Genomic DNA, 288,358 nt, shown 5'->3' on the forward strand with positions numbered 1-288,358 from the left:
GTGGACTTGGTGGCACCGACCTTAGACACAAGTTGCAATTCTTTGTTTTTGTCGTACAGGTTCTGTGGCCGACTGTGCTTATCACCAGCACGGAAACACATGCTTCATAGGAAGGCGGTTTACCCTCGGTGGCGGCAAAGCGGCTGTTTTTCCAGGGAATACATGCCCCTGCACTAAAATGAAGCAAGCCCAGTGAACCATTATAGACGAGCTACAGCTGTGACCTCACCGAAACCAAGCCTACACGAGCATACAACCAGCATCCTATTCCCCGGATAATTCAGTGGACTTGGTGGCACCGGCCATAGACACATGTTACAATTCTTAGTTTTTGTTGTACAGGTTCTGTGGCCGACTGGGCTCATAACCAGCACGGACGCACATGCTCCATAGTAAGGCGGTTTATCGGTGGTGGCGGCAAAGCAGCTGCGTTTTCCAGGGAATGAATGCCCCTGCACTAAGATGAAGCAAACCGAGTAAACCGTTATATAAGAGCTACAGCTGTGACCTCAGCGAACTCATGCCTACACGAGCATACAACCAGCATCCCATTTCCCGGATAATTCAATGGACTTGGTGGCACCGACCATAGACATATGTTGCAATTCTTCGTTTTTGTAGCACAGTTTCTGTTGCCGACTGGGCTCATCACCAGCACGGACGCACATGCTCCATAGTAATGCGGCTTATCAGCGGTGGCGGCAAACCAACTGCTTTTTCCAGAGAATAAATGCCCCAGCACTAAGATGAAGCAAGCCCAGTGAACCCTTATAGACGAGCTACTGCTGTGACCTCAGCAAAATATGCCTACACGAGCATACAACCAGCATCCCATTCCCCGGATAATTCAGTGGACTTGGTGGCACCGACCACAGACACGTGTTGCAAATCTTAGTTTTTGTAGCACAGGTTCTGTGGCCGACTGGGCTCATCACCAGAACGGAAGCACATGCTCCATACTAAGGCGGTTAATCGGCGGTGGCGGCAAAGCGGCTTGGTTTTACAGGGAATACATGCCCCTGCACTAAGATGAAGCAAGCCCACTGAACCCTTATAGACGAGATACAGCTGTGACCTCAGCGAAATCATGCCTACACGAACATACAACCAGCATCCCATTCCCCGGATAATTCAGTGTACTTGGAGGCACCGACCATAGACACATTTTGCAATTATCCGTTTTTGTCGTGGAGGTTCTGTGGCCGACTGGACTCATCACCAGCACGGAAGCACATGCTCCATAGGAAGGCGGTTTATCGGCGGTGGCGGCAAAGCGACTGCTTTTTCCAGGGAATACATGCCCCTGCACAAAGATGAAGCAAGCCCATTGAACCGTTATAGACGATATACAGCTGTCAACTCAGTGAAATCATGCCTACACGGGCACACAACCACCATCCCATTCCCCTAATAATTCAGTGGACTTGGTGGCACCGACCATAGAGACATGTTGCAATTCTTCGTTTTTGTAGCACAGGTTCTGTGGCCGACTGGCCTCATCACCAGCGCGGAAGCACATGCTACATAGGAAGGCGGTTTAGCGGCGGTGGCGGCAAAGGGACTTCTTTTGAAGAAACCATGTTGCGCATAAAAAGACAACCACAGGAAAGGCCAAAGGAACAGAAAGAGCGCAAACTACCAACTTGGTTTATTTGTGCGAAACTGCCTTATATATGCAAAATCACATCAAAAGAACAAGGAGGTTGAGAGAGGGGGTATATGCAAGCAACTCCTGATCAACAACAGGTGCGCAGAAAATACTTTTCCTTAATGTAAATTTTGACGGAAGTGTCGCTAATACATTTATCACCTTTATCTTTTATGTGATAGGCCTCCAAAAGCTCACGCGCTGTTTTGTTATTACTTTTGCCTAGTATTTTAATCAGCTTAAGCAAAGGCTCGCATCCACTGCAATCAAAGCAATGAGCAGGCAAGTTAGCTCCTTCCTTATTCCGAATGGATCGGGCATGTTCCCCTGCGCGTTCATTCACGCAACTGCCTGTTTGGCCTACGTAGGCACTTCCACACTTGCGTGGGATTTCATGCACCACACCAGTGGCACATTTAACGAACGTCTCAGCATGTTTGATGCCGCATCCACTGCCTCTAGTTCCTTGGGTGCCGGTTCTCGGGCACAAGGCTGCGAGTTTCCGTGGTTCAGAAAAAACGACAGAGACGCCATGCCTCTTGGCCACTTTTTTTACATTGTGCGCCACTTTGTGTATGTATGGCATCACCACGATCTTCTTTTTTCGCGGCGGCTCATCCACACTACCTCGATTTCTTCTTTTTATCTTCCTAAGAAGATTCTCGGCCACGGCTGATATGACATCGCAGGGGAAGCCGGCTGAAAGCAACCTTTCAATTTGATTATTGAAACTAATATGCATTGCATGCGGGCATGACTTGGTGATGGCAGATTCCAGGCACGAACTTGCAATTGCTCTTTTGACTACCTTAGAATGCGCTTTTTCCAGGGAATATATGCCCCTGCATAAAGATGAAGCAAGCCCAGTGAACCGTTATAGAAGAGCTACTGCTGCGACCTCGCCGAAATCTTGCCTACACGAGCACACAACCAGCATCCAGTTCACCGATAATTCAGTGGACTTGGTGGCACCGACCATAAGCACATGTTGCAACTATTTGTTTTTGTCGTAAAGGTACTGTGGCCGACTGAGCTCATAATCAGCACGGACGCACATGCTCCATAGTAAGGCGGTTTATCGGGGGTGGCGGCAAACCAACTGCTTTTTCCAGAGAATAAATGCCCCAGCACTAAGATGAAGCAAGCCCAGTGAACCCTTATAGACGAGCTACTGCTGTGACCTCAGCAAAATATGCCTACACGAGCATACAACCAGCATCCCATTCCCCGGATAATTCAGTGGACTTGGTGGCACCGACCACAGACACGTGTTGCAAATCTTAGTTTTTGTAGCACAGGTTCTGTGGCCGACTGGGCTCATCACCAGAACGGAAGCACATGCTCCATACTAAGGCGGTTAATCGGCGGTGGCGGCAAAGCGGCTTGGTTTTACAGGGAATACATGCCCCTGCACTAAGATGAAGCAAGCCCACTGAACCCTTATAGACGAGATACAGCTGTGACCTCAGCGAAATCATGCCTACACGAACATACAACCAGCATCCCATTCCCCGGATAATTCAGTGTACTTGGAGGCACCGACCATAGACACATTTTGCAATTATCCGTTTTTGTCGTGGAGGTTCTGTGGCCGACTGGACTCATCACCAGCACGGAAGCACATGCTCCATAGGAAGGCGGTTTATCGGCGGTGGCGGCAAAGCGACTGCTTTTTCCAGGGAATACATGCCCCTGCACAAAGATGAAGCAAGCCCATTGAACCGTTATAGACGATATACAGCTGTCAACTCAGTGAAATCATGCCTACACGGGCACACAACCACCATCCCATTCCCCTAATAATTCAGTGGACTTGGTGGCACCGACCATAGAGACATGTTGCAATTCTTCGTTTTTGTAGCACAGGTTCTGTGGCCGACTGGCCTCATCACCAGCGCGGAAGCACATGCTACATAGGAAGGCGGTTTAGCGGCGGTGGCGGCAAAGGGACTTCTTTTGAAGAAACCATGTTGCGCATAAAAAGACAACCACAGGAAAGGCCAAAGGAACAGAAAGAGCGCAAACTACCAACTTGGTTTATTTGTGCGAAACTGCCTTATATATGCAAAATCACATCAAAAGAACAAGGAGGTTGAGAGAGGGGGTATATGCAAGCAACTCCTGATCAACAACAGGTGCGCAGAAAATACTTTTCCTTAATGTAAATTTTGACGGAAGTGTCGCTAATACATTTATCACCTTTATCTTTTATGTGATAGGCCTCCAAAAGCTCACGCGCTGTTTTGTTATTACTTTTGCCTAGTATTTTAATCAGCTTAAGCAAAGGCTCGCATCCACTGCAATCAAAGCAATGAGCAGGCAAGTTAGCTCCTTCCTTATTCCGAATGGATCGGGCATGTTCCCCTGCGCGTTCATTCACGCAACTGCCTGTTTGGCCTACGTAGGCACTTCCACACTTGCGTGGGATTTCATGCACCACACCAGTGGCACATTTAACGAACGTCTCAGCATGTTTGATGCCGCATCCACTGCCTCTAGTTCCTTGGGTGCCGGTTCTCGGGCACAAGGCTGCGAGTTTCCGTGGTTCAGAAAAAACGACAGAGACGCCATGCCTCTTGGCCACTTTTTTTACATTGTGCGCCACTTTGTGTATGTATGGCATCACCACGATCTTCTTTTTTCGCGGCGGCTCATCCACACTACCTCGATTTCTTCTTTTTATCTTCCTAAGAAGATTCTCGGCCACGGCTGATATGACATCGCAGGGGAAGCCGGCTGAAAGCAACCTTTCAATTTGATTATTGAAACTAATATGCATTGCATGCGGGCATGACTTGGTGATGGCAGATTCCAGGCACGAACTTGCAATTGCTCTTTTGACTACCTTAGAATGCGCTTTTTCCAGGGAATATATGCCCCTGCATAAAGATGAAGCAAGCCCAGTGAACCGTTATAGAAGAGCTACTGCTGCGACCTCGCCGAAATCTTGCCTACACGAGCACACAACCAGCATCCAGTTCACCGATAATTCAGTGGACTTGGTGGCACCGACCATAAGCACATGTTGCAACTATTTGTTTTTGTCGTAAAGGTACTGTGGCCGACTGAGCTCATAATCAGCACGGACGCACATGCTCCATAGTAAGGCGGTTTATCGGGGGTGGCGGCAAAGCAGCTGCGTTTTCCAGGGAATGAATGCCCCTGCACTAAGATGAAGCAAACCTAGTGAACCGTTATATAAGAGCTACAGCTCTGACCTCAGCGAACTCATGCCTACGCAGGCATACAACCAGCATCCCATTCCGCTGATAATTCAGTGTACTTGGTGGCACCAACCATAGACACATGTTTCAAATCTTCGTTTTTCTAGCACAGGTTCTGTGGCCGATTGGGCTCATCACACGCAGGAAAGCGCATGCTCTTTAGGAAGACGGTTTATCGGCGGTGGCGGCAAAGCGGCTGGTTAATCCAGAGAAAACGTGCCCCTGCACTAAGATGAAGCAAGCCCAGTGAACCCTTATAGACGAGCTACAGCTGTTACCTGAGCGAAATCATGCCTACACGAGCATACAACCAGCTTCCCATTCCCCGGATAATTCAGTGGACATGGTGGCACCGACCATAGATATATGTTGTAATTCTTCGTTTTTTTCGTACAGGTTTTGTGGCCGACTGGGCTCATCACCAGCACGGAAGCACATGCTCCACAGGAAGGCGGTTTATCAGCGGTGGCAGCAGAGCAACTGTTTTTCCTGGGAATACATGCTATGGTGAAGCAAGCCCAGTTAACTCTTATAGACGAGCTACAGCTGTGACCTCAGAGAAATCATGCCTACACGAGCACACAACAAGCATCCCATTCCCCGGATAACTCAGTGGACATGGTGGCACCGACCATAGACACATGTTGCAACTCTTCGTTTTTGTCGTACAGGTACTGTGGCCGACTGGGCTCATCACCAGCACGGACGCACATGCTCCATAGTAAGGCGGTTTATCGGTGGTGGCGGCAAAGCAGCTGCGTTGTCCATGGAATGAATGCCCCTGAACTAAGAGGAAGCAAGCCCAGTGAACCGTTATATAAGAGCTACAGCTGTGACCGCAGCGAAATCATGCCTACACGAGCATACAACCAGCATCCCATTTCCCGGGTAATTCAATGGACTTGGTGGCACCGACCATAGACATATGTTGCAATTCCTCGTTTTTGTAGCACAGTTTCTGTTGCCGACTGGGCTCATCACCAGCACGGACGCACATGCTCCATAGTAATGCGGTTTATCAGCAGTGGCGGCAAACCAACTGCTTTTTCCAGGGAATACATGCCCCTCTACAAAGATGAAGCAAGCCCATTGAACCGTTATAAACGAGATACGGATGTGACCTCAGCAAAACCACGTCTACACGAACATACAACCAGCATCCCATTCCCCGGATAATTCAGTGGACTTGGTGGCACCGACCATAGACACAAGTTGCAATTCTTCGGTTTTGTCGTACAGGTTCTGTGGCCGACTGTGCTTATCACCAGCACGGAAACACATGCTTCATAGGAAGGCGGTTTACCATCGGTGGCAGCAAGCAGCTGTTTTTCCAGGGAATACCTGCCCCTGCACTAAGATGAAGCAAGCCCAGTGAACCGTTATAGAGGAGCTACTGCTGTCAACTCAGTGAAATCATGCCTACACGGGCATGCAACCATCATCCCATTCCCCTAATATTTCAGTGGACTTGGTGGCACCGACCATAGACACATGTTGCAATTCTTCGTTTTGTAGCACAGGTTCTGTGGCCGACTGGCCTCATCACCAGCACGGAAGCACATGCTCCATAGGAAGGCGGTGTATCGGCGGTGGCGGCAAAGCGACTGCTTTTTCCGGGGAATATATGCCCCTGCACAAAGATGAAGCAAGCCCAGAGAACCGTTATAGACGAGCTGAAGCTGTGACCTCACCGAAATCATGCCTACACGAGCACACAGTCAGCATCTCATTCCCCGGATAATTCAGTGGACTTGGTGGCATCGACCATAGACACATGTTGCAACTCTTCGTTTTTGTCGTACAGGTACTGTGGCCGACTGGGGTCATCACCATCACGGACGCACATGCTCCATAGTAAGGGGGTTTATCAGCAGTGGCGGCAAAGCAACTTCTTTTTCCAGGGAATACATGCCCCTGCACTAAGATGGATGAAGCAAGCCCAGTGAACCGTTATAGACGAGCTACAGCTGTGACCTCACCGAAACCAAGCCTACACGAGCACACAACCAGCATCCCATTTCCCGGATAATTCAGTGGACTTGGTGGCACCGACCATAGACATATGTTGCAATTCTTCGTTTTTGTAGCAGTTTCTGTGGCCGACTGGGCTCATAACCCGCACGGACGCACATGCTCCATAGTAAGGCGGTTTATCAGCGGAGGCGGCAAAGCAACTGCTTTTTCCAAGGAATACATGCCCCTGCACTGAGATGAAGCAAGCCCAGTGAACCCTTATAGACGAGCTACAGCTGTGACCTCAGCAAAATTATGCCTACTCGTGCATAAAACCAGCATCACATTCCCCGGATAATTCAGTGGACTTGGTGGCACCGACCATAGACACATGTTGCAAATCTTCGTTTTTGTAGCACAGGTTCTGTGGCCGATTTTGCTCATCACCAGCAGGAAAGCACATGCTCCATATAAATGCGGTTTATCAGTGGTGGCGGCAAAGCAACTGTTTTTTCCAGTAAATACATGCCCCTGCACTACGATGAAGCAGGCCCAGTGAACCGTTTTAGACGAGTTACACCTGTGACCTCAGCGAAATCATGCCTACACGAGCCTACAACCAGCATCTCATTCCCCGGATACTTCAGTGGACTTGATGGCACCGACCATAAACAGATGTTGCTATTCTTCGTTTTTGTCGTACAGGTTCTGTGGCCGACTGGGCTCATCACCAGCACTGTATCACATGCTCCATATAAAGGCGGTTTATCAGCGGTGGCGTCAAAGCAACTGCTTTTGCAAGGGAATACATGCCCCTGCACTACGATGAAGCAAGCCCCGTGAACCGTTATAGACGAGCTACAGCTGTGAGCTCAGTGAAATATTGCCTACTCGAGCATACAACTAGAATCCCATTCCCTGGATAATTCAGTGGACTTGGTGGCACCGACCATAAACACAGGTTGCAACTCTTCGTTTTTGTCGTACAGGTACTGTGGCTGACTGAGCTCATAACCAGCACGGACGCACATGCTCTATAGTCAGGCGTATTATCGGTGGTTGCGGCAAAGCGGCTGCGTTTTCAAAGGAATACATACCCCTGCACAAAGACGAAGCAAACAGAGTGAACCGTTATAGACGAACTACAGCTGTGACATTCGCGAAATCATGCCTTCACGGGCATACAACCAGCTTCCCATTCTCCTGATAATTCAGTGGATTTCGCGGCACCGACCATAGACACATGTTGCAATTCTTCTTTTTTGTAGCACAGGTTCTGTGGCCGACTGTGCTTATCACCAGCAAGGAAACACATGCTCCATATAAATGCGGTTTATCAGCGGTAACGGCAAAACAACTGCTTTTTCCAGTAAATACATGCCCCTGCACTACGATGATGCAAGATCAGTGAACCGTTATAGACGAGCTACAGCTGTGATTTCAGAGAAATCCTGCCTACACGAGCATACAACCAGAATCCCATTCCCCGTTTAATTCGTTGGGCTTGGAGGCACCGACCATAGACACATGTTGCAATTATGTTTTTGTCGTGCAGGTTCTGTTACTACTGGACTCATCACCAGCATGGAAGCACATGCTCCATAGGAAGGCCGGTTTATCGGCGGTGGCGGCAAAGCAACTGCTTTTTCCAGGGAATACATGCCCCTGCACTACGATGAAGCAGGCCCAGTGAACCGTTTTAGACGAGCTACACCTTTGACCTCAGCGAAATCATGCCTACACGAGCCTACAACCAGCATCTCATTCCCCGGATACTTCAGTGGACTTGGTGGCACCGATCATAGACACATGTGGCAATTGTTCGCTTTTGTCGAACAGGTTCTGTGGCTGACTGGGCTCATCACCAGCACGGACGCACATGCTCCATAGTAAGGCGATTAATAAGCGGTGGCGGCAAGGGAACTGCTCTTTCCAGGGAATACATGCCCCTGCACTAAGATGAAGCAAGCCCATTGAACCGTTATAGATGACCTACAGCTGTGACGTCAGCGAAATCATGCCTACACGAGCATAAAACCAGAATCTCATTCCCCGGATAATTCAGTGGACTTGGTGGCACCGACCACAGACACATGTTGCAAATCTTCATTTTTGTAGCACAGGTTCTGTGGCCGACTGGGCTCATCACCAGAACGGAAGCACATGCTCCATACTAAGGCGGTTAATCGGCGGTGGCGGCAAAGCGGCTTGGTTTTACAGGGAATACATGCCCCTGCACTAAGATGAAGCAAGCCCACTGAACCCTTATAGACGAGATACAGCTGTGACCTCAGCGAAATCATGCCTACACGAACATACAACCAGCATCCCATTCCCCGGATAATTCAGTGTACTTGGAGGCACCGACCATAGACACATTTTGCAATTATCCGTTTTTGTCGTGGAGGTTCTGTGGCCGACTGGACTCATCACCAGCACGGAAGCACATGCTCCATAGGAAGGCGGTTTATCGGCGGTGGCGGCAAAGCGACTGCTTTTTCCAGGGAATACATGCCCCTGCACAAAGATGAAGCAAGCCCATTGAACCGTTATAGACGATATACAGCTGTCAACTCAGTGAAATCATGCCTACACGGGCACACAACCACCATCCCATTCCCCTAATAATTCAGTGGACTTGGTGGCACCGACCATAGAGACATGTTGCAATTCTTCGTTTTTGTAGCACAGGTTCTGTGGCCGACTGGCCTCATCACCAGCGCGGAAGCACATGCTACATAGGAAGGCGGTTTAGCGGCGGTGGCGGCAAAGGGACTTCTTTTGAAAAAACCATGTTGCGCATAAAAAGACAACCACAGGAAAGGCCAAAGGAACAGAAAGAGCGCAAACTACCAACTTGGTTTATTTGTGCGAAACTGCCTTATATATGCAAAATCACATCAAAAGAACAAGGAGGTTGAGAGAGGGGGTATATGCAAGCAACTCCTGATCAACAACAGGTGCGCAGAAAATACTTTTCCTTAATGTAAATTTTGACGGAAGTGTCGCTAATACATTTATCACCTTTATCTTTTATGTGATAGGCCTCCAAAAGCTCACGCGCTGTTTTGTTATTACTTTTGCCTAGTATTTTAATCAGCTTAAGCAAAGGCTCGCATCCACTGCAATCAAAGCAATGAGCAGGCAAGTTAGCTCCTTCCTTATTCCGAATGGATCGGGCATGTTCCCCTGCGCGTTCATTCACGCAACTGCCTGTTTGGCCTACGTAGGCACTTCCACACTTGCGTGGGATTTCATGCACCACACCAGTGGCCCATTTAACGAACGTCTCAGCATGTTTGATGCCGCATCCACTGCCTCTAGTTCCTTGGGTGCCGGTTCTCGGGCACAAGGCTGCGAGTTTCCGTGGTTCAGAAAAAACGACAGAGACGCCATGCCTCTTGGCCACTTTTTTTACATTGTGCGCCACTTTGTGTATGTATGGCATCACCACGATCTTCTTTTTTCGCGGCGGCTCATCCACACTACCTCGATTTCTTCTTTTTATCTTCCTAAGAAGATTCTCGGCCACGGCTGATATGACATCGCAGGGGAAGCCGGCTGAAAGCAACCTTTCAATTTGATTATTGAAACTAATATGCATTGCATGCGGGCATGACTTGGTGATGGCAGATTCCAGGCACGAACTTGCAATTGCTCTTTTGACTACCTTAGAATGCGCTTTTTCCAGGGAATATATGCCCCTGCATAAAGATGAAGCAAGCCCAGTGAACCGTTATAGAAGAGCTACTGCTGCGACCTCGCCGAAATCTTGCCTACACGAGCACACAACCAGCATCCAGTTCACCGATAATTCAGTGGACTTGGTGGCACCGACCATAAGCACATGTTGCAACTATTTGTTTTTGTCGTAAAGGTACTGTGGCCGACTGAGCTCATAATCAGCACGGACGCACATGCTCCATAGTAAGGCGGTTTATCGGGGGTGGCGGCAAAGCAGCTGCGTTTTCCAGGGAATGAATGCCCCTGCACTAAGATGAAGCAAACCTAGTGAACCGTTATATAAGAGCTACAGCTCTGACCTCAGCGAACTCATGCCTACGCAGGCATACAACCAGCATCCCATTCCGCTGATAATTCAGTGTACTTGGTGGCACCAACCATAGACACATGTTTCAAATCTTCGTTTTTCTAGCACAGGTTCTGTGGCCGATTGGGCTCATCACACGCAGGAAAGCACATGCTCTTTAGGAAGACGGTTTATCGGCGGTGGCGGCAAAGCGGCTGGTTAATCCAGAGAAAACGTGCCCCTGCACTTAGATGAGGCAAGCCCAGTGAACCGTTATAGACGAGCTACAGCTGCTACCTCAGCGAAAGCATGCCTACACGAGCATACAACCAGCATCCCATTTCCCGGATCATTCAGTGAACATGGTGGCACCGACCATAGACACATGTTGTAATTCTTCGTTTTTGTCGTTCAGGTTATGTGGCCGGCTGGGCTCATCACCAGCACGGACGCATATGCTCCATATTAAGGGGGTTTATCAGCGGTGGCGGCAAAGCAACTTCTATTTCCAGGGAATACATGCCCCTGCACTAAGATGAAGCAAGCCCAGTGAACCGTTATAGAACAGCTACAGCTGTGACCTCACCGAAATCAAGCCTACACGAGCATACAACCAGCATCCCATTCCCCGGATAATTCAGTGGACTCGGTGGCACCGACCATAGACACATGTTTCAAATCTTCTTTTTTCTAGTACAGGTTCTGTGGACAATTGGGCTCATCACCAGCAGGAAAGCACATGATGCTCTTTAGGAAGACGGTTCATCGGCGGTGGCGGCAAAGCGGCTGCTTTTTCCAGGGAAAACGTGCCCCTGCACTTAGATGAAGCAAGCCCAGTGAACCGTTATAGACGAGCTACAGCTGTTACCTGAGCGAAATCATGCCTACACGAGCATACAACCAGCTTCCCATTCCCCGGATGATTCAGTGGACATGGTGGCACCGACCATAGATAGATGTTGTAATTCTTCGTTTTTTTCGTACAGGTTCTGTGGCCGACTGGGCTCATCACCAGCACGGAAGCACATGCTCCACAGGAAGGCGGTTTATCAGCGGTGGCAGCAAAGCAACTGTTTTTCCAGGGAATACATGCTATGGTGAAGCAAGCCCAGTTAACTCTTATAGACGAGCTACAGCTGTGACTTCAGAGAAATCATGCCTACACGAGCACACAACAAGCATCCCATTCCCCGGATAACTCAGTGGACATGGTGGCACCGACCATAGACACATGTTGCAACTCTTCGTTTTTGTCGTACAGGTACTGTGGCCGACTGGGCTCATCACCAGCACGGACGCACATGCTCCATAGTAAGGCGGTTTATCGGTGGTGGCGGCAAAGCAGCTGCGTTTTCCATGGAATGAATGCCCCTGAACTAAGAGGAAGCAAGCCCAGTGAACCGTTATATAAGAGCTACAGCTGTGACCGCAGCGAAATCATGCCTACACGAGCATACAACCAGCATCCCATTTCCCGGATAATTCAATGGACTTGGTGGCACCGACCATAGACATATGTTGCAATTCCTCGTTTTTGTAGCACAGTTTCTGTTGCCGACTGGGCTCATCACCAGCACGGACGCACATGCTCCATAGTAATGCGGTTTATCAGCAGTGGCGGCAAACCAACTGCTTTTTCCAGGGAATACATGCCCCTCTACAAAGATGAAGCAAGCCCATTGAACCGTTATAGACGAGATACGGATGTGACCTCAGCAAAACCACGTCTACACGAACATACAACCAGCATCCCATTCCCCGGATAATTCAGTGGACTTGGTGGCACCGACCATAGACACAAGTTGCAATTCTTCGGTTTTGTCGTACAGGTTCTGTGGCCGACTGTGCTTATCACCAGCACGGAAACACATGCTTCATAGGAAGGCGGTTTACCATCGGTGGCAGCAAAGCAGCTGTTTTTCCAGGGAATACATGCCCCTGCACTAAGATGAAGCAAGCCCAGTGAACCGTTATAGAGGAGCTACTGCTGTCAACTCAGTGAAATCATGCCTACACGGGCATGCAACCATCATCCCATTCCCCTAATATTTCAGTGGACTTGGTGGCACCGACCATAGACACATGTTGCAATTCTTCGTTTTGTAGCACAGGTTCTGTGGCCGACTGGCCTCATCACCAGCACGGAAGCACATGCTCCATAGGAAGGCGGTGTATCGGCGGTGGCGGCAAAGCGACTGCTTTTTCCGGGGAATATATGCCCCTGCACAAAGATGAAGCAAGCCCAGTGAACCGTTATAGACGAGCTGAAGCTGTGACCTCACCGAAATCATGCCTACACGAGCACACAGTCAGCATCTCATTCCCCGGATAATTCAGTGGACTTGGTGGCATCGACCATAGACACATGTTGCAACTCTTCGTTTTTGTCGTACAGGTACTGTGGCCGACTGGGGTCATCACCATCACGGACGCACATGCTCCATAGTAAGGGGGTTTATCAGCAGTGGCGGCAAAGCAACTTCTTTTTCCAGGGAATACATGCCCCTGCACTAAGATGGATGAAGCAAGCCCAGTGAACCGTTATAGACGAGCTACAGCTGTGACCTCACCGAAACCAAGCCTACACGAGCACACAACCAGCATCCCATTTCCCGGATAATTCAGTGGACTTGGTGGCACCGACCATAGACATATGTTGCAATTCTTCGTTTTTGTAGCAGTTTCTGTGGCCGACTGGGCTCATAACCCGCACGGACGCACATGCTCCATAGTAAGGCGGTTTATCAGCGGAGGCGGCAAAGCAACTGCTTTTTCCAAGGAATACATGCCCCTGCACTGAGATGAAGCAAGCCCAGTGAACCCTTATAGACGAGCTACAGCTGTGACCTCAGCAAAATTATGCCTACTCGTGCATAAAACCAGCATCACATTCCCCGGATAATTCAGTGGACTTGGTGGCACCGACCATAGACACATGTTGCAAATCTTCGTTTTTGTAGCACAGGTTCTGTGGCCGATTTTGCTCATCACCAGCAGGAAAGCACATGCTCCATATAAATGCGGTTTATCAGTGGTGGCGGCAAAGCAACTGTTTTTTCCAGTAAATACATGCCCCTGTACTACGATGAAGCAGGCCCAGTGAACCGTTTTAGACGAGTTACACCTGTGACCTCAGCGAAATCATGCCTACACGAGCCTACAACCAGCATCTCATTCCCCGGATACTTCAGTGGACTTGATGGCACCGACCATAAACAGATGTTGCTATTCTTCGTTTTTGTCGTACAGGTTCTGTGGCCGACTGGGCTCATCACCAGCACTGTATCACATGCTCCATATAAAGGCGGTTTATCAGCGGTGGCGGCAAAGCAACTGCTTTTGCAAGGGAATACATGCCCCTGCACTACGATGAAGCAAGCCCCGTGAACCGTTATAGACGAGCTACAGCTGTGAGCTCAGTGAAATCATGCCTACTCGAGCATACAACTAGAATCCCATTCCCTGGATAATTCAGTGGACTTGGTGGCACCGACCATAAACACAGGTTGCAACTCTTCGTTTTTGTCGTACAGGTACTGTGGCTGACTGAGCTCATAACCAGCACGGACGCACATGCTCTATAGTCAGGCGTATTATCGGTGGTTGCGGCAAAGCGGCTGCGTTTTCAAAGGAATACATACCCCTGCACAAAGACGAAGCAAACAGAGTGAACCGTTATAGACGAACTACAGCTGTGACATTCGCGAAATCATGCATTCACGGGCATACAACCAGCTTCCCATTCTCCTGATAATTCAGTGGATTTCGCGGCACCGGCAATAGACACATGTTGCAATTCTTCTTTTTTGTAGCACAGGTTCTGTGGCCGACTGTGCTTATCACCAGCAAGGAAACACATGCTCCATATAAATGCGGTTTATCAGCGGTAACGGCAAAACAACTGCTTTTTCCAGTAAATACATGCCCCTGCACTACGATGATGCAAGATCAGTGAACCGTTATAGACGAGCTACAGCTGTGATTTCAGAGAAATCCTGCCTACACGAGCATACAACCAGAATCCCATTCCCCGTTTAATTCGTTGGGCTTGGAGGCACCGACCATAGACACATGTTGCAATTATCTGTTTTTGTCGTGCAGGTTCTGTTACTACTGGACTCATCACCAGCATGGAAGCACATGCTCCATAGGAAGGCCGGTTTATCGGCGGTGGCGGCAAAGCAACTGCTTTTTCCAGGGAATACATGCCCCTGCACTACGATGAAGCAGGCCCAGTGAACCGTTTTAGACGAGCTACACCTTTGACCTCAGCGAAATCATGCCTACACGAGCCTACAACCAGCATCTCATTCCCCGGATACTTCAGTGGACTTGGTGGCACCGATCATAGACACATGTGGCAATTGTTCGCTTTTGTCGAACAGGTTCTGTGGCTGACTGGGCTCATCACCAGCACGGACGCACATGCTCCATAGTAAGGCGATTAATAAGCGGTGGCGGCAAGGGAACTGCTCTTTCCAGGGAATACATGCCCCTGCACTAAGATGAAGCAAGCCCATTGAACCGTTATAGATGACCTACAGCTGTGACGTCAGCGAAATCATGCCTACACGAGCATAAAACCAGAATCTCATTCCCCGGATAATTCATTTTTCTTGGTGACACCGACCATAGACACATGTTGCAATTCTGTGTTTTTGTCGCACAGGTTCTGTGGCCGACTGGGCTCATCACCAGCACGGAAGCACATGCTCCACAGGAAGGCGGTTTATCAGCGGTGGCGGCAAAGCAACTGTTTTTCCACGGAATACATGCTACGATGAAGCAAGCCCAGTAAACCGTTATAGATGAGCTACAGCTGTGACCTCAGCAAACTCATGCCTACACGAGCACACAACAAGCATCCCATTCCCCGGATAACTCAGTGGATTTGGTGGCACCGACCATAGACACATGTTGCAACTCTTCGTTTTTGTCGTACAGGTACTGTGGCCGACTGGGCTCATCACCAGCACGGACGCACATGCTCCCCAGGAAGGCGGTTTATCAGCGGTGGCGGCAAAGCCACTGTTTTTCCAGGGAATACATGCTACGATGAAGCAATCCCAGTGAACCGTTATAGACGAGCTACTGCTGTGACCTCAGCGAAATCATGCCTACACGAGCACACAACAAGCATCCCATTTCCCGGATAACTCAGTGGACTTGGTGGCACCGACCATAGACACATGTTGCAACTTTTCGTTTTTGTCGTACAGGTACTCTGGCCGACTGGGCTCATCACCAGCAAGGACGCACATGCTCCACAGGAAGGCGGTTTATCAGCGGTGGCGGCAAAGCAACTGTTTTTGCAGGGAATACATGCTACGATGAAGCAAGCCCATGTGAACGGTTATAGACGAGCTACAGCTGTGACCTCAGCAAAATCTCGCCTACACGAGCACACAACAAGCATCCCATTCCTCGGATAACTCAGTGGACTTGGTGGCACCGACAATAGACACATGTTGCAACTCTTCGTTTTTGTCGTACAGGTACTGTGGCCGACTGGGCTCATCACCAGCAGGAAAGCACATGCTCCATAGGAAGACAGTTTATTGGCGGTGGCGGCAAAGCGGCTTCTTTTTCTAGGGAAAACATGCCCCTGCACTAAGATAAAGCAAGCCCAGTGAACCGTTATAGATGAGCTACAGCTGATACCTCAGCGAAATCTTGCCTATACGAGCATACAAACAGCATCCCATTCCCCTGATAATTCAGTGGACTTGGTGGCACCAATCATCATCATCATCATCATTTATTTACCCTTAAAGGCCCTTGGTTTAGGGCATTACATAAGAGGGGGGGGGGTAGTCGTTACATATACAATGGTACAACAAAAATCAATACAAAGTGCAGGGTTCTTGTTAAACATTAACATCATTACAAGCACCAAAACTAATAAAGACACAGCTGCTCAAGAACAACTTAGAAAAAAAAAACAGACGCATACACATTCAAAAACACGGCAAAATATCTCAGCCCTTAAAATGTGCTATTAATAAGTGCCTGAATTTATTAGGTTTTACTTCAGTAACTATGGAATCGGGTAAGTCATTCCACAATGTAATGGAGCTAGGTAAAAAGGATTTATTAAATGAGTTTGTGAAGCCATGTATGCGCTGCAAACTTAAAGAATTTAAAAGTCGGCGTGATGTGCGAAGCGGCAGGTGTAATACAGAATTTCTTAGCTGTGGGAAGGTATGGTACAATTTGTGAAATAGGCAAAGCTGTGAAATTTTACGCCGAAGTGCCAGGGGTTGAAGATCAAGGGATGCCTTGATAAGAGTTATACTGTGTCGTCGGTCTTACTGCGATGTGATAAAATGGGCTGCGCGATTTAGGATGGCTTCAAGCTGATCGATTAGATATTTCTGATGGGGGGGATTCCAGATCGCCGAGGCATATTCGAGTTTCGAACGGATGAATGTTACGTAGGCGAGTTGACGGATAGAACGGGGTGAAAAAGCGAGGGATCGTCTGATAAACCCAAGCAACTTGGAAGCATCTGTACAAAGTTTTGCAATGTGCTCAGACCATGTTAGTTTGTTGTTCACGATGATTCCAAGATACCTGTATGATTCTGTTTTAGAGAGTGGTGTAGACACATGCTGCAATTCTTCGGTTTTGTCGTACAGGTTCTGTGGCCGACTGGGCTGATCTCCAGCAAGGAAGCACATGCTCCATAGGAAGGCGGTTTATCAGCGGTGGCGGCAAAGCAAGTGTTTTTCCAGGGAATATATGCCCCTGCACTATAATGAAACAAGCCCAGTGAACCGTTATAGACGAGCTACAGCTGTCACCTCAGCGAAATCATGCCTAAACGAGCATACAACCTGCATCCGATTCCCCGGATATTTCAGTAGTCTTGATGGCACCGACCATAAACACATGTTGCTATTCTTCGTTTTTGTCGTACAGGTTCTGTGGCCGACTGGGCTCATCACCAGCACTGTATCACATGCTCCATATAAAGGCGGTTTATCAGCGGTGGCGGCAAAGCAACTGCTTTTTCAAGGGAATACATGCCCCTGCACTACGATGAAGCAAGCCCCGTGAACCGTTATAGACGAGCTACAGCTGTGATTTCAGAGAAATCCTGCCTACACGAGCATACAACCAGAATCCCATTCCCCGTTTAATTCGTTGGGCTTGGAGGCACCGACCATAGACACATGTTGCAATTATCTGTTTTTGTCGTGCAGGTTCTGTTTATACTGGACTCATCACCAGCATGGAAGCACATGCTCCATAGGAAGGCCGGTTTATCGGCGGTGGCGGCAAAGCGACTGCTTTTTCCAGGGAATACATGCACCTGCACTAAGATGAAGCAAGCCCAGTGAATGGTTATAGACGAGATACAGATGTGACATCAGCGAAATCATGCCTACACGAACATACAACCAGCATCCCATTCCCCGGATAATTCAGTGGACTTGGTGGCACCGACCATACACTCGTGTTGCAATTCTTCGTTTTTGTAGCGCAGGTTCTGTGGCCGACTGGGCTCATCACCAGCACGCGAGCACATGCTCCACAGGAAGGCGGTTTATCAGCGGTGGCGGCAAAGCAACTGCTTCTTCCAGTAAATACATGCCCCAGCACTACGAGGAAGCAAGCCCAGTGAACCGTTATACACGAGCTACAGCTGTGACCTAACCGAAATCATGCTTACACGAGCATACAACCAGCATCCCATTCCGCTGATAGTTCAGTGTACTTGGTGGCACCGACCATAGACACATGTTGCAATTATCCGTCTTTGTCGTGCAGGTTCTGTGGCCGACTGGACTCATCACCAGCACGGAAGCACATGCTCCATACGAAGGCGGTTTATCGGCGGTGGCGGCAAAGCGACTGCTTTTGCAGGGAATACATGCCCCTGCACTAAGATGAAGCAAGCCCAGTGAACAGATATAGACGAGCTGAAGCTGTGACCTCACCGAAATCATGCCTACTCGAGCATACAAAAAGCATCCCATTCCCCGGATAATTCAGTGGTCTTGGTGGCACCGACCATAGACACATGTTTCAAATCTTCGTTTTTCTAGCACAGGTTCTGTGGCCGATTGGGCTCATCACCAGCAGGAAAGCACACGCTCTTTAGGAGGACGGTTTATCGGCGGTGGCGGTCAAGCGGCTGCTTTTTCCAGGGAAAACGTGCCCCTGCACTTAGATGAAGCAAGCCCAGTGAACCGTTATAGACGAGATACAGCTGTGACCTCACCGAAACCAAGCCTACACGAGCATACAACCAGCATCCCATTCCCCGGATAATTCAGTGACTTGGTGGCACCGGCCATAGACACATGTTACAATTCTTAGTTTTTATCGTACAGGTTCTGTGGCCGACTGGGCTCATCACCAGCACCGACGCACATGCCCCATTGTAAGGCGGTTTATCGGTGGTGGCGGCAAAGCAGCTGCGTTTTCCAGGGAATGAATGCCCCTGCACTAAGAGGAAGCAAGCCCAGTGAACCGTTATATAAGAGCTACAGCTGTGACCGCAGCGAAATCATGCCTACACGAGCATACAAGCAGCAACCCATTGCCCGGATAATTCAATGGACTTGGTGGCACCGACCATAGACATATGTTGCAATTCTTCGTTTTTGTAGCACAGTTTCTGTTGCCGACTGGGCTCATCACCAGCACGGACGCACATGCTTCATAGTAATGCGGTTTATCAGCGGTGGCGGCAAACCAACTGCTTTTTCCAGGAAATAAATGCCCCAGCACTAAGATGAAGCAAGCCCAGTGAACCCTTATAGACGAGCTACAGCTGTGACCTCATCAAAATCATGCCTACACGAGCATACAACCAGCATCCCATTCCCCGGATAATTCAGTGGACTTGGTGGCACCGACCACAGACACATGTTGCAAATCTTCGTTTTTGTAGCACGGGTTCTGTGGCCGACTGGGCTCACCACCAGCAGGAAAGCACATGCTCCATAGGAAGACGGTTTATCGGCGGTGGCGGCAAAGCGACTGCTTTTTCCAGGGAATACATGCCCCTGCACAAAGATGAAGCAAGCCCATTGAACCGTTATAGACGAGATACAGATGTGACCTCAGCAAAACCACGTCTACACGAACATACAACCAGATTCCCATTCCTCGGATAATTCAGTGGACTTGGTGGCACCGACCTTAGACACAAGTTGCAATTCTTCGTTTTTGTCGTACAGGTTCTGTGGCCGACTGTGCTTATCACCAGCACGGAAACACATGCTTCATAGGAAGGCGGTTTACCCTCGGTGGCGGCAAAGCGGCTGTTTTTCCAGGGAATACATGCCCCTGCACTAAAATGAAGCAAGCGCAGTGAACCATTATAGACGAGCTACAGCTGTGACCTCACCGAAACCAAGCCTACACGAGCATACAACCAGCATCCCATTCCCCGGATAATTCAGTGGACTTGGTGGCACCGGCCATAGACACATGTTACAATTCTTAGTTTTTGTTGTACAGGTTCTGTGGCCGACTGGGCTCATAACCAGCACGGACGCACATGCTCCATAGTAAGGCGGTTTATCGGTAGTGGCGGCAAAGCAGCTGCGTTTTCCAGGGAATGAATGCCCCTGCACTAAGATGAACCAAACCGAGTAAACCGTTATATAAGAGCTACAGATGTGACCTCAGCGAACTCATGCCTACACGAGCATACAACCAGCATCCCATTTCCCGGATTATTCAATGGACTTGGTGGCACCGACCATAGACATATGTTGCAATTCTTCGTTTTTGTAGCACAGTTTCTGTTGCCGACTGGGCTCATCACCAGCACGGACGCACATGCTCCATAGTAATGCGGCTTATCAGCGGTGGCGGCAAACCAACTGCTTTTTCCAGAGAATAAATGCCCCAGCACTAAGATGAAGCAAGCCCAGTGAACCCTTATAGACGAGCTACAGCTGTGACCTCAGCAAAATCATGCCTACACGAGCATACAACCAGCATCCCATTCCCCGGATAATTCAGTGGACTTGGTGGCACCGACCACAGACACGTGTTGCAAATCTTAGTTTTTGTAGCACAGGTTCTGTGGCCGACTGGGCTCATCACCAGAACGGAAGCACATGCTCCATACTAAGGCGGTTAATCGGCGGTGGCGGCAAAGCGGCTTCGTTTTACAGGGAATACATGCCCCTGCACTAAGATGAAGCAAGCCCACTGAACCCTTATAGACGAGATACAGCTGTGACCTCAGCGAAATCATGCCTACACGAACATACAACCAGCATCCCATTCCCCGGATAATTCAGTGTACTTGGAGGCACCGACCATGGACACATGTTGCAATTATCCGTTTTTGTCGTGGAGGTTCTGTGGCCGACTGGACTCATCACCAGCATGGAAGCACATGCTCCATAGGAAGGCGGTTTATCAGCGGTGGCGGCAAAGCGACTGCTTTTTCCAGGGAATACATGCCCCTGCACAAAGATGAAGCAAGCCCAATGAACCGTTATAGACGATATACAGCTGTCAACTCAGTGAAATCATGCCTACACGGGCATACAACCACCATCCCATTCCCCTAATAATTCAGTGGACTTGGTGGCACCGACCATAGAGACATGTTGCAATTCTTCGTTTTTGTAGCACAGGTTCTTTGGCCGACTGGCCTCATCACCAGCGCGGAAGCACATGCTACATAGGAAGGCGGTTTATCGGCGGTGGCGGCAAAGGGACTTCTTTTGAAGAAACCATGTTGCGCATAAAAAGACAACCACAGGAAAGGCCAAAGGAACAGAAAGAGCGCAAACTACCAACTGGGTTTATTTGTGCGAAACTGCCTTATATATGCAAAATCACATCAAAAGAACAAGGAGGTTGAGAGAGGGGGTATATGCAAGCAACTCCTGATCAACAACAGGTGCGCAGAAAATACTTTTCCTTAATGTAAAGTTTGACGGAAGTGTCGCTAATACATTTATCACCTTTATCTTTTATGTGATAGGCCTCCAAAAGCTCACGCGCTGTTTTTTTATTACTTTTGCCTAGTATTTTAATCAGCTTAAGCAAAGGCTCGCATCCACTGCAATCAAAGCAATGAGCAGGCAAGTTAGCTCCTTCCTTATTCCGAATGGATCGGGCATGTTCCCCTGCGCGTTCATTCACGCAACTGCCTGTTTGGCCTACGTAGGCACTTCCACACTTGCGTGGGATTTCATGCACCACACCAGTGGCACATTTAACGATTGTCTCAGCATGTTTGATGCCGCATCCAATGCCTCTAGTTCCTTGGGTGCCGGTTCTCGGGCACAAGGCTGCGAGTTTCCGTGGGGCAGAAAAAACGACAGAGACGCCATGCCTCTTGGCCACTTTTTTTACATTGTGCGCCACTTTGTGTATGTATGGCATCACCACGATCTTCTTTTTTCGCGGCGGCTCATCCACACTACCTCGATTTCTTCTTTTTATCTTCCTAAGAAGATTCTCGGCCACGGCTGATATGACATCGCAGGGGAAGCCGGCTGAAAGCAACCTTTCAATTTGATTATTGAAACTAATATGCATTGCATGCGGGCATGACTTGGTGATGGCAGATTCCAGGCACGAACTTGCAATTGCTCTTTTGACTACCTTAGAATGCGCTTTTTCAAGGGAATATATGCCCCTGCATAAAGATGAAGCAAGCCCAGTGAACCGTTATAGAAGAGCTACTGCTGCGACCTCGCCGAAATCTTGCCTACACGAGCACACAACCAGCATCCAGTTCCCCGATAATTCAGTGGACTTGGTGGCACCGACCACAGACACATTTTGCAAATCTTCGTTTTTGTAGCACGGGTTCTGTGGCCGACTGGGCTCACCACCAGCAGGAAAGCACATGCTCCATAGGAAGACGGTTTATCGGCGGTGGCGGCAAAGCGACTGCTTTTTCCAGGGAATACATGCCCCTGCACAAAGATGAAGCAAGCCCATTGAACCGTTATAGACGAGATACAGATGTGACCTCAGCAAAACCACGTCTACACGAACATACAACCAGATTCCCATTCCTCGGATAATTCAGTGGACTTGGTGGCACCGACCTTAGACACAAGTTGCAATTCTTCGTTTTTGTCGTACAGGTTCTGTGGCCGACTGTGCTTATCACCAGCACGGAAACACATGCTTCATAGGAAGGCGGTTTACCCTCGGTGGCGGCAAAGCGGCTGTTTTTCCAGGGAATACATGCCCCTGCACTAAAATGAAGCAAGCCCAGTGAACCATTATAGACGAGCTACAGCTGTGACCTCACCGAAACCAAGCCTACACGAGCATACAACCAGCATCCCATTCCCCGGATAATTCAGTGGACTTGGTGGCACCGGCCATAGACACATGTTACAATTCTTAGTTTTTGTTGTACAGGTTCTGTGGCCGACTGGGCTCATAACCAGCACGGACGCACATGCTCCATAGAAAGGCGGTTTATCGGTGGTGGCGGCAAAGCAGCTGCGTTTTCCAGGGAATGAATGCCCCTGCACTAAGATGAAGCAAACCGAGTAAACCGTTATATAAGAGCTACAGCTGTGACCTCAGCGAACTCATGCCTACACGAGCATACAACCAGCATCCCATTTCCCGGATAATTCAATGGACTTGGTGGCACCGACCATAGACATATGTTGCAATTCTTCGTTTTTGTAGCACAGTTTCTGTTGCCGACTGGGCTCATCACCAGCACGGACGCACATGCTCCATAGTAATGCGGCTTATCAGCGGTGGCGGCAAACCAACTGCTTTTTCCAGAGAATAAATGCCCCAGCACTAAGATGAAGCAAGCCCAGTGAACACTTATAGACGAGCTACAGCTGTGACCTCAGCAAAATCATGCCTACACGAGCATACAACCAGCATCCCATTCCCCGAATAATTCAGTGGACTTGGTGGCACCGACCACAGACATGTGTTGCAAATCTTCGTTTTTGTAGCACAGGTTCTATGGCCGACTGGGCTCATCACCAGAACGGAAGCACATGCTCCATACTAAGGCGGTTAATCGGCTGTGGCGGCAAAGCGGCTTTGTTTTACAGGGAATACATGCCCCTGCACTAAGATGAAGCAAGCCCACAGAACCCTTATAGACGAGCTACAGCTGTGACCTCAGCGAAATCATGCCTACACGAACATACAACCAGCATCCCATTCCCTGGATAATTCAGTGTACTTGGAGGCGCCGACCTTTGACACATGTTGCAATTATCCGTTTTGGTCGTGCAGGTTCTGTGGCCGACTTTACTCATCACCAGCACGGAAGCACATGCTCCATATAAGGGGGTTTATCAGCGGTGGCGGCAAAGCAACTTCTTTTTCCAAGGAATACATGCCCCTGCACTAAGATGAAGCAAGCCCAGTGAACCGTTATAGAGCAGCTACAGCTGTGACCTCACCGAAACCAAGCCTACAGGAGCATACAACCAGCTTCCCATTCCCCGGATAATTCAGTGGACTTGGTGGCACCGGCCATAGACACATGTTACAATTCTTAGTTTTTGTCGAACAGGTTCTGTGGCTGACTGGGCTCATCACCAGCACGGACGCACATGCTCCATAGTAAGGCGATTAATAAGCGGTGGCGGCAAGGGAACTGCTCTTTCCAGGGAATACATGCCCCTGCACTAAGATGAAGCAAGCCCATTGAACCGTTATAGATGACCTACAGCTGTGACGTCAGCGAAATCATGCCTACACGAGCATAAAACCAGAATCTCATTCCCCGGATAATTCATTTTTCTTGGTGACACCGACCATAGACACATGTTGCAACTCTTTGTTTTTGTCGTACAGGTTCTGTGGCCGACTGGGCTCATCTCCAGCACGGAAGCACATGCTCCACAGGAAGGCGGTTTATCAGCGGTGGCGGCAAAGCAACTGTTTTTCCACGGAATACATGCTACGATGAAGCAAGCCCAGTAAACCGTTATAGATGAGCTACAGCTGTGACCTCAGCAAACTCATGCCTACACGAGCACACAACAAGCATCCCATTCCCCGGATAACTCAGTGGATTTGGTGGCACTGACCATAGACACATGTTGCAACTCTTCGTTTTTGTCGTACAGGTACTGTGGCCGACTGGGCTCATCACCAGCACGGACGCACATGCTCCCCAGGAAGGCGGTTTATCAGCGGTGGCGGCAAAGCCACTGTTTTTCCAGGGAATACATGCTACGATGAAGCAATCCCAGTGAACCGTTATAGACGAGCTACTGCTGTGACCTCAGCGAAATCATGCCTACACGAGCACACAACAAGCATCCCATTTCCCGGATAACTCAGTGGACTTGGTGGCACCGAGCATAGACACATGTTGCAACTTTTCGTTTTTGTCGTACAGGTACTGTGGCCGACTGGGCTCCTCACCAGCAAGGACGCACATGCTCCACAGGAAGGCGTTTTATCAGCGGTGGCGGCAAAGCAACTGTTTTTGCAGGGAATACATGCTACGATGAAGCAAGCCCATGTGAACGGTTATAGACGAGCTACAGCTGTGACCACAGCAAAATCTCGCCTACACGAGCACACAACAAGCATCCCATTCCTCGGATAACTCAGTGGACTTGGTGGCACCGACAATAGACACATGTTGCAACTCTTCGTTTTTGTCGTACAGGTACTGTGGCCGACTGGGCTCATCACCAGCAGGAAAGCACATGCTCCATAGGAAGACAGTTTATTGGCGGTGGCGGCAAAGCGGCTTCTTTTTCTAGGGAAAACATGCCCCTGCACTAAGATAAAGCAAGCCCAGTGAACCGTTATAGATGAGCTACAGCTGATACCTCAGCGAAATCTTGCCTACACGAGCATACAAACAGCATCCCATTCCCCTGATAATTCAGTGGACTTGGTGGCACCAACCATCATCATCATCATCATTTATTTACCCTTAAAGGCCCTTGGTTTAGGGCATTACATAAGAGGGGGGGGGAGTAGTCGTTACATATACAATGGTACAACAAAAATCAATACAAAGTGCAGGGTTCTTTTAAACATTAACATCATTACAAGCACCAAAACTAATAAAGACACAGCTGCTCAAGAACAACTTAGAAAAAACAAAAAAAAACAAAAAACAGACGCATACACATTCAAAAACACGGCAAAATATCTCAGCCCTTAAAATGTGCTATTAATAAGTGCCTGAATTTATTAGGTTTTACTTCAGTAACTATGGAATCGGGTAAGTCATTCCACAATGTAATGGAGCTAGGTAAAAAGGATTTATTAAATGAGTTTGTGGAGCCATGTATGCGCTGCAAACTTAAAGAATTGAAAAGTCGGCGTGATGTGCGAAGCGGCAGGTGTAATACAGAATTTCTTGGCTGTGGGAAGGTATGGTACAATTTGTGAAATAGGCAAAGCTGTGAAATTTTACGCCGAAGTGCCAGGGGTTGAAGATCAAGGGATGCCTTGATAAGAGTTATACTGTGTCGTCTGTCTTACTGCGATGTGATAAAACGGGCTGCGCGATTTAGGATGGCTTCAAGCTGATCGATTAGATATTTCTGATGGGGGGGGGGGGATTCCAGATCGCCGAGGCATATTCGAGTTTCGAACGGATGAATGTTACGTAGGCGAGTTGACGGATAGAACGGGGTGAAAAAGCGAGGGATCGTCTGATAAACCCAAGCAACTTGGAAGCATCTGTACAAAGTTTTCCAATGTGCTCAGACCATGTTAGTTTGTTGTTCACGATGATTCCAAGATACCTGTATGATTCTGTTTTAGAGAGTGGTGTTACATTCCGTGTGTGCTACGAGGATCCACGTTCGACGGCGCGGCGTAGACGGAGACCCGTGACAGCGGCATCATCAATTACCCAGCCATGCTCTTTGAGTGACGACCAGAACAACCGGACCCGCCGCCGCCCCAGGGAAACAGGCTTTATCCTCCCCAATTTCCGGGCACATTCCAGGACAAGGGAGCTGTCAGCGGGCCAGAGCGCGCCGTACCACAGCCGACGCTATGCGCTACCGCGAAGACAACGTTCTTTCCCTCCTTCCCTTTCTTTGTGGGCTATCGCCGGGAAGGCACCCACAGCTTCCCGCCGTGCCTCGTGAACAAAAGCGCATTCCCAGAAGGGCCGTGACGGACACCTGTCATGGCGGACAGGCAGTACTCGCCAAGAATGTGGAAAGACAGGCGCTAGTGAATTAGCTCCGAAGAGAGAGCCTGTGTATAATCTCACTTGAGAGAGAGTGGTGGCGTTTTTGTTGTTTATTTAGTTTGTATTGTTAACAGACTCTGGGTTCGAGGCTAAGCCCAACCCAAGGGGTGGTCCCCATCTCGCATGTTATTTTGGATTGGAGAATTGATGCTTTGGGCGGGCCACTGGAAATGACCGCCCTTAGTCCTTTGTTCATCAAGTGCTTAAAAGCACATGTAAACGGATGCAGTCGAGTCTGAGCTGGGGCTCCATGCTTAGCATGTAATGTGATGCTACTTAGGCACTAACCTGCCCGGTCGATGAGTAAAGTAGTGCAAAGTTTGTTCTGTTGTAAAATTATGCTCTGCTGTCATCATCTACAAGCTCGCCTCCTGTTCATCTTCCAAGGCGAACGACACTAGAGGAAGGGTTTGTGAACCATCCTCGAAGAAACGGACGACTATTGAAATTCTACTGCATACACGCTCAGGACGACATCGTTCGCCAAGAGGGCCTTCAGCGCCGAAGCCCGACGGCGTGCAGCTTCTGCCAGCAACCGCTCGAGCCCAACTCCGGAGCCACTCCATCGCCCCCATGAAGTCATCGGCACGTAAGCTCGGACGCCCCAGCCTCTGATGTATAATCTTAATCATGTGTAATTATTGAATATACCTGTTTGTTTAAACTGAGCCATACGGTGTCTTTTTGCCTCTCCGTCCCGTGTGGACCTGCGCATTATGGGGGTCGTCACACTGGTGTCAGAAGTGGGGTCTCAAAAGCAAATGTCCTCTGAATGCTGTGACATTCATGACTTCAAAATTGTTATCAAAAGGGAATCACGGGACTGATTGTTGGACTTTTACCCCCATTTGAGAGGCTTGAGGCACTGGAGGGCTTGAGAAAAAAAAATGTCTGTATCTGAGGGAGCTCCCACTCCACAGCCGTCGCTAGGAGCAAGCATGCTGGCATTAGGAAGCGTCATTCCGACGTTTACGGGAGATAAGACAGGGGTTCCAATCTGCGATTTCTTTTCCATGCTAGAAGAGATTGGGAAAATGGGGGGATGGTCCGATGCTCAAATGCTGGGAATGGCGAGGTGTAAGATGGCAGGAGTTGCTCATGATTTTGCATGGCGAGACGAAAAAGTAAAATCCACAAAATCATTTGCGGAATTTAAGAAGCTTGCGTTCGAGCATTTCGACACTGAACCACGTCACGTGCGGGTACAGAGGTTCCGTGACGCCGGACAGATGGTAGGGGAGGACGTGCGAACATTTGCGTCGCGGCTTCAGCGCCTAGCACGCGATACGTTAAGCAGGGAGGAGGAAGGAGACCAGCTAAGGAAGAAATACGCGGAGGATCTACTTAAAGAGGAAATGACCGCTTTGTTCGTGGCTGGTCTGCAAGACCCCGTGCGCCGGTTCGTGCTCTCGCGCAAGCCGAGCAATTTCGACCAAGCCGTGGAGGCCGCATTGGATGAGGAACAAAATGAGGCGTTAACGACAGCCGCAGCGAGAGTACGCGTCATAGAGAGAGCGGTGCTCAACCCTGAGGTTGCTCTCTTGACAGAGCGGTTAGATCGCTTAGAACAGCTGCTATCTCAGCAGGTAGAATGCCAGGTTGAAGCGCGCGCTCAACAGCGCCCATTCACTGGAAACCGGAGACCGCCACAAAGCTACAGGCGCGGTATGGGAGATTTTGAAGAAATCGTATGCTTCGCTTGCCAGGGTCGCGGACACATCGCCAGGTTCTGCCGAAACGTGCGCCGTGGGGAGCCACAAAGAGAAGCAGGCGAGACACGCCCAAAGCAAGCCTACAGCGGGGCTCCAGATACCGAGTCAAAAAACTAGTTAGTCCTCCCCAGCCTGAGGAGCGTGGGGAGGGAGCAGTAGATGATGAGGTGGTGGTAGTTTGTGTGGCCGACGAGGCATGCCCTGTTGTGCGTTGCAAGGTAAATGGTTGTTGTATGGAATTGTTGATAGATACGGGGTCAAAGGTGACATTGCTTAAGGAGAGCAGTTTTAACACGCTTCGAAGGAAGGGGGACCGCGAGGTGTTGGAAGCATCTGGTGGTATGACAACCAAATTTGTAGGCATAACGGGGGATCCTCTTGGCATAAGTGGACTCTACCGGTTACACTTCTCTCTCGGCGGAATTGCATTGGAGCACCCCTGCTACGTATGCCCGGACACGGTGTCTCTGCCAAACGGAGTGTCAGGTATATTAGGGCAGGATTTTTTGAGAAAAGGGAAGGTAGTAGTCTCATTCTCTGAGGAAGAGGTTAATGCGGGCGGCTCAAAAGTTCCGTTTTTGAACAGGAGAGGGGCTGAGATTCGCATTACCGATATTGACACCCGTCAAACAGTGGGATCATTGGAGAAGGTATATTCGCGGGTTGCCATCCGGCTGGTCGAGGAGGCGGTCGTCCTTCCTTGGTCGGAGCACATTTTGTACGCGTTTGTGCCTTCAGATGTAGAGAGCGGCGCCGTGGGAGTGCTTGAGCCGGTCGACTCTCTCAGCAATGGCCTGAAGGCGGCCGCGTGCCTCGTGACAGTTAATGACGCCCACAGAGTGCCCCTACGGGTGGTTAACTGTAGCCAGCAGCCACTGAGCCTTCCCAAGAACAAAACATTGGCTTTCTTCACCTCTGCGATAGAGCAACGTGAGCCCACCGATACGGTACTCGCAACTGTAGAGCATGCTAGTCCTTCGGCTGCTCCAAAGGTGTCGTTCGATCTTTCTCACGTAAAATCCAGGGAGAGGGAGGCTCTGGCTGGTTTGCTGAACGACTACTCGAAGGTATTCGCCGCGTCCAACCTGGATTTGGGCTGCTGTGGCGTTATAAAGCACAGGATAGAAACCGGCACTTCATCGCCCGTTTACCAGCGTGCGTACAGGATTCCTTACTCCCAACGTGAGGAGATGGAGCGGCAGGTGCAGGACCTGATTGATCGCGGCATTGTCGAACACTCAAAGTCACCCTGGGGAGCACCAGCACTATTGGTGGAAAAGCCAGATGGCTCGTATCGATTGGTAGTGGACTACCGCAAACTAAATGCCGTAACTCGCATCGATCCATACCCCATCCCCAATATACAGGAGACGCTTTCTCAGCCGGGCTCTGCCAGGTACTTCACGGTAGTGGACATGGCGGCGGGATTCTGGCAGATAGCAATGGATCCGGCAGATGCCGAGAAAACGGCATTCAACACGCCCTCAGGGCACTATGAATGGAAAAGAATGCCGATGGGTCTGGCCAACAGCCCTGCTGTCTGGCAGAGAACCGCTGATGTTATCTTGGCAGGTCTTCTGGGGAGGCTGTGCTTCGTGTATATGGATGACATTATCATATACAGTGACAGTTTTGATAACCATTTGCGCGATATTGAGCAGGTATTGGTGCGACTAAGAGCAGCGGGTCTCAAGCTGAAGCCCTCTAAGTGCCAATTCCTCAAAAACGAGGTGAAATACCTCGGGCACGTTGTTTCAGCTGACGGCGTGCGACCGGACCCTGAGAAACTAAGGTGTGTCTCGGATTTTCCATCCCCGACTAGCGTCCGCCAGGTCCGGCAGTTTCTCGGCCTGATCGGTTACTACCGAAGGCACATAGAGGAGTTCGCCAAGCTCGCTAAGCCGCTCACCGCCTTAACAGCCAAAAATGTCGCCTTTCGCTGGGACGAAAACGCGGAGGATGCTTTTGGGGCCCTGAAAAGGAAGCTAATGAGTGCACCGCTGTTGCGCCACCCGGATTTTAATTTGCCCTTCGTTATGGCCACAGATGCGTCAAAGTTCGCAGTTGGTGCCGTGCTATCTCAGGTTATCGAGGGCAAAGAACATCCCGTTGCTTTTGCTAGCCGACAGCTGAGCCCCACAGAGCAAAAGTACGGAGCTACGGAAAGGGAGTGCCTCGCCGTTGTCTGGGCAGTAAAGCACTTCAGATGCTACCTTTACGGCCGCAAATTCAAGCTAGTCACAGACTGCCATCGTCTGAAATGGGTGATGAGTGTCAGGGACCCTAGCTCGCGACTCGCTAGATGGAATCTACACCTGCAGGAATACTGCTTTGAAGTTGAGCACAAGTCAGGAAAGACGCATCTGAATGCTGATGCACTCAGCCGCACAGCTGCCGTGGCAGCTATAGATGAGTTTGTCCCCGTAGTCGACCCCGCCGAATTACGCACAGAGCAGTGCAAAGATCCGGACCTGAAGCGAATAATCGAAAGCTTAGAGGACGCACCGTCTCACCCCGAACAGCTAGGTTATTTCATTGGCAAAGACAGCACCCTGTGTCGGCGCACGAGGCCAACCAGGAAAGGGAGACCAGAGAAAACCGCTTGGGAGAGAGTCGTCATACCTCGGTCGTGGACAGAAAGGGTTCTTCGCGCGTTTCACGATGCGCCATGCGCCGGTCATTTTGGCGTAGCGAAGACACGCAGGCGTGTGGAGCGTTTGTACTTTTGGAGTGGCATGCGACAGGATGTTAGAGACTACTGTGCGAAGTGTCATTCCTGTCTCGAAAGAAAAACACCCAAGGGACGAAGACCAGCTCCAATTCAGCCGTTCCCTGAGGTTTCGGCTCCCTTCGAGCGGACAGGTATGGACATAATGGGCCCATTGCCCACGACCACTTCCGGAAACAAGTACATTTTAGTATTTGTCGATCACCTTTCAAAATACGCGGAAGCGGTAGCACTCCCAGATCAGAAGGCAGACACGGTTGCAAGAGCATTTGTCGAACAGATCGTGCTCCGACATGGACCCCCGAGGCAACTCTTGACAGATCGGGGAACGAACTTCGCGTCGCAGCTAATGAGGAGAGTTTGCGAGCTGCTTAAGATCGCTAAGAAGCAGACAACACCGTACCATCCGGCTTGCAACGGCGCGGTGGAGCGACTGAACCAAACCGTGGCCGGGTTCCTGTCGCATTTTGTTTCGCGCGACCAGCGGGACTGGGACTTGTGGCTCCCGTATGCAATGTTTGCCTACAATTCCGCAGCACACGAGAGCACGGGCGAATCGCCATTCTTTCTTCTCTACGGCCGAGACCCGGACCAGCCTAGTGAAGTGCCAGAGGGCCCCCGTCGTGTCCCATACGCTTCACTGGACGACTATAAGGTTGAGCTAGAATCGCGCTCGCAAGTGGCGAGGGACATCGCAAAGGAGGCCTTAAAGAAAGCGGCGAAGCGCAGGAAGGAGGTGCACGATCGCAGTGCTAGAGGCGCGCCGTTTAATGTGGGGGACAGCGTCTACATTGAAAACTGCCAAAGGCAGATTGGGCTAGCTCGTAAGTTCCTGACGAAGTGGAGAGGACCGTGCGAGGTTGTCGAGAAGCTTTCTCCGGTAAACTTCAGAGTCCGAGACGTAAACCGGCGCTTGGTAAGGATACACGCAAATCGCCTCAAGTCGGCACCGGTTCAGTATTCACGAAATGAGGAAAGGGAAAGCGCGGATTTTGATGGGGACAGAACTGAAGCGGAGCGCGCAGATAGTTCGCAAGAAACGCCCTCTCCTGCATTTGTTCGGCAGGCGCCCGAGGTGACGGCCGGAATGCCACCGGATTTACTTCATGCATTGCTAGAAGAAGAAGCGCGCGAGGTTGCCGCGCAGATAACGCCAGGAGAGGCTCCTGCCACGAGCCCTCGCGAGTCCCAAAGCAGACAAAGGGGCACAGACTTACTTAGTATGACTCATGAAGGCCGATATCCGCTGCGAAATCGGAAAGCTAAGTCGGACTAATGGCGTAAACAGAGCGGAGTTGTGAACTGGTTAGAATTGTGTAATGCCGCAGCTCATAACATTGCTATGTGCTTATGTGTTAAGTTATCGGAGTTGGTAGTTAAACCTTTCTGTCATTAAGTAACACCTTCACAGGAGAGCATGCGGAGCGCATGCAGAACCTGCCCTACTTCCTTTCGTTATCTATATTTTTGTCTGTGCCGTGATCGTGCTAGAAGTGGGAGCTCCTTTGTAACTGTGGTAAATTTATTTCGTCCAGTTTGGACTAGAAAGGAGAGGCTTGGGTGCTGAGTTTCATGTTTATCTGTAAAAGAAGATCAGTGCTGCCCCTGGAGACGCCAGTATTGACAGCGGAGGCATATGGTGTTGTGCAGTGGTGTTGAGTGCAGCGAAAAGTGTTTTTGTCGGACGCACTGTGCGAGGCGATTCAGAAAGACAAGGGGAGCTGCGTGGACTCAAATGTTCGGAGAACATTCTTCTGGAGGGTGAGCGAGTGTGACATTCCGTGTGTGCTACGAGGATCCACGTTCGACGGCGCGGCGTAGACGGAGACCCGTGACAGCGGCATCATCAATTACCCAGCCATGCTCTTTGAGTGACGACCAGAACAACCGGACCCGCCGCCGCCCCGGGGAAACAGGCTTTATCCTCCCCAATTTCCGGGCACATTCCAGGACAAGGGAGCTGTCAGCGGGCCAGAGCGCGCCGTACCACAGCCGACGCTATGCGCTACCGCGAAGACAACGTTCTTTCCCTCCTTCCCTTTCTTTGTGGGCTATCGCCGGGAAGGCACCCACAGCTTCCCGCCGTGCCTCGTGAACAAAAGCGCATTCCCAGAAGGGCCGTGACGGACACCTGTCATGGCGGACAGGCAGTACTCGCCAAGAATGTGGAAAGACAGGCGCTAGTGAATTAGCTCCGAAGAGAGAGCCTGTGTATAATCTCACTTGAGAGAGAGTGGTGGCGTTTTTGTTGTTTATTTTGTTTGTATTGTTAACAGACTCTGGGTTCGAGGCTAAGCCCAACCCAAGGGGTGGTCCCCATCTCGCATGTTATTTTGGATTGGAGAATTGATGCTTTGGGCGGGCCACTGGAAATGACCGCCCTTAGTCCTTTGTTAATCAAGTGCTTAAAAGCACATGTAAACGGATGCAGTCGAGTCTGAGCTGGGGCTCCATGCTTAGCATGTAATGTGATGCTACTTAGGCACTAACCTGCCCGGTCGATGAGTAAAGTAGTGCAAAGTTTGTTCTTTTGTAAATTCAGTTCTGCTTTTTCCTGTTTAACTCTCTGTATATGTATGTTGTAAAATTATGCTCTGCTGTCATCATCTACAAGCTCGCCTCCTGTTCATCTTCCAAGCCGAACGACACTAGAGGAAGGGTTTGTGAACCATCCTCGAAGAAACGGACGACTATTGAAATTCTACTGCATACACGCTCAGGACGACATCGTTCGCCAAGAGGGCCTTCAGCGCCGAAGCCCGACGGCGTGCAGCTTCTGCCAGCAACCGCTCGAGCCCAACTCCGGAGCCACTCCATCGCCCCCATGAAGTCGTCGGCACGTAAGCTCGGACGCCCCAGCCTCTGATGTATAATCTTAATCATGTGTAATTATTGAATATACCTGTTTGTTTAAACTGAGCCATACGGTGTCTCTTTGCCTCTCCGTCCCGTGTGTACCTGCGCATTATGGGGGTCATCACAGTGGTGTAGACACATGCTGCAATTCTTCGGTTTTGTCGTACAGGTTCTGTGGCCGACTGGGCTGATCTCCAGCAAGGAAGCAGATGCTCCATAGGAAGGCGGTTTATCAGCGGTGGCGGCAAAGCAAGTGCTTTTTCCAGGGAATATATGCCCCTGCACTATAATGAAACAAGCCCAGTGAACCGTTATAGACGAGCTACACCTGTCACCTCAGCGAAATCATGCCTAAACGAGCATACAACCTGCATCCGATTCCCCGAATATTTCAGTAGACTTGATGGCACCGACCATAAACAGATGTTGCTATTCTTCGTTTTTGTCGTACAGGTTCTGTGGCCGACTGGGCTCATCACCAGCACTGTATCACATGCTCCATATAAAGGCGGTTTATCAGCGGTGGCGGCAAAGCAACTGCTTTTGCAAGGGAATACATGCCCCTGCACTACGATGAAGCAAGCCCCGTGAACCGTTATAGATGACCTACAGCTGTGAGCTCAGTGAAATCATGCCTACACGAGCATAAAACCAGAATCTCATTCCCCGGATAATTCATTTTTCTTGGTGACACCGACCATAGACACATGTTGCAATTCTTTGTTTTTGTCGTACAGGTTCTGTGGCCGACTGGGCTCATCACCAGCACGGAAGCACATGCTCCACAGGAAGGCGGTTTATCAGCGGTGGCGGCAAAGCAACTGTTTTTCCACGGAATACATGCTACGATGAAGCAAGCCCAGTAAACCGTTATAGATGAGCTACAGCTGTGACCTCAGCAAACTCATGCCTACACGAGCACACAACAAGCATCCCATTCCCCGGATAACTCAGTGGATTTGGTGGCACCGACCATAGACACATGTTGCAACTCTTCGTTTTTGTCATACAGGTACTGTGGCCGACTGGGCTCATCACCAGCACGGACGCACATGCTCCCCAGGAAGGCGGTTTATCAGCGGTGGCGGCAAAGCCACTGTTTTTCCAGGGAATACATGCTACGATGAAGCAATTCTAGTGAACCGTTATAGACGAGCTACTGCTGTGACCTCAGCGAAATCATGCCTACACGAGCACACAACAAGCATCCCATTTCCCGGATAACTCAGTGGACTTGGTGGCACCGACCATAGACACATGTTGCAACTTTTCGTTTTTGTCGTACAGGTACTGTGGCCGACTGGGCTCATCACCAGCAAGGACGCACATGCTCCACAGGAAGGCGGTTTATCAGCGGTGGCGGCAAAGCAACTGTTTTTGCAGGGAATACATGCTACGATGAAGCAAGCCCATGTGAACGGTTATAGACGAGCTACAGCTGTGACCTCAGCAAAATCTCGCCTACACGAGCACACAACAAGCATCCCATTCCTCGGATAACTCAGTGGACTTGGTGGCACCGACAATAGACACATGTTGCAACTCTTCGTTTTTGTCGTACAGGTACTGTGGCCGACTGGGCTCATCACCAGCAGGAAAGCACATGCTCCATAGGAAGACAGTTTATTGGCGGTGGCGGCAAATCGGCTTCTTTTTCTAGGGAAAACATGCCCCTGCACTAAGATAAAGCAAGCCCAGTGAACCGTTATAGATGAGCTACAGCTGATACCTCAGCGAAATCTTGCCTACACGAGCATACAAACAGCATCCCATTCCCCTGATAATTCAGTGGACTTGGTGGCACCAATCATCATCATCATCATCATTTATTTACCCTTAAAGGCCCTTGGTTTAGGGCATTGCATAAGAGGGGGGGGTAGTCGTTACATATACAATGGTACAACAAAAATCAATACAAAGTGCAGGGTTCTTGTTAAACATTAACATCATTACAAGCACCAAAAGTAATAAAGACACAGCTGCTCAAGAACAACTTAGAAAAAACAAAAAAAAACAAAAACAGACGCATACACATTCAAAAACACGGCAAAATATCTCAGCCCTTAAAATGTGCTATTAATAAGTGCCTGAATTTATTAGGTTTTACTTCAGTAACTATGGAATCGGGTAAGTCATTCCACAATGTAATGGAGCTAGGTAAAAAGGATTTATTAAATGAGTTTGTGGAGCCATGTATGCGCTGCAAACTTAAAGAATTGAAAAGTCGGCGTGATGTGCGAAGCGGCAGGTGTAATACAGAATTTCTTAGCTGTGGGAAGGTATGGTACAATTTGTGAAATAGGCAAAGCTCTGAAATTTTACGCCGAAGTGCCAGGTGTTGAAGATCAATGGATGCCTTGATAAGAGTTATACTGTGTCGTCTGTCTTACTGCGATGTGATAAAATGGGCTGCGCGATTTAGGATGGCTTCAAGCTGATCGATTAGATATTTCTGATGGGGGGGATTCCAGATCGCCGAGGCATATTCGAGTTTCGAACGGATGAATGTTACGTAGGCGAGTTGACGGATAGAACGGGGTGAAAAAGCGAGGGATCGTCTGATAAACCCAAGCAACTTGGAAGCATCTGTACAAAGTTTTGCAATGTGCTCAGACCATGTTAGTTTGTTGTTCACGATGATTCCAAGATACCTGTATGATTCTGTTTTAGAGAGTGGTGTAGACACATGCTGCAATTCTTCGGTTTTGTCGTACAGGTTCTGTGGCCGACTGGGCTGATCTCCAGCAAGGAAGCACATGCTCCATAGGAAGGCGGTTTATCAGCGGTGGCGGCAAAGCAAGTGCTTTTTCCAGGGAATATATGCCCCGGCACTATAATGAAACAAGCCCAGTGAACCGTTATAGACGAGCTACACCTGTCACCTCAGCGAAATCATGCCTAAACGAGCATACAACCTGCATCCGATTCCCCGGATATTTCAGTAGACTTGATGGCACCGACCATAAACACATGTTGCTATTCTTCGTTTTTGTCGTACAGGTTCTGTGGCCGACTGGGCTCATCACCAGCACTGTATCACATGCTCCATATAAAGGCGGATTATCAGCGGTGGCGGCAAAGCAACTGCTTTTTCAAGGGAATACATGCCCCTGCACTACGATGAAGCAAGCCCCGTGAACCGTTATAGACGAGCTACAGCTGTGATTTCAGAGAAATCCTGCCTACACGAGCATACAACCAGAATCCCATTCCCCGTTTAATTCGTTGGGCTTGGAGGCACCGACCATAAACACATGTTGCAATTATCTGTTTTTGTCGTGCAGGTTCTGTTACTACTGGACTCATCACCAGCATGGAAGCACATGCTCCATAGGAAGGCCGGTTTATCGGCGGTGGCGGCAAAGCGACTGCTTTTTCCAGGGAATACATGCACCTGCACTAAGATGAAGCAAGCCCAGTGAATGGTTATAGACGAGATACAGATGTGACATCAGCGGAATCATGCCTACACGAACATACAACCAGCATCCCATTCCCCGGATAATTCAGTGGACTTGGTGGCACCGACCATACACTCGTGTTGCAATTCTTCGTTTTTGTAGCGCAGGTTCTGTGGCCGACTGGGCTCATCACCAGCACGCGAGCACATGCTCCATAGGAAGGCGGTTTATCGGTGGTGGCGGCAAAGCGACTGCTTTTTCCAGGGAATACGTGCCACTGCATAAAGATGAAGCAAGCCCAGTTAACTCTTATAGACGAGCTACTGCTGCGACCTCGCCAAAATTATGCCTACACGAGCTCACAACCACCATCCCATTCAACGATAATTCAGTGGACTTGGTGGCACCGAACATAAGCACATGTTGCAACTCTTCGTTTTAGTCGTAAAGGTACTGTGGCCGACTGAGCTCATAACCAGCACGGACGCACATGCTCCATAGTAAGGCGGTTTATCGGTGGTGGCGGCAAAGCAGCTGCGTTTTCCAGGGAATGAATGCCCCTGCACTAAGATGAATCAAACCGAGTAAACCGTTATATAAGAGCTACAGCTGTGACCTCAGCGAACTCATGCCTACGCGGGCATACAACCAGCATCCCATTCCGCTGATAATTCAGTTTTCTTGGTGGCACCGACCATACCCACATGTTGCAATTATCCGTCTTTGTCGTGCAGGTTCTGTGGCCGACTGGACTCATCACCAGCACGGAAGCACATGCTCCATACGAAGGCGGTTTATCGGCGGTGGCGGCAAAGCGACTGCTTTTGCAGGGAATACATGTCCCTGCACTAAGATGAAGCAAGCCCAGTGAACAGATATAGACGAGCTGAAGCTGTGACCTCACCGAAATCATGCCTACTCGAGCATACAAAAAGCATCCCATTCCCCGGATAATTCAGTGGACTTGGTGGCACCGACCATAGACACATGTTTCAAATCTTCGTTTTTCTAGCACAGGTTCTGTGGCCGATTGGGCTCATCACCAGCAGGAAAGCACATGCTCTTTAGGAGGACGATTTATCGGCGGTGGCGGCAAAGCGGCTGCTTTTTCCAGGGAAAACGTGCCCCTGCACTTAGATGAAGCAAGCCCAGTGAACCGTTATAGACGAGATACAGCTGTGACCTCACCGAAACCAAGCCTACACGAGCATACAACCAGCATCCCATTCCCCGGATAATTCAGTGACTTGGTGCCACCGGCCATAGACACATGTTACAATTCTTAGTTTTTGTCGTACAGGTTCTGTGGCCGACTGGGCTCATCACCAGCACCGACGCACATGCTCCATTGTAAGGCGGTTTATCGGTGGTGGCGGCAAAGCAGCTGCGTTTTCCAGGGAATGAATGCCCCTGCACTAAGAGGAAGCAAGCCCAGTGAACCGTTATATAAGAGCTACAGCTGTGACCGCAGCGAAATCATGCCTACACGAGCATACAAGCAGCAACCCATTGCCCGGATAATTCAATGGACTTGGTGGCACCGACCATAGACATATGTTGCAATTCTTCGTTTTTGTAGCACAGTTTCTGTTGCCGACTGGGCTCATCACCAGCACGGACGCACATGCTTCATAGTAATGCGGTTTATCAGCGGTGGCGGCAAACCAACTGATTTTTCCAGGAAATAAGTGCCCCAGCACTAAGATGAAGCAAGCGCAGTGAACCCTTATAGACGAGCTACAGCTGTGACCTCATCAAAATCATGCCTACACGAGCATACAACCAGCATCCCATTCCCCGGATAATTCAGTGGACTTGGTGGCACCGACCACAGACACATGTTGCAAATCTTCATTTTTGTAGCACGGGTTCTGTGGCCGACTGGGCTCACCACCAGCAGGAAAGCACATGCTCCATAGGAAGACGGTTTATCGGCGGTGGCGGCAAAGCGACTGCTTTTTCCAGGGAATACATGCCCCTGCACAAAGATGAAGCAAGCCCATTGAACCGTTATAGACGAGATACAGATGTGACCTCAGCAAAACCACGTCTACACGAAATTACAACCAGATTCCCATTCCTCGGATAATTCAGTGGACCTGGTGGCACCGACCTCAGACACAAGTTGCAATTCTTCGTTTTTGTCGTACAGGTTCTGTGGCCGACTGTGCTTATCACCAGCACGGAAACACATGCTTCATAGGAAGGCGGTTTACCCTCGGTGGCGGCAAAGCGGCTGTTTCTCCAGGGAATACATGCCCCTGCAGTAAAATGAAGCAAGCCCAGCGAACCATTATAGACGAGCTACAGCTATGACCTCACCGAAACCAAGCCTACACGAGCATACAACCAGCATCCCATTCCCCGGATAATTCAGTGGACTTGGTGGCACCGGCCATAGACACATGTTACAATTCTTAGTTTTTGTTGTACAGGTTCTGTGGCCGACTGGGCTCATAACCAGCACGGACGCACATGCTCCATAGTAAGGCGGTTTATCGGTGGTGGCGGCAAAGCAGCTGCGTTTTCCAGGGAATGAATGCCCCTGCACTAAGATGAAGCAAACCGAGTTAACCGTTATATAAGAGCTACAGCTGTGACCTCAGCGAACTCATGCCTACACGAGCATACAACCAGCATCCCATTTCCCGGATAATTCAATGGACTTGGTGGCACCGACCATAGACATATGTTGCAATTATCCGTTTTTGTCGTGGAGGTTCTGTGGCCGACTGGACTCATCACCGGCACGGAAGCACATGCTCCATAGGAAGGCGGTTTATCGGTGGTGGCGGCAAACCAACTGCTTTTTCCAGGGAATAAATGCCCCAGCACTAAGATGAAGCAAGCCCAGTGAACCCTTATAGACGAGCTACAGCTGTGACCTCAGCAAAATCATGCCTACACGAGCATACAACCAGCATCCCATTCCCCGGATAATTCAGTGGACTTGGTGGCACCGACCACAGACACGTGTTGCAAATCTTAGTTTCTGTAGCACAGGTTCTGTGGCCGACTGGGCTCATCACCAGAACGGAAGCACATGCTCCATACTAAGGCGGTTAATCGGCGGTGGCGGCAAAGCGGCTTCGTTTTACAGGGAATACATGCCCCTGCACTAAGATGAAGCAAGCCCACTGAACCCTTATAGACGAGATACAGCTGTGACCTCAGCGAAATCATGCCTACATGAACATACAACCAGCATCCCATTCCCCGGATAATTCAGTGTACTTGGAGGCACCGACCATAGACACATGTTGCAATTATCCGTTTTTGTCGTGGAGGTTCTGTGGCCGACTGGACTCATCACCGGCACGGAAGCACATGCTCCATAGGAAGGCGGTTTATCGGCGGTGGCGGCAAAGCGACTGCTTTTTCCAGGGAATACATGCCCCTGCACAAAGATGAAGCAAGCCCATTGAACCGTTATAGACGATATACAGCTGTCAACTCAGTGAAATCATGCCTACACGGGCATACAACCACCATCCCATTCCCCTAATAATTCAGTGGACTTGGTGGCACCGACCATAGAGACATGTTGCAATTCTTCGTTTTTGTAGCACAGGTTCTGTGGCCGACTGGCCTCATCACCAGCGCGGAAGCACATGCTACATAGGAAGGCGGTTTATCGGCGGTGGCGGCAAAGCGACTGCTTTTGAAGAAACCATGTTGCGCATAAAAAGACAACCACAGGAAAGGCCAAAAGAACAGAAAGAGCGCAAACTACCAACTGGGTTTATTTGTGCGAAATTGCCTTTTATATACAAAATCACATCAAAAGAACAAGGAGGTTGAGAGAGGGGGTATATGCAAGCAACTCCTGATCAACAACAGGTGCGCAGAAAATACTTTTCCTTAATGTAAAGTTTGACGCAAGTGTCGCTAATGCATTTATCACCTTTATCTTTTATGTGATAGGCCTCCAAAAGCTCACGCGCTGTTTTGTTATTACTTTTGCCTAGTATTTTAATCAGCTTAAGCAAAGGCTCGCATCCACTGCAATCAAAGCAATGAGCAGGCAAGTTAGCTCCTTCCTTATTCCGAATGGATCGGGCATGTTCCCCTGCGCGTTCATTCACGCAACTGCCTGTTTGGCCTACGTAGGCACTTCCACACTTGAGTGGGATTTCATGCACCACACCAGTGGCACATTTAACGAACGTCTCAGCATGTTTGATGCCGCATCCACTGCCTCTAGTTCCTTGGGTGCCGGTTCTCGGGCACAAGGCTGCGAGTTTCCGTGGGGCAGAAAAAACGACAGAGACGCCATGCCTCTTGGCCACTTTTTTTACATTGTGCGCCACTTTGTGTATGTATGGCATCACCACGATCTTCTTTTTTCGCGGCGGCTCATCCACACTACCTCGATTTCTTCTTTTTATCTTCCTAAGAAGATTCTCGGCCACGGCTGATATGACATCGCAGGGGAAGCCGGCTGAAAGCAACCTTTCAATTTGATTATTGAAACTAATATGCATTGCATAAGGGCATGACTTGGTGATGGCAGATTCCAGGCACGAACTTGCAATTGCTCTTTTGACTACCTTAGAATGCGCTTTTTCCAGGGAATATATGCCCCAGCATAAAGATGAAGCAAGCCCAGTGAACCGTTATAGAAGAGCTACTGCTGCGACCTCGCCGAAATCTTGCCTACACGAGCACACAACCAGCATCCAGTTCCCCGATAATTCAGTGGACTTGGTGGCACCGACCTTAAGCACATGTTGCAACTATTCGTTTTTGTCGTAAAGGTACTGTGGCCGACTGAGCTCATAACCAGCACGGACGCACATGCTCCATAGTAAGGCGCTTTATCGGGGGTGGCGGCAAAGCAGCTGCGTTTTCCAGGGAATGAATGCCCCTGCACTAAGATGAAGCAAACCTAGTGAACCGTTATATAAGAGCTACAGCTCTGACCTCAGCGAACTCATGCCTACGCAGGCATACAACCAGCATCCCATTCCGCTGATAATTCAGTGTACCTGGTGGCACCGACCATAGACACATGTTGCAATTATCCGTCTTTGTCGTGCAGGTTCTGTGGCCGACTGGACTCATCACCAGCACGGAAGCACATGCTCCATACGAAGGCGGTTTATCGGCGGTGGCGGCAAAGCGACTGCTTTTTCCAGGGAATACATGCCCCTGCACTAAGATGAAGCAAGCCCAGTGAACCGTTATAGACGAGCTGAAGCTGTGACCTCACCGAAATCATGCCTACACGAGCATACAACCAGCATCCCATTCCCCGGATAATTCAGTGAACATGGTGGCACCGACCATAGACACATGTTGTAATTCTTCGTTTTTGTCGTTCAGGTTATGTGGCCGGCTGGGCTCATCACCAGCACGGACGCATATGCTCCATATTAAGGGGGTTTATCAGCGGTGGCGGCAAAGCAACTTCTTTTTCCAGGGAATACATGCCCCTGCACTAAGATGAAGCAAGCCCAGTGAACCGTTATAGAACAGCTACAGCTGTGACCTCACCGAAATCAAGCCTACACGAGCATACAACCAGCATCCCATTCCCCGGATAATTCAGTGGACTTGGTGGCACCGGCCATAGACACATGTTACAATTCTTAGTTTTTGTCGTACAGGTTCTATGGCCGACTGGGCTCGTCACCAGCACGGAAGCACATGCTCCACAGGAAGGCGGTTTTTCAGCGGTGGCGGCAAAGCAACTGTTTTTCCAGGGAATAGATGCTACGATGAAGCAAGCCCAGTGAACCGTTATAGACGAGCTACAGCTGTGACCTCAGCGAAATCAGGCCTACGCGAGCATAAAACCAGCATCTTATTTCCCGGATAATTCAGTGGACTTGGTGGCACCGACCATAAACACATGTTGAAATTCTTCGTGTTTGTAGCACAGGTTCTGATGCCGACTGGTCTCATCACCAGCACGGACGCACATGCTCCATAGTAAGGTGAATAATCAGCGGTGGCGGCCAAGCAACTGCTTTTTCCAGGGAATACATGCCCCTGCACTAAGATGAAGCAAGCCCAGTGAACCGTTATAGATGCCCTACAGCTGTGACCTCAGCGAAATCATGCCTACACGAGCATACAACCAGAATCTCATTCCCCGGATAATTCATTGGACTTGGTGGCACCGACCATAGACATATGTTGCAATTCTTCGTTTTTGTAGCACAGTTTCTGTTGCCGACTGGGCTCATCTCCAGCACGGACGCACATGCTTCATAGTAATGCTGTTTATCAGCGGTGGCGGCAAACCAACATCTTTTTCCAGGGAATAAATGCCCCTGCACAAAGATGAAGCAAGCCCATTGAACCATTTTAGACGAGATACAGATGTGACCTCAGCAAAACCACGTCTACACGAACATACAACCAGCATCCCATTCCCCGGATAATTCAGTGGACTTGGTGGCACCGACCTTAGACACAAGTTGCAATTCTTCGTTTTTGTCGTACAGCTTCTGTGGCCGACTGTGCTTATCACCGCACGGAAACAGATGCTTCATAGGAAGGCGGTTTACCATCGGTGGCGGCAAAGCGGCTGTTTTTCCAGGGAATACATGCCCCTGCACTAAGATGAAGCAAGCCCAGTGAACCGTTATAGAGGAGCTACTGCTGTGACCTCGCCGACATCATGCCTACACGAGCACACAACCAGCATCCCATTTCCCTGGTAATTCAGTGGACTTGGTGGCACCGACCATAGACATATGTTGCAATTCTTCGTTTTTGTAGCACAGTTTCTGTTGCCGACTGGGCTCATCACCAGCACGGACGCACATGCTCCATAGTAATGCGGTTTATCAGCGGTGGCGGCAAACCAACTGCTTTTTCCAGAGAATAAATGCCCCAGCACTAAGATGAAGCAAGCCCAGTGAACACTTATAGACGAGCTACAGCTGTGACCTCAGCAAAATCATGCCTACACGAGCATACAACCAGCATCCCATTCCCCGGATAATTCAGTGGACTTGGTGGCACCGACCACAGACATGTGTTGCAAATCTTCGTTTTTGTAGCACAGGTTCTGTGGCCGACTGGGCTCATCACCAGAACGGAAGCACATGCTCCATACTAAGGCGGTTAATCGGCTGTGGCGGCAAAGCGGCTTCGTTTTACAGGGAATACATGCCGCTGCACTAAGATGAAGCAAGCCCACAGAACCCTTATAGACGAGCTACAGCTGTGACCTCAGCGAAATCATGCCTACACGAACATACAACCAGCATCCCATTCCCCGGATAATTCAGTGTACTTGGAGGCGCCGACCTTTGACACATGTTGCAATTATCCGTTTTGGTCGTGCAGGTTCTGTGGCCGACTTTACTCATCACCAGCACGGAAGCACATGCTCCATATTAAGGGGGTTTATCAGCGGTGGCGGCAAAGCAACTTCTTTTTCCAAGGAATACATGCCCCTGCACTAAGATGAAGCAAGCCCAGTGAACCGTTATAGAACAGCTACAGCTGTGACGTCACCGAAACCAAGCCTACAGGAGCATACAACCAGCATCCCATTCCCCGGATAATTCAGTGGACTTGGTGGCACCGGCCATAGACACATGTTACAATTCTTAGTTTTTGTCGTACAGGTTCTATGGCCGACTGGGGTCGTCACCAGCACGGAAGCACATGCTCCACAGTAAGGCGGTTTATCAGCGGTGGCGGCAAAGCAACTGTTTTTCCAGGGAATACATGCTACGATGAAGCAAGCCCAGTGAACCGTTATAGATGAGCTACAGCTGTGACCTCAGCGAAATCAGGCCTACGCGAGCATAAAACCAGCATCCCGTTTCCCGGATAATTCAGTGGACTTGGTGGCACCGACCATAGATATATGTTGCAATTCGTTTTTGTAGCACAGTTTCTGTTGCCGACTGGGCTCATCACAAGCACGGAAGCACATGCTCCATAGGAAGGTGGTTTATCAGCGGTGGCGGCAAATCAACTGCTTTTTCCATGGAGTACATGCCCCTGCACCAAGATGAAGCAAGCCCAGTGAACCATTATACATGAGCTACAGCTGTGACCTCAGCGAAATCATGCCTACACGGGCATAAAACCAGGATTCCATTCCCCGGATAATTCAGTGGACTTGGTGGCACCGACCATAAACACATGTTTAAATTCTTCGTGTTTGTAGCACAGGTTCTGATGCCGACTGGTCTCAACACCAGCACGGACGCACATGCTCCATAGTAAGGTGAATAATCAGCGGTGGCGGCAAAGCAACTGCTCTTTCCAGGGAGAACATGCCCCTGCACTAAGATGAAGCAAGCCCAGTAAACCATTATAGATGACCTACAGCTGTGACCTCAGCGAAATCATGCCTACACGAGCATACAACCAGACTCTCATTCCCCGGATAATTCATTGGACTTGGTGGCACCGACCATAGACATATGTTGCAATTCTTCGTTTTTGTAGCACAGTTTCTGTTGCCGACTGGGCTCATCACCAGCACGGACGCACAGGCTCCATAGTAATGCGGTTTATCAGCGGTGGCGGCAAACCAACATCTTTTTCCAGGAAATAAATGCCCCTGCACAAAGATGAAGCAAGCCCATTGAACCATTATAGACGAGATACAGATGTGACCTCAGCAAAACCACGTCTACACGAACATACAACCAGCATCCCATTCCCCGGATAATTCAGTGGAGTTGGTGGCACCGACCTTAGACACAAGTTGCAATTCTTCGTTTTTGTCGTACAGGTTCTGTGGCCGACTGTGCTTATCACCAGCACGGAAACAGATGCTTCATAGGAAGGCGGTTTACCATCGGTGGCGGCAAAGCGGCTGTTTTTCCAGGGAATACATGCCCCTGCACTAAGATGAAGCAAGCCCAGTGAACCGTTATAGAGGAGCTACTGCTGTGACCTCGCCGACATCATGCCTACACGAGCACACAACCAGCATCCCATTCCCCTGATAATTCAGTGGACTTGGTGGCACCGACCATAAGCACATGTTGCAACTCTTCGTTTTTGTCGTAAAGGTACTGTTGCCGACTGAGCTCATCACCAGCACCGACGCACATGCTCCATTGTAAGGCGGTTTATCGGTGGTGGCAGGAAGCAGCTGCGTTTTCCAGGGAATGAATGCCCCTGCACTAACAGGAAGCAAGCCCAGTGAACCGTTATATAAGAGCTACAGCTGTGACCGCAGCGAAATCATGCCTACACGGGCATACAACCACCATCCCATTCCCCTAATAATTCAGTGGACTTGGTGGCACCGACCATAGAGACATGTTGCAATTCTTCGTTTTTGTAGCACAGGTTCTGTGGCCGACTGGCCTCATCACCAGCGCGGAAGCACATGCTACATAGGAAGGCGGTTTATCGGCGGTGGCGGCAAAGGGACTTCTTTTGAAGAAACCATGTTGCGCATAAAAAGACAACCACAGGAAAGGCCAAAGGAACAGAAAGAGCGCAAACTACCAACTGGGTTTATTTGTGCGAAACTGCCTTATATATGCAAAATCACATCAAAAGAACAAGGAGGTTGAGAGAGGGGGTATATGCAAGCAACTCCTGATCAACAACAGGTGCGCAGAAAATACTTTTCCTTAATGTAAAGTTTGACGGATGTGTCGCTAATACATTTATCACCTTTATCTTTTATGTGATAGGCCTCCAAAAGCTCACGCGCTGTTTTGTTATTACTTTTGCCTAGTATTTTAATCAGCTTAAGCAAAGGCTCGCATCCACTGCAATCAAAGCAATGAGCAGGCAAGTTAGCTCCTTCCTTATTCCGAATGGATCGAGCATGTTCCCCTGCGCGTTCATTCACGCAACTGCCTGTTTGGCCTACGTAGGCACTTCCACACTTGAGTGGGATTTCATGCACCACACCAGTGGCACATTTAACGAACGTCTCAGCATGTCTGATGCCGCATCCACTGCCTCTAGTTCCTTGGGTGCCGGTTCTCGGGCACAAGGCTGCGAGTTTCCGTGGGGCAGAAAAAACGACAGAGACGCCATGCCTCTTGGCCACTTTTTTTACATTGTGCGCCACTTTGTGTATGTATGGCATCACCACGATCTTCTTTTTTCGCGGCGGCTCATCCACACTACCTCGATTTCTTCTTTTTATCTTCCTAAGAAGATTCTCGGCCACGGCTGATATGACATCGCAGGGGAAGCCGGCTGAAAGCAACCTTTCAATTTGATTATTGAAACTAATATGCATTGCATAGGGGCATGACTTGGTGATGGCAGATTCCAGGCAAGAACTTGCAATTGCTCTTTTGACTACCTTAGAATGCGCTTTTTCCAGGGAATATATGCCCCTGCATAAAGATGAAGCAAGCCCAGTGAACCGTTATAGAAGAGCTACTGCTGCGACCTCGCCGAAATCTTGCCTACACGAGCACACAACCAGCATCCAGTTCCCCGATAATTCAGTGGACTTGGTGGCACCGACCATAAGCACATGTTGCAACTATTCATTTTTGTCGTAAAGGTACTGTGGCCGACTGAGCTCATAACCAGCACGGACGCACATGCTCCATAGTAAGGCGGTTTATCGGGGGTGGCGGCAAAGCAGCTGCGTTTTCCAGGGAATGAATGCCCCTGCACTAAGATGAAGCAAACCTAGTGAACCGTTATATAAGAGCTACAGCTCTGACCTCAGCGAACTCATGCCTACGCAGGCATACAACCAGCATCCCATTCCGCTGATAATTCAGTGAACCTGGTGGCACCGACCATAGACACATGTTGCAATTATCCGTCTTTGTCGTGCAGGTTCTGTGGCCGACTGGACTCATCACCAGCACGGAAGCACATGCTCCATACGAAGGCGGTTTATCGGCGGTGGCGGCAAAGCGACTGCTTTTTCCAGGGAATACATGCCCCTGCACTAAGATGAAGCAAGCCCAGTGAACCGTTATAGACGAGCTGAAGCTGTGACCTCACCGAAATCATGCCTACACGAGCATACAACCAGCATCCCATTCCCCGGATAATTCAGTGGACTTGGTGGCACCAACCATAGACACATGTTTCAAATCTTCGTTTTTCTAGCACAGGTTCTGTGGCCGATTGGGCTCATCACCAGCAGGAAAGCACATGCTCTTTAGGAAGACGGTTTATCGGCGGTGGCGGCAAAGCGGCTGCTTTTTCCAGAGAAAACGTGCCCCTGCACTTAGATGAGGCAAGCCCAGTGAACCGTTATAGACGAGCTACAGCTGCTACCTCAGCGAAATCATGCCTACACGAGCATACAACCAGCATCCCATTTCCCGGATAATTCAGTGAACATGGTGGCACCGACCATAGACACATGTTGTAATTCTTCGTTTTTGTCGTTCAGGTTATGTGGCCGGCTGGGCTCATCACCAGCACGGACGCATATGCTCCATATTAAGGGGGTTTATCAGCGGTGGCGGCAAAGCAACTTCTTTTTCCAGGGAATACATGCCCCTGCACTAAGATGAAGCAAGACCAGTGAACCGTTATAGAACTGCTACAGCTGTGACCTCACCGAAATAAAGCCTACACGAGCATACAACCAGCATCCCATTCCCCGGATAATTCAGTGGACTTGGTGGCACCGGCCATAGACACATGTTACAATTCTTAGTTTTTGTCGTACAGGTTCTATGGCCGACTGGGCTCGTCACCAGCACGGAAGCACATGCTCCACAGGAAGGCGGTTTTTCAGCGGTGGCGGCAAAGCAACTGTTTTTCCAGGGAATACATGCTACGATGAAGCAAGCCCAGTGAACCGTTATAGACGAGCTACAGCTGTGACCTCAGCGAAATCAGGCCTACGCGAGCATAAAACCAGCATCTTATTTCCCGGATAATTCAGTGGACTTGGTGGCACCGACCATAAACACATGTTGAAATTCTTCGTGTTTGTAGCACAGGTTCTGATGCCGACTGGTCTCATCACCAGCACGGACGCACATGCTCCATAGTAAGGTGAATAATCAGCGGTGGCGGCCAAGCAACTGCTTTTTCCAGAGAATACATGCCCCTGCACTAAGATGAAGCAAGCCCAGTGAACCGTTATAGATGCCCTACAGCTGTGACCTCAGCGAAATCATGCCTACACGAGCATACAACCAGAATCTCATTCCCCGGATAATTCAGTGGACTTGGTGGCACCGACCATAGACATATGTTGCAATTCTTCGTTTTTGTAGCACAGTTTCTGTTGCCGACTGGGCTCATCACCAGCACGGACGCACATGCTCCATAGTAATGCGGTTTATCAGCGGTGGCGGCAAACCAACTGCTTTTTCCAGAGAATAAATGCCCCAGCACTAAGATGAAGCAAGCCCAGTGAACACTTATAGACGAGCTACAGCTGTGACCTCAGCAAAATCATGCCTACACGAGCATACAACCAGCATCCCATTCCCCGGATAATTCAGTGGACTTGGTGGCACCGACCACAGACATGTGTTGCAAATCTTCGTTTTTGTAGCACAGGTTCTGTGGCCGACTGGGCTCATCACCAGAACGGAAGCACATGCTCCATACTAAGGCGGTTAATCGGCTGTGGCGGCAAAGCGGCTTCGTTTTACAGGGAATACATGCCCCTGCACTAAGATGAAGCAAGCCCACAGAACCCTTATAGACGAGCTACAGCTGTGACCTCAGCGAAATCATGCCTACACGAACATACAACCAGCATCCCATTCCCCGGATAATTCAGTGTACTTGGAGGCGCCGACCTTTGACACATGTTACAATTCTTAGTTTTTGTCGTACAGGTTCTATGGCCGACTGGGCTCGTCACCAGCACGGAAGCACATGCTCCACAGGAAGGCGGTTTTTCAGCGGTGGCGGCAAAGCAACTGTTTTTCCAGGGAATACATGCTACGATGAAGCAAGCCCAGTGAACCGTTATAGACGAGCTACAGCTGTGACCTCAGCGAAATCAGGCCTACGCGAGCATAAAACCAGCATCTTATTTCCCGGATAATTCAGTGGACTTGGTGGCACCGACCATAAACACATGTTGAAATTCTTCGTGTTTGTAGCACAGGTTCTGATGCCGACTGGTCTCATCACCAGCACGGACGCACATGCTATATAGTAAGGTGAATAATCAGCGGTGGCGGCCAAGCAACTGCTTTTTCCAGGGAATACATGCCCCTGCACTAAGATGAAGCAAGCCCAGTGAACCGTTATAGATGCCCTACAGCTGTGACCTCAGCGAAATCATGCCTACACGAGCATACAACCAGAATCTCATTCCCCGGATAATTCATTGGACTTGGTGGCACCGACCATAGACATATGTTGCAATTCTTCGTTTTTGTAGCACAGTTTCTGTTGCCGACTGGGCTCATCTCCAGCACGGACGCACATGCTCCATAGTAATGCTGTTTATCAGCGGTGGCGGCAAACCAACATCTTTTTCCAGGGAATAAATGCCCCTGCACAAAGATCAAGCAAGCCCATTGAACCATTATAGACGAGATACAGATGTGACCTCAGCAAAACCACGTCTACACGAACATACAACCAGCATCCCATTCCCCGGATAATTCAGTGGACTTGGTGGCACCGACCTTAGACACAAGTTGCAATTCTTCGTTTTTGTCGTACAGGTTCTGTGGCCGACTGTGCTTATCACCAGCACGGAAACAGATGCTTCATAGGAAGGCGGTTTACCATCGGTGGCGGCAAAGCGGCTGTTTTTCCAGGGAATACATGCCCCTGCACTAAGATGAAGCAAGCCCAGTGAACCGTTATAGAGGAGCTACTGCTGTGACCTCGCCGACATCATGCCTACACGAGCACACAACCAGCATCCCATTTCCCTGGTAATTCAGTGGACTTGCTGGCACCGACCATAGACATATGTTGCAATTTTCGTTTTTGTAGCACAGTTTCTGTTGCCGACTGGGCTCATCACCAGCACGGACGCACATGCTCCATAGTAATGCGGTTTATCAGCGGTGGCGGCAAACCAACTGCTTTTTCCAGAGAATAAATGCCCCAGCACTAAGATGAAGCAAGCCCAGTGAACACTTATAGACGAGCTACAGCTGTGACCTCAGCAAAATCATGCCTACACGAGCATACAACCAGCATCCCATTCCCCGGATAATTCAGTGGACTTGGTGGCACCGACCACAGACATGTGTTGCAAATCTTCGTTTTTGTAGCACATGTTCTGTGGCCGACTGGGCTCATCACCAGAACGGAAGCACATGCTCCATACTAAGGCGGTTAATCGGCTGTGGCGGCAAAGCGGCTTCGTTTTACAGGGAATACATGCCCCTGCACTAAGATGAAGCAAGCCCACAGAACCCTTATAGACGAGCAACAGCTGTGACCTCAGCGAAATCATGCCTACACGAACATACAACCAGCATCCCATTCCCCGGATAATTCAGTGTACTTGGAGGCGCCGACCTTTGACACATGTTGCAATTATCCGTTTTGGTCGTGCAGGTTCTGTGGCCGACATTACTCATCACCAGCACGGAAGCACATGCTCCATATTAAGGGGGTTTATCAGCGGTGGCGGCAAAGCAACTTCTTTTTCCAAGGAATACATGCCCCTGCACTAAGATGAAGCAAGCCCAGTGAACCGTTATAGAACAGCTACAGCTGTGACCTCACCGAAACCAAGCCTACAGGAGCATACAACCAGCATCCCATTCCCCGGATAATTCAGTGGACTTGGTGGCACCGGCCATATACACATGTTGCAATTCTTTGTTTTTGTCGTACAGGTTCTATGGCCGACTGGGCTCGTCACCAGCACGGAAGCACATGCTCCACAGTAAGGCGGTTTATCAGCGGTGGCGGCAAAGCAACTGTTTTTCCAGGGAATACATGCTACGATGAAGCAAGCCCAGTGAACCGTTATAGATGAGCTACAGCTGTGACCTCAGCGAAATCAGGCCTACGCGAGCATAAAACCAGCATCCCATTTCCCGGATAATTCAGTGGACTTGGTGGCACCGACCATAGATATATGTTGCAATTCGTTTTTGTAGCACAGTTTCTGTTGCCGACTGGGCTCATCACAAGCACGGAAGCACATGCTCCATAGGAAGGTGGTTTATCAGCGGTGGCGGCAAATCAACTGCTTTTTCCATTAAAATACATGCCCCTGCACTAAGATGAAGCAAGCCCAGTGAACCATTATACACGAGCTACAGCTGTGACCTCAGCGAAATCATGCCTACACGGGCATAAAACCAGCATTCCATTCCCCGGATAATTCAGTGGACTTGGTGGCACCGACCATAAACACATGTTTAAATTCTTCGTGTTTGTAGCACAGGTTCTGATGCCGACTGGTCTCATCACCAGCACGGACGCACATGCTCCATAGTAAGGTGAATAATCAGCGGTGGCGGCAAAGCAACTGCTCTTTCCAGGGAATACATGCCCCTGCACTAAGATGAAGCAAGCCCAGTAAACCATTATAGATGACCTACAGCTGTGACCTCAGCGAAATCATGCCTACACGAGCATACAACCAGACTCTCATTCCCCGGATAATTCATTGGACTTGGTGGCACCGACCATAGACATATGTTGCAATTCTTCGTTTTTGTAGCACAGTTTCTGTTGCCAACTGGGCTCATCACCAGCACGGACGCACAGGCTAAATAGTAATGCGGTTTATCAGCGGTGGCGGCAAACCAACATCTGTTTCCAGGAAATAAATGCCCCTGCACAAAGATGAAGCAAGCCCATTGAACCATTATAGACGAGATACAGATGTGACCTCAGCAAAACCACGTCTACACGAACATACAACCAGCATCCCATTCCACGGATAATTCAGTGGACTTGGTGGCACCGACCTTAGACACAAGTTGCAATTCTTCGTTTTTGTCGTACAGGTTCTGTGGCCGACTGCGCTTATCACCAGCACGGAAACAGATGCTTCATAGGAAGGCGGTTTACCATCGGTGGCGGCAAAGCGGCTGTTTTTCCAGGGAATACATGCCCCTGCACTAAGATGAAGCAAGCCCAGTGAACCGTTATAGAGGAGCTACTGCTGTGACCTCGCCGACATCATGCCTACACGAGCACACAACCAGCATCCCATTCCACTGATAATTCAGTGGACTTGGTGGCACCGACCATAAGCACATGTTGCAACTCTTCGTTTTTGTCGTAAAGGTACTGTTGCCGACTGAGCTCATCACCAGCACCGACGCACATGCTCCATTGTAAGGCGGTTTATCGGTGGTGGCGGCAAAGCAGCTGCGTTTTCCAGGGAATGAACGCCCCTGCACTAACAGGAAGCAAGCCCAGTGAACCGTTATATAAGAGCTACAGCTGTGACCGCAGCGAAATCATGCCTACACGAGTATACAAGCAGCATCCCATTGCCCGGATAATTCAATGGACTTGGTGGCACCGACCATAGACATATGTTGCAATTCTTCGTTTTTGTAGCACAGTTTCTGTTGCCGACTGGGCTCATCACCAGCACGGACGCACATGCTTCATAGTAATGCGGTTTATCAGCGGTGGCGGCAAACCAACTGCTTTTTCCAGGAAATAAATGCCCCAGCACTAAGATGAAGCAAGCCCAGTGAACCCTTATAGACGAGCTACAGCTGTGACCTCATCAAAATCATGCCTACACGAGCATACAACCAGCATCCCATTCCCCGGATAATTCAGTGGACTTGGTGGCACCGACCACAGACACATGTTGCAAATCTTCGTTTTTGTAGCACGGGTTCTGTGGCCGACTGGGCTCACCACCAGCAGGAAAGCACATGCTCCATAGGAAGACGGTTTATCGGCGGTGGCAGCAAAGCGACTACTTTTTCCAGGGAATACATGCCCCTGCACAAAGATGAAGCAAGCCCATTGAACCGTTATAGACGAGATACAGATGTGACCTCAGCAAAACCACGTCTACACGAACATACAACCAGATTCCCATTCCTCGGATAATTCAGTGGACTTGGTGGCACCGACCTTAGACACAAGTTGCAATTCCTCGTTTTTGTCGTACAGGTTCTGTGGCCGACTGTGCTTATCACCAGCACGGAAACACATGCTTCATAGGAAGGCGGTTTACCCTCGGTGGCGGCAAAGCGGCTGTTTTTCCAGGGAATACATGCCCCTGCACTAAAATGAAGCAAGCCCAGTGAACCATTATAGACGAGCTACAGCTGTGACCTCACCGAAACCAAGCCTACACGAGCATACAACCAGCATCCCATTCCCCGGATAATTCAGTGGACTTGGTGGCACCGGCCATAGACACATGTTAGAATTCTTAGTTTTTGTTGTACAGGTTCTGTGGCCGACTGGGCTCATACCGAGCACGGACGCACATGCTCCATAGTAAGGCGGTTTATCGGTGGTGGCGGCAAAGCAGCTGCGTTTTCCAGGGAATGAATGCCCCTGCACTAAGATGAAGCAAACCGAGTAAACCGTTATATAAGAGCTACATCTGTGACCTCAGCGAACTCAGCCTACACGAGCATACAACCAGCATCCCATTTCCCGGATAATTCAATGGACTTGGCGGCACCGATATAGACATATGTTGCAATTCTTCGTTTTTGTAGCACAGTTTCTGTTGCCGACTGGGCTCATCACCAGCACGGACGCACATGCTCCATAGTAATGCGGTTTATCAGCGGTGGCGGCAAACCAACTGCTTTTTCCAGGGAATAAATGCCCCAGCACTAAGATGAAGCAAGCCCAGTGAACCCTTATAGACGAGCTACAGCTGTGACCTCAGCAAACTCATGCCTACACGAGCATACAACCAGCATCCCATTCCCCGGGTAATTCAGTGGACTTGGTGGCACCGACCACAGACACGTGTTGCAAATCTTAGTTTTTGTAGCACAGGTTCTGTGGCCGACTGGGCTCATCACCAGAACGGAAGCACATGCTCCATACTAAGGCGGTTAATCGGCGGTGGCGGCAAAGCGGCTTCGTTTTACAGGGAATACATGCCCCTGCACTAAGATGAAGCAAGCCCACTGAACCCTTATAGACGAGATACAGCTGTGACCTCAGCGAAATCATGCCTACACGAACATACAACCAGCATCCCATTCCCCGAATAATTCAGTGTACTTGGAGGCACCGACCATAGACACATGTTGCAATTATCCGTTTTTGTCGTGCAGGTTCTGTGGCCGACTGGACTCATCACCGGCACGGAAGCACATGCTCCATAGGAAAACGGTTTATCGGCGGTGGCGGCAAAGCGACTGCTTTTTCCAGTGATTACATGCCCCTGCACAAAGATGAAGCTAGCCCATTGAACCGTTATAGACGATATACAGCTGTCAACTCAGTGAAATCATGCCTACACGGGCATACAACCACCATCCCATTCCCCTAATAATTCAGTGGACTTGGTGGCACCGACCATAGAGACATGTTGCAATTCTTCGTTTTTGTAGCACAGGTTCTGTGGCCGACTGGCCTCATCACCAGCACGGAAGCACATGCTACATAGGAAGACGGTTTATCGGCGGTGGCGGCAAAGCGACTGCTTTTGAAGAAACCATGTTGCGCATAAAAAGACAACCACAGGAAAGGCCAAAGGAACAGAAAGAGCGCAAACTACCAACTGGGTTTATTTGTGCGAAACTGCCTTATATATGCAAAATCACATCAAAAGAACAAGGAGGTTGAGAGAGGGGGTATATCCAAGCAACTCCTGATCAACAACAGGTGCGCAGAAAATACTTTTCCTTAATGTAAAGTTTGACGGAAGTGTCGCTAATACATTTATCACCTTTATCTTTTATGTGATAGGCCTCCAAAAGCTCACGCGCTGTTTTGTTATTACTTTTGCCTAGTATTTTAATCAGCTTAAGCAAAGGCTCGCATCCACTGCAATCAAAGCAATGAGCAGGCAAGTTAGCTCCTTCCTTATTCCGAATGGATCGGGCATGTTCCCCTGCGCGTTCATTCACGCAACGGCCTGTTTGGCCTACGTAGGCACTTCCACACTTGAGTGGGATTTCATGCACCACACCAGTGGCACATTTCACGAACGTCTCAGCATGTTTGATGCCGCATCCACTGCCTCTAGTTCCTTGGGTGCCGGTTCTCGGGCACAAGGCTGCGAGTTTCCGTGGGGCAGAAAAAACGACAGAGAAGCCATGCCTCTTGGCCACTTTTTTTACATTGTGCGCCACTTTGTGTATGTATGGCATCACCACGATCTTCTTTTTTCGCGGCGGCTCATCCACACTACCTCGATTTCTTCTTTTTATCTTCCTAAGAAGATTCTCGGCCACGGCTGATATGACATCGCAGGGGAAGCCGGCTGAAAGCAACCTTTCAATTTGATTATTGAAACTAATATGCATTGCATGCGGGCATGACTTGGTGATGGCAGATTCCAGGCACGAACTTGCAATTGCTCTTTTGACTACCTTAGAATGCGCTTTTTCAAGGGAATATATGCCCCTGCATAAAGATGAAGCAAGCCCAGTGAACCGTTATAGAAGAGCTACTGCTGCGACCTCGCCGAAATCTTGCCTACACGAGCACACAACCAGCATCCAGTTCCCCGATAATTCAGTGGACTTGGTGGCACCGACCATAAGCACATGTTGCAACTATTCGTTTTTGTCGTAAAGGTACTGTGGCCGACTGAGCTCATAACCAGCACGGACGCACATGCTCCATAGTAAGGCGGTTTATCGGGGGTGGCGGCAAAGCAGCTGCGTTTTCCAGGGAATGAATGCCCCTGCACTAAGATGAAGCAAAACCTAGTAAACCGTTATATAAGAGCTACAGCTCTGACCTCAGCGAACTCATGCCTACACGAGCATACACACGAGCGTGGTGTGACAAATGGCACATGCCTCTTAATCTAAATAAATGCCACTCCATATCATTCTCTCGCAAAAACACAGTTATTGATAGCACTTACAACATAAAATCGGTCGCCGTCACGAGAACATCATCTTATAAATACCTAGGAGTACACATCACATCATCGCTGTCATGGACAACACACATTCAGACCATCTGTTCCAAAGCATCACGCACACTTGGTTTTCTCCGGCGCAATCTAAAATCTGCATCACCTGAAGTAAAAAAGTTGGCATACATAACATTCGTACGTCCTAAATTGGAGTACGCGTCATCTGTCTGGCATCCATCACAATCGTATCTCATCTCAGACCTTGAAGCCATTCAAAATCGCGCCGCCCGTTTTATTACTTCGCAGTACTCAAGAAATACCAGCGTAACATTACTAAAACGATCCCTCGGCCTTCAAACACTAGCAACTCGCCGTGTTATTTCCCGTCTATGCCTCTTTCACTCTTTCTTTTATCGCTCACCAAGACATTTGTTGCTGCAGCCACCCCCACGTACTTCATCCCGCCTAAACCACAGTAACCCAATCGCACGCATTAAAACCCGCACCTCCGCAATGAGCAGTTCATTTTTTCCCGACGCCATAGTGCTCTGGAATGGCCTTCCCGACAACGTAATAACATGCTCCGATCGCCGCCTTTTCCGCGAGAAACTGGCTAATCACTTCTCATAAACATATTCATACTGCGACACCGAAGTGCCCATTGTTCCTTGTTTTCTTTTTGTATGTTTATTTCTTGCTTTTAGTTTGTATATTATTGTACACTTTTTTGGTACCCCGTGTATTTTTCCCCCTTTCTTTCTTTTGTGTTCTCTGCTACTACCCTCCAACCTGTATGTACGCCCCCCCTTATGTAATGCCTTCGGGCCTTTAAGGGACAAATAAATGAAATGAAATAAATGAAATCCCATTCCCCGGATAATTCAGTGGACATGGTGGCACCGACCATAGACACATGTTGTAATTCTTTGTTTTTGTCGTTCAGGTTATGTGGCCGGCTGGGCTCATCACCAGCACGGACGCATATGCTCCATATTAAGGGGGTTTATCAGCGGTGGCGGCAAAGCAACTTCTTTTTCCAGGGAGTACATGCCCCTGCACTAAGATGAAGCAAGCCCAGTGAACCGTTATAGAACAGCTACAGCTGTGACCTCACCGAAACCAAGCCTACACGAGCATACAACCAGCATCCCATTCCCCGGATAATTCAGTGGACTTGGTGGCACCGGCCATAGGCACATGTTACAATTCTAAGTTTTTGTCGTACAGGTTCTATGGCCGACTGGGCTCGTCCCCAGCACAGAAGCACATGCTCCACAGGAAGGCGGTTTTTCAGCGGTGGCGGCAAAGCAACTGTTTTTCCAGGGAATACATGTTACGATGAAGCAAGCCCAGTGAACCGTTATAGACGAGCTACAGCTGTGACCTCAGCGAAATCAGGCCTACGCGAGCATAAAACCAGCATCCCATTTCCCGGATAATTCAGTGGACTTGGTGGCACCGACCATAAACACATGTTGAAATTCTTCGTGTTTGTAGCACAGGTTCTGATGCCGACTGGTCTCATCACCAGCACGGACGCACATGCTCCATAGTAAGGTGAATAATCAGCGGTGGCGGCCAAGCAACTGCTTTTTCCAGGGAATACATGCCCCTGCACTAAGATGAAGCAAGCCCAGTGAACCGTTATAGATGCCCTACCGCTGTGACCTCAGCGAAATCATGCCTACACGAGCATACAACCAGAATCTCGTTCCCCGGATAATTCATTGGACTTGGTGGCACCGACCATAGACATATGTTGCAATTCTTCGTTTTTGTAGCACAGTTTCTGTTGCCGACTGGGCTCATCTCCAGCACGGACGCACATGCTCCATAGTAATGCGGTTTATCAGCGGTGGCGGCAAACCAACATCATTTTCCAGGGAATAAATGCCCCTGCACAAAGATGAAGCAAGCCCATTGAACCATTATAGACGAGATACAGATGTGACCTCAGCAAAACCACGTCTACACGAACATACAACCAGCATCCCATTCCCCGGATAATTCAGTGGACTTGGTGGCACCGACCTTAGACACAAGTTGCAATTCTTCGTTTTTGTCGTACAGGTTCTGTGGCCGACTGTGCTTATCACCAGCACGGAAACAGATGCTTCATAGGAAGGCGGTTTACCATCGGTGGCGGCAAAGCGGCTGTTTTTCCAGGGAATACATGCCCCTGCACTAAGATGAAGCAAGCCCAGTGAACCGTCATAGAGGAGCTACTGCTGTGACCTCGCCGACATCATGCCTACACGAGCACACAACCAGCATCCCATTCCCCTGATAATTCAGTGGACTTGGTGGCACCGACTAGACATATGTTGCAATTCTTCGTTTTTGTAGCACAGTTTCTGTTGCCGACTGGGCTCATCACCAGCACGGACGCACATGCTCCATAGTAATGCGGTTTATCAGCGGTGGCGGCAAACCAACTGCTTTTTCCAGGGAATAAATGCCCCAGCACTAAGATGAAGCAAGCCCAGTGAACACTTATAGACGAGCTACAGCTGTGACCTCAGCAAAATCATGCCTACACGAGCATACAACCAGCATCCCATTCCCCGGATAATTCAGTGGACTTGGTGGCACCGACCACAGACATGTGTTGCAAATCTTCGTTTTTGTAGCACAGGTTCTGTGGCCGACTGAGCTCATCACCAGAACGGAAGCACATGCTCCATACTAAGGCGGTTAATCGGCTATGGCGGCAAAGCGGCTTCGTTTTACAGGGAATACATGCCCCTGCACTAAGATGAAGCAAGCCCACAGAACCCTTATAGACGAGCTACAGCTGTGACCTCAGCGAAATCATGCCTACACGAACATACAACCAGCATCCCATTCCCCGGATAATTCAGTGTACTTGGAGGCGCCGACCATTGACACATGTTGCATTTATCCGTTTTGGTCGTGCAGGTTCTGTGGCCGACTTTACTCATCACCAGCACGGAAGCACATGCTCCATAGGAAGGCGGTTTATGGGCGGTGCCGGCAAAGCGACTGCTTTTTCCAGGGAATACATGCCCCTGCACAAAGATGAAGCAAGCCCATTGAGCCGTTATAGACGATATACAGCTGTCAACTCAGTGAAATCATGCCTACACGGGCATACAACCATCATCCCATTCCCCTAATAATTCAGTGGACTTGGTGGCACCGACCATAGACACATGTTGCATTTCTTTGTTTTTGTAGCACAGGTTCTGTGGCCGACTGGCCTCATCACCAGCACGGAAGCACATGCTCCATAGGAAGGCGGTTTATCGGGGGGGGCAGCAAAGCGACTGCTTTTTCCAGGGAATATATGCCCCTGCACAAAGATGAAGCAAGCCCAGTAAAACTTTATAGCCGAGCTACAGCTGTTACCTCAGCGAAATCATGCCCACACGAGCATACAACCAGCATCCAATTCCCCGGATAATTCAGTGGACATGGTGGCACCGACCATAGACACATGTTGTAATTCTTCGTTTTTGTCGTGCAGGTTCTGTGGCCGACTGGACTCATCACCAGCACGGAAGCACATGCTCCATACGAAGGCGGTTTATCGGCGGTGGCGGCAAAGCGACTGCTTTTTCCAGGGAATACATGCCCCTGCACTAAGATGAAGCAAGCCCAGTGAACCGTTATAGACGAGCTGAAGCTGTGACCTCACCGAAATCATGCCTACACGAGCATACAACCAGCATCCCATTCCCCGGATAATTCAGTGGACTTGGTGGCACCGACCATAGACACATGTTTCAAATCTTCGTTTTTCTAGCACAGGTTCTGTGGCCGATTGGGCTCATCACCAGCACGGAAGCACATGCTCCATAGGAAGGCGGTTTATCGGCGGTGGCGGTAAAGCGACTGCTTTTTCCAGGGAATACATGCCCCTGCACAAAGATGAAGCAAGCCCAGTGAACCGTTATAGTCGAGCTACAGCTGCTGCCTCAGCGAAATCATGCCTACACGAGCATACAACCAGCATCCCATTGCCCGGATAATTCAGTGGACATGGTGGCACCGACCATCGACACATGATGTAATTCTTCGTTTTTGTCGTTCAGGTTATGTGGCCGGCTGGGCTCATCACCAGCACGGACGCATATGCTCCATATTAAGGGGGTTTATCAGCGGTGGCGGCAAAGCAACCTCTTTTTCCAAGGAATACATGCCCCTGCACTAAGATGAAGCAAGCCCAGTGAACCGTTATAGAACAGCTACAGCTGTGACCTCACCGAAACCAAGCCTACAGGAGCATACAACCAGCATCCCATTCCACGGATAATTCAGTGGACTTGGTGGCACCGGCCATAGACACATGTTACAATTCTTAGTTTTTGTCGTACAGGTTCTATGGCCGACTGGGCTCGTCACCAGCACGGAAGCACATGCTCCACAGGAAGGCGGTTTATCAGCGGTGGCGGCAAAGCAACTGTTTTTCCAGGGAATACATGCTACGATGAAGCAAGCCCAGTGAACCGTTATAGATGAGCTACAGCTGTGACCTCAGCGAAATCAGGCCTACTCGAGCATAAAATCAGCATCCCATTTCCCGGATAATTCAGTGGACTTGGTGGCACCGACCATAGATATATGTTGCAATTCGTTTTTGTAGCACAGTTTCTGTTGCCGCCTGGGCTCATCACAAGCACGGAAGCACATGCTCCATAGGAAGGTGGTTTATCAGCGGTGGCGGCAAATCAACTGTTTTTCCATGGAATACATGCCCCTGCACTAAGATGAAGCAAGCCCAGTGAACCATTATACACGAGCTACAGCTGTGACCTCAGCGAAATCATGCCTACACGAGCATACAACCAGCATTCCATTCCCCGGATAATTTAGTGGACTTGGTGGCACCGACCATAAACACATGTTGAAATTCTTCGTGTTTGTAGCACAGGTTCTGATGCCGACTGGTCTCATCACCAGCACGGACGCACATGCTCCATAGTAAGGTGAATAATCAGCGGTGGCGGCAAAGCAACTGCTTTTTCCAGGGAATACATGCCCCTGCACTAAGATGAAGCAAGCCCAGTGAACCGTTATAGATGACCTACAGCTGTGACCTCAGCGAAATCATGCCTACACGAGCATACAACCAGAATCTCATTCCCCGGATAATTCATTGGACTTGGTGGCACCGACCATAGACATATGTTGCAATTCTTCGTTTTTGTAGCACAGTTTCTGTTGCCGACTGGGCTCATCACCAGCACGGACGCACAGGCTCCATAGTAATGCGGTTTATCCACGGTGGCGGCAAACCAACATCTTTTTCCAGGAAATAAATGCCCCTGCACAAAGATGAAGCAAGCCCATTGAACCATTATAGACGAGGTACAGATGTGACCTCAGCAAAACCACGTCTACACGAACATACAACCAGCATCCCATTCCCCGGATAATTCAGTGGACTTGGTGGCACCGACCTTAGACACAAGTTGCAATTCTTCGTTTTTGTCGTACAGGTTCTGTGGCCGACTGTGCTTATCACCAGCACGGAAACAGATGCTTCATAGGAAGGCGGTTTACCATCGGTGGCGGCAAAGCGGCTGTTTTTCTAGGGAATACATGCCCCCTCACTAAGATGAAGCAAGCCCAGTGAACCGTTATAGAGGAGCTACTGCTGTGACCTCGCCGACATCATGCCTACACGAGCACACAACCAGCATCCCATTCCCCTGATAATTCAGTGGACTTGGTGGCACCGACCATAAGCACATGTTGCAACTCTTCGTTTTTGTCGTAAAGGTACTGTTGCCGACTGAGCTCATAACCAGCACGGACGCACATGCTCCGTAGTAAGGCGGTTTATCGGTGGTGGCGGCAAAGCAGCTGCGTTTTCCAGGGAATGAATGCCCCTGCACTAAGATGAAGCAAACCGAGTAAACCGTTATATAAGAGCGACAGCTGTGACCTCAGCGAACTCATGCCTACACGAGCATACAACCAGCATCCCATTTCCCGGATAATTCAATGGACTTGGTGGCACCGACCATAGACATATGTTGCAGTTCTTCGTTTTTGTAGCACAGTTTCTGTTGCCGACTGGGCTCATCACCAGCACGGACGCACATGCTCCATAGGAATGCGGTTTATCAGCGGTGGCGGCAAACCAACTGCTTTTTCCAGGGAATAAATGCCCCAGCACTAAGATGAAGCAAGCCCAGTGAACACTTATAGACGAGCTACAGCTGTGACCTCAGCAAAATCATGCCTACACGAGCATACAACCAGCATCCCATTCCCCGGATAATTCAGTGGACTTGGTGGCACCGACCATAGACACATGTTTCAAATCTTCGTTTTTCTAGCACAGGTTCTGTGGCCGATTGGGCTCATCACCAGCACGGAAGCACATGCTCCATAGGAAGGCGGTTTATCGGCGGTGGCGGTAAAGCGACTGCTTTTTCCAGGGAATACATGCCCCTGCACAAAGATGAAGCAAGCCCAGTGAACCGTTATAGTCGAGCTACAGCTGCTGCCTCAGCGAAATCATGCCTACACGAGCATACAACCAGCATCCCATTGCCCGGATAATTCAGTGGACATGGTGGCACCGACCATCGACACATGATGTAATTCTTCGTTTTTGTCGTTCAGGTTATGTGGCCGGCTGGGCTCATCACCAGCACGGACGCATATGCTCCATATTAAGGGGGTTTATCAGCGGTGGCGGCAAAGCAACCTCTTTTTCCAAGGAATACATGCCCCTGCACTAAGATGAAGCAAGCCCAGTGAACCGTTATAGAACAGCTACAGCTGTGACCTCACCGAAACCAAGCCTACAGGAGCATACAACCAGCATCCCATTCCACGGATAATTCAGTGGACTTGGTGGCACCGGCCATAGACACATGTTACAATTCTTAGTTTTTGTCGTACAGGTTCTATGGCCGACTGGGCTCGTCACCAGCACGGAAGCACATGCTCCACAGGAAGGCGGTTTATCAGCGGTGGCGGCAAAGCAACTGTTTTTCCAGGGAATACATGCTACGATGAAGCAAGCCCAGTGAACCGTTATAGATGAGCTACAGCTGTGACCTCAGCGAAATCAGGCCTACTCGAGCATAAAATCAGCATCCCATTTCCCGGATAATTCAGTGGACTTGGTGGCACCGACCATAGATATATGTTGCAATTCGTTTTTGTAGCACAGTTTCTGTTGCCGCCTGGGCTCATCACAAGCACGGAAGCACATGCTCCATAGGAAGGTGGTTTATCAGCGGTGGCGGCAAATCAACTGTTTTTCCATGGAATACATGCCCCTGCACTAAGATGAAGCAAGCCCAGTGAACCATTATACACGAGCTACAGCTGTGACCTCAGCGAAATCATGCCTACACGAGCATACAACCAGCATTCCATTCCCCGGATAATTTAGTGGACTTGGTGGCACCGACCATAAACACATGTTGAAATTCTTCGTGTTTGTAGCACAGGTTCTGATGCCGACTGGTCTCATCACCAGCACGGACGCACATGCTCCATAGTAAGGTGAATAATCAGCGGTGGCGGCAAAGCAACTGCTTTTTCCAGGGAATACATGCCCCTGCACTAAGATGAAGCAAGCCCAGTGAACCGTTATAGATGACCTACAGCTGTGACCTCAGCGAAATCATGCCTACACGAGCATACAACCAGAATCTCATTCCCCGGATAATTCATTGGACTTGGTGGCACCGACCATAGACATATGTTGCAATTCTTCGTTTTTGTAGCACAGTTTCTGTTGCCGACTGGGCTCATCACCAGCACGGACGCACAGGCTCCATAGTAATGCGGTTTATCCACGGTGGCGGCAAACCAACATCTTTTTCCAGGAAATAAATGCCCCTGCACAAAGATGAAGCAAGCCCATTGAACCATTATAGACGAGGTACAGATGTGACCTCAGCAAAACCACGTCTACACGAACATACAACCAGCATCCCATTCCCCGGATAATTCAGTGGACTTGGTGGCACCGACCTTAGACACAAGTTGCAATTCTTCGTTTTTGTCGTACAGGTTCTGTGGCCGACTGTGCTTATCACCAGCACGGAAACAGATGCTTCATAGGAAGGCGGTTTACCATCGGTGGCGGCAAAGCGGCTGTTTTTCTAGGGAATACATGCCCCCTCACTAAGATGAAGCAAGCCCAGTGAACCGTTATAGAGGAGCTACTGCTGTGACCTCGCCGACATCATGCCTACACGAGCACACAACCAGCATCCCATTCCCCTGATAATTCAGTGGACTTGGTGGCACCGACCATAAGCACATGTTGCAACTCTTCGTTTTTGTCGTAAAGGTACTGTTGCCGACTGAGCTCATAACCAGCACGGACGCACATGCTCCGTAGTAAGGCGGTTTATCGGTGGTGGCGGCAAAGCAGCTGCGTTTTCCAGGGAATGAATGCCCCTGCACTAAGATGAAGCAAACCGAGTAAACCGTTATATAAGAGCGACAGCTGTGACCTCAGCGAACTCATGCCTACACGAGCATACAACCAGCATCCCATTTCCCGGATAATTCAATGGACTTGGTGGCACCGACCATAGACATATGTTGCAGTTCTTCGTTTTTGTAGCACAGTTTCTGTTGCCGACTGGGCTCATCACCAGCACGGACGCACATGCTCCATAGGAATGCGGTTTATCAGCGGTGGCGGCAAACCAACTGCTTTTTCCAGGGAATAAATGCCCCAGCACTAAGATGAAGCAAGCCCAGTGAACACTTATAGACGAGCTACAGCTGTGACCTCAGCAAAATCATGCCTACACGAGCATACAACCAGCATCCCATTCCCCGGATAATTCAGTGGACTTGGTGGCACCGACCACAGACATGTGTTGCAAATCTTCGTTTTTGTAGCACAGGTTCTGTGGCCGACTGGGCTCATCACCACAACGGAAGCACATGCTCCATACTAAGGCGGTTAATCGGCGGTGGCGGCAAAGCGGCTTCGTTTTACAGGGAATACATGCCCCTGCACTAAGATGAAGCAAGCCCACTGAACCCTTATAGACGAGCTACAGCTGTGACCTCAGCGAAATCATGCCTACACGAACATACAACCAGCATCCCATTCCCCGAATAATTCAGTGTACTGGGAGGCGCCGACCATTGACACATGTTGCAATTATCCGTTTTGGTCGTGCAGGTTCTGTGGCCGACTGGACTCATCACCAGCCCGGAAGCACATGCTCCATAGGAAGGCGGTTTATCGGCGGTGGCGGTAAAGCGACTGCTTTTTCCAGGGAATACATGCCCCTGCACAAAGATGAAGCAAGCCCATTGAGCCGTTATAGACAATATAAAGCTGTCAACTCAGTGAAATCATGCCTACACGGGCATAAAACCATCATCTCATTCCCCTAATAATTCAGTGGACTTGGTGGCACCGACCATAGACACATGTTGCAATTCTTCGTTTTTGTAGCACAGGTTCTGTGGCCGACTGGCCTCATCACCAGCACGGAAGCACATGCTCCATAGGAAGGCGGTTTATCGGCGGGGGCGGCAAAGCGACTGCTTTTTCCAGGGAATATATGCCCCTGCACAAAGATGAAGCAAGCCCAGTGAACCGGTATAGCCGAGCTACAGCTGTTACCTCACCGAAATCATGCCCACGCGAGCATACAACCAGCATCCAATTCCCCGGATAATCCAGTGGACATGGTGGCACCGACCATAGACACATGTTGTAATTCTTCGTTTTTGTCGTTCAGGTTATGTGGCCGGCTGGACTCATCACCAGCACGGAAGCACATGCTCCATAAGAAGGCGGTTTATCGGCAGTGGCGGCAAAGCGACTGCTTTTTCCAGGGAATACATGCCCCTGCACTAAGATGAAGCAAGCCCAGTGAACCGTTATAGATGACCTACAGCTGTGACCTCAGCGAAATCATGCCTACACGAGCATACAACCAGAATCTCATTCCCCGGATAATTCATTGGACTTGGTGGCACCGACCATAGACATATGTTGCAATTCTTCGTTTTTGTAGCACAGTTTCTGTTGCCGACTGGGCTCATCACCAGCACGGACGCACAGGCTCCATAGTAATGCGGTTTATCCACGGTGGCGGCAAACCAACATCTTTTTCCAGGAAATAAATGCCCCTGCACAAAGATGAAGCAAGCCCATTGAACCATTATAGACGAGGTACAGATGTGACCTCAGCAAAACCACGTCTACACGAACATACAACCAGCATCCCATTCCCCGGATAATTCAGTGGACTTGGTGGCACCGACCTTAGACACAAGTTGCAATTCTTCGTTTTTGTCGTACAGGTTCTGTGGCCGACTGTGCTTATCACCAGCACGGAAACAGATGCTTCATAGGAAGGCGGTTTACCATCGGTGGCGGCAAAGCGGCTGTTTTTCAAGGGAATACATGCCCCCTCACTAAGATGAAGCAAGCCCAGTGAACCGTTATAGAGGAGCTACTGCTGTGACCTCGCCGATATCATGCCTACACGAGCACACAACCAGCATCCCATTCCCCTGATAATTCAGTGGACTTGGTGGCACCGACCATAAGCACATGTTGCAACTCTTCGTTTTTGTCGTAAAGGTACTGTTGCCGACTGAGCTCATAACCAGCACGGACGCACATGCTCCGTAGTAAGGCGGTTTATCGGTGGTGGCGGCAAAGCAGCTGCGTTTTCCAGGGAATGAATGCCCCTGCACTAAGATGAAGCAAACCGAGTAAACCGTTATATAAGAGCTACAGCTGTGACCTCAGCGAACTCATGCCTACACGAGCATACAACCAGCATCCCATTTCCCGGATAATTCAATGGACTTGGTGGCACCGACCATAGACATATGTTGCAGTTCTTCGTTTTTGTAGCACAGTTTCTGTTGCCGACTGGGCTCATCACCAGCACGGACGCACATGCTCCATAGTAATGCGGTTTATCAGCGGTGGCGGCAAACCAACTGCTTTTTCCAGGGAATAAATGCCCCAGCACTAAGATGAAGCAAGCCCAGTGAACACTTATAGACGAGCTACAGCTGTGACCTCAGCAAAATCATGCCTACACGAGCATACAACCAGCATCCCATTCCCCGGATAATTCAGTGGACTTGGTGGCACCGACCACAGACATGTGTTGCAAATCTTCGTTTTTGTAGCACAGGTTCTGTGGCCGACTGGGCTCATCACCAGAACGGAAGCACATGCTCCATAGGAAGGCGGTTAATCGGCGGTGGCGGCAAAGCGGCTTCGTTTTACAGGGAATACATGCCCCTGCACTAAGATGAAGCAAGCCCACTGAACCCTTATAGACGAGCTACAGCTGTGACCTCAGCGAAATCATGCCTACACGAACATAGAACCAGCATCCCATTCCCCGAATAATTCAGTGTACTGGGAGGCGCCGACCATTGACACATGTTGCAATTATCCGTTTTGGTCGTGCAGGTTCTGTGGCCGACTGGACTCATCACCAGCCCGGAAGCACATGCTCCATAGGAAGGCGGTTTATCGGCGGTGGCGGTAAAGCGACTGCTTTTTCCAGGGAATACATGCCCCTGCACAAAGATGAAGCAAGCCCATTGAGCCGTTATAGACAATATAAAGCTGTCAACTCAGTGAAATCATGCCTACACGGGCATACAACCATCATCTCATTCCCCTAATAATTCAGTGGACTTGGTGGCACCGACCATAGACACATGTTGCAATTCTTCGTTTTTGTAGCACAGGTTCTGTGGCCGACTGGCCTCATCACCAGCACGGAAGCACATGCTCCATAGGAAGGCGGTTTATCGGCGGGGGCGGCAAAGCGACTGCTTTTTCCAGGGAATATATGCCCCTGCACAGAGATGAAGCAAGCCCAGTGAACCGGTATAGCCGAGCTACAGCTGTTACCTCACCGAAATCATGCCCACGCGAGCATACAACCAGCATCCAATTCCCCGGATAATCCAGTGGACATGGTGGCACCGACCATAGACACATGTTGTAATTCTTCGTTTTTGTCGTTCAGGTTATGTGGCCGGCTGGACTCATCACCAGCACGGAAGCACATGCTCCATAGGAAGGCGGTTTATCGGCAGTGGCGGCAAAGCGACTGCTTTTTCCAGGGAATACATGCCCCTGCACAAAGATGAAGCAAGCCCAGTGAACCGTTATAGAAGAGCTACGGCTGTGACCTCACCGAAACCAAGCCTACACGAGCATACAACCAGCAGCCCATTCCCCGGATAATTCAGTGGACTTGGTGGAACCGATCATAGACATATGTTGCAATTCGTTTTTGTAGCACAGTTTCTGTTGCCGACTGGGCTCATCACAAGCACGGAAACACATGCTCCATAGGAAGGTGGTTTATCAGCGGTGGCGGCAAAGCAACTGCTTTTTCCATGGAATACATGCCCCTGCACTAAGATGAAGCAAGCCCAGTGAACCATTATACACGAGCTACAGCTGTGACCTCTGCGAAATCATGCCTACACGAGCATACAACCAGCATTCCATTCCCCGGATAATTTAGTGGACTTGGTGGCACCGACCATAGACATATGTTGCAATTCTTCGCTTTTGTAGCACAGTTTCTGTTGCCGACTGGGCTCATCACCAGCACGGATGCACATGCTCCATAGTAATGCGGTTTATCAGCGGTGGCGGCAAACCAACTGCTTTTTCCAGGAAATAAATGCCCCAGCACTAAGATGAAGCAACCCCAGTGAACCCTTAAAGACGAGCTACAGCTGTGACCTCAGCAAAATCATGCCTACACGAGCATAGAACTAGCATCCCATTCCCCGGATAATTCAGTGGACTTGGTGGCACCGACCACAGACACGTGTTGCAAATCTTCGTTTTTGTAGCACAGGTTCTTTGGCCGACTGGGCTCATCACCAGAACGGAAGCACATGCTCCATACTAAGGCGGTTAATCGGCGGTGCCGGCAAAGCGGCTTCGTTTTACAGGGAATACATGGCCCTGCAATAAGATGAAGCAAGCCCATTGAACCGGTATAGACGATATACAGCTGTCAACTCAGTGAAATCATGCCTACACGGGCATTCAACCATCATCCCATTCCCCTAATAATTCAGTGGACTTGGTGGCACCGACCATAGACACATATTGCAATTCTTCGTTTTTGTAGCACAGGTTCTGTGGCCGACTGGCCTCATCACCAGCACGGAAGCACATGCTCCAAAGGAAGGCGGTTTATCGGCGGTGGCGGCAAAGCGACTGATTTTTCCAGGGAATATATGCCCCTGCACAAAGATGAAGCAAGCCCAGTGAACCGTTATAGACGAGCTGAAGCTGTGACCTCACCGAAATCATGCCTACACGAGCATACAACCAGCATCACATTCCCCGGTATATTCAGTGGACTTGGTGGCACCGTCAATAGACACATGTTGCAAATCTTCGTTTTTCTAGCACAGGTTCTGTGGCTGATTGGGCTCATCACCAGCAGGAAAGCACATGCTTCATAGGAAGACGTTTTATCGGCGGTGGCGGCAAAGCGGCTGCTTTTTCCAGGGAATACGTGCCCCTGCACTAAGATGAAGCAAGCCCAGTGAACCGTTATAGCCGAGCTACAGCTCTAACCTCAGCGAAATCATGCCTACACGAACATACAACCAGCATCCCATTCCCCGGATAATTCAGTTTACTTGGAGGCACCGACCATAGACACATGTTTCAATTATCCGTTTTGGTCGTGCAAGTTCTGTGGCCGACTGGACTCATCACCAGCACGGAAACACATGCACCATAGTAAGGGGGTTTATCAGCGGTGGCGGCAAAGCAACTTCTTTTTCCAGGGAATACATGCCCCTGCACTAAGATGAAGCAAGCCCAGTGAACCGTTATAGAAGAGCTACAGCTGTGACCTCACCGAAACCAAGCCTACACGAGCATACAGCCAGCATCCCATTCCCCGGATAATTCAGTGGACTTGGTGGCACAGGCCATAGACACATGTTACAATTCTTAGTTTTTGTCGTACAGGTTCTACGGCCGACTGGGCTCATCACCAGCACGGAAGCACATGCTCCACAGGAAGGCGGTTTATCAGCGGTGGCGGCAAAGCCACTGTTTTTCCAGGGAATACATGCTACGATGAAGCAAGCCCTGTGAACCGTTATAGACGAGCTACAGCTGTGAATCAGCGAAATCATGCCTACACGAGCATACAACCAGCATCCCATTCCCCGGATAATTCAGTGGACTTGGTGGCACCGACCATAGACACATGTTGAAATTCTTCGTGTTGGTAGCACAGGTTCTGATGCCGACTGGTCTCATCACCAGCACGGACGCACATGCTCCTTAGCAAGGCGATTAATCAGCGGTGGCGGCAAAGAAACTGCTTTTTCCAGGGAATACATGCCCCTGCACTAAGATGAAGTAAGCCCAGTGAACCATTATACACGAGCTACAGCTGTGACCTCAGCGAAATCATGCCTACACGAGCATACAACCAGAATCTCATTCCCCGGATAATTCATTGGACTTGGTGGCACCGACCATAGACATATGTTGCAATTCTTCGTTTTTGTAGCACAGTTTCTGTTGCCGACTGGGCTCATCACCAGCACGGACGCACATGCTCCATAGTAATGCGGTTTATCAGCGGAGGCGGCAAACCAACTGCTTTTTCCAGGGAATAAATGCCCCTGCACTAAGATGAAGCAAGCCCATAGAACCGTTATAGACGAGCTTCAGCTGTGGCCTCAGCGAAATCATGCCTACACGAGCACACAACCAGAATCTCATTCCCCCGATTATTCATTGGACTTGGTGGCACCGACCATAGACACATGTTGCAATTCTTCGTTTTTGTAGCACAGGTTCTGTGGCCGAATGCCTCATCACCAGTACGGAAGCACATGCTCCATAGGAAGGCGGTTTATCGGTGGTGGCGGCAAAGCGACTGCTTTTTCCAGGGAATATATGCCCCTGCACAAAGATGAAGCAAGCCCAGTGAACCGTTATAGACGAGCTGAAGCTGTGACCTCACCGAAATCATGCATACATGAGCATACAACCAGCATCACATTCCCCGGATTATTCAGTGGACTTGGTGGCACCGTCCATAGACTCATGTTGCAAATCTTCGGTTCTCTAGCACAGGTTCTGTGGCCGATTGGGCTCATCGCCAGCAGGAAAGCACATGCTTCATAGGAAGACGGTTTATCGGCGGTGGCGGCAAAGCGGCTGCTTTTTCCAGGGAATATGTGCCCCTGCACTAAGATGAAGCAAGACCAGTGAACCGTTATAGCCGAGCTACAGCTGTTACCTCAGCGAAATCATGCCTACACGAACATACAACCAGCATCCCATTTACCGGATAATTCAGTGTACTTGAAGGCACCGACCATAGACACATGTTGCAATTATCCATTTTGGTCGTGCAGGTTCTGTGGTCGACTGGACTCATCACCAGCACGGAAGCACATGCTCCATAGTAAGGGGGTTGATCAGCGGTGGCGGCAAAGCAACTTCTTTTTCCAGGGAATACATGCCCCTGCACTAAGATGAAGCAAGCCCAGTGAACCGTTATAGAAGAGCTACAGCTGTGACCTCACCGAAACCAAGCCTACACGACATACAACCAGCATCCCATTCCCCGGATAATTCAGTGGACTTGGTGGCACCGGCCATAGACACATGTTACAATTCTTAGTTTTTGTCGTACAGGTTCTATGGGCGACTGGGCTCATCACCAGCACGGAAGCACATGCTCCACAGGAAGGCGGTTTATCAGCGGTGGCGGCAAATCAACTGTTTTTCCAGGGAATACATGCTACGATGAAGCAAGCCCAGTGAACCGTTATAGACGAGCTACAGCTGTGACCTCAGCGAAAGCATGCCTACGCGAGCATAAAACCAGCATCCCATTTCTCGGATAATTCAGTGGACTTGGTGGCACCGACCATAGACAAATGTTGCAATTCGTTTTTGTAGCACAGTTTCTGTTGCCGACTGGGTTCATCACAAGCACGGAAGTACATGCTCCATAGGAGGGTGGTTCATCAGCGGTGGCGGCAAATCAACTGCTTTTTCCATGGAATACATGCCCCCGCACTAAGATGAAGCAAGCCCAGTGAACCATTATACACGAGCTACAGCTGTGACCTCAGCGAAATCATGCCTACACGAGCATACAACCAGCATTCCATTCCCCGGATAATTTAGTGGACTTGGTGGCACCGACCATAAACACATGTTGAAATTCTTCGTGTTTGTAGCACAGGTTCTGATGCCGACTGGTCTCATCACCAGCACGGACGCACATGCTCCATAGTAAGGTGAATAATCAGCGGTGGCGACAAAGCAACTGCTTTTTCCAGGGAATGCATGCCCCTGCACTAAGATGAAGCAAGCCCAGTGAACCGTTATAGATGACCTACAGCTGTGACCTCAGCGAAATCATGCCTACACGAGCATACAACCAGAATCTCATTCCCCGGATAATTCATTGGACTTGGTGGCACCGACCATAGACATATATTGCAATTCTTCGTTTTTGTAGCACAGTTTCTGTTGCCGACTGGGCTCATCACCAGCACGGACGCACATGCTCCATAGTAATGCGGTTTATCAGCGGTGGCGGCAAACCATCTGCTTTTTCCAGGGAATAAATGCCCCTGCACTAAGATGAAGCAAGCCCATAGAACCGTTATAGACAAGCTTCAGCTGTGACCTCAGCAAAATCATGCCTACACGAGCATACAACCAGCATCCCTTTCCCCGGATACTTCAGTGGACTTGGTGGCACCGACCTTAGACACATGTTGAAATTCTTCGTGTTTGTAGCACAGGTTCTGATGCCGACTGGTCTCATCAACAGCACGGACGCACATGCTCCTTAGCAAGGCGATTAATCAGCGGTGGCGGCAAAGAAACTGCTTTTTCCAGGGAATACATGCCCCTGCACTAAGATGAAGCAAGCGCACTGAACCATTATACACGAGCTACAGCTGTGACCTCAGCGAAATCATGCCTACACGAGCATACAACCAGCATTCTATTCCCCGGATAATTTAGTGGACTTGGTGGCACCGACCATAAACACATGTTGAAATTCTTCGTGTTCGTAGCACAGGTTCTGATGCCGACTGGTCTCATCACCAGCACGGACGCACATGCTCCATAGTAAGGTGATTAATCAGCGGTGGCGGCAAAGCAACTGCTTTTTCCAGGGAATACATGCCCCTGCACTAAGATGAAGCAAGCCCAGTAAACCGTTATAGACGAGCTTCAGCTGTGACCTCAGCAAAATCATGCCTACACGAGCATACAACCAGCATCCCATTCCCCGGATAATTCAGTGGACTTGGGGGCACTGACCATAGACACATGTTGAAATTCTTCGTGTTTGTAGCACAGGTTCTGATGCCGACTGGTCTCATCACCAGCACGGACGCACATGCTACATAGCAAGGCGATTAATCAGCGGTGGCGGCAAAGAAACTGCTTTTGCCAGGGAATACATGCCCCTGCACTAAGATGAAGCAAGCCCAGTGAACCGTTATAGATGACCTACAGCTGTGACCTCAGCGAAATCATGCCTACACGAGCATACAACCATAATCTCATTTCCCGGATAATTCATTGGACTTGGTGACAGCGACAATAGACACATGTTGTAATTCTTCGTTTTTGTCGTTCAGGTTATGTGGCCGTCTGGGCTCATCACCAGCACGGACGCACATGCTCCATAGTAAGGGGGTTTATCAGCGGTGGCGGCAAAGCAACTTCTTTTTCCAGGGAATGCATGCCCCTGCACTAAGATGAAGCAAGCCCAGTGAACCTTTATAGACGAGCTACAGCTGTGACCTCACCGAAACCAAGCCTACACGAGCATACAACCAGCATCCCATTCCCCGGTTAATTCAGTGGACTTGGTGGCACCGGCCATAGACACATGTTACAATTCTTAGTTTTTGTCGTACAGGTTCTATGGCCGACTGGGCTCATCACCAGCACGGAAGCACATGCTCCATAGGAAGGCGGTTTATCGGCGGTGGCGGCAAAGCGACTGCTTTTTCCGGGGAATATATGCCCCTGCACAAAGATGAAGCAAGCCCAGTGAACCGTTATAGACGAGCTGAAGCTGTGACCTCACCGAAATCATGCCTACACGAGCACACAGTCAGCATCTCATTCCCCGGATAATTCAGTGGACTTGGTGGATTTACCATAGACACGTGTTGCAACTCTTCGTTTTTGTCGTACAGGTACTGTGGCCGACTGGGGTCATCACCAGCACGGACGCACGTGCTCCATAGTAAGGCGATTAATAAGCGGTGGCGGCAAAGCAACTGCTCTTTCCAGGGAATACATGCCCCTGCTCTAAGATGAAGCAAGCCCAGTGAACCGTTATAGAAGAACTACAGCTGTGACCTCAGGAAAATCATGCCTACACGAGCATACAACCAGAATCCCATTCCCCTGATAATTCAGTGGACCTGGTGGCACCGACCATAGGCACATGATGAAATTCTTCGTTTTTGTTGTAAGGGTTCTGGGCCGACTGGGCTCATAAACAGCACGGAAGCACATGCTCCATAGGAAGGCGGTTTATCGGCGGTGGCGGCAAAGCGGCTGCTTTTTCCAGGGACTAAATGCCCCTGCACAAAGATGAAGCAAGCCCAGTGAACCGTTATAGACGAGCTACAGTTGTGACCTCACCTAAACTATGCTTACACGAGCATACAACCAGCATCCCATTCCCCGGATAATTCACTGGACTTTGTGGCACCGACCATAACCACATGTTGCAACTCTTCGTTTTTGTCGTACATGTACTGTGGCCGACTGAGCTCATAACCAGCATGGACGCACATGCTCCATAGTAAGGCGGTTTATTGGTGGTGGCGGCAAAGCAGCTGCGTTTTCCAAGGAATACATACCCCTGCACTAAGATGAAGCAAACCGAGTGAACCGTTACAGATGACCTACAGATGTGACCTCAGCGAAACCATGTCTACACGAACATACAACCAGCATCCCATTTCCCGGATAATTCAGTGGACTTAGTGGCACCGACCATAGACATATGTTGCAATTCTTCGTTTTTGTAGCAGTTTCTGTGGCCGACTGGGCTCATAACCCGCACGGACGCACATGCTCCATAGTGATGCGGTTTATCAGCGGTGGCGGCAAAGCAACTCCTTTTTCCAAGGAATACATGCCCCTGCACTAAGATGAAGCAAGCCCAGTGAACCCTTATAGACGAGCTACAGCTGTGACCTCAGCAGAATTATGCCTACACGTGCCTAAAACCAGCATCACATTCCCCGGATATTTCAGTGGACTTGGTGGCACCGACCATAGACACATATTGCAAATCTTCGGTTTTGTAGCACAGGTTCTGTGGCCGATTGGGCTCATCACCAGCAGGAAAGCACATACTCCATATAAATGCGGTTTACCATCGGTGGCGGCAAAGCGGCTGTTTTTCAGGGGAATACATGCTCTGCATAAAGATGAAGCAAGCCCAGTGAACCGTTATAGACGAGCTACTGCTGTGACCTCGCCGAAATCATGCCTACACGAGCACACACCCAGCATCCCATTCCCCGGATAATTCAGTGGACTTGGTGGCACCGACCATTGACACATGTTGCAATTTTTTGTTTTTGTCGTACAGGTTCTGTGGCCGACTGGGCTCATCACCAGCACGGAAGCACATGCTCCACAGGAAGGCGGTTTATCAGCGGTGGAGGCAAAGCAACTGTTTTTCCAGGGAATACATGCTACGATGAAGCAAGCCCAGTAAACCGTTACAGATGAGCTACAGCTGCGACCTCAGCAAACTCATGCCTACACGATCACACAACAAGCATCCATTCCCCGGATAACTCAGTGGATTTGGTGGCACCGACCATAGACACATGTTGCAACTCTTCGTTTTTGTCGTACAGGTACTGTGGCCGACTGGGCTCATCACCAGCACGGACGCACATGCTCCACAGGAAGGCGGTTTATCAGCGGGGGCGGCAAAGCCACTGTTTTTCCAGGGAATACATGCTACGATGACGCAATCCCAGTGAACCGTTATAGACGAGGTAAAGCTGTGACCTCAGCGAAATCATGCCTACACGAGCACACAACAAGCATCCCATTTCCCGGATAACTCAGTGGACTTGGTGGCACCGACCATAGGCACATGTTGCAACTTTTCGTTTTTGTCGTACAGGTACTGTGGCCGACTGGGCTCATCACCAGCACGGACGCACATGCTCCTCAGGAAGGCGGTTTATCAGCAGTGGCGGCAAAGCAACTGTTTTTCCAGGGAATACGTGCTACGATGAAGCAAGCCCAGTGAACCGTTATAGACGAGCTACAGCTGTGACCTCAGTGAAATCATGCCTACACGAGCACACAACAAGCATCCCATTCCTCGGATAACTCAGTGGAGTTGGTGGCACCGACAATAGACACATTTTACAACTCTTCGTTTTTGTCGTACAGGTACTGTGGCCGACTGGGCTCATCGCCAGCAGGAAAGCACATGCTCCATAGGAAGACAGTTTATTGGCGGTGGCGGCAAAGCGGCTGCTTTTTCTAGGGAAAACATGCCCCTGCACTAAGATGAAGCAAGCCCAGTGAATCGTTATAGATGAGCTACAGCTGATACCTCAGCGAAATCTTGCCTACACGAGCATACAAACAGCATCCCATTCCCCTGATAATTCAGTGGACTTGGTGGCACCGATCATCATCATCATCATCATCATTTATTTACCCTTAAAGGCCCTTGGTTTAGGGCATTACATAAGGGGGGGAGTAGTCGTTACATATACAATGGTACAACAAAAATCAATACAAAGTGCAGGGTTCTTGTTAAACATTAACATCATTACAAGCATCAACACTAATAAAGACACAGCTGCTCAAGAACAACTTGGAAAAAACAAAAAAAAACAATAAACAGACGCATACACATTCAAAAACACGGCAAAATATCTCAGCCCTTAAAATGTGCTATTAATAAGTGCCTGAATTTATTAGGTTCAACTTCAGTAACTATGGAATCGCGTAAGTCATTCCACAATGTAATGGTGCTAGGTAAAAAGGATTTATTAAATGAGTTTGTGGAGCCATGTATGCGCTGCAAACTTAAAGAAATGAAAAGTCGGAGTGATGTGCGAAGCGGCAGGTGTAATACAGAATTTCTTAGCTGTGGGAAGGTATGGTACAATTTGTGAAATAGGCAAAGCTGTGAAATTTTACGCCGAAGTGCCAGGGGTTGAAGATCAAGGGGTGCCTTGTTAAGAGTTATACTGTGTCGTCTGTCATACTGCGATGTGATAAAACGGGCTGCGCGATTTTGTATGGCTTCAAGCTGATCGATTAGACATTTCTGATGGGGATTCCAGATCGCCGAGGCATATTCGAGTTTCGAACGGATGAATGTTACGTAGGCGAGTTGACGGATAGAACGGGTTGAAAAAGCGAGGGATCGTCTGATAAACCCAAACAACTTGGAAGCATCTGTACAAAGTTTTGCAATGTGCTCAGGCCATGTTAGTTTTTTGTTCACGATGATTCCAAGATACCTGTATGATTCTGTTTTAGAGAGTGGTGTAGACACATGCTGCAATTCTTCGGTTTTGTCGTACAGGTTCTGTGGCCGACTGGGCTGATCTCCAGCAAGGAAGCACATGCTCCATAGGAAGGCGGTTTATCAGCGGTGGCGGCAAAGCAACTGTTTTTCCAGGGAATACATGCTACGATGAAGCAAGCCCAGTAAACCGTTACAGATGAGCTACAGCTGCGACCTCAGCAAACTCATGCCTACACGATCACACAACAAGCATCCATTCCCCGGATAACTCAGTGGATTTGGTGGCACCGACCATAGACACATGTTGCAACTCTTCGTTTTTGTCGTACAGGTACTGTGGCCGACTGGGCTCATCACCAGCACGGACGCACATGCTCCACAGGAAGGCGGTTTATCAGCGGGGGCGGCAAAGCCACTGTTTTTCCAGGGAATACATGCTACGATGACGCAATCCCAGTGAACCGTTATAGACGAGCTAAAGCTGTGACCTCAGCGAAATCATGCCTACACGAGCACACAACAAGCATCCCATTTCCCGGATAACTCAGTGGACTTGGTGGCACCGACCATAGGCACATGTTGCAACTTTTCGTTTTTGTCGTACAGGTACTGTGGCCGACTGGGCTCATCACCAGCACGGACGCACATGCTCCTCAGGAAGGCGGTTTATCAGCAGTGGCGGCAAAGCAACTGTTTTTCCAGGGAATACGTGCTACGATGAAGCAAGCCCAGTGAACCGTTATAGACGAGCTACAGCTGTGACCTCAGTGAAATCATGCCTACACGAGCACACAACAAGCATCCCATTCCTCGGATAACTCAGTGGAGTTGGTGGCACCGACAATAGACACATTTTACAACTCTTCGTTTTTGTCGTACAGGTACTGTGGCCGACTGGGCTCATCGCCAGCAGGAAAGCACATGCTCCATAGGAAGACAGTTTATTGGCGGTGGCGGCAAAGCGGCTGCTTTTTCTAGGGAAAACATGCCCCTGCACTAAGATGAAGCAAGCCCAGTGAATCGTTATAGATGAGCTACAGCTGATACCTCAGCGAAATCTTGCCTACACGAGCATACAAACAGCATCCCATTCCCCTGATAATTCAGTGGACTTGGTGGCACCGATCATCATCATCATCATCATCATCATTTATTTACCCTTAAAGGCCCTTGGTTTAGGGCATTACATAAGGGGGGGAGTAGTCGTTACATATACAATGGTACAACAAAAATCAATACAAAGTGCAGGGTTCTTGTTAAACATTAACATCATTACAAGCATCAACACTAATAAAGACACAGCTGCTCAAGAACAACTTGGAAAAAACAAAAAAAAAACAATAAACAGACGCATACACATTCAAAAACACGGCAAAATATCTCAGCCCTTAAAATGTGCTATTAATAAGTGCCTGAATTTATTAGGTTCAACTTCAGTAACTATGGAATCGCGTAAGTCATTCCACAATGTAATGGTGCTAGGTAAAAAGGATTTATTAAATGAGTTTGTGGAGCCATGTATGCGCTGCAAACTTAAAGAAATGAAAAGTCGGAGTGATGTGCGAAGCGGCAGGTGTAATACAGAATTTCTTAGCTGTGGGAAGGTATGGTACAATTTGTGAAATAGGCAAAGCTGTGAAATTTTACGCCGAAGTGCCAGGGGTTGAAGATCAAGGGGTGCCTTGTTAAGAGTTATACTGTGTCGTCTGTCATACTGCGATGTGATAAAACGGGCTGCGCGATTTTGTATGGCTTCAAGCTGATCGATTAGATATTTCTGATGGGGATTCCAGATCGCCGAGGCATATTCGAGTTTCGAACGGATGAATGTTACGTAGGCGAGTTGACGGATAGAACGGGTTGAAAAAGCGAGGGATCGTCTGATAAACCCAAACAACTTGGAAGCATCTGTACAAAGTTTTGCAATGTGCTCAGGCCATGTTAGTTTTTTGTTCACGATGATTCCAAGATACCTGTATGATTCTGTTTCAGAGAGTGGTGTAGACACATGTTGCAATTCTTCGGTTTTGTCGTACAGGTTCTGTGGCCGACTGGGCTGATCTCCAGCAAGGAAGCACATGCTCCATAGGAAAGCGGTTTATCAGCGGTGGCGGCAAAGCAACTGCTTTTTCCAGGGAATATATGGCCCTGCACTAAAATGAAACAAGCCCAGTGAACCGTTATAGACGAGCTACACCTGTCACCTCAGCGAAATCATGCCTAAACGAGCATACAACCTGCATCCGATTCCCCGGATATTTCAGTGGACTTGATGGCACCGACCATAAACACATGTTGCAATTCTTCGTTTTTGTCGTAAAGGTTCTGTGGCCGACTGGGCTCATCACCAGCACTGTATCACATGCTCCATATAAAGGCGGTTCATCAGCGGTGGCGGCAAAGCATCTGCTTTTTCAAGTTAATACATGCCCCTGCACTATGATGAAGCAAGCCCCGTGAACCTTTATAGACGAGCTACAGCTGTGAGGTCAGTGAAATCATGCCTACTCGAGCATACAACCAGAATCCCATTCCCTGGATAATTCAGTGGACTTGGTGGCACCGACCATAAACACAGGTTGCAACTCTTCGTTTTTGTCGTACAGGTACTGTGGCCGACTGAGCTCATAACCAGCACGGACGCGCATGCTCCATAGTAAGGCGGTTTATCGGTGGTTGCGGCAAAGCGGCTGCGTTTTCAAAGGACTACATACCCCTGCACTAAGACGAAGCAAACAGAGTGAACCGTTATAGACGAACTACAGCTGTGACATTCGCGAAATCATGCCTACACGGGCATACAACCAGCATCCCATTCCCCCGATAAGTCAGTGGACTTGGCGGCACCGACCAAAGACACATGTTGCAATTCTTCGTTTTTGTAGCACAGGTTCTGTGGCCGACTGTGCTTATCACCAGCAAGGAAACACATGCTCCATATAAATGCGGTTTATCAGCGGTGGCGGCAAAGCAACTGCTTTTTCCAGTAAATACATGCCCCTGCACTACGATGAAGCAAGCCCAGTGAACCGTTATAGACGAGCTACAGCTGTGATTTCAGTGAAATCCTGCCTACACGAGCATACAACCAGAATCCCATTCCCCGGCTAATTCGTTGGGCTTGGAGGCACCGACCATTGACACATGTTGCAATTATCTGTTTTTGTCGTGCAGGTTCTGTGGCTGACTGGGCTCATCACCAGCACGGACGCACATGCTCATACTAAGGGGGTTTATCAGCAGTGGCGGCAAAGCAACTTCTTTTTCCAGGGAATACATGCCCCTGCACTAAGATGAAGCAAGCCCAGTGAACGGTTATAGAGGAGATACAGGTGTGACATCAGCGAAATCATGCCTACACGAACATACAACCAGCATCCCATTCCCCGGATAATTCAGTGGACTTGGTGGCACCGACCATAGTCTTGTGTTGCAATTCTTCGTTTTTGTAGCACAGGTTCTGTGGCCGACTGGGCTCATCACCAGCACGCGAGCACATGCTCCACAGGAAGGCGGTTTATCAGCGGTGGCGGCAAAGCAACTGCTTTTTCCAGGGAATACATGCCCCTGCACTAAGAAGAAGCAAGCCCCCTGAAACCTTATAGACGAGCTGAAGCTGTGACCTCACCGAAATCATGCCTACACGAGCATACAACCAGCATCCCATTCCCCGGATAATTCAGTGGACTTGGTGGCACCGACCATAGACACATGTTTCAAATCTTCGTTTTTCTAGCACAGGTTCTGTGGCCAATTGGGCTCATCACCAGCAGGAAAGCACATGCTCTTTAGGAAGACGGTTTATCGGCGGTGGCGGCAAAGCGGCTGCTTTTTCCAGGGAAAACGTGCCCCTGCACTTAGATGAAGCAAGCCCAGTGAACCGTTATAGACGAGCTACAGCTGTTACCTGAGCGAAATCATGCCTACACGAGCATACAACCAGCATCCCATTCCCCGGATAATTCAGTGGACATGGTGGCACCGACCATAGACACATGTTGAAATTCTTCGTGTTGGTAGCACAGGTTCTGATGCCGACTGGTCTCATCACCAGCACGGACGCACATGCTCCTTAGCAAGGCGATTAATCAGCGGTGGCGGCAAAGAAACTGCTTTTTCCAGGGAATACATGCCCCTGCACTAAGATGAAGTAAGCCCAGTGAACCATTATACACGAGCTACAGCTGTGACCTCAGCGAAATCATGCCTACACGAGCATACAACCAGAATCTCATTCCCCGGATAATTCATTGGACTTGGTGGCACCGACCATAGACATATGTTGCAATTCTTCGTTTTTGTAGCACAGTTTCTGTTGCCGACTGGGCTCATCACCAGCACGGACGCACATGCTCCATAGTAATGCGGTTTATCAGCGGTGGCGGCAAACCAACTGCTTTTTCCAGGGAATAAATGCCCCTGCACTAAGATGAAGCAAGCCCATAGAACCGTTATAGACGAGCTTCAGCTGTGACCTCAGCGAAATCATACCTACACGAGCACACAACCAGAATCTCATTCCCCCGATTATTCATTGGACTTGGTGGCACCGACCATAGACACATGTTGCAATTCTTCGTTTTTGTAGCACAGGTTCTGTGGCCGAATGCCTCATCACCAGTACGGAAGCACATGCTCCATAGGAAGGCGGTTTATCGGTGGTGGCGGCAAAGCGACTGCTTTTTCCAGGGAATATATGCCCCTGCACAAAGATGAAGCAAGCCCAGTGAACCGTTATAGACGAGCTGAAGCTGTGACCTCACCGAAATCATGCATACATGAGCATACAACCAGCATCACATTCCCCGGATTATTCAGTGGACTTGGTGGCACCGTCCATAGACTCATGTTGCAAATCTTCGGTTCTCTAGCACAGGTTCTGTGGCCGATTGGGCTCATCGCCAGCAGGAAAGCACATGCTTCATAGGAAGACGGTTTATCGGCGGTGGCGGCAAAGCGGCTGCTTTTTCCAGGGAATATGTGCCCCTTCACTAAGATGAAGCAAGCCCAGTGAACCGTTATAGCCGAGCTACAGCTGTTACCTCAGCGAAATCATGCCTACACGAACATACAACCAGCATCCCATTCCCCGGATAATTCAGTGTACTTGAAGGCACCGACCATAGACACATGTTGCAATTATCCATTTTGGTCGTGCAGGTTCTGTGGCCGACTGGACTCATCACCAGCACGGAAGCACATGCTCCATAGTAAGGGGGTTGATCAGCGGTGGCGGCAAAGCAACTTCTTTTTCCAGGGAATACATGCCCCTGCACTAAGATGAAGCAAGCCCAGTGAACCGTTATAGAAGAGCTACAGCTGTGACCTCACCGAAACCAAGCCTACACGACATACAACCAGCATCCCATTCCCCGGATAATTCAGTGGACTTGGTGGCACCGGCCATAGACACATGTTACAATTCTTAGTTTTTGTCGTACAGGTTCTATGGGCGACTGGGCTCATCACCAGCACGGAAGCACATGCTCCACAGGAAGGCGGTTTATCAGCGGTGGCGGCAAATCAACTGTTTTTCCAGGGAATACATGCTACGATGAAGCAAGCCCAGTGAACCGTTATAGACGAGCTACAGCTGTGACCTCTGCGAAAGCATGCCTACGCGAGCATAAAACCAGCATCCCATTTCTCGGATAATTCAGTGGACTTGGTGGCACCGACCATAGACAAATGTTGCAATTCGTTTTTGTAGCACAGTTTCTGTTGCCGACTGGGTTCATCACAAGCACGGAAGTACATGCTCCTTAGGAGGGTGGTTCATCAGCGGTGGCGGCAAATCAACTGCTTTTTCCATGGAATACATGCCCCTGCACTAAGATGAAGCAATCCCAGTGAACCATTATACACGAGCTACAGCTGTGACCTCAGCGAAATCATGCCTACACGAGCATACAACCAGCATTCCATTCCCCGGATAATTTAGTGGACTTGGTGGCACCGACCATAAACACATGTTGAAATTCTTCGTGTTTGTAGCACAGGTTCTGATGCCGACTGGTCTCATCACCAGCACGGACGCACATGCTCCATAGTAAGGTGAATAATCAGCGGTGGCGACAAAGCAACTGCTTTTTCCAGGGAATGCATGCCCCTGCACTAAGATGAAGCAAGCCCAGTGAACCGTTATAGATGACCTACAGCTGTGACCTCAGCGAAATCATGCCTACACGAGCATACAACCAGAATCTCATTCCCCGGATAATTCATTGGACTTGGTGGCACCGACCATAGAGATATATTGCAATTCTTCGTTTTTGTAGCACAGTTTCTGTTGCCGACTGGGCTCATCACCAGCACGGACGCACATGCTCCATAGTAATGCGGTTTATCAGCGGTGGCGGCAAACCATCTGCTTTTTCCAGGGAATAAATGCCCCTGCACTAAGATGAAGCAAGCCCATAGAACCGTTATAGACAAGCTTCAGCTGTGACCTCAGCAAAATCATGCCTACACGAGCATACAACCAGCATCCCTTTCCCCGGATACTTCAGTGGACTTGGTGGCACCGACCTTAGACACATGTTGAAATTCTTCGTGTTTGTAGCACAGGTTCTGATGCCGACTGGTCTCATCAACAGCACGGACGCACATGCTCCTTAGCAAGGCGATTAATCAGCGGTGGCGGCAAAGAAACTGCTTTTTCCAGGGAATACATGGCCCTGCACTAAGATGAAGCAAGCGCACTGAACCATTATACACGAGCTACAGCTGTGACCTCAGCGAAATCATGCCTACACGAGCATACAACCAGCATTCTATTCCCCGGATAATTTAGTGGACTTGGTGGCACCGACCATAAACACATGTTAAAATTCTTCGTGTTCGTAGCACAGGTTCTGATGCCGACTGGTCTCATCACCAGCACGGACGCACATGCTCCATAGTAAGGTGATTAATCAGCGGTGGCGGCAAAGCAACTGCTTTTTCCAGGGAATACATGCCCCTGCACTAAGATGAAGCAAGCCAAGTGAACCGTTATAGACGAGCTTCAGCTGTGACCTCAGCAAAATCATGCCTACACGAGCATACAACCAGCATCCCATTCCCCGGATAATTCAGTGGACTTGGGGGCACTGACCATAGACACATGTTGAAATTCTTCGTGTTTGTAGCACAGGTTCTGATGCCGACTGGTCTCATCACCAGCACGGACGCACATGCTACATAGCAAGGCGATTAATCAGCGGTGGCGGCAAAGAAACTGCTTTTGCCAGGGAATACATGCCCCTGCACTAAGATGAAGCAAGCCCAGTGAACCGTTATAGATGACCTACAGCTGTGACCTCAGCGAAATCATGCCTACACGAGCATACAACCATAATCTCATTTCCCGGATAATTCATTGGACTTGGTGACAGCGACAATAGACACATGTTGTAATTCTTCGTTTTTGTCGTTCAGGTTATGTGGCCGTCTGGGCTCATCACCAGCACGGACGCACATGCTCCATAGTAAGGGGGTTTATCAGCGGTGGCGGCAAAGCAACTTCTTTTTCCATAGAATGCATGCCCCTGCACTAAGATGAAGCAAGCCCAGTGAACCTTTATAGACGAGCTACAGCTGTGACCTCACCGAAACCAAGCCTACACGAGCATACAACCAGCATCCCATTCCCCGGTTAATTCAGTGGACTTGGTGGCACCGGCCATAGACACATGTTACAATTCTTAGTTTTTGTCGTACAGGTTCTATGGCCGACTGGGCTCATCACCAGCACGGAAGCACATGCTCCATAGGAAGGCGGTTTATCGGCGGTGGCGGCAAAGCGACTGCTTTTTCCGGGGAATATATGCCCCTGCACAAAGATGAAGCAAGCCCAGTGAACCGTTATAGACGAGCTGAAGCTGTGACCTCACCGAAATCATGCCTACACGAGCACACAGTCAGCATCTCATTCCCCGGATAATTCAGTGGACTTGGTGGCATTGACCATAGACACATGTTGCAACTCTTCGTTTTTGTCGTACAGGTACTGTGGCCGACTGGGGTCATCACCAGCACGGACGCACATGCTCCATAGTAAGGCGATTAATAAGCGGTGGCGGCAAAGCAACTGCTCTTTCCAGGGAATACATGCCCCTGCTCTAAGATGAAGCAAGCCCAGTGAACCGTTATAGAAGAACTACAGCTGTGACCTCAGGGAAATCATGCCTACACGAGCATACAACCAGAATCCCATTCCCCTGATAATTCAGTGGACCTGGTGGCACCGACCATAGGCACATGATGAAATTCTTCGTTTTTGTTGTAAGGGTTCTGGGCCGACTGGGCTCATAAACAGCACGGAAGCACATGCTCCATAGGAAGCCGGTTTATCGGCGGTGGCGGCAAAGCGGCTGCTTTTTCCAGGGACTAAATGCCCCTGCACAAAGATGAAGCAAGCCCAGTGAACCGTTATAGACGAGCTACAGTTGTGACCTCACCTAAACTATGCTTACACGAGCATACAACCAGCATCCCATTCCCCGGATAATTCACTGGACTTTGTGGCACCGACCATAACCACATGTTGCAACTCTTCGTTTTTGTCGTACATGTACTGTGGCCGACTGAGCTCATAACCAGCATGGACGCACATGCTCCATAGTAAGGCGGTTTATTGGTGGTGGCGGCAAAGCAGCTGCGTTTTCCAAGGAATACATACCCCTGCACTAAGATGAAGCAAACCGAGTGAACCGTTACAGATGACCTACAGATGTGACCTCAGCGAAACCATGTCTACACGAACATACAACCAGCATCCCATTTCCCGGATAATTCAGTGGACTTAGTGGCACCGACCATAGACATATGTTGCAATTCTTCGTTTTTGTAGCAGTTTCTGTGGCCGACTGGGCTCATAACCCGCACGGACGCACATGCTCCATAGTGATGCGGTTTATCAGCGGTGGCGGCAAAGCAACTCCTTTTTCCAAGGAATACATGCCCCTGCACTAAGATGAAGCAAGCCCAGTGAACCCTTATAGACGAGCTACAGCTGTGACCTCAGCAGAATTATGCCTACACGTGCCTAAAACCAGCATCACATTCCCCGGATATTTCAGTGGACTTGGTGGCACCGACCATAGACACAAGTTGCAATTCTTCGTTTTTGTCGTACAGGTTCTGTGGCCGATTGGGCTCATCACCAGCAGGAAAGCACATGCTCCATATAAATGCGGTTTACCATCGGTGGCGGCAAAGCGGCTGTTTTTCAGGGGAATACATGCTCTGCATAAAGATGAAGCAAGCCCAGTGAACCGTTATAGACGAGCTACTGCTGTGACCTCGCCGAAATCATGCCTACACGAGCACACAACCAGCATCCCATTCCCCGGATAATTCAGTGGACTTGGTGGCACCGACCATTGACACATGTTGCAATTTTTTGTTTTTGTCGTACAGGTTCTGTGGCCGACTGGGCTCATCACCAGCACGGAAGCACATGCTCCACAGGAAGGCGGTTTATCAGCGGTGGAGGCAAAGCAACTGTTTTTCCAGGGAATACATGCTACGATGAAGCAAGCCCAGTAAACCGTTACAGATGAGCTACAGCTGCGACCTCAGCAAACTCATGCCTACACGATCACACAACAAGCATCCATTCCCCGGATAACTCAGTGGATTTGGTGGCACCGACCATAGACACATGTTGCAACTCTTCGTTTTTGTCGTACAGGTACTGTGGCCGACTGGGCTCATCACCAGCACGGACGCACATTCTCCACAGGAAGGCGGTTTATCAGCGGGGGCGGCAAAGCCACTGTTTTTCCAGGGAATACATGCTACGATGACGCAATCCCAGTGAACCGTTATAGACGAGCTAAAGCTGTGACCTCAGCGAAATCATGCCTACACGAGCACACAACAAGCATCCCATTTCCCGGATAACTCAGTGGACTTGGTGGCACCGACCATAGGCACATGTTGCAACTTTTCGTTTTTGTCGTACAGGTACTGTGGCCGACTGGGCTCATCACCAGCACGGACGCACATGCTCCTCAGGAAGGCGGTTTATCAGCAGTGGCGGCAAAGCAAATGTTTTTCCAGGGAATACGTGCTACGATGAAGCAAGCCCAGTGAACCGTTGTAGACGAGCTACAGCTGTGACCTCAGTGAAATCATGCCTACACGAGCACACAACAAGCATCCCATTCCTCGGATAACTCAGTGGAGTTGGTGGCACCGACAATAGACACATTTTACAACTCTTCGTTTTTGTCGTACAGGTACTGTGGCCGACTGGGCTCATCGCCAGCAGGAAAGCACATGCTCCATAGGAAGACAGTTTATTGGCGGTGGCGGCAAAGCGGCTGCTTTTTCTAGGGAAAACATGCCCCTGCACTAAGATGAAGCAAGCCCAGTGAATCGTTATAGTGAGCTACAGCTGATACCTCAGCGAAATCTTGCCTACACGAGCATACAAACAGCATCCCATTCCCCTGATAATTCAGTGGACTTGGTGGCACCGATCATCATCATCATCATCATCATTTATTTACCCTTAAAGGCCCTTGGTTTAGGGCATTACATAAGGGGGGGAGTAGTCGTTACATATACAATGGTACAACAAAAATCAATACAAAGTGCAGGGTTCTTGTTAAACATTAACATCATTACAAGCATCAACACTAATAAAGACACAGCTGCTCAAGAACAACTTGGAAAAAACAAAAAAAAACAATAAACAGACGCATACACATTTAAAAACACGGCAAAATATCTCAGCCCTTAAAATGTGCTATTAATAAGTGCCTGAATTTATTAGGTTCAACTTCAGTAACTATGGAATCGCGTAAGTCATTCCACAATGTAATGGTGCTAGGTAAAAAGGATTTATTAAATGAGTTTGTGGAGCCATGTATGCGCTGCAAACTTAAAGAAATGAAAAGTCGGAGTGATGTGCGAAGCGGCAGGTGTAATACAGAATTTCTTAGCTGTGGGAAGGTATGGTACAATTTGTGAAATAGGCAAAGCTGTGAAATTTTACGCCGAAGTGCCAGGGGTTGAAGATCAAGGGGTGCCTTGTTAAGAGTTATACTGTGTCGTCTGTCATACTGCGATGTGATAAAACGGGCTGCGCGATTTTGTATGGCTTCAAGCTGATCGATTAGATATTTCTGATGGGGATTCCAGATCGCCGAGGCATATTCGAGTTTCGAACGGATGAATGTTACGTAGGCGAGTTGACGGATAGAACGGGTTGAAAAAGCGAGGGATCGTCTGATAAACCCAAACAACTTGGAAGCATCTGTACAAAGTTTTGCAATGTGCTCAGGCCATGTTAGTTTTTTGTTCACGATGATTCCAAGATACCTGTATGATTCTGTTTCAGAGAGTGGTGTAGACACATGTTGCAATTCTTCGGTTTTGTCGTACAGGTTCTGTGGCCGACTGGGCTGATCTCCAGCAAGGAAGCACATGCTCCATAGGAAAGCGGTTTATCAGCGGTGGCGGCAAAGCAACTGCTTTTTCCAGGGAATATATGGCCCTGCACTAAAATGAAACAAGCCCAGTGAACCGTTATAGACGAGCTACACCTGTCACCTCAGCGAAATCATGCCTAAACGAGCATACAACCTGCATCCGATTCCCCGGATATTTCAGTGGACTTGATGGCACCGACCATAAACACATGTTGCAATTCTTCGTTTTTGTCGTAAAGGTTCTGTGGCCGACTGGGCTCATCACCAGCACTGTATCACATGCTCCATATAAAGGCGGTTCATCAGCGGTGGCGGCAAAGCATCTGCTTTTTCAAGTTAATACATGCCCCTGCACTATGATGAAGCAAGCCCCGTGAACCTTTATAGACGAGCTACAGCTGTGAGGTCAGTGAAATCATGCCTACTCGAGCATACAACCAGAATCCCATTCCCTGGATAATTCAGTGGACTTGGTGGCACCGACCATAAACACAGGTTGCAACTCTTCGTTTTTGTCGTACAGGTACTGTGGCCGACTGAGCTCATAACCAGCACGGACGCGCATGCTCCATAGTAAGGCGGTTTATCGGTGGTTGCGGCAAAGCGGCTGCGTTTTCAAAGGACTACATACCCCTGCACTAAGACGAAGCAAACAGAGTGAACCGTTATAGACGAACTACAGCTGTGACATTCGCGAAATCATGCCTACACGGGCATACAACCAGCATCCCATTCCCCCGATAAGTCAGTGGACTTGGCGGCACCGACCAAAGACACATGTTGCAATTCTTCGTTTTTGTAGCACAGGTTCTGTGGCCGACTGTGCTTATCACCAGCAAGGAAACACATGCTCCATATAAATGCGGTTTATCAGCGGTGGCGGCAAAGCAACTGCTTTTTCCAGTAAATACATGCCCCTGCACTACGATGAAGCAAGCCCAGTGAACCGTTATAGACGAGCTACAGCTGTGATTTCAGTGAAATCCTGCCTACACGAGCATACAACCAGAATCCCATTCCCCGGCTAATTCGTTGGGCTTGGAGGCACCGACCATTGACACATGTTGCAATTATCTGTTTTTGTCGTGCAGGTTCTGTGGCTGACTGGGCTCATCACCAGCACGGACGCACATGCTCATACTAAGGGGGTTTATCAGCAGTGGCGGCAAAGCAACTTCTTTTTCCAGGGAATACATGCCCCTGCACTAAGATGAAGCAAGCCCAGTGAACGGTTATAGACGAGATACAGGTGTGACATCAGCGAAATCATGCCTACACGAACATACAACCAGCATCCCATTCCCCGGATAATTCAGTGGACTTGGTGGCACCGACCATAGTCTCGTGTTGCAATTCTTCGTTTTTGTAGCACAGGTTCTGTGGCCGACTGGGCTCATCACCAGCACGCGAGCACATGCTCCACAGGAAGGCGGTTTATCAGCGGTGGCGGCAAAGCAACTGCTTTTTCCAGGGAATACATGCCCCTGCACTAAGAAGAAGCAAGCCCCCTGAACCCTTATAGACGAGCTGAAGCTGTGACCTCACCGAAATCATGCCTACACGAGCATACAACCAGCATCCCATTCCCCGGATAATTCAGTGGACTTGGTGGCACCGACCATAGACACATGTTTCAAATCTTCGTTTTTCTAGCACAGGTTCTGTGGCCAATTGGGCTCATCACCAGCAGGAAAGCACATGCTCTTTAGGAAGACGGTTTATCGGCGGTGGCGGCAAAGCGGCTGCTTTTTCCAGGGAAAACGTGCCCCTGCACTTAGATGAAGCAAGCCCAGTGAACCGTTATAGACGAGCTACAGCTGTTACCTGAGCGAAATCATGCCTACACGAGCATACAACCAGCATCCCATTCCCCGGATAATTCAGTGGACATGGTGGCACCGACCATAGACACATGTTGTAATTCTTCGTTTTTGTCGTACAGGTTCTGTGGCCGACTGGGCTCATCACCAGCACGGAAGCACATGCTCCACAGGAAGGCGGTTTATCAGCGGTGGCAGCAAAGCAACTGCTTTTCCAGGGAATACATGCTATGGTGAAGCAAGCCCAGTGAACTCTTATAGACGAGCTACAGCTGTGACCTCAGAGAAATCATGCCTACACGAGCACACAACAAGCATCCCATTCCCCGGATAACTCAGTGGACATGGTGGCACCGACCATAGACACATGTTGCAACTCTTCGTTTTTGTCGTACAGGTACTGTGGCCGACTGGGCTCATCACCAGGACGGACGCACATGCTCCATAGTAAGGCGGTTTATCGGTGGTGGCGGCAAAGCAGCTGCGTTTTCCAGGGAATGAATGCCCCTGAACTAAGAGGACGCAAGCCCAGTGAACCGTTATATAAGAGCTACAGCTGTGACCGCAGCGAAATCATGCCTACACGAGCATACAACCAGCATCCCATTTCCCGGATAATTCAATGGACTTGGTGGCACCGACCATAGACATATGTTGCAATTCTTCGTTTTTGTAGCACAGTTTCTGTTGCCGACTGGGCTCATCACCAGCACGGACGCACATGCTCCATAGTAATGCGGTTTATCAGCAGTGGCGGCAAACCAACTGCTTTTTCCGGGGAATAAATGCCCCTGCACTAAGATGAAGCAAGCCCAGTGAACCCTTATAGACGAGCTACAGCTGTGACCTCAGCAAAATCACGCCTACACGAGCATACATCAAGCATCCCATTCCCCGGATAATTCAGTGGACTTGGTGGCACTGACCACAGACACATGTTGCAAATCTTCGTTTTTGTAGCACAGGTTCTGTGGCTGACTGGGCTCACCACCACCAGGAAAGCACATGCTCCATAGGAAGACGGTTTATCGGCGGTGGCGGCAAAGTGACTGCTTTTTCCAGGGAATACATGCCCCTGCACAAAGATGAAGCAAGCCCATTGAACCGTTATACACGAGATACAGATGTGACCTCAGCAAAACCACGTCTACACGAACATACAACCAGCATCCCATTCCCCGGATAATTCAGTGGACTTGGTGGCACCGACCAAAGACACAAGTTGCAATTCTTCGGTTTTGTCGTACAGGTTCTGTGGCCGACTGTGCTTATCACCAGCACGGAAACACATGCTTCATAGGAAGGCGGTTTACCATCGTTGGCGGCAAAGCGGCTGTTTTTCCAGGGAATACATGCCCCTGCACTAAGATGAAGCAAGCCCAGTGAACCGCTATAGAGGAGCTACTGCTGTCAACTCAGTGAAATCATGCCTACACGGGCATACAACCATCATCCCATTCCCCTAATAATTCAGTGGACTTGGTGGCACCGACCATAGACACATGTTGCAATTATTCGTTTTTGTAGCACAGGTTCTGTGGCCGACTGGCCTCATCACCAGCACGGAAGCACATGCTCCATAGGAAGGCGGTTTATCGGCGGTGGCGGCAAAGCGACTGCTTTTTCCGGGGAATATATGCCCCTGCACAAAGATGAAGCAAGCCCAGTGAACCGTTATAGACGAGCTGAAGCTGTGACCTCACCGAAATCATGCCTACACGAGCACACAGTCAGCTTCTCATTCCCCGGATAATTCAGTGGACTTGGTGGCATCGACCATAGACACATGTTGCAACTTTTCGTTTTTGTCGTACAGGTACTGTGGCCGACTGGGGTCATCACCATCACGGACGCACATGCTCCATAGTAAGGGGGTTTATCAGCAGTGGCGGCAAAGCAACTTCTTTTTCCAGGGAATACATGCCCCTGCACTAAGATGAAGCAAGCCCAGTGAACCGTTATAGACGAGCTACAGCTTTGACCTCACCGAAACCAAGCCTACACGAGCACACAACCAGCATCCCATTTCCCGGATAATTCAGTGGACTTGGTGGCACCGACCATAGACATATGTTGCAATGCTTCGTTTTTGTAGCAGTTTCTGTGGCCGAATGGGCACATAACCCGCACGGACGCACATGCTCCATAGTAATGCGGTTTATCAGCGGTAGCGGCAAAGCAACTGCTTTTTCCAAGGAATACATGCCCCTGCACTGAGATCAAGCAAGCCCAGTGAACCCTTATAGATGAGCTACAGCTGTGACCTCAGCAAAATTATGCCTACTCGTGCATAAAACGAGCATCACATTATCCGGATAATTCAGTGGACTTGGTGGCACCGACCATAATAACATGTTGCAAATCTTCGTTTTCGTAGCACAGGTTCTGTGGCCGATTGGGCTCATCACCAGCAGGAAAGCACATGCTCCATTTAAATACGGTTTATCAGTGGTGGCGGCAAAGCAACTGCTTTTTCCATTAAATACATGCCCCTGCACTACGATGAAGCAGGCCCAGTGAACCGTTGTAGAAGAGCTACACCTGTGACCTCAGCGAAATCATGCCTACACGAGCCTACAACCAGCATCTCATTCCCCGGATACTTCAGTCGACTTGGTGGCACCGATCATAGACACATGTTGCAATTCTTCGGTTTTATCGAACAGGTTCTGTGGCCGACTGGGCTCATCACCAGCACGGACGCACATGCTCCATAGTAAGGCGATTAATAAGCGGTGGCGGCAAAGCAACTGCTCTTTCCAGGGAATACATGCCCCTGCACTACGATGAAGCAAGACCATTGAACCGTTATAGATGACCTACAGCTGTGACGTCAGCGAAATCATGCCTACACGAGCATAAAACGAGAATCTCATTCCCCGGATAATTCATTTTTTTGGTGACTCCGACCATAGACACATGTTGCAATTCTTTGTTTTTGTCGTACAGGTTCTGTGGCCGACTGGGCTCATCACCAGCACGGAAGCACATGCTCCACAGGAAGGCGGTTTATCAGCGGTGGCGGCAAAGCAACTGTTTTTCCAGGGAATACAGGCTGCGATGAAGCAAGCCCAGTATACCGTTATAGTTGAGCTACGGCTGTGACCTCAGCAAACACATGCCTACACGAGCACACAACAAGCATCCCATTCCCCGGATAACTCAGTGGATTTGGTGGCACCGACCATAGACACATGTTGCAACTCTTCGTTTTTGTCGTACAGGTACTGTGGCCGACTGGGCTCATCACCAGCACGGACGCACATGCTCCACAGGAAGGTGGTTTATCAGCGGTGGCGGCAAAGCCACTGTTTTTCCAAGGAATACATGCTACGATGAAGCAATCCCAGTGAACCGTTATAGACGAGCTACTGCTGTGACCTCAGCGAAATCATGCCTACACGAGCACACAACAAGCATCCCATTTCCCGGATAACTCAGTGGACTTGGTGGCACCGACCATAGACACATGTTGCAACTTTTCGTTTTTGTCGTACAGGTACTGTGGCCGACTGAGCTTATCACCAGCAAGGACGCACGTGCTCCACAGGAAGGCGGTTTATCAGCGATGGCGGCAAAGCAACTGTTTTTCCAGGGAATACATGCTACGATGAAGCAAGCCCATGTGAACCGTTATAGACGAGCTACAGATGTGACCTCAGCGAAATCACGCCTACACGAGCACACAACAAGCATCCCATTCCTCGGATAACTCAGTGGACTTGGTGGCACCGACAATAGACACATGTTGCAACTCTTCGTTTTTGTCGTACAGGTACTGTGGCCGACTGGGCTCATCACCAGCAGGAAAGCACATGCTCCATAGGAAGACACTTTATTGGCGGTGGCGGCAAATCGGCTTCTTTTTCTAGGGAAACATGCCCCTGCACTAAGATGAAGCAAGCCCAGCGAACCGTTATAGATGAGCTACAGCTGATACCTCAGCGAAATCTTGCCTACACGAGCATACAAACAGCATCCCATTCCCCTGATAATTCTGTGGACTTGGTGGCACCAATCATCATCATCATCATCATCATCATCATTTACCCTTAAAGGCCCTTGGTTTAGGGCATTACATAAGAGTGGGGGAGTAGTCGTTACATATACAATGGTACAACAAAAATCAATACAAAGTGCAGGGTTCTTGTTAAACATTAACATCATTACAAGCACCAAAACTAATAAAGACACAGCTGCTCAAGAACAACTTGGAAAAAACAAAAAAAACAAACAACAGACGCATACACATTCAAAAACACGGCAAAATATCTCAGCCCTTAAAATGTGCTATTAATAAGTGCCTGAATTTATTAGGTTCTACTTCAGTAACTATGGAATCGGGTAAGTCATTCCACAATGTAATGGAGCTAGGTAAAAAGAATTTATTAAGTGAGTTTGTGGAGCTATGTATGCGCTGCAAACATAAAGAATTGAAAAGTCGGCGTGATGTGCGAAGCGGCAGGTGTAATACAGAAATTCTTAGCTGTGGGAAGGTATGGTACAATTTGTGAAATAGGCAAAGCTGTGAAATTTTACGCCGAAGTGCCAAGGGTTGAAGATCAAGGGATGCCTTGATAAGAGTTATACTGTGTCGTCTGTCTTACTGCGATGTGATAAAACGGGCTGCGCGATATAGGATGGCTTCAAGCTGATCGATTAGATATTTCTGATGGGGATTCCAGATCGCCGAGGCATATTCGAGTTTCGAACGGATGAATGTTACGTAGGCGAGTTGACGGATAGAACAGGGTGAAAAAACGAGGGATCATCTGATAAACCCAAGCAACTTGGAAGCATCTGTACAAAGTTTTGCAATGTCCTCAGACCATGTTAGTTTGTTGTTCACGATGATTCCAAGAAACCTGTAGGATTCTGTTTTAGAGAGTGGTGTAGACACATGCTGCAATTCTTCGGTTTTGTCGTACAGGTTCTGTGGCCGACTGGGCTGATCTCCAGCAAGGAAGCACATGCTCCATAGGAAGGCGGTTTATCAGCGGTGGCGGCAAAGCAACTGCTTTTTCCAGGGAATGCATGCCCCTGCACTAAGATGAAGCAAGCCCAGTGAACCTTTATAGACGAGCTACACCTGTCACCTCAGCGAAATCATGCCTAAACGAGCATACAACCTGCATCCGATTCCCCGGATATTTCAGTACACTTGATAGCACCGACCATAAACACATGTTGCTATTCTTCGTTTTTGTCGCACAGGTTCTGTGGCCGACTGTGCTTATCACCAGCAAGGAAACACATGCTCCATATAAATGCGGTTTATCAGCGGTGGCGGCAAAGCAACTGCTTTTTCCAGTAAATACATGCCCCTGCACTACTGTGAAGCAAGCCCAGTGAACCGTTATAGACGAGCTAGAGCTGTGATTTCAGAGAAATCCTGCCTACACGGGCATACAACCAGAATCCCATTCCCCGGATAATTCGTTGGGCTTGGAGGCACCGACCATAGACACATGTTGCAATTATCTGTTTTTGTCGTGCAGGTTCTGTGGCTACTGGACTCATCACCAGCACGGAAGCACATGCTCCATAGGAAGGCCGGTTTATCGGCGGTGGCGGCAAAGCGACTGCTTTTTCCAGGGAATACATGCCCCTGCACTAAGATGAAGCAAGCCCAGTGAATGGCTATAGACGAGATACAGATGTGACATCAGCGAAATCATGCCTACACGAACATACAACCAGCATCCCATTCCCCGGATAATTCAGTGGACTTGGTGGCACCGACCATAGACTCGTGTTGCAATTATTCGTTTTTGTAGCGCAGGTTCTGTGGCCGACTGGGCTCATCACCAGCACGCGAGCACATGCTCCACAGGAAGGCGGTTTATCAGCGGTGGCGGCAAAGCAACTGCTTCTTCCAGGGAATACATGCTCCAGCACTACGAGGAAGCAAGCCGAGTGAACCGTTATACACGAGCTACAGCTGTGACCTAACCGAAATCATGCTTACACGAGCATACAACCAGCATCCCATTCCCCGGATAATTCAGTGGACTTGGTGGCACCGACCATAAACACATGTTGCAATTATCCGTTTTTGTCGTGCAGGTTCTGTGGCCGACTAGACTCATCACCAGCACGGAAGCACATGCTCCATAGGAAGGCGGTTTATCGGCTTGGCGGCAAAGAGACTGCTTTTTCCAGGGAATACATGCCCCTGCATAAAGATGAAGCAAGCCCAGTGAACCGTTATAGACGAGCTACTGCTGCGACCTCGCCGAAATCATGCCTACACGAGCACACAACCAGCATCCCATTCCCCGATAATTCAGTGGAATTGGTGGCACCGAACATAAGCACATGTTGCAACTCTTCGTTTTTGTCGTAAAGGTACTGTGGCCGACTGAGCTCATAACCAGCATGGACGCACATGCTCCATAGTAAGGCGGATTATCGGTGGTGGCGGCAAAGCAGCTGCGTTTTCCAGGGAATGAATGCCCCTGCACTAAGATGAAGCAAACCGAGTAAAGCGTTATATAAGAGCTACAGCTGTGACCTCAGCGAACTTATGCCTACGCGGGCATACAACCAGCATCCCATTCCGCTGATAATTCAGTGTACTTGGTGGCACCGACCATAGATATATGTTGCAATTCGTTTTTGTAGCACAGTTTCTGTTGCCGCCTGGGCTCATCACAAGCACGGAAGCACATGCTCCATAGGAAGGTGGTTTATCAGCGGTGGCGGCAAATCAACTGTTTTTCCATGGAATACATGCCCCTGCACTAAGATGAAGCAAGCCCAGTGAACCATTATACACGAGCTACAGCTGTGACCTCAGCGAAATCATGCCTACACGAGCATACAACCAGCATTCCTTTCCCCGGATAATTTAGTGGACTTGGTGGCACCGACCTTAAACACATGTTGAAATTCTTCGTGTTTGTAGCACAGGTTCTGATGCCGACTGGTCTCATCACCAGCACGGACGCACATGCTCCATAGTAAGGTGAATAATCAGCGGTGGCGTCAAAGCAACTGCTTTTTCCAGGGAATACATGCCCCTGCACTAAGATGAAGCAAGCCCAGTGAACCGTTATAGATGACCTACAGCTGTGACCTCAGCGAAATCATGCCTACACGAGCATACAACCAGAATCTCATTCCCCGGATAATTCATTGGACTTGGTGGCACCGACCATAGACATATGTTGCAATTCTTCGTTTTTGTAGCACAGTTTCTGTTGCCGACTGGGCTCATCACCAGCACGGACGCACAGGCTCCATAGTAATGCGGTTTATCCACGGTGGCGGCAAACCAACATCTTTTTCCAGGAAATAAATGCCCCTGCACAAAGATGAAGCAAGCCCATTGAACCATTATAGACGAGGTACAGATGTGACCTCAGCAAAACCACGTCTACACGAACATACAACCAGCATCCCATTCCCCGGATAATTCAGTGGACTTGGTGGCACCGACCTTAGACACAAGTTGCAATTCTTCGTTTTTGTCGTACAGGTTCTGTGGCCGACTGTGCTTATCACCAGCACGGAAACAGATGCTTCATAGGAAGGCGGTTTACCATCGGTGGCGGCAAAGCGGCTGTTTTTCTAGGGAATACATGCCCCCTCACTAAGATGAAGCAAGCCCAGTGAACCGTTATAGAGGAGCTACTGCTGTGACCTCGCCGACATCATGCCTACACGAGCACACAACCAGCATCCCATTCCCCTGATAATTCAGTGGACTTGGTGGCACCGACCATAAGCACATGTTGCAACTCTTCGTTTTTGTCGTAAAGGTACTGTTGCCGACTGAGCTCATAACCAGCACGGACGCACATGCTCCGTAGTAAGGCGGTTTATCGGTGGTGGCGGCAAAGCAGCTGCGTTTTCCAGGGAATGAATGCCCCTGCACTAAGATGAAGCAAACCGAGTAAACCGTTATATAAGAGCTACAGCTGTGACCTCAGCGAACTCATGCCTACACGAGCATACAACCAGCATCCCATTTCCCGGATAATTCAATGGACTTGGTGGCACCGACCATAGACATATGTTGCAGTTCTTCGTTTTTGTAGCACAGTTTCTGTTGCCGACTGGGCTCATCACCAGCACAGGTTGCAACTCTTCGTTTTTGTCGTACAGGTACTGTGGCTGACTGAGCTCATAACCAGCACGGACGCACATGCTCCATAGTCAGGCGGATTATCGGTAGTTGCGGCAAAGCGGCTGCGTTTTCAAAGGAATACATACCCCTGCACAAAGACGAAGCAAACAGAGTGAACCGTTATAGACGAACTACAGCTGTGACATTCGCGAAATCATGCCTACACGGGCATACAACCAGCATCCCATTCTCCTGATAATTCAGTGGACTTCGCGGCACCGACCATAGACACATGTTGCAATTCTTCTTTTTTGTAGCACAGGTTCTGTGGCCGACTGTGCTTATCACCAGCAAGGAAACACATGCTCCATATAAATGCGGTTTATCAGCGGTGGCGGCAAAGCAACTGCTTTTTCCAGTAAACACATGCCCCTGCACTACTGTGAAGCAAGCCCAGTGAACCGTTATAGACGAGCTAGAGCTGTGATTTCAGAGAAATCCTGCCTACACGGGCATACAACCAGAATCCCATTCCCCGGATAATTCTTTGGGCTTGGAGGCACCGACCATAGACACATGTTGCAATTATCTGTTTTTGTCGTGCAGGTTCTGTGGCTACTGGACTCATCACCAGCACGGAAGCACATGCTCCATAGGAAGGCCGGTTTATCGGCGGTGGCGGCAAAGCGACTGCTTTTTCCAGGGAATACATGCCCCTGCACTAAGATGAAGCAAGCCCAGTGAATGGCTATAGACGATATACAGATGTGACATCAGCGAAATCATGCCTACACGAACATACAACCAGCATCCCATTCCCCGGATAATTCAGTGGACTTGGTGGCACCGACCATAGACTCGTGTTGCAATTATTCGTTTTTGTAGCGCAGGTTCTGTGGCCGACTGGGCTCATCACCAGCACGCGAGCACATGCTCCACAGGAAGGCGGTTTATCAGCGGTGGCGGCAAAGCAACTGCTTCTTCCAGGGAATACATGCTCCAGCACTACGAGGAAGCAAGCCGAGTGAACCGTTATACACGAGCTACAGCTGTGACCTAACCGAAATCATGCTTACACGAGCATACAACCAGCATCCCATTCCCCGGATAATTCAGTGGACTTGGTGGCACCGACCATAAACACATGTTGCAATTATCCGTTTTTGTCGTGCAGGTTCTGTGGCCGACTAGACTCATCACCAGCACGGAAGCACATGCTCCATAGGAAGGCGGTTTATCGGCTTGGCGGCAAAGAGACTGCTTTTTCCAGGGAATACATGCCCCTGCATAAAGATGAAGCAAGCCCAGTGAACCGTTATAGACGAGCTACTGCTGCGACCTCGCCGAAATCATGCCTACACGAGCACACAACCAGCATCCCATTCCCCGATAATTCAGTGGAATTGGTGGCACTGAACATAAGCACATGTTGCAACTCTTCGTTTTTGTCGTAAAGGTACTGTGGCCGACTGAGCTCATAACCAGCATGGACGCACATGCTCCATAGTAAGGCGGATTATCGGTGGTGGCGGCAAAGCAGCTGCGTTTTCCAGGGAATGAATGCCCCTGCACTAAGATGAAGCAAACCGAGTAAACCGTTATATAAGAGCTACAGCTGTGACCTCAGCGAACTTATGCCTACGCGGGCATACAACCAGCATCCCATTCCGCTGATAATTCAGTGTACTTGGTGGCACCGACCATAGACACATGATGCAATTATCCGTCTTTGTCGTGCAGGTTCTGTGGCCGACTGGACTCATCACCAGCACGGAAGCACATGCTCCATACGAAGGCGGTTTATCGGCGGTGGCGGCAAAGCGACTGCTTTTTCCAGGGAATACATGCCCCTGCACTAAGATGAAGCAAGCCCAGTGAACCGTTATAGACGAGCTGAAGCTGTGACCTCACCGAAATCGTGCCTAAACGAGCATACAACCAGCATCCCATTCCCCGGATAATTCAGTGGACTTGGTCTCACCGACCACAGAGACGTGTTGCAAATCTTCGTTTTTCTAGCACAGGTTCTGTGGCCGATTGGGCTCATCACCAGCAGGAAAGCACATGCTCTTTAGGAGGACGGTTTATCGGCGGTGGCGGCAAAGCGGCTGCTTTTTCCAGGGAAAACGTGCCCCTGCACTAAGAGGAAGCAAGCCCAGTGAACCGTTATATAAGAGCTACAGCTGTCACCGCAGCGAAATCATGCCTACACGAGCATACAAGCAGCATCCCATTGCCCGGATAATTCAAAGGACTTTGTGGCACCGACCATTCACATATGTTGCAATTCTTCGTTTTTGTAGCACAGTTTCTGTTGCCGACTGGGCTCATCACCAGCACGGACGCACATGCTCCATATTAATGCGGTTTATCAGCGGTGGCGGCAAACCAACTGCTTTTTCCAGGAAATAAATGCCCCAGCACTAAGATGAAGCAAGCCCAGTGAACCCTTATAGACGAGCTACAGCTGTGACCTCAGCAAAATCATGCCTACACGAGCATACAACCAGCATCCCATTGCCCGGATAATTCAGTGGACTTGGTGGCACCGACCACAGACACATGTTGCAAATCTTCGTTTTTGTAGCACAGGTTCTGTGGCCGACTGGGCTCACCACCAGCTGGAAAGCACATGCTCCATAGGAAGACGGTTTATCGGCGGTGGCGGCAAAGCAACTGCTTTTTCCAGGGAATACATGCCCCTGCACAAAGATGAAGCAAGCCCATTGAACAGTTATAGACGAGATACAGATGTGACCTCAGCAAATCCACGTCTACACGAACATACAACCAGCATCCCATTCCCCGGATAATTCAGTGGACTTGGTGGCACCGACCTTAGACACAAGTTGCAATTCTTCGTTTTTGTCGTACAGGTTCTGTGGCCGACTGTGCTTATCACCAGCACGGAAACACATGCTTCATAGGAAGGCGGTTTACCCTCGGTGGCGGCAAAGCGGCTGTTTTTCCAGGGAATACATGCCCCTGCACTAAAATGAAGCAAGCCCAGTGAACCATTATAGACGAGCTACAGCTGTGACCTCACCAAAACCAAGCCTACGCGAGCATACAACCAGCATCCCATTCCCCGGATAATTCAGTGGACTTGGTGGCACCGGCCATAGACATATGTTGCAATTCTTCGTTTTTGTAGCACAGTTTCTGTTGCCGACTGGGCTCATCACCAGCACGGACGCACATGCTCCATAGTAATGCGGTTTCTCAGCGGTGGCGGCAAACCAACTGCTTTTTCCAGGGAATAAATGCCCCAGCACTACGATGAAGCAAGCCCAGTGAACCGTTATAGACGATATACAGCTGTCAACCCAGTGAAATCATGCCTACACGGGCGTACAACCACCATCCCATTCCCCTAATAATTCAGTGGACTTGGTGGCACCGACCATAGACACATGTTGCAATTCTTCGTTTTTGTAGCACAGGTTCTGTGGCCGACTGGCCTCATCACCAGCACGGAAGCACATGCTACATAGGAAGGCGGTTTATCGGCGGTGGCGGCAAAGCCACTGCTTTTTCCAGGGAATACATGCCGCTGCACAAAGATGAAGCAAGCCCATTGAACCGTTATAGACGATATACAGCTGTCAACTCAGTGAAATCATGCCTACACGGGCATACAACCACCATCCCATTCCCCTAATAATTCAGTGGACTTGGTGGCACCGACCATAGACACATGTTGCAATTCTTCGTTTTTGTAGCACAGGTTCTGTGGCCGACTGGCCTCATCACCAGCACGGAAGCACATGCTACATAGGAAGGCGGTTTATCGGCGGTGGCGGCAAAGCGACTGCATTTGAAGAAACCATGTTGCGCATAAAAAGACAACCACAGGAAAGTCCAAAGAAACAGAAAGAGCGCAAACTACCAACTGGGTTTATTTGTGCGAAACTGCCTTATATATGCAAAATCACATAAAAAAAACAAGGAGGTTGAGAGGGGGGTATATCCAAGCAACTCCTGATCAACAACAGCTGCGCAGAAAATACTTTTCCTTATTGTAAAGTTTGACGGAAGTGTCGCTAATACATTTATCACCTTTATCTTTTATGTGATAGGCCTCCAAATGCTCACGCGCTGTTTTGTTATTACTTTTGCCTAGTATTTTAATCAGCTTAAGCAAAGGCTCGCATCCACTGCAATCAAAGCAATGAGCAGGCAAGTTAGCTCCTTCCTTATTCCGAATGGATCGGGCATGTTCCCCTGCGCGTTCATTCACGCAACGGCCTGTTTGGCCTACGTAGGCACTTCCACACTTGAGTGGGATTTCATGCACCACACCAGTGGCACATTTAACGAACGTCTCAGCATGTTTGATGCCGCATCCACTGCCTCTAGTTCCTTGGGTGCCGGTTCTCGGGCACAAGGCTGCGAGTTTCCGTGGGGCAGAAAAAACGACAGAGACGCCATGCCTCTTGCCCACTTTTTTTACATTGTGCGCCACATTGTGTATGTATGGCATCACCACGATCTTCTTTTTTGGCGGCGGCTCATCCACACTACCTCGAATTCTTCTTTTTATCTTCCTAAGAAGAATCTCGGCCACGGCTGATATGACATCGCAGGGGAAGCCGGCTGAAAGCAACCTTTCAATTTGATTATTGAAACTAATATGCATTGCATGCGGGCATGACTTGGTGATGGCAGATTCCAGGCACGAACTTGCAATTGCTCTTTTGACTACCTTAGAATGCGCTTTTTCCAGGGAATATATGCCCCTGCATAAAGAAGAAGCAAGCCCAGTGAACCGTTATAGAAGAGCTACTGCTGCGACCTCGCCGAAATCATGCCTACACGAGCACACAACCAGCATCCCATTCCCCGATAATTCAGTGGACTTGGTGGCACCGACCATAAGCACATGTTGCAACTATTCGTTTTTGTCGTAAAGGTACTGTGGCCGACTGAGCTCATAACCAGCACGGACGCACATGCTCCATAGTAAGGCGGTTTATCGGTGGTGGCGGCAAAGCAGCTGCGTTTTCCAGGGAATGAATGCCCCTGCACTAAGATGAAGCAAACCTAGTAAACCGTTATATAAGAGCTACAGCTCTGACCTCAGCGAACTCATGCCTACGCGGGCATACAACCAGCATCCCATTCCGCTGATAATTCAGTGTACTGTGTGGCACCGACCATAGACACATGTTGCAATTATCCGTCTTTGTCGTGCAGGTTCTGTGGCCAACTGGACTCATCACCAGCACGGAAGCACATGCTCCATATGAAGGCGGTTTATCGGTGCTGGCGGCAAAGCAGCTGCGTTTTCCAGGGAATGAATGCCCCTGCACTTAGATGAAGCAAGCCCAGTGAACCGTTATAGACGAGCTACAGCTGTGACCTCAGCAAAATAATGCCTACACGAGCATACAACCAGCATCCCATTCCCCGGATAATTCAGTGGACTTGGTGGCACCGACCACAGACATGTGTTGCATATCTTCGTTTTTGTAGCACAGGTTCTGTGGCCGACTGGGCTCATCACCAGAACGGAAGCACATGCTCCATACTAAGGCGGGTAATCGGCGGTGGCGGCAAAGCGGCTTCGTTTTACAGGGAATACATGCCCCTGCACTAAGATGAAGCAAGCCCACTGAACCCTTATAGACGAGCTACACCTGTGACCTCAGCGAAATCGTGCCTACACGAGCATACAACCAGCATCCCATTCCGCGGATATTTCAGTGGACTTGGTGGCATCGACCATAGACACATGCTGCAATTCTTCGGTTTTGTCGAACAGGTTCTGTGGCCGACTGGGCTCATCACCGGCAAAGAAGCACATGCTCCATAGGAAGATGGTTTATCAGCGGTGACGGCAAATCAACTGCTTTTTCCATGGAAGACATGCCCCTGCACTAAGATGAAGCAAGCCCAGTGAACCGTTATAGACGAGCTGAAGCTGTGACCTCACCGAAATCATGCCTACACGAGCATACAACCAGCATCACATTCCCCGGATTATTCAGTGGACTTGGTGGCACCGTCCATAGACACATGTTGCAAATATTCGTTTTTCTAGCACAGGTTCTGTGGCCGATTGGGCTCATCACCAGCAGGGAAGCACATGCTTCATAGGAAGACGGTTTATCGGCGGTGGCGGCAAAGCGGCTGCTTTTTCCAGGGAATACGTGCCCCTGCACTAAGATGAAGCAAGCCCAGTGAACCGTTATAACCGAGCTACAGCTGTTACCTCAGCGAAATCATGCCTACACGAACATACAACCAACATCCCATTCCCCGGATAATTCAGTGTACTTGGAGGCACCGACGATAGACACATGTTGCAATTATCCGTTTTAGTCGTGCAGGTTCTGTGGCCGACTGGACTCATCACCAGCACGGAAGCACATGCTCCATAGTAAGGGGGTTTATCAGCGGTGGCGGCAAAGCAACTTCTTTTTCCAGGGAATACATGCCCCTGCACTAAGATGAAGCAAGCCCAGTGTACCCTTATAGACGAGCTACAGCTGTGACCTCAGCAAAATCATGCCTACACGAGCATACAACAAGCATCCCATTCCCCGGATAATTCAGTAGACTTGGTGGCACCGACCACAAACACATGTTGCAAATCTTCGTTTTTGTAGCACAGGTTCTGTGGCCGACTGGGCTCACCACCAGCAGGAAAGCACATGCTCCATAGAAAGACGGTTTATCGGCGGTGGCGGCAAAGCGACTGCTTTTTCCAGGGAATACATGCCCCTGCACAAAGATGAAGCAAGCCCATTGAACCGTTATAGACGAGATACAGATGTGACCTCAGCAAAACCACACTACACGAACATACAACCAGCATCCCATTCCCCGGATAATTCAGTGGACTTGGTGGCACCGACCATAGACATATGTTGCAATTCGTTTTTGTAGCACAGTTTCTGTTGCCGACTGGGCTCATCACCAGCACGGACGCACATGCTCCATAGTAATGCGGTTTCTCAGCGGTGGCGGCAAACCAACTGCTTTTTCCAGGGAATAAATGCCCCAGCACTACGATGAAGCAAGCCCAGTGAACCCTTATAGACGAGCTACAGCTGGGACCTCAGCAAAATCATGCCTACACGAGCATACAACCAGCATCCCATTCCCCGGATAATTCAGTGGACTTGGTCTCACCGACCACAGAGACGTGTTGCAAATCTTCGTTTTTGTAGCACAGGTGCTGTGGCCGACTGGGCTCATCACCAGAACGGAAGCACATGCTCCATACTAAGGCGGTTAATCGGCGGTGGCGGCAAAGCGGCTTCGTTTTACAGGGAATACATGCCCCTGCACTAAGATGAAGCAAGCCCACTGAACCCTTATAGACGAGCTACAGCTGTGACCTCAGCGAAATCATGCCTACTCGAACATACAACCAGCATCCCATTCCCCGGATAATTCAGTGTACTTGGAGGCACCGACCATAGACACATGTTGCAATTATCCGTTTTTGTCGTGCAGGTTCTGTGGCCGACTGGACTCATCACCAGCACGGAAGCACATGCTCCATAGGAAGGCGGTTTACCGGCGGTGGCGGCAAAGCCACTGCTTTTTCCAGGGAATACATGCCCCTGCACAAAGATGAAGCAAGCCCATTGAAGCGTATAGACGATATACAGCTGCCAACTCAGTGAAATCATGCCTACACGGGCATACAACCACCATCCCATTCCCCTAATAATTCAGTGGACTTGGTGGCACCGACCATAGACACATGTTGCAATTCTTCGTTTTTGTAGCACAGGTTCTGTGGCCGACTGGCCTCATCACCAGCACGGAAGCACATGCTACATAGGAAGGCGGTTTATCGGCGGTGGCGGCAAAGCGACTGCTTTTGAAGAAACCATGTTGCGCATAAAAAGACAACCACAGGAAAGGCCAAAGAAACAGAAAGAGCGCAAACTACCAACTGGGTTTATTTGTGCGAAACTGCCTTATATATGCAAAATCACATCAAAAGAACAAGGAGGTTGAGAGGGGGGTATATCCAAGCAACTCCTGATCAACAACAGCTGCGCAGAAAATACTTTTCCTTATTGTAAAGTTTGACGGAAGTGTCGCTAATACATTTATCACCTTTATCTTTTATGTGATAGGCCTCCAAATGCTCACGCGCTGTTTTGTTATTACTTTTGCCTAGTATTTTAATCAGCTTAAGCAAAGGCTCGCATCCACTGCAATCAAAGCAATGAGCAGGCAAGTTAGCTCCTTCCTTATTCCCAATGGATCGGGCATGTTCCCCTGCGCGTTCATTCACGCAACGGCCTGTTTGGCCTACGTAGGCACTTCCACACTTGAGTGGGATTTCATGCACCACACCAGTGGCACATTTAACGAACGTCTCAGCATGTTTGATGCCGCATCCACTGCCTCTAGTTCCTTGGGTGCCGGTTCTCGGGCACAAGGCTGCGAGTTTCCGTGGGGCAGAAAAAACGACAGAGACGCCATGCCTCTTGGCCACTTTTTTTACATTGTGCGCCACATTGTGTATGTATGGCATCACCACGATCTTCTTTTTTGGCGGCGGCTCATCCACACTACCTCGATTTCTTCTTTTTATCTTCCTAAGAAGAATCTCGGCCACGGCTGATATGACATCGCAGGGGAAGCCGGCTGAAAGCAACCTTTCAATTTGATTATTGAAACTAATATGCATTGCATGCGGGCATGACTTGGTGATGGCAGATTCCAGGCACGAACTTGCAATTGCTCTTTTGACTACCTTAGAATGCGCTTTTTCCAGGGAATATATGCCCCTGCATAAAGAAGAAACAAGCCCAGTGAACCGTTATAGAAGAGCTACTGCGGCGACCTCGCCGAAATCATGCCTACACGAGCACACAACCAGCATCCCATTCCCCGATAATTCAGTGGACTTGGTGGCACCGACCATAAGCACATGTTGCAACTATTCGTTTTTGTCGTAAAGGTACTGTGGCCGACTGAGCTCATAACCAGCACGGACGCACATGCTCCATAGTAAGGCGGTTTATCGGTGGTGGCGGCAAAGCAGCTGCGTTTTCCAGGGAATGAATGCCCCTGCACTAAGATGAAGCAAACCTAGTAAACCGTTATATAAGAGCTACAGCTCTGACCTCAGCGAACTCATGCCTACGCGGGCATACAACCAGCATCCCATTCCGCTGATAATTCAGTGTACTTGGTGGCACCGACCATAGACACATGTTGCAATTATCCGTCTTTGTCGTGCAGGTTCTGTGGCCGACTGGACTCATCACCAGCACGGAAGCACATGCTCCATACGAAGGCTGTTTATCGGCGGTGGCGGCAAATCGACTGCTTTTTCCAGGGAATACATGCCCCTGCACTAAGATGAAGCAAGCCCAGTGAACCGTTATAGACAAGCTGAAGCTCTGACCTCACCGAAATCATGCCTACACGAGCATACAACCAGCATCCCATTCCCCGGATAATTCAGTGGACTTGGTGGCACCGACCATAGACACATGTTTCAAATCTTCGTTTTTCTAGCACAGGTTCTGTGGCCGATTGGGCTCATCACCAGCAGGAAAGCACATGCTTTTTAGGAAGACGGTTTATCGGCGGTGGCGGCAAAGCGGCAGCTTTTTCCAGAGACAACGTGCCCCTGCACTTAGATGAAGCAAGCCCAGTGAACCGTTAGAGACGAGCTGCAGCTGCTACCTCAGCAAAATCATGCCTACACGAGCATACAACCAGCATCCCATTGCCCGGATAATTCAGTGGACATGGTGGCACCGACCATAGACACAAGTTGCAATTCTTCGTTTTTGTCGTACAGGTTCTGTGGCCGACTGTGCTTATCACCAGCACGTTAACAGATGCTTCATAGGAAGGCGGTTTACCATCGGTGGCGGCAAAGCGGCTGTTTTTCCAGGGAATACATGCCCCTGCACTAAGATGAAGCAAGCCCAGTGAACCGTTATAGAGGAGCTACTGCTGTGACCTCGCCGAAATCATGCCTACGCGAGCACACAACCAGCATCCCATTCTCCTGATAATTCAGTGGACTTGGTGGCACCGACCATAAGCACATGTTGCAACTCTTCGTTTTTGTCGTAAAGGTACTGTTGCCGACTGAGCTCATAACCAGCACGGACGCACATGCTCCATAGTAAGGCGGTTTATCGGTGGTGGCGGCAAAGTAGCTAGGTTTTCCAGGGAATGAATGCCCCTGCACTAAGATAAAGCAAACCGAGTAAACCTTTATATAGGAGCTGCAGCTGTGACCTCAGCGAACTCATGCCTACACGAGCATACAACCAGCATCCCATTTCACGTATAATTCAATGGACATGGTGGCACCGACCATAGACATATGTTGCAATTCTTCGTTTTTGTAGCACAGTTTCATTGCCGACTGGGTTCATCACCAGCGCGGACGCACATGCTCCATAATAATGCGGTTTATCAGCGGTGGCGGCAAACCAACTGCTTTTTCCAGGGAATAAATGCCCCAGCACTAAGATGAAGCAAGCCCAGTGAACACTTATAGACTAGCTACAGCTGTGACCTCAGCAAAATAATGCCTACACGAGCATACAACCAGCATCCCATTCCCCGGATAATTCAGTGGACTTGGTGGCACCGACCACAGACATGTGTTGCAAATCTTCGTTTTTGTAGCACAGGTTCTGTGGCCGACTGGGCTCATCACCAGAACGGAAGCACATGCTCCATACTAAGGCGGGTAATCGGCGGTGGCGGCAAAGCGGCTTCGTTTTACAGGGAATACATGCCCCTGCACTAAGATGAAGCAAGCCCACTGAACCCTTATAGACGAGCTACAGCTGTGACCTCAGCGAAATCATGCCAACACGAACATACAACCAGCATCCCATTCCCCGGATAATTCAGTGTACTTGGATGCGCCGACCATTGACACATGTTGCAATTATCCGTTTTGGTCGTGCAGGTTCTGTGGCCGACTGGACTCATCACCAGCACGGAAGCACATGCTCCATAGGAAGGCGGTTTATCGGCGGTGGCGGCAAAGCGACTGCTTTTTCCAGGGAATACATGCCCCTGCACAAAGATGAAGCAAGCCCATTGAGCCGTTATAGACCATATACAGCTGTCAACTCAGTGAAATCATGCCTACACGGGCATACAACCATCATCCCATTCCCCTAATAATTCAGTGGACTTGGTGGCACCGACCATAGACACATGTTGCAATTCTTCGTTTTTGTAGCACAGGTTCTGTGGCCGACTGGCCTCATCACCAGCACGGAAGCACATGCTCCATAGGAAGGTGGTTTATCGGCGGGGGCGGCAAAGCGACTGCTTTTTCCAGGGAATATATGCCCCTGCACAAAGATGAAGCAAGCCCAGTGAACCGTTATAGCCGAGCTACAGCTGTTACCTCAGCGAAATCATGCCCACACGAGCATACAACTAGCATCCAATTCCCCGGATAATTCAGTGGACATGGTGGAACCGACCATAGACACATGTTGTAATTCTTCGTTTTTGTCGTTCAGGTTATGTGGCCGGCTGGGCTCATCACCATCACGGACGCATATGCTCCATAGTAAGGGGGTTTATCAGCGGTGGCGGCAAAGCAACTTCTTTTTCCAGGGAATAAATGCTCCTGCACTAAGATGAAGCAAGCCCAGTGAACCCTTATAGACGAGCTACAGCTGTGAGCTCACCGAAACCAAGCCTACACGAGCATACAACCAGCATCCCATTCCCCGGATAATTCAGTGGACTTCGTGGCACCGGCCATAGACACATGTTACAATTCTTAAATTTTGTCGTACAGGTTCTATGGCCGACTGGGCTCATCACTAGCACGGAAGCACATGCTCCACAGGAAGGCGGTTTATCAGCGGTGGCGGCAAAGCAACTGCTTTTCCAGGGAATACATGCTACGATGAAGCAAGCCCAGTGAACCGTTATAGACGAGCTACAGCTGTGACCTCAGCGAAATCAGGCCTACGAGAGCATAAAACCAGCATCCCATTTCCCGGATAATTCAGTGGACTTGGTGGCACCGACCATAGACATATGTTGCAATTCGTTTTTGTAGCACCGTTTCTGTTGCCGACTGGGCTCATCACAAGCACGGAAGCACATGCTCCATGGGAAGGTGGTTTATCAGCGGTGGCGGCAAATCAACTGCTTTTTCTATGGAATACATGCCCCTGCACTAAGATGAAGCAAGTCCAGTGAACCATTATACACGAGCTACAGCTGTGCCCTCAGCGAAATCATGCCTACACGCGCATACTACCAGCATTCCATTCCCCGGATAATTTAGTGGACTTGGTGGCACCGACCATAAACACATGTTGAAATTCTTCGTGTTTGTAGCACAGGTTCTGATGCCGACTGGTCTCATCACCAGCACGGACGCACATGCTCCATAGTAAGGTGAATAATCAGCGGTGGCGGCAAAGCAACTGCTTTTTCCAGGGAATACATGCCCCTGCACTAAGATGAAGCAAGCCCAGTGAACCGTTATAGATGACCTACAGCTGTGACCTCAGCGAAATCATGCCTACACGAGCATACAACCAGAATCTCATTCCCCGGATAATTCATTGGACTTGGTGGCACCGACCACAGACACATGTTGCAAATCTTCGTTTTTGTAGCACAGGTTCTGTGGCCGACTGGGCTCACCACCAGCAGGAAAGCACATGCTCCATAGGAAGACGGTTTATCGGCGGTGGCGGCAAAGCGACTGCTTTTTCCAGTGAATACATGCCCCTGCACTAAGATGAAGCAAGCCCAGTGAACCGTTATAAAGGAGCTACTGCTGTGACCTCGCCGACATCATGCCTACACGAGCACACAACCAGCATCCCATTCCCCTGATAATTCAGTGGACTTGGTAGCACCGACCATAAGCACATGTTGCAGCTCTTCGTTTTTGTCGTAAAGGTACTGTGGCCGCCTGAGCTCATAACCAGCACGGACGCACATGCTCCATAGTAAGGCGGTTTATCAGCGGTGGCGGCAAACCAACTGCTTTTTCCAGGAAATAAATGCCCCAGCACTAAATGAAGCAAGCCCAGTGAACCCTTATAGACGAGCTACAGCTGTGACCTCAGCAAAATCATGCCTGCACGAGCATAGAACCAGCATCCCATTCCCCGGATAATTCAGTGGACTTGGTGGCACCGACCACAGACACGTGTTGCAAATCTTCGTTTTTGTAGCACAGGTTCTTTGGCCGACTGGGCTCATCACCAGAACTTAAGCACATGCTCCATACTAAGGCGGTTAATCGGCGGTGCCGGCAAAGCGGCTTCGTTTTGCAGGGAATACATGCCCCTGCACTAAGATGAAGCAAGCCCATTGAACCGTTATAGACGATATACAGCTCTCAACTCAGTGAAATTATGCTTACACGGGCATTCAACCATCATCCCATTCCCCTAATAATTCAGTGGACTTGGTGGCACCGACCATAGACACATGTTGCAATTCTTCGTTTTTGTAGCACAGGTTCTGTGGCCGACTGGCCTCATCACCAGCACGGAAGCACATGCTCCTTAGGAAGGCGGTTTATCGGCGGTGGCGGCAAAGCGACTGCTTTTTCCAGGGAATATATGCCCCTGCACAAAGATGAAGCAAGCCCAGTGAACCGTCATAGACGAGCTGAAGCTGTGACCTCACCGAAATCATGCCTTCACGAGCATACAACCAGCATCACATTCCCCGGATAATTCAGTGGACTTGGTGGCACCGTCCATAGACACATGTTGCAAATCTTCGTTTTTCTAGCACAGGTTCTGTGGCCGATTGGGCTCATCACCAGCAGGAAAGCACATGCTTCATAGGAATACGGTTTATCGGCGGTGGCCGAAAAGCGGCTGCTTTTTCCAGGGAATACGTGCCCCTGCACTAAGATGAAGCAAGCCCAGTGAACCGTTATAGCCGAGCTACAGTTGTTACCTCAGCGAAATCATGCCTACACGAACATACAACCGGCATCCCATTCCCCGGATAATTCAGTGTACTTGGTGGCACCGACCATAAACACATGTTTAAATTCTTCGTGTTTGTAGCACAGGTTCTGATGCCGACTGGTCTCATCACCAGCACGGAAGCACATGCTCCATAGTAAGGGGGTTTATCAGCGGTGGTGGGAAAGCAACTTCTTTTTCCAGGGAATACATGCCCCTGCACTAAGATGAAGCAAGCCCAGTGAACCGTTATAGAAGAGCTACAGCTGTGACCTCACCGAAACCAAGCCTACACGAGCATTCAGCCAGCATCCCATTCCCCGGATAATTCAGTGGACTTGGTGGCACCGGCCATAGACACATGTTACAATTCTTAGTTTTTGTCGTACAGGTTCTATGGCCGACTGGGCTCATCACCAGCACGGAAGCACATGCTCCACAGGAAGGCGGTTTATCAGCGGTGGCGGCAAAGCAACTGTTTTTCCAGGGAATACATGCTGCAATGAAGCAAGCCCAGTGAACCGTTATAGACGAGCTACAGCTGTGAATCAGCGAAATCATGCTTACGCGAGCATAAAACCAGCATCCCATTTCCCGGATAATTCAGTGGACTTGGTGGCACCGACCATAGACATATGTTGCAATTCGTTTTTGTAGCACAGTTTCTGTTGCCGACTAGGCTCATCACAAGCAGGGAAGCACATGCTCTCAAGGAAGGTGGTTTATCAGCGGTGGCGGCAAATCAACTGCTTTTTCCATGGAATACATGCCCCTGCACTAAGATGAAGCACGCCCAGTGAACCATTATACACGAGCTACAGCTGTGACCTCAGCGAAATCATGCCTACACGAGCATACAACCAGCATTCCATTCCCCGGATAATTTAGTGGACTTGGTGGCACCGACCATAAACACATGTTGAAATTCTTCGTGTTTGTAGCACAGGTTCTGATGCCGACTGGTCTCATCACCAGCACGGACGCACATGCTCCATAGTAAGGGGAATAATCAGCGGTGGCGGCAAAGCAACTGCTTTTTCCAGGGAAAACATGCCCCTGCACTAAGATGAAGCAAGCCCAGTGAACCGTTATAGACGAGCTTCAGCTGTGACCTCAGCAAAATCATGCCTACACGAGCATACAACCAGCATCCCATTCCCCAGATAATACAGTGGACTTGGTGGCACCGACCATAGACACATGTTGAAATTCTTCGTGTTTGTAGCAGAGGTTTTGATGCCGACTGGTCTCATCACCAGCACGGACGCACATGCTCCTTAGCAAGGCGGTTAATCGGCGGTGGCGGCAAAGCGGCTTCGTTTTACAGAAAATACATGCCCCTGCACTAAGATGAAGCAAGCCCACTGAACCCTTATAGACGAGCTACAGCTCTGACCTCAGCGAAATCATGCCTACACGAACATACAACCAGCATCTCATTCCCCTGATAATTCAGTGGACTTGGTGGCACCGACCACAGACGCATGTTGCAAATATTCGTTTTTGTAGCACAGGTTCTGTGGCCGACTGGGCTCACCACCAGCAGGAAAGCACATGCTCCATAGGAAGACGGTTTATCGCGGTGGCGGCTAAGCGACTGCTTATTCCAGGGAATACATGCCCCTGCACAAAGATGAAGCAAGCCCATTGAACCGTTATAGAGGAGATACAGATGTGACCTCAGCAAAACCACGTCTACACGAACATACAACCAGCATCCCATTCTCCGGATAATTCAGTGGACTTGGTGGCACCGACCATAGACACATGTTGAAATTCTTCGTGTTTGTAGCACAGGTTCTGATGCCGACTGGTCTCATCACCAGCACGGACGCACATGCTCCTTAGCAAGGCGATTAATCATCGGTGGCGGCAAAGAAACTGCTTTTTTCAGGGAATACATGCCCCTGCACTAAGATGAAGCAAGCCCAGTGAACCATTATACACGAGCTACCGCTGTGACCTCAGCGAAATCAGGCCTACACGAGCATACAACCATCATCTCATTCCCTTGATAATTCACTGGACTTGGTGGCACCGACCATAAACACATGTTGCAACTCTTCGTTTTCGTCGTACAGGTACTGTGACCGACTGAGCTCATAACCAGCACGGACGCACATGCTACATAGGAAGGCGGTTTATCAGCGGTGGCGGCAATGCAACTGCTTTTTCCAAGAAATATATTCCCCTGCACTAAGATGAAACAAGACAAGTGAACCGTTATAGACGAGCTACACCTGTCACCTCAGCGAAATCATGCCTACACGAGCATACAACCAGCATCCCATTCCCCTGATAAATCAGTGGACTTGGTGGCACCGACCATAGACACATGTTGCAATTCTTCTTTTTTGTAGCACAGGTTCTGTGGCTGACTGGGCTCATCACCAGCACGGAAGCACATGTTCCATACTAAGGCGGTTAATCGGCGGCGGCGGCAAAGTGGCTTCGTTTTCCAGGGAACACAAGCCCCTGCACTAAGATGAAGCAAGCCCAGTGAACCCTTAAAGACGAGCTACAGCTGTGACCTCAGCGAAATCATGCCTGCACGAACATACAACCAGCATCCCATTCCCCAGATAATTCAGTGTACTTGGTGGCTCCGACCATAGACACATGTGTCAATTATCCGTATTTGTCGTGCAGGTTCTGTGGCCGACTGGACTCATCACCAGGACGAAAGCACATGCTCCATAGGAAGGCGTTTTATCGACGGTGGCGGCAAAGCGACTGCTTTTTCCAGGGAATACATGCCACTGCACTAAGATGAAGCAAGCAAAGTGAACCGTTACAGACGAGCTACAGCTGTTACCTCAGCGAAATCATGCCTACACGAGCATACAACGAGCATCCCATTCCCCGGATAATTCAATGAACATGGTGGCACCGACCATAGACAGATGTTGCAAATCTTTGTTTTTGTAGCACAGGTTCTGTGGCCGACTGGGCTCATCACCAGAACGGAAGCACATGCTCCATAGCAAGGCGATTAATCAGCGGTGGCGGCAAAGAAACTGCTTTTTCCAGGGAATGCATGCCCCTGCACTAAGATGAAGCAAGCCCAGTGAACCCTTATAGACGAGCTACAGCTCTGACCTCAGCAAAATCATGCCTACACGAGCATACAACCAGCATCCAATTCCCCGGATAATTTAGTGGACTTGGTGGCACCGACCACAGACACGTGTTGCAAATCTTTGTTTTTGTAGCACAGGTTCTGTGGCCGACTGGGCTCATCACCAGAACGGAAGCACATGCTCCATACTAAGGCGGTTAATCGGCGGTGGCGGCAAAGCGGCTTCGTTTTACAGAGAATACATGCCCCTGCACTAAGATGAAGCAAGCCCACTGAACCCTTATAGACGAGCTACAGCTCTGACCTCAGCGAAATCATGCCTACACGAGCATACAACCAGCATCCAATTCCCTGGATAATTTAGTGGACTCTGTGGCACCGACCACAGACACGTGTTGCAAATCTTTGTTTTTGTAGCACAGGTTCTGTGGCCGACTGGGCTCATCACCAGAACGGAAGCACATGCTCCATACTAAGGCGGTTAATCGGCGGTGGCGGCAAAGCGACTGCTTTTTCCAGGGAATACATGCCCCTGCACAAAGATGAAGCAAGCCCATTGAACCGGTATAGAGGAGATACAGATGTGACCTCAGCAAAACCACGTCTACACGAACATACAACCAGCATCCCATTCCCCGGATAATTCAGTAGACTTGGTGGCTCCGACCTTAGACACAAGTTGCAGTTCTTCGTGTTTGTCGTACAGGTTCTGTAGCCGACTGTGCTTATCACCAGCACGGAAACACATGCTTCATAGGAAAGCGGTTTACCATCGGTGGCCGCAAAGCGGCTGTTTTTCCAGGGAATACATGCCCCTGCACTAAGATGAAGCAAGCCCAGTGAACCGTTATAAAGGAGCTACTGCTGTGACCTCGCCGACATCATGCCTGCACGAGCACCGAACCAGCATCCCATTCCCCTGATTATTCAGTGGACTTGGTAGCACCGACCATTAGCACATGTTGCAACTCTTCGTTTTTGTCGTAAAGGTACTGTGGCCGCCTGAGCTCATAACCAGCACGGACGCAAATGCTCCATAGTAAGGCGGTTTATCGGTGGTGGCGGCAAAGCAGCTGCGTTTTCCATGGAATGAATGCCCCTGCACTAAGATTAAGCAAACCAAGTAAACCGTTATATAAGAGCTACAGCTGTGACCTCAGCGAAATCATGCCTACACGAGCATACAACCAGCATCCCATTTCCCGGATAATTCAATTTACTTGGTGGCACCCACCATAGACATATGTTGCAATTCTTCGCTTTTGTAGCACAGTTTCTGTTGCCGACTGGGCTCATCACCAGCATGGACGCACATGCTCCATAGTAATGCGGTTTATCAGCGGTGGGGGCAAACCAACTGCTTTTTCCAGGAAATAAATGCCCCAGCACTAAATGAAGCAAGCCCAGTGAACCCTTATAGACGAGCTACAGCTGTGACCTCAGCAAAATCATGCCTACACGAGCATAGAACCAGCATCCCATTCCCCGGATAATTCAGTGGACTTGGTGGCACTGACCACAGACACGTGTTGCAAATCTTCGTTTTTGCAGCACAGGTTCTTTGGCCGTCTGGGCTCATCACCAGAAAGGAAGCACATGCTCCATATAAATGCGGTTCATCAGCGGTGGCGGCAAAGCAACTGCTTTTTCCAGGGAATACATGCCCCTGCACTACGATGAAGCAAACCCAGTGAACCGTTTTAGACGAGCTACTGCTGTGACCTCGCCGAAATCATGCCTACACGAGCACACAACCAGCATCTGATTCCCCTGATAATTCAGTGGACTTGGTGGCACCGACCATAAACACATGTTGCAACTCTTCGTTTTCGTCGTACAGGTACTGTGACCGACTGAGCTCATAACCAGCACGGACGCACATGCTCCATATTAAGGCGGTTAATCGGCGGCGGCGTCAAAGCAGCTGCGTTTTCCAAGGAATACATACCCCTGCACTAAGATGAAGCAAACCGAGTGAACCGTTATAGACGAACTACAGCTGTGAACTTCGCGAAATCATGCCTACACGGGCATACAACCAGCATCCCATTCCCCTGATAAATCAGTGGACTTGGTGGCACCGACCATATACACATGTTGCAATTCTTCTTTTTTGTAGCACAGGTTCTGTGGCAGACTGGGCTCATCACCAGCACGGAAGCACATGTTCCATACTAAGGCGGTTAATCGGCGGCGGCGGCAAAGTGGCTTCGTTTTCCAGGGAACACAAGCCCCTGCACTAAGATGAAGCAAGCCCAGTGAACCCTTAAAGATGAGCTACAGCTGTGACCTCAGCGAAATCATGCCTGCACGAACATACAACCAGCATCCCATTCCCCGGATAATTCAGTGTACTTGGTGGCACCGACCATAGACACATGTGTCAATTATCCGTATTTGTCGTGCAGGTTCTGTGGCCGACTGGACTCATCACCAGGACGAAAGCACATGCTCCATAGGAAGGCGTTTTATCGACGGTGGCGGCAAAGCGACTGCTTTTTCCAGGGAATCCATGCCCCTGCACTAAGATGAAGCTAGCAAAGTGAACCGTTACAGACGAGCTACAGCTGTTACCTCAGCGAAATCATGCCTACACGAGCATACAACGAGCATCCCATTCCCCGGATAATTCAGTGAACATGGTGGCACCGACCATAGACACATGTTGAAATTCTTCGTTTTTGTCGTACAGAATCTGTGGCCGACTGAGCTGAACACCAGCACGGACGCACATGCTCTATAGCAAGGCGATTAATCAGCGGTGGCGGCAAAGAAACTGCTTTTTCCAGGGAATGCATGCCCCTGCACTAAGATGAAGCAAGCCCAGTGAACCCTTATAGACGAGCTACAGCTCTGACCTCAGCAAAATCATGCCTACACGAGCATACAACCAGCATCCAATTCCCCGGATAATTTAGTGGACTTGGTGGCACCGACCACAGACACGTGTTGCAAATCTTTGTTTTTGTAGCACAGGTTCTGTGGCCGACTGGGCTCATCACCAGAACGGAAGCACATGCTCCATACTAAGGCGGTTAATCGGCGGTGGCGGCAAAGCGGCTTCGTTTTACAGAGAATACATGCCCCTGCACTAAGATGAAGCAAGCCCACTGAACCCTTATAGACGAGCTACAGCTGTGACCTCAGCGAAATCATGCCTACACGAACATACAACCAGCATCTCATTCCCCTGATAATTCAGTGGACTTGGTGGCACCGACCACAGACACATGTTGCAAATCTTCGTTTTTGTAGCACAGGTTCTGTGGCCGACTGGGCTCACCACCAGCAGGAAAGCACATGCTCCATAGGAAGACGGTTTATCGGCGGTGGCGGCAAAGCGACTGCTTTTTCCAGGGAATACATGCCCCTGCACAAAGATGAAGCAAGCCCATTGAACCGGTATAGAGGAGATACAGATGTGACCTCAGCAAAACCACGTCTACACGAACATACAACCAGCATCCCATTCCCCGGATAATTCAGTAGACTTGGTGGCTCCGACCTTAGACACAAGTTGCAATTCTTCGTGTTTGTCGTACAGGTTCTGTGGCCGACTGTGCTTATCACCAGCACGGAAACACATGCTTCATAGGAAAGCGGTTTACCATCGGTGGCGGCAAAGCGGCTGTTTTTCCAGGGAATACATGCCCCTGCACTAAGATGAAGCAAGCCCAGTGAACCGTTATAAAGGAGCTACTGCTGTGACCTCGCCGACATCATGCCTGCACGAGCACCGAACCAGCATCCCATTCCCCTGAATATTCAGTGGACTTGGTAGCACCGACCATTAGCACATGTTGCAACTCTTCGTTTTTGTCGTAAAGGTACTGTGGCCGCCTGAGCTCATAACCAGCACGGACGCAAATGCTCCATAGTAAGGCGGTTTATCGGTGGTGGCGGCAAAGCAGCTGCGTTTTCCATGGAATGAATGCCCCTGCACTAAGATTAAGCAAACCAAGTAAACCGTTATATAAGAGCTACAGCTGTGACCTCAGCGAAATCATGCCTACACGAGCATACAACCAGCATCCCATTTCCCGGATAATTCAATTTACTTGGTGGCACCCACCATAGACATATGTTGCAATTCTTCGCTTTTGTAGCACAGTTTCTGTTGCCGACTGGGCTCATCACCAGCACGGACGCACATGCTCCATAGTAATGCGGTTTATCAGCGGTGGCGGCAAACCAACTGCTTTTTCCAGGAAATAAATGCCCCAGCACTAAATGAAGCAAGCCCAGTGAACCCTTATAGACGAGCTACAGCTGTGACCTCAGCAAAATCATGCCTACACGAGCATAGAACCAGCATCCCATTCCCCTGATAATTCAGTGGACTTGGTGGCACTGACCACAGACACGTGTTGCAAATCTTCGTTTTTGCAGCACAGGTTCTTTGGCCGACTGGGCTCATCACCAGAACGGAAGCACATGCTCCATACTAAGGCGGTTAATCGGCGGTGCCGGCAAAGCGGCTTCGTTTTACAGGGAATACATGCCCCTGCACTAAGATGAAGCAAGCCCATTGAACCGTTATAGACGATATACAGCTGTCAACTCAGTGAAATTATGCCTACACGGGCATTCAACCATCATCCCATTCCCCTAATAATTCAGTGGACTTGGTGGCACCGACCATAGACACATGTTGTAATTCTTCGTTTTTGTAGCACAGGTTCTGTGGCCGACTGGCCTCATCACCAGCACGGAAGCACATGCTCCATAGGAAGGCGGTTTATCGGCGGTGGCGGCAAAGCGACTGCTTTTTCCAGGGAATATATGCCCCTGCACAAAGATGAAGCAAGCCCAGCGAACCGTTATAGACGAGCTGAAGCTGTGACCTCACCGAAATCATGCCTACACGAGCATACACCCAGCATCACATTCCCCGGATTATTCAGTGGACTTGGTGGCACCGTCCATAGACACATGTTGCAAATCTTCGTTTTTCTAGCACAGGTTCTGTGGCCGATTGGGCTCATCATCAGCAGGAAAGCACATGCTTCATAGGAAGACGGTTTATCGGCGGTGGCGGCAAAGCGGCTGCTTTTTCCAGGGAATACGTGCCCCTGCACTAAGATGAAGCAAGCCCAGTGAACCGTTATAACCGAGCTACAGCTGTTACCTCAGCGAAATCATGCCTACACGAACATACAACCAGCATCCCATTCCCCGGATAATTCAGTGTACTTGGAGGCACCGACCATAGACACATGTTGCAATTATCCGTTTTAGTCGTGCAGGTTCTTTGGCCGACTGGACTCATCACCAGCACGGAAGCACATGCTCCATAGTAAGGGGATTTATCAGCGGTGGCGGCAAAGCAACTTCTTTTTCCAGGGAATACATGCCCCTGCACTAAGATGAAGCAAGCCCAGTGAACCGTTATAGATGACCTACAGCTGTGACCTCAACGAAATCATGCCTACACGAGCATACAACCAGAATCTCATTCCCCGGATAATTCATTGGACTTGGTGGCACCGACCATAGACATATGTTGCAATTCTTAGTTTTTGTAGCAGAGTTTCTGTTGCCGACGGGGCTCATCACCAGCACGGACGCACATGCTCCATAGTAATGCGGTTTATCAGCGGTGAGGGCAAACCAACTGCTTTTTCCAGGGAATAAATGCCCCTGCACTAAGATGAAGCAAGCCCAGTGAACCCTTATAGACGAGCTACAGCTGTGACCTCAGCAAAATCATGCCTACACGACCATACAACAAGCATCCCATTCCCCGGATAATTCAGTGGACTTGGTGGCACCGGCCATAGACACATGTTACAATTCTTAGTTTTTGTCGTACAGGTTCTATGGCCGACTGGGCTCATCACCAGCACGGAAGCACATGCTCCACAGGAAGGCGGTTTATCAGCGGTGGCGGCAAAGCAACTGTTTTTCCAGGGAATACATGCTACAATGAAGCAAGCCCAGTGAACCGTTATAGACGAGCTACAGCTGTGAATCAGCGAAATCATGCTTACGCGAGCATAAAACCAGCATCCCATTTCCCGGATAATTCAGTGGACTTGGTGGCACCGACCATAGACATACGTTGCAATTCGTTTTTGTAGCACAGTTTCTGTTGCCGACTGGGCTCATCACAAGCAGGGAAGCACATGCTCCATAGGAAGGTGGTTTATCAGCGGTGGCGGCAAATCAACTGCTTTTTCCATAGAATACATGCCTCTGCACTAAGATGAAGCACGCCCAGTGAACCATTATACACGAGCTACAGCTGTGACCTCAGCGAAATCATGCCTACACGAGCATACAACCAGCATTCCATTCCCCGGATAATTTAGTGGACTTGGTGGCACCGACCATAAACACATGTTGAAATTCTTCGTGTTTGTAGCACAGGTTCTGATGCCGACTGGTCTCATCACCAGCACGGACGCACATGCTCCATAGTAAGGTGAATAATCAGCGGTGGCGGCAAAGCAACTGCTTTTTCCAGGGAATACATGCCCCTGCACTAAGATGAAGCAAGCCCAGTGAACCACTATACACGAGCTACAGCTGTGACCTCAGCGAAATCATGCCTACACGAGCATACAACCAGAATCTCATTCCCCGGATAATTCATTGGACTTGGTGGCACCGACCATAGACATATGTTGCAATTCTTCCTTTTTGTAGCACAGTTTCTGTTGCCGACTGGGCTCATCACCAGCACGGACGCACATGCTCCATAGTAATGCGGTTTATCAGCGGTGGCGGCAAACCAACTGCTTTTTCCAGGGAATACATGCCCCTGCACTACGATGAAGCAAACCCAGTGAACCGTTTTAGACGAGCTACTGCTGTGAGCTCGCCGAAATCATGCCTACACGACCACACAACCAGCATCTGATTCCCCTGATAATTCAGTGGACTTGGTGGCACCGACCATAAACACATGTTGCAACTCTTCGTTTTCGTCGTACAGGTACTGTGACCGACTGAGCTCATAACCAGCACGGACGCACATGCTTCATATTAAGGCGGTTAATCGGCGGCGGCGTCAAAGCAGCTGCGTTTTCCAAGGAATACATACCCCTGCACTAAGATGAAGCAAACCGAGTGAACCGTTATAGACGAACTACAGCTGTGAACTTCGCGAAATCATGCCTACACGGGCATACAACCAGCATCCCATTCCCCTGATAAATCAGTGGACTTGGTGGCACCGACCATAGACACATGTTGCAATTCTTCTTTTTTGTAGCCCAGGTTCTGTGGCAGACTGGGCTCATCACCAGCACGGAAGCACATGCTCCATACAAAGGCGGTTAATCGGCGGCGGCGGCAAAGTGGCTTCGTTTTCCAGGGAACACATGCCCCTGCACTAAGATGAAGCAAGCCCAGTGAACCCTTAAAGACGAGCTACAGCTGTGACCTCTGCGAAATCATGCCTACACGAACATACAACCAGCATCCCATTCCCCGGATAATTCAGTGTACTTGGTGGCACCGACCATAGACACATGTGTCAATTATCCGTATTTGTCGTGCAGGTTCTGTGGCCGACTGGACTCATCACCAGGACGAAAGCACATGCTCCATAGGAAGGCGGTTTATCGACGGTGGCGGCAAAGCGACTGCTTTTTCCAGGGGATACATGCCCCTGCACTAAGATGAAGCAAGCAATGTGAACCGTTACAGACGAGCTACAGCTGTTACCTCAGCGAAATCATGCCTACACGAGCATACAACGAGCATCCCATTCCCCGGATAATTCAGTGAACATGGTGGCACCGACCATAGACACATGTTGAAATTCTTCGTTTTTGTCGTACAGAATCTGTGGCCGACTGAGCTGAACACCAGCACGGACGCACATCCTCCATAGCAAGGCGATTAATCAGCGGTGGCGGCAAAGAAACTGCTTTTTCCAGGGAATGCATGCCCCTGCACTAAGATGAAGCAAGCCCAGTGAACCCTTATAGAAGAGCTACAGCTCTGACCTCAGCAAAATCATGTCTACACGAGCATACAACCAGCATCCCATTCCCCGGATAATTTAGTGGACTTGGTGGCACCGACCACAGACACGTGTTGCAAATCTTAGTTTTTGTAGCACAGGTTCTGTGGCCGACTGGGCTCATCACCAGAACGGAAGCACATGCTCCATACTAAGGCGGTTAATCGGCGGTGACGGCAAAGCGGCTTCGTTTTACAGAGAATACATGCCCCTGCACTAAGATGAAGCAAACCCACTGAACCCTTATAGACGAGCTACAGCTGTGACCTCAGCGAAATCATGCCTACACGAACATACAACCAGCATCCCATTCCCCTGATAATTCAGTGGACTTGGTGGCACCGACCACAGACACATGTTGCAAATCTTCGTTTTTGTAGCACAGGTTCTGTGGCCGACTGGGCTCACCACCAGCAGGAAAGCACATGCTCCATACTAAGGCGGTTAATCGGCGGTGCCGGCAAAGCGGCTTCGTTTTACAGGGAATACATGCCCCTGCACTAAGATGAAGCAAGCCCATTGAACCGTTATAGACGATATACAGCTGTCAACTCAGTGAAATTATGCCTACACGGGCATTCAACCATCATCCCATTCCCCTAATAATTCAGTGGACTTGGTGGCACCGTCCATAGACACATGTTGCAAATCTTCGTTTTTCTAGCACAGGTTCTGTGGCCGATTAGGCTCATCATCAGCAGGAAAGCACATGCTCCATAGGAAGACGGTTTATCGGCGGTGGCGGCTAAGCGGCTGCTTTTTCCAGGGAATACGTGCCCCTGCACTAAGATGAAGCAAGCCCAGTGAACCGTTATAACCGAGCTACAGCTGTTACCTCAGCGAAATCATGCCTACACGAACATACAACCAGCATCCCATTCCCCGGATAATTCAGTGTACTTGGAGGCACCGACCATAGACACATGTTGCAATTATCCGTTTTAGTCGTGCAGGTTCTTTGGCCGACTGGACTCATCACCAGCACGGAAGCACATGCTCCATAGTAAGGGGATTTATCAGCGGTGGCGGCAAAGCAACTTCTTTTTCCAGGGAATACATGCCCCTGCACTAAGATGAAGCAAGCCCAGTGAACCGTTATAGATGACCTACAGCTGTGACCTCAACGAAATCATGCCTACACGAGCATACAACCAGAATCTCATTCCCCGGATAATTCATTGGACTTGGTGGCACCGACCATAGACATATGTTGCAATTCTTAGTTTTTGTAGCAGAGTTTCTGTTGCCGACGGGGCTCATCACCAGCACGGACGCACATGCTCCATAGTAATGCGGTTTATCAGCGGTGACGGCAAACCAACTGCTTTTTCCAGGGAATAAATGCCCCTGCACTAAGATGAAGCAAGCCCAGTGAACCCTTATAGACGAGCTACAGCTGTGACCTCAGCAAAATCATGCCTACAAGACCATACAACAAGCATCCCATTCCCCGGATAATTCAGTGGACTTGGTGGCACCGCCCATAGACACATGTTACAATTCTTAGTTTTTGTCGTACAGGTTCTATGGCCGACTGGGCTCATCACCAGCACGGAAGCACATGCTCCACAGGAAGGCGGTTTATCAGCGGTGGCGGCAAAGCAACTGTTTTTCCAGGGAATACATGCTACAATGAAGCAAGCCCAGTGAACCGTTACAGACGAGCTACAGCTGTGAATCAGCGAAATCATGCTTACGCGAGCATAAAACCAGCATCACATTTCCCGGATAATTCAGTGGACTTGGTGGCACCGACCATAGACATACGTTGCAATTCGTTTTTGTAGCACAGTTTCTGTTGCCGACTGGGCTCATCACAAGCAGGGAAGCACATGCTCCATAGGAAGGTGGTTTATCAGCGGTGGCGGCAAATCAACTGCTTTTTCCATAGAATACATGCCCCTGCACTAAGATGAAGCACGCCCAGTGAACCATTATACACGAGCTACAGCTGTGACCTCAGCGAAATCATGCCTACACGAGCATACAACCAGCATTCCATTCCCCGGATAATTTAGTGGACTTGGTGGCACCGACCATAAACACATGTTGAAATTCTTCGTGTTTGTAGCACAGGTTCTGATGCCGACTGGTCTCATCACCAGCACGGACGCACATGCTCCATAGTAAGGTGAATAATCAGCGGTGGCGGCAAAGCAACTGCTTTTTCCAGGGAATACATGCCCCTGCACTAAGATGAAGCAAGCCCAGTGAACCATTATACACGAGCTACAGCTGTGACCTCAGCGAAATCATGCCTACACGAGCATACAACCAGAATCTCATTCCCCGGATAATTCATTGGACTTGGTGGCACCGACCATAGACATATGTTGCAATTCTTCCTTTTTGTAGCACAGTTTCTGTTGCCGACTGGGCTCATCACCAGCACGGACGCACATGCTCCATAGTAATGCGGTTTATCAGCGGTGGCGGCAAACCAACTGCTTTTTCCAGGGAATACATGCCCCTGCACTACGATGAAGCAAACCCAGTGAACCGTTTTAGACGAGCTACTGCTGTGAGCTCGCCGAAATCATGCCTACACGACCACACAACCAGCATCTGATTCCCCTGATAATTCAGTGGACTTGGCGGCACCGACCATAAACACATGTTGCAACTCTTCGTTTTCGTCGTACAGGTACTGTGACCGACTGAGCTCATAACCAGCACGGACGCACATGCTTCATATTAAGGCGGTTAATCGGCGGCGGCGTCAAAGCAGCTGCGTTTTCCAAGGAATACATACCCCTGCACTAAGATGAAGCAAACCGAGTGAACCGTTATAGACGAACTACAGCTGTGAACTTCGCGAAATCATGCCTACACGGGCATACAACCAGCATCCCATTCCCCTGATAAATCAGTGGACTTGGTGGCACCGACCATAGACACATGTTGCAATTCTTCTTTTTTGTAGCCCAGGTCCTGTGGCAGACTGGGCTCATCACCAGCACGGAAGCACATGCTCCATACAAAGGCGGTTAATCGGCGGCGGCGGCAAAGTGGCTTCGTTTTCCAGGGAACACATGCCCCTGCACTAAGATGAAGCAAGCCCAGTGAACCCTTAAAGAAAAGCTACAGCTGTGACCTCTGCGAAATCATGCCTACACGAACATACAACCAGCATCCCATTCCCCGGATAATTCAGTGTACTTGGTGGCACCGACCATAGACACATGTGTCAATTATCCGTATTTGTCGTGCAGGTTCTGTGGCCGACTGGACTCATCACCAGGACGAAAGCACATGCTCCATAGGAAGGCGGTTTATCGACGGTGGCGGCAAAGCGACTGCTTTTTCCAGGGAATACATGCCCCTGCACTAAGATGAAGCAAGCAATGTGAACCGTTACAGACGAGCTACAGCTGTTACCTCAGCGAAATCATGCCTACACGAGCATACAACGAGCATCCCATTCCCCGGATAATTCAGTGAACATGGTGGCACCGACCATAGACACATGTTGAAATTCTTCGTTTTTGTCGTACAGAATCTGTGGCCGACTGAGCTGAACACCAGCACGGACGCACATCCTCCATAGCAAGGCGATTAATCAGCGGTGGCGGCAAAGAAACTGCTTTTTCCAGGGAATGCATGCCCCTGCACTAAGATGAAGCAAGCCCAGTGAACCCTTATAGAAGAGCTACAGCTCTGACCTCAGCAAAATCATGCCTACACGAGCATACAACCAGCATCCCATTCCCCGGATAATTTAGTGGACTTGGTGGCACCGACCACAGACACGTGTTGCAAATCTTAGTTTTTGTAGCACAGGTTCTGTGGCCGACTGGGCTCATCACCAGAACGGAAGCACATGCTCCATACTAAGGCGGTTAATCGGCGGTGGCGGCAAAGCGGCTTCGTTTTACAGAGAATACATGCCCCTGCACTAAGATGAAGCAAACCCACTGAACCCTTATAGACGAGCTACAGCTGTGACCTCAGCGAAATCATGCCTACACGAACATACAACCAGCATCCCATTCCCCTGATAATTCAGTGGACTTGGTGGCACCGACCACAGACACATGTTGCAAATCTTCGTTTTTGTAGCACAGGTTCTGTGGCCGACTGGGCTCACCACCAGCAGGAAAGCACATGCTTCATAGGAAGACGGTTTATCGGCGGTGGCGGCAAAGCGGCTGCTTTTTCCAGAGAATACGTGCCCCTGCACTAAGATGAAGCAAGCCCAGTGAACCGTTATAACCGAGCTACAGCTGTTACCTCAGCGAAATCATGCCTACACGAACATACAACCAGCATCCCATTCCCCGGATAATTCAGTGTACTTGGAGGCACCGACCATAGACACATGTTGCAATTATCCGTTTTAGTCGTGCAGGTTCTTTGGCCGACTGGACTCATCACCAGCACGGAAGCACATGCTCCATAGTAAGGGGATTTATCAGCGGTGGCGGCAAAGCAACTTCTTTTTCCAGGGAATACATGCCCCTGCACTAAGATGAAGCAAGCCCAGTGAACCGTTATAGATGACCTACCGCTGTGACCTCAGCGAACTCATGCCTACACGAGCATACAACCAGAATCTCATTCCCCGGATAATTTATTGGACTTGGTGGCACCGACCATAGACATATGTTGCAATTCTTAGTTTTTGTAGCAGAGTTTCTGTTGCCAACTGGGCTCATCACCAGCACGGACGCACATGTTCCATAGTAATGCGGTTTATCAGCGGTGACGGCAAACCAACTGCTTTTTCCAGGGAATAAATGCCCCTGCACTAAGATGAAGCAAGCGCAGTGAACCCTTATAGACGAGCTACAGCTGTGACCTCAGCAAAATTATGCCTACACGAGCATACAACAAGCATCCCATTCCCCGGATAATTCAGTGGACTTGGTGGCACCGACCACAGACACGTGTTGCAAATCTTCGTTTTTGCAGCACAGGTTCTTTGGCCGACTGGGCTCATCACCAGAACGGGAGCACATGCTCCATACTAAGGCGGTTAATCGGCGGTGCCGGCAAAGCGGCTTCGTTTTACAGAGAATACATGCCCCTGCACTAAGATGAAGCAAGCCCATTGAACCGTTATAGACGATATACAGCTGTCAACTCAGTGAAATTATGCCTACACGGGCATTCAACCATCATCCCATTCCCCTAATAATTCAGTGGATTTGGTGGCACCGACCATAGACACATGTTGCAATTCTTCGTTTTTGTAGCACAGGTTCTGTGGCCGACTGGCCTCATCACCAGCACGTAAGCACATGCTCCATAGGAAGGCGGTTTATCGGCGGTGGCGGCAAAGCGACTGCTTTTTCCAGGGAATATATGCCCCTGCACAAAGATGAAGCAAGCCCAGTGAACCGTTATAGACGAGCTGAAGCTGTGACCTCACCGAAATCATGCCTACACGAGCATACAACCAGCATCACATTCCCCGGATTATTCAGTGGACTTGGTGGCACCGTCCATAGACACATGTTGCAAATCTTCGTTTTTCTAGCACAGGTTCTGTGGCCGATTGGGCTCATCACCAGCAGGAAAGCACATGCTTCATAGGAAGACGGTTTATCGGCGGTGGCGGCAAAGCAACTGCTTTTTCCAGGGAATACATGCCCCTGCACTAAGATTAAGCAAGCCCAGTGAACCGTTATAGATGACCTACAGCTGTGACCTCAGCGAAATCATGCCTACACGAGCATACAACCAACATCCCATTCCCCGGATAATTCAGTGGACTTGGTGGCACCGACCTTAGACACAAGTTGCAATTCTTCGTTTTTGTCGTACAGGTTCTGTGGCCGACTGTGCTTATCACCAGCACGGAAACAGATGCTTCATAGGAAGGCGGTTTACCATCGGTGGCGGCAAAGCGGCTGTTTTTCCAGGGAATACGTGCCCCTGCGCGAATATGAAGCAAGCCCAGTGAACCGTTATAGCCGAGCTACAGCTGTTACCTCAGCGAAATCATGCCTACACGAGCATACAACCAGCATCCAATTCCCCGGATAATTCAGTGGACATGTTGGCACCGACCATAGAGACATGTTGTAATTCTTCGTTTTTGTCGTGCAGGTTATGTGGCCGGCTGGGCTCATCACCAGCACGGACGCATATGCTCCATAGTATGGGGGTTTATCTGCGGTGGCGGCAAAGCAACTTCTTTTTCCAGGGAATACATGCCCCTGCACTAAGATGAAGCAAGCCCAGTGAACCGTTATAGAAGAGCTACAGCTGTGACCTCACCGAAACCAAGCCTACACGAGCATAAAACCAGCATCCCATTTCCCGGATAATTCAGTGGACTTGGTGGCACCGACCATAGACATATGTTGCAATTCGTTTTTGTAGCACAGTTTCTGTTGCCGACTGGGCTCATCACAAGCACGGAAGCACATGCTCCATAGGAAGGTGGTTTATCAGCGGTGGCGGCAAATCAACTGCTTTTTCCATGGAATACATGCCCCTGCACTTAGATGAAGCAAGCCCAGTGAACCATTATACACGAGCTACAGCTGTGACCTCAGCGAAATCATGCCTACACGAGCATACAACCAGCATTCCATTCCCCGGATAATTTAGTGGAATTGGTGGCACCGACCATAAACACATGTTGAAATTCTTCGTGTTTGTAGCACAGGTTCTGATGCCGACTGGTCTCATCACCAGCACGGACGCACATGCTCCATAGTAAGGTGAATAATCAGCGGTGGCGGCAAAGCAACTGCTTTTTCCAGGGAATACATGCCCCTGCACTAAGATGAAGCAAGCCCAGTGAACCGTTATAGATGACCTACAGCTGTGACCTCAGCGAAATCATGCCTACACGAGCATACAACCAGCATTCCATTCCCCGGATAATTTAGTGGACTTGGTGGCACCGACCATAAACACATGTTGAAATTCTTCGTGTTTGTAGCACAAGTTCTGATGCCGACTGGTCTCATCACCAGCACGGACGCACATGCTCCACAGTAATGCGGTTTATCAGCGGTGGTGGCAAACCAACTGCTTTTTCCAGGGAATAAATGGCCCTGCACTAAGGTGAAGCAAGCCCCTAGAACCGTTATAGACGAGCTTCAGCTGTGACCTCAGCAAAATCATGCCTACACGAGCATACAACCAGCATCCCATTCCCCGGATAATTCAGTGGACTTGGTGGCACCGACCATAGACACATGTTGAAATTCTTCGTGTTTGTAGCACAGGTTCTGATGCCGACTGCTCTCATCACCAGCACGGACGCACATGCTCCTTAGCAAGGCGATTAATCAGCGGTGGCGGCAAAGAAACAGCTTTTTACAGGGAATACATGCCCCTGCACTAAGATGAAGCAAGCCCAGTGAATCATTTTACACGAGCTACCACTGTGACCTCAGCGAAATCAGGCCTACACGAGCATACAACCAGCATCCCATTCCCCGGATTATTCAGTGGACTTGGGGGCACTGATCATAGACACATGTTGAAATTGTTCGTGTTTGTAGCACAGGTTCTGATGCCGACTGGTCTCATCACCAGCACAGACGCACATGCTACATAGCAATGCGATTAATCAGCGGTGGCGGCAAAGAAACTGCTTTTGCCAGGGAATACATGCCCCTGCACTAAGATGAAGCAAGCCCAGTGAACCGTTATAGATGACCTACAGCTGTGACCTCAGCGAAATCATGCCTACACGAGCATACAATCATAATCTCATTTCCCGGATAATTCATTGGACTTGGTGGCACCGACCATAGACACATGTTGCAATTCTTCGTCTTTGTAGTGCAGGTTCTGTAGTCGACTGGGCTCATCACCAGCACGAAAGCCCATGCTCCATAGGAAGGCGGTTTATCGGTGGTGCGGCAAAGCGGCTGCTTTTTCCAGGGAATAAATGCCCCTTCACTAAGATGAAGCCAGCCCAGTGAACCGTTATAGACGAGCTACTGTTGTGACCTCGCCGAAATAATGCCTACACGAGCACACAGCCAGCATCTCATTCCCCAGATAATTCAGTGGTCTTGGAGGCATCGACCATAGACACATGTTGCAAATCTTCGTTTTTGTAGCACAGGTTCGGTGGCCGACTGGGCTCACCACCGGCAGGAAAGCACGTGCTCCATAGGAAGACGGTTTATCGGCGGTGGAGTAAAAGCGGCTGCTTTTTCCAGGGAAAACATGCCCCTGCACAAACATGAAGCAAACCGAGTGAACCGTTATAGACAAACTACAGCTGTGACCTTCGCGAAATCATGCCTACACGGGGATACAACCAGCATCCCATTCCCCTGATAATTCAGTGGACTTGGTGGCACCGACCATTGACACATGATGAAATTCTTCGTTTTTGTCGTAGAGGTTCTGTGGCCGACTGGGCTCATCACCAGCACGGAAGCACATGCTCTATAGGAAGGCGGTTTATCGGCGGTGGCGGCAAAGCGGCTGCTTTTTCTAGGGAATAAATGCCCCTGCACTAAGATGAAGCAAGCCCAGTGAACCGTTACAGACGAGCTACAGTTGCGACCTCACTGAAATCATGCTTACACGAGCATACAACCAGCATCCCATTCCTCGGATAATTCAGTGGACTTGGTGGCACCGACCATAGACACATGTTGCAATTCTTCGTTTTTGTAGCACAGGTTCTGTGGCCAACTGGGCTCATCACCAGCACGGAAGCTCATGCTCCATAGGAAGGCGGTTTATCGATGGTGGCGGCAAAGCAGCTGCGTTTTCCAAAGAATACATGCCGCTGCACTAAGATGAAGCAAGCCCAGTGAACCATTATAGACGAGATACAGATGTGACCTCAGCGAAACCATGTCTACACGAACATACAACCAGCATCCCATTCCCCGGATAATTCAGTGGACGTGGTGGCATCGACCATAGACACATGTCGCAATTCTTTGTTTTTGTCGTACAGGTTCTGTGGCCGACTGTGCTTATCACCAGCACGGAAACACATGCTTCTTAGGAAGGCGGTTTACCATCGGTGGCGGCAAAGCGGCTGTTTTTCCAGGGAATACATGCCCCTGCACTTAGATGAAGCAAGCCCAGTGAACCGTTATAGACGAGATACAGATGTGACCTCAGCGAAACCATGTCTACACGAACATACAACCAGCATCCCATTCCCCGGATAATTCAGTGGACGTGGTGGCATCGACCATAGACACATGCTGCAATTCTTCGTTTTTGTCGTACAGGGTCTGAGGCCGACTGTGCTTATCACCAGCACGGAAACACATGCTTCATAGGAAGGCGGTTTACCATCGGTGGCGGCAAAGCAACTGCTTTTTCCAGGGATTACATGCCCCTGCACTACGATGAAGCAAGCCCAGTGAACAGTTATAGACGAGCTTCTGCTGTGACCTCGCCGAAATCATGCCTACACGAGCACACAACCAGCATCCCATTCCCCGGATATTTCAGTGTACTTGGTGGCACCGACCATAGACACATGTTGCAAATCTTCGTTTTTGTCGTACAGGTACTGTGGCCGACTGGGCTCATCACCAGCACGGACGCACATGCTCTAAAGGAAGGCGGTTTATCGGCTGTGGCGGCAAAGAGACTGCTTTTTCCAGGGAATATATGCCCCTGCACAAAGATGAAGCAAGCCCAGTGAACCGTTATAGACGAGCTGAAGATGTGACCTCACCGAAATCATGCCTACACGAGCATACAACCAGCATTACATTCCCCGGATAATTCAGTGGACTTGGTGGCACCGACCATAGACACATGTTGCAAATCTTCCTTTTTCTAGCACAGGTTCTGTGGCCGATTGGGCTCATCACCAGCAGGAAAGCACATGCTTTATAGGAAGGCGGTTTACCATCGGTGGCGGCAAAGCAACTGCTTTTTCCACGGAATACATGCCCCTGCACTACAATGAAGCAAGCCCAGTGAACCGTTATAGACGAGCTACTGCTGTGACCTCGCCGAAATCATGCCTACACAAGCATACAACCAGCATCCCACTCCCCGGATAATTCAGTGGACATGGTGGCACCGACCATAGACACATGTTGTAATTCTTCGTTTTTGTCGTTCAGATAATGTGGCCGACTGGGCTCATCACCAGCACGGACGCATATGCTCCATAGTAAGGGGTTTATCAGCGGTGGCGGGAAAGCAACTTCTTTTTGCAGGGAATACATGCCCCTGCACTAAGATGAAGCAAGCCCAGTGAACCGTTATAGACGAGCTACAGCTGTGATCTCACCGAAACCAAGCCTACACGAGCATATAACCAGCATCCCATTCCCCGGATAATTCAGTGGACTTGGTGGCACCGACCATAGACACCTGTTGAAATTCTTCGTGTTTGTAGCACAGGTTCTGATGCCGACTGGTCTCATCACTAGCACGGACGCACATGCTCCATAGTAAGGCGATTAATCAGCGGTGGTGGCAAAGCAACAGCTTTTTCCAGGGAATACATGCCCCTGCACTAAGACGAAGCAAGCCCAGTGAACCGTTATAGATGACCTACAGCTGTTACCTCAGCGAAATCATGCCTACACGAGCATACAACCAGAATCTCATTCCCCGGATAATTCATTGGACTTGGTGGCACCGACCATAGACATATGTTGCAATTCTTCGTTTTTGTCGTACAGGTTCTGTGGCCGATTGGGCTCTTCACCAGCACGGAAGCACATGCTCCACAAGAAGGCGGTTTATCAGCGGTGGCGGCAAAGCAACTGTTTTTCCAGGGAATACATGCTACGATGAAGCAAGCCCAGGGAACCGTTAAGACGAGCTACAGCTGTGACCTCCGCGAAATCATGCCTACACGAGCACACAACAAGCATCCCATTCCCCGGATAACTCAGTGGACTTGGTGTCACCGACCGCAGACACATTTTGCAAATCTTCGTTTTTGTAGCACAGGTTCTGTGGCCGAATGGGCTAACCACCAGCAGGAAAGCACGTGCTCCATAGGAAGACGGTTTATCGGCGGTGGAGGCAAAGCGGCTGCTTTTTCTAGGGAAAACATGCTCCTGCACTAAGATGAAGCAAGCCCATAGAACCGTTATAGACGAGCTACAGCTGTGACCTCAGCAAAATCATGCCTACACGAGCATACATCCAGCATCCCATTCCCCGGATAATTCAGTGGACTTGGTGGCACCGACCATAGACACGTTGAAATTCTTCGTGTTTGTAGCACAGGTTCTGATGCCGCCTGGTCTCATCACCAGCACGGACGCACATGCTCTATAGCAAGGCGATTAATCAGCGGTGGCGGTAAAGAAACTGTTTTTACAGGGAATACATCCCCTGCACTAAGATGAAGCAAGTCCAGTGAACCATTATACACGAGCTACCGCTGTGACCTCAGCGAAATCAGGCATACACGAGCATACAACCAGCATCCCATTCCCCGGATAATTCAGTGGACTTGGGGGCACCGACCATAGACACATGTTGCAATTCTTCGTTTTTGTAGCGCAGGTTCTGTAGTCGACTGGGCTCATCACCAGCACGAAAGCACATGCTCCATAGGAAGGCGTTTTATCGGCGGTGCGGCAAAGCGGCTGCTTTTTCCAGGGAATACAAGCCCCTGCACTAAGACGAGGCAAGCGCATAGAACCGTTAAAGACGAGCTACAGCTGTGACCTCAGCAAAATCATGCCTACACGAGCATAAAACCAGCATCCCATTCCCCGGATAATTCAGTGGACTTGGTGGCACCGACCGCAGACACATGTTGCAAATCTTCGTTTTTGTAGCAAAGGTCATTGGCTGACTGGGCTCACCACCAGCAGGAAGGCACGTGCTCCATAGGAAGACGGTTTATCGGCGGTGGAGGCAAAGCGGCTGCTTTTTTCAGGGAAAACATGCCCCTGCAATAAGATGAAGCAAACCGAGTGAACCGTTATAGACGAACTACAGCTGTGACCTTCGCGAAATCATGCCTACACGAGCACACAACCAGCATCCCATTCCCCGGATATTTCAGTGTACTTGGTGGCACCGACCATAGACACATGTTGCAAATCTTCGTTTTTGTCGTACAGGTACTGTGGCCGACTGGGCTCATCACCAGCACGGACGCACATGCTCTAAAGGAAGGCGGTTTATCGGCTGTGGCGGCAAAGAGACTGCTTTTTCCAGGGAATATATGCCCCTGCACAAAGATGAAGCAAGCCCAGTGAACCGTTATAGACGAGCTGAAGATGTGACCTCACCGAAATCATGCCTACACGAGCATACAACCAGCATTACATTCCCCGGATAATTCAGTGGACTTGGTGGCACCGACCATAGACACATGTTGCAAATCTTCGTTTTTCTAGCACAGGTTCTGAGGCCGATTGGGCTCATCACCAGCAGGAAAGCACATGCTTTATAGGAAGGCGGTTTACCATCGGTGGCGGCAAAGCAACTGCTTTTTCCACGGAATACATGCCCCTGCACTACAATGAAGCAAGCCCAGTGAACCGTTATAGACGAGCTACTGCTGTGACCTCGCCGAAATCATGCCTACACAAGCATACAACCAGCATCCCACTCCCCGGATAATTCAGTGGACATGGTGGCACCGACCATAGACACATGTTGTAATTCTTCGTTTTTGTCGTTCAGATAATGTGGCCGACTGGGCTCATCACCAGCACGGACGCATATGCTCCATAGTAAGGGGTTTATCAGCGGTGGCGGGAAAGCAACTTCTTTTTGCAGGGAATACATGCCCCTGCACTAAGATGAAGCAAGCCCAGTGAACCGTTATAGACGAGCTACAGCTGTGATCTCACCGAAACCAAGCCTACACGAGCATATAACCAGCATCCCATTCCCCGGATAATTCAGTGGACTTGGTGGCACCGACCATAGACACCTGTTGAAATTCTTCGTGTTTGTAGCACAGGTTCTGATGCCGACTGGTCTCATCACTAGCACGGACGCACATGCTCCATAGTAAGGCGATTAATCAGCGGTGGTGGCAAAGCAACAGCTTTTTCCAGGGAATACATGCCCCTGCACTAAGACGAAGCAAGCCCAGTGAACCGTTATAGATGACCTACAGCTGTTACCTCAGCGAAATCATGCCTACACGAGCATACAACCAGAATCTCATTCCCCGGATAATTCATTGGACTTGGTGGCACCGACCATAGACATATGTTGCAATTCTTCGTTTTTGTCGTACAGGTTCTGTGGCCGATTGGGCTCTTCACCAGCACGGAAGCACATGCTCCACAAGAAGGCGGTTTATCAGCGGTGGCGGCAAAGCAACTGTTTTTCCAGGGAATACATGCTACGATGAAGCAAGCCCAGGGAACCGTTAAGACGAGCTACAGCTGTGACCTCCGCGAAATCATGCCTACACGAGCACACAACAAGCATCCCATTCCCCGGATAACTCAGTGGACTTGGTGTCACCGACCGCAGACACATTTTGCAAATCTTCGTTTTTGTAGCACAGGTTCTGTGGCCGAATGGGCTAACCACCAGCAGGAAAGCACGTGCTCCTTAGGAAGACGGTTTATCGGCGGTGGAGGCAAAGCGGCTGCTTTTTCTAGGGAAAACATGCTCCTGCACTAAGATGAAGCAAGCCCATAGAACCGTTATAGACGAGCTACAGCTGTGACCTCAGCAAAATCATGCCTACACGAGCATACATCCAGCATCCCATTCCCCGGATAATTCAGTGGACTTGGTGGCACCGACCATAGACACGTTGAAATTCTTCGTGTTTGTAGCACAGGTTCTGATGCCGCCTGGTCTCATCACCAGCACGGACGCACATGCTCTATAGCAAGGCGATTAATCAGCGGTGGCGGTAAAGAAACTGTTTTTACAGGGAATACATCCCCTGCACTAAGATGAAGCAAGTCCAGTGAACCATTATACACGAGCTACCGCTGTGACCTCAGTGAAATCAGGCCTACACGAGCATACAACCAGCATCCCATTCCCCGGATAATTCAATGAACTTGGTGGCACCGACCATAGACACATGTTGCAATTCTTCGTTTTTGTAGCGCAGGTTCTGTAGTCGACTGGGCTCATCACCAGCACGAAAGCACATGCTCCATAGGAAGGCGTTTTATCGGCGGTGCGGCAAAGCGGCTGCTTTTTCCAGGGAATACAAGCCCCTGCACTAAGACGAGGCAAGCGCATAGAACCGTTAAAGACGAGCTACAGCTGTGACCTCAGCAAAATCATGCCTACACGAGCATAAAACCAGCATCCCATTCCCCGGATAATTCAGTGGACTTGGTGGCACCGACCGCAGACACATGTTGCAAATCTTCGTTTTTTAGCAAAGGTCATTGGCTGACTGGGCTCACCACCAGCAGGAAGGCACGTGCTCCATAGGAAGACGGTTTATCGGCGGTGGAGGCAAAGCGGCTGCTTTTTTCAGGGAAAACATGCCCCTGCAATAAGATGAAGCAAACCGAGTGAACCGTTATAGACGAACAACAGCTGTGACCTTCGCGAAATCATGCCTACACGGGGATACAACCAGCATCCCATTCCCCTGATAATTCATTGGACTTGGTGGCACCGACCCTAGACACATGTTGCTATTCTTCGTTTTTGTAGCGCAGGTTCTGTAGTCGACTGGGCGCATCACAAGCACGAACGCACATGCTACATAGGAAGGCGGTTTATCGGCGGTGCGGAAAAGCGGCTGCTTTTTCCAGGGAATACACGCCCCTGCACTAGGACGAGGCAAGCCCATAGAACCGTTATAGACGAGCTACAGTTATGACCTCCGCGAAATTTTACCTACACGAACATACAACCAGCATCCCATTCCCTGGATATTTGAGTGGACTTGTTGGCACCGATCATAGACACATGTTTCAATTCTTCGGTTTTGTCGAACAGGTCCTGTGGCTGACTGGTCTCATCACCAGCACGGACACACATGCTCCATAGCAAGCCGATTAATCAGCGGTGGCGGCAAAAAAACTGCTTTATCCAGGGAATACATGCCCCTGCACTAAGATGAAGCAAGCCCAGTGAACCGTTATAGACGAGCTACAGCTGTGACCTCACCGAAATCATGCTTACACGAGCATACAACCAGAATCCCATTCCCCGGATTAATAAGTGGACTTGGTGGCACCGACCATAGACACATGTTGGAATTCTTCGTTTTTGTAGCACAGGTTCTGTGGCCGACTGGGCTCATCATAAGCACGGACGCACATGCTCCATAGGAAGGCGGTTTATCGGCGGTGGCGGCAAAGCGGCTGAATTTTCCGGGGAATACACGCCCCTGCACAAAGACGAAGCAAGCTCAGTGAACCGTTATAGACGAGCTACAGCTGTGACCTCCACGAAATCATGCCTACACGAGCATACAACCAGCATCCCATCCCCGGATAATTCAGTGGACTTGGTGGCACCGATCATAGACACATGTTGCAATTTTTCGCTTTTTTGTCGTACAGGTTCTGTGGCCGACTGGGCTGATCACCAGCAAGGAAGCACATGGTCCATGGGAAGGCGGTTTATCAGCGGTGGCGGCAAAGCAACTGCTTTTTCCAGGGAATATATGCCCCTGCACTAAGATGAAACAAGCCAAGTGAACCGTTACAGACGAGCTACACCTGTCACCTCAGCGAAATCATGCCTACACGAGCATACAACCAGCATCCCATTCCCCGGATATTTCAGTGGACTTGTTGGCACCGATCATAGACACATGTTTCAATTCTTCGGTTTTGTCGAACAGGTTCTGTGGCCGACGGGGCTCATCACCAGCAAAGAAGCACATGCTCCATAGGAAGGTGGGTTATCAGCGGTGGCGGAAAATCAACTGCTTTTTCCAAGGAATACATGCCCCTGCACTAAGATGAAGCAAGCCCAGTGAACCATTATACACGACCTACCACTGTGACCTCAGCGAAATCAGGCCTACACGAGCATACAACCCATATCCCGTTCCACGAATAATTCAGTGGATTTGGGCCACCGGCCACAAACACATGTTGAAATTCTTCGTGTTTGCAGCACAGGTTCTGATGCCGACTGGTCTCATCAACAGCACGGACGCACATGCTCCATAATAAGGCGATTAATCAGAGGTGGCGGCAAAGCAGCTGCGTTTTCCGGGGAATGAATGCCCCTGCACTTAGAGTAAGCAAGCCCAGTGAATAGTTATATAAGAGCTACAGCTGTGACCTCAGCGAAATCATGCCTACACGAGCATACAACCAGCATCCCTTTTCCCGGATAATTCAGGAGACTTGGTGGCAGCGACCATAGACATATGTTGAAATTCTTCGTTTTTGTAGCACAGTTTCTGTTGCCGACTGGGCTCATCACCAGCACGGACGCACATGCTCCATATTAATGTGGTTTATCAGCGGTGGCGGCAAACCAACTGCTTTTTCCAGGGAATAAATGCCCCTGCTCTAAGATGAAGCAAGCCCAGTGAACCCTTATAGACGAGCTACACATGTCACCTCAGCGAAATCATGCCTACACGAGCATACAACCAGCATCGCATTCCCCGGATATTTCAGTGGACTAGTTGGCACCGATCATAGACACATGTTTCAATTCTTCGGTTTTGTCGAACAGGTTCTGTGGCCGATGGGGCTCACCACAAGCAGGAAAGCACATGCTCCATAGGAAGGTGGGTTATCAGCGGTGGCGGCAAATCAGCTCCTTTTTCCAGGGAATACATGCCCCTGCACTACGATGAAGCAAGCCCAGTGAACAGTTTTAGACGCGCTAAAGCTGTGACCTCAGCGAAATCATGCCTAAACGAGCATACAACCAGAATCCCATTCCTCGGATAATTCAGTCGACTTGGTGGCACCGGCCATAGACACATGTAATTCTTCGTTTTTGTCGTACAGGTTCTGTGGCCGACTGGGCTCATCACCAGCACGGACGCACATGCTCAATAGTAATGCGGTTTATTAGCGGGGGCGGCAAAGCAACTGCTTTTTTTAGGGAATAAATGCCCCTGCACTAAGATGAAGCAAGCCCAGTGAATCATTATACACGACCTACCACTGTGACCTCAGCGAAATCAGGCCTACACGAGCATACAACCAGCATCCCATTCCCCGGATAATTCAGTGAACTTGGTGGCACCGACCATAGACACATGTTGAAATTCTTCGTGTTTGTAGCACAGGTTCTGAGGCCGACTGGTCTCATTACCAGCACGGACGCACATGCTCCATAGTAAGGCAATTAATCAGCGGTGGCTGCAAAGCAACTGCTTTTTCCAGGGAATACTTGCCCCTGCACTAAGATGAAGCAAGCCCAGTGAACCGTTATACACGAGCTACAGCTGTGACCTCACCGAAACCAAGCCTACACGAGCATACAACCAGCATCCCATTTCCCGGGTAATTCAGTGGACTTGGTGGCACCGACCATAGACATATGTTGCAATTCTTCGTTTTTGTAGCACAGTTTCTGTTGCCGACTGGGCTCATCACCAGCACGGACGCACATGCTCCATAGTAATGCGGTTTATCAGCGGTGGCGGCAAAGAAACTGCTTTTTCCAGGGAATACATACCCCTGCACTAAGGTGAAGCAAGCCCAGTGAACTGTTATAGATGACCTACAGCTGTGACCTCAGCGAAATCATGCCTACACGAGCAAACAACCAGAATCCCATTCCTCGGATAATTCAGTGGACATGGTGGCGCCGACCATATACACATGTTGTAATTTTTCGTTTTTGTCGTTCAGGTTATGTGGCCGATTGGGCTCATCACCAGCACGGACGCACATGCTCATAGTAAGGGGGTTTATCAGCAGTGGCGGCAAAGCAACTTCTTTTTCCAGGGAATACATGCCCCTGAACTAAGATGAAGCAAGCCCAGTGAACCGTTATAGACGAGCTACACCTGTCACCTCAGCGAAATCATGCCTACTCGAGCATACAACCAGCATCCCATTCCCCGGATATTTCAGTGGACATGGTGGCACCGACCATAGGCACATGTTGTAATTCTTCGTTTTTGTCGTTCAGGTTATGTGGCCGATTGGGCTCATCACCAGCACGGACGCACATGCTCATAGTACGGGGGTTTATCAGCGGTGGCGGCAAAGCAACTTCTTTTTCCAGGGAATATAGCCCCCTGCACTAAGATGAAGCAAGCCCAGTGAACCATTATACACGAGCTACCGCTGTGACCTCAAGGAAATCAGGCCTACACGAGCATACAACCCACATCCCATTATCCGGATAATTCAGTGGACTTGGGGGCACCGACCATAGACACATGTTGAAATTCTTCGTGTTTCTAGCACAGGTTCTGATGCCGACTAGTCTCATCACCAGCACGGGCGCACATGCTCCATAGGAAGGCGATTAAACAGCGGTGGCGGCAAAGAAACTGCTTTTTCCAGAGAATACATGCCCCTGCCCTACGATGAAGCAAGCCCAGTGAACCGTTTTAGACGCGCTAAAGCTGTGACCTCAGCGAAATCATGCCTATGCGAGCAAACAACCAGAATCCCATTCCTCGGATAATTCAGTGGACATGGTGGCGCCGACCATATACACATGTTGTAATTCTTCGTTTTTGTCGTTCAGGTTATGTGGTCGACTGGGCTCATCACCAGCACGGACGCACATGCTCCATAGTAATGCGGCTTATCAGCAGTGGCGGCAAAGCAGCTTCTTTTTCCAGGGAATACAAGCCCCTGCACTAAGATGAAGCAAGCCCAGTGAACCGTTATAGACGAGCTACAGCTGTGACCTCACTGAAACCAAGCCTACACGAGCATACAACCAGCATCCCATTCCCAGGATAATTCAGTGGACTTGGTGGCACCGACCATAGACACATGTTGCAACTCTTCGTTTTTGTCGTACAGGTTCTGTGGCCGACTGGGCTCATCACCAGCAAGGAAGCACATGCTCCATTGGAAGGTGGTTTATCAGCGGTGGCGGCAAATAAACTGCTTTTTCATGGAATACATGCCTCTGCACTAAGATGAAGCAAGCCCAGTGAACCATTATACTCGACCTACCACTGTGACCTCTGCGAAATCAGGCCTACACGAGCATACAACCAGCATCCCATTCCCCGGATAATTCAGTGAACTTGGTAGCACCGACCATAGACTCATATTGCAATTCTTCGTTTTTGTCGTACAGGTTCTGTGGCCGACGGGGCTCATCACCAGCACGGAAGCACATGCTCTATATAAAGGCGGTTTATCAGCGGTGACGGCAAAGCAACTGCTTTTTCCAGGAAATACATGCCCTTGCACTACGATGAAGCAAGCCCAGTGAATCGTTATAGACGAGCTAAAGCTGTGACCTCAGCGAAATCATGCCTAGACTAGCATACACCCAGAATCCCATTCCCCGGATAATTCAGTGGACATGGTGGCACCGACCATAGGACCATAGACACATGTTGTAATTCTTCGTTTTTGTCGTTCACGTTATGTGGCCGATTGGGCTCATCACCAGCACGGACGCACATGCTCATAGTAAGGGCGCTTATCAGCGGTGGCGGCAAAGCAACTTCTTTTTCTAGGGAATACATGCCCCTGCACTAAGATGAAACATGCCCAGTGAACCATTATAGACGAGCTACACCTGTCACCTCAGCGAAATCATGCCTACTCGAGCATACAACCATAATCTCATTCCCCGGATATTTCAGTGGACTTGGTGGCACCGATCATAGACACATGTTTCAATTCTTCAGTTTTGTCGAACAGGTTCTGTGGCCGACTGGGCTCATCACCAGCACGGAAGCACATGCTCCACAGAAAGGCGGTTTATCAGCGGTGGCGGCAAAGCAACTGTTTTTCCAGGCAATACAAGCTACGATGAAGCAAGCTCAGCGAACCGTTATAGCAGAGCTACAGCTGAGACCTCAGCGAAATCGTGCCTACACGAGCACACGACAAGCACCCCATTCCCCGGATAACTCAGTGGACTTGATGGCACCGACCATAGACATATGTTGCAACTCTTCGTTTTTGTCGTACAGGTACTGTGGCCGACTGGGCTCATCACCAGCACGGACGCACATGCTCTATAGCAAGGCGGTTTATCAGCGGTGGCGGCAAAGCAGCTGCGTTTTCCAGGGAATGAATGCCCCTGCACTAAGAGGAAGCAAGCAAAATGAACCGTTATATAAGAGCTACAGCTGTGTCCTCCGCGAAATCAAGCCTACACGAGCATACAACCCACAACCCATTCCCCGGATAATTCAGTGGACTTTATGGAACCGAACGTAGACACATGTCGCAATTCTTCGGTTTTGTCGAACAGGTTCTGTGGCCGACTGGGCTCATCACCAGCAAGGAAGCACATGCTCCATTGGAAGGTGGTTTATCAGCGGTGGGGGCAAATCAACTGCTTTTTCAAGGAATACATGCCCCTGCACTAAGATGAAGCAAGCCCAGTGAACCGTTTTAGACGCGCTAAAGCTGTGACCTCAGCGAAATCATGCCTACACGAGCATACAACCAGAATCCCATTCCTCGGATAATTCAGTGGACATGGTGGCACCGACCATAGACACATGTTGTAATTCTTCGTTTTTGTAGCACAGGTTCTGATGCCGACTGGTCTCATTACCAGCACGGACGCACATGCTCCATAGTAGGGCGATTAATCAGCGGTGGTTGCAAAGCAACTGCTTTTTCCAGGGAATACATGCCCCTGCACTACGATGAAGCAAGCCCAGTGAACCGTTTTAGACGCGCTAAAGCTGTGACCTCAGCGAAATCATACCTACACGAGCATACAACCAGAATCCCATTCATCAGATAATTCAGTGGACATGGTGGCACCGACCATAGACACATGTTGTAATTCTTCGTTTTTGTCGTTCAGGTTATGCGGTCGACTGGGCTCATCAACAGCACGGACGCACATGCTCCATAGTAAGGGGGCTTATCAGCAGTGGCGGCAAAGCAGCTTCTTTTTCCAGGGAATAGAATCCCCTGCACTAAGATGAAGCAAGCCCAGTGAACCGTTATAGACGAGCTACAGATGTGACCTCACCGAAACAAAGCCTACACGAGCATTCAACCAGCATCCCATTCCCCGGATAATTCAGTGGACTTGGTGGCACCGACCATAGACACATGTTGCAACTGTTCGTTTTTGTCGTGCAGGTACTGTGGCCGGCTGGGCTCATCACCAGCAGGAAAGTACATGCACCATAGGAAAACGGTTTATCGGCGGTGGCGGCAAAGTGGCTGTTTTTTTCAGGGAAAACATGCCCCTGCACTAAGATAAAGCAAGCCCCAGTGAACCGTTATAGACGAGTTAAAGCTGTTACCTCAGCGAAATCATGCCTACACGAGCATACAACCAGCATCTCATTCCCCGGATAATGCAGTGGACTTGGTGGCACCGATCATAGACACATGTTGCAATTCTTCGGTTTTGTCGTACAGGTTCTGTGGCTGACTGGGCTGATCACCAGCAAGGAAGCACATGCTCCATAGGAAGGCGGTTTATCAGCGGTGGCGGCAAAGCAACTGCTTTTTCCAGGGAATATGTGCCTCTGCACTAAGATGAAACAAGCCCAGTGAACCGTTATAGACGAGCTACACCTGTCACCTCAGCGAAATGATGCCTACACGAGCGTACAACCAGCATCCCATTACCTGGATATTTCAGTGGACTTGGTGGAACCGAACATAGACACATGTCGCAATTCTTCGGTTTTGTCATTCAGGTTATGTGGTCGACTGGGCTCATCACCAGCAGGGACGCACATGCTCCATAGTAAGGGGGCTTAACAGCAGTGGCGGCAAATCAACTGCTTTTTCAAGGAATACATGCCCCTGCACTAAGATGAAGCAAGCCCAGTGAACCATTATACGCGACCTACCACTGTGACCTCAGCGAAATCAGGCCTACACGAGCATACAACCAGCATCCCATTCCCCGGATAATTCAGTGAACTTGGTGGCACCGACCATAGACACATTTTGAAATTCTTCGTGTTTGTAGCACAGGTTCTGATGCCGACTGGTCTCATTACCAGCACGGACGCACATGCTCCATAGTAAGGCGATTAATCAGCGGTGGCTGCAAAGCAACTGCTTTTTCCAGGGAATAGATGCCCCTGCACTACGATGAAGCAAGCCCAATGAACCGTTTTAGACGCGCTAAAGCTGTGACCTCAGCGAAATCATGCCTAAACGAGCATACAACCAGAATCCCATTTCTCGGATAATTCAGTGGACATGGTGGCACCGACCATAGACACATGTTGTAATTCTTCGTTTTTGTCGTTCAGGTTATGTGCTCGACTGGGCTCATCACCAGCACGGACGCACATGCTCCATAGTAAGGGGGCTTATCAGCAGTGGCGGCAAAGCAGCTTCTTTTTCCAGGGAATACAAGCCCCTGCACTAAGATGAAGCAAGCCCAGTGAACCTTTATAGACGAGCTACAGATGTGATCTCAGCGAAACCAAGCCTACACGAGCATACAACCAGCGTCCCATTCCCCGGATAATTCAGTGGTCTTGGTGGCACCGACCATAGACACATGTTGCAACTGTTCGTTTTTCTCGTGCAGGTACTGTGGCCGGCTGGGCTCATCACCAGCAGGAAAGTACATGCTCCATAGGAAAACGGTTTATCGGCGGTGGTGGCAAAGTGGCTGCTTTTTCCAGAGAAAACATGCCCCTGCACTAAGATAAAGCAAGCCCATTGAACCGTTATTGACGAGTTAAAGCTGTTACCTCAGCGAAATCATGCCTACACGAGCATACAACCAGCATCTCATTCCCCGGATAATTCAGTGGACTTGGTGGCACCGATCATAGACACATGTTGCAATTCTTCGATTTTGTCGTACAGGTTCTGTGGCCGACTGGGCTGATCACCAGCAAGGAAGCACAAGCTCCATGGGAAGGCGGTTTATCAGCGGTGGCGGCAAAGCAACTGCTTTTTCCAGAGAATATATGCCCCTTCACTAAGATGAAACAAGCCCAGTGAACCGTCATAGACGAGCTGCACCTGTCACCTCAGCGAAATGATGCCTACACGAGCGTACAACCAGCATCCCATTACCTGGATATTTCAGTGGACTTGGTGCAACCGAACATAGACACATGTCGCAATTCTTCGGTTTTGTCGAACAGGATCTGTGTCCGACTGGGCACATCACCAGCAAGGAATCACATGCTCCATTGGAAGGTGGTTTATCAGCGGTGGCGGCAAATCAACTTCTTTTTCAAGGAATACATGCCCCTGCACTAAGATGAAGCAAGCCCAGTGAACCATTATACGCGACCTACCACTGTGACCTCAGCGAAATCAGGCCTACACGAGCATACAACCAGCAACCCATTCCCCGAATAATTCAGTGAACTTGGTGGCACCGACCATAGACACATGTTGAAATTCTTCGTGTTTGTTGCACAGGTTGTGATGCCGACTGATCTCATTACCAGCAAGGAAGCACATGCTCCATAGGAAGGTGGTTTATAAGCGGTAGCGGCAAACCAACTGCTTTTTCCAGGGAATAAATGCCCCTGCACCAAGATGAAGCAAGCCCAGTGAACCATTATACACGAGCTACCGCTGTGACCTCAGCGAAATCAGGCCTACACGAGCATACAACCCACATCCCATTCCCCGGATAATTCAGTGGACTTGAGGGCACCGACCATAGACACATATTGCAATTCTTCGTTTTTGTCGTACAGGTTCTGTGGCCGACTGGGCTCATCACCAGCACGGAAGCACATGCTCCACAGAAAGGCGGTTTATCAGCGGTGGCGGCAAAGCAACTGTTTTCCAGGGAATACAAGCTACGATGAAGCAAGCTCAGCGAACCGTTATAGCAGTGCTACAGCTGTGACCTCAGCGAAATCATGCCTACACGAGCATACAACCGGCATCCCATTTCCCGGATAATTCAGTGGACTTGGTGGCACCGACCATAGACATATGTTGCAATTCTTCGTTTTTGTAGCACAGTTTTTGTTGCCGACTGGGCTCATCACCAGCACGGACGCACATGCTCCATAGTAATGCGGTTTATCAGCGGTGGCGGCAAACCAACTGCTTTTTCCAGGGAATGAATGCCCCTGCACTAAGACGAAGCAAGCACAGTGAACCATTATACACGACCGACCACTGTGACCTCAGCGAAATCAGGCCTACACGAGCATACAACCAGCATCCCATTCCCCGGATAATTCAGTGAACTTGGTGGCACCGACCATAGACACATGTTGAAATTCTACGTGTTTGTAGCACAGGTTCTGATGCCGACTGGTCTCATTACCAGCACGGACGCACATGCTCCATAGTAAGGCGATTAATCAGCGGTGGCTGCAAAGCAACTGCTTTTTCCAGGGAATACATGCCCCTGCACTACGATGAAGCAAGCCCAGTGAACCGTTTTAGACGCGCTAAAGCTGTGACCTCAGCGAAATCATGCCTACACGAGCATACAACCAGAATCCCAATCCTCGGATAATTCAGTGGACATGGTGGCACCGACCATAGACACATGTTGTAATTCTTCGTTTTTGTCATTCAGGTTATGTGGTCGACTGGGCTCATCACCAGCAGGGACGCACATGCTCCATAGTAAGGGGGCTTATCAGCAGTGGCGGCAAAGCAGCTTCTTTTCCCAGGGAATACAAGCCCCTGCACTAAGATGAAGCAAGCCCAGTGAACCGTTATAGACGAGCTACAGCTGTGACCTCACCGAAACCAAGCCTACACGAGCATACAACCAGCATCCCATTCTCCGGATAATTCAGTGGACTTGGTGGCGCCGACCATAGACACATGTTGCAACTGTTCGTTTTTGTCGTACAGGTTCTGTGGCCGGCTGGGCTCATCACCAGCAGGAAAGTACATGCTCCATAGGAAAACGGTTTATCGGCGGTGGCGGCAAAGTGGCTGCTTTTTCGAGGGAAAACATGCCCCTGCACTAAGATGAAGCAAGCCCAGTGAACCGTTATAGACGAGCTAAAGCTGTTACCTCAGAGAAATCATGCCTACACGAGCATACAACCAGCATCTCATTCCCCAGATAATTCCGTGGACTCTGTGGCACCGATCATAGACACATGTTGCAATTCTTCGGTTTTGTCGTACAGGTTCTGTGGCCGACTGGGCTGATCACCAGCAAGGAAGCACATGCTCCATAGGAAGGCGGTTTATCAGCGGTGGCGGCAAAGCAACTGCTTTTTCCAGGGAATATATGGCCCTGCACTAAGATGAAAAGAGCCCAGTGAACCGTTATCGACGAGCTACACCTGTCACCTTAGCGAAATGATGCCTACACGAGCGTACAACCAGCACCCCATTACCTGGATATTTCAGTGGACTTGGTGGAACCGAACATAGACACATGTCGCAATTCTACGGTTTTGTCGAACAGGTTATGTGGCCGACTGGGCTCATCACCAGCAAGGAAGCACATGCTCCATTGGAAGGTGGTTTATCAGCGGTGGCGGCAAATCAACTGCTTTTTCAAGGAATACATGCCCCTGCACTAAGACGAAGCAAGCCCAGTGAACCATTATACGCGACCTACCACTGCGAGCTCAGTGAAATCAGGCCTACACGAGCATACAACCAGCATCCCATTCCTCGGATAATTCAGTGGACATGGTGGCACCGACCATAGACACATGTTGTAATTCTTCGTTTTTGTCGTTCAGGTTATGTGGTCGTCTGGGCACATCACCAGCACGGACGCACATGCTCCATAGTAAGGGGGCTTATCAGCAGTGGCGGCAAAGTAGCTTCTCTTTCCAGGGAACACAAGCCCCTGCACAAAGATGAAGCAAGCCCAGTGATCCGTTATATACGAGCTACAGCTGTGATCTCACCGAAACCAAGCCTAACGAGCATACAACCAGCATCCCATTCCCCGGATAATTCAGTGGACTTGGTGGCACCGACCATAGACACAAGTTGTAATTCTTCGTTTTTGTCCTTCAGGTTATGTGGCCGATTGGGCTCATCACCAGCACGGACGCACATGCTCCATAGGAAGGCGATTAATCAGCGGTGGCGGCAAAGAAACTGCTTTTTCCAGGGAATACATACCCCTGCACTAAGATGAAGCAAGCCCAGTGAACTGTTATAGATGACCTACAGCTGTGACCTCAGCGAAATCATGAATACACGAGCACACAAGCAGCATCCCATTCCCCGGATAATTCAGTGGACATGGTGGCACCGACCATAGACACATGATGCAACTCTTCGTTTTTGTCGTACAGGTACTGTGGCCGACTGGGCTCATCACCAGCAGGAAAGCATATGCTCCTTAGGAAGACGGTTTATCGGCGGTGGTGGCAAAGCGGCTGCTTTTTCCAGGGAAAACATGCCCCTGCACTAAGATGAAGCAAGCCCAGTGAACCGTTATAGACGAGCTAAAGCTGTTACCTCAGCGAAATTATGCCTACACGAGCATACAACCAGCATCTCATTCCCCGGATAATTCAGTGTACTTGGTGGCACCGATCATAGACACATGTTGCAATTCTTCGGTTTTGTCGTACAGGTTCTGTGGCCGACTGGGCTGATCACCAGCAAGGAAGCACATGCTCCACAGGAAGGCGGTTTATCAGCGGTGGCGGCAAAGCAACTGCTTTTTCCATGGAATATATGCCCCAGCACTAAGATGAAGCAAGCCCAGTGAATCATCATACACGACCTACCACTGTGACCTCAGCGAAATCAGGCCTACACAAGCATACAACCAGCATCCCTTTCCCCGGATAATTCAGTGAACTTGGTGGCACCGACCATAGACACATGTTGAAATTCTTCGTGTTTGTAGCACAGGTTCTGATGCCGACTGGCCTCATTACCAGCACGGACGCACATGCTCCATAGTAAGGCGATTAATCAGCGGTGGCTGCAAAGCAACTGCTTTTTCCAGGGAATACATGCCCTTGCACTACGATGAAGCAAGCCCAGTGAACCGTTATAGACGAGCTAAAGCTGTGACCTCAGCGAAATCATGCCTGCACGAGCATACAACCAGAATCCCATTCCCCGATAATTCAGTGGACATGGTGGCACCGACCATAGACACATGTTGTAATTCTTCGTTTTTGTCGTTCAGGTTATGTGGTCGACTGGGCTCATCACCAGCACGAACGCACATGCTCCATATGAAGGCGTTTTATCAGCGGTGACGGCAAAGCAATTGCTTTTTCCAGGGAATACATGCCCCTGCACTACGATGAAGCAAGCCCAGTGAACCGTTATAGACGAGCTACAGCTGTGACCTAACCGAAACCAAGCCTACACGAGCATACAACCAGCATCCCATTCCCCGGATAATTCAGTGGACTTGGTGGCACCGGCCATAGACACATGTTACAATTCTTAGTTTTTTTTGTACAGGTTCTGTGGCCGACTGGGCTCATCACCAGCACGGACGCACGTGCTCAATAGTAATGCGGTTTATCAGCGGTGGCGGCAAAGCAACTGCTTTTTCCAGGGAATAAATGCCCCTGCACTAAGATGAAGCAAGCCCAGTGAACCATTATACACGACCTACCACTGTGACCTCAGCGAAATCAGGCCTACGCGAGCATACATCCAGCATCCCATTCCCCGTATAATTCTGTGGACATGGTGGCACCGACCATAGACACATGATGCAACTCTTCGTTTTTGTCGCACAGGTACTGTGGCCCACTGGGCTCATCACCAGCAGGAAAGCACATGCTCCATAGGAAGACGGTTTATCGGCGGTGGTGGCAAAGGGGCTGCTTTTTCCAGGGAAAACATGACCCTGCACTAGGATGAAGCAAGCCCAGTGAACCGTTATAGACGAGCTAAAGCTGTTACCTCAGCGAAATCTTGCCTACACGAGCATAAAACCAGAATCTCATTCCCCGGATAATTCAGTGGAATTGGTGGCACCGACCATAGACACATGTTGCAATTCTTCGTTTTTGTCCGACAGGTCCTGTGGCAGACTGGGCTCATCACCAGCACGGACGCGCTTGCTCATAGTAAGGGAGTTATCAGCGGTGGCGGCAAAGCAACTTTTTTTTTCCAGGGAATACACACCCCTGCACAAAGATGAAGCAGGACCAGTGAACCGTTATAGACGAGCTACACCTGTCACCTCAGCGAAATCATGCCTACACGTGCATACAATCAGCATCCCATTCCCCGGATATTTCAGTGGACTTGGTGGCACCGACCACAGACACATGTTGCAAATCTTCGTTTTAGTAGCACAGGTTCTGTGGGCGACTGGGCTCACCACCAGCAGAAAAACACATGCTCCATATAAAGACGGTTTATCGGCGGTGGCGGCAAAGCGGCTGTTTTACCAAGGAAAACATGCCCCTGCACTAAGATGAAGCAAACCCAGTGAACCGTTATAGACGAGCTACAGCTGTTACCTCAGCGAAATCATGCCTACACGAGCATACAACCAGCATCCCATTCCCTGGATAATTCAGTGGATTTGGTGGCATGGACCACAGACACATCTTTTAATTCTTCGTTTTTGTCCTTCAGGTTATGTGGCCGATTGGGGTCATCACCAGCACGGACGCACATGCTCCATAGGAAGGCGATTAATCAGCGGTGGCGGCAAAGAAACTGCTTTTTTCAGGGAATACATACCCCTGCACTAAGATGAAGCAAGCCCAGTGAACTGTTATAGATGACCTACAGCTGTGACTTCAGCGAAATCATGCCTACACGAGCATCCAACCATAATCTCATTGCCCGGATAATTCATTGGACTTGGTGGCACAGACTATAGACACATGTTGCAATTCTTCGTTTTTGTCGTACAGGTTCTGTGGCCGACTGGGCTCATCACCAGCACGGAAGCACATGCTCCATATAAAGGCGGTTTATCAGCGGTGACGGCAAAGCAACTGCTTTTTCCAGGGAATACATGCCTTTGCACTACGATGAAGCCAGCCCAGTGAACCGTTATAGACGAGCTACAGCTGTGACCTCACCGAAACCAAGCCTACACGAGCATACAACCAGCATCCCATTCCCCGGATAATTATGTGGACTTGGTGGCACCGGCCATAGACACATGTTACAATTCTTAGTTTTTGTCGTACAGGTTCTGTGGCCGACTGAGCTCATCACCAGCACGAAAGCACATGCTCCATAGGAAGACGGTTTATCGGCGGTGGTGGCAAAGCGGCTGCTTTTTCCAGGGATAACATGCACCTGCACTAAGATGAAGCAAGCCCAGTGAACCCTTATAGACGAGCTACACTTGTCACCTCAGCGAAATCATGCCTACACGAGCGTACAACCAGCATTCCATTCCCCGGATATTTCAGTGGACTTGGTGGCACCGATCATACACACATGTCGCAATTCTTCAGTTTTGTCGAACAGGTTCTGTGGCCGACTAGGCTAATCACCAGCAAGGAAGCACATGCTCCATAGGAAGGTGGTTTATCAGCGGTGGCGGCAAATCAACGGCTTTTACCAGGGAATACATGCCCCTGCACTAAGATGAAACAAACCCAGTGAACCATTATACACGACCTACCACTGTGACCTCAGCGAAATCAGGCCTACGCGAGCATACATCCAGCATCCCATTCCCCGGATAATTCAGTGGACATGGTGGCACCGACCATAGACACATGATGCAACTCTTCGTTTTTGTCGCACAGGTACTGTGGCCGACTGGGCTCATCACCAGCAGGAAAGCACATGCTCCATAGGAAGACGGTTTATCGGCGTTGGTGGCAAAGCGGCTGCTTTTTCCAGGGAAAACATGCCCCTGCACTAAGATGAAGCAAGCCCAGTGAACCGTTATAGACGAGCTAAAGCTGTTACCTCAGCGAAATCTTGCCTACACGAGCATAAAACCAGAATCTCATTCCCCGGATAATTCAGTGGAATTGGTGGCACCGACCATAGACACATGTTGCAATTCTTCGTTTTTGTCCGACAGGTTCTGTGGCAGACTGGGCTCATCACCAGCACGGACGCACATGCTCATAGTAAGGGGGTTATCAGCGGTGGCGGCAAAGCAACTTTTTTTTTCAGGGAATACACACCCCTGCACAAAGATGAAGCAAGCCCAGTGAACCGTTATAGACGAGCTACACCTGTCACCTCAGCGAAATCATGCCTACACGTGCATACAATCAGCATCCCATTCCCCGGATATTTCAGTGGACTTGGTGGCACCGACCATAGACACATGTTGCAAATCTTCGTTTTAGTAGCACAGGTTCTGTGGGCGACTGGGCTCACCACCAGCAGAAAAACACATGCTCCATATAAAGACGGTTTATCGGCGGTGGCGGCAAAGCGGCTGTTTTACCAAGGAAAACATGCCCCTGCACTAAGATAAAGCAAACCCAGTGAACCGTTATAGACGAGCTACAGCTGTTAACTCAGCGAAATCATGCCTACACGAGAATACAACCAGCATCCCATTCCCTGGATAATTCAGTGGATTTGGTGGCATGGATCACAGACACATGTTGTAATTCTTCGTTTTTGACCTTCAGGTTATGTGGCCGATTGGGCTCATCACCAGCACGGACGCACATGCTCCATAGGAAGGCGATTAATCAGCGGTGGCGGCAAAGAAACTGCTTTTTCCAGGGAATACATACCCCTGCACTAAGATGAAGCAAGCCCAGTGAACTGTTATAGATGACCTACAGCTGTGATTTCAGCGAAATCATGCCTACACGAGCATACAACCATAATCTCATTGCCCGGATAATTCATTGGACTTGGTGGCACCGACCATAGACACATGTTGCAATTCTTCGTTTTTGTCGTACAGGTTCTGTGGCCGACTGGGCTCATCACCAGCACGGAAGCACATGCTCCATATAAAGGCGGTTTATCAGCGGTGACGGCAAAGCTACTGCTTTTTCCAGGGAATACATGCCCCTGCACTACGATGAAGCCAGCCCAGTGAACCGTTATAGACGAGCTACAGCTGTGACCTCACCGAAACCAAGCCTACACGAGCATACAACCAGCATCCCATTCCCCGGATAATTCTGTGGACTTGGTGGCACCGGCCATAGACACATGTTACAATTCTTAGTTTTTGTCGTACAGGTTCTGTGGCCGACTGGGCTCATCACCAGCACGGAAGCACATGCTCCACAGGAAGGCGGTTTATCAGCGGTGGCGGTAAAGTAACTGTTTTTCCATTGAATACATGCTACGATGAAGCAAGCCCAGGGAACCATTATAGACGAGCTACAGCTGTGACCTCAGCGAAATCATGAATACACGAGCACACAAGCAGCATCCCATTCCCCGGATAATTCAGTGGACATGGTGGCACCGACCATAGACACATGAAGCAACTCTTCGTTTTTGTCGCAAAGGTAATGTGGCCGACTGGGCTCATCACCAGCAGGAAAGCACATGCTCCATAGGAAGACGGTTTATCGGCGGTGGTGGCAAAGCGGCTGCTTTTTCCAGGGAAAACATGCCCCTGCACTAAGATGAAGCAAGCCCAGTGAACCGTTATAGACGAGCTAAAGCTGTTACCTCAGCGAAATCATGCCTACACGAGCATACAACCAGCATCTCATTCCCCGGATAATTCAGTGGACTTGGTGGCACCGATCATAGACACATGTTGTAATTCTTCGTTTTTGTCGTTCAGGTTATGTGGACGACTGGGCTCATCACCATCACCGACGCACATGCTCCATAGTAAGGGGGTTTATCAGCGGTGGCGGCAAAGCAACTTCTTTTTCAAGGGAATACATGCCCCTGCACTAAGATGAAGCAAGCACAGTGAACCGTTATAGACGAGCTACAGCTGTGACCTAACCGAAACCAAGCCTACACGAGCATACAACCAGCATCCCATTCCCCGGGTAATTCAGTGGACTTGGTGGCACCGGCCATAGACACATGTTACAATTCTTAGTTTTTGTCGTACAGGTTCTGTGGCCGACTGGGCTCATCACCAGCACGGAAGCACATGCTCCACAGGAAGGCGGTTTATCAGCGGTGGCGGTAAAGTAACTGTTTTTCCATTGAATACATGCTACGATGAAGCAAGCCCAGGGAACCATTATAGACGAGCTACAGCTGTGACCTCAGCGAAATCATGAATACACGAGCACACAAGCAGCATCCCATTCCCCGGATAATTCAGTGGACATGGTGGCACCGACCATAGACACATGAAGCAACTCTTCGTTTTTGTCGCACAGGTACTGTGGCCGACTGGGCTCATCACCAGCAGGAAAGCACATGCTCCATAGGAAGACGGTTTATCAGCGGTGGCGGCAAATCAACGGCTTTTACCAGGGAATACATGCCCCTGCACTAAGATGAAGCAAACCCAGTGAACCATTATACACGACCTACCACTGTGACCTCAGCGAAATCAGGCCTACGCGAGCATACATCCAGCATCCCATTCCCCGGATAATTCAGTGAACTTGGTGGCACCGACCATAGACACATGTTTAAATTCTTCGTGTTTGTAGCACAGATTCTGATGCCGACTGGTCTCATCACCAGGACGGACGCACATGCTCCATAGTAAGGCGATTAATCAGCGGTGGCTGCAAAGCAACTGCTTTTTCCAGGGAATACATGCCCCTGCAGTAAGATGAAGCAAGCCCAGTGAACCGTTATACATAACCTACAGCTGTGACCTCAGCGAAATCTCGCCTACACGAGCATAAAACCAGAATCTCATTCCCCGGATAATTCAGTGGAATTGGTGGCACCGACCATAGACACATGTTGCAATTCTTCGTTTCTGTCCGACAGGTTCTGTGGCCGACTGGGCTCATCAGCAGCACGGACGCACATGCTCATAGTAAGGGGGTTATCAGCGGTGGCGGCAAAGCAACTTTTTTTTTCCAGGAAATACACACCCCTGCACAAAGATGAAGCAAGCCCAGTGAACCGTTATAGACGAGCTACACCTGTCACCTCAGCGAAATCATGCCTACACGTGCATACAATCAGCATCCCATTCCCCGGATATTTCAGTGGACTTGGTGGCACCGACCATAGACACATGTTGCAAATCTTCGTTTTAGTAGCACAGGTTCTGTGGGCGACTGGGCTCACCACCAGCAGAAAAGCACAAGCTCCATAAAAAGACGGTTTATCGGCGGTGGCGGCAAAGCGGCTGTTTTACCAAGGAAAACAGGCCCCTGCACTAAGATGAAGCAAACGCAGTGAACCGTTATAGACGAGCTACAGCTGTTACCTCAGCGAAATCATGCCTACACGAGCATACAACCAGCATCCCATTCCCTGGATAATTCAGTGGACTTGGTGGCATGGATCATAGACACATCTCGCAATTCTTCGGTTTTGTCGCACAGGTTCTGTGGCCGACTGGGCAGATCACCAGCTAGGAAGCACATGCTCCATAGGAAGGCGGTTTATCAGCGGTGGCGGCAAAGCAACTGCTTTTTCCAGGGAATATATGCCCCTGCACTAAGATGAAACAAGCCAAGTGAACCGTTATAGACGAGCTACACCTGTCACATCAGCGAAATCATGCCTACACGAGCATACAATCAGCATCCCATTCCCCGGATATTTCAGTGGACTTGGTGGCACCGACCATATACACATGTTGCAATTCTTCGTTTTTGTCCTACAGGTTCTGTGGCCGACTGGGCTCATCACCAGCACGGAAGCACATGCTCCATATAAAGGCGGTTTATCAGCGGTGCCGCCAAAGCAACTGCTTTTTCCAGGGAATACATCCCCCTGCACTACGATGAAGCAAGCCCCTTGAACCGTTATAGACGAGCTAAAGCTGTGACCTCAGCGAAATCATGCCTACACGAGCATACAACCAGAATCCCATTGCCCGAATAAATCTGCGGACATGGTGGCACCGACCATAGACATATGTAATTCTTCGTTTTTGTCGTACAGGTTCTGTGGCCGACTGGGCTCATCACCAGCACGGAAGCACATGCTCCATATATAGGCGGTTTATCAGCGGTGGCGGCAAAGCGGCTGCTTTTCCAGAGAAAACATGCCCCTGCACTAAGATGAAGCAAGCCCAGTGAACCGTTATAGACGAGCTACACCTGTCACCTCAGCGAAATCATGCCTACACGAGCATACAACCAGCATCTCATTCCCCGGTTAATTCAGTGGACTTGGTGGCACCGATCATAGACACATGTTGCAATTCTTCGGTTTTGTCGTACAGGTTCTGTGGCCGACTGGGCTGATCACCAGCAAGGAAGCACATGCTCCATAGGAAGGCGGTTTATCAGCGGTGGCGGCAAAGCAACTGCTTTTTCCAGGGAATATATGCCCCTGCACTAAGATGAAGTAAGCCCAGTGAACCATTATACACGACCTACCACTGTGACCTCAGCGAAATCAGGCCTACACGAGCATACAACCAGCATCCCATTCCCCGGATAATTCAGTGAACTTGGTGGCACCGACCAAAGACACATGTTGAAATTCTTCGTGTTTGTAGCACAGGTTCTGATGCCGACTGGTCTCATTACCAGCACGGAAGCACATGCTCTATATAAAGGTGGTTTATCAGCGGTGACGGCAAAGCAACTGCTTTTTCCAGGAAATACATGCCCTTGCACTACGATGAAGCAAGCCCAGTGAATCGTTATAGACGAGCTAAAGCTGTGACCTCAGCGAAATCATGCCTACACGAGCATACAACCAGAATCCCATTCCCCGGATAATTCAGTGGACATGGTGGCACCGACCATAGACACATGTTGCAATTCTTCGTTTTTGTCCTACAGGTTCTGTGGCCGACTGGGCTCATCACCAGCACGGAAGCACATGCTCCATATAAAGGCGGTTTATCAGCGGTGCCGCCAAAGCAACTGCTTTTTCCAGGGAATACATGCCCCTGCACTACGGTGAAGCAAGCCCCTTGAACCGTTATAGACGAGCTAAAGCTGTGACCTCAGCGAAATCATGCCTACACGAGCATACAACCCGAATCCCATTGCCCGAATAAATCTGCGGACATGGTGGAACCGAACATAGACACATGTCGCAATTCTTTGCTTTGTCGAAGAGGTTCTGTGGCCGACTGGGCTCATCACCAGCAAGGAAGCACATGCTCCATTGGAAGGTAGTTTATCAGCGGTGGCGGCAAATCAACTGCTTTTTCAAGGAATACATGCCCCTGCACTAAGATGAAGCAAGCCCAGTGAACCATTATACACGACCTACCACTGTGACCTCAGCGAAATCAGGCATACACGAGCATACAACCAGCATCCCATTCCCCGGATAATTCAGTGAACTTGGTGGCACCGACCATAGACACATGTTGAAATTCTTCGTGTTTGTAGCACAGGTTCTGATGCCGACTGGTCTCATTACCAGCACGGACGCACATGCTCCATAGTAAGGCGAATAATCAGCGGTGTCTGCAAAGCAACTGCTTTTTCCAGGGAATACATTCCCCTGCGCTAAGATGAAGTAAGCCCAGTGAACCGTTATAGATGACCTACAGCTGTGACCTCAGCGAAATCATGCCTACACGAGCATACAACCATAATCTCATTCCTCGGATAATTCAGTGGACTTGGTGGCACCGACAATAGACTCATATTGCAATTCTTCGTTTTGTCGTACAGGTTCTGTGGCCGACTGGGCTCATCACCAGCACGGAAGCACATGCTCTATATAAAGGTGGTTTATCAGCGGTGACGGCAAAGCAACTGCTTTTTCCAGGAAATACATGCCCTTGCACTACGATGATGCAAGCCCAGTGAATCGTTATAGACGAGCTAAAGCTGTGACCTCAGCGAAATCATGCCTACACGAGCATTCAACCAGAATCCCATTCCCCGGATAATTCATTGGACTTGGTGGCACCGACCATAGACACATGTTGCAATTCTTCGTTTTTGTCGTACAGGTTCTGTGGCCGACTGGGCTCATCACCAGCACGGAAGCACATGCTCCATATAAAGGCGGTTTATCAGCGCTGACGGCAAAGCAACTGCTTTTTCCAGGGAATACATGCCCCTGCACTACGATGAAGCCAGCTTAGTGAACCGTTATAGACGAGCTACAGCTGTGACCTCACCGAAACCAAGCCTACACGAGCATACAACCAGAATCCCATTCCCCGGATAATTCAGTGGACTTCGTGGCACCGGCCATAGACACATGTTACAATTCTTAGTTTTTGTCGTACAGGTTCTGTGGCCGACTGGGCTCATCACCAGCACGGACGCACATGCTCAATAGTAATGCGGTTTATCAGCGGTGGCGGCAAAGCAACTGCTTTTTCCAGGGAATAAATGCCCCTGCACTAAGATGAAGCAAGCCCAGTGAACCCTTATAGACGAGCTACACCTGTCACCTCAGCGAAATCTTGCCTACACGAGCATAAAACCAGAATCTCATTCCCCGGATAATTCAGTGGAATTGGTGGCACCGACCATAGACACATGTTGCAATTCTTCGTTTTTGTCCGACAGGTTCTGTGGCCGACTGGGCTCATCACCAGCACAGACGCACATGCTCATAGTAAGGGGGTTATCAGCGGTGGCGGCAAAGCAACTTTTTTTTCCAGGGAATACACACCCCTGCACAAAGATGAAGCAAGCCCAGTGAACCGTTATAGACGAGCTACACCTGTCACCTCAGCGAAATCATGCCTACACGTGCATACAATCAGCATCCCATTCCCCGGATATTTCAGTGGACTTGGTGGCACCGACCATAGACACATGTTGCAAATCTTCGTTTTAGTAGCACAGGTTCTGTGGGCGACTGGGCTCACCACCAGCAGAAAAACACATGCTCCATATAAAGACGGTTTATCGGCGGTGGCGGAAAAGCGGCTGTTTTACCAAGGAAAACATGCCCCTGCACTAAGATGAAGCAAACCCAGTGAACCGTTATAGACGAGCTAGAGCTGTTACCTCAGCGAAATCATGCCTACACGAGCATACAACCAGAATCCCATTCCCTGGATAATTCAGTGGATTTGGTGGCATGGATCACAGACACATGTTGTATTTCTTCGTTTTTGTCCTTCAGGTTATGTGGCCGATTGCGCTCATCACCAGCACGGACGCACATGCTCCATAGGAAGGCGATTATTCAGCGGTGGCGGCAAAGAAACAGCTTTTTCCAGGGAATACATACCCCTGCACTAAAATGAAGCAAGCCCAGTGAACTGTTATGGATGACCTACAGCTGTGACTTCAGCGAAATCATGCCTACACGAGCATACAACCATAATCTCATTGCCCGGATAATTCATTGGACTTGGTGGCACCGACCATAGACACATGTTGCAATTCTTCGTTTTTGTCGTACAGGTTCTGTGGCCGACTGGGCTCATCACCAGCACGGAAGCACATGCTCCATATAAAGGCGGTTTAACAGCGGTGACGGCAAAGCAACTGCTTTTTCTAGGGAATACATGCCCCTGCACTACGATGAAGCCAGCCCAGTGAACCGTTATAGACGAGCTACAGCTGTGACCTCACCGAAACCAAGCCTACACGAGCATACAACCCACAACCCATTCCCCGGATAATTCAGTGGACTTGGTGGCACTGGCCATAGACATATAGTGCAATTCTTCGTTTTTGTCGTACAGGTTCTGTGGCCGACTGGGCTCAACGCCAGCAGGAAAGCACATGCTCCATTGGAAGACGGTTTAACGGCGCTGGCGGCAAAGCGGCTGCTTTTTTCCAGTAAATATATGCTCCTGCACTCAGATGAAACAAGCCCAGTGAACCGTTATAGACGAGCTACACCTGTCACCTCAGCGAAATCATGTCTACACGAGCATACAACCAGCATCCCATTCCGCGGATATTTCAGTGGACTTGGTGGCATCGATCATAGTCACAAGTTGCAATTCTTCGGTTTTGTCGAACAGGTTCTGTGGCCGACTGTGCTCATCACCGGCGAGGAAGCACATGCTCCATAGGAAGGTGGTTTATCAGCGGTGGCGGCAAAGCAACTGCTTTTTCCACGGAATACATGCCCCTGCACTAAGATGAAGCAAGCCCAGTGAACCGCTATAGATGACCTACAGCTGTGACCTCAGCGAAATCATGCCTACACGAGCACACAAGCATCCCATCCCCCGGATAACTCAGTCGACTTGGTGGAACCGAACATAGACACATGTCGCAATTCTTCGGTTTTGTCGAACAGGTTCTGTGGCCGACTGGGCTCATCACCAGCAAGGAAGCACATGCTCCATTGGAAGGTGGTTTATCAGCGGTGGCGGAAAATCAACTGCTTTTTCAAGGAATACATGCCCCTGCACTAAGATGAAGCAAGCCCAGTGAACCATTATACGCGACCTACCACTGTGGCCTCAGCGAAATCAGGCCTACACGAGCATACAACCATAATCTCATTCCCCGGATAATTCATTGGACTTGGTGGCACCGACCATAGACACATGTTGCAATTCTTCGTTTTTGTCATACAGGTTCTGTGGCCGACTGGGCTCATCACCAGCACGGAACCACATGCTCCATATAAAGGCGGTTTATCAGCGGTGACGGCAAAGCAACTGCTTTTTCCAGGGAATACATGCCCCTGCACTACGATGAAGCCAGCCCAGTGAACCGTTATAGAAGAGCTACAGCTGTGTCCTCACCGAAACCAAGCCTACACGAGCACACATGCAGTATCCCATTCCCCGGATATTTCAGTGGACTTGGTGGCACCGACCATAGACACATGTTGCAATTCTTCGTTTTTGTCCTACAGGTTCTGTGGCCGACTGGGCTCATCACCAGCACGGAAGCACATGCTCCATATAGAGGCGGTTTATCAGCGGTGCCGCCAAAGCAACTGCTTTTTCCAGGGAATACATCCCCCTGCACTACGATGAAGCAAGCCCCTTGAACCGTTATAGACGAGCTAAAGCTGTGACCTCAGCGAAATCATGCCTACACGAGCATACAACCAGAATCCCATTGCCCGAATAAATCTGCGGACATGGTGGCACCGACCATAGACATATGTAATTCTTCGTTTTTGTCGTACAGGTTCTGTGGCCGACTGGGCTCATCACCAGCACGGAAGCACATGCTCCATATATAGGCGGTTTATCAGCGGTGGCGGCAAAGCGGCTGCTTTTCCAGAGAAAACATGCCCTTGCACTAAGATGAAGCAAGCCCAGTGAACTGTTATAGACGAGCTACACCTGTCACCTCAGCGAAATCATGCCTACACGAGCATACAACCAGCATCTCATTCCCCGGTTAATTCAGTGGACTTGGTGGCACCGATCATAGACACATGTTGCAATTCTTCGGTTTTGTCGTACAGGTTCTGTGGCCGACTGGGCTGATCACCAGCAAGGAAGCACATGCTCCATAGGAAGGCGGTTTATCAGCGGTGGCGGCAAAGCAACTGCTTTTTCCAGGGAATATATGCCCCTGCACTAAGATGAAGTAAGCCCAGTGAACCATTATACACGACCTACCACTGTGACCTCAGCGAAATCAGGCCTACACGAGCATACAACCAGCATCCCATTCCCCGGATAATTCAGTGAACTTGGTGGCACCGACCAAAGACACATGTTGAAATTCTTCGTGTTTGTAGCACAGGTTCTGATGCCGACTGGTCTCATTACCAGCACGGACGCACATGCTCCATAGTAAGGCGAATAATCAGCGGTGGCTGCAAAGCAACTGCTTTTTCCAGGGAATACATGCCCCTGCACTAAGATGAAGTAAGCCCAGTGAACCGTTATAGATGACCTACAGCTGTGACCTCAGAGAAATCATGCCTACACGAGCATACAACCATAATCTCATTCCTCGGATAATTCAGTGGACTTGGTGGCACCGACAATAGACTCATATTGCAATTCTTCGTTTTTGTCGTACAGGTTCTGTGGCCGACTGGGCTCATCACCAGCACGGAAGCACATGCTCTATATAAAGGTGGTTTATCAGCGGTGACGGCAAAGCAACTGCTTTTTCCAGGAAATACATGCCCTTGCACTACGATGAAGCAAGCCCAGTGAATCGTTATAGACGAGCTAAAGCTGTGACCTCAGCGAAATCATGCCTACACGAGCATACAACCAGAATCCCATTCCCCGGATAATTCAGTGGACATGGTGGCACCGACCATAGACACATGTTGTAATTCTTCGTTTTTGTCCTTCAGGTTATGTGGCCGATTGGGCTCATCACCAGCACGGACGCACATGCTCAATAGGAAGGCGATTATTCAGCGGTGGCGGCAAAGAAACTGCTTTTTCCAGGGAATACATACCCCTGCACTAAGATGAAGCAAGCCCAGTGAACTGTTATAGATGACCTACAGCTGTGACTTCAGCGAAATCATGCCTACACGAGCATACAACCATAATCTCATTGCCCGGATAATTCATTGGACTTGGTGGCACCGACCATAGACACATGTTGCAATTCTTCGTTTTTGTCGTACAGGTTCTGTGGCCGACTGGGCTCATCACCATCACCGACGCACATGCTCCATAGGAAGGCGATTATTCAGCGGTGGCGGCAAAGAAACTTCTTTTTCCAGGGAATACATGCCCCTGCACTAAGATGAAGCAAGCACAGTGAACCGTTATAGACGAGCTACAGCTGTGACCTAACCGAAACCAAGCCTACACGAGCATACAACCAGCATCCCATTCCCCGGATAATTCAGTGGACTTGGTGGCACCGGCCATAGACACATGTTACAATTCTTAGTTTTTGTCGTACAGGTTCTGTGGCCGACTGGGCTCATCACCAGCACGGACGCACATGCTCAATAGTAATGCGGTTTATCAGCGGTGGCGGCAAAGCAACTGCTTTTTCCAGGGAATAAATGCCCCTGCACTAAGATGAAGCAAGCCCAGTGCACCCTTATAGACGAGCTACACCTGTCACCTCAGCGAAATTATGCCTACACGAGCGTACAACCAGCATCCCATTCCCCGGATATTTCAGTGGACTTGGTGGCACCGATCATACACACATGTCGCAATTCTTCAGTTTTGTCGAACAGGTTCTGTGGCCGACTGGACTCATCACCAGCAAGGAAGCACATGCTCCATAGGAAGGTGGTTTATCAGCGGTGGCGGCAAATCAACGGCTTTTACCAGGGAATACATGCCCCTGCACTAAGATGAAGCAAACCCAGTGAACCATTATACACGACCTACCACTGTGACCTCAGCGAAATCAGGCCTACTCGAGCATACACCCAGCATCCCATTGCCCAGATAATTCAGTGAACTTGGTGGCACCGACCATAGACACATGTTTAAATTCTTCGTGTTTGTAGCACAGATTCTGATGCCGACTGGGCTCATCACCAGCACGGACGCACATGCTCATAGTAAGGGGGTTATCAGCGGTGGCGTCAAAGCAACTTTTTTTTTCCAGGGAATACACCGCTGCACAAAGATGAAGCAAGACCAGTGAACCGTTATAGACTAGCTACACCTGTCACCTCAGCGAAATCATGCCTACACGTGCATACAATCAGCATCCCATTCCCCGGACATTTCAGTGGACTTGGTGGCACCGACCATAGACACATGTTGCAAATCTTCGTTTTAGTAGCACAGGTTCTGTGGGCGACTGGGCTCACCACCAGCAGAAAAGCACATGCTCCATATAAAGACGGTTTATCGGCGGTGGCGGCAAAGCGGCTGTTTTACCAAGGAAAACATGCCCCTGCACTAAGATGAAGCAAACCCAGTTAACCGTTATAGACGAGCTACAGCTGTTACCTCAGCGAAATCATGCCTACACGAGCATACAACCAGCAACCCATTCCCTGGATAATTCAGTGGACTTGGTAGCATGGATCATAGACACATCTCGCAATTCTTCGGTTTTGTCGCACAGGTTCTGTGGCCGACTGGGCTCAACGCCAGCAGGAAAGCACATGCTCCATAGGAAGACGGTTTAACGGCGCTGGCGGCAAATCGGCTGCTTTTTTCCAGGGAATATATGCCCCTGCACTAAGAAGAAACAAGCCCAGTGAACCGTTATAGACGAGCTACACCTGTCACCTCAGCGAAATCATGCCTACACGAGCATACAACCAGCATCCCATTCCGCGGATATTTCAGTGGACTTGGTGGCATCGGTCATAGTCACAAGTTGCAATTCTTCGGTTTTGTCGAACAGGTTCTGTGGGTGGCCGACTGTGCTCATCACCGGCGAGGAAGCACATGCTCTATAGGAAGGTGGTTTATCAGCGGTGGCGGCAAAGCAACTGCTTTTTCCACGGAATACATGCCCCTGCACTAAGATGAAGCAAGCCCAGTGAACCGCTATAGATGACCTACAGCTGTGACCTCAGCGAAATCATGCCTACACGAGCACACAACAAGCATCCCATTCCCCGGATAACTCAGTTGACTTGGTGGAACCGAACATAGACACATGTCGCAATTCTTCGGTTTTGTCGAACAGGTTCTGTGGCCGACTGGGCTCATCACCAGCAAGGAAGCACATGTTCCATTGGAAGGTGGTTTATCAGCGGTGGCGGCAAATCAACTGCTTTTTCAAGGAATACATGCCCCTGCACGAAGATTAAGCAAGCCCAGTGAACCATTATACGCGACCTACCACTGTGGCCTCAGCGAAATCAGGCCTACACGAGCATACAACTATAATCTCATTCCCCGGATAATTCATTGGACTTGGTGGCACCGACCATAGACACATGTTGCAATTCTTCGTTTTTGTCGTACAGGTTCTGTGGCCGACTGGGCTCATCACCTGCCCGGAAGCACATGCTCCATATAAAGGCGGTTTATCAGCGGTGGCGGCAAAGCGGCTGCTTTTCCAGAGAAAACATGCCCCTGCACTAAGATGAAGCAAGCCCAGTGAACCGTTATAGACGAGCTACACCTGTCACCTCAGCGAAATCATGCCTACACGAGCATACAACCAGCATCTAATTCCCCGGATAATTCAGTGGGCTTGGTGGCACCGATCATTGACACATGTTGCAATTCTTCGGTTTTGTCGTACAGGTTCTGTGGCCGACTGGGCTGATCACCAGCAAGGAAGCACATGCTCCATAGGAAGGCGGTTTATCAGCGGTGGCGGCAAAGCAACTGCTTTTTCCAGGGAATATATGCCCCTGCACTAAGACGAAACAAGCCCAGTGAAACGTTATAGATTTTGTTGTTGTATGGGGTTTTATGGCGCATAAGCAACTATGGCTATCATGCGCCAAACACAAGGTTAGATGATGCTATGTCAAGTGTACAGAGGTTACATTATAATAGATTTAAAGCACTGGCTTTCTTTAGAAACTTACAAACAAGTGAAAATTCGACGAGTGTTTGCTCGCCTAAAAGCAATGCGGGATGAAATGGAATGTGTTCATTGTAAAATACTGTAAAAACTTTTTGCCTAAGTTCTTCGAGATGCGAACATGAAATTAAAATGTGATTTACTGTGAGCTCTTCACCACACATTTCACACACAGGTTTGTCTTTTTTTGTTAATAAGAAATTATGGGTGATGTGTGTGTGACCTATGCGTAAACGACATAAAATTACTTCGATAAAACGCTCTTTATGGTGGCATGATTTCCATTCTTTTATAATGGGCTTTATAGTATGCAGCTTGTTGTGTCCTTCATTTTCCCAAGAAGCTTGCCACTTGTCTCTTAGTCTGCTATGCACTAACTTCATGTAATCCCTAGGAGGCAAATTCACATGTTTTATTTCCATGGTTCTGGTTTGTGCAGCACACATGTCGGCTCTCTCATTGTCCTGAATGCCAACGTGACTGGGAACCCAGCACAATTTTCTAGCATGTTTTTGTGTTGTGACCTTTACTATATTATGTATGATGCTTCCAATCAGTGGTTCCGTGGCATTTTTAGAGTTTAATGCTGTAAGGACGCTCAGTGAATCTGTATAGATGATGCTGTTTTTGATGTTTTCATTTGTTATTTTCTGCACCGCAACACTAATAGCATAACACTCCGCGGTGAAAACTGTAGCACATGAGGGAAGTCGTACTGCATTTTCATTTTTTCCTTGTATTACTGCGCTTCCTACATGAGCATGAGTTTTTGACCCGTCAGTATAAAATGGAGTGTAATTTCTGTATTTTTCTTGTAGTGCTAGATATTCTTGTATTATCTGGTCGTGTGGTGTACAAGTTTTCCTGAGGCGTGTTAGTGTGACGTCACACACTGTGGGAAGAGTGTACCACGGTGGTAGCGCTTCGCATCTTGGGGCAATATTTTTAATTTCATTTAGTATGTTTAGTGCTTGGCATTTTTCTTCGAAGCGCAAGAGCAACGGCTTAATTGCGTGAGGCTTGTTGTTGAAGAGTATTCTGGATGGGCATTTCGTGACGATTGAGTAACAGAGATGTTTGGGGTGAGAAAGGATTTTGAGGATGTATGTACAAGTTAGTGCAGTTCTTCGATCTTCTAAGGAAGGTTCATTCGTTTCCACATACAGACTTGCTATTGGTGAAGTTCTGTAAGCACCGGAAGACAACCTTAAACCAAGATTGTGGATAGGATCTAGTCGTTTTATGTAGGACGGTCTTGCTGAGCCATATACTATGCACCCATAGTCTAACTTAGAGCGAACAAGAGAACGATAGATATGTAATAGGCATGCCCTATCAGATCCCCAGCGTTTTCTTGACAGTAGTTTTAGCACATTGAGGGCTTGGGAAGCTTTTTTCTTTAAGGTGTTTATATGTGGCAAGAAAGTGAGCTTTTTATCGAAAGTTATCCCTAGAAATTTATGCTCTTGTTTGACAGGTAATTGGGTTTGGTTTAGATATATTGTGGGGTTGGCCTGTAGGCCTCGTCTCAAAGAGAACAGAACCGCTACTGTTTTCTGGGGGGAAAATTAAATCCGTTTCTATCTGCCCAGGTAGCCAGTTTATTTATTGTTATTTGTATCTGTCGCTCACAGGTGGGTATGCTGGATGACGTGCATGCTATTTGGAGGTCGTCTACGTAAACAGAGTACATTATGGATTTTGGGATTACTTTTCCTATTGAGTTCATTTTGATGATGAATAAGGTCGTGCTGAGGATGCACCCCTGGGGTACGCCAGTTTCTTGTGTAAAAGTGTTGGAGAAGGTTGCACCTAGGCGGACTCGGAACGTGCGGTTGTTTAGGAAGTCATTCAAACACCTCAGCATCCTGCCGCGGATACCTAGGTCCGCTAGGTCACGGAGGATACCGAACCTCCACGTGGTATCGTAAGCCTTTTCCATGTCGAAGAAGACCCCGATACAGTGCTGGTTGTGGATGAACGCTTCCCGAACTGTGTTCTCAAAGCGAACGATGTGATCGGTTGTGGAACATGTCTTTTTAAAACCGCACTGGTGTATATCTAAAAGTTGCCGGGACTGAAGTATGAAGGTTAGTCTGATGTTTAGAATGCTTTCGAATGATTTTGCTATACAGCTAGTGAGTGCTATTGGCCTGTAACTGGTGGGAGTAGTTGGTGGTTTGCCAGGTTTTAGGAAGGGTACTATGATTGCTTCTTTCCATGCTTGGGGGATTTCTCCACTCATCCATATTTTATTGAAAAATTTTAGGAGAGCCTCTATGGCAGTCTCAGAGAGGTGAGCAAGCATGGCATAATGTATATTGTCTGGGCCTGGTGCTGTCATTTTACCGGATGTTAGTACTGTGTTTAGTTCCTGCATTGTAATAACCTGATTGTAGTCTTCGTGTATGCATGTTCCAAAGGGAAGTTTTTGTTTTTCTACTATTGTTTTGTGCTTTTGAAATGTTTGTGTATAGTTGGATGAGCTTGAAACTGTGGAAAAATGCTCACCCAATATGTTGGCCTGTTCTTCTAATGTTGTTTGAGTACCGGGTGTTGTTAGCATTGGAAATGTGAATGGAGTAAAATTTCCAGTGAATTTCCGCACCTGCTCCCACATTTTCTTGGATGTTATTGAGCTGTTTATGGAGGATATGTACTGTTGCCATGATGCCCTTTCTGTGTTGCGTCTGATGTATCGTGCTTTGGCTCTAGCCCTTTTGAAGATGAGCAAGTTTCCTGCAGTGGGATATCTGCGAAGGTTGCCCCAAGCCTTGTTTTGCTGCTTTTTAGCCGATGAGCATTCGTTTGACCACCAAACTTTATGTGTTTTTCGTGCAATTTCAGACGTTTGTGGGATGGCTTCTATTGCTGCAGATATTAAGCATGTGACAAATTTTTCATTTAGTTCTTCTATAGTAAGGGTTTCGGCATATTCTTTTTCTAGTGTGGCCTTCGTTCTGAAAAGTCCCCAATCGGCGAGGTGAATTTTCCATCGCCGTGGCTTCGTAGGGATGATGGATGTAGCTGATGTTAGCTTTAAAACTGTAGGTAAGTGATCACTTCCCCGAGGGTCGTCTAAAACATCCCAAATAAAATCATTAAAAACCGATGGTGATGCAAACGCTAAATCTAGGCAGGTCATTTTTCCAGAGCTGGGGCAGCAGTACGTTGCTTTTCCAGTGTTCATTAAACATATGCTATTTGAAAGAATAAAATCCTCGATGAGCTGACCCCTGGAATCAGTATGCTCACTTCCCCAGAATGAGGAGTGTGCGTTAAAATCCCCAATTATGACATATGGCTCAGGCAACTGTCCCAGAAGTTCTTCTAGGTCATGCATAGTAATTGTGTTGTGTGGTGGCATGTACACAGAACATATTGTTATTGTTTTATGGCTAATGATGTTTACTGCGACCGCTTCTAAGTTCGTCTTTAATGATACCTCTCTTGCAGGGACATCGCTTTGCGTAATGATAGCGACGCCTCCTGAGAGTCGGCTAGCTTGTTCTCGGTCTTTCCGGAAAATATTATATTTTTTTAAGATGTTTGTGTGCTGTGGCCCAAGGTTCGTTTCTTGCAGGCACACAGCTGTAGGTGCCATTGTTTTGAGCATATCGGTTATGTCTGTGTAGTTTCTGTGTAGACCTCTACAGTTCCATTGTATTAGATATGCCATTGTGAGAAGTTGGGGATTGGGGAAAGTCACTTATTTTCAGGAGCAGTGATTCGTGGTTTCCCTTTTTTCTCTAGGGAGTCTCGCCGCCGCTGTAGCGGTGGCGAACTAGGAGTTGTATCCATCGCCACTTTCGTGGCGCCGGATTTCTGCGGAGATTCCGCGGATGCGTGTTTTTTAGATGTCCGCGGACTTTCGCCGACATCCATCTCCTCCACGGTGGACGTGGAGGATGCTTCTTGGTTGCGATGGCCCGTGGCCTTCGCATTCGTCTTTTTTGCTGGCACCGCTGAACCAGGCCCTGCTCCAGCGGCAGAGTCTTTTGGGCCAGTAGTTGCCTTCTTATAGGGGTGGGGCGACAGGTCCAGTTCAGCATAGCTGTTCTGGGTGTCTATCGCCGAGGATGCCACTGCTGAAAGTAGGGCCTGAGGGCCTCCGGCGAGGATCGCGTGGTCTTCCCGCGAAATTTTCAGCCCTGTGGACTGTGTCATTGACTTCTGTGGTGGGGACTTGGTTGTCGACCCCAGGTCCTTCGGATCGACCTGTGTGCCGACAGAAACCGAAGGCGGCGGCGGTCCCCGCGTCACCGCTTCGGAGTATGTCCCTTTCTGTTGGAAAGAGACGCGTTTTTTTGCTTCAAAGTAGGACAGGTTTTCTGTGGTCTTCAAAGTTATGATTTGTTTTTCTGTTTTCCAAACTGGGCACGACCTGGAGTACGCGCCATGTGCGCCATTGCAGTTGATGCATTTTGGAGTGCGTTCGCATCTTTCTTCTGTATGTGCGTCTTCTGCGCATGTGACACACGTGGGTTTGCCCCGGAAGCCAACATGCTGTGTCCAAAGCGCTGGCACTTGAAACATCGTCTCGGATTTGGTATGTATGGGCGGACTTTACAATGGAGGTATGCGGCGTGGATGGAATCAGAGAGAGTTGTACTATTGAAAGTTAGGACGATGTGTTTTGTCTTGATTTCAGCATTATTTCTCCGGATGGTTATTCGTCGGGCTGCTATTACTCCTTGTTCAGCTAGTTCTTCTTCCATTTCCGCATCCGTACTCTGTAGGAGTTCATATTCAGATATGACGCCCTTTGAGTGGTTCAGGGTGCGGTGCGGGGTTACCTGTACGCTCATTTCTCCAAGATTCTGTAAAGACATCAGTTTCGCGCTCTGTTCTTTTGTGTTTATTTCTACAAGGAGATCTCCGGTTCGCTGCTTTTTTGCTTTGTAGTTTTTGCCTACACAGCTTTTTAGGGTGTTGGCGATGACAAATGCAGACAGGTTGGCTACCGGTTCATCAGTGTTTGAGTGAACCATGAAAAACTTCGGAAACGTTTCTGGTTTCTGTGGCATCAATTGTTTCGCATCGGTGCGACTCCTTTTTGGGAGCCGATCAGATTTTTTTGAAAATTTTTCCATACGGCATGTACTGGCTAAGGGTTCCAAATACTTTGTCGCCTCTGATTCACCCTTATACACAGAGGAAGGTCCCGGGACTCCCCCCCTGGTAGACAGACGAGGAGCCCATCGGCCGAGGATTGACCACTTCCTCGACCGCCACCGTTCAAGGTTTCTTCCCTCCACCTTTCAACCTATCGCCACGGTACGGATGACAGCTTCGGTATGGGGGCTAAGGGTCCGTGGTGGCGCCAAGCACCAACACCTCGTTACACAAGGTGCCCTTGCGGGTGAAACGTTATAGACGAGCTGCACCTGTCACCTCAGCGAAATCATGTCTACACGAGCGTACAACCAGCATCCCATTCCCTGGATATTTCAGTCGACTTGGTGGAACCGAACATAGACACATGTCGATGAAGTCGAGAGTGTGACGGAATCCCGTCTTGCCGGGGGGATACATTTCAAAACAAAGAGACGCCGACCAGTAAGACGAAAAAATTGTATTGACGTTTCGGCGCCCAGAACGGGGGCCTTGTTCACAATGGAAACACACCAAGAGGGTTCGTCTTTTTAAAAGCTATAGTAATCGCCGTAAAGATCGCGCGTAAATCGGGTTAAGATTGCCCTCGTTACGATTAAGCGTGTGAGCCGTTGTCTGCATCACCAGGGACTCGAGATGAAGCCGTGATGTTGTCAGTTTCTCTTTTTCGATGATTCTTGCTTTTTCCCAATCTATTCTGTGATTTGCCGTCACCGCGTGCTCTGCCAAGGCGTTATTGCGGGTATCTTCTTTCTGCACATCACGAGCATGTTGCTGTAGGCGCTTCTTGTAACTTCCGGTTTCGCCGATGTAAACACCGTTGCAATCTGCACAAGGGATGGCGTAGACAACTCCTGGGAACTTCTCTTTTGGCAACTGATCTTTGACGTTCATCAGTTGCTGTCGCATTTTCTTGACAGGGACATGGGCAACTTGCACGTCATACTCTCGTAATACACGGGCGAGGCACTCACTTGTTTTTGGCACATAAGGAATAGCCGCACGTTTTTTGGGCGGAAGAGGGGCGTCCGGATGACGAGGCCGTGACAGCCGTCGTTCTGTGGACCTGATGAAATGGCTTGGGTAACCACAGCTAGTGAGATCTTTTCGTACCCTTGACCGTCCGCAGCGGCGTCAGTGGTGTTTGTGCATATCTTCTTGGCCCGCTGCATTAAACTGCTCACAACGGCTCTTTTTTGGGCGGCAGGATGGACGGAACTGAAATGTAGGTAGCGGCCTGTATGTGTAGCCTTTCTATACACGCTAAACGACAACTTCTGGCCTTTCCTTGAGACGAGGACGTCCAGAAAAGGCAGACTGCCGTCCACCTCTTCTTCCAACGTAAACTGAATGGCGTCTTCCTGGCTGTTCAGGTGTGTCAGAGCACGCGGTGACGGCAAATCACAGAATAGATTGGGAAAAAGCAAGAATCATCGAAAAAGAGAAACTGACAACATCACGGCTTCATCTCGAGTCCCTGGTGATACAGACAACGGCTCACACGCTTAATCGTAACGAGGGCAATCTTAACCCGATTTACGCGCGATCTTTACGGCGATTACTATAGCTTTTAAAAAGACGAACCCTCTTGGTGTGTTTCCATTGTGAACAAGGCCCCCGTTCTGGGCGCCGAAACGTCAATACAATTTTTTTCGTTTTACTGGTCGGCGTCTCTTTGTTTTGAAAAAAAAAATAGACACATGTCGCAATTCTTCGGTTTTGTCGAACAGGTTTTGTGGCCGACTGGGCTCATCACCAGCACGGAAGCACATGCTCCATATAAAGGCGGTTTATCAGCGGTGGCGGCAAAGCGGCTGCTTTTCCAGAGAAAACATGCCCCTGCACTAAGATGAAGCAAGCCCAGTGAACCGTTATAGACGAGCTACACCTGTCACCTCAGCGAAATCATGCCTACACGAGCATACAACCAGCATCTCATTCCCCGGATAATTCAGTGGGCTTGGTGGCACCGATCATTGACACATGTTGAAATTCTTCGGTTTTGTCGTACAGGTTCTGTGGCCGACTGGGCTGATCACCAGCAAGGAAGCACATGCTCCATAGGAAGGCGGTTTATCAGCGGTGGCGGCAAAGCAACTGCTTTTTCCAGGGAATATATGCCCCTGCACTAAGACGAAACAAGCCCAGTGAAACGTTATAGACGAGCTGAACCTGTCACCAAAGCGAAATCATGTCTACACGAGCGTTCAACCAGCATCCCATTCCCTGGATATTTCAGTCGACTTGGTGGAACCGAACATAGACACATGTCGCAATTCTTCGGTTTTGTCGAACAGGTTCTGTGGCCGACTGGGCTCATCACCAGCAAGGAAGCACATGCTCCATTGGAAGGTAGTTTATCAGCGGTGGCAGCGAATCAACTGCTTTTTCAAGGAATACATGCCCCTGCACTAAGATGAAGCAAGCCCAGTGAACCATTATACACGACCTACCACTGTGACCTCAGCGAAATTAGGCCTACACGAGCATACAACCAGCATCCCATTCCCCGGATAATTCAGTGAACTTGGTGTGCACCGACCATGGACACATGTTGAAATTCTTCGTGTTTGTAGCACAGGTTCTGATGCCGACTGGTCTCATTACCAGCACGGACGCACATGCTCCATAGTAAGGCGAATAATCAGCGGTGGCTGCAAAGCAACTGCTTTTTCCAGGGAATACATGCCCCTGCACTAAGATGAAGTAAGCCCAGTGAACCGTAATAGATGACCTACAGCTGTGACCTCAGCGAAATCATGCCTACACGAGCATACAACCATAATCTCATTCCTCGGATAATTCAGTGGACTTGGTGGCACCGACAATAGACTCATATTGCAATTCTTCGTTTTTGTCGTACAGGTTCTGTGGCCGACTGGGCTCATCACCAGCACGGAAGCACATGCTCTATATAAAGGTGGTTTATCAGCGGTGACGGCAAAGCAACTGCTTTTTCCAGGAAATACATGCCCTTGCACTACGATGAAGCAAGCCCATTGAATCGTTATAGACGAGCTAAAGCTGTGACCTCAGCGAAATCATGCCTACACGAGCATACAACCAGAATCCCATTCCCCGGATAATTCAGTGGACATGGTGGCACCGACCATAGACACATGTTGTAATTCTTCGTTTTTGTCCTTCAGGTTATGTGGCCGATTGGGCTCATCACCAGGACGGACGCACATGCTCAATAGGAAGGCGATTAATCAGCGGTGGCGGCAAAGCGGCTGTTTTACCAAGGAAAACATGCCCCTGCACTAAGATGAAGCAAACCCAGTGAACCGTTATAGACGAGCTACAGCTGTGACCTCAGCGAAATCATGCCTACACGAGCATACAACCATAATCTCATTCCCCGGATAATTCATTGGACTTGGTGGCACCGACCATAGACACATGTTGCAATTCGTTTTTGTCGTACAGGTTCTGTGGCCGACTGGGCTCATCACCAGCCCGGAAGCACATGCTCCATATAAAGGCGGTTTATCAGCGGTGGCGGCAAAGCGGCTGCTTTTCCAGGGAAAACATGCCCCTGCACTAAGATGAAGCAAGCCCAGTGAACCGTTATACACGAGCTAAAGCTGTTACCTCAGCGAAATCATGCCTACACGAGCGTACAACCAGCATCCCATTCCCTGGATATTTCAGTGGACTTGGTGGAACCGAACATAGACACATGTCGCAATTCTTCGGTTTTGTCGAACAGATTCTGTGGCCGACTGGGCTCATCACCAGCAAGGAAGTAAAGGCTCCATAGGAAGGCGGTTTATCAGCGGTGGCGGCAAAGCAACCGCTTTTTCCAGGGAATATATGCCCCTGCACTAAGATGAAACTAGCCCAGTGAACCGTTATAGACGAGCTACACCTGTCACCTCAGCGAAATCATGCCTACACGAGCGTACAACCAGCATCCCATTCCCAGGATATTTCAGTGGACTTGGTGGAACCGAACATAGACACATGTCGCAATTCTTCGGTTTTGTCGAACAGGTTCTGTGGCCGACTGGGCTCATCACCAGCAAGGAAGCACATGCTCCATTGGAAGGTGGTTTATCAGCGGTGGCGGCAAATCAACTGCTTTTTCAAGGAATACATGCCCCTGCACTAAGATGAAGCAAGCCCAGTGAACCATTATACACGACCTACCACTGTGACCTCAGCGAAATCAGGCCTACACGAGCATACAACCAGCATCCCATTCCCCGGATAATTGAGTGAACTTGGTGGCACCGACCATAGACACATGTTGAAATTCTTCGGTTTTGTCGTACAGGTTCTGCGGCCGACTGGGTTTGATAACCAGCAAGGAAGCACATGCTCCATAGGAAGGCGGTTTATCAGCGGTGGCGGCAAAGCAACTGCTTTTTCCAGGGAATATATGCCCCTGCACCATGATGAAGCAAGCCCAGTGAACCATCATACACGACCTACCACTGTGACCTCAGCGAAATCAGGCCTACACGAGCATACAACCAGCATCCCATTCCCCGGATAATTCAGTGAACTTGGTGGCACCGACCATAGACACTTGTTGAAATTCTTCGTGTTTGTAGCACAGGTTCTGATGCCGACTGGTCTCATTACCAGCACGGACGCACATGCTCCATAGTAAGGCGATTAATCAGCGGTGGCTGCAAAGCAACTGCTTTTTCCAGGGAATACATGCCCCTGCACTAAGATGAAGCAAGCCCAGTGAACCCTTATAGACGAGCTATACCTGTCACCTCAGCGAAATCATGCCTACACGAGCATACAACCAGAATCCCATTCCCCGGATAATTCAGTAGACATGGTGGCACCGACCATAGACACATGTTGTAATTCTTCGTTTTTGTCGTTCAGGTTATGTGGTCGACTGGGCTCATCACCAGCACGAACGCACATGCTCCATATAAAGGTGGTTTATCAGCGGTGACGGCAAAGCAACTGCTTTTTCCAGGGAATACATGCCCTTGCACTACGATGAAGCAAGCCCAGTGAACCGTTATAGACGAGCTACAGCTGTGACCTAACCGAAACCAAGCCTACACGAGCATACAACTAGCATCCCATTCCCCGGATAATTCAGTGGACTTGGTGGCACCGGCCATAGACACATGTTACAATTCTTAGTTTTTGTCGTACAGGTTCTTTGGCCGACTGTGCTCATCACCAGCACGGACGCACATGCTCAATGGTAATGCGGTTTATCAGCGGTGGCGGCAAAGCAACTGCTTTTTCCAGGGAATAAATGCCCCTGCACTAAGATGAAGCAAGCCCAGTGAACCCTTATAGACGAGCCACACCTGTCACCTCAGCGAAATCATGCCTACACGAGCGTACAACCAGCATCCCATTTCCCGGATATTTCAGTGGACTTGGTGGCACCGATCATACACACATGTCGCAATTCTTCAGTTTTGTCGAACAGGTTCTGTGGCCGACTGGGCTCATCACCAGCAAGGAAGCACATGCTCCATAGGAAGGCGGTTTATCAGCGGTGGCGGCAAATCAACAGCTTTTTCCAGGGAATACATGCCCCTGCACTAAGATGAAGCAAACCCAGTGAACTATTATACACGACCTACCACTGTGACCTCAGCGAAATCAGGCCTACGCGAGCATACATCCAGCATCCCATTCCCCGGATATTTCAGTGAACTTTGTGGCACAGACCATAGACACATGTTTAAATTCTTCGTGTTTGTAGCACAGATTCTGATGCAGACTGGTCTCATCACCAGGACGGACGCGCATGCTCCATAGTAAGGCGATTAATCAGCGGTGGCTGCAAAGCAACTGCTTTTTCCAGGGAATACATGCCCCTGCACTAAGATGAATCATGCCCAGTGAACCGTTATAGACGAGCTACACCTGTCACCTCAGCGAAATCATGCCTACACGAGCGCACAACCTGCATCCAATTCCCTGGATATTTCAGTGGACTTGGTGGAACCGAACATAGACACGTGTCGCAATTCTTCGGTTTTGTCGAACAGGTTCTTTGGCCGACTGGGCTCATCACCAGCAAGGAAACACATGCTCCATTGGAAGGTGGTTTATCAGCGGTGGCGGCAAATCAACTGCTTTTTCAAGGAATACATGCCCCTGCACTAAGATGAAGCAAGCCCAGTGAACCATTATACACGACCTACCACTGTGACCTCAGCGAAATCAGGCCTACACGAGCATACAACCAGCATCCCATTCCCCGGATAATTCAGTGAACTTGGTGGCACCGACCATAGACACATGTTGAAATTCTTCGTGTTTGTAGCGCATGTTCTGATGCCGACTGGTCTCATTACCAGCACGGACGCACATGCTCCATAGTAAGGCGATTAATCAGCGGTGGCTGCAAAGCAACTGCTTTTTCCAGGGAATACATGCCCCTGCACTAAGGTGAAGTAAGCCCAGTGAACCATTATACACGAGCTACCGCTGTGACCTCAGCGAAATCAGGCCTACACGATCATACAACCCACATCTCATTCCCCGGATAATTCAGTGGACTTGGGGGCACCGACCATAGACACATGTTGAAATTCTTCGTGTTTGTAGCACAGGTTCTGATGCCGACTGGTCTGATCACCAGCACGGACGCACATGCTCCATAGGAAGGCGATTAATCAGCGGTGGCGGCAAAGAAACTGCTTTTTCCAGGGAATACATGCCCCTGCACTACGATGAAGCAAGCCCAGTGAACCGTTATTGACGAGCTAAAGTTGTGACCTCAGCGAATTCATGCCTACACGAGCATACAACTAGAATCCCATTCCTGGGATAATTCAGTGGACATGGTGGCACGGACCATAGACACATGTTGTAATTCTTCGTTTTTGTCGTTCAGGTTAAGTGGTCGACTGGGCTCATCACCAGCACCGACGCACATGCTCCATAGTAAGGGGGTTTATCAGCGGTGGCGGCAAAGCAACTTCTTTTTCCAGGGAATACATGCCCCTGCACTAAGATGAAGCAAGCCCAGTGAACCGTTATAGACGAGCTACAGCTGTGACCTAACCGAAACCAAGCCTACACGAGCATACAACCAGCATCCCATTCTCCGGATAATTCATTGGACTTGGTGGCACCGGCCATACCACATGTTACAATTCTTAGTTTTTTCGTACAGGTTTTGGCCGACTAGGCTCATCACCAGCACGGAAGCACATGCTCCCCCGGAAGGTGGTTTTTCAGCGGTGGCAGCAAAGCAACTGTTTTTCCATTGAATACATGCTACGATGAAGCAAGCCCAGTGAACCATTACAGACGAGCTACTGCTGTGACCTCAGCGAAATCATGCCTACACGTGCACACAAGCAGCATCCCATTCCCCGGATAACTCAGTGGACTTGGTGGCACCGGCCATAGACACATGTTACAATTCTTAGTTTTTGTCGTACAGGTTCTGTGGCCGACTGGGCTCATCACCAGCACGGACGCACATGCTCAATAGTAATGCGGTTTATCAGCGGTGGCGGCAAAGCAACTGCTTTTTCCAGGGAATAAATGCCCCTGCACTAAGATGAAGCAAGCCCAGTGAACCCTAATAGACGAGCTACCCCTGTCGCGTCAGCGAAATCATGCCTACACGAGCGTGCAACCAGCATCCCATTCCCCGGATATTTCAGTGGACTTGGTGGCACCGACCATAGACACATGTTGCAATTCTTCGTTTTTGTCCGACAGGTTTTGTGGCCGACTGGGCTCATCACCAGCACGGACGCACATGCTCATAGTAAGGGGGTTATCAGCGGTGGCGGCAAAGCAACTTTTTCTTCCAGGGAATACATGCCCTTGCACTAAGATGAAGCAAGCCCAATGAACCGTTATAGACGAGCTACAGCTGTGACCTCACCGAAACCAAGCATACACGAGCATACAACCAGCATCCCATTCCCCGGATATTTCAGTGGACTTGGTGGCACCGATCATAGACACATGTTTCAATTCTTCGGTTTTGTCGAACAGGTTCTGTGGCCGACTGGGCTCATCACCAGCAAGGAAGCACATGCTCCATCGGAAGGTGGGTTATCAGCAGTGGCGGCAAATCAACTGCTTTTTCCAGGGAATGCATGCCCCTGCACTAAGATGAAACAAGCCCAGTGAACCGTTATAGACGAGCTACACCTGTCACCTCAGCGAAATCATGCCTACTCGAGCATACAACCAGCATCCCATTCCGCGGATATTTCAGTGGACTTGGTGGCATCGATCATAGACACATGTTGCAATTCTTCGGTTTTGTCGAACAGGTTCTGTGGCCGGCTGTGCTCATCACCGGCGAGGAAGCACATGCTCCATAGGAAGGTGGTTTATCAGCGGTGGCGGCAAAGCAGGTCCTTTTTCCAGGGAATACATGCCTCTGCACTAAGATGAAGCAAGCCCAGTGAACCGTTATAGATGACCTACACCTGTGACCTCAGCGAAATCATGCCTACATGAGCACACAACAAAGCATCCCATTCCCCGGATAACTCAGTGGACTTGGTGGCACCGACAATAGACACATGTTGCAACTCTTCGTTTTTTCGTACAGCTGCTGTGGCCGACTGGGCTCATCACCAGCACGGACGCACATGCTCTATAGTAAGGCTGTTTATCGGTGGTGGCGGCAAAGAAGCTGCGTTTTCCAGGGAATGAATGCCCCTGCACTAAGAGGAAGCAAGCTAAGTGAACCGTTATATAAGACCTACAGCTGTGACCTCAGCGAAATTATGCCTACACGAGCATACAACCAGCATCCCATTCCGCGGATATTGCAGTGGACTTGGTGGCACCGACCGTAGACATATGTATTCTTCGTTTTTGTCGTTCAGGTTAAGTGGTCGACTGGGCTCATCACCAGCACGGACGCACATGCTCCATAGTAAGGGGTTTTATCAGCGGTGGCGGCAAAGGAACTTCTTTTTCCAGGGAATACATGCCCCTGAACTAAGATGAAGCAAGCCCAGTGAACCGTTATAGACGAGCTAAAGCTCTGACCTCACCGAAACCAAGCCTACACGACCATACAACCCACATCCCATTCCCCGGATAATTCAGTGGACTTGGTGGCACCGACCATAGACATATAGTGCAATTCTTCGGTTTTGTCGAACAGGTTCTGTGGCCGACTGGGCTCATCACCAGCAAGGAAACACATGCTCCATTGGAAGGTGGTTTATCAGCGGTGGCGGCAAATCAACTGCTTTTTCAAGGAATACATGCCCCTGCACTAAGATGAAGCAAGCCCAGTGAACCATTATACACGACCTACCACTGTGACCTCAGCGAAATCAGGCCTACACGAGCATACATCCAGCATCCCATTCCCCGGATAATTCAGTGAACTTGGTGGCACCGACCATAGACACATGTTGCAACTCTTCGTTTTTTCGTACAGCTACTGTGCCGACTGGGCTCATCACCAGCACGGACGCACATGCTCTATAGTAAGGCTGTTTATCGGTGGTGGCGGCAAAGAAGCTGCGTTTTCCAGGGAATGAATGCCCCTGCACTAAGAGGAAGCAAGCTAAGTGAACCGTTATATAAGACCTACAGCTGTGACCTCAGCGAAATTATGCCTACACGAGCATACAACCAGCATCCCATTCCGCGGATATTTCAATGGACTTGGTGGCACCGACCATAGACATATGTAATTCTTCGTTTTTGTCGTTCAGGTTACGTGGTCGACTGGGCTCATCACCAGCACGGACGCACATGCTCCATAGTAAGGGGTTTTATCAGCGGTGGCGGCAAAGCAACTTCTTTTTCCAGGGAATACATGCCCCTGAACTAAGATGAAGCAAGCCCAGTGAACCGTTATAGAGGAGCTAAAGCTCTGACCTCACCGAAACCAAGCCTACACGAGCATACAACCCACATCCCATTCCCCGGATAATTCAGTGACTTGGTGGCACCGACCATAGACATATAGTGCAATTCTTCGTTTTTTCGTACAGGTTCTGTGGCCGACTGGGCTCAACGCCAGCAGGAATGCACATGCTCCATAGGAAGACGGTTTAACGGCGCTGGCGGCAATGCGGCTGCTTTTTTCCAGGGAATATATGCCCCTGAACTAAGACGAAGCAAGCCCAGTGAACCGTTATAGATGACCTACAGCTGTGACCTCAGCGAAATCATGCCTATACGAGCACACAACAAGCATCCCTTTCCCCGGATAACTCAGTGGACTTGGGGGCACCGACCATAGACACATGTTGAAATTCTTCGTGTTTGTAGCACAGGTTCTGATGCCGACTGGTCTGATCACCAGCACGGACGCACATGCTCCATAGGAAGGCGATTAATCAGCGGTGGCGGCAAAGCAAGTCCTTTTTCCAGGAAATACATGCCTCTGCACTAAGATGAAGCAAGCCCAGTGAACCGTTATAGATGACCTACACCTGTGACCTCAGCGAAATCATGCCTACATGAGCACACAACAAGCATCCCATTCCCCGGAGAAATCAGTGGACTTGGTGGCACCGACAATAGACACATGTTGCAATTCTTCGTTTTTGTCGTGCAGGTTCTGTGGCCGACTGGGCTCATCACCAACACGGAAGCACATGCTCTATATAAAGGCGGTTTATCAGCGGTGACGGCAAAAAAACTGCTTTTTCCAGGGAATACATACCCCTGCACTACGATGAAGCAAGCCCAGTGAACCGTTATAGACGAGCTAAAGTTGTGACCTCAGCGAAATCTTGCCTACACGAGCATGAAACCAGAATCTCATTCCCCGGATAATTCAGTGGACTTCGTGGCACCGACCATATACACATGTTGCAATTCCTCGTTTTTGTCGTGCAGGTTTTGTGGTCGACTGGGCTCATCACCAGCACGAACGCACATGCTCCATATAAAGGCGGTTTATCAGCGGTGACGGCAAAGCAACTGCTTTTTCCTGGGAAAACATGCCCCTGCACTACGATGAAGCAAGCCCAGTGAAACGCTATAGACGAGCTAAAGCTGTGACCTCAGCGAAATCATGCCTACACGAGCATACAACTAGAATCCCATTCCTCGGATAATTCAGTGGACATGGTGGCACGGACCATAGACACATGTTGTAATTCTTCGTTTTTGTCGTTCAGGTTATGTGGACGACTGGGCTCATCACCAGCACCGACGCACATGCTCCATAGTAAGGCGGTTTATCAGCAGTGGCGGCAAAGCAACTTCTTTTTCCAGGGAATACATGCCCCTGCACTAAGATGAAGCAAGCACAGTGAACCGTTATAGACGAGCTACAGCTGTGACCTAACCGAAACCAAGCCTACACGAGCATACAACCAGCATCCCATTCCCCGGTTAATTCAGTGGACTTGGTGGCACCTGCCATAGACACATGTTACAATTCTTAGTTTTTGTCGTACAGGTTCTGTGGCCGACTGGGCTCATCACCAGCACGGACGAACATGCTCAATAAAAATGCGGTTTATCAGCGGTGGCGGCAAAACAACTGCTTTTTCCAGGGAATAAATGCCCCTGCACTAAGATGAAGCAAGCCCAGTGAACCCTTATAGACGAGCTACACCTGTCACCTCAGCGAAATCATGCCTACACGAGCGTACAACCAGCATCCCATTCCCCGGATATTTCAGTGGACTTAGTGGCACCGATCATACACACATGTCGCAATTCTTCAGTTTTGTCGAACAGGTTCTGTGGCCGAATGGGCTCATCACCAGCAAGGAAGCACATGCTCCATAGGAAGGTGGGTTATCAGCGGTGGCGGCAAATCAAATGCTTTTTCCAGGGAATACATGCCCCTGCACTAAGATGAAGCAAGCCCAGTGAACCGTTATAGATGACCTACAGCTGTGACCTCAGCGAAATCTTGCCTACACGAGCATAAAACCAGAATCTCATTCCCCGGATAATTCAGAGGACTTGGTGGCACCGACCATAGGCACATGTTGCAATTCTTCGTATTTGTCCTACAGGTTCTGTATCCGACTGGGCTCATCACCAGCACGGAAGCACAATTTCTATATAAAGGCGGTTGATCAATGGTGACGGCAAAGCAACTGCTTTTTCCAGGGAATACATGCCCTTGCACTACGATGAAGCAAGCCCAGTGAACCGTTATTGACGAGCTAAAGCTGTGACCTCAGCGAAATCAAGCCTACACGAGCATACAACCAGAATCCCATTCCCCGGATAATTCAGTGGACATGGTGGCACCGGCCATAGACACATGTTACAATTCTTAGTTTTGTCGTACAGGTTCTGTAGCCGACTGGGCTCATCACCAGCACGGACGCACATGCTCATAGTAAGGGCGTTTATCAGCGGTGGCGGCAAAGCAACTTCTTTTTCCAGGGAATACATATCTTGCACTAAGATGAAGCAAGCCCAATGAACCGTTATAGACGAGCTAGTGCTGTGACCTCACCGAAACCAAGCATACACGAGCATACAACCAGCATCCCATTCCCCGGATAACTCAGTGGACTTGGTGGCACCTACAATAGACACATGTTGCAACTCTTCGTTTTTTCGTACAGCTACTGTGCCGACTGGGCTCATCACCAGCACGGACGCACATGCTCTACAGTAAGGCTGTTTATCGGTGGTGGCGGCAAAGAAGCTGCGTTTTCCAGGGAATGAATGCCCCTGCACTAAGAGGAAGCAAGCTAAGTGAACCGTTATATAAGACCTACAGCTGTGACCTCAGCGAAATTATGCCTACACGAGCATACAACCAGCATCCCATTCCGCGGATATTTCAGTGGACTTGGTGGCACCGACCATAGACATATGTAATTCTTCGTTTTTGTCGTTCAGGTTATGTGGTCGACTGGGCTCATCACCAGCACGGACGCACATGCTCCATAGTCATCATCATCATCATCATCATCAGCCCTACTACACCCACTGCAGGGCAAAGGCCTCTCCCATGTCTCTCCAATTAACCCTATCCTTTGCCAGCTGCATCCACCCTTTGCCTGCAAACTTCTTAATCTCATCCGCCCATCTAACCTTCTGCCGCCCCCTGCTACGCTTACTTTCTCTTGGAACCCACTCCGTTACCCTTAAAGACCAGCGGTTATCTTGCCTTCGCATTACATGCCCTGCCCAAGCCCATTTCTTTCTCTTGATTTCGACTAGGATGTCATTAACCCGTGTTTGTTCCCTCACCCACTCTGCCCGCTTCCGATCTCTTAACGTTACACCTATCATTTTTCTTTCCATGGCTCGCTGCGTTGTCCTTAACTTAAGCTGAACTCTTTTCGTTAGCCTCCACGTTTCTGCCCCGTAGGTGAGTACCGGTAAGATTATGCTGTTGTATAGTAAGGGGTTTTATCAGCGGTGGCGGCAAAGCAACTTCTTTTTCCAGGGAATACATGCCCCTGAACTAAGATGAAGCAAGCCCAGTGAACCGTTATAGACGAGCTAAAGCTCTGACCTCACCGAAACCAAGCCTACACGAGCATACAACCCACATCCCATTCCCCGGATAATTCATTGAACTTGGTGGCACCGGCCATAGACACATGTTACAATTCTTAGTTTTTTCGTACAGGTTTTGGCCGACTAGGCTCATCACCAGCACGGAAGCACTTGCTCCACAGGAAGGCGGTTTTTCAGCGGTGGCGGCAAAGCAACTGTTTTTCCATTGAATACATGCTACGATGAAGCAAGCCCAGTGAACCATTACAGACGAGCTACTGCTGTGACCTCAGCGAAATCATGCCTACACGTGCACACAAGCAGCATCCCATTCCCCGGATAACTCAGTGGACTTGGTGGCGCCGGCCACAGACACATGTTACAATTCTTAGTTTTTGTCCTACAGGTTCTGTAGCCGACTGGGCTCATCACCAGCACGGACGCACATGCTCAATAGTAATGCGGTTTTTCAGCGGTGGCGGCAAAGCAACTGCTTTTTCCAGGGAATAAATGCCCCTGCACTAAGTTGAAGCAAGCCCAGTGAACCCTTATAGACGAGCTACACCTGTCACGTCAGCGAAATCATGCCTACACGAGCGTACAACCAGCATCCCATTCCCCGGATATTTCAGTGGACTTGGTGGCACCGACCATAGACACATGTTGCAATTCTTCGTTTTTGTCCGACAGGTTCTGTGGACGACTGGGCTCATCACCAGCACGGACGCACATGCTCATAGTACGGGGGTTATCAGCGGTGGCGGCAAAGCAACTTTTTTTTCCAGGGAATACATGCCCTTGCACTAAGATGAAGCAAGCCCAATGAACCGTTATAGACGAGCTACAGCTGTGACCTCACCGAAACCAAGCATACACGAGCATACAACCAGCATCCCATTCCCCGGATATTTCAGTGGACTTGGTGGCACCGATCATAGACACATGTTTCAATTCTTCGGTTTTGTCAAACAGGTTCTGTGGCCGACTGGGCTCATCACCAGCAAGGAAGCACATGCTCCATCGGAAGGTGGGTTATCAGCAGTGGCGGCAAATCAACTGCTTTTTCCAGGGAATACATGCCCCTGCACTAAGATGAAACAAGCCCAGTGAACCGTTATAGACGAGCTACACCTGTCACCTCAGCGAAATCATGCCTACTCGAGCATACAACCAGCATCCCATTCCGCGGATATTTCAGTGGACTTGGTGGCATCGATCATAGACACATGTTGCAATTCTTCGGTTTTGTCGAACAGGTTCAGTGGCCGGCTGTGCTCATCACCGGCGAGGAAGCACATGCTTTATAGGAAGGTGGTTTATCAGCGGTGGCGGCAAAGCAAGTCCTTTTTCCAGGGAATACATGCCTCTGCACTAAGATGAAGCAAGCCCAGTGAACCGTTATAGATGACCTACACCTGTGACCTCAGCGAAATCATGCCTACATGAGCACACAACAAGCATCCCATTCCCCGGAGAACTCAGTGGACTTGGTGGCACCGACAATAGACACATGTTGCAACTCTTCGTTTTTTCGTACAGCTGCTGTGGCCGACTGGGCTCATCACCAGCACGGACGCACATGCTCTATAGTAAGGCTGTTTATCGGTGGTGGCGGCAAAGAAGCTGCGTTTTCCAGGGAATGAATGCCCCTGCACTAAGAGGAAGCAAGCTAAGTGAACCGTTATATAAGACCTAAAGCTGTGACCTCAGCGAAATATGCCTACACGAGCATACAACCAGCATCCCATTCCGCGGATATTTCAGTGGACTTGGTGGCTCCGACCATAGACATATGTAATTCTTCGTTTTTGTCGTTCAGGTTAAGTGGTCGACTGGGCTCATCACCAGCACGGACGCACATGCTCCATAGTAAGGGGGTTTATCAGCGGTGGCGGCAAAGCAACTTCTTTTTCCAGGGAGAACATGCCCCTGAACTAAGATGAAGCAAGCCCAGTGAACCGTTATAGACGAGCTAAAGCTCTGACCTCACCGAAACCAAGCCTACACGAGCATACATCCCACATCCCATTCCCCGGATAATTCAGTGACTTGGTGGCACCGACCATAGACATATAGTGCAATTCGTTTTTTCGTACAGGTTCTGTGGCCGACTGGGCTCAACGCCAGCAGGAATGCACATGCTCCATAGGAAGACGGTTTAACGGCGCTGGCGGCAATGCGGCTGCTTTTTTCCAGGGAATATATGCCCCTGAACTAAGACGAAGCAAGCCCAGTGAACCGTTATAGATGACCTACAGCTGTGACCTCAGCGAAATCATGCCTATACGAGCACACAACAAGCATCCCTTTCCCCGGATAACTCAGTGGACTTGGGGGCACCGACCATAGACACATGTTGAAATCCTTCGTGTTTGTAGCACAGGTTCTGATGCCGACTGGTGTGATCACCAGCACGCACGCACATGCTCCATAGGAAAGCGATTAATCAGCGGTGGCGGCAAAGCAAGTCCTTTTTCCAGGGAATACATGCCTCTGCACTAAGATGAAGCAAGCCCAGTGAACCGTTATAGATGACCTACACCTGTGACCTCAGCGAAATCATGCCTACATGAGCACACAACAAGCATCCCATTCCCCGGAGAAATCAGTGGACTTGGTGGCACCGACAATAGACACATGTTGCAATTCTTCGTTTTTGTCGTGCAGGTTCTGTTGCCGACTGGGCTCATCACCAACACGGAAGCACATGCTCTATATAAAGGCGGTTTATCAGCGGTGACGGCAAAAAAACTGCTTTTTCCAGGGAATACATACCCCTGCACTACGATGAAGCAAGCCCAGTGAACCGTTATAGACGAGCTAAAGTTGTGACCTCAGCGAAATCATGCCTACACGAGCATACAGCTAGAATCCCATTTCTCGGATAATTCAGTGGACATGGTGGCACGGACCATAGACACATGATGTAATTCTTCGTTTTTGTCGTTCAGGTTAAGTGGTCGCCTGGGCTCATCAAGAGCACCGACGCACATGCTCCATAGTAAGGGGGTTTATCAACTGCTTTTTCCAGGGAATACATGCCCCTGCACTAAGATGAAGCAATCCCAGTGAACCATTATACACGAGCTACCGCTGTGACCTCAGCGAAATCAGGCCTACACGATCATACAACCCACATCTCATTCCCCGGATAATTCAGTGGACTTGGGGCACCGACCATAGACACATGTTGAAATTCTTCGTGTTTCTAGCACAGGTTCTGATGCCGACTGGTCTGATCACCAGCACGGACGCACATGCTCCATAGGAAGGCGATTAATCAGCGGTGGCGGCAAAGAAACTTCTTTTTCCAGGGAATACATGCCCCTGCACTACGATGAAGCAAGCCCAGTGAACCGTTATTGACGAGCTAAAGTTGTGACCTCAGCGAAATAATGCCTACACGAGCATACAACTAGAATCCCATTCCTGGGATAATTCAGTAGACATGGTGGCACGGACCATAGACACATGTTACAATTCTTAGTTTTTGTCGTACAGGTTCTGTGGCCGACTGGGCTCATCACCAGCACGGACGCACATGCTCAATAGTAATGCGGTTTATCAGCGGTGGCGGCAAAGCAACTGCTTTTTCCAGGGAATAAATGCCCCTGCACTAATATGAAGCAAGCCCAGTGAACCCTTATAGACGAGCTACACCTGTCACGTCAGCGAAATCATGCCTACACGAGCGTAGAATCAGCATCCCATTCCCCGGATATTTCAGTGGACTTGGTGGCACCGATCATACACACATGTCGCAATTCTTTAGTTTTGTCGAACAGGTTCTGTGGCCGACTGGGCTCATCACCAGCAAGGAAGCACATGCTCCATAGGAAGGTGGTTTATCAGCGGTGGCGGCAAATCAACTGCTTTTTCCAGGGAATACATGCCCCTGCACTAAGATGAAGCAAACCCACTGAACCATTATACACGACCTACTACTGTGACCTCAGCGAATTCAGGCCTACGCGAGCATACATCCAACATCCCATTCCCCGGATAATTCAGTGAACTTGGTGGCACCGACCATAGACACATGTTTAAATTCTTCGTGTTTGTTGCACAGATTCTGATGCCGGCTGGTCTCATCACCAGGACGGACGCACATGCTCCATAGTAAGGCGATTAATCAGCGGTGGCTGCAAAGCAACTGCTTTTTCCAGGGAATACATGCCCCTGCACTAAGATGAAGCAAGCCCACTGAACCGTTATAGATAACCTACAGCTGTGACCTCAGCGAAATCTTGCCTACACGAGCATAAAACCAGAATCTCATTCCCCGGATAATTCAGTGGAATTGGTGGCACCGACCATAGACACATGTTGCAATTCTTCGTTTTTGTCCGACAGGTTCTGTGGCCGACTGGGCTCATCACCAGCACGGACGCACATGCTCATAGTAAGGGGGTCATCAGCGGTGGCGGCAAAGCAACTTTTTTTTCCAGGGAATACACACCCCTGCACAAAGATGAGGCAAGCCCAGTGAACCGTTATAGACGAGCTACACCTGTCACCTGAGCGAAATCATGCCTACACGAGCATACAATCAGCATCCCATTCCCCGGATATTTTAGTGGACTTGGTGGCACCGACCATAGGAACATGTTGCAAATCTTCGTTTTAGTAGCACAGGTTCTGTGGGCGACTGGGCTCACCACCAGCAGAAAAGCACATGCTCCATATAAAGACGGTTTATCGCCGGTGGCGGCAAAGCGGCTGTTTTACCAAGGAAAACATGCCCCTGCACTAAGATGAACCAAACCCAGTGAACCGTTATAGACGAGCTACAGCTGTTACCTCAGCGAAATCATGCCTACACGAGCATACAACCAGCATCCCATTCCCTGGATAATTCAGTGGACTTTGTGGCATGGATCATAGACACATCTCGCAATTCTTCAGTTTTGTCGTACAGGTTCTGTGGCCGACTGGGCAGATCACCAGCAACGAAGCACATGCTCCATAGGAAGGCGGTTTATCAGCGGTGGCGGCAAAGCAACTGCTTTTTCCAGGGAATATATGCCTCTTCACTAAGATGAAACAAGCCAAGTGAACCGTTATAGACGAGCTACACCTGTCACCTCAGCGAAATCATGCCTACACGAGCATACAATCAGCATCCCATTCCCCGGATATTTCAGTGGACTTGGTGGCACCGATCATAGACACATGTTTCAATTCTTCGGTTTTGTCGAACAGGTTCTGTGGCCGACTGGGCTCATCACCAGCAAGGAAGCACATGCTCCATGGGAAGGTGGTTTATCAGCGGAGGCGGACAATCAACTGCTTTTTCCAGGGAATACATGCCCCTGCACTAAGATGAAGCAAGCACAGTGAACCGCTATAGATGACCTACAGCTGTGACCTCAGCGAAATCTTGCCTACACGAGCATGAAACCAGAATCTCATTCCCCGGATAATTCAGTGGACTTCGTGGCACCGACCATATACACATGTTGCAATTCCTCGTTTTTGTCGTGCAGGTTTTGTGGTCGACTGGGCTCATCACCAGCACGAACGCACATGCTCCATATAAAGGCGGTTTATCAGCGGTGACGGCAAAGCAACTGCTTTTTCCTGGGAAAACATGCCCCTGCACTACGATGAAGCAAGCCCAGTGAAACGCTATAGACGAGCTAAAGCTGTGACCTCAGCGAAATCATGCCAACACGAGCATACAACTAGAATCCCATTCCTCGGATAATTCAGTGGACATGGTGGCACGGACCATAGACACATGTTGTAATTCTTCGTTTTTGTCGTTCAGGTTATGTGGACGACTGGGCTCATCACCAGCACCGACGCACATGCTCCATAGTAAGGCGGTTTATCAGCAGTGGCGGCAAAGCAACTTCTTTTTCCAGGGAATACATGCCCCTGCACTAAGATGAAGCAAGCACAGTGAACCGTTATAGACGAGCTACAGCTGTGACCTAACCGAAACCAAGCCTACACGAGCATACAACCAGCATCCCATTCCCCGGTTAATTCAGTGGACTTGGTGGCACCTGCCATAGACACATGTTACAATTCTTAGTTTTTGTCGTACAGGTTCTGTGGCCGACTGGGCTCATCACCAGCACGGACGAACATGCTCAATAAAAATGCGGTTTATCAGCGGTGGCGGCAAAACAACCGCTTTTTCCAGGGAATAAATGCCCCTGCACAAAGATGAAGCAAGCCCAGTGAACCCTTATAGACGAGCTACACCTGTCACCTCAGCGAAATCATGCCTACACGAGCGTACAACCAGTATCCCATTCCCCGGATATTTCAGTGGACTTAGTGGCACCGATCATACACACATGTCGCAATTCTTCAGTTTTGTCGAACAGGTTCTGTGGCCGAATGGGCTCATCACCAGCAAGGAAGCACATGCTCCATAGGAAGGTGGGTTATCAGCGGTGGCGGCAAATCAAATGCTTTTTCCAGGGAATACATGCCCCTGCACTAAGATGAAGCAAGCCCAGTGAACCGTTATAGATGACCTACAGCTGTGACCTCAGCGAAATCTTGCCTACACGAGCATAAAACCAGAATCTCATTCCCCGGATAATTCAGAGGACTTGGTGGCACCGACCATAGGCACATGTTGCAATTCTTCGTATTTGTCCTACAGGTTCTGTATCCGACTGGGCTCATCACCAGCACGGAAGCACAATTTCTATATAAAGGCGGTTGATCAATGGTGACGGCAAAGCAACTGCTTTTTCCAGGGAATACATGCCCTTGCACTACGATGAAGCAAGCCCAGTGAACCGTTATTGACGAGCTAAAGCTGTGACCTCAGCGAAATCAAGCCTACACGAGCATACATCCAGAATCCCATTCCCCGGATAATTCAGTGGACATGGTGGCACCGACCATAGACACATGTTGTAATTGTTCGTTTTAGTAGCACAGGTTCTGTGGGCGACTGGGCTCACCACCAGCAGAAAAATACATGCTCCATAGGAAGACGGTTTATCGGCGGTGGCGGCAAAGCGGCTGTTTTCTAAGGAAAACATGCCCCTGCACTAAGATGAAGCAAGCCCAGTCAACCGTTATAGACGAGCTACAGCTGTTACCTCACCGAAATCATGCCTACATGAGCATACAACCAGCATCCCATTCCCCAGATAATTCAGTGGACTTGGTGGCATGGATCACAGACACAACTCGCAATTCTTCGGTTTTGTCCTACAGGTTCTGTGGCCGACTGGGCTGATCACCAGCAAGGAAGCACATGCTCCATAGGAAGGCGGTTTATCAGCGGTGGCGGCAAAGCAACTGCTTTTTCCAGGGAATATATGCCCCTGCACTAAGATGAAACAAGCCAAGTGAACCGTTATAGACGAGCTACACCTGTCACCTCAGCGAAATCATGCCTACACGTGCATACAATCAGCATCCCATTCCCCGGATATTTCAGTGGACTTGGTGGCACCGATCATAGACACATGTTTCAATTCTTCGGTTTTGTCGAACAGGTTCTGTGGCCGACTGGGCTCATCACCAGCAAGGAAGCACATGCTCCATAGGAAGGTGGTTTATCAGCGGTGGCGGCAAATCAACTGCTTTTTCCAGGGAATACATGCCCCTGCACTAAGATGAAGCAAGCACAGTGAACCGCTATTGATGACCTACAGCTGTGACCTCAGAGAAATCTTGCCTACACGAGCATAAAACCAGAATCTCATTCCCCGGATAATTCAGTGGACTTGGTGGCACCGACCATAGACACATGTTGCAATTCTTTGTTTTTGTCGTGCAGGTTCAGTGGCCGACTGGGCTCATCACCAGCACGGAAGCACATGCTCTATATAAAGGCGATTAATCAACGGTGACGGCAAAGCAACTGCTTTTTCCAGGGAATACATGCCCTTGCACTACGATGAAGCAAGCCCAGTGAACCGTTATAGACGAGCTAAAGCTGTGACCTCAGCGAAATCATGCCTACACGAGCATACAACCAGAATCCCATTCCCCGGATAATTCAGTGGACATGGTGGCACCGACCATAGACACATGTTGTAATTCTTCGTTTTTGTCGTTCAGGTTATGTGGTCGACTGGGCTCATCACCAGCACGAATGCACGTGCTCCATATAAAGGCGGTTTATCAGCGGTGACGGCAAAGCAACTGCTTTTTCCAGGGAATACATGCCCCTGCACTACAATGAAGCAAGCCCGTGAACCGTTATAGACGAGCTAAAGCTGCGACCTCAGCGAAATCATGCCTACACGAGCATACAACTAGAATCCCATTCCCCGGATAATTCTGTGGACTTGTTGGCGCTGGCCATAGACACATGTTACAATTCTTAGTTTTTGTCGTACAGGTTCTCTGGCCGACTGGGCTCATCACCAGCACGGACGCACATGCTCAATAGTAATGCGGTTTATCAGCGGTGGCGGCAAAGCAACTGCTTTTTCCAGGGAATAAATGCCCCTGCACTAAGATGAAGCAAGCCCAGTGCACCCTTATAGACGAGCTACACCTGTCACCTCAGCGAAATTATGCCTACACGAGCGTACAACCAGCATCCCATTCCCCAGATATTTCAGTGGACTTGGTGGCACCGATCATACACACATGTCGCAATTCTTCAGTTTTGTCGAACAGGTTCTGTGGCCGACTGGGCTCATCACCAGCAAGGAAGCACATGCTCCATAGGAAGGTGGTTTATCAGCGGTGGCGGCAAATCAACGGCTTTTACCAGGGAATACATGCCCCTGCACTAAGATGAAGCAAACCCAGTGAACCATTATACACGACCTACCACTGTGACCTCAGCGAAATCAGGCCTACGCGAGCATACATCCAGCATCCCATTCCCCGGATAATTCAGTGAACTTGGTGGCACCGACCATAGACACATGTTTAAATTCTTCGTGTTTGTAGCACAGATTCTGATGCCGACTGGTCTCATCACCAGGACGGACGCACATGCTCCATAGTAAGGCGATTAATCAGCGGTGGCTGCAAAGCAACTGCTTTTTCCAGGGAACACATGCCCCTGCACTAAGATGAAGCAAGCCCAGTGAACCGTTATAGATAACCTACAGCTGTGACCTCAGCGAAATCTTGCCTACACGAGCATAAAACCAGAATCTCATTCCCCGGATAATTCGGTGGAATTGGTGGCACCGACCATAGACACATGTTTCAATTCTTCGTTTTTGTCCGACAGGTTCTGTGGCCGACTGGGCTCATCACCAGCACGGACGCACATGCTCATAGTAAGGGGGTTATCAGCGGTGGCGGCAAAGCAACTTTTTTTTTCCAGGGAATACACACCCCTGCACAAAGATGAAGCAAGCCCAGTGAACCGTTATAGACAAGCTACACCTGTCACCTCAGCGAAATCATGCCTACATGTGCATACAATCAGCATCCCATTCCCCGGATATTTCAGTGGACTTGGTGGCACCGACCATAGACACATGTTGGAAATCTTCGTTTTAGTAGCACAGGTTCTGTGGGCGACTGGGCTCACCACCAGCAGAAAAACACATGCTCCATATAAAGACGGTTTATCGGCGGTGGCGGCAAAGCGGCTGTTTTACCAAGGAAAACATGACCCTGCACTAAGATGAAGCAAACCCAGTGAACCGTTATAGACGAGCTACAGCTGTTACCTCAGCGAAATCATGCCTACACGAGCATACAACCAGCATCCCATTCCCTGGATAATTCAGTGGATTTGGTGGCACCGACCATAGACACATGTTGCAAATCTTCGTTTTTGTAGCTCAGGTTCTGTGGCCGACTGGGCTCACCACCAGCAGGAAAGCACATGCTCCATAGGAAGACGGTTTATCGGCGGTGGCGGCAAAGCGGCTGCTTTTTCCAGAGAAAACATGCCCCTGCACTAAGATGAAACAAGCCCACTGAACCGTTATAGACGAGCTAAAGCTGTTACCTCAGCGAAATCATGCCTACACGAGCATACAACAAGCATCTCATTCCCCGGATAGTTCAGTGGACTTGGTGGCACCGATCATAGACACATTTTGCAATTCTTCGGTTTTGTCGTACAGGTTCTGTGGCCGACTGGGCTGATCACCAGCAAGGAAGCACATGCTCCATAGGAAGGCGGTTTATCAGCGGTGGCGGCAAAGCAACTGCTTTTTCCAGGGAATATATGGCCCTGCACTAAAATGAAACAAGCCCAGTGAACCGTTATAGACGAGCTTCACCTGTCACCTCAGAGAAATCATGCCTACACGAGCGTACAACCAGCATCCCATTCCCCGGATATTTCAGTGGGCTTGGTGGCACCGATCATAGACACATGTTTCAATTCTTCGGTTTTGTCGAACAGGTTCTGTGGCCGACTGGGCTCATCACCAGCAAGGAAGCACATGCTCCATCGGAAGGTAGTTTATCAGCAGTGGCGGCAAATCAACTGCATTTCCAGGGAATACATGCCCATGCACTAAGATGAAACAAGCCCAGTGAACCGATATAGACGAGCTACACCTGTAACCTCAGCGAAATCATGCCTACTCGAACATACAACCAGCATCCCATTCCCCCGATAATTCAGTGGACTTGGGCGCAGCGACCATAGACACATGTTAAATTCTTTGTGTTTGTAGCACAGGTTCTTTGGGCGACTGGGCTCACCACCAGCAGAAAAACACATGCTCCATGTAAAGACGGTTTATCGGCGGTGGCGGCAAAGCGGCTGTTTTACCAAGGAAAACATGCCCCTGCACTAAGATGAAGCAAACCCAGTGAACCGTTATAGACGAGCTACAGCTGTTACCTCAGCGAAATCATGCCTACACGAGCATACAACCAGCATCCCATTCCCTGGATAATTCAGTGAACTTGGTGGCACCGACCATAGACACATGTTTCAATTCTTCGTTTTTGTCCGACAGGTTCTGTGGCCGACTGGGCTCACCACCAGCAGGAAGGCACATGCTCTATAGGAAGACGGTTTATCGGCGGTGGCGGCAAAGCGGCTGCTTTTTCCATAGAAAACATGCCCCTGCACTAAGATGAAACAAGCCCAGTGAACCGTTATAGACGAGCTAAAGCTGTTACCTCAGCGAAATCATGCCTACACGAGCATACAACAAGCATCTCATTCCCCGGATAGTTCGGTGGACTTGGTGGCACCGATCATAGACACATTTTGCAATTCTTCGGTTTTGTCGTACAGGTTCTGTGGCCGACTGGGCTGATCACCAGCAAGGAAGCACATGCTCCATAGGAAGGCGGTTTATCAGCGGTGGCGGCAAAGCAACTGCTTTTTCCAGGGAATATATGGCCCTGCACTAAAATGAAACAAGCCCAGTGAACCGTTATAGACGAGCTTCACCTGTCACCTCAGCGAAATCATGCCTACACGAGCGTACAACCAGCATCCCATTCCCCGGATATTTCAGTGGACTTGGTGGCACCGATCATAGACACATGTTTCAATTCTTCGGTTTTGTCGAACACGTTCTGTGGCCGACTGGGCTCATCACCAGCAAGGAAGCACATGCTCCATCGGAAGGTAGTTTATCAGCAGTGGCGGCAAATCAACTGCATTTCCAGGGAATACATGCCCCTGCACTAAGATGAAACAAGCCCAGTGAACCGATATAGATGAGCTACACCTGTAACCTCAGCGAAATCATGCCTACTCGAGCATACAACCAGCATCCCATTCCCCCGATAATTCAGTGGACTTGGGCGCACCGACCATAGACACATGTTGGAAATCTTCGTTTTAGTAGCACAGGTTCTGTGGGCGACTGGGCTCACCACCAGCAGAAAAACACATGCTCCATATAAAGACGGTTTATCGGCGGTGGCGGCAAAGCGGCTGTTTTACCATGGAAAACATGCCCCTGCACTAAGATGAAGCAAACCCAGTGAACCGTTATAGACGAGCTACAGCTGTTACCTCAGCGAAATCATGCCTACACGAGCATACAACCAGCATCCCATTCCCTGGATAATTCAGTGGATTTGGTGGCACCGACCATAGACACATGTTGCAAATCTTCGTTTTTGTAGCTCAGGTTCTGTGGCCGACTGGGCTCACCACCAGCAGGAAAGCACATGCTCCATAGGAAGACGGTTTATCGGCGGTGGCGGCAAAGCGGCTGCTTTTTCCAGAGAAAACATGCCCCTGCACTAAGATGAAACAAGCCCAGTGAACCGTTATAGACGAGCTAAAGCTGTTACCTCAGCGAAATCATGCCTACACGAGCATACAACAAGAATCTCATTCCCCGGATAGTTCAGTGGACTTGGTGGCACCGATCATAGACACATTTTGCAATTCTTCGGTTTTGTCGTACAGGTTCTGTGGCCGACTGGGCTGATCACCAGCAAGGAAGCACATGCTCCATAGGAAGGCGGTTTATCAGCGGTGGCGGCAAAGCAACTGCTTTTTCCAGGGAATATATGGCCCTGCACTAAAATGAAACAAGCCCAGTGAACCGTTATAGACGAGCTTCACCTGTCACCTCAGCGAAATCATGCCTACACGCGCGTACAACCAGCATCCCATTCCCCGGATATTTCAGTGGACTTGGTGGCACCGATCATAGACACATGTTTCAATTCTTCGGTTTTGTCGAACAGGTTCTGTGGCCGACTGGGCTCATCACCAGCAAGGAAGCACATGCTCCATCGGAAGGTAGTTTATCAGCAGTGGCGGCAAATCAACTGCATTTCCAGGGAATACATGCCCCTGCACTAAGATGAAACAAGCCCAGTGAACCGATATAGACGAGCTACACCTGTAACCTCAGCGAAATCATGCCTACTCGAGCATACAACCAGCATCCCATTCCCCCGATAATTCACTGGACTTGGGCGCAGCGACCATAGACACATGTTGAAATTCTTTGTGTTTGTAGCACAGGTTCTGATGCCGACTGGTCTCATCACCAACACGGACGCACATGCTCCATAGGAAGCCGATTAATCAGCGGTGGCGGCAAAGAAACTGCTTTTTGCAGGGAATACATGCCCCTGCACTAAGATGAAGCATGCCCAGTGAACCGTTATAGATGACCTACAGCTGTGACCTCAGCGAAATCATGCCTACACGAGCATACAACCATACTCTCATTCCCCGGATAATTCAGTGGAATTGGTGGCACCCACCATAGACACATGTTGCAATTCTTCGTTTTTGTCCGACAGGTTCTGTGGCCGACTGGGCTCATCACCAGCACGGACGCACATGCTCATAGTAAGGGGGTTATCAGCGGTGGCGGCAAAGCAACTTTTTTTTTCCAGGGAATACACACCCCTGCACAAAGATGAAGCAAGCCCAGTGAACCGTTATAGACGAGCTACACCTGTCACCTCAGCGAAATCATGCCTACACGTGCATACAATCAGCATCCCATTCCCCGGATATTTCAGTGGACTTGGTGGCACTGACCATAGACACATGTTGGAAATCTTCGTTTTAGTAGCACAGGTTATGTGGGCGACTGGGCTCACCACCAGCAGAAAAACACATGCTCCATATAAAGACGGTTTATCGGCGGTGGCGGCAAAGCGGCTGTTTTCCCAAGGAAAACATGCCCCTGCACTAAGATGAAGCAAACCCAGTGAACCGTTATAGACGAGCTACATCTGTTACCTCAGCGAAATCATGCCTACACGAGCATACAACCAGCATCCCATTCCCTGGATAATTCAGTGGATTTGGTGGCATGGATCACAGACACATGTTGTAATTCTTCGTTTTTGTCCTTCAGGTTATGTGGCCGATTGGGCTCATCACCAGCACGGACGCACATGCTCCATAGGAAGGCGATTAATCAGCGGTGGCGGCAAAGCAACTTTTTTTTTCCAGGGAATACACACCCCTGCACAAAGATGAAGCAAGCCCAGTGAACCGTTATAGACGAGCTACACCTGTCACCTCAGCGAAATCATGCCTACACGTGCATACAATCAGCATCCCATTCCCCGGATATTTCAGTGGACTTGGTGGCACTGACCATAGACACATGTTGGAAATCTTCGTTTTAGTAGCACAGGTTATGTGGGCGACTGGGCTCACCACCAGCAGAAAAACACATGCTCCATATAAAGACGGTTTATCGGCGGTGGCGGCAAAGCGGCTGTTTTCCCAAGGAAAACATGCCCCTGCACTAAGATGAAGCAAACCCAGTGAACCGTTATAGACGAGCTACATCTGTTACCTCAGCGAAATCATGCCTACACGAGCATACAACCAGCATCCCATTCCCTGGATAATTCAGTGGATTTGGTGGCATGGATCACAGACACATGTTGTAATTCTTCGTTTTTGTCCTTCAGGTTATGTGGCCGATTGGGCTCATCACCAGCACGGACGCACATGCTCCATAGGAAGGCGATTAATCAGCGGTGGCGGCAAAGCAACTTTTTTTTTCCAGGGAATACACACCCCTGCACAAAGATGAAGCAAGCCCAGTGAACCGTTATAGACGAGCTACACCTGTCACCTCAGCGAAATCATGCCTACACGTGCATACAATCAGCATCCCATTCCCCGGATATTTCAGTGGACTTGGTGGCACTGACCATAGACACATGTTGGAAATCTTCGTTTTAGTAGCACAGGTTATGTGGGCGACTGGGCTCACCACCAGCAGAAAAACACATGCTCCATATAAAGACGGTTTATCGGCGGTGGCGGCAAAGCGGCTGTTTTCCCAAGGAAAACATGCCCCTGCACTAAGATGAAGCAAACCCAGTGAACCGTTATAGACGAGCTACATCTGTTACCTCAGCGAAATCATGCCTACACGAGCATACAACCAGCATCCCATTCCCTGGATAATTCAGTGGATTTGGTGGCATGGATCACAGACACATGTTGTAATTCTTCGTTTTTGTCCTTCAGGTTATGTGGCCGATTGGGCTCATCACCAGCACGGACGCACATGCTCCATAGGAAGGCGATTAATCAGCGGTGGCGGCAAAGCAACTTTTTTTTTCCAGGGAATACACACCCCTGCACAAAGATGAAGCAAGCCCAGTGAACCGTTATAGACGAGCTACACCTGTCACCTCAGCGAAATCATGCCTACACGTGCATACAATCAGCATCCCATTCCCCGGATAATTCAGTGGACTTGGTGGCACCGGCCATAGACACATGTTACAATTCTTAGTTTTTGTCGTACAGGTTCTCTGGCCGACTGGGCTCTTCACCAGCACGGACGCACATGCTCAATAGTAATGCGGTTTATCAGCGGTGGCGGCAAAGCAACTGCTTTTTTCAGGGAATAAATGCCCCTGCACTAAGATGAAGCAAGCCCAGTGCACCCTTATAGACGAGCTACACCTGTCACCTAAGCGAAATTATGCCTACACGAGCGTACAACCAGCATCCCATTCCCCGGATATTTCAGTGGACTTGGTGGCACCGATCATACACACATGTCGCAATTCTTCAGTTTTGTCGAACAGGTTCTGTGGCCGACTGGGCTCATCACCAGCAAGGAAGCACATGCTCCATAGGAAGGTGGTTTATCAGCGGTGGCGGCAAATCAACGGCTTTTACCAGGGAATACATGCCCCTGCACTAAGATGAAGCAAACCCAGTGAACCATTATACACGACCTACCACTGTGACCTCAGCGAAATCAGGCCTACGCGAGCATACATCCAGCATCCCATTCCCCGGATAATTCAGTGAACTTGGTGGCACCGACCATAGACACATGTTTAAATTCTTCGTGTTTGTAGCGCAGATTCTGATGCCGACTGGTCTCATCACCAGGACGGACGCACATGCTCCATAGTAAGGCGATTAATCAGCGGTGGCTGCAAAGCAACTGCTTTTTCCAGGGAATACATGCCCCTGCACTAAGATGAAGCAAGCTCAGTGAACCGTTATAGATAACCTACAGCTGTGACCTCAGCGAAATCTTGCCTACACGAGCATAAAACCAGAATCTCATTCCCCGGATAATTCAGTGGAATTGGTGGCACCGACCATAGACACATGTTTCAATACTTCGTTTTTGTCCGACAGGTTCTGTGGCCGACTGGGCTCATCACCAGCACGGACGCACATGCTCATAGTAAGGGGGTTATCAGCGGTGGCGGCAAAGCAACTTTTTTTTCCAGGGAATACACACCCCTGCACAAAGATGAAGCAAGCCCTGTGAACCGTTATAGACGAGCTACACCTGTCACCTCAGCGAAATCATGCCTACATGTGCATACAATCAGCATCCCATTCCCCGGATATTTAGGTGGACTTGGTGGCACCGACCATAGACACATGTTGGAAATCTTCGTTTTAGTAGCACAGGTTCTGTGGGCGACTGGGCTCACCAAAAGCAGAAAAACACATGCTCCTTATAAAGACGGTTTATCGGCGGTGGCGGCAAAGCGGCTGTTTTCCCAAGGAAAACATGCCCCTGCACTAAGATGAAGCAAACCCAGTGAACCGTTATAGACGAGCTACAGCTGTTACCTCAGCGAAATCATGCCTACACGAGCATACAACCAGCATCCCATTCCCTGGATAATTCAGTGGATTTGGTGGCATGGATCACAGACACATGTTGTAATTCTTCGTTTTTGTCCTTCAGGTTATGTGGCCGATTGGGCTCATCACCAGCACGGACGCACATGCTCCATAGGAAGGCGATTATTCAGCGGTGGCGGCAAAGAAACTGCTTTTTCCAGGGAATACATACCCCTGCACTAAGATGAAGCAAGCCCAGTGAACTGTTATAGATGACCTACAGCTGTGACTTCAGCGAAATCATGCCTACACGAGCATACAACCATAATCTCATTGCCCGGATAATTCATTGGACTTGGTGGCACCGACCATAGACACATGTTGCAATTTTTCGTTTTTGTCGTACAGGTTCTGTGGCCGACTGGGCTCATCACCAGCACGGACGCACATGCTCAATAGTAATGCGGTTTATCAGCGGTGGCGGCAAAGCAACTGCTTTTTCCAGGGAATAAATGCCCCTGCACTAAGATGAAGCAAGCCCAGTGCACCCTTATAGACGAGCTACACCTGTCACCTAAGCGAAATTATGCCTACACGAGCGTACAACCAGCATCCCATTCCCCGGATATTTCAGTGGACTTGGTGGCACCGATCTTAGACACATGTCGCAATTCTTCAGTTTTGTCGAACAGGTTCTGTGGCCGACTGGGCTCATCACCAGCAAGGAAGCACATGCTCCATAGGAAGGTGGTTTATCAGCGGTGGCGGCAAATCAACGGCTTTTACCAGGGAATACATGCCCCTGCACTAAGATGAAGCAAACCCAGTGAACCATTATACACGACCTACCACTGTGACCTCAGCGAAATCAGGCCTACGCGAGCATACATCCAGCATCCCATTCCCCGGATAATTCAGTGAACTTGGTGGCACCGACCATAGACACATGTTTAAATTCTTCGTGTTTGTAGCGCAGATTCTGATGCCGACTGGTCTCATCACCAGGACGGACGCACATGCTCCATAGTAAGGCGATTAATCAGCGGTGGCTGCAAAGCAACTGCTTTTTCCAGGGAATACATGCCCCTGCACTAAGATGAAGCAAGCTCAGTGAACCGTTATAGATAACCTACAGCTGTGACCTCAGCGAAATCTTGCCTACACGAGCATAAAACCAGAATCTCATTCCCCGGATAATTCAGTGGAATTGGTGGCACCGACCATAGACACATGTTTCAATTCTTCGTTTTTGTCCGACAGGTTCTGTGGCCGACTGGGCTCATCACCAGCACGGACGCACATGCTCATAGTAAGGGGGTTATCAGCGGTGGCGGCAAAGCAACTTTTTTTTTCCAGGGAATACACACCCCTGCACAAAGATGAAGCAAGCCCTGTGAACCGTTATAGACGAGCTACACCTGTCACCTCAGCGAAATCATGCCTACATGTGCATACAATCAGCATCCCATTCCCCGGATATTTCAGTGGACTTGGTGGCACCGACCATAGACACATGTTGGAAATCTTCGTTTTAGTAGCACAGGTTCTGTGGGCGACTGGGCTCACCACCAGCAGAAAAACACATGCTCCATATAAAGACGGTTTATCGGCGGTGGCGGCAAAGCGGCTGTTTTCCCAAGGAAAACATGCCCCTGCACTAAGATGAAGCAAACCCAGTGAACCGTTATAGACGAGCTACAGCTGTTACCTCAGCGAAATCATGCCTACACGAGCATACAACCAGCATCCCATTCCCTGGATAATTCAGTGGATTTGGTGGCATGGATCACAGACACATGTTGTAATTCTTCGTTTTTGTCCTTCAGGTTATGTGGCCGATTGGGGTCATCACCAGCACGGACGCACATGCTCCATAGAAAGGCGATTATTCAGCGGTGGCGGCAAAGAAACTGCTTTTTCCAGAGAATACATACCCCTGCACTAAGATGAAGCAAGCCCAGTGAACTGTTATAGATGACCTACAGCTGTGACTTCAGCGAAATCATGCCTACACGAGCACACAACCATAATCTCATTGCCCGGATAATTCATTGGACTTGGTGGCACCGACCATAGACACATGTTGCAATTCTTCGTTTTTGTCGTACAGGTTCTGTGGCCGACTGGGCTCATCACCAGCACTGAAGCACATGCTTCATATAAAGGCGGTTTATCAGCGGTGACGGCAAAGCAACTGCTTTTTCCAGGGAATACATGCCCCTGCACTACGATGAAGCCAGCCCAGTGAACCGTTATAGACGAGCTACAGCTGTGACCTCACCGAAACCAAGCCTACACGAGCATACAACCAGCACCCCATTCACCGGATAATTCTGTGAACTTGGTGGCACCGGCCATAGACACATGTTACAATTCTTAGTTTTTGTCGTACAGGTTCTGTGGCCGACTGGGCTCATCACCAGCACGGAAGCACATGCTCCACAGGACGGCGGTTTATCAGCGGTGGCGGTAAAGTAACTGTTTTTCCATTGAATACATGCTACGATGAAGCAAGCCCAGGAAACCCTTATAGACGAGCTACAGCTGTGACCTCAGCGAAATCATGAATACACGAGCATACAATCAGCATCCCTTTCCCCGGATATTTCAGTGGACTTGGTGGCACCGACCATAGACACATGTTGCAAATCTTCGTTTTAGTAGCACAGGTTCTGTGGGCGACTGGACTCACCACCAGCAGAAAAGCACATGCTCCATATAAAGACGGTTTATCGGCGGTGGCGGCAAAGCGGCTGTTTTACCAAGGAAAACATGCCCCTGCACTAAGATGAAGCAAACCCAGTGAACCGTTATAGACGAGCTACAGCTGTTACCTCAGCGAAATCATGCCTACACGAGCATACAACCAGCATTTCATTCCCTGGATAATTCAGTGGACTTGGTAGCATGGATCATAGACACATCTCGCAATTCTTCGGTTTTGTCGCACAGGTTCTGTGGCCGACTGGGCAAATCACCAGTAAGGAAGCACATGCTCCATAGGAAGGCGGTTTATCAGCGGTGGTGGCAAAGCAACTGCTTTTTCCAGGGAATATATGCCCCTGCACTAAGATGAAACACACCAAGTGAACCGTTATAGACGAGCTACACCTGTCACATCAGCGAAATCATGCCTACACGAGCATACAATCAGCATCCCATTCCCCAGATATTTCAGTGGACTTGGTGGCACCGACCATAGACACATGTTGCAATTCTTCGTTTTTGTCCTACAGGTTCTGTGGCCGACTGGGCTCATCACCAGCATGGAAGCACATGCTCCATATAAAGGCGGTTTATCAGCGGTGCCGCCAAAGCAACTGCTTTTTCCAGGGAATACATGCCCCTGCACTACGATGAAGCAAGCCCCTTGAACCGCTATAGACGAGCTAAAGCTGTGACCTCAGCGAAATCATGCCTACACGAGCATACAACCAGAATCCCATTGCCCGAATAAATCTGCGGACATGGTGGCACCGACCATAGACATATGTAATTCTTCGTTTTTGTCGTTCAGTTTATGTGGTCGACTGGGCTCATCACCAGCACGGACGCACATGCTCTATAGTAAGGGGGTTCATCAGCGGTGGCGGCAAAGCAACTTCTTTTTCCAGGGAATACATGCCCCTGAACTAAGATGAAGCAAGCCCAGTGAACCGTTATAGACGAGCTACAGCTATGACCTCACTGAAACCAAGCCTACACGAGCATACAACCCACAACCCATTCCCCGGATAATTCAGTGGACTTGGTGGCACTGACCATAGACATATAGTGCAATTCTTCGTTTTTGTCGTACAGGTTCTGTGGCCGACTGGGCTCAACGCCAGCAGGAAAGCACATGCTCCATAGGAAGACGGTTTAACGGCGCTGGCGGCAAAGCGGCTGCTTTTTTCCAGGGAATATATGCCCCTGCACTAAGATGAAACAAGCCCAGTGAACCGTTATAGACGAGCTACACCTGTCACCTCAGCGAAATCATGCCTACTCGAGCATACAACCAGCATCCCATTCCGCGGATATTTCAGTGGACTTGGTGGCATCGATCATAGTCACAAGTTGCAATTCTTCGGTTTTGTCGAACAGGTTCTGTGGGTGGCCAACTGTGCTCATCACCGGCGAGGAAGCACATGCTCCAAAGGAAGGTGGTTTATCAGCGGTGGCAGCAAAGCAACTGCTTTTTCCACGGAATACATGCCCCAGCACTAAGATGAAGCAAGCCCAGTGAACCGCTATAGATGACCTACAGCTGTGACCTCAGCGAAATCATGCCTACACGAGCACACAACAAGCATCCCATTCCCCGGATAACTCAGTTGACTTGGTGGAACCGAACATAGACACATGTCGCAATTCTTCGGTTTTGTCGAACAGGTTCTGTGGCCGACTGGGCTCATCACCAGCAAGGAAGCACATGCTCCATTGGAAGGTGGTTTATCAGCGGTGGCGGCAAATCAACTGCTTTTTCAAGGAATACATGCCCCTGCACTAAGATGAAGCAAGCCCAGTGAACCATTATACGCGACCTACCACTGTGGCCTCAGCGAAATCAGGCCTACACGAGCATACAACCATAATCTCATTCCCCGAATAATTCATTGGACTTGGTGGCACCGACCATAGACACATGTTGCAATTCTTCGTTTTTGTCGTACAGGTTCTGTGGCCGACTTGGCTCATCACCAGCACGGAAGCACATGCTCCATATAAAGGCGGTTTATCAGCGGTGGCGGCAAAGCGGCTGCTTTTCAAGAGAAAACATGCCCCTGCACTAAGATGAAGCAAGCCCAGTGAACCGTTATAGACGAGCTACACCTGTCACCTCAGCGAAATCATGCCTACACGAGCGTACAACCAGCATCCCATTCCCCGGATATTTCAGTGGACTTGGTGGCACCGATCATACACACATGTCGCAATTCTTCAGTTTTGTCGAACAGGTTCTGTGGCATCACCAGCAAGGAAGCACATGCTCCATAGGAAGGTGGTTTATCAGCGGTGGCGGCAAATCAACGGCTTTTTCCAGGGAATACATGCCCCTGCACTAAGATGAAGCAAACCCAGTGAACCATTATACACGACCTACCACTGTGACCTCAGCGAAATCAGGCCTACGCGAGCATACATCCAGCATCCCATTGCCCGGATAATTCAGTGAACTTGGTGGCACCGACCATAGACACATGTTTAAATTCTTCGTGTTTGTAGCACAGATTCTGATGCCGACTGGTCTCATCACATGGACGGACGCACATGCTCCATAGTAAGGCGATTAATCAGCGGTGGCTGCAAAGCAACTGCTTTTTCCAGGGAATACATGCCCCTGCACTAAGATGAAGCAAACCCAGTGAACCGTTATAGATAACCTACAGCTGTGACCTCAGCGAAATCTTGCCTACACGAGCATAAAACCAGAATCTCATTCCCCGGATAATTCAGTGGAATTGGTTGCACCGACCATAGACACATGTTGCAATTCTTAGTTTTTGTCCTACAGGTTCTGTGGCCGACTGGGCTCATCACCAGCACGGAAGCACATGCTCCATATAAAGGTGGTTTATCAGCGGTGCCGCCAAAGCAACTGCTTTTTCCAGGGAATACATGCCCCTGCTCTACGATGAAGCAAGCCCCTTGAACCGTTATAGACGAGCTAAAGCTGTGACCTCAGCGAAATCATGCCTACACGAGCATACAACCAGAATCCCATTGCCCGAATAAATCTGCGGACATGGTGGCACCGACCATAGACATATGTAATTCTTCGTTTTTGTCGTTCAGTTTATGTGGTCGACTGGGCTCATCGCCAGCACGGACGCACATGCTCTATAGTAAGGGGGTTCATCAGTGGTGGCGGCAAAGCAACTTCTTTTTCCAGGGAATACATGCCCCTGAACTAAGATGAAGCAAGCCCAGTGAACCGTTATAGACGAGCTACAGCTGTGACCTCACTGAAACCAAGCCTACACGAGCATACAACCCACAACCCATTCCCCGGATAATTCAGTGGACTTGGTGGCACTGACCATAGACATATAGTGCAATTCTTCGTTTTTGTCGTACAGGTTCTGTGGCCGACTGGGCTCAACGCCAGCAGGAAAGCACGTGCTTCATAGGAAGACGGTTTAACGGCGCTGGCGGCAAAGCGGCTGCTATTTTTCAGGGAATATATGCCCCTGCACTAAGATGAAACAAGCCCAGTGAACCGTTATAGACGAGCTACACCTGTCACCTCAGCGAAATCATGCCTACACGAGCATACAACCAGCATCCCATTCCGCGGATATTTCAGTGGACTTGGTGGCATCGATCATAGTCACAAGTTGCAATTCTTCGGTTTTGTCGAACAGGTTCTGTTGCCGACTGTGCTCATCACCGGCGAGGAAGCACATGCTCCATAGGAAGGTGGTTTATCAGCGGTGGCGACAAAGCAACTGCTTTTTCCACGGAATACATGCCCCTGCACTAAGATGAAGCAAGCCCAGTTAACCGCTATAGATGACCTACAGCTGTGACCTCAGCGAAATCATGCCTACACGAGCACACAACAAGCATCCCATTCCCCGGATAACTCAGTTGACTTGGTGGAACCGAACATAGACACATGTCGCAATTCTTCGGTTTTGTCGAACAGGTTCTGTGGCCGACTGGGCTCATCACCAGCAAGGAAGCGCATGCTCCATTGGAAGGTGGTTTATCAGCGGTGGCGGCAAAGCGGCTGATTTTCCAGAGAAAACATGCCCCTGCACTAAGATGAAGCAAGCCCAGTGAACCGTTATAGACGAGCTACACCTGTCACCTCAGCGAAATCATGCCTACACGAGCATACAACCAGCATCTCATTCCCCGGATAATTCAGTGGGCTTGGTGGCACCGATCATAGACACATGTTGCAATTCTTCGGTTTTGTCGTACAGGTTCTGTGGCCGACTGGGCTGATCACCAGCAAGGAAGCACATGCTCCAAAGGAAGGCGGTTTATCAGAGGTGGCGGCAAAGCAACTGCTTTTTCCAGGGAATATATGCCCCTGCACTAATACGAAACAAGCCCAGTGAACCGTTATAGACGAGCTGCACCTGTCACCTCAGCGAAATCATGTCTACACGAGCGTACAAACAGCATCCCATTCCCTGGATATTTCAGTCGACTTGGTGGAACCGAACATAGACACATGTCGCAATTCTTCGGTTTTGTCGAACAGGTTCTGTGGCCGACTGGGCTCATCACCAGCAAGGAAGCACATGCTCCATTGGAAGGTAGTTTATCAGCGGTGGCGGCAAATCAACTGCTTTTTCAAGGAATACATGCCCCTGCACTAAGATGAAGCACGCCCAGTGAACCATTATACACGACCTACCACTGTGACCTCAGCGAAATCAGGCCTACACGAGCATACAACCAGCATCCCATTCCCCGGATAATTCAGTGAACTTGGTGGCACCGACCATAGACACATGTTGAAATTCTTCGTGTTTGTTGCACAGGTTCTGATGCCGACTGGTCTCATTACCAGCACGGACGCACATGCTCCATAGTAAGGCGAATAATCAACGGTGGCTGCAAAGCAACTGCTTTTTCCAGGGAATACATGCCCCTGCACTAAGATGAAGTAAGCCCAGTGAACCGTTATAGATGACCTACAGCTGTGACCTCAGCGAAATCATGCCTACACGAGCATACAACCATAATCTCATTCCTCGGATAATTCAGTGGACTTGGTGGCACCGACAATAGACTCATATTGCAATTCTTCGTTTTTGTCGTACAGGTTCTGTGGCCGACTGGGCTCATCACCAGCACGGAAGCACATGCTCTATATAAAGGTGGTTTATCAGCGGTGACGGCAAAGCAACTGCTTTTTCCAGGAAATACATGCCCTTACACTACGATGAAGCAAGCCCAGTGAATCGTTATAGACGAGATAAAGCTGCGACCTCAGCGAAATCATGCCTACACGAGCATACAACCAGAATCCCATTCCCCGGATAATTCAGTGGACATGGTGGCACCGACCATAGACACATGTTGTAATTCTTCGTTTTTGTCCTTCAGGTTATGTGGCCGATTGGGCTCATCACCAGCACGGACGCACATGCTCCATAGGAAGGCGATTAATCAGCGGTGGCGGCAAAGCGGCTGTTTTACCAAGGAAAACATGCCCCTGCACTAAGATGAAGCAAACCCAGTGAACCGTTATAGACGAGCTACAGCTGTGACCTCAGCGAAATCATGCCTACACGAGCATACAACCATAATCTCATTCCCCGGATAATTCATTGGACTTGGTGGCACCGACCATAGACACATGTTGCAATTCTTCGTTTTTGTCGTACAGGTTCTGTGGCCGACTGGGCTCATCACCAGCCCGGAAGCACATGCTCCATATAAAGGCGGTTTATCAGCGGTGGCGGCAAAGCAACTGCTTTTTCCGGGGAATATATGCCCCTGCACTAAGATGAAGCAAGCCCAGTGAACCATCATACACGACCTACCACTGTGACCTCAGCGAATCAGGCCTACACGAGCATACAACCAGCATCCCATTCCCCGGATATTTCAGTGGACTTGGTGGCATCGATCATAGTCACAAGTTGCAATTCTTCGGTTTTGTCGAACAGGTTCTGTGGGTGGCCAACTGTGCTCATCACCGGCGAGGAAGCACATGCTCCAAAGGAAGGTGGTTTATCAGCGGTGGCGGCAAAGCAACTGCTTTTTCCACGGAATACATGCCCCAGCACTAAGATGAAGCAAGCCCAGTGAACCGCTATAGATGACCTACAGCTGTGACCTCAGCGAAATCATGCCTACACGAGCACACAACAAGCATCCCATTCCCCGGATAACTCAGTTGACTTGGTGGAACCGAACATAGACACATGTCGCAATTCTTCGGTTTTGTCGAACAGGTTCTGTGGCCGACTGGGCTCATCACCAGCAAGGAAGCACATGCTCCATTGGAAGGTGGTTTATCAGCGGTGGCGGCAAATCAACTGCTTTTTCAAGGAATACATGCCCCTGCACTAAGATGAAGCAAGCCCAGTGAACCATTATACGCGACCTACCACTGTGGCCTCAGCGAAATCAGGCCTACACGAGCATACAACCATAATCTCATTCCCCGAATAATTCATTGGACTTGGTGGCACCGACCATAGACACATGTTGCAATTCTTCGTTTTTGTCGTACAGGTTCTGTGGCCGACTTGGCTCATCACCAGCACGGAAGCACATGCTCCATATAAAGGCGGTTTATCAGCGGTGGCGGCAAAGCGGCTGCTTTTCAAGAGAAAACATGCCCCTGCACTAAGATGAAGCAAGCCCAGTGAACCCTTATAGACGAGCCACACCTGTCACCTCAGCGAAATCATGCCTACACGAGCGTACAACCAGCATCCCATTCCCCGGATATTTCAGTGGACTTGGTGGCACCGATCATACACACATGTCGCAATTCTTCAGTTTTGTCGAACAGGTTCTGTGGCCGACTGGGCTCATCACCAGCAAGGAAGCACATGCTCCATAGGAAGGTGGTTTATCAGCGGTGGCGGCAAATCAACAGGTTTTTCCAGGGAATACATGCCCCTGCACTAAGATGAAGCAAACCCAGTCAACCATTATACACGACCTACCACTGTGACCTCAACGAAATCAGGCCTACGCGAGCATACATCCAGCATCCCAATCCCCGGGTAATTCAGTGAACTTTGTGGCACAGACCATAGACACATGTTTAAATTCTTCGTGTTTGTAGCGCAGATTCTGATGCAGACTGGTCGCATCACCAGGACGGACGCACATGCTCCATAGTAAGGCGATTAATCAGCGGTAGCTGCAAAGCAACTGCTTTTTCCAGGGAATACATGCCCCTGCACTAAGATGAAGCAAGCCTAGTGAACCGTTAAAGATAAAATACAGCTGTGACCTCAGCGAAATCTTGCCTACACGAGCATAAAACCAGAATCTCATTCCCCGGATAATTCAGTGGAATTGGTGGCACCGACCATAGACACATGTTGCAATTCTTCGTTTTTGTCCGACAGGTTCTGTGGCCGACCGGACTCATCACCAGCACGGACGCACATGCTCATAGTAAGGGGGTTATCAGCGGTGGCGGCAAAGCAACTTTTTTTTTCCAGGGAATACACACCCCTGCACAAAGATGAAGCAAGCCCAGTGAACCGTTATAGACGAGCTACATCTGTCACCTCAGCGAAATCATGCCTACACGTGCATACAATCAGCATCCCATTCCCCGGATATTTGAGTGGACTTGGTGGCACCGACCATAGACACATGTTGCAAATCTTCGTTTTAGTAGCACAGGTTCTGTGGGCGACTGGGCTCACCACCAGCAGAAAAGCACATGCTCCATATAAAGACGGTTTATCGGCGGTGGCTGCAAAGCGGCTGTTTTACCAAGGAAAACATGTCCCTGCACTAAGATGAAACAAGCCAAGTGAACCGTTATAGACGAGCTACACCTGTCACCTCAGCGAAATCATGCCTACACGAGCATACAATCAGCATCCCATTCCCCGGATATTTCAGTGGACTTGGTGGCACCGACCATAGACACATGTTGCAATTCTTCGTTTTTGTCCTACAGGTTCTGTGGCCGACTGGGCTCATCACCAGCACGGAAGCACATGCTCCATATAAAGGCGGTTTATCAGCGGTGCCGCCAAAGCAACTGCTTTTTCCAGGGAATACATGCCCCTGCACTACGATGAAGCAAGCCCAGTGAGCCGTTATAGACGACCTACAGCTGTGACCTCACCGAAACCAAGCCTACACGAGCATACAACCCACAACCCATTCCCCGGATAATTCAGTGGACTTGGTGGCACTGACCATAGACATATAGTGCAATTCTTCGTTTTTGTCGTACTGGTTCTGTGGCCGACTGGGCTCAACGCCAGCAGGAAAGCACATGCTCCATAGGAAGACGGTTTAACGGCGCTGGCGGCAAAGCGGCTGCTTTTTTCCAGGGAATATATGCCCCTGCACTAAGATGAAACAAGCCCAGTGAACCGTTATAGACGAGCTACACCTGTCACCTCAGCGAAATCAAGCCTACACGAGCATACAACCAGCATCCCATTCCGCGGATATTTCAGTGGACTTGGTGGCATCGATCATAGACACAAGTTGCAATTCTTCGGTTTTGTCGAACAGGTTCTGTGGCCGACTGTGCTCATCACCGGCGAGGAAGCACATGCTCCATAGGAAGGTGGTTTATCAGCGGTGGCGGCAAAGCAACTGCTTTTTCCAGGGAATACATGCCCCTGCACTAAGATGAAGCAAGCCCAGTGAACAGTTATAGATGACCTACAGCTGTGACCTCAGCGAAATCATGCCTACACGAGCACACAACATTTATCCCATTCCTCGGATAACTCAGTGGACTTGGTGGCACCGACCATAGACACATGTTGCAACTCTTCGTTTTTTTCGTACAGCTACTGTGGCCGACTGGGCTCATCACTAGCACGGACGCTCGTGCTATATAGTAAGGCGGTTTATCGGTGGTGGCGGCAAAGAAGCTGCGTTTTCCAGGGAATGAATGCCCCTGCACTAAGAGGAAGCAAGCCCAGCGAACCGTTATATAAGAGCTACAGCTGTGACCTCAGCGAGATCATGCCTACACGAGCATACAACCAGCATCCCATTCCCCGGATATTTCAATAGACTTGGTGGCACCGATCATAGACACATGTTTCAATTCTTCGGTTTTGTCGAACAGGTTCTGTGGCCGACTGGGCTCATCAACAGAGAGGAAGCACATGTTCCATAGGAAGGTGGTTTATCAGCGGTGGCGGCAAAGCAACTGCTTTTTCCAGTGAATACATGCCCCTGCACTAAGATGAAGCAAGCCCAGTGAACCGTTATAGATGACCTACAGCTGTGACCTCAGCGAAAACATGCCTACATGAGCATGGAACTCACATCTCATTCCCCGGATAATTTAGTGGACTTGGGGGCACCGACCATAGACACATGTTGAAATTCTTCGTTTTTGTAGCACAGGTTGTGATGCCGACTGGTCTCATCACCAGCTCGGACGAACATGCTCCATAGGAAGGCGATTAATCAGCGGTGGCGGCAAAGAAACTGCTTTTTGCAGGGAATACATGCCCCTGCACTAAGATGAAGCAAGCCCAGTGAACCGTTATAGATAACCTACAGCTGTGACCTCAGCGAAATCATGCCTACACGAGCATACAACTAGAATCCCATTCCTCGGATAATTCAGTGGACATGGTGGCACGGACCATAGACACATGTTGTAATTCTTCGTTTTTGTCGTTCAGGTTATGTGGTCGACTGGGCTCATCACCAGCACCGACGCACATCCTCCATAGTAAGAGGTTTATCAGCGGTGGCGGCAAAGCAACTTCTTTTTCCAGGGAATACATGCCCCTGCACTAAGATGAAGCAAGCCCAGTGAACCGTTATAGACGAGCTACAGCTGTGACCTAACCAAAACCAAGCCTACACGAGCATACAACCAGCATCCCATTCCCCGGATAATTCATTGGACTTGGTGGCACCGGCCATAGACACATGTTACAATTCTTAGTTTTTGTCGTACAGCTACTGTGGCCGACTGGGCTCATCACCAGCAGGAAAGCACATGCTCCATAGAAAGACGGTTTATCGGCGGTGGTGGCAAAGCGGCTGCTTTTTCCAGGGAAAACATGCCCCTGCACTAAGATGAAGCAAGCCCAGTGAACCGTTATAGACGAGCTAAGGCTGTTACCTCAGCGAAATCATGCCTACACGAGCATACAACCAGCATCTCATTCCCCGGATATTTCAGTGGACTTGGTGGCATCGATCATAGTCACAAGTTGCAATTCTTCGTTTTTGTCCGACAAGTTCTGTGGCCGACTGTGCTCATCACCGGCGAGGAAGCACATGCTCCATAGGAAGGTGGTTTATCAGCGGTGGCGACAAAGCAACTGCTTTTTCCACGGAATACATGCCCCTGCACTAAGATGAAGCAAGCCCAGTGAACCGTTATAGATGACCTACAGCTGTGACCTCAGCGAAATCATGCCTACACGAGCATACAGCCAGAATCCCATTCCCCGGATAATTCAGTGGAATTGGTGGCACCGACCATAGACACATGTTGCAATTCTTCGTTTTTGTCCGACAGGTTCTGTGGCCGACCGGACTCATCACCAGCACGGACGCACATGCTCATAGTAAGGGGGTTATCAGCGGTGGCGGCAAAGCAACTTTTTTTTTCCAGGGAATACACAACCCTGCACAAAGATGAAGCAAGCCCAGTGAACCGTTATAGACGAGCTACACCTGTCACCTCAGCGAAATCATGCCTACACGTGCATACAATCAGCATCCCATTCCCCGGATATTTGAGTGGACTTGGTGGCACCGACCATAGACACATGTTGCGAATCTTCGTTTTAGTAGCACAGGTTCTGTGGGCGACTGGGCTCACCACCAGCAGAAAAGCACATGCTCCTTATAAAGACGGTTTATCGGCGGTGGCGGCAAAGCGGCTGTTTTACCAAGGAAAACTTGCCCCTGCACTAAGATGAAACAAGCCAAGTGAACCGTTATAGACGAGCTACACCTGTCACCTCAGCGAAATCATGCCTACACGAGCATACATTCAGCATCCCATTCCCCGGATATTTCAGTGGACTTGGTGGCACCGACCATAGACACATGTTGCATTTCTTCGTTTTTGTCTTACAGGTTCTGTGGCCGACTGGGCTCATCACCAGCACGGAAGCACATGCTCCATATAAAGGCGGTTTATCAGCGGTGCCGCCAAAGCAACTGCTTTTTCCAGGGAATACATGCCCCTGCACTACGATGAAGCAAGCCCAGTGAACAGTTATAGACGAGCTACAGCTGTGACCTCACCGCAACCAAGCCTACACGAGCTTACAACCCACAACCCATTCCCCGGATAATTCAGTGGACTTGGTGGCACTGACCATAGACATATAGTGCAATTCTTCGTTTTTGTCGAACTGGTTCTGTGGCCGACTGGGCTCAACGCCAGCAGGAAAGCACATGCTCCATAGGAAGACGGTTTAACGGCGCTGGCGGCAAAGCGGCTGCTTTTTTCCAGGGAATATATGCCCCTGCACTAAGATGACACAAGCCCAGTGAACCGTTATAGACGAGCTACACCTGTCACCTCAGCGAAATCATGCCTACACGAGCATACAACCAGCATCCCATTCCGCGGATATTTCAGTGGACTTGGTGGCATCGATCATAGACACAAGTTGCAATTCTTCGGTTTTGTCGAACAGGTTCTGTGGCCGACTGTGCTCATCACCGGCGAGGAAGCACATGCTCCATAGGAAGGTGGTTTATCAGCGGTGGCGGCAAAGCAACTGCTTTTTCCACGGAATACATGCCCCTGCACTAAGATGAAGCAAGAACAGTGAACCGCTATAGATGACCTACAGCTGTGACCTCAGCGAAATCATGCCTACACGAGCACACAACAAGCATCACATTCCCCGGATAACTCAGTTGACTTGGTGGCACCGACCATAGACACATGTTGCAACTCTTCGTTTTTTTCGTACAGCTACTGTGGCCGACTGGGCTCATCACCAGCACGGACGCACATGCTCTATAGTAAGGCGGTTTATCGGTGGTGGCGGCAAAGAAGCTGCGTTTTCCAGGGAATGAATGCCCCTGCACTAAGAGGAAGCAAGCCCAGTGAACCGTTATATAAGAGCTACAGCTGTGACCTCAGCGAAATCATGCCTACACGAGCATACAACCAGAATCCAATTGCCCGGATAAATCAGTGGACGTGGTGGCACCGACCATATACATATGTAATTCTTCGTTTTTGTCGTTCAGGTTATGTGGTCGACGGGGCTCATCACCAGCACGGACGCACATGCTCCATAGTAAGGGGGTTTAACAGCGGTGCCGGCAAAGCAACTTCTTTTTCCAGGGAATACATGCCCCTGAACTAAGATGAAGCAAGCCCAGTGAACTGTTATAGACGAGCTACAGCTGTGACCTCACCGAAACCAAGCCTACACGCGCATACAACCCACATCCCATTCCCCGGATAATTCAGTGGACTTGGTGGCACCGACCATAGACACATGTTGCAATTCTTCGTTTTTGTCCTACAGGTTCTGTGGCCGACTGGGCTCATCACCAGCACGGAAGCACATGCTCCATATAAAGGCGGTTTATCAGCGGTGCCGCCAAAGCAACTGCTTTTTCCAGGGAATACATGCCCCTGCACTACGATGAAGCAAGCCCAGTGAGCCGTTATAGACGACCTACAGCTGTGACCTCACCGAAACCAAGCCTACACGAGCATACAACCCACAACCCATTCCCCGGATAATTCAGTGGACTTGGTGGCACTGACCATAGACATATAGTGCAATTCTTCGTTTTTGTCGTACTGGTTCTGTGGCCGACTGGGCTCAACGCCAGCAGGAAAGCACATGCTCCATAGGAAGACGGTTTAACGGCGCTGGCGGCAAAGCGGCTGCTTTTTTCCAGGGAATATATGCCCCTGCACTAAGATGAAACAAGCCCAGTGAACCGTTATAGACGAGCTACACCTGTCACCTCAGCGAAATCAAGCCTACACGAGCATACAACCAGCATCCCATTCCGCGGATATTTCAGTGGACTTGGTGGCATCGATCATAGACACAAGTTGCAATTCTTCGGTTTTGTCGAACAGGTTCTGTGGCCGACTGTGCTCATCACCGGCGAGGAAGCACATGCTCCATAGGAAGGTGGTTTATCAGCGGTGGCGGCAAAGCAACTGCTTTTTCCAGGGAATACATGCCCCTGCACTAAGATGAAGCAAGCCCAGTGAACAGTTATAGATGACCTACAGCTGTGACCTCAGCGAAATCATGCCTACACGAGCACACAACATTCATCCCATTCCTCGGATAACTCAGTGGACTTGGTGGCACCGACCATAGACACATGTTGCAACTCTTCGTTTTTTTCGTACAGCTACTGTGGCCGACTGGGCTCATCACTAGCACGGACGCTCGTGCTATATAGCAAGGCGGATTATCGGTGGTGGCGGCAAAGAAGCTGCGTTTTCCAGGGAATGAATGCCCCTGCACTAAGAGGAAGCAAGCCCAGCGAACCGTTATATAAGAGCTACAGCTGTGACCTCAGCGAGATCATGCCTACACGAGCATACAACCAGCATCCCATTCCCCGGATATTTCAATAGACTTGGTGGCACCGATCATAGACACATGTTTCAATTCTTCGGTTTTGTGGAACAGGTTCTGTGGCCGACTGGGCTCATCAACAGAGAGGAAGCACATGTTCCATAGGAAGGTGGTTTATCAGCGGTGGCGGCAAAGCAACTGCTTTTTCCAGTGAATACATGCCCCTGCACTAAGATGAAGCAAGCCCAGTGAACCGTTATAGATGACCTACAGCTGTGACCTCAGCGAAAACATGCCTACATGAGCATGGAACTCACATCTCATTCCCCGGATAATTTAGTGGGCTTGGGGGCACCGACCATAGACACATGTTGAAATTCTTCGTTTTTGTAGCACAGGTTGTGATGCCGACTGGTCTCATCACCAGCTCGGACGAACATGCTCCATAGGAAGGCGATTAATCAGCGGTGGCGGCAAAGAAACTGCTTTTTGCAGGGAATACATGCCCCTGCACTAAGATGAAGCAAGCCCAGTGAACCGTTATAGATAACCTACAGCTGTGACCTCAGCGAAATCATGCCTACACGAGCATACAACTAGAATCCCATTCCTCGGATAATTCAGTGGACATGGTGGCACGGACCATAGACACATGTTGTAATTCTTCGTTTTTGTCGTTCAGGTTATGTGGTCGACTGGGCTCATCACCAGCACCGACGCACATTCTCCATAGTAAGAGGTTTATCAGCGGTGGCGGCAAAGCAACTTCTTTTTCCAGGGAATACATGCCCCTGCACTAAGATGAAGCAAGCCCAGTGAACCGTTATAGACGAGCTACAGCTGTGACCTAACCAAAACCAAGCCTACACGAGCATACAACCAGCATCCCATTCCCCGGATAATTCATTGGACTTGGTGGCACCGGCCATAGACACATGTTACAATTCTTAGTTTTTGTCGTACAGCTACTGTGGCCGACTGGGCTCATCACCAGCAGGAAAGCACATGCTCCATAGAAAGACGGTTTATCGGCGGTGGTGGCAAAGCGGCTGCTTTTTCCAGGGAAAACATGCCCCTGCACTAAGATGAAGCAAGCCCAGTGAACCGTTATAGACGAGCTAAGGCTGTTACCTCAGCGAAATCATGCCTACACGAGCATACAACCAGCATCTCATTCCCCGGATATTTCAGTGGACTTGGTGGCATCGATCATAGTCACAAGTTGCAATTCTTCGTTTTTGTCCGACAAGTTCTGTGGCCGACTGTGCTCATCACCGGCGAGGAAGCACATGCTCCATAGGAAGGTGGTTTATCAGCGGTGGCGACAAAGCAACTGCTTTTTCCACGGAATACATGCCCCTGCACTAAGATGAAGCAAGCCCAGTGAACCGTTATAGATGACCTACAGCTGTGACCTCAGCGAAATCATGCCTACACGAGCATACAGCCAGAATCCCATTCCCCGGATAATTCAGTGGAATTGGTGGCACCGACCATAGACACATGTTGCAATTCTTCGTTTTTGTCCGACAGGTTCTGTGGCCGACCGGACTCATCACCAGCACGGACGCACATGCTCATAGTAAGGGGGTTATCAGCGGTGGCGGCAAAGCAACTTTTTTTTTCCAGGGAATACACAACCCTGCACAAAGATGAAGCAAGCCCAGTGAACCGTTATAGACGAGCTACACCTGTCACCTCAGCGAAATCATGCCTACACGTGCATACAATCAGCATCCCATTCCCCGGATATTTGAGTGGACTTGGTGGCACCGACCATAGACACATGTTGCGAATCTTCGTTTTAGTAGCACAGGTTCTGTGGGCGACTGGGCTCACCACCAGCAGAAAAGCACATGCTCCTTATAAAGACGGTTTATCGGCGGTGGCGGCAAAGCGGCTGTTTTACCAAGGAAAACTTGCCCCTGCACTAAGATGAAACAAGCCAAGTGAACCGTTATAGACGAGCTACACCTGTCACCTCAGCGAAATCATGCCTACACGAGCATACATTCAGCATCCCATTCCCCGGATATTTCAGTGGACTTGGTGGCACCGACCATAGACACATGTTGCATTTCTTCGTTTTTGTCTTACAGGTTCTGTGGCCGACTGGGCTCATCACCAGCACGGAAGCACATGCTCCATATAAAGGCGGTTTATCAGCGGTGCCGCCAAAGCAACTGCTTTTTCCAGGGAATACATGCCCCTGCACTACGATGAAGCAAGCCCAGTGAACAGTTATAGACGAGCTACAGCTGTGACCTCACCGCAACCAAGCCTACACGAGCTTACAACCCACAACCCATTCCCCGGATAATTCAGTGGACTTGGTGGCACTGACCATAGACATATAGTGCAATTCTTCGTTTTTGTCGAACTGGTTCTGTGGCCGACTGGGCTCAACGCCAGCAGGAAAGCACATGCTCCATAGGAAGACGGTTTAACGGCGCTGGCGGCAAAGCGGCTGCTTTTTTCCAGGGAATATATGCCCCTGCACTAAGATGACACAAGCCCAGTGAACCGTTATAGACGAGCTACACCTGTCACCTCAGCGAAATCATGCCTACACGAGCATACAACCAGCATCCCATTCCGCGGATATTTCAGTGGACTTGGTGGCATCGATCATAGACACAAGTTGCAATTCTTCGGTTTTGTCGAACAGGTTCTGTGGCCGACTGTGCTCATCACCGGCGAGGAAGCACATGCTCCATAGGAAGGTGGTTTATCAGCGGTGGCGGCAAAGCAACTGCTTTTTCCACGGAATACATGCCCCTGCACTAAGATGAAGCAAGAACAGTGAACCGCTATAGATGACCTACAGCTGTGACCTCAGCGAAATCATGCCTACACGAGCACACAACAAGCATCACATTCCCCGGATAACTCAGTTGACTTGGTGGCACCGACCATAGACACATGTTGCAACTCTTCGTTTTTTTCGTACAGCTACTGTGGCCGACTGGGCTCATCACCAGCACGGACGCACATGCTCTATAGTAAGGCGGTTTATCGGTGGTGGCGGCAAAGAAGCTGCGTTTTCCAGGGAATGAATGCCCCTGCACTAAGAGGAAGCAAGCCCAGTGAACCGTTATATAAGAGCTACAGCTGTGACCTCAGCGAAATCATGCCTACACGAGCATACAACCAGAATCCAATTGCCCGGATAAATCAGTGGACGTGGTGGCACCGACCATATACATATGTAATTCTTCGTTTTTGTCGTTCAGGTTATGTGGTCGACGGGGCTCATCACCAGCACGGACGCACATGCTCCATAGTAAGGGGGTTTAACAGCGGTGCCGGCAAAGCAACTTCTTTTTCCAGGGAATACATGCCCCTGAACTAAGATGAAGCAAGCCCAGTGAACTGTTATAGACGAGCTACAGCTGTCACCTCACTGAAACCAAGCCTACACGCGCATACAACCCACATCCCATTCCCCGGATAATTCAGTGGACTTGGTGGCACCGACCATAGACATATAGTGCAATGCTTCGTTTTTGTCGTACAGGTTCTGTGGCCGACTGGGCTCAACGCCAGCAGGAAAGCACATGCTCCATAGGGAGACGGTTTAACGGCGCTGGCGGCAAAGCGGCTGCTTTTTTCCAGGGAATATATGCCCCTGCACTAAGATGAAACAAGCCCAGTGAACCGTTATAGACGAGCTACACCTGTCACCTCAGCAAAATCATGCCTACACGAGCATACAACCAGCATCCCATTGCGCAGATATTTCAGTGGACTTGGTGGCATCGATCATAGACACATGTTGCAATTCTTCGGTTTTGTCGAACAGGTTCTGTGGCCGACTGTGCTCATCACCGGCGAGGAAGCACATGCTCCGTAGGAACGTGGTTTATCAGCGGTGGCGGCAAAGCAACTGCTTTTTCCAGGGAATACATGCCCCTGCACTAAGATGAAGCAAGCCCAGTGAACGGTTATAGATGACCTACAGCTGTGACCTCAGCGAAATCATGCCTACACGAGCACACAACAAGCATCCCATTCCTCGGATAACTCAGTGGACTTGGTGGCACCGACCATAGACACATGTTGCAACTCTTCGTTTTTTTCGTACAGCTACTGTGGCCGACTGGGCTCATCACTAGCACGGACGCTCATGCTATATAGTAAGGCGGTTTATCGGTGGTGGCGGCAAAGAAGCTGCGTTTTCCAGGGAATGAATGCCCCTGCACTAAGAGGAAGCAAGCCCAGTGAACCGTTATATAAGAGCTACAGCTGTGACCTCAGCGAGATCATGCCTACACGAGCATACAACCAGCATCCCATTCCCCGGATATTTCAGTAGACTTGGTGGCACCGATCATAGACACATGTTTCAATTCTTCGGTTTTGTCGAACAGGTTCTGTGGCCGACTGGGCTAATCAACAGCAGGGAAGCACATGTTCCATAGGAAGGTGGTTTATCAGCGGTGGCGGCAAAGCAACTGCTTTTTCCAGTGAATACATGCCCCTGCACTAAGATGAAGCAAGCCCAGTGAACCATTATAGATGACCTACAGCTGTGACCTCAGCGAAAACATGCCTACATGAGCATGGAACCCACATCTCATTCCCCGGATAATTCAGTGGACATGGTGGCACGGACCATAGACACATGTTGTAATTCTTCGTTTTTGTCGTTCAGGTTATGTGGTCGACTGGGCTCATCACCAGCACCGACGCACATCCTCCATAGTAAGAGGTTTATCAGCGGTGCGGGCAAAGCAACTTCTTTTTCCAGGGAATACATGCCCCTGCACTAAGATGAAGCAAGCCCAGTGAACCGTTATAGACGAGCTACAGCTGTGACCTAACCGAAACCAAGCCTACACGAGCATACAACCAGCATCCCATTCCCCGGATAATTCATTGGACTTGGTGGCACCGGCCATAGACACATGTTACAATTCTTAGTTTTTGTCGTACAGGTTCTGTAGCCGACTGGCCTCATCACCAGCAAGGAAGCACATGCTCCATAGGAAGGTGAATTATCAGCGGAGGCGGCAAATCAACTGCTTTTTCCAGGGAAAACATGCCCCTGCACTAAGATGAAGCAAGCCCAGTGAACCGTTATAGATGACCTACAGCTGTGACCTCAGCGAAATCATGCCTACGCGAGCACACAACAAGCATCCCATTCCCCGGAGAACTCAGTGGACTTGGTGGCACCGACCATAGACACATGTTGCAATTCTTCGGTTTTGTCGAACAGGTTCTGTGGCCGACTGGGCTCGTCACCAGCAAGGAAGAACATGCTCCATAGGAAGGTGGTTTATCAGCGGTGGCGGAAAACCAACTGCTTTTTCTAGGCAATAAATGCCTCTGCACTAAGATGAAGCAAGCCCAGTGAACCGTTATAGACGAGCTAAAGCTGTTACCTCACCGAAATCATGCCTACGCGAGCATACAACCAGAATCCCATTCCCCGGATAATTCAGTGGACATGGTGGCACCGACCATAGACACATGTAGTAATTCTTCGTTTTTGTCGTTCAGGTTATGTGGCCGATTGGGCTCATCACCAGCACGGACGCACATGCTCCATAGGAAGGCGATTAATCAGCGGTGGCGAAAAAGAAGCTGCTTTTTCCAGGGAATACATACCCCTGCACTAAGATGAAGCAAGCCCAGTGAACTGTTATAGATGACCTACAGCTGTGACTTCAGCAAAATCATTCCTACACGAGCATACAACCATAATCCTATTGCCCGGATAATTCATTGGACTTGGTGGCACCGACCATAGACACATGTTGCAATCCTTCGTTTTTGTCGTACAGGTTCTGTGGCCGACTGGGCTCATCACCAGAACGGAAGCACATGCTCCATATAAAGACGGTTTATCAGCGGTGACGGCAAAGCAACTGCTTTTTCCAGGGAATACATGCCCCTGCACTACGATGAAGCCAGCCCAGTGAACCGTTATAGACGAGCTACAGCTGTGACCTCACCGAAACCAAGCCTACACGAGCATACAACCAGCATCCCATTCCCCGGATAATTCAGTGGACTTGGTGGCACCGGCCATAGACACATGTTACAATTCTTAGTTTTTGTCGTACAAGTTCTGTGGACGACTGGGCTCATCACCAGCACGGAAGCACATGCTCCACAGGAAGGCGGTTTATCAGCGGTGGCGGCAAAGTAACTGTTTTTCCATTGAATACATGCTACGATGAAGCAATTCCAGGGAACCATTATATACGAGCTACAGCTGTGACCTCAGCGAAATCATGAATACACGAGCACAAAAACAGCATCCCATTTCCGGATAATTCAGTGGACATGGTGGCACCGACCATAGACACATGTTGCAACTCTTCGTTTTTGTCGTACAGGTACTGTGGCCGACTGGGCTCATCACCAGCAGGAAAGCACATGCTCCATAGGAAGACGGTTTATCGGCGGTGGTGGCAAAGCGGCTGCTTTTTCCAGGGAAAACATGCCCCTGCACTAAGATGAAGCAAGCCCAGTGAACCGTTATAGACGAGCTAAGGCTGTTACCTCAGCGAAATCATGCCTACACGAGCATACAACCAGCATCTCATTCCCCGGATAATTCAGTGGACTTGGTGGCACCGATCATAGACACATGTTGCAATTCTTCGGTATTGTCGTACAGGCTCTGTGGCCGACTGGGCTGATCACCAGCAAGGAAGCACATGCTCCATAGGAAGGCGGTTTATCAGCGGTGGCGGCAAAGCAACTGCTTTATCCAGGGAATATATGCCCCTCCTCTAAAATGAAACAAGCCCAGTGAACCGTTATAGACGAGCTACACATGTCACCTCAGCGAAATCATGCCTACACGAGCGTACAACCTGCATCCCATTCCCTGGATATTTCAGTGGACATGGTGGAACCGAACATAGACACATGTCGCAATTCTTCGGTTTTGTCGAACAGGTTCTGTGGCCGACTGGGCTCATCACCAGCAAGGAAACACATGCTCCATTGGAAGGTGGTTTATCAGCGGTGGCGGCAAATCAACTGCTTTTTCAAGGAATACATGCCCCTGCACTAAGATGAAGCAAGCCCAGTGAACCATTATACACGACCTACCACTGTGACCTCAGCGAAATCAGGCCTACACGAGCATACAACCAGCATCCCATTCCCCGGATAATTCAGTGAACTTGGTGGCACCGACCATAGACACATGTTGAAATTCTTCGTGTTTGTAGCGCATGTTCTGATGCCGACTGGTCTCATTACCAGCACGGACGCACATGCTCCATAGTAAGGCGATTAATCAGCGGTGGCTGCAAAGCAACTGCTTTTTCCAGGGAATACATGCCCCTGCACTAAGATGAAGTAAGCCCTGTGAACCGTTATAGCTGACCTACAACTGTGACCTCAGCGAAATCATGCCTACATGAGCATACAACCATAATCTCATTCCTCGTATAATTCAGTGGACATGGTGGCACCGACCATAGACACATGTTGCAATTCTTCGTTTTTGTCGTTCAGGTTATGTGGCCGATTGGGCTCATCGCCAGCACGGACGCACATGCTCATAGTAAGGGCGTTTATCAGCGGTGGCGGCAAAGCAACTTCTTTTTCCAGGGAATACATGCCCTTGCACTAAGATGAAGCAAGCCCAATGAACCGTTATAGACGAGCTAGAGCTGTGACCTCACCGAAACCAAGCATACACGAGCATACAACCAGCATCCCATTCCCCGGATATTTCAGTGGACTTGGTGGCACCGATCATAGACACATGTTTCAATTCTTCGGTTTTGTCGAACAGGTTCTGTGGCCGACTGGGCTCATCACCAGCAAGGAAGCACATGCTCCATCGGAAGGTGGGTTATCAGCAGTGAGGGCAAATCAGCTGCTTTTTCCAGGGAATACATGCCCCTGCACTAAGATGAAACCAGCCCAGTGAACCGTTATAGACGAGCTACACCTGTAACCTCAGCGAAATCATGCCTACTCGAGCATACAACCAGCATCCCATTCCGCGGATATTTCAGTGGACTTGGTGGCATCGATCACAGACACATGTTGCAATTCTTCGGTTTTGTCGAACAGGTTCTGTGGCCGACTGTGCTCATCACCGGCGAGGAAGCACATGCTCCATAGGAAGGTGGTTTATCAACGGTGGCGGCAAAGCAACTCCTTTTTCCAGGGAATACATGCCTCTGCACTAAGATGAAGCAAGCCCAGTGAACCGTTATAGATGACCTACACCTTTGACCTCAGCGAAATCATGCCTACATGAGCACACAACAAGCATCCCATTCCCCGGATAACTCAGTGGACTTGGTGGCACCGGCCATAGACACATGTTGCAACTCTTCGTTTTTTCGTACAGATACTGTGGCCGACTGGGCTCATCACCAGCACGGACGCACATGCTCTATAGTAAGGCTGTTTATCGGTGGTGGCGGCAAAGAAGCTGCGTTTTCCAGGGAATGAATGCCCCTGCACTAAGAGGAAGCAAGCTAAGTGAACCGTTATATAAGACCTACAGCTGTGACCTCAGCGAAATTATGCCTACACGAGCCTGCAACCAGCATCCCATTCCGCGGATATTTCAGTGGACTTGGTGGCACCGACCATAGACATATGCAATTCTTCGTTTTTGTCGTACAGGTTCTGTGGCCGACTGGGCTCAACGCCAGCAGGAAAGCACATGCTCCATAGGAAGACGGTTTAACGGCGCTGGCGGCAATGCGGCTGCTTTTTTCTAGAGAATATATGCCCCTGAACTAAGACGAAACAAGCCCAGTGAACCGTTATAGATGACCTACAGCTGTGACCTCAGCGAAATCATGCCTACACGTGCACACAAGCAGCATCCCATTCCCCGGATAACTCAGTGGACTTGGTGGCACCGGCCATAGACACATGTTACAATTCTTAGTTTTTGTCGTACAGGTTCTGTAGCCGACTGGGCTCATCACCAGCACGGACGCACATGCTCAATAGTAATGCGGTTTATCAGCGGTGGCGGCAAAGCAACTGCTTTTTCCAGGGAATAGATGCCCCTGCACTAAGATGAAGCAAGCCCAGTGAACCCTTATAGACGAGCTAGACCTGTCACGTCAGCGAAATTATGCCTACACGAGCGTACAACTAGCATCCCATTCCCCGGATATTTCAGTGGACTTGGTGGCACCGACCATAGACACATGTTGCAATTCTTCGTTTTTGTCCGACAGATTCTGTGGCCGACTGGGCTCATCACCAGCACGGACGCACATGCTCATAGTAAGGGGGTTATCAGCGGTGGCGGCAAAGCAACTTTTTTTCCAGGGAATACATGCCCTTGCACTAAGATGAAGCAAGCCCAATGAACCGTTATAGACGAGCTACAGCTGTGACCTCACCGAAACCAAACATACACGAGCACACAACAAGCATCCCATTCCCCGGATAACTCAGTAGACTTGGGGGCACCGACCATAGACACATGTTGAAATTCTTCGTGTTTGTAGCACAGGTTCTGATGCCGACTGGTCTGATCACCAGCACGGACGCACATGCTTCATAGGAAGGCGATTAATCAGCGGTGGCGGCAAAGAAACTGCTTTTTGCAGGGAATACATGCCCCTGCACTAAGATGAAGCAAGCCCAGTGAACCGTTATAGATAACCTACAGCTGTGACCTCAGCGAAATCGTGCCTACACGAGCATACAACCATATTCTCATTCCCCGGATAATTTATTGGACTTGGTGGCACCGACCATAGACACATGTTGCAATTCTTCGTTTTTGTCGTGCAGGTTCTGTGGCCGACTGGGCTCATCACCAACACGGAAGCACATGCTCTATATAAAGGCGGTTTATCAGCGGTGACGGCAAAGAAACTGCTTTTTCCAGGGAATACATGCCCCTGCACTACGATGAAGCAAGCCCAGTGAACCGTTATAGACGAGCTAAAGTTGTGACCTCAGCGAAATCATGCCTACACGAGCATACAACTAGAATCCAATTCCTCGGATAATTCAGTGGACATGGTGGCACGGACCATAGACACATGTTGTAATTCTTCGTTTTTGTCGTTCAGGTTAAGTGGTCGACTGGGCTCATCACCAGCACCGACGCACATGCACCATAGTAAGGGGGTTTATCAACTGCTTTTTCCAGGGAATACATGGCCCTGCACTAAGATGAAGCAATCCCAGTGAACAATTATACACGAGCTACCGCTGTGACCTCAGCGAAATCAGGCCTACACGATCATACAACCCACATCTCATTCCCCGGATAATTCAGTGGACTTGGGGGCACCGACCATAGACACATGTTGAAATTCTTCGTGTTTGTAGGACAGGTTCTGATGCCGACTGGTCTGATCACCAGCATGGACGCACATGCTCCATAGGAAGGCGATTAATCAGCGGTGGCGGCAAAGAAACTGCTTTTTCCAGGGAATACAAGCCCCTGCACTACGATGAAGCAAGCCGAGTGAACCGTTATTGACGAGCTAAAGTTGTGACCTCAGCGAAATCATGCCTACACGAGCATACAACCAGCATCCCATTCCCCTGATAATTCAGTGGACTTGGTGGCACCGACCATAGACACATGTTGCAATTCTTCGTTTTTGTAGCACAGGTTCTGTGGCCGACTGGGCTCATCACCAGCACGGAAGCACATGCTCCATTCAAAGGCGGTTAATTGGCGGTGGCGGCAAAGCGGCTTCGTTTTGCAGGGAGAACATGCCCCTGCACTAAGATGAAGCAAGCCCAGTGAACCGTTATAGAGGAGCTACAGCTGTGACCTAACCGAAACCAAGCCTACACGAGCATACAACCAGCATCCCATTCCCCGGATAATTCATTGGACTTGGTGGCACCGGCCATAAACACATGTTACAATTCTTAGTTTTTCTCGTACAGGTTTTGGCCGACTAGGCTCATCACCAGGACGGAAGCACATGCTCCACAGGAAGGCGGTTTTTCAGCGGTGGCGGCAAAACAACTGTTTTTCTATTGAATACATGCTACGATGAAGCAAGCCCAGTGAACCATTATAGACGAGCTACTGCTGTGACCTCAGCGAAATCATGCCTACACGTGCACACAAGCAGCATCCCATTCCACGGATAACTCAGTGGACTTGGTGGCAACGGCCATAGACACATGTTACAATTCTTAGTTTTTGTCGTACAGGTTCTGTAGCCGACTGGGCTCATCACCAGCACGGACGCACATGCTCAATAGTAATGCGGTTTATCAGCAGTGGCGGCAAAGCAACTGCTTTTTCCAGGGAATAAATGCCCCTGCACTAAGATGAAGCAAGCCTAGTGAACCCTTATAGACGAGCTACACCTGTCACGTCAGCGAAATTATGCCTACACGAGCGTACAACCAGCATCCCATTCCCCGGATATTTCAGTGGACTTGGTGGCACCGACCATAGACACATGTTGCAATTCTTCGTTTTTGTCCGACAGGTTCTGTGGCCGGCTGGGCTCATCACCAGCACGGACGCACATGCTCATAGTAAGGGGGTTATCAGCGGTGGCGGCAAAGCAACTTTTTTTTCCAGGGAATACATGCCCTTGCACTAAGATGAAGCAAGCCCAATGAACCGTTATAGACGAGCTACAGCTGTGACCTCACCGAAACCAAGCACACACGAGCATACAACCAGCATCCCATTCCCCGGATATTTCAGTGGACTTGGTGGCACCGATCATAGACACATGTTTCAATTCTTCGGTTTTGTCGAACAGGTTCTTTGGCCGACTGGGCTCATCACCAGCAAGGAAGCACATGCTCCATCGGAAGGTGGGTTATCAGCAGTGGCGGCAAATCAACTGCTTTTTCCAGGGAATACATGCCCCTGCACTAAGATGAAACAAGCCCAGTGAACCGTTATAGACGAGCTACACCTGTCACCTCAGCGAAATCATGCCTACTCGAGCATACAACCAGCATCCCATTCCGCGGATATATCAGTGGACTTGGTGGCATCGATCATAGACACATGTTGCAATTCTTCGGTTTTGTCGAACAGGTTCTGTGGCCGGCTGCGCTCATCATCGGCGAGGAAGCACATGCTCTATAGTAAGGCGGTTTATCGGTGGTGGCGGCAAAGAAGCTGCGTTTTACAGGGAATGAGTGCCCCTGCACTAAGAGGAAGCAAGCCGAGTGAACCGTTATATAAGAGCTACAGCTGTGACCTCAGCGAGATCATGCCTACACGAGCATACAACCAGCATCCCATTCCCCGGATATTTCAGTAGACTTGGTGGCACCGATCATAGACACATGTTTCAATTCTTCGGTTTTGTCGAACAGGTTCTGTGGCCGACTGGGCTCGTCACCAGCAAGGAAGAACATGCTCCATAGGAAGGTGGTTTATCAGCGGTGGCGGCAAACCAACTGCTTTTTCCAGGTAATAAATGCCTCTGCACTAAGATGAAGCAAGCCCAGTGAACCGTTATAGACGAGCTAAAGCTGTTACCTCAGCGAAATCATGCCTACACGAGCATACAACCAGAATCCCATTCCCCGGATAATTCAGTGCACATGGTGGCACCGACCATAGACACATGTAGTAATTCTTCGTTTTTGTCGTTCAGGTTATGTGGCCGATTGGGCTCATCACCAGCACGGACGCACATGCTCCATAGGAAGGCGATTAATCAGCGGTGGCGGAAAAGAAACTGCTTTTTCCAGGGAATACATACCCCTGCACTAAGATGAAGCAAGCCCAGTGAACCGTTATAGACGAGCTAAGGCTGTTACCTCAGCGAAATCATGCATACACGAGCATACAACCAGCATCTCATTCCCCGGATAATTCAGTGGACTTGGTGGCACCGATCATAGACACATGTTGCAATTCTTCGGTATTGTCGTACAGGTTCTGTGGCCGACTGGGCTGATCACCAGCAAGGAAGCACATGCTCCATAGGAAGGCGGTTTATCAGCGGTGGCGGCAAAGCAACTGCTTTTTCCAGGGAATATATGCCCCTGCACTAAGATGAAACAAGCCCTGTGAACCGTTATAGACGAGCTACACCTGTCACCTCAGCGAAATCATGCCTACACGAGCGTACAACCTGCATCCCATTCCCTGGATATTTCAGTGGACTTGGTGGAACCGAACATAGACACATGTCGCAATTCTTCGGTTTTGTCGAACAGGTTCTGTGGCCGACTGGGCTCATCACCAGCAAGGAAACACATGCTCCAATGGAAGGTGGTTTATCAGCGGTGGCGGCAAATCAACTGCTTTTTAAGGAATACATGCCCCTGCACTAAGATGAAGCAAGCCCAGTGAACCATTATACACGACCTACCACTGTGACCTCAGCGAAATCAGGCCTACACGAGCATACAACCAGCATCCCATTCCCCGGATAATTCAGTGAACTTGGTGGCACCGACCATAGACACATGTTGCAATTCTTCGTTTTTGCCGTTCAGGTTATGTGGCCGATTGGGCTCATCGCCAGCACGGACGCACATGCTCATAGTAAGGGCGTTTATCAGCGGTGGCGGCAAAGCAACTTCTTTTTCCAGGGAATACATGCCCTTGCACTAAGATGAAGCAAGCCCAATGAACCGTTATAGACGAGCCAGAGCTGTGACCTCACTGAAACCAAGCATACACGAGCATACAACCAGCATCCCATTCCCCGGATATTTCAGTGGACTTGGTGGCACCGATCATAGACACATGTTTCAATTCTTCGGTTTTGTCGAACAGGTTCTGTGGCCGACTGGGCTCATCACCAGCAAGGAAGCACATGCTCCATCGGAAGGTGGGTTATCAGCAGTGACGGCAAATCAACTGCTTTTTCCAGGGAATACATGCCCCTGCACTAAGATGAAACCAGCCCAGTGAACCGTTATAGACGAGCTACACCTGTCACCTCAGCGAAATCATGCCTACTCGAGCATACAACCAGCATCCCATTCCGCGGATATTTCAGTGGACTTGGTGGCATCGATCATAGACACATGTTGCAATTCTTCGGTTTTGTCGAACAGGTTCTGTGGCCGAATGTGCTCATCACCGGCGAGGAAGCACATGCTCTATTGTAAGGCTGTTTATCGGTGGTGGCGGCAAAGAAGCTGCGTTTTCCAGGGAATGAATGCCCCTGCACTAAGAGGAAGCAAGCTAAGTGAACCGTTATATAAGACCTACAGCTGTGACCTCAGCGAAATTATGCCTACACGAGCATACAACCAGCATCCCATTCCTTGGATATTTCAGTGGACTTGGTGGCACCGACCATAGACATATGTAATTCTTCGTTTTTTCGTTCAGGTTATGTGGTCGACTGGGCTCATCACCAGCACGGACGCACATGCTCCATAGTAAGGGGGTTTATCAGCGGTGGCGGCAAAGCAACTTCTTTTTCCAGAGAATACATGCCCCTGAACTAAGATGAAGCAAGCCCAGTGAACCGTTATAGACGAGCTAAAGCTCTGACCTCACCGAAACCAAGCCTACACGAGCATACAACCCACATCCCATTCCCCGGATAATTCAGTGGACTTGGTGGCACCGACCATAGACATATAGTGCAATTCTTCGTTTTTGTCGTACAGGTTCTGTGGCCGACTGGGCTCAACGCCAGCAGGAAAGCACATGCTCCATAGGAAGACGGTTTAACGGCGCTGGCGGCAATGCGGCTGCTTTTTTCTAGAGAATATATGCCCCTGAACTAAGACGAAGCAAGCCCAGTGAACCGTTATAGATGACCTACAGCTGTGACCTCAGAGAAATCATGCCTATACGAGCACACAACAAGCATCCCTATTCCCCGGATAACTCAGTGGACTTGGGGGCACCGACCATAGACACATGTTGAAATTCTTCGTGTTTGTAGCACAGGTTCTGATGCCGACTGGTCTGATCACCAGCACAGACGCACATGCTCCATAGGAAGGCGATTAATCAGCGGTGGCGGCAAAGAAACTGCTTTTTGCAGGGAATACATGCCCCTGCACTAAGATGAAGCAAGCCCAGTGAACCGTTATAGATAACCTACAGCTGTGACCTCAGCGAAATCATGCCTACACGAGCATACAACCATAATCTCATTCCCCGGATAATTTATTGGACTTGGTGGCACCGACCATAGACACATGTTGCAATTCTTCGTTTTTGTCGTGCAGGTTCTGTGGCCGACTGGGCTCATCACCAACACGGAAGCACATGCTCTATATAAAGGCGGTTTATCAGCGGTGACGGCAAAGAAACTGCTTTTTCCAGGGAATACATGCCCCTGCACTACGATGAAGCAAGCCCAGTGAACCGTTATAGACGAGCTAAAGTTGTGACCTCAGCGAAATCATGCCTACACGAGCATACAACTAGAATCCCATTCCTCGGATAATTCAGTGGACATGGTGGCAAGGACCATAGACACATGTTGTAATTCTTCGTTTTTGTCGTTCAGGTTAAGTGGTCGACTGGGCTCATCACCAGCACCGACGCACATGCTCCATAGTAAGGGGGTTTATCAACTGCTTTTTCCAGGGAATACATGGCCCTGCACTAAGATGAAGCAATCCCAGTGAACGATTATACACGAGCTACCGCTGTGACCTCAGCGAAATCAGGCCTACACGATCATACAACCCACATCTTATTCCCCGGATAATTCAGTGGACTTGGGGGCACCGACCATAGACACATATTGAAATTCTTCGTGTTTGTAGCTCAGGTTCTGATGCCGACTGGTCTGATCACCAGCACGGACGCACATGCTCCATAGGAAGGCGATTAATCAGCGGTGGCTTCAAAGAAACTGCTTTTTCCAGGGAATACATGCCCCTGCACTACGATAAAGCAAGCCCAGTGAACCGTTATTGACGAGCTAAAGTTGTGACCTCAGCGAAATCATGCCTACACGAGCATACAACTAGAATCCCATTCCTGGGATAATTCAGTGGACATGGTGGCACGGACCATAGACACATGTAATTCTTCGTTTTTGTCGTTCAGGTTAAGTGGTCGACTGGGCTCATCACCAGCACCGACGCACATGCTCCATAGTAAGGGGGTTTATCAGCGGTGGCGGCAAAGCAACTTCTTTTTCCAGGGAATACATGCCCCTGCACTAAGATGAAGCAAGCCCAGTGAACCGTTATAGACGAGCTACAGCTGTGACCTAACCGAAACCAAGCCTACACGAGCATACAACCAGCATTCCATTCCCCGGATAATTCATTGGACTTGGTGGCACCGGCCATAGACACATGTTACAATTCTTAGTTTTTGTCGTACAGGTTTTGGCCGACTAGGCTCATCACCAGCACGGACGCACAAGCTCCCTAGTAAGGCGATTAATCAGCGGTGGCGGCAAAGCAACTGTTTTTCCATTGAATACATGCTACGATGAAGCAAGCCCAGTGAACCATTATAGACGAGCTACTGCTGTGACCTCAGCGAAATCATGCCTACACGTGCACACAAGCAGCATCCCATTCCCCGGATAACTCAGTGGACTTGGTGGCACCGGCCATAGACACATGTTACAATTCTTAGTTTTTGTCGTACAGGTTCTGTAGCCGACTGGGCTCATCACCAGCACGGGCGCACATGCTCAATAGTAATGCGGTTTATCAGCGGTGGCGGCAAAGCAACTGCTTTTTCCAGGGAATAAATGCCCCTGCACTAAGATGAAGCAAGCCCAGTGAACCCTTATAGACGAGCTACACCTGTCACGTCAACGAAATCATGCCTACACGAGCGTACAACCAGCATCCCATTCCCCGGATATTTCAGTGGACTTGGTGGCACCGACCATAGACACATGTTGCAATTCTTCGTTTTTGTCCGACAGGCTCTGTGGCCGACTGGGCTCATCACCAGCACTGACGCACATGCTCATAGTAAGGGGGTTATCAGTGGTGGCGGCAAAGCAACTTTTTTTTCCAGGGAATACATGCCCTTGCACTAAGATGAAGCAAGCCCAATGAACCGTTATAGACGAGCTACAGCTGTGACCTCACCGAAACCAAACATACACGAGCATACAACCAGCATCCCATTCCCCGGATATTTCAGTGGACTTGGTGGCACCGATCATAGACACATGATTCAATTCTTCGGTTTTGTCGAACAGGTTCTGTGGCCGACTGGGCTCATCACCAGCAAGGAAGCACATGCTCCATCGGAAGGTGGGTTATCAGCAGTGGCGGCAAATCAACTGCTTTTTCCAGGGTATACATGCCCCTGCACTAAGATGAAACAAGCCCAGTGAACCGTTATAGACGAGCTACACCTGTCACCTCAGCGAAATCATGCTTACTCGAGCATACAACCAGCATCCCATTCCGCGGATATTTCAGTGGACTTGGTGGCATCGATCATAGACTCATGTTGCAATTCTTCGGTTTTGTCGAACAGGTTCTGTGGCCGGCTGTGCTCATCACCGGCGAGGAAGCACATGCTCCATAGGAAGGTGGTTTATCAGCGGTGGCGGCAAAGCAAGTCCTTTTTCCAGGGAATACATGCCTCTGCACTAAGATGAAGCAAGCCCAGTGAACCGTTATAGATGACCTACACCTGTGACCTCAGCGAAATCATGCCTACATGAGCACACAACAAGCATCCCATTCCCCGGATAACTCAGTGGACTTGGTGGCACCGACAATAGACACATGTTGCAACTCTTCGTTTCTTCGTACAGCTACTGTGGCCGACTGGGCTCATCACCAGCACGGACGCACATGCTCTATAGTAAGGCTGTTTATCGGTGGTGGCGGCAAAGAAGCTTCGTTTTCCAGGGAATGAATGCCCCTGCACTAAGAGGAAGCAAGCTAAGTAAACCGTTATATAAGACCTACAGCTGTGACCTCAGCGAGATTATGCCTACACGAGCATACAACCAGCATCCCATTCCGCGGATATTTCAGTGGACTTGGTGGCACCGACCATAGACATATGTAATTCTTCGTTTTTGTCGTTCAAGGTTAAGTGGTCGACTGGGCTCATCACCAGCACGGACGCACATGCTCCATAGTAAGGGGGTTTATCAGCGGTTGCGGCAAAGCAACTTTTTTTTCCAGGCAATACATGCCCCTGAACTAAGATGAAGCAAGCCCAGTGAACCGTTATAGACGAGCTAAAGCTCTGACCTCACCGAAACCAAGCCTACACGAGCATACAACCCGCATCCCATTCCCCGGATAATTCAGTGGACTTGGTGGCACCGACCATAGACATATAGTGCAATTCTTCGTTTTTTCGTACAGGTTCTGTGGCCGACTGGGCTCAACGCCAGCAGGAAAGCACATGCTCCATAGGAAGACGATTTAACGGCGCTGGCGGCAATGCGGCTGCTTTTTTCCAGGGAATATATGCCCCTGAACTAAGACGAAGCAAGCCCAGGGAACCGTTATAGATAACCTACAGCTGTGACCTCAGCGAAATCATGCCTATACGAGCACACAACAAGCATCCCTTTCCCCAGATAACTCAGTGGACTTGGGGGCATCGACCATAGACACATGTTGAAATTCTTCGTGTTTGTAGCACAGGTTTTGATGCCGACAGGTCTGATCACCAGCACGGACGCACGTGCTCCATAGGAAGGCGATTAATCAGCGGTGGCGGCAAAGAAACTGATTTTTGCAGGGAATGCATGCCCCTGCACTAAGATAAAGCAAGCCCAGTGAACCGTTATAGATAACCTACAGCTTTGACCTCAGCGAAATCATACCTACACGAGCATACAACCATAATCTCATTCCCCGGATAATTTATTGGACTTGGTGGCACCGACCATAGACACATGTTGCAATTCTTCGTTTTTGTCGTTCAGGTTAAGTGGTCGACTGGGCTCATCACCAGCACCGACGCACATGCTCCATACTAAGGGGGTTTATCAACTGCTTTTTCCAGGGAATACATGCCCCTGCACTAAGATGAAGCAATCCCAGTAAACCATTATACACGAGCTACCGCTGTGACCTCAGCGAAATCAGGCCTACACGATCATACAACCCACATCTCATTCCCCGGATAATTCAGTGGACTTGGGGGCACCGACCATAGACACATGTTGAAATTCTTCGTGTTTGTAGCACAGGTTCTGATGCCGACTGGTCAGATCACCAGCACGGACGCACATGCTCCATAGGAAGGCGATTAATCAGCGGCGGCGGCAAAGAAACTGCTTTTTCCAGGGAATACATGCCCCTGCACTACGATGAAGCAGGCCCAGTGAACCGTTATTGACGAGCTAAAGTTGTGACCTCAGCGAAATAATGCCTACACGAGCATACAACTAGAATCCCATTAATGGGATAATTCAGTGGACATGGTGGCACGGACCATAGACACATGTTGTAATTCTTCGTTTTTGTCGTTCAGGTTAAGTGGTCGACTGGGCTCATCACCAGCACCGACGCACATGCTCCATAGTAAGGGGGTTTATCAGCGGTGGCGGCAAAGCAACTTCTTTTTCCAGGCAATACATGCCCCTGCACTAAGATGAAGCAAGCCCAGTGAACCGTTATAGACGAGCTACAGCTGTGACCTAACCGAAACCAAGCCTACACGAGCATACAACCAGCATCCCATTCCCCGGATAATTCATTGGACTTGGTGGCACCGGCCATAGACACATGTTACAATTCTTAGTTTTTGTCGTACAGGTTCTGTGGCCGACTAGGCTCATCACCAGCACGGAAGCACATGCTCTATATAAAGGCGGTTTATCAGCGGTGACGGCAAAGAAACTGCTTTTTCCAGGGAATACATGCCCCTGCACTACGATGAAGCAAGCCCAGTGAACCGTTATAGACGAGCTAAAGTTGTGACCTCAGCGAAATCATGCCTACACGAGCATACAACTAGAATCCCATTTCTCGGATAATTCAGTGGACATGGTGGCACGGACCATAGACACATGTTGTAATTCTTCGTTTTTGTCGTTCAGGTTAAGTGGTCGACTGGGCTCATCACCAGCACCGACGCACATGCTCCATAGTAAGGGGGTTTATCAACTGCTTTTTCCAGGGAATACATGCCCCTGCACTAAGATGAAGCAATCCCAGTGAACCATTATACACGAGCTACCGCTGTGACCTCAGCGAAATCAGGCCTACACGATCATACAACTCACATCTCATTCCCCGGATAATTCAGTGGACTTGGGGGCACCGACCATAGACACATGTTGAAATTCTTCGTGTTTGTAGCACAGGTTCTGATGCCGACTGGTCTGATCACCAGCACGGACGCACATGCTCCATAGGAAGGCGATTAATCAGCGGTGGCGGCAAAGAAACTGCTTTTTCCAGGGAATACATGCCCTTGCACTACGATGAAGCAAGCCCAGTGAACCGTTATTGACGAGCTAAAGTTGTGACCTCAGCGAAATAATGCCTACACGAGCATACAACTAGAATCCCATTCCTGGGATAATTCAGTGGACATGGTGGCACGGACCATAGACACATGTTGTAATTCTTCGTTTTTGTCGTTCAGGTTAAGTGGTCGACTGGGCTCATCACCAGCACCGACGCACATGCTCCATAGTAAGGGGGTTTATCAGCGGTGGCGGCAAAGCAACTTCTTTTTCCAGGGAATACATGCCCCTGCACTAAGATGAAGTAGGCCTAGTGAACCGTTATAGACGAGCTACAGCTGTGACCTAACCGAAACCAAGCCTACACGAGCATACAACCAGCATCCCATTCCCCGGATAATTCATTGGACTTGGTGGCACGGGCCATAGACACATGTTACAATTCTTAGTTTTTGTCGTACAGGTTCTGTGGCCGACTAGGCTCATCACCAGCACGGAAGCACATGCTCCACAGGAAGGCGGTTTTTCAGCGGTGGCGGCAAAGCAACTGTTTTTCCATTGAATACATGCTACGATGAAGCAAGCCCAGTGAACCATTATAGACGAGCTACTGCTCTGACCTCAGCGAAATCATGCCTACACGTGCACACAAGCAGCATACCATTCCCCGGATAACTCAGTGGACTTGGTGGCACCGGCCATAGACACATGTTACAATTCTTAGTTTTTGTCGTACAGGTTCTGTAGCCGACTGGGCTCATCACCAGCACGGACGCACATGCTCAATAGTAATGCGGTTTATCAGCGGTGGCGGCAAAGCAACTGCTTTTTCCAGTGAATAAATGCCCCTACACTAAGATGAAGCAAGCCTAGTGAACCCTTATAGACGAGCTACACCTGTCACGTCAGCGAAATCATGCCTACACGAGCGTACAATCAGCATCCCATTCCCCGGATATTTCAGTGGACTTGGTGGCACCGATCATACACACATGTCGCAATTCTTTAGTTTTGTCGAACAGGTTCTGTGGCCGACTGGGCTCATCACCAACAAGGAAGCACATGCTCCATAGGAAGGTGTTTTATCAGCGGTGGCGGCAAATCAACTGCTTTTTCCAGGGAATACATGCCCCTGCACTAAGATGAAGCAAACCCACTGAACCATTATACACGACCTACTACTGTGACCTCAGCGAATTCAGGCCTACGCGAGCATACATCCAACATCCCATTCCCCGGATAATTCAGTGAACTTGGTGGCATCGATCATAGACACATGTTGCAATTCTTCGGTTTTGTCGAACAGGTTTTGTGGCCGGCTGTGCTCATCACCGGCGAGGAAGCACATGCTCCATAGGAAGGTGGTTTATCAGCGGTGGCGGCAAAGCAAGTCCTTTTTCCAGGGAATACATGCCTCTGCACTAAGATGAAGCAAGCCCAGTGAACCTTTATAGACGAGCTACACCTGTCACCTCAGCGAAATCATGCCTACACGAGAGTACAACCAGCATCCCATTCCCTGGATATTTCAGTGGACTTGGTGGACCCGAACATAGACACATGTCGCAATTCTTCGGTTTTGTCGAACAGGTTCTGTGGCCGACTGGGCTCATCACCAGCAAGGAAGCACATGCTCCATTGGAAGGTGGTTTATCAGCGGTGGCGGCAAATCAAATGCTTTTTCAAGGAATACATGCCCCTGCACTAAGATAAAGCAAGCCCAGTGCACCATTATACACGACCTACCACTGTGACCTCAGCGAAATCAGGCCTACACGAGCATACAACCAGCATCCCATTCCCCGTATAATTCAGTGAACTTGGTGGCACCGACCATAGACACATGTTGAAATTCTTCGTGTTTGTAGCACAGGTTCAGATGCCGACTGGTCTCATTACCAGCACGGACGCACATGCTCCATAGTAAGGCGATTAATCAGCGGTGGCTGCAAAGCATCTGCTTTTTCCAGGGAATACAAGCCCCTGCACTAAGATGAAGTAAGCCCAGTGAACCGTTATAGATGACCTACAGCTGTGACCTCAGCGAAATCATGCCTACACGAGCATACAACCATAATTTTATTCCCCGGATAATTCAGTGGACTTGGTGGCACCGACCATAGACACATATTGCAATTCTTCGTTTTTGTCGTACAGGTTCTGTGGCCGACTGGGCTCATCACCAGCACGGAAGCACATGCTCTATATAAAGGCGGTTTATAAGCGGTGGCGGCAAAGCAACTTCTTTTTCCAGGGAATACATGCCCCTGCACTAAGAAGAAGCAAGCCCAGTGAACCGTTATAGACGAGCTACAGCTGTGACCTCACCGAAACCAAGCCTACACGAGCATACAACCAGCATCCCTTTCCCCGGATAATTCAGTGGACTTGGTGGCACCGACCATAGACATATAGTGCAATTCTTCGTTTTTTGTCGTACAGGTTCTGTGGCCGACTGGGCTCAATACCAGCAGGAAAGCACATGCTCCATAGGAAGACGGTTTAACGGCGCTGGCGGCAAAGCGGCTGCTTTTTCCAGGGTATATATGCCCCTGCACTAAGATGAAACAAACCCAGTGTACCGTTATAGACGAGCTACACCTGTCACCTCAGCGAAATCGTGCCTACACGAGCATACAACCAGCATCCCATTCCGCGGATATTTCAGTGGACGTGGTGGCATCGACCATAGACACATGTTGCAATTCTTCGGTTTTGTCGAACAGGTTCTGTGGCCGACTAGGCTCATCACCGGCAAGGAAGCACATGCTCCATAGGAAGGTGGTTTATCAGCGGTGACGGCAAATCAACTGCTTTTTCCATGGAATACATGCTCCTGCACTAAGATGAAGCAAGCCCAGTGAATCATTATACACGAGCTAGAGCTGTGACCTTATCTAAATCATGCCTACACGAGCATACAACCAGCATTCCATTCCCCGGATAATTTAGTGGACTTGGGGGCACCGACCATAGACACATGTTGAAATTCTTCGTGTTTGTAGCACAGGTTCTGGTGCCGACTAGTCTCATCACCAGCACGGACGCACATGCTCCATAGGAAGGTGATTAATCAGCGGTGGCGGCAAAGAAACTTCTTTTTCCACGGAATACATGCCCCTGCAGTAAGATGAAGAGAGCCCAGTGAACCATTATAGATGACCTACAGCTGTGACCTCAGCGAAATCATGCCTACACGAGCATACAACTATACTCTCTTTCCCCGGATAATTCATTGGACTTGGTGGCACCGACCATAGATACATGTTGCAATTCTTCGTTTTTGTCGTACAGGTTCTGTGGCCGACTGGGCTCATCACCAGCACGGAACCACATGCTCCATATAAAGGCGGTTTATCAGCGGTGGCGGCAAAGCAACTGCTTTTTCCAGGGAATACATGCCCCTGCACTAAGATGAAGCAAGCCCAGTGAACCGTTATAGATGACCTACAGCTGTGACCTCAGCGAAATCATGCCTACACGAGCATACAACCAGAATCTCATTCCCCGGATAATTCATTGGACTTGGTGGCACAGACCATAGACACATGTTGCAATTCTTCGTTTTTGTCGTAAAGGTTCTGTGGCCGACTGGGCTCATCACCAGCACGGAAGCACATGCTCCACAGAAAGGCGGTTTATCAGCGGTGGTGGCAAATCAAATGTTTTTCCAGGCAATACATGCCCCTGCACTACAATGAAGCAAGCCCAGTGAGCCGTTTTAGACGCGCTAAAGCTGTGACCTCAGCGAAATCATGCCTACACGAGCATACAACCAGAATCCCATTCCTCGGACAATTCAGTGGACTTGGTGGCACCGACCATAGTCACATGTTACAATTATTAGTTTTTGTCGTACATGTTCTGTGACCGACTGGGCTCATCACTAGCACGAAAGCACATCCTCCACAGGAAGGCGGTTTATTAGCGGTGGCGGCAAAGCAACTGTATTTCCATTGAATACACGCAACGATGAAGCAAGCCCAGTGAACCATTATAGACGAGCTACAGCTGTGACCTCAGAGAAATCATGCCTACACGAGCACACAAGCAGCATCCCATTCCCCGGATAACTCAGTGGACTTGCTGGCACCGACCATAGACACTTGTTGCAAATCTTCGTTTTTGTAGCTCAGGTTCTGTGGCCGACTGGGCTCACCACCAGCAGGAAAGCACATGCTCCATAGGAAGACGGTTTTTTGGCGGTGGCGGCAAAGCGGCTGCTTTTTCCAGGGAAAACGTGCCCCTGCACGAAGATGAAGCAAGCCCAGTGAACCGTTATAGACGAGCTAAAGCTGTTACCCCAGCGAAATCATGCCTACACGAGCATACAACCAGCATCTCATTCACCGGATAATTCAATGGACTTGGTGCACCGATCATAGACACATGTTGCAATTCTTCGGTTTTGTCGTGCAGGTTCTGTGGCCGACTGGGCTGATCACCAGCACGGACGCACATGCTCAATAGTAATGCGGTTTATCAGCGGTGGCGGCAAAGCAACTGCTTTTTCCAGGGAATATATGCCCCTGCACTAAGATGAAACAAGCCCAGTGAACCGTTATTGACGAGCTACACCTGTCACCTCAGCGAAATCATGCCTACACGAGAGTACAACCAGCATCCCATTCCCTGGATATTTCAGTGGACTTGGTGGACCCGAACATAGACACATGTCGCAATTCTTCGGTTTTGTCGAACAGGTTCTGTGGCCGACTGGGCTCATCACCAGCAAGGAAGCACATGCTCCATTGGAAGGTGGTTTATCAGCGGTGGCGGCAAATCAAATGCTTTTTCAAGGAATACATGCCCCTGCACTAAGATGAAGCAAGCCCAGTGCACCATTATACACGACCTACCACTGTGACCTCAGCGAAATCAGGCCTACACGAGCATACAACCAGCATCCCATTCCCCGTATAATTCAGTGAACTTGGTGGCACCGACCATAGACACATGTTGAAATTCTTCGTGTTTGTAGCACAGGTTCAGATGCCGACTGGTCTCATTACCAGCACGGACGCACATGCTCCACAGTAAGGCAATTAATCAGCGGTGGCTGCAAAGCATCTGCTTTTTCCAGGGAATACAAGCCCCTGCACTAAGATGAAGTAAGCCCAGTGAACCGTTATAGATGACCAACAGCTGTGACCTCAGCGAAATTATGCCTACACGAGCATACAACCATAACCTTATTTCCCGGATAATTCAGTGGACTTGGTGGTACCGACCATAGACACATATTGCGATTCTTCGTTTTTGTCGTACAGGTTCTGTGGCCGACTGGGCTCATCACCAGCACGGAAGCACATGCTCTATATAAAGGCGGTTTATAAGCGGTGGCGGCAAAGCAACTGCTTTTTCCAGGGAATACATGCCCTTGTACTACGATGAAGCAAGCCCAGTGAGCCGTTATAGACGAGCTAAAGCTGTGACCTCAGCGAAATCACGCCTACACGAGCATACAACCAGAATCCCATTTCCCGGATAATTCAGTGGACATGGTGGCACCGACCATATACACATGTTGTAATTCTTCTTTTTTGTCGTTCAGGTTATGTGGCCGACTGGGCTCATCACCAGCACGGACGCACATGCTCATAGTAAGGGGGTTTATCAGCGGTGGCGGCAAAGCAACTTCTTTTTCCAGAGAATACATGCCCCTGCACTAAGATGAAGCAAGCCCAATGAACCGTTATAGAGGAGCTACAGCTGTGACCTCACCGAAACCAAGCATACACGAGCATACAACCAGCATCCCATTCCCCGGATAATTCAGGGGACTTGGTGGCACCGGCCATAGACACTTGTTACAATTCTTAGTTTTTGTCGTACAGGTTCTGTGGCCGACTGGGCTCATCACCAGCAGGAAGGCATATGCGCCATAGGAAGGCGGTTTATCGGCGGTGGCGGCAAAGCAACTACTTTTTCCAGGGAATACATGCGCCTGCACTATGGTGAAGCAAGCCCAGTGAACCTTTATAGACGAGCTACAGCTGTGACCTCAGCGAAATCATGCCTACACGTGCATACAACCAGCATCCTATTCCGCGGATAATTCAGTGGACTTCAAGGCACGACCATAAACACATGTTGCAATTCTTCGCTTTTGTCGTACAGGTTTTGTGGTCGACTGGGCTCATCACCAGCACGAACGCACATGCTCCATATAAAGGCGGTTTATCAGCGGTGACGGCAAAGCAACTGCTTTTTCCTGGGAATGCATGCCCCTGCACTAAGATAAACCAAACCCAGTGAACCGTTATAGACGAGCTACAGCTATGAACTCAGCGAAATCATACCTGCACGAGCATACAACCAGCATCCCATTCCCTGGATAATTCAGTGGACTTGGTGGCATGGATTATAGACATCTCGCAATTCTTCGGTTTTGTCGTACAGGTTCTGTGGCCGACGGGGCAGATCACCAGCAACGAAGCACATGCTCCATAGGAAGGCGGTCTATCAGCGGTGGCGGCAAAGCAACTGCTTTTTCCAGGGATTATATGCCCCTTCACTAAGATGAAACAAGCCAAGTGAACCGTTATAGACGAGCTACACCTGTCACCTCAGCGAAATCATGCCTACACAGGCATACAATCAGCATACCATTCCCCGGATATTTCAGTGGACTTGGTGGCATCGATCATAGACACATGTTTCAATTCTTCGGTTTTGTCGAACAGGTTCTGTGGCAGACTGGGCAGATCACCAGCAAGGAAGCACATGCTTCATAGGAAGGCGGTTTATCAGCGGTGGCGGCAAAGCAACTGCTTTTTCTAGGGAATATATGCCCCTGCACTTAGATGAAACAAGCCAAGTGAACCGTTATAGATGAGCTACACCTGTCACCTCAGCGAAATCATGCCTACACGAGCATACAATCAGCATCCCATTCCCCGGATATTTAAGGGGACTTGGTGGCACCGACCATAGACACATGTTGCAATTCTTCGTTTTTGTCCTACAGGTTCTGTGGCCGACTGAGCTCATCACCAGCACGGAAGCACATGCTCCACATAAAGGCGGTTTATCAGCGGTGCCGCCAAAGCAACTGCTTTTTCCAGGGAATACATGCCCCTGCACTACGATGAAGCAAGCCCAGTGAACCGTTATAGACGAGCTAAAGCTGTGACCTCTGCGAAATCATGCCTACACGAGCATACAACCAGAATCCCATTGACCGAATAAATCTTTGGACATAGTGGCACCGACCATAGACATATGTAATTCTTCGTTTTTGTCGTTCAGGTTATGTGGTCGACTGGGCTCATCACCAGCACGGACGCACATGCTCTATAGTAAGGGGGTTCATCAGCGGTGGCGGCAAAGCAACTTCTTTTTCCAGGGAATACATGCCCCTGAACTAAGATGAAGCAAGCCCAGTGAACCGTTATAGACGAGCTACAGCTGTGACCTCACCGAAACCAAGCCTACACGAGCATACAACCCACAACCCATTCCCAGGATAATTCAGTGGACTTGGTAGCACTGATCGTAGACATATAGTGCAATTCTTCGTTTTTGTCGTACAGGTTCTGTGGCCGACTGGGCTCAACGCCAGCAGGAAAGCACATGCTCCATAGGAAGACGGTTTAACGGCGCTGGCGGCAAAGCGGCTGCTTTTTTCCAGGGAATATATGCCCCTGCACTAAGATGAAAAAAGCCCAGTGAACCGTTATAGACGAGCTACACCTGTCACCTCAGCGATCATCATGCCTACACGAGCATACAACCAGCATCCCATTCCGCGGATATTTCAGTGGACTTGGTGGCATCGATCATAGACACATGTTGCAACTCTTCGTTTTTTTCATACAGCTACTGTGGCCGACTGGGCTCATCACCAGCACGGACGCACATGCTCTATAGTAAGGCGGTTTATCGGTGGTGGCTGCAAAGAAGCTGCGTTTTCCAGGGAATGAATGCCCCTGCACTAAGAGGAAGCAAGCCCAGTGAACCGTTATATAAGAGCTAAACTGTGACCTCAGCGAAATCATGCCTACACGAGCATACAACCAGAATCCCATTGCCCGGAAAAATCAGTGGACATGGTGGCACCGACCATATACATATGTATTTCTTCGTTTTTGTCGTTCAGGTTATGTGGTCGACTGGGCTCATCACCAGCACGGACGCACATGCTCCATAGTAAGGGGGTTTATCAGCGGTGGCGGCAAAGCAAGTTCTTTTTCCAGGGAATACATGCCCCTAAACTAAGATGAAGCAAGCCCAGTGAACCGTTATATAAGAGCTACAGCTGTGACCTCAGCGAGATCATGCCTACACGAGCCTACAACCAACATCCCATTCCCGGGATATTTCAGTAGACTTGGTGGCACCGATCATAAACACATGTTTCAATTCTTCGGTTTTGTCGAACAGGTTCTGTGGCCGACTGGGCTCATCAACAGCAAGGAAGCACATGTTCCATAGGAAGGTGGTTTATCAGCGGTGGCGGCAAAGCAACTGCTTTTTCCAGTGAATACATGCCCCTGCACTAAGATGAAGCAAGCCCAGTGAACCGTTATAGATGACCTACAGCTGTGACCTCAGCGAAATCATGCCTACACGAGCATACAAACCACATCTCATTACCCGGATAATTCAGTGGACTTGGGGGCACCGACCATAGACACATGTTGAAGTTCTTCGTGTTTGTAGCACAGGTTCTGATGCCGACTGGTCTCATCACCAGCTCGGACGCATATGCTACATAGGAAGGCGATTAATCAGCGGTGGCGGCAAAGAAACTGCTTTTTGCAGGGAATACATGCCCCTGCACTAAGATGAAGCAAGCCCTGTGAACCATTATAGATAACCTACAGCTGTGACCTCAGTGAAATCATGCCTACACGAGCATACAACTAGAATCCCATTCCTCGGATAATTCAGTGGACATGGTGGCCCGGACCATAGACACATGTTGTAATTCTTCGTTTTTGTCGTTCAGGTTATGTGGTCGACTGGGCTCATCACCAGCACCGACGCACATGCTCCATAGTAAGGGCGTTTATCAGCGGTGGCGGCAAAGCAACTTGTTTTTCCAGGGAATACATGCCCCTGCACTAAGATGAAGCAAGCCCAGTGAACCGTTATAGACGAGCTACAGCTGTGACCTAACCGAAACCAAGCCTACACGAGCATACAACCAGCATCCCATTCCCCGGATAATTCATTGGACTTGGTGGCACCGGCCATAGACACATGTTACAATTCTTAGTTTTTGTCGTACAGGTTTTGGCCGATTAGTCTCATCACCAGCATGGAAGCACATGCTCCAAAGGAAGGCGGTTTTTCAGCGGTGGCGACAAAGCAACGGTTTTTCCATTGAATACATGCTACGATGAAGCAAGCCCAGTGAACCATTATTGACGAGCTACTGCTGTGACCTCAGCGAAATCATGCCTACACGTGCACACAAGCAGCATCCCATTCCCCGGATAACTCAGTGGACTTGGTGGCACCGGCCATAGACACATGTTACAATTCTTAGTTTTTGTCGTACAGGTTCTGTAGCCGACTGGGCTCATCACCAGCACGGACGCACATGCTCAATAGTAATGCGGTTTATCAGCGGTGGCGGCAAAGCAACTGCTTTTTCCAGGGAATAAATGCCCCTGCACTAAGATGAAGCAAGCCCAGTGAACCCTTATAGACGAGCTACACCTGTCACGTCAGCGAAATCATGCCTACACGAGCGTACAACCAGCATCCCATTCCCCGGATATTTCAGTGGACTTGGTGGCACCGACCATAGACACATGTTGCAATTCTTCGTTTTTGTCCGACAGGTTCTGTGGACGACTGGGCTCATCACCAGCACGGACGCACATGCTCATAGTAAGGGGGTTATCAGCGGTGGCGGCAAAGCAACTTTTTTTTCCAGGGAATACATGCCCTTGCACAAAGATGAAGCAAGCCCAATGAACCGTTATAGACGAGCTACAGCTGTGACCTCACCGAAACCAAGCATACACGAGCATACAACCAGCATCCCATTCCCCGGATATTTCAGTGGACTTCGTGGCACCGATCATAGACACATGTTTCAATTCTTCGGTTTTGTCGAACAGGTTCTGTGGCCGACTGGGCTCATCACCAGCAAGGAAGCACATGCTCCATCGGAAGGTGGGTTATCAGCAGTGGCGGCAAATCAACTGCTTTTTCCAGGGAATACATGCCCCTGCACTAAGATGAAACAAGACCAGTGAACCGTTATAGACGAGCTACACCTGTCACCTCAGCGAAATCATGCCTACTCGAGCGTACAATGAGCATCCCATTCCGCGGATATTTCAGTGGACTTGGTGGCATCGATCATAGACACATGTTGCAATTCTTCGGTTTTGTCGAACAGGTTCTGTGGCCGGCTGTGCTCATCACCGGCGAGGAAGCACATGCTCCATAGGAAGGTGGTTTATCAGCGGTGGCGGCAAAGCAAGTCCTTTTTCCAGGGAATACATGCCTCTGCACTAAGATGAAGCAAGCCCAGTGAACCGTTATAGATGACCTACACCTGTGACCTCAGCGAAATCATGCCTACATGAGCACACAACAAGCATCCCATTCCCCGGAGAACTCAGTGGACTTGGTGGCACCGACAATAGACACATGTTGCAACTCTTCGTTTTTTCGTACAGCTACTGTGGCCGACTGGGCTCATCACCAGCACGGACGCACATGCTCTGTAGTAAGGCTGTTTATCGGTGGTGGCGGCAAAGAAGCTGCGTTTTCCAGGGAATGAATGCCCCTGCACTAAGAGGAAGCAAGCTAAGTGAACCGTTATATAAGACCTACAGCTGTGACCTCAGCGAAATTATGCCTACACGAGCATACAACCAGCATCCCATTCCGCGGATATTTCAGTGGACATGGTGGCACCGACCATAGACATATGTAATTCTTCGTTTTTGTCGTTCAGGTTAAGTGGTCTACTGGGCTTATCACCAGCACGGACGCACATGCTCCATAGTAAGGGGGTTTATCAGCGGTGGCGGCAAAGCAACTTCTTTTTCCAGGGAATACATGCCCCTGAACTAAGATGAAGCAAGCCCAGTGAACCGTTATAGACGAGCTAAAGCTCTGACTTCACCGAAACCAAGCCTACACGAGCATACAACCCACATCCCATTCCCCGGATAATTCAGTGGACTTGGTGGCACCGACCATAGACATATAGTGCAATTCTTCGTTTTTTCGTACAGGTTCTGTGGCCGACTGGGCTCAACGCCAGCAGGAAAGCACATGCTCCATAGAAAGACGGTTTAACGGCGCTGGCGGCAATGCGGCTGCTTCTTTCCAGGGAATATATGCCCCTGAACTAAGACGAAGCAAGCCCAGTGAACCGTTATAGATGACCTACAGCTGTGACCTCAGTGAAATCATGCCTATACGAGCACACAACAAGCATCCCTTTCCCCGGATAACTCAGTGGACTTGGGGGCACCGACCATAGACACATGTTGAAATTCTTCGTGTTTGTAGCACAGGTTCTGATGCCGACTGGTCTGATCACCAGCACGGACGCATATGCTCCATAGGAAGGCGATTAATCAGCGGTGGCGGCAAAGAAACTGCTTTTTGCAGGGAATACATGCCCCTGCACTAAGATGAAGCAAGCCCAGTGAACCGTTATAGATAACCTACAGCTGTGACCTCAGCGAAATCATGCCTACACGAGCATACAACCATAATCTCATTCCCCGGATAATCTATTGGACTTGGTGGCACCGACCATAGACACATGTTGCAATTCTTCGTTTTTGTCGTGCAGGTTCTGTGGCCGACTGGGCTCATCACCAACACGGAAGCACATGCTCTATATAAAGGCGGTTTATCAGCGGTGACGGCAAAGAAACTGCTTTTTCCAGGGAATACATGCCCCTGCACTAAGATGAAGCAATCCCAGTGAACCATTATACACGAGCTACCGCTGTGACCTCAGCGAAATCAGGCCTACACGATCATACAACCCACATCTCATTCCCCGGATAATTCAGTGGACTTGGGGGCACCGACCATAGACACATCTTGAAATTCTTCGTGTTTGTAGCACAGGTTCTGATGCCGACTGGTCTGATCACCAGCACGGACGCACATGCTCCATAGGAAGGCGATTAATCAGCGGTGGCGGCAAAGAAGCTGCTTTTTCCAGGGAATACATGCCCCTGCACTACGATGAAGCAAGCCCAGTGAACCGTTATTTACGAGCTAAAGTTGTGACCTCAGCGAAATAATGCCTACACGAGCATACAACTAGAATCCCATTCCTGGGATAATTCAGTGGACATGGTGGCACGGACCATAGACACATGTTGTAATTCTTCGTTTTTGTCGTTCAGGTTAAGTGGTCGACTGGGCTCATCACCAGCACCGACGCACATGCTCCATAGTAAGGGGGTTTATCAGCGGTGGCGGCAAAGCAACTTCTTTTTCCAGGGAATACATGCCCCTGCACTAAGATGAAGCAGGCCCAGTGAACCGTTATAGACGAGCTACAGCTGTGACCTAACCGAAACCAAGCCACACGAGCATACAACCAGCATCCCATTCCCCGGATAATTCATTGGACTTGGTGGCACCGGCCATAGACACATGTTACAATTCTTAGTTTTTGTCGTACAGGTTCTGTGGCCGACTAGGCTCATCACCAGCACGGAAGCACATGCTCCACAGGAAGGCGGTTTTTTCAGCGGTGGCGGCAAAGCAACTGTTTTTCCATTGAATACATGCTACGATGAAGCAAGCCCATTGAACCATTATAGACGAGCTACTGCTGTGACCTCAGCGAAATCATGCCTACACGTGCACACAAGCAGCATACCATTCCCCGGATAACTCAGTGGACTTGTTGGCACCGGCCATAGACACATGTTACAATTCTTAGTTTTTGTCGTACAGGTTCTGTAGCCGACTGGGCTCATCACCAGCACGGACGCACATGCTCAATAGTAATGCGGTTTATCAGCCTTGGCGGCAAAGCAGCTGCTTTTTCCAGGGAATAAATGCCCCTGCACTAAGATGAAGCAAGCCCAGTGAAACCTTATAGACGAGCTACACCTGTCACGTCAGCGAAATCATGCCTACACGAGCGTACAATCAGCATCCCATTCCCCGGATATTTCAGTGGACTTGGTGGCACCGATCATACACACGTGTCGCAATTCTTTAGTTTTGTCGAACAGGTTCTGTGGCCGACTGGGCTCATCACCAGCAAGGAAGCACATGCTCCATAGGAAGGTGGTTTATCAGCAGTGGCGGCAGATCAACTGCTTTTTCCAGGGAATACATGCCCCTGCACTAAGATGAAGCAAACCCACTGAACCATTATACACGACCTACTACTGTGACCTCAGCGAATTCAGGCCTACGCGAGCATACATCCAACATCCCATTCCCCGGATAATTCAGTGAACTTGGTGGCACCGACCATAGACACATATTTAAATTCTTCGTGTTTGTAGCACAGATTCTGATGCCGGCTGGTCTCATCACCAGGACGGACGCACATGCTCCATAGTAAGGCGATTAATCAGCGGTGGCTGCAAAGCAACTGCTTTTTCCAGGGAATACATGCCCCTGCACTAAGATGAAGCAAGCCCACTGAACCGTTATAGATAACCTACAGCTGTGACCTCAGCGAAATCTTGCCTACACGAGCATAAAACCAAAATCTCATTCCCCGGATAATTCAGTGGAATTAGTGGCACCGACCATAGACGCATGTTGCAATTCTTCGTTTTTGTCCGACAGGTTCTGTGGCCGACTGGGCTCATCACCAGCACGGACGCACATGCTCATAGTAAGGGGGTTATCAGCGGTGGCGGCAAAGCAAACTTTTTTTTCCAGGGAATACACACCCCTGCACAAAGATGAGGCAAGCCCAGTGAACCGTTATAGACGAGCTACACCTGTCACCTCAGCGAAATCATGCCTACACGAGCATACAATCAACATCCCATTCCCCGGATATTTCAGTGGACTTGGTGGCACCGACCATAGGAACATGTTGCAAATCTTCGTTTTAGTAGCACAGGTTCTGTGGGCGACTGGACTAACCACCAGCAGAAAAGCACATGCTCCATATAAAGACGGTTTAGCGCCGGTGGCGGCAAAGCGGCTGTTTTACCAAGGAAAACATGCCCCTGCACTAAGATGAACCAAACCCAGTGAACCGTTATAGACGAGCTACAGCTGTTAACTCAGCGAAATCATGCCTACACGAGCAGACAACCAGCTTCCCATTCCCTGGATAATTCAGTGGACTTGGTGGCATGGATCATAGACACACCTCGCAATTCTTCGGTTTTGTCGTACACGTTCTGTGGCCGACTGGGCAGATCACCAGCAACGAAGCACATGCTCCATAGGAAGGCGGTTTATCAGCGGTGGCGGCAAAGCAACTGCTTTTTCCAGGGAATATGTGCCCCTTCACTAAGATGAAACAAGCCAAGTGAACCGTTATAGACGAGCTACACCTGTCACCTCAGCGAAATCATGCCTACACGAGCATACAATCAGAATTCCATTCCCCGGATAATTCAGTGGACTTCGTGGCACCGACCATAGACACATGTTGTAATTCTTCGTTTTTGTCGTGCAGGTTATGTGGACGACTGGGCTCATCACCAGCACCGACGCACATGCTCCATAGTAAGGGGGTTTATCAGCGGTGGCGGCAAAGCAACTTCTTTTTCCAGGGAATACATGCCCCTGCACTAAGATGAAGCAAGCACAGTGAACCGTTATAGACGAGCTACAGCTGTGACCTAACCGAAACCAAGCCTACACGAGCATACAACCAGCATCCCATTCCCCGGTTAATTCAGTGGACTTGGTGGCACCTGCCATAGACACATGTTACAATTCTTAGTTTTTGTCGTACAGGTTCTGTGGCCGGCTGGGATCATCACCAGCACGGACGAACATGCTCAATAGTAATGCGGTTTATCAGCGGTGGCGGCAAAACAACTGCTTTTTCCAGGGAATAAATGCCCCTGCACTAAGATGAAGCAAGCCCAGTGAACCCTTATAGACGAGCTACACCTGTCACCTCAGCGAAATCATGCCTACACGAGCGTACAACCAGCATCCCATTCCCCGGATATTTCAGTGGACTTGGTGGCACCGATCATACACACATGTCGCAATTCCTCTGTTTTGTCGAACAGGTTCTGTGGCCGAATGGGCTCATCACCAGCAAGGAAGCACATGCTCCATAGGAAGGTGGTTTATCAGCGATGGCGGCAAATCAAATGCTTTTTCCAGGGAATACATGCCCCTGCACTAAGATGAAGCAAGCCCAGTGAACCGTTATAGATGACCTACAGCTGTGACCTCAGCGAAATCTTGCCTACACGAGCATAAAACCAGAATCTCATTCCCCGGATAATTCAGAGGACTTGGTGGCACCGACCATAGGCACATGTTGCAATTCTTCGTATTTGTCCTACAGGTTCTGTATCCGACTGGGCTCATCACCAGCACGGAAGCACATTTTCTATATAAAGGCGGTTGATCAATAGTGACGGCAAAGCAACTGCTTTTTCCAGGGAATATATGCCCCTGCACTAAGATGAAGCAAGCACAGTGAACCGCTATTGATGACCTACAGCTGTGGCCTCAGAGAAATCTTGCCTACACGAGCATAAAACCAGAATCTCATTCCCCGGATAATTCAGTGGACTTGGTGGCACCGACCATAGACACATGTTGCAATTCTTTGTTTTTGTCGTGCAGGTTCAGTGGCCGACTGGGCTCATCACCAGCACGGAAGCACATGCTCTATATAAAGGAGATTAATCAACGGTGACGGCAAAGCAACTGCTTTTTCCAGGGAATACATGCCCTTGCACTACGATGAAGCAAGCCCAGTGAACCGTTATAGACGAGCTAAAGCTGTGACCTCAGCGAAATCATGCCTACACGAGCATACAACCAGAATCCCATTCCCCGGATAATTCAGTGGACATGGTGGCACCGACCATAGACACATGTTGTAATTCTTCGTTTTTGTCGTTCAGGTTATGTGGTCGACTGGGCTCATCACCAGCACGAATGCACGTGCTCCATATAAAGGCGGTTTATCAGCGGTGACGGCAAAGCAACTGCTTTTTCCAGGGAATACATGCCCCTGCACTACAATGAAGCAAGCCCGTGAACCGTTATAGACGAGCTAAAGCTGCGACCTCAGCGAAATCATGCCTACACGAGCATACAACTAGAATCCCATTCCTCGGATAATCCAGTGGACATGGTGGCACGGACCATAGACACATGTTGTAATTCTTCGTTTTTGTCCTACAGGTTCTGTGGCCGACTGGGCTCATCACCAGAACGGAAGCACAAGCTCCATATAAAGGCGGTTTATCAGCGGTGACGGCAAATCAACTGCTTTGTCCAGGGAATACATGCCCCTGCACTACGATGAAACAAGCCCAGTGAACCGTTATAGACGATCTAAAGCTGTGACCTCAGCGAAATCGTGCCTACACGAGCATACAACCAGCATCCCATTCCGTGGATATTTCAGTGGACTTGGTGGCATCGACCATAGACACATGCTGCAATTCTTCGGTTTTGTCGAACAGGTTCTGTGGCCGACTGGGCTCATCACCGGCAAAGAAGCACATGCTCCATAGGAAGATGGTTTATCAGCGGTGACGGCAAATCAACTGCTTTTTCCATGGAAGACATGCCCCTGCACTAAGATGAAGCAAGCCCAGTGAATCATTATACACGAGCTAGAGCTGTGACCTTATCTAAATCATGCCTACACGAGCATACAACCAGCATTCCATTCCCCGGATAATTTAGTGGACTTGGGGGCACCGACCATAGACACATGTTTAAATTCATCGTGTTTTTAGCACAGGTTCTGATGCCGACTAGTCTCATCACCAGCACGGACGCACATGCTCCATAGGAAGGCGATTAATCATTGGTGGCGGCAAAGCAACTGCTTTTTCCAGGGAATAAATGCCCCTGCACTAAGATGAAGCAAGCCCAGTGAACCCTTATAGACGAGCTACACCTGTCACCTCAGCGATATCATGCCTACACGAGCGTACAGCCAGCATCCCATTCCCCGGATATTTCAGTGGACTTGGTGGCACCGATCATACACACATGTCGCAATTCTTCAGTTTTGTCGAACAGGTTCTGTGGCCGACTGGGCTCATCACCAGCAAGGAAGCACATGCTCCATATGAAGGTGGTTTATCAGCGGTGGCGGCAAATCAACGGCTTTTTCCAGGGAATACATGTACCTGCACTAAGATGAAGCAAACCCAGTGAACCATTATACACGACCTACCACTGTGACTTCAGCGATATCAGGCCTACGCGAGCATACTTCCGGCATCCCATTCCCCGGATAATTCAGTGAACTTGGTGGCACCGACCATAGACACATGTTTAAATACTTCGTGTTTGTAGCACAGATTCTGATGCCGACTGGTCTCATCACCAGGACGGACGCACATGCTCCATAGTAAGGCGATTAATCGGCGGTGGCTGTAAAGCAACTGCTTTTTCCAGGGAATACATGCCCTGCACTAAGATGAAGCAAGCCTAGTGAACCGTTATAGATGACCTACAGCTGTGACCTCAGCGAAATCGTGCCTACACGAGCATAAAACCAGAATCTCATTCCCCGGATAATTCAGTGGAATTGGTGGCACCGACCATAGATACATGTTGCAATTCTTCGTTTTTGTCCTACAGGTTCTGTGGCCGACTGGGCTCATCACCAGCACGGACGCACATGCTCATAGTAAGGGGGTTATCAACGGTGGCGGCAAAGCAACATCTTTTTCCAGGGAATACACAACCCTGCACAAAGATGAAGCAAGCCCAGTGAACCGTTATAGACGAGCTACAGCTGTGACCTCACCGAAACCAAGCCTACACGAGCATACAACCAGCATCCCTTTCCCCGGATAATTCAGTGGACTTGGTGGCACCGACCTTAGACATATAGTGCAATTCTTCGTTTTTTGTCGTACAGTTTCTGTGGCCGACTGGGCTCACCACCAGGACGGACGCACGTGCTCCATAGTAAGGCGATTAATCAGCGGTGGCTGTAAAGCAACTGCTTTTTCCAGGGAATACATGCCCCTGCACTAAGATGAAGCAAGCCTAGTGAACCGTTATAGATGACCTACAGCTGTGACCTCAGCGAAATCGTGCCTACACGAGCATACAACCAGCATCCCATTCCGCGGATATTTCAGTGGACTTGGTGGCATCGACCATAGACACATGTTGCAATTCTTCGGTTTTGTCGAACAGGTTCTGTGGCCGAATGGGCTCATCACCAGCAAGGAAGCACATGCTCCATAGGAAGGTGGTTTATCAGCGATGGCGGCAAATCAAATGCTTTTTCCAGGGAATACATGCCCCTGCACTAAGATGAAGCAAGCCCAGTGAACCGGTATAGATGACCTACAGCTGTGACCTCAGCGAAATCTTGCCTACACGAGCATAAAACCAGAATCTCATTCCCCGGATAATTCAGAGGACTTGGTGGCACCGACCATAGGCACATGTTGCAATTCTTCGTATTTGTCCTACAGGTTCTGTATCCGACTGGGCTAATCACCAGCACGGAAGCACATTTTCTATATAAAGGCGGTTGATCAATAGTGACGGCAAAGCAACTGCTTTTTCCAGGGAATACATGCCCTTGCACTACGATGAAGCAAGCCCAGTGAACCGTTATTGACGAGCTAAAGCTGTGACCTCAGCGAAATCAAGCCTACACGAGCATACAACCAGAATCCCATTCCCCGGATAATTCAGTGGACATGGTGGCACCGACCATAGACACATGTTGTAATTCTTCGTTTTAGTAGCACAGTTTCTGTGGGCGACTGGGCTCACCACCAGCAGAAAAATACATGCTCCATAGGAAGACGGTTTATCGGCGGTGGCGGCAAAGCGGCTGTTTTCCAAGGAAAACATGCCCCTGCACTAAGATGAAGCAAGCCCAGTCAACCGTTATAGACGAGCTACAGCTGTTACCTCAGCGAAATCATGCCTACATGAGCATACAACCAGCATCCCATTCCCCGGATAATTCAGTGGACTTGGTGGCATGGATCATAGACACATCTCGCAATTCTTCGGTTTTGTCCTACAGGTTCTGTGGCCGACTGGGCTGATCACCAGCAAGGAAGCACATGCTCCATAGGAAGGCGGTTTATCAGCGGTGGCGGCAAAGCAACTGCTTTTTCCAGGGAATATATGCCCCTGCACTAAGATGAAACAAGCCAAGTGAACCGTTATAGAGGAGCTACACCTGTCACCTCAGCGAAATCATGCCTACACGTGCATACAATCAGCATCCCATTCCCCGGATATTTCAGTAGACTTGGTGGCACCGATCATAGACACATGTTTCAATTCTTCGGTTTTGTCGAACAGGTTCTGTGGCCGACTGGGCTCATCACCAGCAAGGAAGCACATGCTCCATAGGAAGGTGGTTTATCAGCGGTGGCGGCAAATCAACTGCTTTTTCCAGGGAATACATGCCCCTGCACTAAGATGAAGCAAGCACAGTGAACCGCTATTGATGACCTACAGCTGTGGCCTCAGAGAAATCTTGCCTACACGAGCATAAAACCAGAATCTCATTCCCCGGATAATTCAGTGGACTTGGTGGCACCGACCATAGACACATGTTGCAATTCTTTGTTTTTGTCGTGCAGGTTCAGTGGCCGACTGGGCTCATCACCAGCACGGAAGCACATGCTCTATATAAAGGAGATTAATCAACGGTGACGGCAAAGCAACTGCTTTTTCCAGGGAATACATGCCTTTGCACTACGATGAAGCAAACCCAGTGAACCGTTATAGACGACCTAAAGCTGTGACCTCAGCGAAATCATGCCTACACGAGCATACAACCAGAATCCCATTCCCCGGATAATTCAGTGGACATGGTGGCACCGACCATAGACACATGTTGTAATTCTTCGTTTTTGTCGTTCAGGTTATGTGGTCGACTGGGCTCATCACCAGCACGAATGCACGTGCTCCATATAAAGGCGGTTTATCAGCGGTGACGGCAAAGCAACTGCTTTTTCCAGGGAATACATGCCCCTGCACTACAATGAAGCAAGCCCGTGAACCGTTATAGACGAGCTAAAGCTGCGACCTCAGCGAAATCATGCCTACACGAGCATACAACTAGAATCCCATTCCTCGGATAATCCAGTGGACATGGTGGCACGGACCATAGACACATGTTGTAATTCTTCGTTTTTGTCGTTCAGGTTATGTGGACGACTGGGCTCATCACCAGCACCGACGCACATGCTCCATAGTAATTGGGTTTATCAGCGGTTGCGGCAAAGCAACTTCTTTTTCCAGGGAATACATACCCCTGCACTAAGATGAAGCAAGCCCAGTGAACCGTTATAGACGAGCTACAGTTGTGACCTAACCGAAACCAAGCTTACACGAGCATACAACCAGCATCCCATTCCCCGGATAATTCAGTGGACTTGGTGGCACCGGCCATAGACACATGTTACAATTCTTAGTTTTTGTCGTACAGGTTCTGTGGCCGACTGGGCTCATCACCAGCACGGACGCACATGCTCAATAGTAATGCGGTTTATCAGCGGTGGCGGCAAAGCAACTGCTTTTTCCAGGGAATAAATGCCCCTGCCCTAAGATGAAGCAAGCCCAGTGAACCCTTATAGACGAGCTACACCTGTCACCTCAGCGATATCATGCCTACACGAGCGTACAGCCAGCATCCCATTCCCCGGATATTTCAGTGGACTTGGTGGCACCGATCATACACATATGTCGCAATTCTTCAGTTTTGTCGAACAGGTTCTGTGGCCGACTGGGCTCATCACCAGCAAGGAAGCACATGCTCCATAGGAAGGTGGTTTATCAGCGGTGGCGGCAAATCAACGGCTTTTTCCAGGGAATACATGCCCCTGCACTAGGATGAAGCAAACCCAGTGAACCATTATACACGACCTACCACTGTGACCTCAGCGAAATCAGGCCTACGCGAGCATACTTCCGGCATCCCATTCCCCGGATAATTCAGTGAACTTGGTGGCACCGACCATAGACACATGTTTAAATACTTCGTGTTTGTAGCACAGATTCTGATGCCGACTGGTCTCATCACCAGGACGGACGCACATGCTCCATAGTAAGGCGAATAATCAGCGGTGGCTGTAAAGCAACTGCTTTTTCCAGGGAATACATGCCCCTGCACTAAGATGAAGCAAGCCTAGTGAACCGTTATAGATGACCTACAGCTGTGACGTCAGCGAAATCGTGCCTACACGAGCATAAAACCAGAATCTCATTCCCCGGATAATTCAGTGGAATTGGTGGCACCGACCATAGACACATGTTGCAATTCTTCGTTTTTGTCCTACAGGTTCTGTGGCCGACTGGGCTCATCACCAGAACGGAAGCACAAGCTCCATATAAAGGCGGTTTATCAGCGGTGACGGCAAATCAACTGCTTTGTCCAGGGAATACATGCCCCTGCACTACGATGAAACAAGCCCAGTGAACCGTTATAGACGATCTAAAGCTGTGACCTCAGCGAAATCGTGCCTACACGAGCATACAACCAGCATCCCATTCCGCGGATATTTCAGTGGACTCTGTGGCATCGACCATAGACACATGCTGCAATTCTTCGGTTTTGTCGAACAGGTTCTGTGGCCGACTGGGCTCATCACCGGCAAAGAAGCACATGCTCCATAGGAGGATGGTTTATCAGCGGTGACGGCAAATCAACTGCTTTTTCCATGGAAGACATGCCCCTGCACTAAGATGAAGCAAGCCCAGTGAACCATTATACACGAGCTAGAGCTGTGACCTTATCTAAATCATGCCTACACGAGCATACAACCAGCATTTCATTCCCCGGATAATTTAGTGGACTTGGGGGCACCGACCATAGACACATGTTGAAATTCTTCGTGTTTGTAGCACAGGTTCTGATGCCGACTAGTCTCATCACCAGCACGGACGCACATGCTCCATAGGAAGGCGATTAATCATTGGTGGCGGCAAAGCAACTGCTTTTTCCAGGGAATAAATGCCCCTGCACTAAGATGAAGCAAGCCCAGTGAACCCTTATAGACGAGCTACACCTGTCACCTCAGCGATATCATGCCTACACGAGCGTACAGCCAGCATCCCATTCCCCGGATATTTCAGTGGACTTGGTGGCACCGATCATACACACATGTCGCAATTCTTCAGTTTTGTCGAACAGGTTCTGTGGCCGACTGGGCTCATCACCAGCAAGGAAGCACATGCTCCATAGGAAGGTGGTTTATCAGCGGTGGCGGCAAATCAACGGCTTTTTCCAGGGAATACATGCCCCTGCACTAAGATGAAGCAAACCCAGTGAACCATTATACACGACCTACCACTGTGACCTCAGCGATATCAGGCCTACGCGAGCATACTTCCGGCATCCCATTCCCCGGATAATTCAGTGAACTTGGTGGCACCGACCATAGACACATGTTTAAATACTTCGTGTTTGTAGCACAGATTCTGATGCCGACTGGTCTCATCACCAGGACGGACGCACATGCTCCATAGTAAGGCGATTAATCAGCGGTGGCTGTAAAGCAACTGCTTTTTCCAGGGAATACATGCCCCTGCACTAAGATGAAGCAAGCCTAGTGAACCGTTATAGATGACCTACAGCTGTGACCTCAGCGAAATCGTGCCTACACGAGCATAAAACCAGAATCTCATTCCCCGGATAATTCAGTGGAATTGGTGGCACCGACCATAGATACATGTTGCAATTCTTCGTTTTTGTCCTACAGGTTCTGTGGCCGACTGGGCTCATCACCAGCACGGACGCACATGCTCATAGTAAGGGGGTTATCAACGGTGGCGGCAAAGCAACTTCTTTTTCCAGGGAATACACAACCCTGCACAAAGATGAAGCAAGCCCAGTGAACCGTTATAGACGAGCTACAGCTGTGACCACACCGAAACCAAGCCTACACGAGCATACAACCAGCATCCCTTTCCCCGGATAATTCAGTGGACTTGGTGGCACCGACCTTAGACATATAGTGCAATTCTTCGTTTTTTGTCGTACAGGTTCTGTGGCCGACTGGGCTCACCACCAGGACGGACGCACATGCTCCATAGTAAGGCGATTAATCCGCGGTGGCTGTAAAGCAACTGCTTTTTCCAGGGAATACATGCCCCTGCACTAAGATGAAGCAAGCCTAGTGAACCGTTATAGATGACCTACAGCTGTGACCTCAGCGAAATCGTGCCTACACGAGCATACAACCAGCATCCCATTCCGCGGATATTTCAGTGGACTTGGTGGCATCGACCATAGACACATGTTGCAATTCTTCGGTTTTGTCGAACAGGTTCTGTGGCCGACTGGGCTCATCACCGGCAAGGAAGCACATGCTCCATAGGAAAGTGGCTTATCAGCGGTGACGGCAAATCAACTGCTTTTTCCATGGAATGCATCCCCTGCACTAAAATGAAGCAAGCCCAGTGAACCATTATACACGAGCTAGAGCTGTGACCTTATCTAAATCACGCCTACACGAGCATACAACCAGCATTCCATTCCCCGGATAATTTAGTGGACTTGGGGGCACCGACCATAGACACATGTTGAAATTCTTCGTGTTTGTAGCACAGGTTCTGGTGCCGACTAGTCTCATCACCAGCACGGACGCACATGCTCCATAGGAAGGCGATTAATCAGCGGTGGCGGCAAAGAAACTTCTTTTTCCAGGGAATACATGCCCCTGCAGTAAGATGAAGCAAGCCCAGTGAACCGTTATAGATGACCTACAGCTGTGACCTCAGCGAAATCATGCCTACACGAGCATACAACTATACTCTCTTTCCCCGGATAATTCATTGGACTTGGTGGCACCGACCATAGATACATGTTGCAATTCTTCGTTTTTATCGTACAGGTTCTGTGGCCGACTGGGCTCATCACCAGCACGGAAACACATGCTCCATATAAAGGCGGTTTATCAGCGGTGGCGGCAAAGCAACTGTTTTTCCAGGGAATAGATGCCCCTGCACTACAATGAAGCAAGCCCAGTGAGCCGTTTTAGACGCGCTAAAGCTGTGACCTCAGCGAAATCATGCCTACACGAGCATACAACCAGAATCCCATTCCTCGGAAATTCAGTGGACTTGGTGGCACCGACCATAGACACATGTTGTAATTATTCGTTTTTGTCGTTCAGGTTATGTGGTCGACTGGGCTTATCACCAGCACGGACGCACATGCTCCATAGTAAGGGGGTTTATCAGCAGTGGCGGCAAAGCAACTTCTATTTGCAGGGAATACACGTCCCTGCACTAAGATGAAGCAAGCCCAGTGAACCGTTATAGACGAGCTACAGCTGTGACCTCACCGAAACCAAGCCTACACGAGCATACAACCAGCATCCCATTCCCCGGATAAATCAGTGGACTTGGTGGCACCGGCCATAGACACATGTTACAATTATTAGTTTTTGTCGTACATGTTCTGTGACCGACTGGGCTCATCACTAGCACGAAAGCACATCCTCCACAGGAAGGCGGTTTATTAGCGGTGGCGGCAAAGCAGCTGTATTTCCATTGAATACATGCAACGATGAAGCAAGCCCAGTGAACCATTATAGACGAGCTACAGCTGTGACCTCAGAGAAATCATGCCTACACGAGCACACAAGCAGCATCCCATTCCCCGGATAACTCAGTGGACTTGCTGGCACCGACCATAGACACATGTTGCAAATCTTCGTTTTTGTAGCTCAGCTTCTGTGGCCGACTGGGCTCACCACCAGCAGGAAAGCACATGCTCCATAGGAAGAGGGTTTTTCGGCGGTGGCGGCAAAGCGGCTGCTTTTTCCAGGGAAACCATGCCCCTGCACGAAGATGAAGCAAGCCCAGTGAACCGTTATTGACGAGCTAAAGCTCTTACCCCAGCGAAATCATGCCTACACGAGCATACAACCAGCATCTCATTCACCGGATAATTCAATGGACTTGGTGCACCGATCATAGACACATGTTGCAATTCTTCGGTTTTGTCGTGCAGGTTCTGTGGCCAACTGGGCTGATCACCAGCAAGCAAGCACATGCTCCATAGGAAGGCGGTTTATCAGCAGTGGCGGCAAAGCAACTGCTTTTTCCAGGGAATATATGCCCCTGCACTAAATGAAACAAGCCCAGTGAACCTTTATAGACGAGCTACAGCTGTGACCTCACCGAAACCAAGCCTACACGAGCATACAACCAGCATCCCTTTCCCCGGATAATTCAGTGGACTTGGTGGCATCGACCATAGACACATGTTGCAATTCTTCGGTTTTGTCGAACAGGTTCTGTGGCCGACTGGGCTCATCACCGGCAAGGAAGCACATGCTCCATAGGAAGGTGGTTTATCAGCGGTGACGGCAAATCAACTGCTTTTTCCATGGAATACATGCTCCTGCACTAAGATGAAGCAAGCCCAGTGAACCATTATACACGAGCTAGAGCTGTGACCTTATCTAAATCATGCCTACACGAGCATACAACCAGCATTCCATTCCCCGGATAATTTAGTGGACTTGGGGGCACCGACCATAGACACATGTTGAAATTCTTCGTGTTTGTAGCACAGGTTCTGGTGCCGACTAGTCTCATCACCAGCACGGACGCACATGCTCCATAGGAAGGCGATTAATCAGCGGTGGCGGCAAAGAAACTTCTTTTTCCACGGAATACATGCCCCTGCAGTAAGATGAAGAGAGCCCAGTGAACCATTATAGATGACCTACAGCTGTGACCTCAGCGAAATCATGCCTAAACGAGCATACAACTATACTCTCTTTCCCCGGATAATTCATTGGACTTGGTGGCACCGACCATAGATACATGTTGCAATTCTTCGTTTTTGTCGTACAGGTTCTGTGGCCGACTGGGCTCATCACCAGCACGGAACCACATGCTCCATATAAAGGCGGTTTATCAGCGGTGGCGGCAAAGCAACTGCTTTTTCCAGGGAATACATGCCCCTGCACTAAGATGAAGCAAGCCCAGTGAACCGTTATAGATGACTTACAGCTGTGACCTCAGCGAAATCATGCCTACACGAGCATACAACCAGAATCTCATTCCCCGGATAATTCATTGGACTTGGTGGCACAGACCATAGACACATGTTGCAATTCTTCCTTTTTGTCGTAAAGGTTCTGTGGCCGACTGGGCTCATCACCAGCACGGAAGCACATGCTCCACAGAAACTCGGTTTATCAGCGGTGGTGGCAAATCAAATGTTTTTCCAGGCAATACATGCCCCTGCACTACAATGAAGCAAGCCCAGTGAGCCGTTTTAGACGCGCTAAAGCTGTGACCTCAGCGAAATCATGCCTACACGAGCATACAACCAGAATCCCATTCCTCGGACAATTCAGTGGACTTGGTGGCACCGACCATAGTCACATGTTACAATTATTAGTTTTTGTCGTACATGTTCTGTGACCGACTGGGCTTATCACTAGCACGAAAGCACATCCTCCACAGGAAGGCGGCTTATTAGCGGTGGCGGCAAAGCAACTGTATTTCCATTGAATACACGCAACGATGAAGCAAGCCCAGTGAACCATTATAGACGAGCTACAGCTGTGACCTCAGAGAAATCATGCCCACACGAGCACACAAGCAGCATCCCATTCCCCGGATAACTCAGTGGACTTGCTGGCATCGACCATAGACACATGTTGCAAATCTTCGTTTTTGTAGCTCAGGTTCTGTGGCCGACTGGGCTCACCACCAGCAGGAAAGCACATGCTCCATAGGAAGACGGTTTTTCGGCGGTGGCGGCAAAGCGGCTGCTTTTTCCAGGGAAAACGTGCCCCTGCACGAAGATGAAGCAAGCCCAGTGAACCGTTATTGACGAGCTAAAGTTGTTACCCCAGCGAAATCATGCCTACACGAGCATACAACCAGCATCTCATTCACCGGATAATTCAATGGACTTGGTGCACCGATCATAGACACATGTTGCAATTCTTCGGTTTTGTCGTGCAGGTTCTGTGGCCGACTGGGCTGATCACCAGCACGGACGCACATGCTCAATTGTAATGCGGTTTATCAGCGGTGGCGGCAAAGCAACTGGTTTTTCCAGGGAATATATGCCCCTGCACTAAGATGAAACAAGCCCAGTGAACCGTTATTGACGAGCTACACCTGTCACCTCAGCGAAATCATGCCTACACGAGAGCACAACCAGCATCCCATTCCCTGGATATTTCAGTGGACTTGGTGGACCCGAACATAGACACATGTCGCAATTCTTCGGTTTTGTCGAACAGGTTCTGTGGCCGACTGGGCTCATCACCAGCAAGTAAGCACATGCTCCATTGGAAGGTGGTTTATCAGCGGTGGCGGCAAATCAAATGCTTTTTCAAGGAATAAATGCCCCTGCACTAAGATGAAGCAAGCCCAGTGCACCATTATACACGACCTACCACTGTGACCTCAGCGAAATCAGGCCTACACGAGCATACAACCAGCATCCCATTCCCCGTATAATTCAGTGAACTTGGTGGCACCGACCATAGACACATTTTGCAATTCTTAGTTTTTTTCGTACAGGTTCTGTTGCCGACTGGGCTCATTACCAGCACGGACGCACATGCTCCATAGTAAGGCGATTAATCACCGGTGGCTGCAAAGCATCTGTTTTTTCCAGGGAATACAAGCCCCTGCACTAAGATGAAGTAAGCCCAGTGAACCGTTATAGATGACCAACAGCTGTGACCTCAGCGAAATTATGCCTACACGAGCATACAACCATAACCTTATTCCCCGGATAACTCAGTGGACTTGGTGGTACCGACATAGACACATATTGCGATTCTTCGTTTTTGTCGTACAGGTTCTGTGGCCGACTGGGCTCATAACCGGCAAGGAAGCACATGCTTCATAGGAAGGTGTTTTATGAGCGTCGGCGGCAAATCAACTGCTTTTTCCATGAAATACATGCCCGTGCATTATGATGAAGCAAGCCCAGTGAACCATTATACACGAGCTACAGCTTTGACCTCATCGAAATCATGCCTACACGAGCATACAACCAGCATTCCATTCCCCGGATAATTTAGTGGACTTGGTGGCACCGACCATAGACACATGTTGTAATTCTTCGTTTTTGTCGTTCAGGTTATGTGGCCGACTGGGCTCATCACCAGCACGGACGCACATGCTCATAGTAAGGGGGTTTATCAGCGGTGGCGGCAAAGCAACTTCTTTTTCCAGGGAATACACGCCCCTGCGCTAAGATGAAGCAAGCCCAATGAACCGTTATAGACGAGCTACAGCTGTGACCTCACCGAAACCAAGCATACACGAGCATACAACCAGCATCCCATTCCCCGGATATTTCAGTGGACTTGGTGGCACCGATCGTAGACACATGTTTCAATTCTTCAGTTTTGTCGAACAGGTTCTGTGGCCGACTGGGCTCATCACCAGCAAGGAAGCACATGCTCCATATAAAGGCGGTTTATCAGCGGTGACGGCAATGCAATTGCTATTTCCAGGGAATACATGCCCCTGCACTACGATGAAGCAAGCCCAGTGAACCGTTATAGACGAGCTGAAGCTCTGACATCAGCGAAATCATGCCTACACGAGCATACAACCAGAATCCCATTGCCCGGATAAATCAATGGATATGGTGGCACCGACCTTAGACAAATGTAATTCTTCGTTTTTGTCGTTCAGGTTATGTGGTCGACTGGGCTCATCACCAGCACGGAAGCACATGCTCTATACAAAGGCGGTTTATCAGCGGTGACGGCAAAGCAATTGCTTTTTCCAGGGAATACATGCCCTTGCACTACGATGAAGCAAGCCCAGTGAACCGTTATAGACGAGCTAAAGCTGTGACCTCAGTAAAATCATGCCTACACGAGCATACAACCAGAATCCCATTCCCCGGATAGTTCAGTGGACATGGTGGCACCAGCCATAAACACATGTTGTAATTCTTCGTTTTTGTCGCTCAGGTTATGTGGCCGACTGGGCTCATCACCAGCACGGACGCACATGCTCATAGGAAGGTGTTTTATGAGCGTCGGCGGCAAATCAACTGCTTTTTCCATGAAATACATGCCCCTGCATTATGATGAAGCAAGCCCACTGAACCATTATACACGAGCTACAGCTATGACCTCATCGAAATCATACCTACACGAGCATACAACCAGCATTCCATTCCCCGGATATGTTAGTGGACTTGGTGGCACCGACCATAGACACATGTTGTAATTCTTCGTTTTTGTCGTTCAGGTTATGTGGCCGACTGGGCTCATCACCAGCACGGACGCACATGCTCATAGTAAGGGGGTTTATCAGCGGTGGCGGCCAAGCAACTTCTTTTTCCAGGGAATACACGCCCCTGCGCTAAGATGAAGCAAACCCAGTGAACCATTATAAACGACCTACCACTGTGACCTCGGCAAAATCAGGCCTACGCGAGCATACATCCACCATCCCATTCCCCAGATAATTCAGTTAACTTGGTGGCACCGACCATAGACACATGCTTAAATTCTTCGTGTTTGTAGCACAGATTCTGATGCCGACTGGTCTCATCACCAGCACTTACGCACATGCTCCATAGTAAGGCGATTAATCAGTGGTGGCTGCAAAGCAACTGCTTTTTCCAGGGAATACATGCCCTGCACTAAGATGAAGCAAGCCTAGTGAACCGTTATAGATGACCTACAGCTGTGACCTCAGCGAAATCTTGCCTACACGAGCATAAAACCAGAATCTCATTCCCCGGATAATTCAGTGGACTTCGTGGCACCGACCATAGACACATTTTGCAATTCTTAGTTTTTTTCGTACAGGTTCTGTTGCCGACTGGGTTCATCACCAGCACGGACGCACATGCTCATAGTAAGGGGGTTTATCAGCGGTGGCGGCAAAGCAACTACTTTTTCCAGAGAATACACGCCCCTGCGCTAAGAGGAAGCAAGCCCAATGAACCGTTATAGACGAGCTACAGCTGTGACCTCACCGAAACCAAGCATACACGAGCATACAACCAGCATCCCATTCCCCGGATAGTTCAGTGGACTTGGTGGCACCGGCCATAGACACTTGTTACAATTCTTAATTTTTGTCGTACAGGTTCTGTGGCCGACTGGGCTCATCACCAACAGGAAAGCATATGCGCCATAGGAAGGCGGTTTATCGGCGGTGGCGGCAAAGCAACTGCTTTTTCCAGGGAATACATGCGCCTGCACTAAGGTGAAGCAAGCCCAGTGAACCGTTATACACGACCTACCACTGTGACCTCAGCGAAATCAGGCATACACGAGCATACAACCAGCATCCCATTCCCCGTATAATTCAGTGAACTTGGTGGCACCGACCATAGACACATGTTGAAATTCTTCGTGTTTGTAGCACAGGTTCAGATGCCGACTGGTCTGATTACCAGCACGGACGCACATGCTCCATAGTAAGGCGATTAATCAGCGGTGGCTGCAAATCATCTGCTTTTTCCAGGGAATACAAGCCCCTGCACTAAGATGAAGTAAGCCCAGTGAACCGTTATAGATGACCTACAGCTGTGACCTCAGCGAAATCATGCCTACACGAGCATACAACCATAACCTTATTCCCCGGATAATTCAGTGGACTTGGTGGTACCGACCATAGACACATATTGCGAATCTTCGTTTTTGTCGTACAGGTTCTGTGGCCGACTGGGCTCATCACCAGCACGGAAGCACATGCTCTATATAAAGGCAGTTTATAAGCGGTGGCGGCAAAGCAACTGCTTTTTCCAGGGAATACATGCCCTTGTACTACGATGAAGCAAGCCCAGTGAGCCGTTATAGACGAGCTAAAGCTGTGACCTCAGCGAAATCACGCCTACACGAGCATACAACCAGAATACCATTTCCCGGATAATTCAGTGGACATGGTGGCACCGACCATAGACACATGTTGTAATCCTTCTTTTTTGTCGTTCAGGTTATGTGGCCGACTGGGCTCATCACCAGCACGGACGCACATGCTCATAGTAAGGGGGTTTATCAGCGGTGGCGGCAAAGCAACTTCTTTTTGCAGAGAATACATGCCCCTGCACTAAGATGAAGCAAGCCAAATGAACCGTTATAGACGAGCTACAGCTGTGACCTCACCGAAACCAAGCATACACGAGCATACAACCAGCATCCCGTTCCCCGGATATTTCAGTGGACTTGGTGGCACCGATCGTAGACACATGTTTCAATTCTTCAGTTTTGTCGAACAGGTTCTGTGGCCGACTGGGCTCATCACCAGCAAGGAAGCACATGCTCCATATAAAGACGGTTTATCAGCGGTGACGGCAATGCAACTGCTATTTCCAGGGAATACATGCCCCTGCACTACGATGAAGCAAGCCCAGTGAACCGTTATAGACGAGCTAAAGCTGTGACCTCAGCGAAATCATGCCTACACGGGCATACAACCAGAATCCCATTCCCCGGATAATTCATTGGACATGGTGGCACCGACCATAGACACATGTTGTAATTCTTCGTTTTTGTCGTTCAGGTTATGTGGCCGACTGGGCTCATCACCAGCACGGACGCACATGCTCATAGTAAGGGGGTTTATCAGCGGTTGCGGCAAAGCAACTTCTTTTTCCAGGGAATACATGCCCCTGCACTAAGATGAAGCAAGCCCAATGAACCGTTATAGACGAGCTACAGCTGTGACCTCACCGAAACCAAGCATACACGAGTATAGAACCAGCATCCCATGCCCCGGATATTTCAGTGGACTTGGTGGCACCGATCATAGACTTATGTTTCAATTCTTCGGTTTTGTCGAACAGGTTCTGTGGCCGACTGGGCTCATCACCAGCAAGGAAGCACATGCTCCATCGGAAGGAGGTTTATGAGCAGTGGCGGCAAATCAACTGCTTTTTCCAGGGAATACATGCCCCTGCACTAAGATGAAACAAGCCCAGTGAACCGATATAGATGAGCTACAGCTTTGACCTCATCGAAATCATGCCTACACGAGCATACAACCAGCATTCCATTCCCCGGATATGTTAGTGGACTTGGTGGCACCGACCATAGACACAGGTTGTAATTCTTCGTTTTTGTCGTTCAGGTTATGTGGCCGACTGGGCTCATCCCCAGCACGGACGCACATGCTCATAGTAAGGGGGTTTATCAGCGGTGGCGGCCAAGCAACTTCTTTTTCCAGGGAATACACGCCCCTGCGCTAAGATGAAGCAAACCCAGTGAACCATTATAAACGACCTACCACTGTGACCTCGGCAAAATCAGGCCTACGCGAGCATACATCCACCATCCCATTCCCCAGATAATTCAGTTAACTTGGTGGCACCGACCATAGACACATGCTTAAATTCTTCGTGTTTGTAGCACAGATTCTGATGCCGACTGGTCTCATCACCAGCACTTACGCACATGCTCCATAGTAAGGCGATTAATCAGTGGTGGCTGCAAAGCAACTGCTTTTTCCAGGGAATACATGCCCCTGCACTAAGATGAAGCAAGCCTAGTGAACCGTTATAGATGACCTACAGCTGTGACCTCAGCGAAATCTTGCCTACACGAGCATAAAACCAGACTCTCATTCCCCGGATAATTCAGTGAACTTGGTGGCACCGACCATAGACACATTTTGCAATTCTTAGTTTTTTTCGTACAGGTTCTGTTGCCGACTGGGCTCATCACCAGCACGGACGCACATGCTCATAGTAAGGGGGTTTATCAGCGGTGGCGGCAAAGCAACTACTTTTTCCAGAGAATACACGCCCCTGCGCTAAGAGGAAGCAAGCCCAATGAACCGTTATAGACGAGCTACAGCTGTGACCTCACCGAAACCAAGCATACACGAGCATACAACCAGCATCCCATTCCCCGGATAGTTCAGTGGACTTGGTGGCACCGGCCATAGACACTTGTTACAATTCTTAATTTTTGTCGTACAGGTTCTGTGGCCGACTGGGCTCATCACCAGCAGGAAAGCATATGCGCCATAGGAAGGCGGTTTATCGGCGGTGGCGGCAAAGCAACTGCTTTTTCCAGGGAATACATGCGCCTGCACAAAGGTGAAGCAAGCCCAGTGAACCTTTATAGACGAGCTACAGCTGTGACCTCAGCGAAATCATGCCTACACGTGCATACAACCAGCATCCTATTCCCCGGATAATTCAGTGGACTTCAAGGCACGACCATAAACACATGTTGCAATTCTTCGCTTTTGTCGTACAGGTTCTGTGGCCGACTGGGCTCATCACCAGCACGGAAGCACATGCTCCATAGGAAGGCTGTTTATCGGTGGTGGCGGCAAAGCGGCTGCATTTTCCAGGGAATAAATGCCCCTGCACTTAGAGGAAGCAAGACCACTGAACCGCTGTAGACGAGCTGTAGCTGTGACCTCACCGAAATCATGCCTATACGAGCATACAACCAGCATCCCATTCCCCGGATAATACAGTGGACTTGGTGGCACCGACCATAGACACATGTAGCATTTCTTCTTTTTTGTCGTGCAGGTTCTGTGGCCGACTGGGCTCATCACCAGCACGGAAGGACATGCTCCATAGGAAGGCGGTTTATCGGCGGTGGCTGCAATGTGGCTGCTTTTTCCATGAAATAAATGCCCTTGCACAAAGAGGAAGCAAGCCCAGTGAACCGTTATAGAGGAGCTACAGCTGTGACCTCACCGAAATCATCTCTACACGAGCATACAACCAGAATCCCATTCCCCGGATAATTCTGTGGACTTGGTGCCACCGACCATAGACACATGTTGCAATTCTTCGTTTTTTTCGTAGAGGTTCTGTGGCCGACTGGGCTCATCACTAGCACGGAACCACATGCTCCATATAAAAGCGGTTTATCAGTGGTGGCGGCAAAGCAACTGCTTTTTCCATGGAATACATGCCCCTGGACTACGATGAAGCAAGCCCAGTGAACCGTTATAGACGAGTACCAGCTGTGACCTCACCGAAACCATTCCTACACGAGCATACAACCAGCATCCCATTCCCCGGATAACTCAGTGGACTTGGTGGCACCGACCATAGACACATGTAATTCTTCGTTTTTGGTCTTACCGGTTCTGTGGCCGACTGGGCTCATCACCAGCACGGACGCACATGCTCCATAATAAGCGGGTTTATCAGCGGTGGCGGCAAAGCAAATTCTTTTTCCAGGGAATACATGCCCCTGCACTAAGATGAAGCAAGCCCAGTGAACCCTTATAGACGAGATACAGCTGTGACCTCAGCGAAATCATGCCTACACGAACATGCAACAAGCATCCCATTCCCCGGATAATTCAGTGTTCTTGGTGGCCCCGACCAGAGACACATGTTGCAATTATTCGTTTTTGTCGTCCAGGTTCTGTGGTCGAATGGGCTCATCACCAGCACGGAAGCACGTGTTCCATAGGAAGGCGGTTTTTCGGCGGTGGTGGCAAAGCGACTGCTTTTTCCAGGGAATACATGCCCCTGCACTAAGATGAAGCAAGCCCAGTGAACTGTAATAGACGAGCTACAGCTGTCACCTCAGCGAAATCATGTCTACACGAACATACACCCAGCATCTCATTCCCCGGATAATTCAGTGGACTTGGTGGCACCGACCATAGACACAAGTTGCAATTCTTCGTTTTTGTCGTACAGATTCTGTGGCCGACTGTGCTTATCACCAGCATGGAAACACATGCTTCATAGGAAGGCGGTTTACCATCGGTGGCGGCAAAGCGGCTGCTTTTTCCAGGGAATACATGTCCCTGCACTAAGATGAAGCATGCCCAGTGAACCGTTATAGACGAGCTACAGCTGTGATCTCAGCGAAATCATGCCTACACGAGCATACAACCAGCATCCCATTCCCCGGATAATTCAGTTGACTTGGTGGCCCCGACCATAGACACATTTTGCAATTCTTTTTGGCGTACAGGTTCTGTGGCCGACTGGGCTTTAGTTATATTTAACACTAATCTAATCTGGGACTTGCATGTTGTAGACATATGCAAGCAAATCTCCCAGGCAGTTGGCGATGTCTCACGTTGCCGGACAATCCTCCCAATGGAAATTAAGCTTCAACTATATCATGCATAATTTGCCTCACTCATCTACTACTGCCTTCTTGTTTGGGGAACCCCAATAACCACTAATATGCACAAAATCTTTGTCCTGCAAAAAAAAATTATCTGTTACACAGCACACCAAGAATACCTCTCTCACACTAGTCCCTTGTTCGCGGCATATATCATTCCTGTGTCGTGTTTGTACTAATTTCGTATTTTACCCTCATCTTATCTTTCGCGAGGCGTCTTCCATGACTTCTTAGTTGCCGCCGCTTTATTAAAACGTCACGAAAATATTGTTTAAGCAAGAAACTCTGAAATTTTGTTCGCCTCGGACTTCTGCACAAATTATAAAATCCAGTCACTAAAACCTAATCTTCCATCACTACTAAACAGGTACAGTTATGATATTAGGCCCACGCTAAACCAGTTGACGAAACAATTTCTTAGGATATCAGAATACAAATCGCATGAACAATGCGCTGATTACTAGCCTTACGCAACGTATCCGTCGAATTAGTTGTGCTTTTCTCATAACCTAGTGCACTTGTTTGCTGTACCAAACAAGTGTTGCAGCGCGAACCACAAGAAGGGACGACGACAGACAGAGTGAAAAGAGCGCTGACTTCCAACTATTTATTTTCCTGATAGGCCACGCATTTATACACATTTGAACCTTCAGCAGGAAAGGGCAGGCAAAGCAATCAGCATGAAAGGCATAGGAGATTAGGACAATCACCATCGATCCAGAAACTTCAGCTCTTTCTTGGTTAGAACAACTGATGGCATGCTTACACACCTGTCCTCTGCACGAGCAATACTTGCCGCCTCGATTATCTCCCTAACACACTGATCATTGTGTCGAGCAACGATTGTGCTTTTTTGGAACGCAGGCGCGCAAGGTTTTCTGCGGCGACGTGCAGACTCATTGCCACAATTACGACAGTGCGTGCTAAGATGGCCCTGGTCACCATCATTTACATTCTTGTTGTGTTCTTTCAATCTGGTATTTATGCACCTGCCGGTTTGTCCAATGTATTCGCGTCCGCAGGACAACGGAACGCGATATACGACACCATCGTCGCAAGTGACAAACTGATTCTGTTGTCTAATCATGCACGATTTTTCCTTTTTGCTGTAGCACGGGTTAGTCTTCTTGCACAGAACTGATAGTTTGAGTGGGGCCGAAAACACAACATTAACGCCTACGCGCTTTCCAATCTTCTTCAAGTTGTGGGAAGTCTGGTGGATATACGGAATGACTGCCACTTTTTTGCGTGCATCCGGGCCTGTCACGGCATTCTTTTCAGATTGCCGGACGTTTTTCATTTTCTGGAGCAAGCCCTCGGCCACAGAAACCACAAGGGCCTCCGGGTACCCTGCGTCAGACAGGCGTCTATTTTGCAGGGCTAGACTTTCTTTGATCATATGGTCACAGGACTTAGTCAGGGCATTTACAAAACAGTGCTTTACAACGCTGCGCTTCACAAGCTTGGAGTGGGCAGACACAGCGGGTAATAAACCTTTTTTCCCCCGTGGTTCATACCCCCAACAAACATGGTCATTGCAAAACTTTAGTCTTAGTTCCAAAAATCTAATGGAATTGTTGCTGGGCAGTTCATGCGTCAAAACTAAAGGTGCTAAGTTTCGCTTGAATGTGTCAAGCACGTCTTCGGCTGTTACATGAAAATCCGCATTGGTGTTGTCAGTTATGATTAAAAAGTCATCTACAAATCTAAAGACTTGGACAACACTTGTACCTTCGAGACATCTTTCAATCATTCTGTCATGCATGGCTAAAAACAAGTCGCTAAGGACCGGGGCAATACATGATCCAATGCATATTCCGCGTTTTTGCAGGTAAAAACCTTTGTCCCAGGTGGCAAACGTAGATCGCAGGTACACATCAAGCAATTCTAGAAAGCCACTAACATGTAAACCACAACTGTTCTGGAACGAAACGGCACCCATCCTATCAATGGCCTGTTCAACACATGATAGCAGAGCATCATGCGGCAAAGAGTAAAAAAGGACTTTTACGTCTATGGAAAAGGCAGATACATTTGCAGTCTTATGCTGCCGCGAGTATTCAACAACCTGTTTGGAGTTCCTAACAAGGAATGGGTCTTCAATTGTTAGCATGGCCAACTTATCCTGCAGAAAAAGAGCTAAACATTTCTGCCACGTTTCCTTTTCAGAAATAATCACACGAAGTGGGCAGCCATCCTTATGTGTTTTTGCGGAAAAGAACATGTCTAAACAAGGTTTCTTCTTGTCCTGAATTTGCTTGACGAGTGTTTGCAATCCTAACCGCTTGCACAGTTTTTTTGCCACGGCCTTAGCTTTCTTTAGTTTTAATTCGTTCATTCTATTAAAATTGCTCTCGATAGCTTCGGAGGCTTTCTTTCGGAAGAGGTCATGCGGAAAAACGGCAAAACCACCCTCTTTATCAGCCGAAAGAACAGAAAGTTGGTTGTTGCACAAAAAGTCAGACACAGTTTTTAACAGCACAGTGCGTCTCGACCTCACTGAACGCTCGAGAACATCCACTCCCTGGGATATACAGCTGCTCTTCTGATCTTCCGGTGCAAGTCTTGCGACTTGTCTGACCATCGCCAACTTTTCTGGCGCATTCATCCTAGGTTGGACGGCACACTTTGGCCCGAGCTGTAGGGTGCGTAGAATATCAGCCGGAATATCCGCGTCACCTTCGATGTGAACAGGGTTGCAGGGCCTCACCTTATTCTTGACGGGCTGAAGAGTACGAAGCCAAGGTAGCAAGCCATGCCAGCGGACCTCCGTCATCTGATCGATGTTCCTACCGCATTCCTGCCACATACGTGCAGCTGAACAGTAGGAGGCAGCCCTGTTCACTTGCACAAACAGGTACTCCCTGTAGAGCCGGGCCTGTCTTCGCCATTCGGACCGTAGAATCTTTAGAATCCGAGTTCCGTGACCCACAGAAGGATTGATGATCCCGAAGTTCATGCGAATGGGAGGCGGCAAAAACTGCACAAAAAACACGCCTGTCTGACGCAGGGTACCCGGAGGCCCTTGTGGTTTCTGTGGCCGAGGGCTTGCTCCAGAAAATGAAAAACGTCAGGCAATCTGAAAAGAATGCCGTGACAGTCCCGGATGCACGCAAAAAAGTGGCAGTCATTCCGTATATCCACCAGACTTCCCACAACTTGAAGAAGATTGGAAAGCGCGTAGGCGTTAATGTTGTGTTTTCGGCCCCACTCAAACTATCAGTTCTGTGCAAGAAGACTAACCCGTGCTACAGCAAAAAGGAAAAATCGTGCATGATTAGACACCAGAATCAGTTTGTCACTTGCGACGATGGTGTCGTATATCGCGTTCCGTTGTCCTGCGGACGCGAATACATTGGACAAACCGGCAGGTGCATAAATACCAGATTGAAAGAACACAACAAGAATGTAAATGATGGTGACCAGGGCCATCTTAGCACGCACTGTCGTAATTGTGGCAATGAGTCTGCACGTCGCCGCAGAAAACCTTGCGCGCCTGCGTTCCAAAAAAGCACAATCGTTGCTCGACACAATGATCAGTGTGTTAGGGAGATAATCGAGGCGGCAAGTATTGCTCGTGCAGAGGACAGGTGTGTAAGCATGCCATCAGTTGTTCTAACCAAGAAAGAGCTGAAGTTTCTGGATCGATGGTGATTGTCCTAATCTCCTATGCCTTTCATGCTGATTGCTTTGCCTGCCCTTTCCTGCTGAAGGCTCAAATGTGTATAAATGCGTGGCCTATCAGGAAAATAAATAGTTGGAAGTCAGCGCTCTTTTCACTCTGTCTGTCGTCGTCCCTTCTTGTGGTTCGCGCTGCAACACTTGTTTGATATGAACCAACTAGCCCGCCAAGCAACCATTCTTGTTTGCTGTACTTTGTTGCCAATTTTTTTTAGTTTATTTATGTGCTGTGGTGTTTTAATTATTGTATAACTGGCAAGTGTCTGCCATTTCAAGTAGTTTCCGGCTGTTCTGTATGAAGAATATGTTATGATACGTCTCAGGGCTTCATGACTCTGTGGCAATGTTTGATTACGTGATTTATTTATTGGAGCCACAATGTTTTATATACTGCATATCTTGCTTTTTCAGCACTTCTTTAGCGCACGTGTGAACACGTCGGATTCTTTGTTCTGTTCTGTTTATTTCGAGGTTTCTACATTGTAGTGTTTTCAGGTTCACCACGCCCTACCTTGTAATGGTCACCTGGGCCTCGTCAAGCTGCCTCGAGCAGCTTTTAACCTAGGTGCTCCAACCAGAAAATATCTGGTGAAAACAACACGATTTGATCTGATTTCATTTGAATTGATAACACCTGCAGCTGTGTGTGAGAGTGAATGTAAACATAAATGGGCGTGAAGCAAATGTCTGTCCTTGCTCCTTAGTACATGCGTACTACAATATAGCTTATAATCCCGTACGATCGCTTTTAGATGAGTTTCATGGAGGTCCCCACTTCATACGCTTTCAAGATTAACAGCATGCTTGAGTTCCACATGTGCATCATATAAAACATACACCTGGAAAGCATGTTTTCAGGGCATTGCAATCATGACACCGCTAAAACACCGCTGCCATTTTTTACGACGATGGCAAGCCACCCTGAAAAAACATACGCGTAAGGACAGCACAGTGGTCATCTGTGGCAGACTAGTCGGCCTGATTATGTTCTATTTTAAGGAGTAAAAATTAGTAATCATCCAAGGTTCTTTCATACAGTATCGTGCAATAAAAAAGAGATAAAGAAAAACAAGAAAATCAAGTTGCTCTCTGTCGCTTGCAGCGCTATGCTAAATTTACTGACTGTATGGCATTAGCGACGCGACGTCTGCGATTGCGTCAAGAAGCCTCTCCTTGACCCTTTAATACACCTGCTACGGTCAGAAATCAGTGCGCTAACAAAGCGAAGTGCCGTCGTGAAGCAGAGCCTGCAGCAGCACATTTGAATACAGAAAAAAATGATTCTATGCTCGATATAAAACGAATAAAGCAATGTAATCGCTGTAAATTAGCGTGTTTCCTAAAACAAATGCTGCATGAAAGTGTTCGTGCTGCGCACGCAAGCAAGCAAGTACTAACATCGAAGCGACTGAAGAACAAAATCGCTCCGAGTGCTTTTGAAGCAATACGGAAATATAGAGGAACTCCTGCCCGGTGAATTGTTCTTAGAGTGTATTTATGCTTCTCCACCATACTTAAGCATTCTTTTTAGTTTCCTCCTGGTTGTATATGCTGCGGGGGGGGGGGGGGGGAATTTTTAACAATGCAGGGTGGTGCGCATCACGTCGCTCAATTGACATCCCTGGCAAAATACTTTCTCTTTTGGGCGTCAACCGCTGGCTGGCAGACGTGGTTTGCGGCCTGGACTGCGCAGTGAGTAAACACGTTACCATATACAAGCGCCACGAGAAGCGAAGCCGCATTGCGTTAAGCAAATCAAAGCTTGTACGACAAAGCAACCAACAAATAAGGCGCATGCGGATCTTCCGTACTCGTCCCAGCGCCCGAGTTTATCACTGCAGTGTTTTTATTCGCGCGGCCACGACGGAAAGACGTAGAAAACACTATCATGGTAGCCCTCTTCAGTGCAGCACTTTCAAATGCCGCTGTATGCTCATGGTTTTGGCGTTTGTTTTTTTCGGCCGTCCTTCCGCACCTCTAGCCGCGGTAGCTCCCTTCGTCTACCAAGAAGTGCCGCGATGGCCAATAGGTGGCGCTAGTGGTGGGCGGGGGGAACTGCAGAGCAAGTTTCTCATAGCTTCCTTGAGGGAATAGAAGATAAAACACCCCTGTAACCGCACCCTCAAAACCGGCATTTTAGGTTTCTAACTACAGTCCCTAAAATCATGCAACACGGCGTTCCTCATACGATAGAACTACCGTGGGCTTTTCAATAACTACAGTGACGTAAAAGAACTTTAAAACACATTTTCCCTTTTGGCTTTTTGCCTACGGGAAACCAACTTAGGTACCAAACACAACAATATTTTAAGGTAAGAAGACTTTTGGTGTGATCGAGAGCAAACTAGTACGCTTTCTGCAGGTGTTGCTATTTTCATCCAGACGGGAGTTTCAACCGTTGAAATGAAGCTTCAAACCAAATGTGGAGCTCTTGCAGTCACCCTCCTTCATTTTAGAGCAATCACAATCTGTTCTATTTAAATCTTGAGCCAAACCTAACATTTACACATAATGCTTTAGAAATAATTTCAGAAAATCTACCGGAGCCACATCTATTGGGGATTTTAATGTTCACTCTGCTTTTCGAGGAAGTGCACAAAGTGATACGAAGGGTCGTATATTACATTTTATTCAAAGCAATAATGTCCGCCTCCTTAATGCAGGCAAAAACATATACAGTTCTTAGAGCTCGGGAAATGTGAGCTCTACAGACATCTCTTTAATTATTCCCTCTGTTTTTATGGATTTCAAAAGGGGCATTTTTTACAACTGCTATGTAAACGATCACCTACCTGTGGTTATCAGGCTATCATCACCGCCATAAATCATCCGCAACAAACCATTTCTTTGAAAGTCCCGCTTCGCCAAATGGGCGCTGTTTCGAGAAAAGACCACTAAAGGAAAAATTTTCTCGAACGGTCTTAATGCCTACGAACTGAACGAAGTGTTCACAACCTCTAATATTACTGCTATACGCCTAGATATTCCTCATTCCTCGGGAGTGATACGACAAACCCCTAAGGTTTTGTATAACAAAAATTACAAGCAGACAAGAAACAAAATAAAGCCGGAGGAATTTTTCGCCGGCACCCAACGAAGTACACGATTATAAACTAAACAGTAGAGAGGTAATGTATGGCGTACCTTTCTAAATTCTGAGAAAACTTCTTGGCAAACCTACGTATCATCCATAAACGGTTCAATCTCATATTTTCATGATATTCTGAGGGAGCGTTTGGAGGTCTATACATGCCTCTTAGCTGTATACATTTACCTGAATAAGTTATTTTACCACACACTTTCGAGGTCATCGATGCCCTTCCGGTCTGAATAATTATTTATTTATTTATTTATTTATTTATTTATTTATTTATTTATTTATTTATTTATTTATTTATTTATTTTTATTTATTTATTTATTTATTTATTTATTTATTTATTTATTTATTTATTTATTTATTTATTACAATACCCTCAGGGCCCGAAGGGCGTTATAGAAGAGTTGAGTGAAAAAAGACAAAATGCATTAAAAAAGTGTAGGCAAAAGGCAAAAATCGTGATGCAGACGCTTGTTCGATTGCGTATGATTCAGTACAGTGGAGAGCTGGGCGAGTCGGTACATAATTGTAGAACGTAAACCTGCGCAATGGACGGAGACACACACTTGGTGATAAGTGGCTTGAAGGATGACGCGTCTTCAGTGGAGACAGTGTAGGGTGGAAGGTGGTTCCACTTAGTGGTAGTCTTCGGTAGGAAAGTATTAAAAAGCACATGAGTTTTACAAGTACGGTTGACAATCACTTTTTTCTTGTTGTTTTTGATAGCTATAGCTGCACCAAACCCTCCAGATCCTTTGTCTTTATGTAGCAGTTTATGTGATGTGGGGCAATTTCGGAGTCACGTACCCCTGCATGTAACCAAGTTTCTCTTATAATTACAATCTGAGGATGATGTGGCCAGAATTAGCTTCTCAACAAAGAGTAGTTTATTCACTACGCTTCTTGACAATATTGTTATTATTTTATTTAGCATTGCTCATTAATAATGCTTTTGGAACTTGCTTCTGAAGTTGGTGGGGGCAGGGCCTGCATTGCATTTTCCGCCGTTGTAAATATTTCGACCCTGTTATGTTGTGGTTCGTCCCAAACGAAAACCCTGCCGTTTATCTTCAAAGGAAAGAGACGCCTTCTTTCCGTTTGCTCTGTGAGGTGCCGATGAGCGCCATAGCTTAGTGCGCAAGTCCCATACAATTTCTGAGAAGTCTCCATATATGTAAATATTAGAGTATTTCAGTTTAGGACTGCATGACGTAATTTCCATTTTATCTGCGGAATTTAGCAACCGGACTATGACCGGAAGTGGTGCTTTGTTCTTACCTTTGTCGATCGTGTGAATTCTTTCCACCGATTTCACTTTCATGCCCAGCTTTTTCTTATCGATTGTGCGCTTAACATTTTCCTCAAGTGATTTAGCATCTTCCTCCGGTTTCGCGTTCATACCGTAAATCACTAAATTGTTACGACGACATCAGTTTTCTAAGTAATCCAGCATTTTTTCTTTTACGTCTTCAATGCGTTTGTTCTTACTTCTGCATAGCCTTTCATTTTCGTCTGGTCTTTCCGCAATTTTCAGTGAAACCAGTCCGTTTTCAATTGTTTTACTTCTCAACTTCATACTATAAAACGATTTTAAGACATGCTTTAGGTTGCGCAAAGTTTCCTCAAAGATTTGTTACTTTACCCTTGGTTTTTTCGAATCTTCTGAAGTAGTTCATTGGTAGGATGACTGTAAGAATGTGAGTCTGAGTTAGGCCCTGGAATCAGTTCAATATCAACAGTCATCAGCAGTAAAAACCTAATGACACTCTAACAATCACATTGCGTGATAAAAGAAATTGCGGCATTCGTAGCATCATCAGTGTAACATCATGGCCCCAAAATTCAGGATACAGATTTTCTGCCGCCAACCTGCACGACAAGAACAAAAAATCGCAACATCTGCCTCTCTACGGTTCCGCCAAATTCACTGAATTATCCAGCGGATGGGATGCTGGTTATAAGCTAGTGTAGGCATGATATCGTTGAGGTCACAGAAGCAGCTCATCTATAATGGTTCTCTGGGATTGCTTTACCTTAGTGCAGGGGCATGTATTCCCTAGAAAAAGCAGCCGCTTTGCCGCCCCCGCCGATAAACCGCCTTCCTATTAAGCATGTGTTTCCGTGCTGGTGATGAGCACAGTCGGCCACAGAACCTCTGCTACAAAAATGAAGAATTGCAACATGTGTCTCTGGTCGGTGCCACCAAGTCCACTGAATTATCCAGCGGAAGGGGTGCTGGATATATGCTCGTGTAGGCATGATACCGTTGAAGTCACAGAAGCAGCTCGTCTATAATGATTCTCTGGGCTTGCTTCACCTTAGTACAGGGGCATGTATTCCCTAGAAAAAGCAGCCGCTTTGCCGCCACCGCCGATAAACCGCCTTCCTATTTAGCATGTGTTTCCGTGCCGGTGATGAGCCCAGTCGGCCACAGAACCTGTGCGACAAAAATGAAGAATTGCAACATGTGTCTCTGGTCAGTGCCACCAAGTCCACTGAATTATCCAGCGGATGGGGTGCTGGATATATGCTCGTGTAGGCATGATATCGTTGAGGTCTCAGCAGTAACTCATCAATAATAGTTCTCTGGGCTTGCTTCACCTTAGTGTTGGGGCATGTATTTCCTGGAAAAAAACAGCCGCTTTGCCGCCACCACCGATAAACCGCCTTCCTATGATGCATGTGCGTCCGTGCTAGTGATGAGCCTAGTCGGCCACAGAACCTGTGCGACAAAAATGAAGAATTGCAACATGTGTGTCTGATCGGTGCCACAGAGTCCACTGAATTATCCAGCGGATGGGATGCTGGTTATAAGCTCGTGTAGGCATGATTTCGTTGTGGTAACAGCAGTAGCTCGTCTTTAACGGTTCTCTGGGCTTGCTTCATCATAATGCAGGGGCATGTATTCCCTGGAAAAAGCAGCCGCTTTGCCGCCACCGCCGATAAACCGCTTTCCTATGGAGCATGTGCGTCCGTGCTGGTGATGATCCCAGTCGGCCACTAACCTGTGCTACAAAAACGAAGAATTGCAACATTTTTCTCTGGTCGGTGCCACCAAGTCCATTGAATTATCCGGGGAATGGGGTGCTGGTTGTATGTTCGTGTAGGCATCATTTCGCTGAGGTAACAGCTGTAGCTCGTCTATAACGGTTCACTGGGCTTTGTTCGTCTTAGTGCAGGGGCATGTAATCCCTGGAAAAAGCAGCGGCAAAGCATATTGTGTGCCTCAGCTATTTCTATATTCAGGGCTTCATAGAATATTTTATGGTTTAATTGATATAATTTATTGTTATCTCTGAAAATCATTACCTTCGTCTTTGTTGGGTTGACTTTCAGTCCGTTTAACTTTCACCATGAGGACAATTTTATAGGAAAGTTTTGGCACTGCTCTCTCAGCACATTGCAATCTGGACCTTACATAAGTATATTACAGTCGTCGGCGTACATGATGAATTTAATTGATTTTGCAATGCGTGCAATATCATTCACAACGACATTAAACAACAGTGGTCCTAGTAGGCTTCCTTGCGGATCACTGTTAGTGACTGGTAGAGAGTTTGATCGATGGTTACCCAAAATTACCGTTTGTGTTCTGTCGCTTAAATAGGATTTAATTATTTCCAGGGGTGTGCCACGGACACAGCAACAACATAGTTTTGTTATAAAGATGCTCTCGCTTAAGGAGTCAAAAGCTTTCGGGAACTCTACGAAAAGGTCGAAGGTAACATGGTTTTATCACTGGTATCCAATACAGTTTCTTTCAGAGTTAGGAGAGCCGTGTCGGTTGATTTCCCTTGTCTGAAACTATGTAGGTCATCGCTGAAAACATTTTTTAGTGCAAAATTATTCATGAAACGCTCGAACATACGCTTTTCCAGCCCTTCAGTGAAGACGGGTGTGATGCTTATTGGCCTGTAATTAGCCGCTATATTCTTATCACCACCTTTCAAAATGACCGAAGCTCTGGACAGTTTCATTTCAGTGTGAAATACGCCAGATTCAAGAATTAAGTTAAATATGTGCACCAGTACTGGAAGAAAGAATTCCAGTACATATTTTACTGGCTTCATTTGTAGATTATCACAATCTAAAGCAACGCTGTTATTTTGGCTTTTGAATTTTGTGGACACTTCTGTTTCGTCAGTGGGTTTCATAAAAAGACTGCTTACGGGGCTGCAAATTATATTTTCATCCTGTGTTACGAGGTGTGCTGTTACGCTTATGCTGACAAAATGCTTATTAAAGTAATCTGCAAGCGACTTGCCGGTGTGTTCTTTGTCGTCAACAAGAATCCTGTCTGGGGCTGAGTTGAAGCTGCTGCGGCGCAATACTTTGTTCACTACTTTGCAAGCTAGGTCAGGCGGATTTCTAGATATATCTGCAAATAGGTGATGATGATACGCATGCTTTTCACGTCTGATCTCGGCGTTCAGTTTATTGCGCGTCTTTTTGAATTCATGAAAAGCATTTGGGTTACGCGTGCACAGGAGGGAATGATACAAGCGGTGTATATGCGTTATCATATTCATGTGGTATCGCGTGATCCAGGGATTTTTTATTTTCTTTGAGTGTGTGCCTCTCATAAAAGGAAAATGTCTGTATAAGCGCAGAAATTTTCAATAAAAGCAGATTATGCCTGAACCACGCATGTTTTTTTTTTTTTTTCAAATTACGACGCGCGAAGTGCCGTCAAAAATGAAAGATTTTGGCCTGGTTGGGATGCCGGCGTATTTTTCGGAAGCAGGAGAAACAAATGTTAAACAGGTTTATTGGGCCTAGGGTGTGTAAATTGCGGAAGCGCACTTGGATGTTAACCACGTGCATTTGCACGAAGCTTGCTTCCTGCACAGCCACAGTGTATCATTAGTGGCGTGCATAAAATTTGCGGTGGAAATGCTTCCACAGTTCACAGGCAAACCTTAGCTAAAAAAACCACTAAAAGTAATTTAAATTGAAATCCCTAGTGCAGCATCAACAGTGGCATGTTTTCCGCCATGCATTTGAAGCATGGCCGGCATCGACGTTGGCAAGAAGCTGGGGCGGTGAAGTCGTGTCGGTAGTCTCGAAAAGCTCTTGCTCTTCGGAACAGTAAAGCTGAGACAGGAAGTCCACAAACGCAACAAAAGGTTCCGAAGCCAGTGACCACGCCTGCCGCGCTCTTACCAATTACCATGTCTGCTCTATCCTACTGTAAGATAGGAACTGCACGGCTACCTTGCTCCGCCATAAAATCCGCAATAAAATTCCAAAGGAAGGGCGTCTGGCAAGGAGACACTATCTCGCCAGTCATATTCACCGCCTGTAGTGTCAAAATCTTTCATTTTTGACGGCACTTCGCGCGTCGTAATTTGAGAAAAAAAAACATGCGCGGTTCAGGCATAATCTGCTTTTATTGAAAATTTCTGCGCTTATACAGACATTTTCCTTTTATGAGAGGCACACACTCAAAGAAAATAAAAAATCCCTGGCTGAGTAACTAGGATGTGAACTGCAAATCATGATCAATGAGTTAGACAGGCATAGCAGAACGGTGGGTCTAAAAATTAACGTGCAGGAAACGAACGTAGTGTTCAACAGTCTAGCAAGGGACAGCAGTTCACAAATGGCAGCGAGATCCTGGAAGTAATAAACGAATACGTCTACTTAGGGCAGTTAGTGACAGCTGATCAGGATCATGAGAGGGAAATAACTGGAAGGATAAAAATGGGGTGGAGCGCATACGGCAGGCTCTCTCAGATCATGAATGGAAGTTTACCAATATCCCTGAAGAGAAAAGTGCTGAACAGCTGTATCTTTCTGTTGCTCACCTACGGGGCAGAAACGTGGAGGCTAACAAAAAGGGTTCAGCTTAAGTTGAGGACAACACAACGAGCTATAGGAAGAGAAATGATAAGTGTAACATTAAGAGACCCCAAGCGGGCAGAGTGGGTGAGAGAACCAACGCGGGTTAATGATATCCTTGTCCAAATCAAGAGGAAGAAATGGGCTTTGGACGGCATGTAATGCGAAGGCGAGATAACCGCTGTTGCTTAAGGATAACAGAGTGGATTCCAAGAGAAAGTAACCGTAGCAGAAGGCGACAGAAGGTTAGGTGGGCGGATGAGATTAAGAAGTTTGCAGGCAAGGGTGGATGCAGCTGGCAAAGGACAGGGTTAATTGGAGAGACTTGGGAGAGGCCTCTGCTCTGAAGTACGTGTAATAAAGATGATGATAACGATGGTAATTTGATGACACCAAAACTAATTACTCAAACGTTGTCAAGGTCCGGTGTCTTGATGCCAGGTTCATATTCGACAAATACCGACATCATACTTCACGTTCCAGTCTATGTTCTCAAGCTGGTCTTCATACGTTAGAGTCGCGTACACAGCTTGAGAGGCTAAAATACTTGTACCTAATTATCCATAATGAAATTATATTGACAGATCGCAAGGTTTGAAATTCGTTCTAAATAGACATCACGGCATCGTCATTCTCTTTATTACAGCCCCATCATTGCGCATTGATTGTTTAAGGTGCAGTTTTTTTCCAAGAGAGACTAATGCGTTGAA

This window comes from Amblyomma americanum, chromosome 8 (genome assembly GCF_052857255.1).
Source record: "Amblyomma americanum isolate KBUSLIRL-KWMA chromosome 8, ASM5285725v1, whole genome shotgun sequence".
In the NCBI taxonomy this organism is placed as follows: Eukaryota; Metazoa; Arthropoda; class Arachnida; order Ixodida; family Ixodidae; genus Amblyomma; species Amblyomma americanum.